Source organism: Argiope bruennichi, chromosome 8 (assembly GCF_947563725.1).
Source record: "Argiope bruennichi chromosome 8, qqArgBrue1.1, whole genome shotgun sequence".
NCBI lineage: Eukaryota > Metazoa > Arthropoda > Arachnida > Araneae > Araneidae > Argiope > Argiope bruennichi.
Genome location: NC_079158.1, coordinates 100,578,729 through 100,867,086, shown reverse-complemented (window position 1 = coordinate 100,867,086; position 288,358 = coordinate 100,578,729). Strand labels below are relative to the sequence as shown.

Here is a 288,358-nt window from a genome sequence, read left to right as displayed (position 1 = left end):
CATTTATGTCTCTAAAAAAATAAACATGACTTTTTTTTAATGAAATCTTTTAAAAATTAAGATACGCTTGGTTTTAGGTTTACTTTAAGAAAAATGTTAAATCCAAACTGAATTAATTAAATCATCATAAAAGAAACCAAATAAATTCCATTCTTAGCGAGCAAATATATACATTTTGTATTGTTTATTACTAGTCATTTAATCAAAATTTTTTTAAAATAAGGATATATTACTATTATACTCAATTTTTTTGTTATACTCGTAGTATTATATAAGAATATATTATTATTCTATTATATTCAATTTTTGTTATACTCGTTTGCTCTCTATTTTAAAAACTGTCATTAAAATTTGAATTATCTGTTTCGGGAATTTCGTTAAAATTCGGATATGTTCCCAAAATTCCTGTTATACTCAATTTTCAACAGTTGATATACAATATTTTCAAAACAATTAGCTTCAAGTTTGTTGACAGATTATCTAACAATCAATCATAATTAATAGGAAACGTTTGTTTTTTTTTAATTTTACTTTTAGCTGAGAAATTTTTGCGATGACCGTAAACAAATTCTTTTTTTAATTTTATTTTACATAAATAAAGAAACAATATGGATTTAGTATATTTATATATAACTTTACTTAATGAAACAGGAGGTTTATAGATATGTTTTTGTTAGTTATTCAAATTTTGATAAATTTTGGCCATACGGAAAGAGAGTAAGAAACGGAAGAATGATGGTGAAATAAAATATTTTATCTCAAAATGAATATAAATTAGTTGTCTTTTTAGGTCTAGTACTTTTTCTTTTCGCTATTAAATCGCTGTGATTTTCTACTGCAATATTATCTTACTTAATACTGTTTCAAATCTAAATCTAAAAGTATCGGTGTATGGCAAGCCTTCAGTTGATACTGCCTTCTGCCTCTTTTTATAAATGAAGACATAGAGTTTCCGTTTGAAAAGTTTTTATTTATAAGGATAGATTGTAATTTTATTAAATTTAGTGATTTCAATCAATATATTTGGAAGAAATAAAAAAATAACTGATTATAAATTTTATTTGTGGTAAGTTAAATATATTCTTTGCTTCTTTCAAAATTTCATTTGTTTAAAAACCATTAAATTTATTGAATACAATTTATTTCTATTGGTTGTGAATTGAATTTCGGAATGTTACTTCCTTATTTGGAGTTATCAAATTAATACGAGATAGTTTAATTAGATTGGCGAACAGAATTTTAAAAAATGTTTCTGCAAATTTAATTATTATAATTAAAAGATTATTTCTGAAACATATTTTTTTTAAAAAAAAATTCATTCCTGACAGAATTCCGAGTTCCTTATTTGGTGAGTAAAACCTAAATTGATATAAATTAATTAAACTCAAATTAACATGAACTAATTAAATAAAAGTGGCATTTGTTTACAAACTTTTTTAAATAAGGGTTTTACCGAAATCAAAAGGTCTCCAATGACTGCTGTTAGAAATCGAAACTTTATGGGAAGAAAAGAAAATCTCAAAAAGAAATCAAAGGTAAACAGTGGAGCAGTAATATGCCAAATATGGTAACCTGAACTCTCCATTTGGACTCCGCCTTATTTCTTTTATTCCTTTGTGAGGAACATGGGCCGGGAGGGCAGAGAGGGACTGGAGTCTCCCCCTCCCCCGAAAGGAAAGAGACCGAGATTTATGATTCGCTCAGGCTGTTACAAGCAGCTGGTGCCCTGCACGGCCGGTACACGTTGTGGACATCAGGTTTGGAAAGTTCGGAGGAAAACCCAGTAATTAGTGAAAAAACGGAAAGAAACTAATTATCAAATTGGCTGGAATATTTCGGGTCAAATTGGCACGATAATTTATTACTTTATTCTTTATTTGTCGGGAGAAAAAAAATTTACTAGATAAATTAAGCAAAATCAATAGTTTTGAAATTAAGTGAATCAATCAAAAGTATAAGAGGGAATTTCAATTACTTAATGTATTTATTTGAATTATTCATTAATTTTACCTGATAGATTGTGCATTTGTTCTTTAGGAAAATTTCATCTATACAAACGAGCTCCAATTATCTGAAGTCCATTTATAATCATGATCTGAATCGATTTCGGGGAGATACGTCAAAATTTAAAGGAGTGAAAGAAAAGTTGTGTTTTTTAAAAAATTTAAACCCCTTTTTCTAATGTGAATAAATGTGTTTGTGTTTTAATGTAAATGTCATCACTTATATTCCCCCGTATTTTTATGGGTTTTTTTTTCCAATCTTCCGAATTTCCGAAACAGATGATTCTATTTAATTTGAATAAGTGTAGTACTATATAGTTGATTTTTTGTTTTATGATTTTCTTGTTTAATTAACTTGATCAATATCGATTCTAAAATTATTTATTCTTTATTAATTATTTATTCTTTTAAGAATGCGACGTTTTCTTATAGTTTTAATTGAATACAAATTTTTTAACGCTTCCAGTTTTGCATTTGTAAAGTATAATAAAGAATTAATGAAAAATAAATGAATTTAAAACAAACTTCAGAATTATTGATTATATTTAGAAAACTTTTTCTGAATCTCAAAACAACCTTTATTTTTTTCTCCCTACGTTATTCCTATTTTTTTTTATTTTTTATTTTTACTTAGAGTATTCTTACTGTATTACATTAAATCAGAATTTCTGAGATTTCACCATTCATTCTCCCCCCCCCCCATTTTAATGGAATTTGACACCAGACAGTAACAGAGTCCATTCCTTTTACATTATTAAAAACTGATCACATTTTAATGCAATTTTATCCTTAAAATCTGTGGCTTTTCGACTTTTCTGAATATTAACAGTTAACAATACCGCATTTTGATGCAATTTAATCCTTAATAAACCTTTAGCATTTTATGGATAATTCTCTTTTCTAATGGAAGAAGTCGCATTATGAAAGAAGATTTTTTTCTTAAGGGAAAAGTAATTTTAAAATTCAATGCTTCATAACATCATTCTGAAGAAACATTTAAGAATTGCACGATTTTATTGAATGAAATTACTTATTTATGCTTGATGCATCGCCTGCGCTGATCGCACAGCAAGTTATTGCTTTCTTTTCTTTACCACATTTAACATGCAAATCGAAATCACTGCATAATGTGATTGACCGACACTTCGAAAGAACGATTTCGAATTTTCCGGTTAATCAATTACCTGTTTACAGGAGTGTTTGTGCAATTCTAGAAAGATTCTCTCACTCAACCTTTATTATTTGCTTACTAAGAGCCTTCAACTTATTTTTGTTTGTGTCCCCATTTCCTTTAGAAAAAAATTGGCTCGAAATGAAAGTTGAATAATGAAATAATTATCGTAAGAAAACTTTATTAAAAAGAGGAATTTAACGAATTTTAATGAAATGTGTTTAGTTAATATCATTTTACCAGTCCCCTCAATTGATCACTAGTGCTCCGGGAATATTCAGTAGATTTAATTTCCGATAAATCGTTGTATAACTTCATGTTATGATTCTGCCAGATTGTCTGATATTAAAGCCGTGTTATTTTAATTGTCTTGTTTAAGATCTGTTTTTTGTGTACATGAACCTTTCTAATGGAAACCAATCTCATGGACATTATAATGTATTTATAAACGTAAATATCTGGTGCATCTATTTCCTAACTTTGGTGGTGCAGTAACCACTTTTTTGTCTGTTAAACTACACGTATATTAAATAGAATTCTACCTCTTTCATCTTTAACAATGGAATAAAATCACGCTTTTAAATATTTGATGAAAAAATGAAAACTGTTAAATCACAGGGCAATAACATAATGTATTTTTTAAAATAAATTAAACAATTACTTTTTAAAAATTACTAGAATTCTGGAAAAATGTATCGATTAGTAAATTGGTTTGTTAAAAAGATTATTTTTTAATTTTGAAAAGGTGTAAATCAACTATTATGAAATGTTATATCAGTCATGTTACATTTTTTTATAAATACATTTGTTAACTGAAAGTGCTTTTTACGCTAGTATTATTTTTTATTTGGAAGTATACGACTGCCTCTAACGGTTTAAAAGTTAGCTATTAGATCACGATTAGAATAAACAACGGGTTTTTTTTTTTTTTTTTTTTTTTACGAAGTGAGTATTTTGTTTATTTTCTTTCAGATTGTTCACTTGTCGTTGCTTTGTGCAATATCAATTGCAATGCGAAAACAAATTTATAACTGGACTATGATTTTATAAAAACTAAAATGTGTTTTCATTTGAAAACCTTTCTAAATTTTATTTTCGGAAAGGCCTAAAAACATATGGTTTGCATTTTACGAATTAATTAATGTTTACGTTTTTTATATGTAATTCATAATTTAATATATGAAAGAAACAATTCTTACTTTGCAGTTTCACTAACATTACAATTACATTTATCTATTCTAATCAGAAAGGATAATAATCATAATGGTTCGATTTTATATATATATATATATATATATATATATATATATATATATATATATATATATATATATATATATATATATATATATATATATATATATATATATATATATATATATATATATATATATATATATATTCAGTACAATTAAAGTAAGAAGACCTGAATATATATCATAACGAAAAAATTTTCACACCGAACATTATAAGAGTCTCACTTAATGAACAGAACTCGCTATCAAAAAAAAGAATGGAAAATAAAATAATAAAAAAAATCAAATAGTTATTCTCGCTTAGCCACAAAAAGCTGGTAAAATACCGACATAGATCAAATTCTTGCTTTTATAGTTACAATGTGTTAGGGAAAACAGAATAGAAAATAGAAAACTATTTCTTAATGCGCATGCGCATAATACATAAAGTTGCTTCTTTTTTGCAGTTTTATTACTTTTAAATAATCGCATAACCATATTTGCCAAATATTAAACAATAAAAATTTAAAATTTCCTTACTTTAGATAACGAATAATACAAGCGGGGGGGGGGGGTAGGAAATCTGTTGAAACATGGAAATTTTTCAGGAAACCATGGCGTTTTTTGTTTATTTTCCTTCCCTTTCCCAAAGATAAGGGATGAAACTTTCCTGGTTGGATCCAATTTGTTCATTTCTTTGCATAGTGTTATCTTTCTCTCTTTTTGGGGGGGTGAGGAAGAAGAACGGGGAGAGAGCTTCATAGTATCCCCATTTTTTAGGAGATATAATAAAATGCACTAATAACTTCCAAATGTTTCCATTTATTTCCTTGGTATTTGTTACGATATAAGAATCGTGGAAACGTTGAATATGTATAGGTGATCATAAACTTATTCATATTCGTGGTTCTTTTCTTATAGCGCCCACGAATCTGGTTTTTATCATTTCGTATATTATTCAAAATTTACAATAGCAGCAAGGGCATTTATAGAATTTAGAGAATTTTTATGACATCTTTAATTCTATTTCATCATTACTTCTCCTTGATTTGTTGTTATATTAAAGACAAAATATATATATATTTTTTCTCTTTTCATTTTTTTAGATGGGAAATGAGGAAGAAATTTAATTATTATAAACTACTTTATTATCGTGCAAATAGCCTCATTATTGCTGTAAAACGGGACGTTAATATAACTAAACTAAATCTTATTATCGTGCCCTTTGATCTTTCATTAGAAAGGTGATGCTTTTAACAGGAAAATTATATTTCATTGAATAATTTAGAAAGAATTCATTGATTTTGCCATTTTTTTATTAATAAAATTTGCAAAAATGCTTATTCGGAAATGTTACAAGAAGAAGATGACATTTCCTTTCACGGGCAGAATGATATTAATTTATTATCATATATATATTTCCATACATGTTTTGTGATAATGGATTCTTTAAAATATACAATTGTGTTTCTTTCAACTCGCATTTTTTCCCCTTCAAATTAATAAATTAGAATTTGTATGCAAAAAAATTAAAAACTTTTTGGAAAATACGCATTTTTTTACACATTCTTATTTAATAGGATTCGTTTCATTTTTGCAAAAGTGCTTATTAATTCATTATCTGTTTTTAATTCTTTAATTTAATTCTTAACGTAGAAAGTTTGATTTTTTTTATTACTTTTCTTATTTTTGATAAACATATATACTATGGTATTATTTTCTGAATTTTATTATCTGTAGATAGATTAATTTAATTAAATTTGGTAATTGATATAGCCATTTACTAATGTATGTGGGAAAGAGTATGATTTGAAGATTCCACAATAATTAAAAGCATTGAATTTTAAATTTTAGATCTGAAAGTAGAAAATTATTTTTTAAAAAAGTTTATATAATTTAATGCATTGAAAAGCGCATTTTTCTATTATTTATTCTGTCTTATAAGTGGTGTTCATAACATTTTCAATTTATTTAATTTGCAATAAATGTGTGACTAAACTAAGATGAGATGGGTCACAAAGACACAATATCAGCCTGTACAAGAAAGAGATTAAGACATGGTGACACAGGTCTGACACTGAATATCAATCATGTGTTGAAACTAAATATGTGACTATATTAATAATTGATCTGCATCTACTTGTTCATGTGGCTAAAAAATTTTAATAATGAAAAGTAGGCTTTCCAATCATTCCAGGCATTCCATCATGCCTTGACAAAAATTCATGGCAATTGCATAGTTTTCAAGCGAGACAAACAGTTTTAAAAATCTGCTTATTATTTCGTTCTTTGATTTTTTAAAATTTTATTTAAAAATATTTTATTATATCTTCAACCAATTATTTTATACAGAACATTCTTAAAATTAATTATGAATCAATTCTGTGAGAATATTTCTTTGAATTATAAAATCTTTTCCACCTTAAATGAAATATAAATTTATGTTTTTGTTTTTATTATGACACGAAACGCAACATTTGTTTCTATTCAGACCTTAAAAAATAAAGTCTTCACTACCATTTGATTAGAAAAATGAATTCGCAAATGTTCACTTTGCCTTACTTTTATTTAATTTGACTTGCTTTAGAGGAAATTTTGTGATCGATTTTTCTAGCAAGTGTTTTTCAAAAATTTGTCGCTTATGTATGTATTATGTATTCAAAATTTTAAGATTCCTTACTGATAAGAATTATGAATTCGAAATAAAAAGTAGAAAAATAATAAAAATGAAAAAATTATTCTCTCATATACAAATAAATGTATGTTTTCAAGAGCTATTTTTATACAATTTATCTTTTAAGATGAAAACAAACATGCATACGTATGTATAACATAACGAGATTACATGCATACGTATGTATAGCATAAATACATTACATACATATAAGATTCCTTGTCCTATTGGAAAGCAAATAACAGTGTGTATGTGTGTGTGTGCGTGCGCTCGTGTGCTGTTTATTTATTTTTCCTGATTATCGAATCCAAGAAATGTCGAAATAATGCATTGGTTAAGTTATGATTTGAATTTCTTGAAAATTTCTCAATGGAATTTGGATTATTATTTTCTAATAAAGCCTCGACTGGTTTTTAAGTGATTGCAGGCGGTGAACAATCTACTATGTGTTGGTTGGACTTTACTTCTTTAAATAATTATGAAATTGTGAAAAAAATTAAAACTTAAATTGTGAAAAAATTAAACTCTAAATTAAAATTTAGGATTTATAATTAAGTATGTAAATAAATTATTGATAACTTATTAATATGCAAGTTAAGGAATATTAATGATTTTCTCATTGAATGTACCTGAAAGATTTCGTTAATTTAAAAAAAAAAAATGGCACTATTTTTTTTGTGTGTGTGTGAATTTTTTTGACATTGCGGTGCGGTTTTTGGCCGCACATATTGATAAATGGTGCATAGATTTCTCTTAGGTCGGGGACACTAGATCTGATAGATAATAAGTTTATATTAATAAGGGGATCTAATCTAGATAATAAATTTCATTTTTTAAATATATATGTATAACTATAGAAAACCTGTCTCGAGGCAATTTTTTTCCCGTTTTAGTATAATTAAAATCTTTCATTAATTATAAACAAAGTTTTTTTTTTTTGTTAAATCTGTTTATATTCGGAAATGCCATGTTTCGCTATACATGTGAGCAAGTAAATTTGTATTAATAAGGGGCGCTTAATTTTTTCTAGAATTAGGAGTGAATAAATTTTCTTTGCTTAGAAGGATTGCATATCCTCGCTGTAGGCCTGTTCCTAATAATCATCAGTGATAAGTTTGGGTTGTCATTAATAATAAGTTTGGGTTATTATGAAATAAAGAGGGCCTTTCTTGAAGCAACATTTTTACTTTTTGGTTATTAAAAGCGAAAAGCCATTAGCTATTAAATGCTTTGTAATATATTTAAAATCAATACATTTTTTAAATGAAATATGTTTATATTCGGCTATATTATGTCCCACTATGCATGTGAATAAGTAAGTTTGTATTGATAAGGGGAAACATAAATTTTTCGTTGAATAGGGACAACACATTAATGTTTATTTGCCTAATAGCCCCAGGTATCGCATGTCCAAGCCCTGTTTCAAATATCGTGAACTGTAAGTTTCGGTTGTTGCTTTTATAATTGAAGCGAACTTGACCTGAAGCGATTCTTTGCAATTTCCATTCTATTCATTCTGCACCTCACTCTAGATAGGACAAAAGATTCGGATAAACAGGACAGTGGTCCTATTAAACGAACACTCCGATAAGTGATTCGGAAAAACAAACATCCACTCATCAGATAGTGGGCGCAAAGCGTTCTTCCAGTCATCATAATTCCGATGTGTGTGTGCAGGGACGCCCTCCAGATAAGGCCCCATCGGAATCCATATGCAATTACCAGGGAGCAGCTGCGTGAGGAGCTAATCTGCTGCAGGAGAAAAAGGGTTGGGCGATGGATGCGGGCGCCCCATTCTCTTTATTCCGGGGGATCGCTTTAATTAAGTTCTCTCCCGGGAAACTTTGAAGCAACTTCCTTAATCACAGACCAGCCATTAATTCCCGTTGCCATGGTTACGGGACGAAGAAGGGGGTGTTGTATCGATCACATTTTGAAAAGAGTGATTAGGTGAATGTTATTTTTGTCCCGCGCAAATTAATACCACTGAAGAGTATTTTAAGTTGGAAATTCTTTTTCCTCCCTCCACCTTCCCTCTAAAGCGATCTTTTGTTCGGATTTAATGGGATACCTTGACTCAGTATTGTAATGGAACGTAAAATTATATTAGGAATTATTCGTTCAATTGGAGTGATTTTTGTTTTTAAATATAATTACATTTTAATTAATTAAATAGATGCTTACTACACACATTTGTAAATCGTGTCGTTACAGTATTTAAAAGAAGTTGATGGAAAAGTTTTACATTCAGGAATTATTGTACAATTTTAGGAGAATGAAATTGTTTGGGGGTTTTTGTAATTACATATATCGTAAATAAGATTATTTTATCACTTGAAATAATTTTTAGTAGATGTTACTTTAATTTTTTTACTATTCATAAACTCTATACCATTTTAAAGTTATTGATCACAATTTATGCAGAATTTCCGGGTATATTGGAATATTTCAAACAGCATATGTTTATAAATAACATATTTTGTTATTAAAGCAGATGAGAAATTTTCATATTTTGTAAGATATATATTTTAATTTTAATTTTATATAAATTTAAAGAAAATACAATTATGATCGTCAATACAACAATTATTATGCTTCAAAGAGATATGTAATAAAAATTATCTTTTTCCTTGAAAAAATATTTTATTTATTATTATTTTCCCATAACATTCAATTTATTACTGACATCTTTGGCGAAAATTTTGTTCGCCAGAAATATTAGTTAAATAAAATTTTATTTAAATCTCTTGGCTTGATATTTGATTATTTCTTCGTTTTAATCATCAGATTAGGGTAATACAGTCATGTTATTTCAATAGCCTTTCACTTGTGTTTGTTAATTGTGTATATGTATACTTTTCTAAGGAAATCAATTTCAGGATATCATATTGCATTACAAATATCCTATTACGTTGTTTGAAATTGCACTTTCTTATTTCTAGATATTTCTTTCTTTTAAATAGATAATCCCAATTTTCAATAAAAGAAGAAAAACTTGTTATTAAATGTTTGAAAAACAATTGAAACGGTTTAAATTTGTTAAAATAATAATAAAAAAATATTAACTGTATTGTCAAAATCAAGGAGAACTAAACAGCTATAATTAAAATTAAATTAATTTTTTAAAAAAACTTTGAGCGTTGTAAAATTATTTTGGAGCAATAATAAGAATCAATCTTTTAGAGATGATTTGCTATCAAAATGAATAGGATATATTTCATTTTTTTATGAAAGAGCAAAATATATAAATTTAAAATTTCGAAACCTGTTAGGAACTTTCTAAAGCTTGATAAATTTTCTCATAAATTTGCTTAAATTTTGTACATTTGCTTTTTGGGGGACTAAATAGTACTTTGGCAAAAAGAATGAGCAGTTTGTCATTAACAAAGTTAATTATTTGTAAAGAGCATAAACTTTGCTTTCAGTGTCAAAACATTATTTAGAATTTCTTAAAAATAAATTGTAATGTATGAACATAGTTATTGTTCTCTTAGAGTTTTTACCCTGTTCTCAAAAATTACTTGAAGGTCACAAAAATTCCCACAAGAGAGGAAAAAGATGTTATACGACAGTTTTTCTTTTCTAAATTTATTGTAGAATTTCTGTGAATTCTAGTTCGTATATCCGGGTTCAGGAAGAAGGGGAAAAAAATTACACAACGTGGGGGAAAAAAACCAGGGCAAACTCATGCCCCACACTTCAGACTCCCTCCTATCATGTTTCTCTTTACGAACAAAATGAGAAAAATCGTTTGACTTCAAAAAACCAAAACATTAAAACTCAAGGACGAAATATTCAAGTTTGGAACCCGTTAGTGGGCCAAATAGTAATAAATTTCGGTTTCTTCGTATTTCCTGATAAAATTTTCGTTGATAATCTAAATAGTTCATTTACGTAATGTAAATTAATAGAAATCAATTATGGACTCACATATTGATGAAATAGAACTTAGAGTAAAATGGTTATTTAGAGACTTTAATGCACAAAAATTTCTTAACAAGGATTAAATAAAGACTAGAACAGGAAGCCGAGGAAGACGAATCTATTAAGAAAATGCAAATAAAATACAAGTTAATAAGCTCTCTCACGAAAATTTACTTGAAAACAGCAATTACCCAATCATTAAGGTATTTTTTTTATGCTATAGTCAAAATTTGAAATTCGAAGTGTACATTACGTGGATTTTTATTTAATTATTAATGTTTACCTTAATGATTGCGAGGATGTGAAAAATCCGTGAAGACGTTAAAATAAACTGCAAATTGTTTTATGTAAAAAATTAAAAATGAGTTAACTCTCGAATTATTATCTATTTAATAGTCACAAATATTTTGCATATCTTAAAAGATGTAAAAATTCTTCCACTATTTTTTTCATTATCATTGAATTTGTATTGATGTATTTCAGTGGAATCTATTTAGAGAACTAGAGTAGTAACAATTATGTTTCTAAAAAACTTTTTTGACAATTAGAGCGTAATCAGGTGTTTATTTAATGATGAAATGATAATGTAGATCCTGTCTCAAGTTAGCCATATGTTCATTTACAAAAGCATATTGACTTGGTATTACTTTCGTTGGAAAATCACTTGTCAGTAAGGAGAAGTTAGAAATTTGAATCAGAAGTGCCAAAGTATTTTTCATAATAACCTAACTTTATGAATTATCAAAACCCCCACAAGTTTTGGATTCTAACGATAATTTTTATATAATTTCTTTCAATCTTCAGAAAAACGTAAGTAAAAACAGAAATAAATCCAGATACCAACACCCTAGGCCAAAAAGAAAATGTATTGATTTTAAATTTTCATTTTTATTCTTAACAATAAAGAAGAATTCATGCTCGAGCAGGGAATTATTTGTTGGGCAAACCATAGAACTGGAAACTACGAAATTTGGTATAAATATACATTGGGGTAAATTTTCATTACTTGATCAAAAAATAGGGAAAATTTTGGTATTTTTTTGGCTATAATTTTCGACTATTTTATTGCTGAAATATCAGTTTTACATCAATTTAAAGTATATAAAATTAGCTTTTCAATCATACCTACATAAGAATAATTCAATTTTTTCTAATTTTTTTATAAAAATTTAAAGGCATATTTATTCATAATTTGCAACAATACTTTTCATTATTACAATGAAATTGAAATCTTAGTTGTTAATACAAATATTTTATTATTAGTCTATCTTCCATTGCTTAGAGCTAAGGAATGAAGATCATGATTTTTAAAATTATATTGTTTAATACAGTTGCATTAAATTTTATTTTTTATTTGCTAAGGTTTTGTTTTGTGTGTAAAATTTGCTAGTAAAATCTTAAAAAATATTAAACTTATTAAGAAAGATATTAGAAAGCTGTATGATAATGGTTATTGTTTTTATGAGAAATAGGAAAACGAAGTGCCAGCGTAAAAAAAATATACAGTGTAAAATAAACGTTAAATGACGTAGACAGCTACGTTTGCATGCGAATGTAATGTCATTTGATGCGACTATATTCGAGAAGTTCATGTACATTATTAGCAGAGTATGTATAAGAATGTTAAAATAGCGCGGTTTATGTGTCAATTTGATATTTTAAATTATTTTCTTGAGGGAGACTTGAACATTATTAGCAGAGCATGTATAAGAATGTTAAAATAGCGCGGTTTATGTGTCAATTTGATATTTTAAATTATTTTCTTGAGGGAGACATGAACATCAGCTTATGCATGAGTTTGAAGTGAGAGTAGTTGAAATTATACACAACTAATATTCCAAGCGAAGCATGTGGTGGCTGAAGGTTGCTAGTACGAAATATCTTTCTCACGGAGTTTTGATCTTTCAGTAACACCTAAACCCATCTTAGAAGCAATACTTTTAAATCTAAGAAGCGTGAAAAATTAGTTTGCTTGAAGGACTTAAAATATGGTGAATCTTTAAACTAGGAGTGAGAAAAGGTTTAGATAAAGCTTGTCTATCCTATCCTAGCTTTAGATAAAGCTCGTCTTCAGGAGAAAAATCTAAAAGACAAGCAAAGGATTAACTCTTCCTTAATAAAAGTTTACTCTTGGGCTCAAACGGGAAATATTAAATAACCGAAAATTCAAGATCGTTTAAGGATTGGGCTATAAGCCTGCAAAATATAGAATAAACGAAGTGATAATTTATTTCCCAATTTCTAACATCTTCCAAGAATGAGATTTATCTTTTATATATATATAAAAAATAAATTTATAAAATTGTTCCCCATTGGTATGAAAAAATCTTGTAAAAAACTTGCGTAAAGGTCGATTTTTTTAAAGGGGGAGGAAGGTAGGACTTCCTTTTCTCACGGATATCAAGCCGAAAGCAGTTTACATAGCAAGCCGCAAACTGCAAAGAACCGGACAAAGCCCACAGATTCCAGGTTTGAATAACCCTCGGGGAGGGGGGGGGGGGTGAAACTGAGGGGTGTACCTGAAAAGGTAAGAAGAAGGGTAGCTTTGTGTAGTGGGTCATACCTCATTGGACGAGGCAGCCGGGTTTTAGCTACCGCATTCATAAGTCAACTGGTTTGAATGAGCTACTTCTTTGGCAAGTTATCGCCAGTGGCTTTGTAAAGAAAAAAAGAAAAAAAAGTTTCGGTAAAAAGTTGGTTAGGTGTCAAAAAAAATTAATAAATAAGACCTGAATTCGTTTGAGCAATACTTGCAGAGGTCAGTTATTAATTCAGATCTTCTATTTTCTTAATTCGGGGTACGAAGGATGTAATAAAATCATGTGATGAAACGAAGATGATGCTTTCAGAAAAGAATAAAATATAATTGCAGGATCTTAAATTGCATTTTGTACGTTATATTTTTCATTTATATATCATTTTTTAGTATTTTATTAATAACATATTTGGAATATCATATTTCGAGTTTTGTTTGTTTCTGTGCGTGCGTGTGTCTAATTTCACTCTTTTTTAGTCGGGGGGGGGAGGGGGAGAACACCAAGGTATGGGAAAGGAAGAAACATACAAACAAAAAAAACTAACAATATTTTGAAGGTGGTAAAATTTTAGAAACAGTAAATGCAGAAAGATTTTTCGGAACCAACTGACACAGAGATGATTTTTTTTAAATTATCGTTTATACATCTTTAAATATATGAGTTAAACATAAAGGTTTTTTGAAAATAATAAATTTATAAATTAAGTTAATTTTTGTTTCTTTTGTTGTTAAATTTCATTGTCATAGTTAAGAACTGTTTTAAATTTTAAGTTAGAAAGCAGTTTACTTTTATTTATCAATCAGACTTGTCATTCTTAATGATTCTTCGGTTTGATAATTATTGTTGTATGAATTATTACAATGTTTTAGAATCATTTTTACTCTAAATTATTTAAATAAAAATTAACTGTTTTGAAGGTAACTTTAAAAAATTTTAAACACATTTAGTATGCTTAAATGAAAACATTATAAATATTTGATAAATTAAAAATCAAGAGCCAAATACAATGTTCTTCGTTCTATTGAAGCAGCCTGCTCATCAAATTAAAATGAATAAAGATTTTTTTTTGTTTCGTTTTAAATTTTTAGTATTTACCATTTTTTTTTTTTTTTTTCAATTCCAGATTGAAAAATTATCGTAAATTTTCAGTCTTCAGTTATTATTCTTATTCAATCAAAGTTAAGTTTCAAATCTTTTATTTCATTAAGAACTTAAAGAAAATTATTATAATACGTTAAATGTCTATATTTTCTCTTATGAATAATTACATTAATTAGAAACTGAAATCACTTCCACTGCATCTTTAATAAAAAAAGAAAATTCAGAAGGCTGATTCTTGATTAATCAGTTAATTCAATTTTTTTTCTGCAAAGCATTAAGAGGTATATTGTAAGAATTCAATATGATGTTTTGCTTCAAGTTAAAGCCATATTGATAAGTTACAAATAATATTATTAAATATTAATTTATCAACCTACTTGTTTTATCTTAAAAGCACAAAAGCTAGCCATTAAATACAAATAAAGAAAAATATATGTATTAAAATAGAAAACGAAAAACATTTAAAAAATAAAATTTACTTTTTTGTTTTTATTATAAGAAACCATTAATTGCTTGCAAAAACGAGTGGGATATTTTATTCATCATTATTTTGAATAATAAAAATATTATGAAGGCTTTGAATCCAATGCACTCATATATTAAAAATGCCAAATTAGATGGTTTCAAAAGGTTTTTCTTTATGGTAAAAAACTTTTGAAGTATCATATTCTTTATATATATAAATGCACATAATTCAAAATCCGTTGTTATAAAGATCATGAATTTCCTTACAGCTGTTTTAGAGGCAATTCACGTCAAACCTTAAGTTTATGTGAAACAAATCAGGCCAGCAGGTGAAACAAAACAGAACATTAGTCTAATATCTGAATCTGCTATTCAAGGGTCATGTTCACGTAAAATATGTCCAAGCAAGTACCATTTCAAAAGGTAAAAGCCCATTCGGCGTAATAAACGTATTTCAAAAACGCATTCCTTTTACGAGTGTATTAGAACATGTTAAGCGGGCGTTTACGTCGTTTTTACAACGTAAAAGGAGCAGTTTGTTTTTTTGTCTCGCTTAACGACATTAAACAGTCGAGACGAGTGCTCGTGCGATGCTGTAATAAATTCGTCACGTTATACCGATTATATGACTTCTGAAGTGATCGTTCGCTCTGCGCGATAAAATACGCGTTTTACAGCGTCATCTAAAAATGATAAAAATAAAAAATTTGGCGATCGGTGCAGACGGGGTGTAGGGCAACCCTGGATCGTTTTTTTCTCTCCCCCCCCACCTCCGAACCAACGTTCCCGTGGGTCGTCACATATTTCACATACAAATCATCGTCCAATTGGACAGTGGGGGCACCTGCCCTTCCGTTCTTGATGCAGGTAAATATGATCACAGGGGGCCCCGTTTTCTTCTCAGATGGGCTTGTTGAAAATTGTCTCAATAGGAAATTGCGATAGTAATATAATTCCTGCCAAGCTTTTCAAGCTAAATGCCAATGGAAGGCTTTTCAGGAGAAGCATAGAAAAAAAAAAAGGCCTAACTGCCAGCTTCCTTCTTTCTGTTCGAATCTTTTTTTAGCAGGAAAGAAAAAGGTAATAAAATAAGTTCTGTTTAGTATCGCGGAGACACTCTCGGAGTAATATGGTCATTGGTTTATAGTTTATGAAGAGACTGTTTTTGAAGGATGCAGGGCTTTCTCTCAGAAGGGCGTTTAGCGATCGCTCTGACCAGAAATGACCTTTTAAAGGTCTCGTGTGAGGCTTCTTTATTCTGTTGTCGTCCCCGAATATTCAAGATCGTTTATGAATTGAAGTGAGGAGCTGAAAATGGTCTTCGCAATGCTTTTAGTATATATTTCCTTTTCATATGCCTTTAGAGTTCGGTGATTATCTCAGCAAAATATATCAATTCATTCATCGATAAAAATTAAGAGTAGAGAAATTTTTAAAAAAGAAAAGAAAAAAAAATCGATAACAGAATCTATATATTTAAAAATATATTTTTAACTATTATTTTTTCGAGTAAGATTAACTAATAAAATAAATCGGATGTCAAAGTATGACGACTTAGCAATATTTTGATGCATGTTTCATGTGATAATTATTCTTTTTAATATGATAATAGATAAATTTGGAAAAAAGTTTTGTTCAATAATTAAATAATTTAAATTGTTTTTGTATTTTTTATCGTCACTTAAACAAGCTAAGTTTTCTGTTCTGTCTACTAATGAAAATTTCATGTTCCCGTTTTTTTATTATGTATAAATATACAATATTTGATTCAATATCTTGGAGTATCTTTGATTCAATATTTATATTTATTTATTTAATGCACTTTAAAACCTAAAAATTAAGCAAATGTTTGAAAAAATAATTGTTTAAATTTATATCAAAATTATGTTTTAAATGTCCTTGCGTTTTATCTAGTACATCCAAATTCAATAAGAAATATTTTGAATTAAATAAAACATCTATTTGCTCTTCTGACAAATAATAAACGTAGGCTTGTTTGAAAAAAGAATGAGAAAGAAAAATGGCTTCACAATTTTGTGAAATCACAAAAAGATCCAATTTTATTTTTACAATTCAAAGTACATCAAAAGTTTTTAAATAAAAAAAATCCTAGCACTCAGATTTTTTTTAAAATTGAAATTATGTTAGTTCACATTGTAATGGTAAATTTGATATTTTTGATTTTTATTCTTTATCAATATTACGTTACAGTAATAGTAAAGATTTACCGTTCATAGATATTTTATAATTATGTACAGTTTTATAATTTAATTATAAAACTGTACATAATTATAAAATATCTATAACTACTACAAGAATAACTACGAACAGTTTAAAATAACTATAAATAAGTAATTACTTCAAATAGCTAAAAATTTTAATAAACATAATTAACAATTTTTGTATTTTTGAACCCGTTTGCTTTTGTTGATATCATAAATTAACATTCTTCATTTCTACTAAATATATATTTCTTCCTAAAAATATTCTCTTTCAAAGTGATTCATAAAATTTTGAAGTCTTTATTAAAAATGTTTTCGAAAATGACCCTCTTTTACATTCCTATTCGTAGCACTAGATAAATTGAATCAAGCCTACTAGATGGCGCCACAAGTATTATTAATACTTTATAAGAGGGATGCTTATTTTATTTTCTTTGCTTATAAAACAAATAGAATTTGTTAGAATTCTCTGGAAAAACATAAATATAAACCTGAAGTTATTTCTTTTCATTGTCGTAATCGCTTTTCTTTAAATTTTAATTATTCCCTTCTTATTAGCTAAAGAGAGCAAACTGTTAATTAGCTTTTTCAAACTAATACTTTAAAATTTGAGATAATATATAATAAAAAAAAGGCAGCTATAAACTAATTGTGGTTACAATTTTTATTCAGTTATATAACAAGAAGTATACTTGTTATTTAGTTATATAATCAGAAGTTTGCATGTTATTTATAACCATTCAGAGTTTTAGAATTTTTCATTCGTTGGTTTTGATAACCGGAAAATTGTTTCTTTTCCTTTCCATGTGCATTTATTTTTCAGTGGGATTTTACAACAAAAAAAAAAAACGCGTATTTTAATTTATATGTTCAAAAATTGGCTAAAGGCTTGACATAATAAAAAATAGTAAACAAGATTTCATACAAAAGCAGCTTGAAAATCAGCTACTTTGCACGTAAAATAAGTAAACAAAAAAACTATCATGCTTAAATAAAAAATAAAAAAATTATGTATATATATAATATCCAATTGCTTCTTACTTAAAAATTATTATAAATGATAATGTATACGTTATTAAACTGCTGATAGTAAAATGCTTTTAAATATTTTTACAATCTCTGTGTAGCAACATAGACTAAAATATTTTTTTCATTTCATGTACTAAAATATTTTTTCAAGCATATTCAATTTAATTAATTATTTAAAAATAAACTATTTAAACATAACCATTATGTTTTTTTTTTTTGTTTGTTTTTTTCATTTTGTAAAGTTTAAAAGCTTTTAACATAAAATATCTAAAAATTCGTTCCCCCCCCCCTTTATTTGACTTTCAGTACTTTATTTTGCATTTCTTATAAATGCAATACCAAAAAAAATTATACTTCTATTAAATGGCAGGTTTAATTTATTAATAAAAACGAATAAACATATTAAATAACTCGCAGAATTGCTACGTTAAAATATATTCTTATTAGCTAAAAATTTACTTTTTAAATTAAAACTCTATACAATATGTAGAAGTAAACTGAAAATTTCCCCTAATTTCTTTATTTAAATTAGTCAGTTTCGTTTATATTAATATGTTATTTATTACCTAGAAAGAAAGAAAAGATCGTTAAATTATTTTGCTGTTTCAACCTAAATTATGTATATTGCATAGAGTTGATTGGTTGAAAATTATTGACTATAACTCATTGGGTGTGCTCTAAAATTTGATTGGTTGCTGTGGAAACTTGCAGCAATAGGCAATCAGCAAAAATCAGTCCAATCAAGTTTGATTATGTTTGCTTTGCTAAATAGGCTTATAAGGTTATTTCAATATACGTTTTATAAAAATAAAATGAACTGTAATTACTGAAAATTCTTAAAAATGAAACTTAGAAAAGTGCTGATTTTGAGAGAACTTATATTCAGTAAAGTTCCTTCCGTGATATATATATATATATATATATATATATATATATATATATATATATATATATATATATATATATATATATATATATATATATTACTATTAATGTTATGGCTTTAATAAATTAACATCTCAAATATGTCACTTATTCGCAAAACTGGGTATTGTTTATCTCATCAATATAATTAAAAGAATGTTTATTTATTTATTTTTCCTTTCAACGCTTTATAATTTTTGTAGCCATTGTCAATTATTTGCCAATAGCAATTATTTTTGTATCTGTATAATTTTAATTAAAAATCGATATATCTCAGCTTACAATGAGTGAAATCAAATCCGTATTATTTTTTATCATTATTATTATGGATTAAATAAATTAATATCTCATGTGTAACCGTTATGTTGTTTATTCTGTCAAAATAAATGGATAAGTTTTTTTCAATTCTTTGCAGTTATCCTATGTCCGATATTTGTCAATATATTTTTTTTTGTATCCTATTAAATTTGAATGTCATTTAATTAAGTTATTTTTTTAATTGTATTAATTATTTTTAACAATCGCTATTTTATAACAAAAAATAACACTATCGCAATACTGACTTTGATTGCGAATTTCAATTTAATTTGTTTATTTTTCTTAAATATGCGAAATTTTCATATAACAAAATCAAACTTTCATATTTCAAAAAAACATAAAAAATTTTCCCTCTCCTGGATGGAAGTGCATAAAGATCTACTTAACGTTTCAGGTCTCACTCCTGCCAGTTGACCATGGGTCAAACTTCCGAGGTTTCTCCAGAGAGTTTTAGTTTAGTTTTAGTTATTATTAGTTTATATATTGTTTCAAAGTGTGGCATTAATCAAACTTTTTCATTGAAATTTGATTGAAGAATTAAGATGTGTTTAACTTCAAGTACCTTCTCTAAAATGTCCGAGTATTAATAATTAACGACAATAAGCCGTGAAACAGACAAAAAAAAAAAAAAAAAAAAAATCTTTGTCCCAGAATTTATTGTTACAACCTGTCATTCTGACAGGAGAAACAATAAACACTTTGGCGATAACTCACATTTCGAAAATTTATTGAAATTTGACTATATGTACATCCCCTAAAATGTCTGAGTATGAATAATTAACTGTGATGGGCCTTTGTATAACAAAACAAAAATTTTTGAAATGAAACAGATCCAAATTTCTGGTAGCAGGATTCCTTATTACAACCTGTCATTCAGACAGGAGAAAGAATAAACACTTATCGATAACTCACACCAGCTCGAAAATTGATTGAAATTTGATAGAGGAATTAACTACAAGTACATTCCCTAAAATGTCCAAGTGTAAATTATCAATAATGATGTGTCTTTATAAACAGAAGTTTTTGAACCAAAATAGATCTAAATTTCTGGTCGCAGAATTCCTTGTCACAACCTGTCAATCAGACAGGAGAAAGAATAAACACTTTAGCGATAACTCACGGCACGAGAGGTCGGTCTTAACTGAATCAAATGCTAGGAATATCTTCTGAGACAAATAAATAAATGAGCCCGTATCAGGTCTCGATTTGAATCTGCGAGTCTCAGTTGATCTCCTGAATTCGAAACAGGGGTGGACCAGGAGGTTCTCGTCTGCTGTCGCGTTTCTTATCTGCAAAATTTACTCTGATTGAGAGTCGCCTGTCATTCTGCAATCAGCAAATTGGACACAAGAGTTTCTTCCTGCAAGGCTAGGATAATTTTGTGCCTCCGCTCTCTGCACTCTTTTTTTCTTTTTCTTCTCTTTCTCTCTCATTCATTCTCTTATATTTATTTTTTGTCTTTCATCTCTTTAAGCGAAACTGTGCGTGCCACCCAAGTTGAACTATATCAGCGCCAGTTTTTCCTCTCTTCTTCCTTTATCTCCACTTTTCTTTCTTTTTTTTATTTCACATTTTTTCCTTGTTCGTAAACTATTTCGTTTGCTTTCTTTTGTTGCGAATGGAAACGGAAACATGTTTTTCTTTTTCTTTTCTTTGTATTTTTGAATATTATACCGCGATCGACTACATTTAGTTCATAGATATATTTAAATCATATTCATAAGAATAAAATATTAACATATAAAATATCTTACAATTATCTCTACAAGTGTGTGGTCGTAAGATTCACCGGAAAGATATCAGAAATGTAGCATTCAAATATAAATCTAAATTGCTTATGCCAAAGAGATTCATGTGTAATTTATAAATTAATATTGCTTGATAAAAAGAATATTAACATGAGTAGACAACATTTTTCATCTTTCAAATTATTGCACTTATAATTTATTACTGTTAAATCTGAATATTATCTTAGCATTCCGGAATTTGAAACTAAAAGTAAAATTCATAAAAAGTAATGAACAGAATTTAAATGTTACTGTCCCAAAATTCTAAGTAGAAAAGATTTCATAGTAGCTATTTCTCTTTCTGAGTAAGTTATCATATTCAAATGCAACTTCTGATAACGTATGAAAGAATATAATTTTTTATGTTTTTTTTTTGGAGTCAATTTGGTGAGATCAAATTTTTGTGTTTGTAAAAGGTCTAAGAATCTAAAATGATTTAAAGTTATTTTGTTAATGATATTCATAAGAAATCAGTTAAATAATATTCATAAAAATAAAATATTAAAGTATAAAATATTTTACAATTATCTCTACAAATATGTGGTCGTAAGATTCACCGGAAAGATATCAGAAATGTAGTATTTAAATCTAAATCTAAATTGCTTCTACCTAAAAGATTCATGTGTAATTGTAAATTAATATTACTTAATAAAAAGAATATTAATATAAATAGAAAACATTTTACATCTTTCAAATTATAGTACATATAATTTATTACTTTTAAATCTGAATATTATCTTAGCAGTCCGAACCTTGAAATTAAAAGCAAAAATTCATAAAGAGTATGTATGCGTAATGAATAGTATTTTAAATATTATTTTCTTAAAATTCTAAGTAGAAACGATTTCATAGTAGCAGTTTCTCCTCCTGCGTTTTTCATATTCAAATTCGACATTTGGTAATGTATGGAAATATATAATTTTTTTGTATTTTTTGAAATTAATTTGAGGAGCCCATATTTTTATATTTGTATTGGATCTAAGAATTTAAAACGAATTAAAATTATTGTGGTAAACATCATGCCGATTTTTCATAGAAAAACTAAATTTACTTAGTAATTATGAAAGGTTAAAGAAAATTATATGAAAAAAATTAAAAGTCGATAATAGTTAATTAACTAAAAGAATTTGAAACTTAATATTTGTTTTAATATCAAATTTAGAATTAGTGTATAGAAAAGAAACAGTGGAGCAAGAATAACTATTTCAATCAGTGTCAGCAACAGTATGAAAAATTATTCTCTGCATATACTTATTGCTACTGTCGCCATATCTCAAGAAAAAAATAAACAAATCAATAACGGATCCGAAATCTGAAATATTTGCTTGTAACGTATAACCAGACGATATTTCATAATGTGTATTGCAAATGAAATTTAAAATAGCTAAAAATATGTTATGTTTGTAATAGGAATATAAAGTTTCTCATTCGATTAGTGAATGAGATTAAACGCTAAATAACTTTTCATCCATTTTAAAATTTAACTATTCTTTGACTTAATTCATTTTAATCAGAACCATGAAAATATATAAAATAAATACTACAACATATTAACTGAATTCGGGTTAACATGCTGAAAAGTAGATAAAATTATAATTTATACTTTATGAATAATTAATACCCAGATTTCCAGATAAGTCCATGAAACTTTTCAGAATTTTACTTTTTTAACTACATCACATATACGCATTTTTCAAAAAAAATTCATGAGACTGGATCAATTTTCAGGATATTTAGGATTTATTATCTCGTTACTTGATAAAATTAATAATTTTGGAGAGAATTCAAATTTTAGGTGCCTGGTAAGAATTTCTTTTATAATTGGTTTAAGGCATTTCTTTAAACAAATCTCTAAAATCATTATTTTTGGGCGTTCTTTTGTTTTTACTTACTTTTGGTCGTTGTATATGTAAAAATATCACTCATTCTTACTCAACATTTTATCACATTAACGTTCATTAATTTTTTTAGAAATTGCATTATGTAATGCAATTATATTTTTCAAATAAATTCATTCAAAACAAAGGCCAACAGAGATCTGAAAACGGTTGTTTTTTTTTCTACGTGCATCGAATTTGCTTATGAATAGTCGTTAAAATTGCACGAGTCGAGCAATATGTCCGGAGTATAACATTCATTTCATAGTCATTAAGATAACCGATCCTTTAGTTGATAAGATAGCATTATGCTTTTTACGATTCCACTAATTGGAAATAAAACAGAATGGGGATGTTAAACATAATTTATTCAAGTAGTCGAAATACTCAATTCTATACTCATAGAATTTTGATGTTGCTTTCTAATGCTTTTGTGCATTATTCAAATTGATTATTTAATTCTATTATTTCTTTTTATATCAGTTTCTTGTTTTAATAGGTTTTTTTTTGTTAAAAATAATTAAATTAACCTACATGTGTCTCAACCAACAAAAACAGGAGAGCAATATTTAAAAACAAATTTGCTTATGATTTTGAATAATATGATGTTTCCAAAATCCGTGGATTTTAGGGTTTTCGGAATTGAATTTTATCATTATTGTGATCAATTTTTTTCCTTTGTGTGTATTCTTTGATATTTTTAAAGCATTTTTATATAAATTTATTTATTTTATTGTTCAAATAATCCTACTTTTTTTATTTAATTGTGTTTAAGTTTGACATAATTCATTATTTTATAAAGTTCAGCTTTTTTATTTTTTGGTTCGAAGCTGCGGCATGCTTAAAATTAAAATTAAAATATGAGCATTTATTTTATATTTACATTGTATATAATCATATGATATTTCAATAATAATGATCAAAGCTTAAAAAAAGAAGCAGAAACCTATATATTTGCCTGATTTTTAGTATTCAAACATGTATATGTTAGTACATTTATTTTTAGTATTCAAACGTATATGTCAGTACATTTATTTTTAGTATTCAAACGTATATGTCAGTACATTTATTTTTATTATTCAACATATATATATGTAAGAAAATAGTACCGAGTGCAATTGTAATTTTTTGTAAGGTCGAGGTGGAATTAATTCTCAAGTGTTACCATGTGTTACCATTGTAAGAATAATTTATTTGGCTATTAACAGATTTTTCAATACTTTATTCTGTTTTAGTTAATTGGTGTTTATCTGTATATTAATGTGCTAAAATTAAATTAAGACAAGAATGAGATTTGTAGGAGTCAGTAATTATAAAAGTAATTGATATTTATACTATGTACAGTGCTAAATCCCTCCTTAAAATTAAAACTCTTACCATTGGCCCACGTTAAAACATATGGGTTGTAACTCCACCCGTGCGCCAAGGTGTCTGGCATCCTGGGGTGTACTGAGAACCATTTGCAGTGAGGGGGTGGATATTTGAGATATACAAAGGGGATAGTGTTTCACTCACATCATTAATCTTTAAAGGAGTTCTGTGAGAGTTAGTTATTATTATTTTAAGAGCTTCGAAAATATATGATGTGGTAGATTTTTTTTGTTCATAGTTGATTTTTAAGTTTATTAAAAAAAGTCAAGGCGAAGGGCCAAAAAAAAAAAAAAAAAAAAAAAAAGAACCGTGAAAGTTAATTAAGTGCGCTTTTCATAATAATATGCCTAAATGCCACGTAAATAAATTCTCATCAGAGTATTATTTTAAAGATAATTTACGATAATATATGATGTCGATGAATATGATAATATATGATATTGTATTTTTATATATAATACAGCAACTTTAAAAAAATAAAAGCAGGAAGAAACAAAAAATAGAAGAAGGCATTATTATATGTGTTTTTTAATGTGATTTTTTCTTTTTAAAGAGTTTTATAGATAAAAATAAAATATAAAAGTTAATTTCTATAAATTGCTTTATATGATGTAAATATATTTTTAAAAATGTTACTATTTGTTATTTATCTAGCATCTCTGATGTGATCTCTGAAAAATCCATTTTTGATTTTTTATGTAATATTTTTTTTTTTTTGACTAATTCTAAAATTTAAATACTGAGGAACCATAAGATAATTCTTCGTTCCAGTTTTTAAAGAAGTCAGTGAGTCATATTTCAAATATAAAATCTTATGTATATATTATTAATGTTCAAATATTTAATTCGACAATTATAAAATACGCTTTCTAAAAATTGTTAATTGCCACCAATTAAATTGATTATTTATTGATTTGAATGCAATTGTTGTGAAAAAATTTTTCTTCGAAAGTATTGCCAATATTGTATTAAAAAATGACTAATTGTCAGTGGAAAAAGTGATTTTAGATACATTTAGAATTTTTATATTGAAAGCTTATTCAAAAATGCTGGGTTGTATAATAAGCCATATTTGGCCACCTACCGTTACAAGTAACATTTTAGATGAACAAAGTATAGAATTATATAAAAAAAAGGCATAGAGAATTGCAATTTCCTTTTTTAAATTCACAAATGTACTTTAATATATCTTTGATTAAGCCTAATGAACTTTGTTTAAGCATAATAAACTTCTTTTTTAAAAAAATTAAATATTTATTTAACTTTTTTCCTTAGAATCCTTTAGCTCTATTATATGCAAAGCAAAATTAAAAAAAAAAAAAAAGACTTAAAATTGTTAATGAACTAAACATAAGCATATTAAGCATATATGGATATTAAAATTAAAAGCTTTTTATTTACTGTTTTTCACTAAACTTTTCTAATGATCTTCAGAATGTTGAAAATATAGACCACCTGAAATGATGATCTTTTTATCCCCATTTGGCTTGGATTAAATGTAAAAAAGAATTAAAATGGCTAAATCAAAATATATCTAATCAATAGAGAGCTCAAGAAAATCTAAAACGGCAGGGATTATTTTGAAGAATTATTTTCAATTAGAAACCTCTATGTAAAATGAAAAGAATTATTAATTTTTTAAATTAATTTTTCAAAACTATTTCATTAATTAATTTGGAAATTTACGAATATAATGACACATTCCTTATATTTAATTATATTCAGACGTCTTGTTTGCATGGAAAAATGTATCAGTCGAATAATTTTGAATAGGGGGAAAAAATAGTTAACGAGGTCAATATGCATGACGTCACAGTTGCATGGCAAATTGAAATGAGTTCCCATTTAACTATGAGCATTGTTTGAAACCACACTGTGATATTGGATCTTTTATTCTCTTTCGAATCTCCATGAGTTCCAAAATTAAATCAGCACCGTCCATTTGATGCATATCAAGGGCATATATAAGCAAGAAATGATTCAGTTAAATTTTCTGAAACTTTTTGTATTATTTTTACCCGAAATTTCTTCTTATATCTGTGTACCTAATGAAACCAAACTTTATATCTGATAGGGCTTTCCTTAAGACGTACTACAGCCGTTCATTTGAAGTGTATCGCAAGCATTTGCGAGCTGAAATGGATCCAATAAATTGTTTTGAAGGGCTTATTATTATTTTATCCTCAATTTCCCCTCATAATTGTGCTTAAACATAACTGCGTATCTAATCTAACTAAACTAACATCTGAACGGCACTTTACGATGTGCTGTGAATGTCCAATTGATCATTTTCAAGAGCACGTGGGAGTATGAATTGATTCCTTTAAATCTATTGAATTTTTAAAATTAGTTTTTATCTAAAATTCTTCTTAACTCTGCCTAAACATAACTGTGCACCTCACCTAATATCTGACTGTGCTTGTCCTTAAGCTGTACTGGGAATAACATCCGGATCCCCTACTTCCAAGATTCTCAGTGGTTCGAAAATTAAATCAGCACTATCCATTTGACGTGTATCATGAGGACGTGTATCATCCATGACGTGTATCATGACTTGACTCCATTAAATTTTCCGAGATTTCCATTATTATTTTTTAATATTTTTAATTGTGCTTAAATATACACGTGTAACTTCACGTCACCTAGCATCTGACTAGGCATTGTCTTGAGCATTGCTGACATATCACATCCCCCTCCCAATGTTCTAAATGGGTTTTAGGAATTAAATTGGCACTGTCCGTTTGACTAATATCCCGAGTACGTGTGAATATGACCCCATTACATTTTTTTGAAGATTTTCTGGTTATTTTTATCCAAAATTCTCTTTCTTGTTCGACTATCTTTTTCAACAAAGTAGTGGGGGTTGATTGGTCTAGTCCACTCTTTACCAGACATTTTACAAGACCTATATTGTCAACAGTCCATTCTCTGGAAGAGGCTTAGGTCCACGCCCACACTCAGAGCTTAGAGCCATCGCAATAAAATTAAAAGCTGCCTCGAATCAACAGGCGGGCCCAAGTTTTACAAGCAGCTTAGGCCTAATATTGATAGGAGCTAGCAAGTCGCATGCATGTAAGCCCTGTGTCGGGATGTCAGAGGTCAGTTTTTATAGTCGATAAGAGGCGATTTAGGGAAGCACCAACACTTTCAAGCTGCGTACTTTTATGGGCCATCATTTTTCGTGGTCGCAGAGGGGACTCTACATCCGTGGACCAAGTTTCGCAGCAGAGGTAACTGAGAGCTTTCAGTAACGTAATTATACGACGGATCCATAAAACAGATGGGCAATGTTTCTCTGCTTAGATTCTGGGGACTTGCATTCGCTTGCCTGTTGTGTTGGTGTTTGTTTATGTGTCTACGTTTTGGTGTGCTTTCTTGCATGTTAAAATCTTGTTATTCTGGAGAGATCCTGTTAATTCTATTACATTAACTTAACTAACAGTTAAAGTGTTAGCGAAATCTAACAAATTAAGATATTTTGCAAATTAATATTGTTTTTGCTCTTACTTAATACTCTTTGGAAATATATGCCGGATTTTTAACCTACAGCAAATTTTTTCGCGTGATTGAATGGTTGTGAAACATTGCTTTTCTGCTTTGCCCTTTGGTAATAAAATTAGTTTATTTGATCATATATTTAAAAATTAAGATATTTGTGTTTTATCTTATTATATTTTTAATTTCGAAATTATGTTTTTTATTTGGAAATTACATGGATTTTTTGATAATCATGGGGTTTGTGCTCATTGTTACTAGTTTTTTTCCAGTTAACTGATTCAACCTCTTCGGAAAATGCGTATCTAAATTGGGTCGCAAAAATTTAGCCATGACGGGTATGCTCGTCAAACACAGAATATGCGTAATATGAAATTATATTGAAATGATATGATTTTTATTTTTTTATTTCAATAATAACATTTATTTATTTATTTAAACTAAAATACATTTTTTGCATACGAACGAAAAGAAACACAAGAAATTTATTATTTATTATTTTAATTTGCTGTTAGAGAATGGTATTGAGCAAAGCATGGTGCAACGCATAATAATCTTTTATTTTTTACGTTGATTTTGGCATGGCCTCAAGACATTTTAAACATCTTGAAATTTACGAATATGTTTGAGTTTTTACTAAAATTGTAATGCAAACTGCAGATTGCCACTGCATATTACTTCTGACGAATAAAATCGTCATAACACAAAATGCCGTACTTGACGAGTATACTTGTCAAAAGTAGTTAACTGGTTAAATTAATAGCAATAAATTTTTAAAATGCTTTTTCATTTATATAATAGTATATATATAATTTCATTTATTTCATTGTTTAATTCATGTAATTAATTGTTTAAAGGCCAGTATGACCAGAATTCAAACAATTATATATGGAGGAATTTTCAATGTCAATCGTATGATCGCTTCGAAAAAAAAAAAATTAAAATTTTATTGCAGTCCAACTCAAAAAATAAATTGTCGCTAGTGCGATTTTATTGATTTTAATGCCTTTTTCATATTTGGATTATCTCAATCATATTTTTGGGTAAAGTATCGAAGCCATAAATAAGAGAGGAAATAAAGTATAAAAATAACGAGAAAAAAAACCCCACTTCTTAAAAAATACACGACATATGGTGCTTTGAATACCTTCTGGCTTTCCTGTAAAATGTTAAAGTTGTTACTGACGATAGTTTATCTTTGACATTCAGAATTTATATTATACAATTTAAGCTTTTATAATTCATTTTTATGTTTTGTGTAAGGAAATTTTGAATGAAAATTTGAAATTTTGTATCTGTGAAATAAATAGGGATAAATTACTGTTACTATTGATTTAGTGTTAGCATAAAGAAATATTGTTTGAAAGAATTGTTTAACTAACTGTTTACATTTATTACAAAGTTATCAATACTGTATATTTTTTTAATAAAATGTTATCATATACTAATTTTTATTCTGTTTATACGTTTAATTGTAATTATTGATCAAAACGTATTGTTTTACATAAGCTATTTTGACATGCTAATTATTATATATTCTTAAAACAAAGACGTGTATGCGTGCTAATTTTTGATTGTTAAGACGGCAAATACCTCTTTGGCTAATCATAATTTTTTTTCTAAAGGAAAAATGTATAAACTCATATAATATAGTTGTACGGTTATTAAATGTGCCCCCCTTCATAATTTCTGTATATGCGAAAAAGTGTCGGCCGGAGTTCTTGAAATTGATGGTTCTTAACCTCCAAACTTAACTACATTTAAAGATAGACTTAAGACTGGTTTTAAATAAAAGTTACATAACAAATACAGTCTTTCATAATTCATCATCATACATTTTACTAACAATAATTACCTTATCTTTATTTTTAAAAAAGCACTTCATAATTAATATTTAACTCTTTGGCAAAAAATGTTTATTATTAATAACACTTATCGTAAAGGTAGGTTTTTAAGAAATCCTTAATTGAATAACTAACATAAATCTTTTTATAGTAGACATCAATCATTCTCATTTCTCACCTCCTTGAACATTATAATACTTCCTCCGTTCAAAATGATGTTTGAAAAGGCGATGCAAGCAGCGTTTTCCTTTCGAATTCCAGACCTGTAATAATATCAATCACGCTTTCTTCCCTCCCCTCTTTTAAAACAAACACCGATTCCGGCGGATCTTTAGCCGAGTTCTTAATTACCTTTTTCGACCATCCCCCGCTGTTTATTCAGTTCCGAATGGTGCTCTTTCATTTCATTAGGCGAAAGCTTGTTTTGAAGGCCAGTTATCGAAGTGGAAACGGCTGCGGACTCGGGGAGTTGAAATATTCGATTCTTTTCCGTTGCAAGGGACGTTTGCAGATAAGTAGTTCGCGAGCAAATGGCCCGGGAAAGCAGAAAGGAAGTACCGTGTTCCGAATCGCCTACCTCCCCACCCCTCCATCCCTGATATCATGCCCTAACAAATATATCGATTGTCAAAACAGGGGCGATATGACCATGCAAATGTCGGAATGGCTGATTGAAGCAAGAATCAATTTTTAAGCATTTTGTATAGTTTATTATTGATTACTTAGTATGAAAATTCAATAAATTTTACAATGTATTTTGATTACCAAAATAATACTGAAAACAATTTTTTGAAAAACAAATGGCTTGTTTTCGAATAATTTACAAAACGAAAGCATTTCTAGGCTTAATAAGTGCTTCATTATTTTCTAAATAATATAAATATTAGAAAATATCATTTTAAAAATGGTTAAAAAATTTTAAAAGGCAAAATTTTACTCAAAAAACGTAATTTTTCAAATATATATGAATTTAATTTTTGGTTTTCGATTAAAAAAATTATTTGGTAGCTTTTTTTCTATTATATTTATAAATAATTTATAACAAAAAAAATGTATTTTTGAAAGTTATAGATTCTTTTCTGATTTCTTTCTAGTTGTGTTAGTATATTTATATTCGCCTAACAGGTAAATACTGATTATTTTTAAAAGTTAAGTTTATACTAATTTATGTTTTAAAAAAATCAATGCCCTCAAACACTGTAAAACATTCCAAGATTTCTGTAACAGCTGTATTTTAATTTTCTTCACAGTTTATTATTATCAGTGAGGAATTATTTTTAAGTGCATATTCAAATATTTCTTTTCTTTCTCTCTCTCTCTCTCTCTCTTTTTTTTTTGTCTTCAAAATGCAAAATTTGGTTATATTTACATTTTTTTTTTTTTTCGTATCTGAAATACCGGAATATGGAAAATATAAGAGTAAATATATATATAAATTGTTTAAAATAAGACTCCCAAATCGAGTTTGAAGACGGGAGGTTAGTTCTATTAGTTGATAGTTTATATCATTTCTCTATGTTAACGCAGAAGCCAAAATCTGACTTCATCATATAAACCAAACAATTGACTATGAATCAATTATATGTAAAATCAACCCGTCTTAAGATTGACAAATTATTTAAGTACTTTCAGATTAGTACAATTCTTTTTTTTTTAAAATTAGTTTTGAAAATTATATTTGAAGCAATACAAAATTCGAAAATCATTTGAGTAGCGTTTTGACAAATAACGCCATGATCAATCATTGTACAGCAATTTCAAAAGAATATATTCTCGATCGCAACATTTAAGAACAATAATGTTTTGATTCCGAGCTAGCTGTGTTCTCACGCAGTGTATATTTGCTTTTTGTAGAGAATACGATCTGAATTTTTATTTATAAAAATCTGAGCAATAAATAATTTGATTTCAAAAAATATTTAAGAAAAGAATAGCTATGCTTAACGTGCATCGTAGCTTCTAAAAGTGTACACCTTTGTTAACGCAAACCAAAAAGCCTTTTCCCTTTTTGCCTTTTGTATCAATAAAAATAATTTTCCTACACACAAAAAACTTTATCTACTAATTAAAAATAAGAATAAATTGTAATTTAAATAAAATGACGCATTCTTTTAACACAAAATTAAAGTTCAAGGATATAGACGAAAAAAAAAAAAAAAATCTTTGGTTCCCTTGGCCTAGATTTTTAAAAGCATACCATTTAAGGTTATGACACACATTTTTTTACTTCCAGATTTAGCAATTTTAAAGTTGTTTTCGAATTCAAAATATAGTGTGAAGCATGCCTGTTATTATTATTATTATTATTATTATATTCTCAATATGAAAGAAAGATTTTTATTCTATGAATTCATTTCGTCTACAATAGAACATCGAAAACTTGATTTTCGAATTTCAAAGAATTAACTATTTACACAGGAAATGTTTGTATTAAAAAATTTAGCTAAGTAATATTCATATTTTTCGTTAAACAAAATTTTTTATTAATTATTTTTATTTTTATTATTTTTTTATTTTTAATTCAATACATTTTTGTAAAATCGCTACAATAGAGCATAATTTTTATTTAAATTAACATGATAATATTATTTGTATAAAATATTTAATTTCTTCATACGGTTTTTACGCTAATATTAAAAATTATGGAAGAGTATTTATTAAAAATTAGAAGTTATGATTCGCAAACAGTTGACTATATTTGAAACTTGTGTTAACAAACTGCAAATAAAAATTTTATTACATATATATTATTTCAAAATATATTTTTTTCCATAATTTTTTTGCATGTGAATTATATCATGAACGAGTACTCAATGCATATATTTTTGAATTTACTAAATTTTTTTGTCTCATGCTGTTATTATTTGCATAGTTATAAAGAGTACACTGAAGTAATTGCGAATCACACTGATTCGATTCCATTACAAAAATGTTATCACATTTCGAAATTTTATGCTCATATTATCTTTATATTCAAAATACGTTCCAGAGTTTTTGAGAATTGAAATGAAATTTATTTATTTGTAACTGCTACTAAATTTTTTCACCTCTCAATAATCTTTTTATCCGTTGTTGAAAAGCACTTCTTTAACGTTCATGTCTGTTCAACTGTTCGGCGCTGTTCTTTACCAGTGTTTTAAGAGATGGACCCCCATACTGTCATTCTAAGGATTACATATTGCTTTGTCTTATGTAATAAACAAGAACACCAGTCAAGTTCCTTTCCTTTCTCCCCCTCTGTTAGTACCAGTTAAAAAAAAAGTAAGGGAGGAAAAAAAAATAGTACCGAACTGTTTCCGAATTCAGGATCGGCGGCAGCCCCTATGCTATTTCCTTCCATAGAAAAATCCCTCCCCCCTCCCCTTTTCCCCAACATTTTTTTTCTCTCTCTCTCCTCTGCTCTTTTCTTTGGAACGTTCTTTCTTCCGGAGGTGGTGGGGGGAAGTGGTAGGAGGGAGACCACCCCTTCCTTTCTATTCGAATTGTGATGGTAGGGGAGGTCTTGATTTACGTCAGAAGGAGGGAGCTCCGGATAGGGCTTTGTTCGACATTTTTCGCGAGATAAGGAAGAAAATCTACCGGAAAATACTTTTAAAAGGAAAGGAAAAAAAATAGGGGGGAGGGGGGACAGAAAAAGTCGGGACGAGTTTTCATCAGGACCTGACGTAACGACTTGGGAAGATTAGGAACCAATTGGAAAAAATTTCATATTCGATAGAAGTTTTTTTGTTTTTTTTGTTTTTTTTTTATCCCCTCCATCGAACTAATTCTTTAGAAGATTGGGTGACGAAGTGTTTAACTAGTGTTGATGAAAATTTTTCTTTTTCTGATTAAAAAAATTGTGGTAGCAAGCTTGAATATTGTAATGTAGGTATACTTCAATTCATGAATATCATAATTTGTTATAATGATATATGTTATTATAATGATAATAATATATGTATAATATAATAATATACATATTAAGAAAATATCATAATAATATACATTGTAATGATATTTTGTTAATTTTGTATTAAACAAAAAATAACTGATTTCCATAACACGATTACTCACATCAATAAAAAATTCAGTTTTATTGATGTTTAAGTTTTTATTTTTGAAAAACATTTAAATCAATGTTAAAATTTCTTGAATAACTGAAAGTTGCACTTCTTCCACATTGATAACCATTTTGATCTTAAATATTTTATTAAAATGTATCAACGATTGTTTTAAATTAAATTGGTATCAACTTTAGATTAAATAATGCATTACTCATTATTTTAGTTTCAGGTTAAAAAAATATTCAGACTGCAATCGCATTATATTCTTTTGCGTAGAATAGCTGAATTGAAATATGCATATATTTGAATATTTTTTGCTTTATAGTAAATTTCAAGGTAAATAAAAGTTATCATATGAATTAATTAAGTGTGCTGTTATGCAAACACATTTTATTTAAGATTTTTATCATAATATTCTTATAAATTTTAAGATTTGTATTTGACATTATGCTCGTTTTTTTTTCCCTCCATCAAATTTCACAGAATTAATTCAATAAAAAAAGGTTAACAATAAAAAAATTAAATACGTTGTAACGTGAAATTAAATTTAAATTATTAAAAGAGGATCTCATATTGTGTATAATCCCAGGGCCGTAAAATACCTAAATTCGGTAGAGGCCCTAACAAATTTGAGCGCCCTGAGCAACAGAATTTGGCACTTATCGATAAGATGACCTTGATCAGTACCTGAAACACAGCTCAGTCGCAGTATTCCCAGGTCACTGAAATAAATTTTGTTATATTTCTGATATAAACAAAATATTCAATAACGTATTTAACCACATTTTATGCAATAACTGTTTAGCATTTAGATATAAAAACGGTTAAAAGTGACAGTTACAAACCATGAGTTTTAAAGATTTAATTATTTTCTTATTTATTCTCTTTTTAGCATTTTTTTAAATTTTATTTTACAAATATATGTATTCCAGATATTTTTTGATAAAAATGTGGTCGCGAGTATAAGGGAAGAAAAGACAAATTTCCTTTATTATTCGGTGATAAAGCTAGATTTTGCGTTGTTATGGCAACCTTTTTATATGATTAAAAAGTTATAAAGATTCGAACCTCCAGTTCAAAAAATGTATTTAATGTCATCGCAACGTGTCTGTGCATAAATGTAGTAAATAAAACAATTAAAGATTTTGCTTAAATGAGATGTTATAATTAAAAAAATATATTGTCATTAAGAAAAATTGCACGAAAATAAAATTGGTATTACTGGAAAGTTATTATTATTTTTTTAATTTTGAAATAAGGCAAAAAATAACGAAACTTTTTTTACAATAATGTATTCCGAAAACATTGAAGAAAAACCTAAACACTTCAGTTAGTTTTTAATCAAGAATCTAACTAATCTAACTCTGAAAAACTCCTTATTTATGAGACACAAGAAATAACCTATATATTTTGTTTTCGTTACATAAAGCAATGTCTGTTTGAATTAAAATATAAAGCCTACTAGTCGAAAATATTATTTTATGAATGAAAAATTTGTGCAGGCCGTGATTTTTATTTTATTTACAAGCACAGAAAAAGAAAGAGAGAGAGAAATAACATTTTTTTTAAAAAAATTCCTAAAGAAGACAAATATTTTCATCTGTCTATCCGCTGTTGTAGTATTGTAGTTCTAAAATTGTTAATTCTGCCTATAGAGCATTTTGAATGCATTATAAATGACTCATCACGTTGGGAAATAAAAGAAAGTAAAAGGTTAAAAAAAAGGAAAGAGAAATAAAGGAAAAGCACGATTCTTAACTAAATCTCTTCGTTTTTTTTTTTAATAGAAACTTTTCACCCTCTAGTGCAGATGACACAATAAGTTCGAAAATAACTACGCAATCATCAGGAGATGTAATGTTTATTTTTATTTCTGGCCACATTCATCCTCTCGGGATTCATCGTGACAAATGAAATAAATCACAAGCAGCATTGCCATTCAATCTGTTGCGCTCGCTTTGCAGTCACATCATTTAGGTGTCACGGAGACCCATGAAGAGAGACAAAAATCGAGACGCAGTGATAAGCGCCGGAGGAGAGTACACATCCCCTTATCTTGTATCGGGCTGCTTGTAGACAATTCCTAGTTGGGGTCTTATCTGTTCTTTCGGTTGGCGGGATTTCCACATTAGCTCCACTCGATTATCCCCCATCCGAGATGCAGGACAGTGATGAAGTGATAAGCGCTCCGTAGAGCGTAAACGCTCCCTCCTGCTGGGATACCGAGCAAATCTAAATGATGGGCCTGATGAACGCCTCGAGTTTTGGCGTGGAAAAAGGGGTTTGCTGCAATGTAAAATCAGTTCCGCTGCTGTAGATTCGTCGCCAAATTTTTGATTGCGAAAAAGGAGTTCTGTGCTCGCAAATGGTTTCACTCTTTAAATGAACTCTCGAATTCGAACGATATGGAGTTAACATTTTAAAGAAAGTTTAGCTAATAATCGCAAGGGATTTACATTTTCCGGAAGACATTTTCAAAGATTTCGATAATTTTTATTGAATCGATTCACTTTGTAATGGAGGAACTAAATGGCATAATTTTTATTCACATTATACGGCTTATGCACGTGCCGTGCATCGACTCTTATTTGGAAGATGAATGGGGTAATAAAATATTGCTGGAAGATAATTTTTTTCTCATTTTATTTGTTAACTTTGTGTTTATGTCTTTTTTACGATTATTGTATTTTAATAGCTTATAGTCTTAATCATAATACAAGATAATCCATGCAATTTGCTAAATCGTTACACACTTCGAGTTTATTAAGTAAAAATTAAAATAAATACTTTTAACAGTAATATCTTTAACTATTGCCATAACCCCAAGGAGGGACAATAATATTGTAAAGTAAATAATATAAAGTAATATAATAAAGTAATATAAAGTATATTGGGCAATCGATGTCGTAAAGAAGTATTCTCATGGATCTTCTTCATTAACATTTTTTTTGTGTGTGTGTAAGTGAAGAGTTAGCAAAACTATATCTACTAAAAATATTTCGTTAATTTAAATTAATTAAAAAATTTTAACCATTTAGTTATGACAATTGAATCCATTTTTGTTATTTTTAATTTAATTTTATTCTCTGATTAATTTTTAAATTATGATGTCAGTCCGCCATTTTTTGCATGCCCCTCTTGTTGAATTGGTTCATGCATTTGGAATATGCAAGCCGCTTGACACCCCTCACTTTTTGTCTAGAATTGGTTCTTCCTGCATATTAAGAATCAATTATGAAGTTTTGGTTTTTGAAAAAGTGAAATTAAATAAAATTTAACATGAATAAAAATAGGAGGATTAATGCAACAGAATAACTAGCAAATTAAAACTTTTAAACGATTCATTGTCGCTAAAGAGGTTATCTAATGACATTACGAAACTGTTGCAGCATAACTAAGAAAACTCGTACTTGATATTCATAAGCTGAAAAATATGAATTAAAAAAAGCAACACCTAGAATTCTTGGCTTTGTAAATTATGGTGCTATTTAATTAGAACAGAAATACCTATTTCCTGTTTCATATGATTTTTATGGACTTATTATGAAAATGTTTCGAAATCTGTACATTTATCATAGAAATATAAGTAAACTTTAAGTCTAAAATCAAACAATAACGAATTTCTGATCCTCAGTAAAGATACGGATCCTCAAATTCACAAATTATGTGGAATAGGTTTGTAACAAATTTAAAAATGATCATTATTTATTATAAAAATGTAAATAAAATTTAAGCCTAAAATCAAAAAATAACAAATTTCTGATCCTCAGTGAAGATACGTATTCTCAAATTCACAAATGATATAGAATAGATTTGTAACAAATTTAAAAATTATCACAGAAGAAATTCTTTGTTTTTGAGAAAAACTTCTACATGTATTTCGTATTTAATTAAGAGTTACAGCCAAATATAATTCTTCTTGTGATTTATTTGTTTTGAATTTTTAAAATTCAATGCCAAAAACTCACAGTGTTTTTTATCAACCTTATGATCTACTACAGTTGCAACGTCATTTGAATATTTGTTAGATGTGACGTCGGGAAGATCTAACGCAACAAAATATGCAGTCTGTTAGCCAAGTGGATCCGCTTTGTCGCCAAAGCTTGGCCTCATTCCTATTCTGTTCTGCTAGCTTTATTATGTGATGGAAAAGGAGAAAGGGATCCACACCTTCCCCCCTCTACTCTCCATCCTTAAACACCCGTATGTATCCTTAGAAAATACCCCCGGATTTAGAGCCTGGATATTATCGAGCTCATAATTTGAAGGCCTCCACCATTTTCCTTGAAATATGATGGTTCTCCCCTTTGCCATCCCTCCCTACGCACGTCTTGCACTTTAATCCCGCGTTCCGTTTGTTGCAATTTTCCTGTTCCACTGCTTTTGTCTTCGGGCTTCGTGTTTTAATGGAAAAGTCCAGATAAAAGTTAGTTCGGAATCATTCGGCTTTTTCGCCGATTCCGCCCGAATCGGAAAGCGAAAGTCGTTAGTGTCGGGCAGCCAGATAACGCGGGAGCCTTTTTTCTGTCATGTTTATTGATGTTTTGAGCATGAACCGACTTATTAATGGACTGGTTCTTATCAAATTGTCTTGACTTAGAGATTGTAGGATTCGCTTCCTGACACGACCTGGGCCTTTAAAAAGCATCAAGTTTAATTAACGGAAAAAGCCCTTAATGTTTTTTATGGTACTTTTTCATTTATTATCCCCAGATTGCTTTTCCGTGTTCAACAATATAGAAATGTCGGACTTTTTGAACACTTATCTTTTAAGTATGGGTACTTATATGATAGAGTCTGTGGGTCCTTAATAAATTTGAAACTTATTTCATAGTAAGTTTCAAAAGGAGGAAAATTTATGGCATATTTGTTTTTATTGAGATATATTTTAAGATATTTCTCTTAGGCGTGACAGGTTTGATAAATATTCCTAATGTCGGATTTTCAACTAGGTAGTTACTTAAGAACCACTAGATGGAAGACGGTTGCTGACAGGTCTTTTAAAAATGCTATTAGTTTAATTGTCGAATAAATAGATTTTAATAACTATTCAGATAACATTAACCCTTTGCCATTCTTATCTGTTTTATTAAATCCACTTCGCAGTTATAGTATTTGTAAACAGCAAAGTTTCACATTAATATCATGTAAAAACATAAGTGCCGAGCAATCTTGAATTATAAAAACTAAACAAATAGCATATAAGTGAAATATAGGAAGTTATTGTTTATATAAGTAAAGATGCTTTAGTGGACAATAATTTTAATTTAATTTTTAATTTACAATAATGTTAAGGAAGTTGTTGTTTGTATAAGTAAAAATCTAATATCATGTAAAAACATGAGTGCCGAACAGTCTTGAATTATAAAAACTAAATAAATAGCATATAAGTGAAATATAGGAAGTTATTGTTTATATAAGTAAAGATGCTTTAGTGGACAATAGTTTTAATTTAATATTTAATTTACAATAATGTTAAAGAAGTTGTTGTTTGTATAAGTAAAAATCTAATATCATGTAAAAACATGAGTGCCGAACAGTCTTGAATTATAAAAACTAAATAAAAAGCATATAAGTGAAATATAGGAAGTTATTGTTTATATAAGTAAAGATGCTTTAGTGGACAATAATTTTAATTTAATTTTTAATTTATAATAATGTTAAAGAAGTTGTTGTTTGTATAAGTAAAAATGCTTTAGCAGACAATAATGTTAACTTATTAATTAACTATTCTTAGTTCCAATCATTGAAAAATTGAGTAATTTTTTGAAATCATTATTATTTGTCCACATTCAAGATATTAAATTTGCTCATTTTTTAGAATTTTATTTATGTTCTTTTTTTTCTTCGTGCTTATCAGGTTTGCTATTTTAATATCGATTGGATGCCAAAAGAAAATTTTTACTTCGAAAATATCATTTTACTTAGAATAGTTTTCCAATTATACCAATAATTTATGAAATATGAAATCGGAGACGCCGACCATTTAAATACTTATTAAATAAAAAAAAATAATAAAAAAAAAATTAGAATTTAAGAATGTTTTATTTAACTTGTATAAGCTTGCAGATTTGCATTATGCATGAAAGAGAAACATCTTACCAATAAAAATATCATCATAAAATGATGGAAACTTCGTTGATTATTATTATTTTAAAATTATTTTATAGTATTTCTCATGTATTGTTGTTTATATTAATTACTATTCTAGGAATCTATGTTAATTAATGCTAATCTATGTTTATCAATGCTAATCTTATCAAAAGGAGTAAGTTTATATTAATTACTATTCTAGGAATCTATGTTAATTAAAGATATTCTATGTTTATCAATATTTAATCAATGCTAATCTTATCAAGAGGAGTAAGCTATGTATCATTTTACTTTTAAAAAATAACTTTTCCTCCTACTTCAAATGCAATCAGTTCGCTTTTTTAAAATAGACAATATTTTTTCATTTAAATTTTTATAAAATTATTTGAGTTAACTAATTTTTTTTTGATAAATAATAGTAAACAATTTCATAGCCAAGAAATAATTTTATTATTTAATCACGAGAAAATATCAAACAAACAAACATATCAAACAAAATATAGAATTAATCGTATTTTTTAGATTAATTATAATTAATTTCTGATCAATTGCATTATTAAAATTTATTTTGCTTGAATATTTTTTGTTAAACTTGCCTATTTCTACTCCAATTTCACCCTTTTTCTACCAGATATGACGTATTTTTTTAAAAATGTATATGAAATTAGTTAGTAGCAAACATCGTGTTGATCGGAATTTATATTTTATTACTTAAAAACTAATTTTGTATAAATTACTACAGTACATACACACTGTCTTTTATTATATCACATCACTAGATCAACTACCCTCGGGCCATGGTCGCCTGAAAATAAATGGTGTATCAATTCTTTCTTTCAGTTAATTTAAGCATCTTTAAATAACTGCTTTAAATCTATTAAAGAAAGAAATGGGGGGAGGGAGACGTCCAAAAGATATGAAATAGAATTTTCAAAAAATATTGTTAAAGTAGATTAGAGTCTTACTGTTGAGTATTTTAAAACCGTTTGTATTAATTTTTTTTTAAAAAAATGGATGAAAATTGAAGAACACTTTGTACAAAAAATAATTTATTGTCACTGAGAAGGTAAAATTTTGAATTTTAAGATGGTATTAAAATATTTCTTGTAAAATAATTGGATCCGAAGTTACTGCAGGAAAATAGCAAAATCCCACATAATTTCTAATTAATTGAATATTTAATAACTTTTGCACATTGAAAGCTTCTCATATTCTTTCACTTATCCGAAAGAAAAAATATACATGGTTTGGCCGAAATTGACTTAGTCGTTTAGGAGAAAATTTCAAATATGCATACAGTGCCTTTTATTGCAATAAATTATATCAGCAGATACTTGACCAAGAAGAAATTCTGGAATTATAAAACTTTGATTTATTTCATCCCGGAAGCCATTTACAAAGAATAAGTGATAAGAAATACATCAATCTTCATCGTGCCACAAGGGCAGAAGAGCCCCAAAATTTCCCTTCGGTGGTTTTACTATGAAATTTTGTTAGAGATTTCTTTGACATGTCTTGATTTAGGGAAGGGAAATTTAGGTATTTTTAAGAGGATGTTGCAAACATTAAGGATTTTTATCCCTTCATTTGGAGCGTGAGAAAATGCTTAATAAACAATTTTATAAAGCGCGAATGGAATCAATTAAATAAAAAGTGGAATTGGATCAGGAGATAAGAGAACATTTTAGAATGAGATTAATATGAACTAAATTAAGAGAAAAATTAGGAAATTAAGTAGGATTTAATTTAGAGTAAGAGATATTATGTTTTACGACAATATTTTTAATTGCTTTCAATACTACATTTATGCACACATACATTGCAACAATACTGAAAAAGATTTTTTTGTACGTTTTATTACAGAAATGTATTTAAGATGAAGTTTTAACAATGAAACAAAGATGAGCAAATCAAGCCTAAGGTATTATCATGCTTTGATGAAAGGTGGTTCGAATTTCCCTTTAATCCCCCTCCCCCTTTTTTTTGACAAAGGACCCTTTGAGTCACATCCCTGTAAGTAGGCTTTTCCGCAAAGCAGATGTGCCAAACCAGTCTGTCCGTAAATACACCCCCTTTCCTCCAATTTGTTTTCAGTTAATGTGCGTGAAATAAACTTTTCCCGGATTCGGGAAATTTGTCCTGGAACGTGGTTTCCCGCGCTGCGGGACTTCTAATCCACCTGGGGAGCATTGAGAATTCGATGCACGTGCCCACGTCAGGGGCTCTTAGCAACCGTTCCCAAGAAAAGCACGTTCCCGTTACTAAGCGACGGGAAGACCACGTAATCTGGCTAAGTCCGGTTCAAGTTCGCGTGCATATATTGGGAAGCTCTTTTACTGCGTTTCTTTTACAGGAAAAGATGAGATTTTCTTTCCAAATGAAACTTATATCTTCTTCTCCCCCCGCACCCCTCTTTGGGAGCTTTGAGCAGGTCCTGGTTTTAAAGCCTCGTCTGTTCCCATAGGACTGTTGCCAATTGGTGGCTTTCAATTTTACAAAATTGGGCCAAATAAAAATGAAGTAGGGAAATTGTGGGATTTCCTTGCAGGATATTTTTTGGAAGGAAATCTTTTTCTAATGCTTTGAAAGTTTGGAATTTAATTGAGCGAATAAGGTGTTCTGACATTTGTTTAGTAATGTTGTTTTATCAGAGAACATGTACGAAAAAAGAGAAAATTTTGCTGAGTTATTCCCTGGTATTTCTATGCGAATGTTTATATAATTTTTCGCTATGCATTAGTATAAATATAAAAAATGTTAGTACAGTTTGTTTCTTTTCTAGGCATTGAAAAGAAATTTCGACAGGCATTTTATGCTTAATTGGAAAAATGTTTAAATACATGAAAATAAATATTACTATCTGTCAATGACGAGCAAAGTATTCGCTCTGAATTTTGGTTGTCCCAATTATTAAACTATAATTATGGATTGCTTTTTATTAAAAATTTCACTTTGTTATTTGATAAAATTGAGAAATATGAATTTAATGGAATTAGTATACAACAAAATATTTTGAAATATTTTGCAAAATAAAAATCCTATTTCGGAGTAATTGTATAAAGAATGAAATATTTAATTTACTTTACTTTTGATTAAAAAAATGAATAGAATGGTTTGATGGAACAAAAAATTAATCTGAATTTCATCATTAAAATAAAAGCCCTTGTTAGTGATCTGTAATAAATTAACCATTAACCATTTATAAAAACTTGGAGAAAGACTTGACAGAAATGAAATTGATTGATTTTTTTATCGCTAAGGAACTATAAAAACATTTTATAGTTATAGTTAACATTTTATAGTTGTGGAGTATTATCTTCTAAATATAGATTAAATTATAAATTTTTATTTTAATTTTTGATTCATTTATTTATTTAATAATTATTAATTTTATTATAATTTTTAATTTATTTCCTTAATAATTTAAATTTACTTATATTTTAATTAACGTCTGGATTTTAAAAAATTGATAGTGACTTTTCAAAGTATACCTGCTAAATTTCAGCATATCAGATAAAACTGAAGATTTATGTAAAAAAGCATACAGACAAACTGTTCATCTTTAAATTAAATTTAATTTAGCGATAGTGTTATTTCTTATTAAAAGGAAAATAGACCCAGAAATTTCTCCGAAATACAAAATCAAAGCTACTACGTGTTTTATTTTGCATGGATTGCATGATAATAAGATATTTACATAATAATAATTACAGTAATATTGCTTAGGGGAAAAAACATATTTTAAAAAATATGAGAAAAATTTTCTTTTCCTTTCTTTCTTTTATATTCAGTATGAATGCAATATAATATTAGTATAATTTGGGAGCGAAAATGTATCCATTGGCAGCTTTATTCCAAAAGTAATAACTAATCTAATTTTTTCTACTTATATATTTTTCATTCATTTAAATTAGTGATGCTTTTACATTTTTCTTAGTCACATGCTTATCATTTGACATTCAAACAGGTTATTCCTCAGATTTTGTTTAAAAATTGATAGATATCTTGTATTTTATTACTATGAATGCATATTAACTTTTTTTTATCTAACTCGTTTGATATTAGATTTATCATACTCATAAACAAGATGGTGCATAGTTCCACAAGTGTTCTTTTTGAACTCGGCGAGATCTGAGATCTCAGAGAGAGCGTGAAGTCCTGAAATTGAATTTTTGACAATTGCAAAACTTGGTTTTTGCATGGTAAATATATAAAAATAAATGTAAACAATTTTTTTAAAGGCGTCTTAAGCTGTGGATCAGGGAAAATATTAGAATTTCGTAGAAATGTTATTGAGATTTGGTATCAGAGTTCATCAAAATTTACTAGCAAAAATAGCTAAAAAAAATTATAAAAAAAAACAGTTAAGTTTTGTGTAGTAATAACAAAAAAAAAAAAAAAAAAAAAAAAAAAAAAATCATATAAATATGCTAATTTACATGCACTTTTCTTTAGTTGTTAGCGTACAGAATTTCTCCGTCTTTTATTATTTTTGTTCCGTTTAAATTACTCTGGCGGCATTTGAGTCCTGATTCCTCCTCCCCGTCCCTCCTTTCATCTGCAAGGAAGTCACGAGTATAGAGACCCTGATTCTGGTTTCTATCTTCCAATATTCGTGATAAAATTAGATGATAGCAGACGTGAGTGCAAAACAAAATACGTATGCTCAGTAACTAAATAACTGTATATTCCTTTCTAACTAATGTTTACAATTTATTTAAAGATATGTAGTGTAGAGTTATTCTTTAGCTAATTTTCTCAGATTACAGATTGTGAAACCCTGTTGTGGGGTCTTGCGAAATGGCGTAAATGCTCTGATGGTTTCTAAATTTCTTTTTCCTTCAGTCTTTTTGATATTTGTTATTGATATTCGTTATTGGAATATTATATAAATAAGTTATATTCTTTATTTTGTTATAAATACATATTATTCGTTATTTTTTTGTGATTTATTAAATTCATTTTCTTTTTACATACTTTATAAATAAATATTCGTGATACATATATATTCGTTCGTTATATATTATCACAAATTTACTAATATTTGTTTTACACCTTTGACTAAAACAGTTTAAAATGCAAATAATTAATACAATTTCTAGTTACTTGTTTGTAGTTGAAATACAATAATTTAAAAAATACTATTCATTTTTATTCCCGATTAAGTAGCATTTCATTTTTTGAGGGTCACGATGAGTTTTTGTTGTGAAAATAGAGCTGAAAATTTTTATTAATCTTTCATATCAGAAATGGGAAAATTTAGAAGATTTTGTATAGGTGAAGAAATGTATATTGTATTCAAATCATCAAAAAACATGCTTATTTTATAAAAATATAAGTTGCATATTTTAATATTATATTTCTTAATACTATTATTTATTCTATTTTCAGCACACTATCCTTTTAAATGAAAAAAAAATTATGCATTTTCCAATTACAATTAATTAAGAGGGTTAGATTATTACTATTTTAAACAACTTTAGATTATTCCAATAGACACATCAAAGACGACCCGCCAATCAACAGAGGGCGCTTTCTCGAAGCTACTGTTGATTGAACCTAATGTAACGAGATTGAACGCTTTATATTTCCATTATCAAGTAGGAAATATTTTACTAAATGACTAATAATTAATCATAAAAATATTCAGACTTCATATTTCTATTGTGTCAAAATTAATTCACAAAATGATTATTATGAGACACCAAATAAATATTGTAACTTCATAATTTTTTAGCTATACATTTATCTTCAAAAATAAATTATAATTCTGTATTTCATTTAAGAAATTTCTATAACTGTCAGTACATGTCTATATCTCTGTCAGTTCAGAAAGTAGCTGTTGGCCCACGAGTGGACCCAAATGTGGTTACAAATATTCCATATGATTTCTTTGAAGAAAGCTGGCTGTTTTATACAATTTATAAAACAGCATAATACATTAATTTGACAAGTAAAATTCTTCTAAATGTTTAATTTTTAAATTATTATTTTTTAATATTTTTACCAAACGTTCATTAAACCTCTTCCTTGATTCCATGCTACTTACTGCTTTTAATTTTACAAATATACAGCACAATAATACATAAGCTGTTATTTTTTTATTCCATAAGCCAACATTAACAACTTAACATAAAACAAACATTCCATAAACAATATTAATTATTAATGCAAAATAAGCATAAAATACGAAGCAACTCTGAGAATCCTCTGACTTGAAAAGAATTAAAAGAAAATCTCAAAGAAATATTAATATAAGTAAATTATTAATTAAAGTATTAAGTACGAAGCAAGAACCGAGAAATTTGACAGCTAAAAATTATAAAAAGGCCAAAAAAAACAAACATATGAATTAAATTAAAACAAATTAGTTGTATTAAACCTTTAATAAATAAAGAAGCGCAAAATATTTTTTGATAAAAACGAATTAAATATAGTTATATATTATTTTTTCCCAAATATAATTTAAATTTGTAATTGTTATTCCACTTTATGTTATTAGTATCGGTAACTCCCTTTCAGTGTAATTGACATTTCACTTTAACCAATCACAGATAGACACAATTTATGGGTAGGCGGATCGTTGTAATTTCCATTAAAGTATTTCATCCTATGAATTAAAAGAAAATTTAGGATGAGTAATGTAAACCTCTATGTATGGAAAATATTTTTAAATTAGTGTTTGTATATTACACCTACAATTTAAGTTGAAGAAAAACTTAGAATTGTTTATATGTTCCAATACTTGTATGATGTTGCAATTTGATTTGCCTTCTTTAATGTATATTACCACCAATGGGGAGCAGTCTTCACTCTTTTAAACTTAACATGAAATTTCAACCAATAGAAATTTTCCCTTTTACTTCTAATTTATTGCAAGCAATTTGTTACTCTGCATATTGTTAAATCTTCACCTATCACTTAATTTGTATTTGTAACTATTATTTGGGAAGAAAAAGAAATGCTGTAGAAGTTAATTGACTTTGAAAGGTGGTTATATCTTTCTTTTTCTGTGCAATTTACTTCAGTTAATACTTTTGTTAGTATGATCTAGTAAGAATATTTATGTGAAATTTAAGTTAAAAATTTATCTACAACTATTATGAGTCTACAATTGAAAATTCATATTGATGTAAGTAGCCTTTAATATAAATAATGTGTTACAACATACAATTTTTATAATACATTAAATTAGAATTTCTAAAGTTCCTACTTAAGTCTGCGAAAATGCATTTATTTACTACTATTAAATTTTTTAATAGTGGGTGTTAAAATACTTGTATATTGTTATTAGCCGTTTTTAGCGATCAGCTGGTTCGCTGGGAATATGTTATGTGTTAGTTTCACTTAAAACTCTTATATATAATTTAATGTACATGATTTCTCCAGAAAATTATTCTTCAGCATCAAATTGTGTCAAATATCACAGTCTTGTTAAATGATTCTTACTGTTGTTTTGTTCATAGTGTGTGTTCTAGGATTCATTCTTATTTCTGTTTGTCCATTGTATATGTTAAAAGATCCATTCTTACGACTGTTTTGTTCATTATATATTTTAAAAGATTCATTCTTGCGTCTCTTTTGTTCATTATATATTTTAAACGATTCATTCTTGCTTCGGTTTTGTTCATTATATATTTTAAAAGTTACATTCATACTTCTGTTTTGTTCATCGTGTACGTTCAAAAATTCATTCTTCTTTTTTTGCTCATCGTGTATGTTCAAAGATTCATTCTTACTCCTGTTTTATTCATTATGTATGTTCAAATATTCTTATTCCTGTTGTGTATGTGAACTATCCCTTTAAAGTCGAATCCCATGACATCATATCGTTATTGGAAACATAAATGTTTCCTTCTTTCTTTTAACTTTGGTGGTACTGTAACTGTACTTTCTTAATCATCATTTTATCAGTACAAATATGAAACGATACATATTATAATGCATGTATGCATCATACAAAGTATACTGATTAATGCGCTTTTTTTTAAATATTTTGACTACGCGATTAAATATTTGATGGAATAACGAAAACGGTGCGCCTTTTAGAAAGACAATGTAATTTATTGTTGAAAATTACTCAAAAACGATGTTTTAAAAATTATCAAAATTCAGGAAAGATTTTACTACTATTAAATTTCATATTTTTCAAAAGACATTAAAAAAATCTCAAAATGATGTATAAACCAGTTTAAGGCAGCGATATTTTTGAGAGTTATTGTAGAAAAGCAAATAAAATTTTACTTCATTTTAAATTAAATGAAATTCTAATCTGAATTCTAATCGAAGAAAATTGTCCGAAGGTGCAATATATTCCTACCTTCCAAAGTACACAAGCACACACTCTCTCTTCATTATTATTAGAAAAATAAATATGATTATCCAATTTTAAAGCTTCATCTGATAAAACTAGGGAAAGGTTACTTTGTTTGGATTTTGCAGTGAACTTCTATGGTAGCTTCAGTTTTCTTCGATTTTTCTTATATATTGTTTGTTGTTATTTATAGAATAGTTTTTATGAGAAAGCTATACATGGTTATAGCCAGTGAATAAATATTTAAATTAAATAAGTAATTTAACAAAAGATAATCATTCCTTATTCTTATTAAAAACAACAAGGGAAATACTTTGGAATATCCTCAGATAAGATTTTTTTTTTTTTTTTTGGCTGTTAGTGAATAGTTTAAAAATGATGTTATGTTAATCTTTTTTTTTCATATAATTATAAAAAATAAATTAATTAAAATATGGTGATTTAAAAGACATCAAATGTTGGCTGTAAAGAATGAAGATTAAGACAATATAGTTATGTGTCATGCAGTTAAAAACAAGGGGGGAGAAAAAATTTTACAATGAATAAAATATTATATTAGTTCATACATTGAGTTTTGTAATAATTTTTAAAATTAAAAAAGATCTGATAGCATTTTAATGTCTCCACTTTCGGAAATATTTTCTTTAATTGGATAATTTTTTGCTATTATTATTATTATTTTTTTTTTTTGGTACTAAGTTAAGTAATTTTTTGAAGGTGAATTACATTATTTTACAGAAAAAAATACACTTAAAATTAATAATTCTTTCATATTTTTTTAATTAAAATTTGTTTTCTGTCGTTGTCCAATAATAATAATAAAACTATTTATGTAGTCTACATAAGATGCGTTCCTCTATTATTCATGCTTTTTCCCCTCCTGGTTCTCTGATGCTCAAATCACTGATTTAAATCAACTTTGGAGAAATTACAAATAGAATTAAAATATTTTTTGTGTTACCTTTATGAATCGTTCGAAATTTTCTAAAGAACCATAAATACGCCTGAATAATGAAACCATATTAAACAAACAAATAAAAATAAGAAGACGAAGATAAGAATATGAAGTGCAAAGAAAACCTTAATTTTTATAATAGACAGCTTTTCTTTTCTTTTCTCTTCTTTTTTTTAAATTCCTTTTCTTTTCTCTTCTTTTTTTTAAAATTTCTTTTCTCTTCTCTTCTTTTTTTTTTTCTTCTCATGTTTAGTTTCTTCTAAAAAGATCATTTTCAATTCTTACTTTGATTAATAACAAAACTAGTAGAAAAGCAATTTTATTTTCTGCCAAATTCATAAAACGATAATTTAATATAAATATTTTCTTTGTACAACTCAAAAGTAATATAATATTTTTTGCTGCTCTAACCGTCTCTCTATCTATTCTTTTTCCGGATTTTAAGGCTTACGCAATGCAATGAAAAATATAAACTTTTTTTATGTTATTAATCAAATCTTTCTGTCAAGAAAATCCTCTTGACTATTTAGTTTTAATGTTTAAAGCGACTTTTCGGTGCAGTATTAATATTTTGTATTTATTTCGGTTATTCATCGAAAGCCTTACCATACCTTTAATTTTAAGTTTATTTCGATTAACTTTATACATTGATTGGTTATATTTTTATGCCAAACAGAACATTACACCTATTTAAACCAAGTTACATCAATATATGTCAAAATTATATTTTTAATTTATTATCAGTATCGACGTTTATAAAAATTATTTACACAAAAAAACTTTCTTTCTATGTGCATGCGTTAAAAAAAATCTGAAATAAAATTCAATTTGAAAACAAAGCGCTGTTTAATTCTGGGTACCGACTAATTGCAATAGCGTGGTTTTTTTAGCAAGGTAATAGGCTGATTATATGTATAAAATGGAATTCTAATTTAGAAAGAAATGTCAATTTTCATTTATATTAATTCATTGTATTATCTTCTGCTTATCCTTGATCTTTCTACATTGTTGCTTTCTGTTTAACAAATGAAACCGGATAGTTTTTACAGTTCCTAATCTACTGCCAGTGAATTCGAAAGGAACGGGATAAATACATAATAATATATTTTTCGCTTCATTTAATTGAAATAAAATGTTTGAAGATACAGATAAGGAGCTCTATAATAAAAATTCTATATAAATAAAATTATATAGAAAGCATAAATATTAAATCTGTATAGTAGTAGGAACTTTTATTTCTTGAAAGTTCAATAAAAATATTCTTACTTAAATTTATTACATAACGATGTAGCTTGTTATCTAGCAGAGAAAATAGTTCTCTCAACATTTCAGACAGAGAAATAGCGTCCAAATATTTTTAAATGCGAAACATGTTTTGTTTTGCATATTTGGGATATTTTTCATTAAATTTCATTTATTGATTGCTGTAGATGCTTTAATTTCCTAATTTTGTCTCATAATAGATTTTAAACTAATAATAGATTTATTATTAAATAATAGATTTATGACTTTTGCACCAAAACATTCCAAATTAAGCATCCATCGGAGGAAATGAGCATTTAATATGGACTATCACCAATACAGATTTTTAGAGCAATACATGAGGAAAAAATTATCCAATCAATGTAATTGATTCTTTTTAATAAATAATCGTATTATTAATAATGTTTTTAATTAATTTGAAATTAAAAATTTCTAAATCATAGTTTTAAATTTTCTTTTACTTTCCAGGAATGTTTTTATTAGAAAAGATTATTAATGGATAACCTTTCCTAATTAAAAATTTTTAAAAAATTGTTCTTTTTAAAAATTTTTGTTTGTTTTGATAAAATTATATTTCCATTCGGTTCTTTGCATTCTTTTTTTATTTCTATTATATATTTGTTTCTGATCATTTTTTATATTAAGGTTCCTTCGATTATTTATCACAATTAGATTCTGTTCCCACATTTCCTTATTTGGAACTTTGAATTTCTCTGGCAATTCATGATCCTTACAGACATTGAAGATTCAAACATAAGGGGCCTGTAGATATAGCCAGTTATATTTTATATGAATTTGTTTAGTAATGTCCTCATTCTGGGAAAGATCCACGTCATTTTTTTTTATATGGAGACATTACAATTAATAATTAATTAATAAGATCGAAGAGAAATTAAGTTTTAATTAAGCGGAAATTCTTTAATTTGAAGCGGAACAAGTTACTTTTCAATTTATTAAAATTATAGAAAGCAGTTCGCTAAGATTTAAGTATTTTTTCTTGTTTTACTATTAATGGAGAATCGCTGCCATACAACTTTTTTAATTTATACTCTTTTTACATATCATTTATGATTGTGCCTTTTTCTTATTAATTTTTCTTACTTTAAGTTCTCAAAAAAATGTTTCTTATGGAAATGGTTTAGTGGAATTTCTTTCTTCATGGAAGAAAGAGCATCTTGAGAATGCATGAAATTCTTGTTTTAACCTTATAATGTGAGATCAAATGGATAATACATGTATTGGCATAATGAGCGGGCTTTATTTATACAAATTCGAATATAACTGAGAATTAAATTTAAAGTATATGTTTCTTGAAACAGAATTAATTTAAATGAATTAATTTTCATCAATACAAAGATGTTTGTTGTTGTTTCTTATGGCACTTACCATGGACAAGCCCGCTGTTACGAAGATTGCGATTTTAGGCCGGTGTGGGGGCATATCTTATTTTTTTAGTAGCGCCAACAAGGACCAAGAACTTTGCTACTCGCACATCACTCATTCGCTTGCACCGCCCCTTTTTACAGGAGGACACATTCACACATCTCACAGATAGAACAACCATGCCCAAACCGGGGCTCAACCTAGGACGCCAAGATCACAGTAAAGACGCGCTACCCCTATGCCAGGACGCCGGTGCGAAGATGTTTAGAATCCTTTATTATCTGAAATTGTTTAAGCGTAGATTTTATCTTCAATATTTGATCCATTATTATTTTTACGAGTAGAATAGAAGAGACAGTAGCAAATTTGGGAATTTTGAGGCGCTATGTAGTGAATAATATAAACCTTTTCTTTTAATAAGATTATTTATTTTAAGTTCATATTTTTTATATTTATTATCTTTATGAACGCATATTTGCTTTTATTGATCTAGTAAGACTTCTGACCGTCCAGCTTCCGCATTTCACTTAACTATATTGAAACAGATGTTTTCGATTCTATAAATATTCTAATAATTAATTGAACATAATGAAATTCAATATGGTAACTAATAAAGTAATAATAACAATAATGAAAAAATAATAATAATGTGAAGTTGGTAGCAATATGGTAACTAAGTAAATGTAATGAAGCAGATAAGAACCTGATCAATTATTAATATGTAACATAATCCTAATATTTTATTATTTATATAATTTGTATTATTTACGAACTTACTTATTTGACAACTAAAAAAATGAAGTTTTTTAATCGCCCGCTTTTATCCCTCTCTGAGCCTTGTGGCCTAGGCAGCTGCCTAGTTGAAAATCTCTCGTTGATAAGAAACAATGTTAATTTAAGTTAATGTTATGTTAGATTTAAGTTATTGGGACAGAATAAGAAAAACTGGTATTTAAGTTGATAAATCTAAAACGATATTTAAGTTTTCCATTTTATTATTTCATACAGAATTCTTTTGTTCGTTTTCATGCAGAAAAGAATACATATTGTTCGTTTTCTGTATGAAAACGAACAATATCTTTAGAAACTATAGGCGTTTATTCATCATAAAGGTTATGAAAAGACTACAAACGTGTCAAGGTACGGAATGGCACCAACGTTTTAATTTTGGCGTTTTCGTGAGAATTCAAATGACGCCAGTTGGTCGAATTAGAAACCGTGACCTTAATCACGTGTGTAATATTCCAGCACGTTCTCCCTAGAAGGCACCCACTGCTTTCAAATATGTACACAGTTGTCGGCATCCGTCTGTTTGAACTGCGAATTAGAAAAAGAAAGAGACAGAAAAAAAAATATATGAAAAAAAGGGGGAAGGGCACGATACGAGGCGGCAAAGGGGGTGGCAAATTAGACTATTCGTTTTTTACAGCAAGCCTAATGCATTTTCTACATGCCCTCCCTTCCCTCAACCCACCTCTGTACGCTATCATAATCTATGATGGCATTTCGAATGAGGTTGCCGGAAAGCAGCATGTCGCCAGTATATCTGCCAATTTCGCCAATTTACACCGATGAATTTTTAGTATGGGATTGCGTTAGAAGTTTAAATACACTTTTCTTTTTCGAAGATAGAACTAGGTAGATCTAAATATAGAGCGTTATTGTGAAAATCTGTTCTTGTTTTTTCCCCACACATGAAACAGAGATTTTTATCCATAATGTTATATCTATTTTTTGTTGATAGCATTTGTATCTATCCTTATTATTTCATTATTTGAAAATACTTTAAGTTCCATGTGATTACTTGAGTTGACAAATTGTTTGCGATGAATATTTTTCCTATTTTTCCCCCCCTCTGAATCACTTTTAACCATTTTTAAATTTAAAATACTATGGTGCCATTTTAAAGTGGAAATCGTTTTAAGAAATTATTTCTACTCAACATTGTTCATGATTAAATCTGCACTAATTAATTAAAATCAATTCATAAGCATTGTACTTTTTAATTAATAATTTATATTATTATTACATGTGTTTTTCAAAATCCAAAATGTCCGAAAAATGGAAAAAATTTTGCTGCTTTTAATATCTGTTTTATCCTATTCAACTGATATGATTTGAATTTACTTACTACATGAGAGTGAATTACCAACTTATTGAACAAACGTAGAGTCTTGACTAGAGGTACTTAAAGAATGGAGCCCTCCCTTATTTATCAAATTTATTTGCCTTTATCAAATTTATTTGCCCTTATATATCAAACCTTATTTATTTATCTTTTTATCATTCTTACTTTCGATCCTCATAGTAAATATTATAATACAAAATTATTTTACTAAGGCCATAAGTGTATCATAATGTTAATGAATCACTACTAAACGTAATAAATATTACTTATTTTTTTTCTTTTTTCACAATTTAAATAGTGATCTATTAATTTAAGTTTGACAAAGTTTTTATAAAAACATATTGTTGGTTATACTTTCTCATATATGAGAATACGTAGCGTAAAGAGTACAAAATATTCTTTTAAAGTCTCACCCCCCCCCCGGTGGTCAGTAAACTTTTCTTCGCTTGAGCAATTTTTAATCGATCCTGGATCCAGTCGGGCAGCTGTGTAATCTTTTTGAGAAACATAAATGAGGTTTTTTAAATAAAAAAATCATTTTATTTTATTCAGCACTTTATTTATACATTATAATGAATTAATAATATTTATATGCTAAACATTAATTGATGAATATAGCTAAGAAGGTTTTTTTTTCATGCATATGATAAAGTTTAAGTCATTTGTATAAAAGGGAAATTGAAGTATATATATAGTTTAATAAAGGGAAAACGTTAATTTCTGAAGCATAATTTTTCAATTTAAATACAAACATCAAATAGCACATAAAAACTTACTTTTGGTTAAAGATATGAGAAAATAGATTTTGTTCGCAATTGCGCAAAGTTGAAAAATAAAGTTCGCAATCGCATAGAAACGCAATACTAACACTCCTTCCTCCCCTCCGCACCGCCGAAATCAGTTGATAATATTATTGGTAAAACATGTTTATTCTTACCAAATTGTTTGGTTTATCGATCACGTAAATTTAGAAAGAAAAATTAAATATATCTTTTAACGAACGAGCCGAAAAATATTAATGCGTATTTACACAAACATATAAAGCGATAAAAAAAGAAAGAAATACAAGAATATACAAACATTTAACGATAATGTGAAATACGTTTGAAACATTTTTTTGTCCAATCATAAAGCTGATCAGTCTGTAATTTGTTAGTAATTTTACCACGTAATTTAATCTGATGTAATTTTTAAAGTTTCAATAATTTTTACAAAATTTTAATTATAATTTGCAAATTTGTTCTGCTTTATATTAAAAATAAAAAAATAATATTGGACTGTGTTGGTAAAAAAAATTAACTCAAACTGTTAATTGGTGCATTCTAATGAAAAAAGCAAAGCAAAATTTTGGAAAAAAAATGGCAAATAAAAAAAAATTGTAAGTGAATTAATACATATTTTAATTTTTAAATCAAATATTTCTGTTCAAAAATATTTTTTTTCCTCTCTGAATGAGCTTAATCGTTAACAATCAATCTTTTCTCATTTCTTTTATAAAAAATAAAGATTATTTACTTTATTTATTTAAAAGCATTCTGCTCAATCTTTATGAAATTTAATTTTAAATATTTTTTAATTCAATCTATTTTGTCTGAATAATAATATGTGCGCTTGTATAGCAAGCACACATATACCCTACTTGTATAAAATGCATTTAATTTACTTTTACTGTAGCCTCAATTTTTCACAATAATTTTCTTTCCATATCAATATTAAGTTTCCTCACCTTAAGGAATCATGTGCGAACATCTCATTTTAGAGTGGCTGCTAGTTTTTAAATCAGCGATTCAAAGCCAAAAGTGGTAAACCTTCCCGTTTTATCAAATGGAAAGAGGGGGAAAGTCGGGAGAAGAGAGAGACAGTCCTTTTGAGGCTGACAGGGGGTGGGCAGGGAAGCCGTTTCTTCCTTTTCATTGGTTATCACCGACCACCCTCCCCGGGGGCAACTGCATTGTTCTCCAAATGACATCCACAACACACAAAGAAGAAATTAGGAAGGAACTCAGCATATTGGAGATGGCGGGCGAATTTCATTTGAATTATTAGTGCAGGGAATGTTAAACAACTTGCCTCGGGACGTGCCGCTTCGTTTTCTTGCTTTTGTTCCTTTTTTTGTTTTTTTTGTTTAAAGTTGATGTTGGGTTTTCTCTTTGTTTATGTGTTCAAATCGCAAGAGCAGATGTAATTAATTCCTTGCTATAGCGCTCCGGTGAAGCGAAATGAAAGTAGGTTAATGAACCGTGTACACAAAGAAGTTAAATGAGTTTAATTACTTATTCTTTGATCAGTAGCAAAAAATCTAGATGATTGATTTGCTAAGGATATTTACTCCAATTCAGAGCATTACGCCGCCACAACAATTATAACAAAAATAAATAAATAAAGATTTAATATTTCAATCAATGCTCCATTAAGAAATATTGCTTCAAATGCATTCATAATTTCTTGTTTTTTTCTTTTTTTTAATCTGTAATGAAAATCTAACAATTACAGAATAGAGCATCTAAATATTTCGAAAAAGTATGGCTTAAAAAATGGGAGCATTCATTTGTATTATCGTGAGAAAGTTTTTAAGTACAGCGTTTAAGTAATGAAAAGTCTTGTATAACGCAGTTATTTATGTTAATGTGAAAGCAGTTTTCAAGAAATATTTACAGAATATTATGTTAAAAATGACAATATTTCTAGGTATTTAGTATCGATAAATCCTCCTAGCAGGGCCAGATTAAACTTTCTTGGGATCTTTGGAATATGCAAATTTTGAAACTTTTATATTTTCTTCCTGACTTCCAAAACCTGTTTTTTTTATTTTTTATTATTGATTTTAATTGTAACATCTGTATAAATGGTTTTATGCAACAAATTTTTTCAAATTAACAAATATTTAATTTCCAACCAGTTTCAAGAATGGATATTTAGCCTATGCAAAATTCAAAATTAGAATTCAGAAATAATTCAAGGGAAAAAGATTGCAAACATTTTATAGCACTATCTAAATGATTTAACTATAACATAAAACAGTTTTTTACTATAAAGCAACATTCCTTGATGTAATTAGAAAAAAAAGCGTGATAATTTACAAAAGGTAATTAATTAGGAATGTTTTAAAAATAATGTTGCAAAATTTAAGCAATACTTCATTTTATTTGAACATGTTTCAGTTCACGACCTTTATAAAACAATTTATTAAATGACAGCACAAAATTAGACTAATTTATCCTGATAGGTCCCCTAAATTTATCTGGACCTAAGCAGTTGCTTACTTTGCCTATTTATTGACCCGGCCCTATTTTCTGAGGGGGACAGGGCACCTCGAGATTTGGACTTAAAAGATTCTGGATCAGTAAGGAAACTCTTACTTTTCCTTGGTTACTTCAATGATGGAAACTATCGCCGATGAATGGACATACCTCCTATGGGAGGTTTCGGTACGTAAGCCGGTGATAGTCATTCGGTAACTGATCATAGTATTCGTGCTACTTATTATTCCCGATATGTAGTCAATTAGATGCAAGTGGCGATTAAGATTGGATCAGGATGACCGTTATTTGCAAGGATTAAAAAAATAAACAAGAATTACATGCAAGCCATGTTTGCATAAATGGCGCAAATGTCAATATTTTGGAATATTTACATTTTATTGCTTCATACTTCTTATAGAACCTACTCTACGAGGAAAAATAATTATACGGCACATCAATTTGCAAAATTAAATTTATATAACTTTAAAAGGGAAGGATACATACTTGAATACGTAAATTCAAGTTTAATTACATTTGCTTTCCATGTGAAAGCAACACTAAGAATATGTCGGGACAGGTCTCGTAATTTTGAGTTCTGATTGGATGGTGGAGGGTTCCCTGTTTCCGTACTGCTCCAGCTGGCGGTGAGAATAGGGGTCCCACGACATTAAATTTACCGTGCACCAGGCATACATAATGTGTGCATACGACGGATCTTTAGTGAAACTGAGATTCGAACCTGAAGCCCTCCAGCGCTGAAACGAGACATTATCACTAGACTTACTTGCCAATATTAAGTACAAGTAATTCGAAGAAATAAGTTCTATTAAAAGCTGGTCGTGCAATTAGAAACAGAATATTGCAAAATAGCATATTCAGAAAACTGATGCTTGACAATCACAGCAAAATAATCTATCCAATAATTTTTTTTAAGTTGCAAAAATACTGTATTTTATGAAATTATACATAATGAATCATTGATTTAGCTTTTCAGTTAAGTAAGAATTCTGAATCTTACTGCCATAGAATTGTTTATCTTCTTATTAATTCACGCAATTCATGTTCTGATAAAATTTAATTATTTTTCAATTAAATTTTTAATGTTTAGTTCATAAACAGTGACATTAAAAATTTGGAAACAGTCCAAATTAAGATTAACTAAGCTTTTGAATTGGATTATTTATTTGAAAGCACTTTCTTTTAAATCCGACAACAAATGATAATTTTATCATCAGAAGTAAAATATCATCGAATTTCATTAATCTTGAATATTTTCTCTTTTTTTAAAAAAATTATTTTATTCTTTAACATTATATAAATTATTATGTTTTGATTAATGTTTAATTTTTATTGTATTTTTGTTACTTATAAATAACATTTATTTTTTTTATCGTGGAAATAAAACGATTTGATTTTTCTTTATTACCATGTAAATTTTTAAAAAAAATAAAAGTTGATCTATTTATACCTATTATATGTTAAACTTTTTTAAATATATTTTTCTTTCTTTTTCAGGATATTTGCAGCTTGAGACAAACGGGAGGTAATGGTTACAAATATCTAGTTTCATTACTTTGTCATTTGAATGGCAATATTTTTCAGTATTGTTTTCATTATTGTTTATTGTTATTGCGCAGGTAATTTTAATCCATTAAAAATATATTTTAATAGAATTTCATTTGATTGCTGTATTTGCCTTTTAAATCTTTATATGCTTTAGACTGTGCCTTGAAAAAAAATTCTTAATTTATATATTTAAAATTATTTTTCAAGACCATTTTGTGATGCGATATAATCCAAACTTGATTTCCTGATAAAACAATTAATATTTTTATCTATCTAGCCTATTTCACCTATAACACGTATTACTCAGCGTATAGTAAAGTTATGATATCAAAAAAAAATGTATGTATGTATTGAGCAGCTATTATTATACAAAAACAATCCATAGCATCCAATAAAATTGATGTAAATGTAGAGTCAAATCTGTTATAATAAGCTTCGTGATTTAAATAGCTTAATTAATCACCGACCATATGTATTTCATGTGTTGTATAGTCTGTCAACAGTTTGATTAAATTGGTCTATCCTTTTTGTGAATAATATTTTTAATGATTATTGGTAAAATTTTGCTTTCTGATAAGAAGGCCTTTAAACCTCACATTCAAGACATGTTTCGAAATGAACTCCTTGCAAGTTGAAACACTTTTGTATATTTATTTTTATTTTGTTTATTTTAATGTATGTAGATAAGACATGCCACAATTATGAGTTGAGAATAATAAATGAATAATAATGATACGTTATAATAGTAAGTTTTAATATATTTGTAAGTCCTTCTGTTATTGCCATTCCACCAATGTGCAGAAAAATAATAACTAAAAATTTGAATAGACACTTGGAAATATGCAAAATTCTACTTTTTAATGAATTTTGAAGCTTTGAGGTATATAATTAATTATTTAAGTAAGAATTAATCAAAATATATGTATATATAAGTTGGTTTGTTTTATTTTTTAAGAAAGATGCACGGTTTCTTTTAAATCACATACAAAAATGGGCATGTACTTTTTTTAGCACTATTCGCATTTATTCACATGATTCAAATCCAGAAAGGTATTTTAATGATTGACTTATTTTTCTTGGTTATATACCATCGAAGTGAAATAAAATTTTAAGAAGGAAAAAAATGTTAAAGAGATATAGACAGTTTGAAATCTACTCATTTTTATATAAATTTCAAATTAAATCTACTCTTAAAATTATAATGATAGTATAAGTCTACACAGTGATATATTAGTGGAGTACGAGATAAGTGAGATTCTGAGCATTTTTTAATTATTTTTTTCACACAACCATAATCAGTAGCTTAGTAAGTGCATATACCGCCAAGGACATTTATACGCCCTTTCTTTTAGTTTAAAAAAGACCCTCTAATTGTGCGCTTCTTTTAAGTACACGTAAATATATGAAGCAAACATACTTTGACATGTGATTTTTTTTCCTTCCGCCGACTTCTTTGACGTATACATTCAATTCATTTGAAATACTTTCTTTATCATGATAAGAGAGAATTCACCGTGGCTGAATTCCTTTCTGAGACTCTTTAGGAAATCTTATATCAGCAAATAACATGCAGTGCTATTTTCAATCTCAATAGATATCCACTCTTTTCTTTTGTTTTTTTACTCTTACGCTACTACCAGACTTACGTGCCTTTTCGGTTGCACCTGCGCTTGAATGTAATCGCAGTACTGTCTAGTAGCAGTCATAACATTGCAATTTCTAGATAAAATAATTTTGTACTGAAAATTCTTCTATCTTCTTTTAAATGTACCTTGTATGTATTTTAGAAAATATGATAATTAATAAACGATGGTTTTAACTGCTTGTCGCTTCAAGCAACCAGGTCGTTCACTAGAAATTTTGGTTATATTTGATTTCAGAAAAATCATTTAGATATAATTTCATAATCAAGTTTCCTGCGATTTATCTGGCATGTCTTATTTTAATTGTCGCACTTCAATTCTATTTCTTGTGTTCATAAACCTTTCTGATGGAGACTTGTCCGAAAGCGCTTTTAGAAGCGTAAATGGTTCATCAATCTATCTTCTAAATTTTGTGATATTTATTAGTCTTGTAATCTGCACAGATATTAAATTAAATCTTCTTTAAATAATAATGGAAGAAAATCACGCCATTAAACATTTGGTGAAACAATGAAAACGGTTTGAATTTCAGGGCAAAAGTGTAATCAATTGTTGGAAATTAAGGGGAAAACAAGCAAGAAAATGTTTTCAAAAAATTAAAATTTAGAAATAATTCACATGACCATTAAAAAGAATTTTTTTTAATTTAGGAATTTTATAATAGTTACGAAGTATATCACGGAAAAATTCAGCTTAAGTTTTAATTAATTAAACTTATAATTAAAATTTCAAAAAAAATCGCTCCAAGGGCACGTTTCCATGTTCAAAGATATATTTATATGTGCCAAATTTGGTAGATGTAGGTCAAAAAAAGCATCAAAAGTAGATGTAAGAGTGTGCGTGTGTGTGTAGAGTGCCAAACACACACTCACATTTATCTTAATTATTCATAGACACTTATTCATTTATCTTAATTATTCATTCCAGTTCAGTTAAGGAGTTCTACTTAAATATTTTCTTCCATTGGTTTTAAATCTAATGTAAGGAGAAATTTTTGTTAAATTTTCCCACACAAATTTAGAAAGGGAACATTCAAAATGTACATGCTTATATTTGTCTTTGCATTTTACGAATTATAATCTTTATAATATTTAAGAGATTGTGGAAAAATGGATGTCAGAAGATATAAATAATTGATTTTACAAGTTTTACAAAAGATTTAATTTCTGTTAATTAAGATAAATTTGCTTACAACAAAGAATTCCTTTTATTAATCGCAGTTGCAAAATTAACATATTACCAAAACTGTTACACCAGTGTAGTAAATTTAAGCAGAGGAAATAGGGAAAAGTAGTGAAATCAAAAATAGAATTCATTTTAAATAGATAAAAGAATCCTTTTGTTCAGTTATTTTTAAAAATAAATGAGATTTGATGTTTAATTATGTTGATATTATGCATTATTGCACTTTTACAATTAAAGATTTAAATAATTTTCCTTACATATCTTTCAAGGAAAAATTTTTCGTTCCTTTTTTTTTTATATCTACTTATATACAAGAATTTATTTTTTTAAATATCTATTTATGTACAAATACTTTACAAAACACTACTTTGCTACAGTCTGCTTGCCATATTACCTAAATGAAAAAAATTATATGTCATTTTGTCGGTTTTTGTATAAATTCTTTTTCGAAGTTCTTCTCTTCTTATCCTTTTCAGAAATTGCCTGATATATTTATAGCCTTTTCTCCATGTTCTTTCACAAAAAAAAAAAAAAAAAATTACGAAGACACTAGATTTAACAAAACCAACTATTATATAAATAACTTCAGTATGGGAGTGTTGCCATACGATTTATCATACCGGAAGTTTATAGTGCCCGTGGCATCGTATTTTTTCCCGCACCTGCCAACTTTTGCAGAGTGTTCCCGGTAAAAAAAAATCGCGGAAATTTGAATTGTAAGTAATTTTTTTAAAGTAGATATTGTATTTATAATGAAATCGTTATAAAACAGCAAAATGCTTGCTTTTTGAAATATTTGTTTTTAAAAGACAAACCTGATATGTGTTTTAATGCGATAATCTAGTCGCAAAACTGTTTGCTCAGGGAATGTATACCTTTAAATTTCGTAATGTATGAATGATATAACTTACAACCTTCTTTTTTATTTGAAGAGTTTCTCCAGAAAATTATAATTTTAAAAAGCAATGTAGCAATTATATTAGGAATAGCAGTATAGGAATGTGTATGGATGGATAGTGCTATCGCAATTTTTCTACACGATTTTACTATGAAATTACTATAGCAAGAGTTGTTATAGTAAAAGTTATTATAGTGACTATGTTATTATTGTAACTATGTTGTTGTAGCAAAATTTATTGTAATGATTATATTATTATAGTAGCTATGCTGTTATAGTAAAAGTCATTATAATGACTGTGTTATTATAATAGCTATATTGTTATAGTAAAAGTGATTATCGTAACCATATTATTATAAAAGTTACTATAGTGAACTATGTTATTATAATAACTATGTTATAGTGAAAGTTATAATGACTGTTTTTATAATAACTATGTTATAGTAAAAGTTATTATAGTAACCATGTTATTATAGTAACTAAAATTCTTACAATAAGATATAATAACGAAGTTAAAGAGAGCCATATTCATTGTATTTCCTTTGCTCCTCATCATTTATTGACTTTAAAATCATAAAAAAGGGTGGATGTAATATTTTGTTTATGTTGTTACTTCCTTTAAGCTGACACTAGGCAAAGGTACGTTTAACTAGATCACTGCATAAATGTGGTAATTTTGAGATAACAAATATAAGTTATGCATTATTTGAAAACAAATGTATAAACATTACACACACTCTCTCTCTCTCTCTCTGTCTCTCTCTCTCTCACACACACACACACACACATATATATATAAACTGACTTTTATTTACATCGTGATACAAGTGCAAAAGACACCAACATTTTTCCCTTCAGTGATTTTACTATGAAATTTTGATAGGGATTTCTTTGACACGTGTAAATTTAGGATAGGGAATCTTAGGTACCTTTAAAATAATGCTGAAAGCATTAGGAATATTTATCCCTTCATGAGCGTGAGAACCTGCTTAATTCGGCAGTTTTGCAGAGCGAGTGTTGAATTAATTAAATAAAAAGTGGGATTTGGATCAGGAAATAAGAGAACATTTTAGAATTTAGTTAATATGGGCTTATAGATGTATGACTCTGCGTTTTAAAGTGCAGATTGTAAATGCCCGATACTACATAAAATAAACATTTCTTATTTTAGGATATTACGACCAACGACTGAAAGTGTTTTTAAAGAATAAAATCAAAACACGTACTACGTCAATTCCAAATGATAGCGAGCATCTTACGAGTTCTATTTTTTAATAACAACATAATCCTCATTTAACACAAAATAATATTTAAAATATTTTTGCAGCAATTACTTCTAAAACAAACATGAACAATTATAACATTAAACAAATACAGAATACTAACAATTATTTATAATATTTAGTTACGTGTGAACCACAATGACTTGCGATGATGAGTTGCGTTACTCACAACCTGTTCCTACAGGTTAAATGAAGATAAAATTTAGGAAATAATCAGGATTTAAATTAGATTAAGAGATATCATCATTAAACAAGCACTTTTAAAATTATATAATTTTTAACTTATATACCTTCATTTTTGGGAATGTTTTTTCTTGCAATGAAATGTAAATTTTTCAAAACTATTTCAAATTGCTATAAAAATTTATTTAATACTTGGAATTGCCTAATGTCCCCTTTTGTGTAAAAGTTTCCCGGCAGTCTAAAGGTTTCGAATTATTCAAACCACTGTTATTAAATTATCAAAATATGACCTGAAATGACGTTTGTTTGAATTGTAACTATAATCTTGTATATTTTTTTATATCGAAGAGAAGAAAAGTAAAACTCTTAAGGAAAAAGAAAATAATGACGCTTAAATAAATAACCGAAAAGAGGTGTAGAGAGTATTTGGAAACATCCTCTGCTTAGAGTAAGAGGAGAAATTTATTCTTGGATGAAAAAGGAACTCTGTTTGGAAAAGGCAAAGATCAACATGAGAGAAGTTGTATATTCTCTCTACGACTGTATTTGGGACTAAACTGTATTTTGTTCTTTCCCCTTTATTTTTTTTATTAATATCTTTTTTGTGCTATATCCTAGTTTATTTCACAAGACTTGTCCATTAAGAACGGAATGATACGGAAAAAAAATTGTGAATTATTACTTAAAACACTGAGTAGGCATTGTTTTGGACTGATGGCCATTATTTTTTAATTGCACCATAAAGGGTTTTTCCCTGCGACATTCTCGAGTTATTATTTGAATTGGCTGGAATTACTCTTAACTGCGTGCGGGAATAATTCGCATGGCCTTTAGAGCTCGTATTTAGGGTCGATTGTGCGGGGAAAATATGAACTCTAACCAAAATAAATCGGGAAGGGTAGAGGGGGATCTAAATATGTCGACCATTTTTTTTTTCTTTCTTTTTTTTTTTTTTTGTCATTTCCACTCTTTTTCCTTATATTTTTATTGGACAATTATTTAAAAAATTAATGGACAGCAAAACTTTTATAATTGGAATTATAAGGATTTATACAATGGACACCACTGTATGATTGCGGTTAATGTTATCATTCGCTTTATATTATCAAAATCTTTTGGCTCCGAACCAATGTATTTAAATATAAACAAAAATATTCATTTAGTGTGATAACTAGATCTTTTAATGTTATCAATTATGAACTGCAATAAAGAATTGACCGATCTTTCCTTTTCAATTAGCGTCAAAGATAGTTTAATTTTCCCCATGATTTGAAGTTCACATTCTTTGATCTGGACTGAATTGGTCTGGATTGATTTAAACGATCAGCGTGTCAAACTCTTGGTATTTTGAAATATAGTGTGCAGTATTTCTCAGCAATTTTTTTAAAACGATACAAATGCGAACAACATTTTAATGGATTGTTAATGAATAGTTGTCAACAATCAAAAGTTACATTAAAAATTAAAGAGTATATATATATAGAATTATAAAATTAACTTCTTTAGTACATTTTTAATGTTAGTTTTAAAATATTGAAGTTTAAATTGTGATTGTTTTTATTCAGAAATGAACTTCTGTTATTAGAGGAGATATATTATTTGTAAAAGAGGAATGTCAGCATGTCGGCTCTCTACAAGCCAGAAAATTTGATCTACAATTACTGAATCTGGCAGTGATGTATACTTAGAGAATAAGAGGTACACCCCTCAGCGATTTTTAAATTTTTAATTAATTAAAATTAATTAAAAATTAATTAATTATAAATTAATTAAAACTAAATTTAAAAGTTCTTTTCGTCATAATTTCTGAAATATTATTGCAAAAAAATAGTATTATTTACATCGTTTAAAAATTAAAAATATAATATTTCTAATATTTACTATTTAATAGCCTTACTTCCGTTTTTTTTTATCGTTTGCAAACTTTTAAAATATATGTTTTTTAACTCAATTTCAAACAATAGATTATATATATTATTCACCTGAAATTCACATTGCTTTCATTGTTTCATGAAATATTTAATCGGGGGATTTCCTACCATTGTTCAAAGCTAAGGAAGAAGATTTTTGTTTAACATTTGTGTAGTTACTAGATGAATACCAGAATGATATTTAATATTTAGAGTATTCTTTCATCCTCAACTACGGAGAAAATGTATGGTTTTATTTTGCCCCGAATGTTGAAGGTCTCTTATGAAAAATGAGATACATGAAGGTTTTTTTTTAAACCGTTTGTTGTTGTTTTTATATCATATAAGCACAAAAAATAAATTTCATATTGCAAGTAAATGTATTAAATTGTTTATCTCTGATAATTCAAATTAGAATTTACAGAAAATATAATGAGTTCTTCTTAATGTTCTAAGTAACAAAATTTACAAAAAAAAAAAAAAAAAAAAAAAAAAATCTTCATTAATTATTTGAAATTATTCTTGTCTCCCATGTTTTTAACTTGCATTTTAAATTAATTAAAGTTTGAAGAATTCAGAAATTAAAGTATTGAAGCCATTATAAAAGGTGGCCATAAAATAACTTTCTCCGTTTAACGGCTCCTGCAGCTAAAACGAATGAAGGAAATGAAACTATAATTTATATGCGAACTGTGGAAGATATGGGAAAATGAATTTCACAATAATAATAATAATAATAAAAATAGAACTAAAAGTTGCGTTTGGAAAAATAGTGGCACTACTCCATGTACGAAGGTGGAATTTTGCATATCGAGATGGATTATGTTAAATTCGTAGTGCGTGCGTGACAGCAGCTCGACATGCATTTCTTGAAAAAATGAAGAGCAAACGATCTGTTAGCAATTCGTTCTTGAGTATTGATATGTTCTTGATTGTTGTTCGTGATTGACTGCTTATAAGTGCTTAATATGGACCCTACCTTATCTCAGCATACTTTACTGATAAAACTGTTCTACACTAGACAATGTAATGGCGTAGCTGCTCTTAAGCAAACCTGCATGTCTTGAAATAGAATATACGATGGACTGATATGAACATCGAAACTGACAGTTTAAACGCAACAGTGGAGAACGTCATATGCCATATGCAATATGTTGCACACAGGCAAGATCAGAATATTGAAACTGTTGCATGGTGTTCAGGGGACCTTAATGTTGTCAAATAAAAGATTATTTACTGAGAGTTTCATGAATGCATTAATAACTGTACTCCTACAGAGGCCAGTATTTCCCCTATTGGCAACTTTGGTACTAGGGATTGCAATACCGGTATACCGGGATACCGAATACCGGTATTTTGAGCCATTTGTACAATTTTGTAATACCGGTATTCACAAGTTTAAATACCGGTTTTTCGGTATTTACTAGAAATTTTTAAAATTGTCTCCACTATATGTTCAGATAGCGCGAACATAGCAAAATAGTATACGTTTTTGTTTTTATGTCTCCCTAACGGGCAAAATTAATTAGCTAATTAATGGCTTAATTAATAGCTTAATTCTAAATTAGCGAAACATGGATTATCCCTGAAAGAAAATATTGTATCCTTAACGACTGATGAAGCAACAATTATGAAAAAAGTTGGGAAGTTGATTGGTGCAAATCAGCAGTTCTGCTATGCACATGGAATTCAATTAGGAGTAATAGATGTATTATATCAAAAAGATAAAGAACAGAAGAATCCAAATACTGTGGATATAGAAATTTCGGATTCACACTTTCAAAAAAAAATAAGAGTGAGAGTGATATTGACAATGAAGATAATGACAATGTAATTGTTGAAGAAGATATTACTAATGAGGATGAAATATTAACCTATCAAGAATTGCTTCCTATAATTTATAAAGTTCAAAAAATTGTTAAGATATTTAAACGTTCCCCTATAAAAAGGATATATTACTAAAATAAATACTAACTGAAAATAAAACAGAATATATGTAAATATTAGATTCTAAAACACGTTGGAACAGTTTACTCCTAATGATGGAACGATTTTTGAAACTGAGAAATCCAATCCAAAAAGCAATAATCGACTTAAACCTGTAATTTAATTTTTCAGATAATAAATTCGACTTAATATCCAAAACTATATCAGCTCTACTTCCAATAAAACTGACTATTGAGGCATTACGTCGAAGAGATTCTAATTTATTAACAGCTGATACAACAATAAATGTCTTGTTGCAGTCACTGAAAGAACAGCACATATCACTATCTGAAGAATTATATATTACATTGAAAAATCGCACAAGAGAAAGGCATTCCGAGATAGAAAATGTCTTATGGTATTTACATAATTATAATGATTTTAAAAATGAAAAAGAAGAAAAGAAAATACCGGATTCAAATCTAATTAAGTTTAGAATAAATTTTCTTAAAATTTTCAACCCACAAACCTATCCACATTCAGAAGAATTCGGTTCAATTATCGAAGATTATGATGTCACTACTGTCGATAGTGAAAAGGAATTGTCTCTTGAAACAAAAATTAGAATTAGCGATAAATAAAAAAATTTCAATGAACCAAAATACAATACAGAAATCAGCTATATCCAAAACCATCCGACGAGAAATCGATTCATTTGAAAACGAGGGATTTAGAGGTAAATACTTGGAAAAAGTATATCGCGCATTGCTAACAGTACCACCAACTAGCGAATATGCCGAAACAGCGTTTTCGACAACTGGTAATTTTTACACAAAATTACTTTTCAGTCTTAATGACAGCAAAATTGATGCATTATGTTTTTTAAGATCACATTTCAAAAATTTGTAATAGTACCACAGACTTAATAGTGATATTTATACTTTTTGTGATTTAAATAAATAAGATGTTTCTTTCTTTCTTTTTTTTTTTTTTTTGATTTTATACTGTTATAATTTATAAGTTACGAATTAATTTTTGTGATATTTACACTCTCTAACAAAACTGACAAATAAAACAAAGGAACACCTGTGTTTTCTTTCTTTTTTAAAAATTTCTAATACCGGTATTAAAACCGGTATCCCGGTATTAAGATTTAAAAAATACCGAATACCGGTATTGAAATTTTGGTCCGGTATTGCAATCCCTATTTGGTACTAATTTTTTTTTCTGCGGAATTCATCTTTTCACGCATTTCACATTCTGTACATGAAATGCGATTTCATTTCGTTCATTCATTTTAGCTGCAGATGCCGCCAAACAGGGAAAGTTATTTTATGTCACATTGTATTTATTTAGTCACACTATAAATCTAATAATTAAATATTCTCACATTTGCCTTGTTAATTCTGTTATTTTAGTTTTCAAAAACATTAAGGTAAATATATTTTCTATTATGATTTGTTTCAACAGTAATGTTATTTTTAAAACTCTTCTTTTTGTAAGTGAATATTTTATTTAGTTTTATATTTTTGTTTTAATTACTATTATGTACTTTCATATTTATTTTTGATGTCTTTATAAAGTTTTGTTATTATTTTTTTCTCATTGCAATTGCATATGAAATGTGTTTATGTAAATATGCTTTAATAAAAGTACGATCTCATGTGTCATTATTTGTTTAATGTTCAGATAATGTTCAGCATCTTACATTAAAAATAACAACCAATAAATTTAAGCTTAACTGCTTTATTGCATTAAAGGGAGTGATTTTCGAAAGGAAGTCTTAAAATTTCTTTAAAATGTTTAAAAATTATGTAATTATTTTAATGTTTTCTGCATTTAAATGTAGGAGAAATAAAAATTTCTAAAATATTTATTTTAAGAATCGATGCAAATGTAAGCAGTAACAAATGCATAAAAATTTATTTTTCTGGCATCAGTTTTCATTTTTCCGAAAATATTTACTTTATGATCAGAATATCATTTAATAAGCATCACATTTCCGAATTTAATGTCGGAGTGATAATGATATTATTGTAGAAAAAAATATTCTATTTTATTGATTAAAATTAATATTTGCGAGTAGCAAAGTTGCAATAATTGATAATCGAAAACGGAAAAATATCAAACAGAGGACAGGTTTTAATAATATTTTTAAATGCTACATTTTAATTCTATTAAATACTTACACAAAGTTCTATTTATAGATTTTCACTATAATTCAAATTCTTTCGAAAGTCTAGAATTTAAAATATAATTAATTGCTTGCAATACTATGATGTACTTCGATTCCGAATCTCTTTATAAGAGCTAAAAGATAACTAATTAAAAGTTAGAAATTAATTATTTTTATTTTATTTTTCTGGAAACGGTATAATGCTACGATCATTATCATAATTTAAACTGAACTTCAAAAAAAAAATCATAAGATCTGTAAAAATTCGATTCTTGCTGTTACCTCTTATGAAACTAATCGCATTTCATACTGTATGCCTCATAAATCTATATGAAGGAAATGGAACTTCATGCAGAAACAGCTGTTACGTATCTTGAACTAACAACGAACCCCTGTGTTCTATCCGAATCCCATAGGAAGTCTACTCAGCTGGGTCCTTCTGCAGGTTGGTTACCTGTTCAAAGTAGATTCATGGATACATGACTGGTAAAGCAGAAATTGCAACACTTCCAACTGTATTAGCAAGTTAAGAGGAGGTGTGGCAATTGTTCTGCCAGTTGGTGGTATAGAGGGCGACTTCGGTTTAAAAAAAATTCGACCTACATAGATTAGAATATCCAGGTTCTGCGCCAACTAATCAGCATATCGAGGTTCCACAAGGGAGGGGATTTTCTTGTTAGTTGGCAAAGCTTTCCCAGCAGCCCATCTGTTGGCAGTGCTGATTATTTTTTTTCATTTCCCCGGTGATGTACGCCCATGCGTGGGAGATTCCTGTGGGTGGCCCGAACTTGGCCCACCCATGACATCTCCAGCCCATCACTCGACGCTGGAAAGGCATCTTGCAGGGCCCATGTTTCGCGTCGCCATAAACAACGTCCATCTCTGACTGTTGCAGCCCTCCACTCTCCAACAAGATGGACCACAGGGAGCATTCATTACAGGCCACACTTATTCCAAACACGCTCTGGAGTAAAATACTGCATGTCTGCCGACTAGTTTTTTTCTGCCAAGAGAAACGATGAGGTAATGCGCGGTGTTCTTCTTATACAGGTTTTGTCACATTTGAAACACTGTTCCAGTGCTAGCTGCCCATTGACAAGGAAAAAATAAAGAACAAAAATCTTTCCCTCTTCGTACTTCGAGGTGCAGATAACTCAAAAACTGAGTTATGGATGTTCGCCTCTGAAATTTGCTACGTGCCATATCTTTCAAATTTTTCATCCGATCCACTCGTTGAAAGTAGACGATACGGCTTGTATGGAAGACATAAATCTCACCTAGAGCTGAAATATTTCACCTCACAGTAAAGGACACCGTCAGGAAAGGAAAAGGAAATTTCATGCAAAGTTATCTGTTAGTAATAGAGAGAAATTAATAAAACACAGATTGAGTAAAAAAGATGTATTAATGATGTGGTTTCTTTTAATATTGCTTTATTAATCTTTTATGAAGGAAATATGTCTGATATGCAATATTTGCTTTTTTTTATATTTATGGAAATTGCTTTCTTATCGGTCATGCGGATGCTATGAATACTTTAAAAGTAAAAAGTGAATACTTTAAAGTAATTTATTTGCATGCCACCACTCACTTTAAAATTTGTCCTTGCATGTAACTTTGAAGACTTCTGTTTATCGAGTATTCAAATGTGTTCTTTCGTAAAAAAATTTCATTGCTATAAGTATTATCTTTTAGCACTCTATTGTCACCGTTAAGGCGACATTGGGTTTCATACATATTTTTTGCTTAAAGTACATATAATTCAATTTTTTAATTATACACTGTAGACATGCACTGTGATTACAGTTGCTAATTTTGGTTATTAATCAAGATAATTACAAAGTCCTTTAAAGGTGAATATGAGTGTTTATAAGCATCTAATTAGTTTTTGGATGGCAAAGTAGTGTTAAAGGTTAACTTCAACGAAAAATGAAGAAGACGAGAAAAAAAATTCGTATTAACAAATTTTGCCTGAAACTAAGCAACAAGTATCGATTTGATGATTAAATAAGACTTAATTATTAAGCAAATCATAATTAAAATAGATACTCATACAATTCAGAATAAAATTATAATTCGTTTAAAATATCTGAAGGAGATACAGTCGTTTGCTTACTTCAGTTTCAATTTGCAATTTTACCGAAAAAAAAAAGGGCTCTGCTTTTTTCAAAAGAAAGATGAGAATACTCTACAGTTGCGTGCCAAGCTGAATTAGACCATTGACCTTCCTTGTAAATAAAGAAATCTGTGTTTGCATTCCTTCTAGAATGATCGTTCATATTTTGGGCTATCAAGTTTAACCTTTTTTTTCTTCATGTAATTATTGAGTTAAGAAATGTAACATGGTGATTCCGAAAAAAAAAAAAAAAATGTAATATTCTTGAATAACATTAGACATATTTTACATGAATCGTAACAGCAATCATTTCATAAATCTAACCTTAGAGAAATAAGATCCTTATTACCTGACTTCAATGCTATTATTGCAACAAAATCCAAGATTTTTTTTTTCATTATACTCCTATTCTGCCTTATCTTATTGTATTTTTTTAGCCATGTCTTCAAATTTTTTTGAATTTTTGATAGTATTAAGAAAGTTTCTGATAAAAAAATTTTTGCTTAAATTTTTTAATTGATTATGAAGAAAATTTATTTATTTCAAATGGTAATTAGTCAGTTCTCAAGTTAATGGTAATAAGTAAGTTCTCTCTTCATGACCAAGCGTTGTCATTTTTTTATTATAGTTTTTTTTTTAATTTCTTATTTTTATTTATTTTTTGTTTAATTGAGATAATCTCAACAGAAACAAATTTATGAAGAAAAACAAGAATTTGGCGTAATTATCGTCAGACGTATTTCAGACGTAATTATCATCAAAGCCATATTGCCCTAATAAAAAGTGCTCTGTAGTTTAATTTTTAAAATGAGAGCAAATATTTTTTTTAACAACTTACAAATTAACTAAGGATTAGCGGATAGAACTAAGAAAGAACGTGTTTTATTTTTTTAAAAACTTTACATTGTTTTTACAAATTTAATTGGAAAGAGGAATCTACTCTTGTACCTTATAGATAAAGAGCGATATTATCAATTTTTTTCCTTCGAAAAATTTATCGAAAAAAATTTATGAAGAAACACAAGAATTTGGCCTAATTATCGTCAAAGACATATTGCCTTAATAAAAAGTGCTCTAAAGTTTAATTTTTAAAATGAGAGCAACGATTTTTTTAACAACTTACAAATTAATTAAGGATTAGCGGGTGGAATTAAGAAAGAACGTGTTTTATTTTTAAAAAACTTTACATTGTTTTTACAAATTTAATTTGAAAGAGAAATCTACTCTGGTACCTTATAGATAAAGAGCGATATTGTTAATTTTTTCCTTCGAAAAATTTATCCAAAGAAAATTTAAAATAATCATGACATAAAATCATTTCATGATAACAATGCGAAGGGCGAAATTCAAATTATTGATTTCACTGTTTAAGTATGTTAATAAAAATTATATAGGTATATGAAGAATTCAAAAGTAAGGTATAGAGAAGGTGGCCGAATCATCTATCCCCCCCTCCCCCACAACTGAAGAATATAATTAGAGAGACATAACTATTTTTTCCATAATTGTCTTCCTCTACTCAGTACTAGCGGCCTGCACAGATGACCCATTTACGTTGTTCCACTATTGTTTCAAAGTGCATTTTTTCATTGAAATAGGGGATTAAGAATGATAAATATGTCAAAATTGAAAATGTTGATGAATCATAGTAAACTTTTCGCATCAACAACAGCACTGTCACACAAATTTCACATTTACCACATTATGAGGTTTTGCTCATTTGACAATTTAACATTAAAGACGAGGTAGGAATGTTTTCATTTAGCATTGTTAATCTTTAATGAATGACTTATGATTGCTTGCACTTTGTTGCGTAATCTTTGAGAAGTTTACGTCACAGTTTTTTTTAATTAATATGTAGATCTTGAAAATCTTATCAACGAAAGATTTTCGAGATACGCAATACAAAACTTTTAATGTTCTTGTAGCAATATTTCATTAGTATTCATATAGAATTTTCAAAGGGCAAGTAGAGTTTAAGGACTGCGACCTCATAAACGTGAATCTGATCTCAAAGATTTTTCGCCCACCCTAGATTTTATTGTTTCAGATATGAATTTGAATTGTCCATAGTTTTTTCTCCCGTGCACAGAATGCTAGCACGTTTTAGAATCTCACTGTGCTTTTCTGTGAGTCTTACGTTTCGTTCGTTACATCAACGAAAATTATCGTATTTCGGAAACTCTTTTTAGCACTTATTTTCTTGTTAATGAAATATTTTAAAAGATAAGAAGTTACTGAAGATGTTGAAAGGTGCATAAATATTAGTTTTTACAAGTAGTCCTCATAAAGATACTTATCAAATTAAAGATGATGAATGTTAGATAACTCCTTTCAAAAAAGATTTAACTTTTTTGCAGTCTACAATAATTTCTCTAATGAGAATCAACTTTTGACCTGAGTTAAACAGTTGCAAAAAAAAAAAAAAAAAAAAAAAAAAAAAAAAAATGTTGGTCGCCCGATCCAAAACTCTCTCGCTCTCTCTCTCTTGTTTTAACTAGCGAAGCAATTTGTTTAAAGTTATACAATATTTAATACTAATTTAATTAACACTTCGAAAAAAGGAACGAACCTCTTTGTATGAAATTCTTGATATGAATGTTTTTTTTTTCCTTCTTATTTTTATAATTAAAGATAAATGTCTCTCCAGTAGCAAACATTTTGTTCACTTTCTGAAAGTTTTTAATTCTTTATCTTTAAATTCTTGATTCCATTATTAATTCGTTATTAGACAAAAAATTATATTTTAATGCACATTAAATAATAATAAAACATACGATTTATAAAATGCATAATCAGAATTATACTCAATGCACTTTAATTTTGCAATTTTAGATAATTCTGTAAGGATTTTACAGATTATTTGCATACATATTCTTAATAAATGTAAATTATAACTTAAAAATTGCACTGGATTTCTTTATTAACTAAACATCAGAATTTTATTTCATCTAATATTCATATTTCATTGAATTTTTATTTGAAAAATATTCGCCATTTAAAAATTCAAAACCAAATCTTACAAATGTACATTTTTTGTACGCAGACTATATAATTTATTTGACATTTTCTTATTCCTTATGCTTGAAACTCATTTAATATTAAAGTTTTATTAATAATTCAAAGCCAAATAATTTTTTATTGATTCTAATTTTTTATTCGATTTTAATCTCTTTATAAATGGGTTTCAAACGATAAATATCAGGCTAGAATGAAATAAAGTACTTAATTGCGGATCATCTTCAGGACTTGGTTTCCATATTTATTTATTTTTAAAATGAAAACTTAAACAAATAGAATAAAAAAATTTCAAAACTTTTACAATTCAATTAAAATATCTTAATAATAGTTTTGTCAGGATTTTTAGCTTGTGAATCAGTCGACCAATTGCAAAAACCTGTCCCACACTTATACACAGGTAAATTCGAAAACATGAATTAAATTTTTAACCTTACCTGATTTTAATTTGAAAAGTTAGAGTATCTGACATTGGAAATCAAATGGAATAGCAATGTTAAAGTGCCTTGAAAATACCAAAAAAAAAAAAATATGAGACTTCAGAATGCCTCAAAGTTGAGGAGCCCGTAGGCTAAATATCTGATAATCTTGAAACGGTTAATTTGTCTTGGAATAGTCATCGATCAAGTTTTTAAGGCAATTTTTTGTAAAGTAATGACGAAATCATGTATTTAAATATGATCTGTATAGAATGTAGTTGACTGGAAGAGATTTGGATATTTCTTACAGCCAATTATATATATATATTATATTATATATACCTACAGCTTGCAGTAATACATCTCCTCCAGTGGATACGTTTTGTATACATAACTTTATTTAAAATAATTTGTTAAATATATTTTATTGCATTTTATATGGAAGTGGTGTTCAAAATTAATGAACTTCCAGTCAATGGCTAAATATCACCTACATTAAAAAAAAATTTGTCAAATAAAAGTTATTTTTAATGGAAGGTAAAGACAACAATAACTCCCAGTCAGACACTTCTTTATATGGTTTCAATTTCAGAAATTCAATAACACTATGCAAGCATGAAAAAGATACAGAGACCAGAAATTCTTTCGCTCCACAAACTCCCTTCCTGCTGTTGAGGGGTGGCGGAAAGGGGAGTCACTGTTCGAAATTTGAGATGTGCAAAATCATGGCGTCAGTTTGTTGGTGGAATTTGCTCGATCGATGGCTCCTTTCCCCCAGGAAATCAATAATCCACTTCACTGTGAAATGAAGTTGGCTCACTTCCACGTATTCCCTCAATTCTCGCCCCCATTCAGGACTACGGGATTTAAGGAAATCCCTAGCCTTGATTAAGGACTTCTTTCTTTGTCCCCAAAACAATTCTAATGGCCGAATGTCGGACAGAAAGAAATACAATTATTGGAAAAAGTGTTGGATGTTTTCTTTCTTTCTTTCCTTTTTTTTTTTTTTCCCTTCCTTTTTCTCTCGGAACTCTTTCTTTTTAATTTAACGTGCTCTTAAAATGGAAAAGGTGAAGTTGGGAACAGTATTTTTCTACTGAATTTAAAAACATAATAAGGATTTAATAAGTTTAAGAGAATTTTTTAAATGTTTTTGCAAATTCATTAAGAAATGCGACGAAGGTGAATATCTTCCAAAAAAAGATTGATCTATTTTAATTACGTTAATTATACAGTTATTTGGCTTGTATAGTGATATAATTAAGTGGATTGCGTTCTTTTAATACAATGTTGATCTTCGGACAATTAATCATATTATTTAACAGAATTACCAATAAGCTATTGATTATTAAAAAGTATATATAGAAATGATGAACTATGGCTTCAGTAGGTAGGGCATCACTGTAAACTATCAGAAAAAACAGGCATATATGATTTATTAAAAACGATTGATTGTTATTGGATGATTATTTTATTGGTTATTTCTTGAAAATCAAAACAAGGTTATCTTATCTAATCTTTGGCGAAACTTTGGACAATTAATCATATTATTCAACGTGATAACAGAATTACCAATAAGCCATTAATTATTAAGAAGTATATGCAAAAATGGTGGACTATGGCTTCAGTAAATGGAGCATCATTGTAATCTATCAGAAGAAACAAGCATATAGGATTAATTAAATACGATTGATTGTTATTTGATTGATTATTTTTTAAAGAAGATTGATTACTTTTTGAAAATCAAGGTAAAATTACCATCTTAGTTTTACAGAATGATACCACCACAAAAGAGCATTTCATCTAGGGCTTCTTCATTGGCGAAATCTATTGAAAGAACTTACAGTTGTTATTATAAGAAATTTACGATTTTTAAAATACTATTTTCTATAAAGAAATATATTTCCTATCAATTTTAATGCAGTTTAGAGACATTATTTCCTCAATGAATAGGAATAATCAAAGAATCATTCTTTATTCTCTTAAGAAAAATCAGATTTCTTTTATCTGAATTTGATTAATATTGTATTTCTTCACCTGCTATTATTTTATAGAAAACTGAATACAAACTGAAATCAATTTAAAAACTGAATACAATTCTTGGAATCTGTTTTTTTAAAACTTAGTAAGACAGACATGTCATTGAAAAAATAAACAGTGCTTGTAATAAATATTTTTGATATTTTATACATCACTTTAATATAGTAAGATTTAAAGTAGGATTTCTATATCAAATACAACAATAATTACCATCATTATATGATTATATAATTTATTTTCATTTTATTTCCAAAAGGGAAATGAATCAGTCTCTGTTTCTTATATTAAGTTTAGAAAATCGGGAATTTATGACTAATTTTTAGCCAGCATTTGATTTGGATGAATGTTAAACTTCAGATTGCCGATTATTTTAACATCACTATTTAGTTGTAACGTTTGTAAAGAAGTTCAAATACTTTGAGAATGAGGCGAACTATTATTGCATGCTATCCAATACTACCCTGATATAATTCAAATCTTTGATATTAAAACAAATTAGTCCGCGAAAATTCAGATGCAGCAGAAAATACACTGATTTCCAATCTCAGGATATGTAATTAAATGTTTAAATTTATCATTGTTTTAATTGGATTTTTTTATAATGAATTCATTTTTAATACATTAAAAATAAGTAATACTCAAATTGAATTTAACTTCATCTCTTACTTAAGATTAATAAATATTTCTGATCCAAAATAATCATTCTTCGTAATATAAAAAAAATGGAAGAAGTTTAATATAAATTATGCAGTTTAAAATATTATTTCACCTTCTAAGAAAGAATCAACGGGATTACGTCCGAAAAGTTTACCCTTTTTGCACGAAGAATGCTGTAGTTGCTATAATGGATCGCCAAACGATCCTCGAAGTAAATCTGCCTGATATATTATTCCATTATGTTGAAGTGATGCTAGTTCGAAGACTTAACCCTTTACACTCGGAAAAGTAAATTGATGCATAATTATTCACCAAATACAAGGACTTGTTTATTGTCCTGAAAAATAAATATATAATTGTTTAAAATGGAATTTCTCTGTAAAATTAAATTACATCTTCTTACCACTGTGTAAGTATTTTCCAACAATCAAAATAAATAAATAAGGTCAAAATGAAAAGGTTTTGAAAGGTGCTTGAGAGGAGTCATCCGAGTGCAAAGAGTTAATACTATTTGCCAATCAATTTTTCCCATCCTAAAGATTTTTTTTTTTAAATGCGGATAAACCAGGTGATTACAAAAAGAAATGGTAGCGGCTCTTTTTTTCTGGGTTAAACAGTGTATAATTCTAAAGTTATTATTTCATTAATCGATTCGCAAACCGTTGTTATTTGGTAAATTGTTGGGAAGTGTTCTCTTATATTGGTTCTACCGTCTACATAATTTAATTTGTGGTTCATTTTAATTTGATATCCCCTATTTTGTTCAGTGTAAGAATTGACATCATTTTGATTAAAGTAAAACATGCAGTTTTTAGAAAAAAATTTAAAAATTTTTAAATCAAAAATACTTTTTGGAAACTCTGTATTGGCTGTTATAGATTACTTTTGATTAGTTCCCTTTTCAAAATGGAGAATTCGTTGAGCAAACTAACATTTTTCAGTTTGATTGGGATGAAATTACAGCGAATTGATTTTGAACAGTAACTTTTGTGTCCATAGTCGATTTGTCATAAATAATGTCAAAATCAAAGTAGCTCCTTGAGGTCTTCTTAATAAGAAAATATTGTCATTAAAGCTTAGAAACGCTTTTATCTTTCTAACGACTCAGTTAAAGACTAAATTTTTCACACATACATTCAACATGGAAATTTCGGTCTAATTTGACATCTTGATGAGAGTATAAAGCACATTTTTTTTAAAAAGAATATTTTATGGCAGTGGTGAGGGTCTAATAAGGAGTCTAAAATTTTCCCTCAAAACGGGAGCAAAGTTGTTGAAGAGTAGTGAAAAAAGGAAGTACGTGGCCTTTTATATATTAGATGGGGACGCTGATTTAATACAGTTTCCGTAGGTAGAGATAATTGACTTGGCCTGGAAGTTTACAAGATGTCTATAAAATATATTTTTGTATTTATGGTGGTGGTGAGAGTCTTTGAATATTTGGAGCCACTAAAATCATCCTTCAAAGGGGTCAAAGAGTAATGCAAAAAAAAAATAATAATAATAAATAAAGTCTGATTGCATTGTTATATTATTATGCATTATTACTATGTTATTAGTATTAGAAATGATGAATATAAAAAACAATTATTGAAATATTTCTTTAACGTTTATATAATGATTTACATTGTGAAACACAGGAAAGTTTTGGGAGCTCCCACAAAGAAAAAATATGTATATATTTGGACATCAATTTTAAGATTAATTTTGTATGGAAAATTAGAATGGATTTATGAATTACTAAACACATTTATGAAATGGGTTGTTCTTGAGGCACGTTGCTTCAGTTCCAAGCACATAAGTTAACTTAGAAGTAGGAAAGCGTGATGGATATGTATATTTAGAGAAATAAAGGTGGATTATTTTAACATTCCGATTTTTTTTTCCCGAATATCCGGGTTTCAATAGTTCGAAACATTGTTTTAAAACCAGAATACGTGTCGTGTCGAGTGAAGCGACGCATCAAAAGGTCACGAACCTTCGCTAAGTTGAACCATCATTAACAAGCAAGGATGGTCTCCACTTACTATTATTCTCATGACACAAAAGGTCAGATTATATGAGCTACATCCACTCATGTTTGAAAACAGTGGAAAATCTTAGTTGCATTGGTCCATTTCTAGTCCGACACATCCGGGCTTTCGTAACCATTCACCCAATCGCCATAAAACCAACCAGCGTGGTTCAAAAAAGGATGTACCTCCTCTCATCACAGGACATAAGGACCTGTGAATTTGAAGCTAATTAATAGGCTGGGTGACGTGAAGTGATTGTAAGCAGTGGCATTAAAATCTGTCTAGACACGCGATGAAAGCTCATCACCTGCCTTCCCTTTTACCTATGGATGGCCTTTTGGGGTGGTCCACGTATCAGGCCACGACTTTATAGGCGAATAATTCGAATATTTTGTCATCGTCTGGTGTTTACGAGCCACTCCAAAAGCACATAAAACGACCGGACCGGTATTTAAACTGTCGTCTTCTGGTTTTGTCCCAACAAGTGGATAACTTGTTCCAGCACTTGCTTTTTCGTTGGTTAATGCCTTCACCTGTTCACCCTGATTTGTTTTACGATTGTCGAAATAAACATATCACCTGTAATCACCAAGGAGAGGAAATAAACTAGAATATGGGCTACATCAGCAGTTTTATTCCCTTTGTGGGCAACTTGAAATGTTTTTGTACAGTTAATCTTTCAAAATCGTGCAAAATACAAATCAATTCAAGAAAATCGATTTTTCTTTAATAATTCTTTTTATTTCATTATGCTATTAGCGTTAGCCAGCAACAATAGCATTTGCAATATAAAACAAACATTATTTGTATGGTATTATGAACAATAAGTACCTTGTTAATTGATGAACACTTCTTAAGATGTTTTCAAAATTGCACGGAACATTAAAATATCAATCCGAAAGAACTGTTGATTTGCAAATAAAGGCTCTACATACATTCACCATGTAACAGTGAAAAACCAAAAAATTGTACGAATCTTTTTTCAATGGAGCCGACCGAGCCACTATTCTAGTATTAGAAGCTAATTGGTTCAATAAAAAAGTCTTAATATTGTGACCGGAAAGTTAAGAGTAAAACCTAAACCGGACACCGTGATGTAGTAGGGTACTAACTGCAGTTTTATCAATATCTAGATTACTGCTATAAATTATTCCTAAATTTAAGTAATTGGTAGCACAAATAGATTAAACCGTCGTACAAAGACTATTTATAACATGGTTGTTAAATTTAGAAAGAAAAAAAAATCCAAGATTCAAAAACTTTAAAGGATGTTTTTGAAATACTTTGTTTGTTTTGATGGTAAATGCTGTTGGCAATAGAGAATTACTTTTAAATAATTTGCCATCAATTCAAACATCACTTTTACCATCTCATCTCAAACAGGGATACCAATCCAATAAATGAAAAAAGCAACCATAAAATAACAGGAAAGAAGGCAAAGCATTAAATACAGAATTAAATTAGTAACATTAAAAATAATTGCTTGCTTTTTAATATGGTATAAAAGTACCATGTTCATTTGATAATTATTTGGAAAGCTAAGCATAAATGCTGAGGGTTGATTTAATTTTCGTTATTTTATTAAATATCTTAAAAATGAATTAATTTTGAAAGTTAACAATAAGTGCAAATGGCTTATAATTCGATCTTAGAATTGAATGTGCAAATTTTATGTCACAATTGTCCACCATTTTCGAAGAGTTGTGACAAACAGACACATTTATTTTGCTTTTTATCATAGATACAATTGTATATTCTTAAATTAACGGAGTTGGTTTTTCCTCTTAACTAAATTATAGTTAAATAAGCCAGTTAACATTACAGAGGGGAAAAAATAAACATGAAATTAAAATTTACGATAAATTCAAGAGTCAGGCCTGCAATTGTTAAAACAAAATTACATTTCGTGACCACTTAAAGTTTAATAATTAAATTTGTTGATCCAGGAAATTTTATTGAAATGATTCTGTCTAATGAGCACAGAGAAAGGGAAATAAAGTAATGAAACGTTGTATCAAATACACCAAACTAACAGAACATAATGAAGACAATGTATAAATTTTTCATATTAGTTACCTATATGGTAGGAATCTTCTTAATGATTATAGTTAAACTTGGCCAATTTCTTGTTAAGTAGACACTATATCCATTGTTCTAAAATGTTTGAAAAGAAGATGCTAAATGTGACAAAGTTCATTTTCCCTTATTAAAAGCTGTACCGATGGTAATAAAAATAGACCTTTTGTTTCAATAGAACAATGTTAGAATTTATTATTACTAGTATCACAGTAGTAGTTGAGTATTTTTTTCTATTATGAAAACAATAAGTAATCATTTCTTGGTTATATAAAAAGAAAGAAAATTAGCATTGAACAATCAATTAATTGCTTTCTTTACATTAGAACTTCTTAAGCTATTGTCGCAACTGAGGTCATGTAGGAAAGCTCTAGCTGGATATTTTCACAATCAATAAAATAATGGTAAACAAAATTCTATGCAAAAAATACTTTTAAAAATGTATATTTAAAACATTTTAATAAGATTTAATATATTACTCTCTTATTTGCGCTTAGCTTTAATTATCGTCCTTTTATGTTTTCTGTCATTCTGTGAACCAAAACTTGGGCCATGAAAATATTCAGGAGGAAAACAGGAGTTACAAGAAGGGGTACCACTTTGAACTAGCATGAGATTCGTTAGTTTACATAGATACATGCATGTATAAATGGCACTTCAGTGTGGTTAATTGACTATTATTAATAATAACTAGTCATTGTGATCACTTTTATTCGATTCAAAATCATACAGAGATGATCTTCGTTTCTAGCAAAACCCTCGAAATTGCGGCTTCCAAATACATGTGAACCTCTTGTTAATATTTCATTCTCACATTCAAAAACTAGCTTTGCTTTTTTCCAATACAAATTTACCTAATGTTATAACTTTTTTTGGTGGGTTTAATGAAAATGAGGCATTTTTGAGAAATAAATTTTTCAGTTGAATATTGATGAAAAATGTTATATACAATGAATTAAATGCATCACTGCAGTAGAAAAAAATGTGCATATTTGATTTACCCATAATTGTTAATCTGCCAAAGAAAGCATATTCTTTTTATATCCATTAAAGAACATATAAATCTAACTCTTAAGCAATTTTAATGACCACTTTGCGCTTCCATTTTTTATATGTGTCTTCGGAAGGGGCCAGTCTCACCATTCCCTCAATACTCCTTGACATTAATTCTTTGTTAGCTGCATATTTATATTTTACACGCAAACAAATGTTAGTTTTTATATTTGTTAATAATAAATTCATTAATACAACCATAATTTTGATTCACAAAAATGACTTAATAATAAATCTTGAAACTCACTTGGAAGAACATCAGAATTATTAATACAAAGTAAAAGACGAATTGTCGATAAACCTTTCTATGAAACTAATTGGAATAACTTAATTAAACTAGTTTAAGAAGGACAGACACCATCTTACACATGCTTAACTTAATGCCAGGCATCTTGATGATTAGACAGAGGGACAAAACAAAGTGCCACTTTTCAATCCTTGTTTGGAGTCTTTCTAACTCTATGAGCGCTTTGAGCAGACATGATATGTATGTAGATAGGAAGAAATGAACTAAAATAATGACAATTTGAAGTGAGACAGATACTGCTTTAGACAAAACTAATTTAAAGGCAGACGGATTGACAAAAAAGGGACGAAGTGAAAGACCACTTTTTTAATCACAGTTCTATCGATTTCTTACTGTATGCTGTTAGGTTGATTGTGTGGGCACAATATGAACATTTTTAAGTACTAGAAACATTGAACTTTGAAAGAAAAAATGAATATGGAACTCTCTAAGTAACACTTTTAACGTACCGGAAACCAATAACGACCATTAACATTAGAACAACTTAACTTAAAAAATATTAGATCCATTGCAGATAACGGTTAACGATATTTTTTAAATACATGTAAAAGCATGGCTTTTTTTAAAAAAGCATAGAAGGTACTGATTTTGCTTACATAAATTTTCTAAATTATTCTAGGCGCCATGGTACAATGAAATCGTTGAACATTAGATTTCCAACATAAAATATAAAGTAAATTATACTATTTTTTAATGATTTTAGTTAGTTTTTTCCCTCTAATGGCATAGAGATATTTTTTATAAGAAACTATTTGCTGTTGGATTCATGAATCTATGTTATTAGTGTTTAGAAAAAATACAACCCGATATATTTTTCTGATTAATTTATAACTACTTTGAATCAATTCAGAGACGAAAAAATTACTATACAGGGTTAAAAAATATTCAATGAATCTCCGTCTTGTTATTTAAAAAAAATAATAATAATGTACTATTTCCTGTATTTGTGCGTATGCCCTGTCTTTCTTTCTTATATTTTCAAATCTATAATCTTACAATTCTCCTTTTTCTTATTCCAGAAATGATAAACGTGTGAAAAATCTTCAGAAAATTGGCCAAACGCAGTAGTCATCGCATTCCAACCTAAACGGTAAGTGCAACGACAGGAATAAATAAGAAAATATGTCCCATTCATATGACACGTCTAACTCCAACCGTGCACGCGAACGCTCCAGAAACTAGTGTAGAATCCAAGTTTAGCTGCAAACACCACTCGAAACATAAAGAATAAAAAAAATCAAATCGAACTTCCTTTTTTTCTTCGTAAAAACGTTTAGTCGAAATGGTCATGCCACAATTGCTTTCCATTGTTTGAAACAATTGCTGCCATCATTTTGCTTTAGAGGTGTCATCTCGAAATATAAGTGCATGCGCTCAGTTTAAAAATTGGATCGGCATGGTTTCTTTTTTATCACTTCCTCCCTTCTTTTTTAAATATTTAAATCTTAGATAAAATCATATGCATAACGTGAAGCGGAATGCTTCACGTGATGACTCAACTTTTTCTTAGGTGATTATGGGGATATTTGTGCTTCAGGATTTTACCGTAACTATAAATGTCGGCATGAGCCCTTTGAAAGTCTTTTTTATGATTTCATGATAAGTTTAAAAATCGCCGAGGAAACATTTTTTGTCTTCATTTTATACCGGAGCTGCTATTTTCAACAACAGTTTATATCACATTAATTCAAAATTTCATGGGATTTTTTTTATTCAGACTAAAGGTATGTCAACCTTCACAATAAAGCATATGAGATTCAAAGGTTAATATGGATCATATAAACAAGCTCTATAAGCTTTAAAAAATTCACCTTTTATGTTTAACTCTTTTTCGGCATTTTTTATTCCTGCCATGCCTTTTACTACGTATGGGAAAATATTTTTCAGAGCTGTAGCAATTTCAATGCTAATAATGCTTTATCTCGTAGATTAAAAAATTACTTTTCATAAAAATAAATAATTTGTATCAATTATTTTTCCTTAAAATCTTCGATATATACTAAAATTTATTGGAAATAGAAATATATATCATTGGCTTTAATTTTGACGACTTGTTTTGCATCATTTACTTCTTCGTTATAATATGTTATCTAAAAATAAAGCTTGTAAAAGTATATATATAGAGAGAGAGAGGGAGAGAGAGAAAGAGGGAGAGACTATTTGTATCTCAACCTTCATAATAAGCTTATAAAACTCAAAGGTTGATAAGGATCGCATAAACAAGCTCTACTAACCTTAAAAAATTAACCTTTTTTGTTTAACTGCTTTTCGGTATTTCTTTACTGCAATACATTTTGCTTAGACTGGGGAAATATTCTTCTAAGCGATTTTTCAGAGCTGAAGCAATTTCAATGCTAAAAATTCTATGTCTAGTAGATTACATATTTCTTTTCATAAAAGTAAATAACTAGTTTCAATTATTTTTCGTTGAAATCGTCGTTATATACTAAAATTTATTGGAAATAGAAATATGTATTACCGGCTTCAATTTTGACAGACTTGTTTTGCATCATTTACTTCTTCGTTAAAATATGTTATCTAAACATAAAGCTCGCATTTAAAAAATATTATTACAAAATGAAAGCGTTTATCCTACAAAAATATATTCAAATCTTTTTGTACAAATGGAATTCAAGTTTTTTAATTTTATTTTTTGGCCGAGATTTTGTAAGAATACATATCTATAAAAATTCTCACTAAATTTTAATTTCGAGTTATACATTGCATTACTTTTATTATTCATGGATTGATTTATGAATTAAAAAAAATCAACCAGACTATTATAAAAATATCATGTCAAAAAAGTTTTGTCTGACCATAAAATAATTTCTGGGAATTTTTTAGATCAAATTTTATTCTCTTAAATAATTCGTAGTAAAATAAGTCTCTGAAAAATATTTATTTGTTTTTAAATAATTCTCCGTGAAATAACTTTATTACGAAAAAAATAACAGAGACAAACTTAAGGAATTTAGGCCATTATTTATATATTTCATTGAGGATGATTTAAATATCTGATTACTGAATGCTATTCATACTAGGCAGCTGCTGAATTTGGTAAAATTCTAAATCTTTCTTGTTAAACATTTGTAAAACAGTAAAAAAAAAAAAAAAAAAAAAAAAAAAAAAACATCCATATAATTGCAGAAATGTAAATTAAAGAAGAACGGACGAAGTATTTTTTCCTATCAGCATTGAAATAAATTGTCTTAGTTAAAAATATAGTTTCCATATAAATAATTCTGAATAAAAAGACATTTATCTTTATAGGTTATTTATAAATAACAAAAATTGAAGAATAAATGTTACGTGCAACCAAGTTTTTACCTTAATTAAGTTGGTTTCCTTGCTACTGTATGACCACCGAATATTAAAGAAAACGAATTGCTGAAGATGATTTCCTCTCAGATAATTCAAGAGAAACTATTTGAGATGCGATTTCAGATCATTTTAAAGTAAAATAAATAAATTTTAGACTATTAATTTTTAAATACTAGCCGCCTTTGTCAACCAACTGGTTTACTGAAATTAAAGCTCGCTAAAATTTTTAATTAAATATTTTACCCAGCTTTACCTTTTAATAACTTTTTTAGCAAAACACTTTTAAACTTAAAATTTTTGATAGTCATACTGTTATAGAATCCTTAGGCCGTTTTGTTTATTGTACTGTGTTCCTAATTTTCTGACAGCTCCCATCAAATTTAAACTTTAAATTGAAGCAAAAATGATTAGACTTCCAATTATAACAAAAACTTTTATGCTATATAATGTTAAAATGCATTACAGTTACTCTTAATTTAGTAATTTAGAGAAAAAAATATATTATTTAGAAAATTATGCTGCTGAAGAAAAAAAAATTGAATTGCGAATAAACGTTGCGCTGTTTATATATGAAGAGAAAAGAACTATGACGCAAGAAAAATTTCAGCAGGTATGAAATCGATTTTAGTAATCTAAAAATTTTGCCAGCTCTTAATTTGTTGTCGCGAAATACATAGCTTGAAACGCAATAACATTTTGCGTAACAAGCACAAACACCATTCAATTGCTCATAACACGAATGTCATTATGCATTACACCCTGAGACAAACAATGCTTGCGTGTAGAATAATGAATAAAAATAGATTGATTACTCATTTGCTTGGCTTTGGAATAAAGAATGCTTTATTAAGTTTGAGTAATGCGTTTTTATACTGTTGTTATGAAGATATAATAATGTTTTGCTGAAGCATATGTTGTCGCATAGAAGCATCGAGTAAGTAAACGAAATATTGTTGACGAATGCTTCAAATAAATGAAGCACTTTTATTATTGAAAGCATCACAATATTATCGAAGAACATATTCAGAATTCTCATTCAAAGTTATTATACGGGCATTATACTTCGCTTTTATATTTCTAACATATTAATTAATACAAAGGTGTTTAGTAGTAGAAGTAATAATAATAATCCAAATCTCTTCATAATTTTAAACCTGTGGAAAAAATTTGAAATATTTCCTATCTTGACAAAAGGTCGTAACAATGTTTTTTCATATTATTTATAAATTTTAAGAGAATTTGCGCATTTGTCCTTAAAATAACTCCGAAGATGGTAATTTCATAGAATTTTGTTTACATAAAATGTATAGTGTAATTCTCATAGTTTTTTAATGAAACATGGAGGTAATATTTATGACTATAAAATTTCCATATTTTTTATATTGGAACAATTTATTAAATAATTTCACTATTATTTATCGAATTTATACAAATGGAAAAATTGGCAAAGGCAGTTCTGTAATTTTAAAATACTTTATTGAACGTTTAATGGAAAAATTTCGAATCTATTAATGACAAATTTTCACATCTTATTCATAGATTATATTTTTTTTCTTATTATATTTCTTAAAAGTCACCTCACGTGATCTGCTGGCTCCCCGGGAATATTGGTTACATTTGATTTCAGATAATTAGTTTACATAAATCTGAAATATCTAAACGTTCAAAGTTGTATTTTGAAGTCTATGATTCTGCCAAATTTTCTGACATTAAAGTTGTGTTATTTTAATTGCCTTAGTTAAGTTTTGCTTATTGTGTATATGAATTTTTCTATTGGAAACAGACCCATAGCATCATAGCGCTACTAAAATCGTAAATGCAGAATTAAAAAAAAATCACACGATTATTAAATCCATATCATTAGAAATACAATTTTTTAAAATTTTGAAACGGCGTAGAATTTAATTTTTTGGAATAATATTTCCGGAAATTATCGCTGAAGATCGGCACAGTTCAGCTTAATTTCCAACTAATTATAATTTCAAAAAAAAAAAAAAAAAACTTTTAGCTGCACATTCCCACTCTCCAAGATATGTATGACCAAATTTTGTAGCTGCTGGTTAAATGGTCTCGCCTATAGAGCGCCAACAAACATACGCATTCATTTATGTTATTAGTAGAAATATTACATTCTGTAAAACACTTCTATTGATATTTATTAAATATCAGTAAAAAATAAGATAATTATCCAGGATGGTTTGGTAATTTTAAAGTATTTAGCTGAATGCTTAATATAAAACTATTTATAGCAAATTTATTAGATATTATTATTACATAGGAAATTTACTTATTTATTATTTACTTATTTATTTACAAAATTTGTGGCATTTGCTATTCATGTAATTACAACTCTGTTAAATAGCTTCTTTGACTATTGTTATTCTAAGCTATTTAATACATTTCAGAGAATTTGTGGTGGAATAAGAGTCTTCAAAGAAGAATAGTCGTTTGAGAAATTATAATGAAGCCGATGGCCCAATTTGAAATAGTAGTTGTAAGTATATTTCATTGTTTAAAATTTATACTACATAAACATTTTAAATGGAAAAAACACTTACCGACAGCTGTAGGTTTGTTACTTTTCATCCTCATACAAAGTTACTTTCCATGCTCATAAGAGAAAAGGTCTTAGCCAAAGATTTGACCAAATTGTAGAAAAAATCCGTTCTTGCTTCATTAACAAGGCTTCTGCGAGACGAATTTAAACATACTGGTTATTCGACTTGCAAGCCAGGATCTCATACTTCAATTAAACTCTTGTCAGTCATTAAATGAAGAGGCGTGGTCCTGAAAGTCCAGAAGGGTGGAGAAATATTTGGACCATAAAGTCGTTTTCAAGAACGTGGAAAGTGACGGCCACTCATAGTGGACCGAAAGAAAAATGACCACAGGGCAGCTTCTTCAAAGAATGTCTCTCTCCTTTTGGTTAGATTTAGAACTGCATAAATTATCATACCATTCTATTCGAAAGTTTTTGCCGTTCACTATATTTAAGATTTTTGCACATTTCGTGCTCTTTTTAAATACTTATGAATGCTTTATTAAGAGATTGTTGAAAGTTGCAATGTGAAATTGATTTTTTTTTAAAATTGCAATCATAAAACATATTTTGCATTATTTTTAATGAAAAAAGTACTGTGTTATTTTCTTTTTTAGTTTCTTGAAATATTTTTTAAAGTAAAGGAAATTAATTTTTTTTGTCCAAATTTTAAATTGCAATTGTATAAATGTGGACTTAACATACAGAATCAACTAATATCTATAGTTTTTAATCGTTTCTCACTCGTTTTAAAATAACAAATAAAACTTTTTTCTGTTTTTTTGAAGAAAAATGAATTAAAATTTAATTTTTGAGTATGCGAAATATAAAATGATTTAAATTCTTTGATTCGGAAGTTACTTTATTTTTTCGGTGCACTGAAAAAGGACGGACATTAGTGAGTTTCCGAAAAATTGATTTTTTTGTAGTTATTTTAATATCTCAAATATTTTGATGCTGGTCTTTTCTTACATATAACGTTATAAATAATACATAAAAAATTAATCCCGATAAAATTTTAACACAACAACTGTTTCGCAATTTACGATATTCTTTTTCTTCTTTAAAAGGTTAATCTCAAAATAATATACTCATTGTTTTATGTAGAATCGCTTTATTTTATTTCACAAAACTTAAAAAGAAATTAGCATGTCATTAGCAAAAACTTTGCAATGTCTTCCACATTAGCAATTTCATTAAAAAAATATGCTTTTAAAATTTCGATTCAATCCATGTTATGAATGCCAAGAATGTAAACAATTCTAATGATCACAATTTAGTCGGAAAAGATAGAAATTTTTGAAAAATGCAATTAATAATTATCATTTCCTTCGTTTGCTCACAATATGTATAATATGAAAACGCTTTTGGAAGTAATCACATATTAACAGAATTTTGAAATTTTTTTTGCTCAGTTGTCCCTTTTGATTAAAACTTTGAAAAAGTCGAAAATATAAGATATGAAAAAAAATTTTGCGGTATTTAAACGGTATTTAATACAATAATAAGCAAACAAAAATATTGCTAGATTTAAGAAAACCTTTGATTGTAGGAGCTGAATATATCAGCATACAGGCATCTCATGCTTTGAATGAGTATTCTGGGACAAATAGCATTGCTATATCTTTAATATTAAATTTTAAAAAAAATATACGTTAATGAAATAAAAAAAAAACAGTCCGAGACTGAGAATTTGGGTAATGTCTCAATTGTAGCATGTATTTTATGCCTGAAAGATATTACCGTGTCAATTTAAATCATTCTCACTTGCGCAGCGGTTTCTTTCTTTCTTTCTTTTTCTCTCTCTTGAATAGAACAGCAATTATCGCATTCCAACTTTTATGTTTTAAAGAATAGTGGATTTATAGTGGCAAGGCTATTGAGTTTGGCGGTTGCAGACAAACCGATTAAAAATATGTTTTCAGCCTTGTTTCCAAGTTTATAAAAAAAAATGTAAATTCTTTAATTTTTTTTAGAAAAGTATTAACACTTCCACATGTATGATTGCCAAACTGGTTATTACAGTGTTAATAAATGCATGATGCATCGTAGAAATGTGGACGCTGTGCAATCAAAAATCAAAATAAAGTGAAACATGTATAATTTTACAAGGTGATTGAAATAAAAAATTAACTTAATATAAAATCAGTAATATGATATTCTAAAGTTCAAAAGTTCAAAATTTGGAACTAAATTGGCAAGTTTATTAAAAAGTAGGCTTTATAATTTGTCCTACCTAAGGCGCAAAATGCTTAAATCCGTCACTGATTTTAAATGGATTTCGAAAAATCTTTTCTGTTTCCTAATTTAAAGTCCAGAATTTTTTTAAGAAAATGAAATACGCACTTTCGTATCAATGCTTTCAGAAGTAATACCTTATATATTTCCAGCATAAAGCAACTTTCATGTCTCTTGTTTTGTCTAAATAAATAAAGTTATTTTATGGATAATACAAGAATATCGGATTTTGTAGATAATGCCTGGAACCTTTCTGAATAACACAAGATTCAGAATGGGTCATCCAAATTCCATATTTTTAAGGATAAACGGCCCAGAATATATCATATATATCATCATATATTAGAATCTGTGTTTTTAAAAATAAATGGGAAGGATGATGAGTAATATTGAATACAAAGGAAGATGTCTTAATTCTAACTTGAGCATTCAGGTGTCATTTATAAAGCTTTTTACTAAAGTGATGAAAATTATGTTTGTTCAGCAGAAAGAATTTTGTGCGTCTTGGATAGCACGATCCAATTCGAAAGCATTATTCAGTTTGTATTTGCCCCCCCCCTCGAGACTTTAACTTATAGGAGTTTGCAAAAAAATCAATATATGTGCCATCATTTCTGACAATTTATGTGAATTTAGACAACATTTTCTTGCTGCTTTAGAAGTTATTGCCAATGATATACTAATACTAGTTTGGTAAAAATTCCATTCTAACTCTATATTACATATCTGCAAAGAAATGTATATATTTGAGAGAAAAAAAATCGATATTTTTCTTTCGCATTGAAGTTTTTCTCGTCATTCTGAATCATTGATTTTTAAATATAGAGAATTTTGATATCGGATGATTCATTCTGAATAATTCCGTCCTCTAAAATAACTGAATGTCTTGGCAATTTATTTCCAGTTTTGGAGTGTAAAAATGTCTCAACCAAACAATAAATCCTTTTTTATTATAATTTAAAGACCTTTTTAACATATTTTTGCTTAATAAGACTTTTAAATGAACCTTTAAAACAGTCCTAACAGAATTTTTATTTTTTTATTTTTCTGAATCAATAATTCGTCCTCTAAAATTTTTTCCGAAATTGTCTAGAACATTATCATTCATCCTCTCTGAATTAATAAGGTACTTAGCTGTCTCAAAAAACGCATCAATGTAAGACATAAAATCACATTATTTTTCTGCTCAAAAATGTTATCTGACATTTAAAAAAAAATCTTTTTACTAAGGTGGCACAAAGCAGTAATGAAACGCTAAGGCATTTGAGGAATATATTTAAGCAATGCCTTAGCATTTCTAATTTCGATAAATTGTACAGAGTCATCACAATTTAAGTCGCTTTCCTCACTATCTTAAAAGAACATTTGCATTCTAACTAAACTTATTGTATGTGTCTACATTTCATTTCACCCAAATAACAGCATTCCACAAGCTGTTAAGTCTAGTAATGTCTCATTTCCCTCCAAATAACAATTCGCTGGATGACCCAGGAGTCTGTATGCAGAACTCTCCATGCTGGGTTATCATAAAAAGTTTGAGATTTATCTCCAGAATTGCCCCTGTGATTACGATTCAAACAATTTAATGGCGGCCGAATTCGGGAAGAATGGAGGAGCAAGAGCAATTGTCTGAAATGTCAGTTCTCCACGCATGGCAAGACTCGCCATTGGTCGTTCTGCCATCGCCCCGCCTCTGCTGCCCCCTCCGTCCTAATGGAGAGTAATGTTTTAAGGCATGTCAATGTAAAACACGAAGGCCATTCCTCTTCACAGTCATTTGTTCGACTTGCTTCTAATGAGACATGCGGACAATTTTTATAGTTTTATTTTTTTCTTCGATTTTTTTTAATCCCTTCCAAGTTTTTCCATTAAGCGTTTTTTCCCTTTCTCTTCCCCCCTCCCCCTATTCTATTCGAAATTCACTGAGACAGTTATCGAAATCAAACGTCGTGGTATATGATTGCGAAATGGTAGAAAAATATTTGAGGCTGCTTGATTAAATCTGTCTCAGTCCATGGGCTGAAGTTATATGTTAGATAACATTTGTTTATAATGTGGCAAAAACCATGTAACTTCTTCAATTTACTACTTGTAGCATCAATTCTTGATTACAGTACTTAATTACTTAAGTAGTTTATATTTGTACAACTTTTAGGTCCATTTTTTAAAATTGTACTCACTTGTTTTTTACAAAGATTAATTTATAAGCGCTTTGATACTTATGCTCACTATACATTTTAATAATTCACTAATAGTACTAAATACAAACAAAATTTAAAATAATTATGACTAAGAAATAATTTTTATTACTGTTTCTGATGGCATGCCGTCGTATTTATTTCAATAGTTTATATTTGTACAACTTCTAGGCCCATTTTTTAAAAACTGAACTCATTTGTTCTTTCAAAGATAAATTTCTAAGAGCTGATACTTATGTTATCTATCCTATTTATTACTTTACTAATAGTACTAAATTCAAAGAAAATTTTAAAATGATTATTATTACTAAAAAATAATTTTATTTTTTGATTGTTGTTTATGAATACGAGCTGTCGTATTTACCTCAACAGTTTATATTTGTAAACATCTAGGCCAATTTTTTAAAATTGTACTGACTTCTTTTTACAAAGATAAATTTCTAAGCGTTTTGATACTTATGTTCACTATCCATTTTAATACTTCGCTAATAGTATTAAATACAAAAAAATTTTTTAAATAATTATTACTAAGAAATATTTTTTAATTTTTTAATTTTTTTTTAATTATTATTATTGTTTATGAAGTACAGCCGGCGCATTTACTTCAATAGTTTATATTTGAATAACTTCTAGGCCCATTTTTTAAAACCGAACCCACTTGTTTTTACAAAGATAAATTTCTAAGAGCTGACACTTATGTTCACTATCCTTTTAATACATCACTAATATTACTAAATACAAACAAAATTTTAAAATAATTATTACTAAGAAATATTTTTTATTATTATTATTATTGTTTATGAAGTCCAGCCGTCGTATTTACTTCAGTAGTTTATATTTAAACAACTTCTAGGCCCTTTTTTTAAAACTGTACCCACTTGTTTTTACAAAGATAAATTTCTAATACTTCTAATACTTATGTTTACTATCAATTTTAATATTTCACTAACAGTACTAAATACAAAGAAAATTTTATAATAATTATTACTAAAAAATAATTTGTTTCCTCCTGTTTATTATTTAGAAGGCGAGCCGTCGTATTTTTGGTATTATATATGAAGAATCATGTTTATATCTATTTAGTTATCTGAATAAGATATAGTTACTACTACGTTGTCTGTAAGTAAAATGAAACATCATTAGATAGATAGACGTATATAGGATTTATTAAATTAATATTGAATTAATTCTTGTATGTAAAGTTTATTAAATTTTTTCCAAATTGCGCCTATTGGAAAAAAAGTCAAGAAATCAATTTCGTTTGAATGATTTTCCATGATCATAAGTTTAGAAAGTTAAATTATGGACATACTCAAATAAAGATATTTCTATTATAAAGATATTTTTGTACACATTCAGTTTATGTAGTCTCCAGAAAAAAATTAGCTACAGAACAAATATTTCAATCACATTTTTGATCTTTTATATATATCCTGTAATTCCATTTCACTAATTTCTCCCTCATCTCCTTCAGAATAAGCAAAATGTGTGCATATATTTTCCGTTCATATATGCTGAATAGAAAACTTATAACTGAATAGAAAATTTATTTCGTATAAAAATAATTTACAAAAATAGTTGTATTTCATTTTTTTTAAAAATTCGAGACTTCTTAATTCAAGCAATCTCAAAAGTCAACAAATAAATTTTCAAGCAATCCATGGAAGAAGTGGACAATGAAACGCTTTCTTTGCACACATTAAACTTTTTAAAATTATTATTCTTTCAAACCTTCAATTAAATTTTGTTCTTATTTATTCAGATACTGAATGGCTGATTGGTACAAACGAAAGATAAGAGTAACTTCAAGGAACAAAAAAATATTTCTGGTAGTTATTTAAAAATGCCTGAAGGAAAGTAAGTTCAGTTTTCTTTTCTGGTAGTTAAACTTTATGGTTTCCTAAGTTTTTATTTGAAGCGGGAATCTGTTAAATAATATGAGGATGTTGGAAGTGAAAATTTTAGCCGAAAACTTATTTCATGAATAATAAATTTATCAAATTTTGTAGAGGTTAACAGATATTGAGAAGTAGAAATAATTTTACTAAGCATCGAAAGCGTATGAAGTTGTAACAATTTTTATTTTTATGATTGCCAAAATGTAAACTTTCTGTTAGATAGACTGTCACAAAAATTTTGTAAGTAAAACATTTTTGTTTATAAATAGGAATGATATGGTCTGCTTGTGATTTTCCTTCTAAGGAATTCTATAGGAATTGAACTCGAGCCTATTTCTGTTCGAAGAGATCAATTTTAAAGCACTCGTGTTTTTATTCATTTTAATTCTTTAAGTTCAAGGTATAAACGATTTTATGTTTTTTAAAGCTGTTTTTCGTATAATATCTTTGGATAATGTATAATGCATTTTGTTATAATAATGTACTTGATATTAATAACTACATTTGTTACCGATGGGCGTTTATGTTTCTACATATTTTCTTTTAATTTTGAATTTATTTCATCTTTATAAACAAAGAATTTTGTAATTGATTTATTAATTTTGAAATATTGTACATTTGCGTGTTATCGATGACTATATTTTATTTTACTATTGCCAAATGTCATTTATCAGTCAATAGCTTAATATAATTTATTTTCTGCATTCATATATATGACATCACCTGGGGTTTCTGTAGGATATCTGTAGTGCAGATGATGAGCTTTGAGTTAATTTTGAAATGTTGTATATTTGTGTTCTCGAGGATTATACTCTATTTTACTATTGTCCAAAGGTCATTTATCAGTCAATAGCTTAATATAATTTATGTTCTGTATTCATATGTGTGGCATTACCTGGGATATCCGTAATACAGATAAAGAATTTTAAGACAAAATAGCGAATAATTCAAACATCTCACTAGTTTGACTCATTTGTTTGAATAAGAGAATAGCAGTTTAAATCCATCAGAAATTCTGTTAGCCCTCTACAGGACTGCAGTAACTTTGCACAAACATATTTCATAAGGTAACAAACATTTTCAGAAGGTACATTTACACTTTAATTTTTTTTTCAAAACTTCAATTAATTAAAATTTTACTGAATATCTGAAATTTTAATACGACCTGCACACCTCATAAAAATAATTTTAATTTACATAAAAATACTGTTTATACAATCCTAATATTTAGAAACTAATTCTTTTGAACGATACAGATCGATTTGATAATCATTCGATTTTTTTCCCCTTTCAGTTCGATCGAATTTGAAAAAAAAAAAATGTATTTCAAATATGATTTTTAGCAATAATTGTTCGAAAATTGTTATTTTAAAATCGAGTTCTCTAATATAGATTTTTATTCATTTTCAGTGGAAAAATTCATTTTGCCATGTAGAATTAATCTAATAGCCAACAATACATTGTAGCCGTTTTACATGTATTGATTAAAATGCTGGCATGGTTTAGAAACTAATCCTTTTCGACGGTAGGGATTTGATTAACATTCGATTTTTTTTTCTTCCATTCGATCGAACTTTTAAGAAAATTATATTTCAAATGTAAATTTTAAAAATAATTGTTCAAAAATAGTTGTTTGAAAATCGATGTCTCTAGTATAAATTTTTATTCTTCTTTTGTGGAAAAGTTCATTCTGGCATGTAGAATTAATATAATAATAGCCAACAATACATTGTAGCTATTCTACATAACTAAAACGCTAGCATAATCCGATGGTATGGTTTAGAAACTAATCCTTTCCAACGATAACGATTTGATAACCATTCGATTTTTTCTTCGATTCGATCGAATTTTTAAGAAAATTATATTTCAGTTATAATTTATAACAATAATTGTCCAAAAATCGTGCTCAAAAATCGAACTCTCTAGTATAGCTTTCTATTCTTCTTTGGTCGAAAAATTCATTCTGCCATGTAGAATTAATCTGATAATAGCCAACAATACATTGTAGCTGTTCTACATGATTAAAACGCTGGCATAATCCCGCTTTACCACATCGATCTGTCCATTCCCTGGTGAGCCCAGTGCGTGATAAGATTAGAGTAGGCGGTAACTCCTTCCTCTCCCTCAAGAAATCAAATCTTTTGGCAGAGCCTGGAGACGAAGTGGGGGGTTGCAGTGTAAAACGGGACGGGAAGGGGGTGGGATAAAATATTAAAGACGGTTACGGTGGAGTGCCGGACGTGGTCCGGGAATGGCTGTCACCGCCGGCTGCTCAAGATGAAGATTTACGCGACAACGGCATCTCGCGATAAGACGCCCAACACCCCATAATTTAGGCAGTTTTCATTTCGGTCCCCGGGAGGAATGCGGGGGAGTCGTTGCGTGTCCTGCCCAGGATCCCTGGCAAGACTGAAAGATGGACCTCATTTGTTTGCTGTCACTGGCTAATCGGATGGGAATCGGTAGTTTCATTAACGGAATAAGGCTCTGGAATTGGTCTTGGCTGACATTGACAGACGCCAGGTTCAATTCAGTCCTCAGATTTACATTGGTGGTATTCCTGGAAGAATGCAATTAGCCGGATAAGATTGTGAATCTGGACTGATATTGACAAATGGTAGAGGCATTGGATAGATATACTAGTGGAATTACTGCAACAGTACCCACAAATTTACTTTAGCTGAGGAAAGCAAGGAAAGGAAAAATGTAAACATTCTGTGTTTACAGAAATATATAATCTGTTGTTTGCAGTTAGAAATCCATCTTATCCATGAATTTCAAATAAATATCCATGTAAAATGCAATGACCAGAGGAAATAAATTTTTTTATTTAATTTTTTAATGATTTTTTAATTCTAATTATTATTTCCAATTGAAAATAAAATCTATGATGTCTGGTGCTTTTTCGATATATGAATTGGATGTAATATTAATTAAATAATTAGAATTTGAAACTTATCAATAATTGCTATCAAGAAAAATTTTGGAATCAGTTATTGGACATGAATAGATTGGATACTCTATACATAAAGTATGGTGATATAATCTATACAAAGAACGGAAATATTCATATTTGATTGAATTTTTCCGAATTGATTTTTATTATTTATTAAGTTGCATCGCTTACCAAATAATATATCCGACGTTTAATTCCATTCTTTCTGTTTATGAAAATTCGAAATATTTTATGCACAAATAGAAATGCCTTATTGACATTTGCAGTTAGAATGATTCAAATAGTGCAGAAAATTGGAAACCGCTATTCGAACCACAATTTGTTGCATATTTTGATTTGATTTATACTTTATGAAATATTTTTTGTTATTATATTTATACTTTTATGAAAACTTTTTATACTTTTACTTGCTTTATATATATATATATATTATGAAAACCAGTTTATCGTGACAAATATAAATTTCATTGGATTTTCATAATTATAATAAATACATTGTCATTTTCTTTTATTTCAAATGTCGGTTTGAATTTAAATTAGTTACTCTAAAATAGTTGGGACTTAGCTTACTTTGTTCCTTTTCTGCATAATTTAAAATGAAGTGACTCCATGTATGTATACAATTGTTCAGAATATTCCGACGTGCAATAGGAATTTGAATTCATATTTTCTTTTATTATTTAAGTTTTGGAAGCTTCTAGAAGAAAAATTTTGGCTGATTACTAAGTAGCATACATTTTTAAAAGATGAAATATTTTTATTTAATTTTGTTTCACTTTACTGTCTGGCTTGTCCATTGACATAACTTGTGCCCAAATTCTCTATTATATTTAGAAAATTACAAATAAATTAAACTAATTCTTATGTAATGTGCCATTTTTATGTATTAAAATATTTTTTATTTAATTTTGGTTAACTTGCAGTGATTTGCTTGTCTGCATAGCTGGTCTATTATCTAATAGCACAATCTAATTTTACTGTTAGAGCAAACTGTTCGAATCAGAAAACTTTTTAACAACTTACATTTAGACATAAAGATAAATTAATAAGTAATGAATTTCTCATGATTTCCCAGATGCTAATTGATTTCAATAAATTCTCCCATTGTTTAAAGTTTTTGCACAACACTTTCCATGCTTCTTTAAGTGACATCTAAAACCCATTCCCCCCCTCCCCCTCATTTCAAGAAAACACCAAATTTTTTTTCCAAAATCGAAGAAAACTTTGTAAATTTGTATTTTATCAACGTTTCAGCCAGTAGCCGATAAATTGTTTAAATTTTTTGTGCTACATTTTCCATGCTTTTTCGATTGCTACAGTAAAAAAGAAGGGGAAGAAAAACATGTTTTTTTTCATTACATGAAGAAATTGAATTTTTTTTAAAGCTAAATTGAGAAAACTTTGTAAATTTGAGTTTTAACAACTTTTCAGCAAAAAGCTGATAAATTAATAATAAGAGATCTGTATCGATTTTCCGACTATTTTTATTGATTTTAACTCTTTTCAATAAATTCTCTCATCAGCGAGATTTCTTTTGTACAGCATTTTATCAAGCTACTTCAATTGTTATAGTAATGTCTAAAATTTATTATTATTACTTTTTTCATTTGGAAGAAACACCGAATCTCTTTGATAAATTCATGGGAATTTCGTTATTAAAACTACGTTTTTATTTTTTTAAACCAAAGTGGCCAATAAATAAATAATGAATATGTACTTCTTACTGGTTTTGATTGATTTTAATTCATACATGATATTTTGCGCAATGTTTTACTGTTCTTCTTTGATTGTTATTGTAATATATATATATAAACAATTGTTTCATTTGCAGAAAATACCGAATTTTTTTGGCGAGTTAGAGAAAACTTTGTTAATAACATGTATGTATTCAACGTTTTTTTTTTTTTTAAACTAAAGAGGCCGATAAGTAAATAATAAATCTGTATTGATTTTCCGAGTATTTCGAACTGATTTTGATTGATTTTAATTCATACAAGATTTTTCGAGCAATGTTTTACCCTACTTCTTTGATTATTATAGCAGTATCTAGAAACAATTTTTCTTCTTTCATTTAAAGAAAATTCCGAATCTCTTTGGTGAGAGAGAAATCATTGCTTATAACATGTATTTATACAAGATTTTTATTTTTCTTAAACCACAGTTGCCGATAGATAAATAACAAATCTCATATTGAATTCTTAAGCATTTCATACTGATTTTGACTGCTTTCAATTAATACAGGATCTTTTGTACAACATTTTACCATTCTTCTGCCATTGCTACAGCAATGTTTATAAACCATTTTTTCCCCCTTTATTTAAAGAAAACTGAATTAATTTTAAGATGTAACAAAAAGGTTTATGAATCAAACATCTTATTTAACCTTTGCTTGTGTTTTGTTCTGCGTCATTCTGTAGATGGGTTCTTTTTGTTAACAATTATAACTCTACCGCCGCATTGAGTATCCTGTTAAACTTCAATAACAATGGATTTCCCCATTTCGTTCTTTGGAACACGAAACCACTATTATGTAAATTGTGGTCAAAGGCACACATGCAATTAAAATCAATGAAACAAAAACGGAAAGAAAAAGAAAAGGAAATAATAACCTCAGCTAGTTTTGAATGGCTGACACTGTTTTTCTGATTAAGAATAACTAAGGCCATATTCTTTATTTTTCATTTCTCTTCTATAGTGGTTTTTTGCACGTTGTTAGCCATAAATATCCTTCTTAAAAACCCCAGATCAGTGGAACGTATCAATTTCAAAAGCTACCGCTCTGTAATTAGGAAAGGCAAAAGGAGGGGAAAAAAAAGTAAATCAAAAGTCAAACCACTGACCAATTCCTTAACTTGGCGCCCTTCTTCATTATGCATGTTCAGAAAACTCCTTTCTTCTGAGGGGTAAATGGGAAAACATGCATTAACGACACTGACCAATGAGAAGCGAGCTGCTAACTGCTGCGTGACGCTGACCAGGAAGTAAGTATGGGTCACTTTTATTGGAGGGAGGCACTGAAAAAAATTCCTTGTTGCAAGTCTGACCAATAATGGATAAGAGAAGAAGGGAAGGGAGAAACTCATAACTTTTATATATATATATTTTTTTTTACAGTATCTTAGTAACAGTTGAGTAAAAAACATTGAAAATAGAATCTCTTTTCAGTATGCTCTTAGCAGCATGTACTAGCGATTTTGTACCATTTCTGTTTATTGATTCATAAAAAAAAAAGAAAAAAAATGTTATATTTGCAAAAGATGTGTGACTCGTGTGATATTGACTCGATAATAACAAAGAAATGTGCTATTTTTGATTGACTGAAACCAAGAGAAAAATCGTTAACTTCCACTTTATTCCTTTTTTATAGCATACAAAGAGAAAGAAGAATTAATATTGCGCTGTTTCAATTTTATTGATCTTACATAGTAAAAGAATTCATGAAGTGTTTACTGTTTCAACAAGATTTTTTTTTGTTTCCCTTTTTTTCCGATTTATAAATTTTAGGGAACAAATAAGGATATCTCTTGGATAAACGGAATAAATTTTTATGAAAAAAATGACTTGGAATTAATAGATTTTTGACAACGCATTGAACTTTTTCGATTCGAATTTTGACAGATAAAAAAGAACTACAATAGTTTATTTAACAGCCTAATGAAATAAAAAAATGCGAGTTGAAAGTGAAATAAGTAACCATAACTGACAAGTTTTAGTTGCAAAATATACTATAGTGGTTATAAAATTTACGGGAGTTTTTACTTTTGCACTTAGTAAAAACTCCATATTCTTTAAAAAAAATTTATAACTGTTTTGTTTTGTAAAGTTTTGTTTGTTTAAAAGTTTTTTTAAAGAGTTTGTAAAGATTAACTTTTACTCTCTAAATTCTCTTAAAACATACTCTGTAAAAAAAGTAAAAAGTTCATCTAGGAGTTTTTATTTTTTACTTTTACTTTTACTCCATTTTTCACAGAAGGATTTCTTTGTAAAATGGTTTCTTTTATTTTTACACGAAAATTCATTGCATGTATAAATGAATAAAAAAATCAAAAACAGATAGTTTTATTTTTTATTTTTATGCGAATTATAATTTGTAGAAATTTGTTTACTTGAACTGAAATCAAATGCTTTTTATTTATACATAATTCTGCAGTCCTCTAATGTGATTTTCTATTTCCCGCTCTATTTTTTTTTAAAGGAAAATTGAAGTGCGATACTTGATATTATATCCATTGAAAAAATACAAAATAAATACGAAAAATGAATAAATTTTCCCATTGGGAAAACAAAACTTGATAACATTAACGAAACCATTATCTAATCATATCTATATCATATTTCAAAATTATTATATTCTTTTAGACTTCATCGAATGTTTGTGGAGTTTTTTTAGTGTAATTTTTAAAGCACATTTTAGTCACCCTATTGTGTCAGCAAATGTAGGCGTTAGATCACAAATAATTGTTGCACATGACTATGAGATAACGGCTTACAGGTTTTTTACTGCCTTTTATGGTTCGAGGAAGATGTAGAAATTAAAACCAATTTAGCGACTTCAGTGAAACTCATTTAGCGTCATTTTCATCTGTACAATGAATTCTAAGAATATTTAATGAGCTAATTCCTACTGCGCAAAATTACATCTTTGGAGATGACGCAAAACTATCCATTGCGATATTCGATGCCCATTTCCATCCTGGAGATGTCAACTTTGCAAAATTATGACTGGATATATAGGCGTATTCATTTTTCAAAGTGAGAAGTGATAGCTGAATTTATGGTGATAAATTGAAAACTTATAATAGGAAATTTCTTTTCATACACCGATCAATGATTTATGAATGTTTCATTATAATTTTTAATGAGAAGTAGGTTCATTTACAAGGTCGTTCTTCGGTCGTACCGGGAATACTCTAAGGTTCCAAAGTTGAAACTCTATTCTCAGGTCGCCACGGTCATAGCGAACTTCTTGGATTACTTTGAGTAATTGGGAAGTTCAAACGGAATCAAACCTCATGAAGTTTATTTTCAGAATAGGATGATCATTTTATTTTATATTTCAAATTCCGATTTCTTCGGAAATTAAAAATCACCTTCATTAAAATTTAAACATTATTCGGTAGAAGATTTTGTTGAAAAAATAATGCTCATTCACTTTTTCCGCATAATATTTATTGCATTTATAATATTCATTATATGCCAAAGTGATTGAATAACAAACATGCTCTAAAGTAGAGAAATTGGCATAAACAAAACTCGATAGATCAAAACCCAATGTTAAGACCACAGACATTCCAAATTTAGCGCAGTTACAAACAACATCTGATTACAAAATAAGCATGCTAAGTAACTGCTAACACAAAATTAAATCACTTCGTAAATACGTAACAAAAAATTTTTACATTCGTTCAAAATTGCGGGACTTCGAAATTGTTTTGTAGTAATTTTAGGTGATTTCATTTTGTGTTTTTATTTATTTAATAAGCACCTTGTTTTCAAACCTATTCATTTAAAACCCAGTATCGTTTAATTTCAAAACATTAATCGTTGGACATTTTTTCTTGTTTTCAAATATGCTTGCCGCTCAGTATTATCTATTTTTTTACAGCTAGCTGACAGATTTATAAGACAACAACAAAAGCTTAATATTAGAGAATTTAGATCATGTTAAAAAATTTCGTTTTATCATTTGATTTCAAATTAATTCTGAATCTTTTTACCTATACGAAAGTAAAGCTCGCACATTTGAAAATAACCTAAAATCGAAGGTTTTATTCTTTATTTTTTTTCGTAATAATTGTTACTTAAAAACTGCTTATGTAAAAATCAAATTTAAAAGGATAAAACACTTATCTAGCATAAAATTTGTAGAAGGAAAAAGGATTGATAGAAATTTGCATTGTTTAAGTGTCCCTACATTGTTAAAATGATTCCTGCTAAGACAGCGTATATGTTTTTAAATTTGAGTCAAATGAAGAATCAAGCAATTTCTGAGTTAAGAAATCAAATGAAATCGTTAAAATAAAATTCAAATTTAAAAAAGAATATCTATTGAAATATCGCATATTAGCGATAATCAATTACGTTTGTGTTTTCAATATGTGTTCAGTCTTTCCTCACCGTTTTACTTTTGCTCTTATTTTAAATTTGAAGTATTTTGCTAAAATGGAGCAGAAGTTATGAAGAGTTTATCTATTAAAATGATTCAATTAATCTAGACTAATTTAATTTATGATTGGTATCCTCAGAAAACAAATTCATAGTTATTTGTCAAAGGATACTGAAAAACCACCTCATCTTCATCAAAATTCATTTAGTTCACCACCTTCATTAATTTTCATATATTTTAAAAAGAAATACATCTATTAAATAAGTGACTTTGCTGAATATTTCATTCCCAATCGTTAGAAATGTATTAACTCATATTTAAATTGAAAAACAATTTATACTTTTCTTGCAACAGTTATTAACAGCGGAAGTGTGAAATATTAATTCTAAACAAATGAGATTCAGGCAGCTGTGTTTTGATAAAAACTTATACACATATGGAAATAAAGTTGTTAGAAAAAGTAATCACATCGGAGAAAAAAATAACAGTGATGGAAATAAACTGCTTAATACAGAAAAAAAAAAAACACTTTATGAAGGCTAATTTATCTCACACAAATTCGATTTAAATTCCTTTTTGAATTTACGCAAAAATTCATTTTCGTTGCTTTCAAAATTTGATGCTGTAAAGTTCAGCTGTGTTTTAATTTCAATCAAATAAAGAAACTAATCTAATAGATATTGGAATTTAATATTCCTCCATAAATAGTTTGTAATTTCTTTATGGTGTTCCATATAATTTAATAATTTATTTCAAAGAAAAAAAAACACATAAGATTCATGTTATGTAAAAAAAAAAAAAAAAAATCCTATCTAAAGACGGAATATTATTTTTTCAATTTTTTTCCCTTTCAAGAACTGCAGTCGACTGGGCCGGGATATTAAATGCGCCACTGAATACGATTGCTGTTTGTGATATGTTAATTCTGAATACTAGCATTAAATGTGGAATGATTTCATTCAAAAAATTCTTGATTGGTGCATGTTGGTTATCATTCAGGAGATAAAAATATCGTAATTATGTAAATAGAGTTTTATCTTAAACGGTGAGATATTGAGTCTCAGTTACCCTGAAGTTATTTGGGACACTATATCAGGTAACTTTCATAATTTTTTTTTTTTTCATTTTACGTTTCTTTACAGAAATATAAAAAATCTAATTAAATGAACTTAAATGCAATAAGTTGATTAAGAACTTTCATCACCAATCGTGAAACGAATTGAACCAGAAAAATTAACGATTTTATAAGAATTTTGAATTTTGGCAAATGCAATCAGTTTATTTAAATTGTAATTTACTTTATATTATAATCTGGTTGCGAAATCTATGGTTTAACAAAATCAAAATAAAAGCACAGAAATATATTTCTATCTTTTGAGAAAAAATATTCCACATTCCACAAAAAGTAAATATTTTAAACCAGATTAATTTAATTATTTATACTTTTGGATCTTTAATGAATTTAAGCTTCATGACATCGGTGAAACATAGTTTTCAAATCATAGTTTTTTTGTGAATAATGAATTTTTATCTGCAGCCTTTAAAAAATACATGCAATTCTATTAAATTTATAAATAATCAAACTGAAGCAAATGATCGTAAGACTTTGAATTCTGTATTCTGAATGACAACTTGATAATACGAATGTCGCATGTTATTTGTCACTGCCAATTAATTTTGTTATTCATGGTTTGAACATAATGATGTCATTGCATAATATTAGAAAACGTATTAAAAATTGATATTTGTTGAATGGCTAAATCTGGCAAGAAATATTTTTAAGTAACGTTTTTTAAAAGTAAAAAAAAAAAAAAAAAATACAATACTTTTAAAATAATTATATTAATCATAATAATAGAATTAATCATACGGATTAAATATTTTCATGCTTTTTATATCTTTTTTGAATACAAAAAGATTAAACCTAAAATCGAATTAATATTCGAATTGATTGCACATCGATTTATTATTCATTCTATTTTTAAGGATGATATTTTGTATTTATATTTTTCAAATCTTTTCCGTGTCTTTTTTGTCTCAAAAACGTGTCATACTGACTTTATAAGTTGACTTGGTGTTAAGTTAAAATGGGGGTAAATGCATCTGTGTAGCAAATTTTATACATCTAGCTATCTTTGTTTTGCAGTTACAGTGTTAACTTATATTCTGACAGCTGGGCAGTCGTATTTCTTTTGAAAGGATTTTGATCAAAATTCGAAATAGAGATCATCTATCAAAATTCATCTTTCTAGTTCAAAGTTTTATTGAGTTATCGTTTTCACAGACATACAGACATAATTCCAAGAATGCGTTTTTCGAATTCAGAAAGGTCGGAAAGATGGAAATTCGGCGAAATCTCGAGTTCGAATTTTTTGACGATTACTATACTTTCTCTCTAAATGCTTCATATATAAGAATGTAAAAACATATAGGATTATATAATATAATAATATATATATAATGATATAATTTACTGTCCTATTAACGAATTTCAAATGCCTTAATTTAAGAAGTGTTTTGAAAGTTAGTATTTGAAAAACTTTCAAAAGGCTTTTCAGATTTAAACAAATGAGAATATATTTGTTGTTCTTGAGTTCTTCATATCTCCATCGTTTCTGTGAACTCTTTTTTTTTTCCCCTTCTTTCTTGCAATGTAATATAAATAAATATTCTAAGTAATATAAATTTATTAAAGAAGACTTAGTAAATTGCAAAATTCTATATGACGTTAAAGCTAGTAGCGGAGTGTGCAAAATTTCTTATACAAACTAAATATATACATCAAAAGTTTTCATTTTCTAAATATATACATCAAAGTAACCACACAAATTATGTGATCACACGTTAAGATTTCAGCCACCGTGAAATTTCTGTCAGGTCAACTGCTGATTATTCATTGTTTGTTTAGATCTCTTAAACAAATTTTCAGGCTTCTCCCTTGTAGACACAGGTGGTTCAGGCGCCCAATACCATAAGTTATTCGAATCTGTTTAATGCGGTGAGCTCGAATCTTCGTGTGAAAAACATACCTCACAGATTATTGTCATGAATCACACGTTCTCCTCGTTTACTTTCTTGTAATCTGTTGCATACATGTTTTATGATTTGTGTAAGGTAATATTTAATTTGCTGTATTTTCTTTTTTCTTTTTGTGAGAGAAAAAAATGTAAACTACTAATAAAAAAATGTAAACTGCCGAGATGTCTGATAGATAAACGCTTACTCATTTTGGAGGTGAGATATTATATTACCTAGACCTTGTGCTCGTTCTGAAAGATTTTAGATGATTTTTAAACTTTTATTTTATTGAAGTTGCTTCATATTTGTAAAGATGGTATAGTGTAATCAATTTTCCACTCTTTTCTTAATGTATTAGAGAAATGAAATTTTGGGACGTTTGTGTTTTGATAATGAAACATATTATTTTTGTATTTTCAGAACTTAGTTACCCAATAATCATTAATAAAATTAAATTAAATTTCCATTCTGTACTAGTGGTGCCATCTGGTAGTAAAATTAAGAAACAGTAGATGTTAGGATTAAAAAGTAGAAAATATTTAAAAGAAAAAAATTTCTGCTGTTTAGTATATTAATAAAAGAGTGTTTAAAAAAATTGTTTTTAATTCAGTTTATTCATTTTATGTGTTATTTGGAGATTTGGCTTATGTCAATGATTCCGGAATACAATTTCTAATCCTTAATACAATTTTTAATATTCTTAATTTGTAAAATATTTATCTTAAAGGTATAAATGGCGAATTAAATATTCATGCTTTAAACATAAAGTTTGCTAATTACTCTATAAAGATCTGTGGAAGAAGCATGGCTACATTCGTAACATGATATTTTAGTTTGTTTGTTTTAATGAGAAGATATATAAGAAGAAAGCAGATCTATTTATTACTGGAAATAATTAGATAAAATTTACAAATCTCGTCCCACAGTTGAAAGAAAATTTCAGTTAGAGGTTTATGATTGTGGCAGTGCTCTCATACAAAGTGAAATTAAAAATAAGGAAAATGGTAAATAAATATTAAAATCTACTAAATGCACTATCAACAAAAATTTTTATTTTCATTATTTTAGAATAAATGCCATTTTTTAAAAATCTCAGTGCCGTCCAAAGCGTGGAACTTCATCAAGACGAATTTATATAGTTTTAATTATATTTCGAAAATTAAAACTGCATTCCTTGAAAAAAAATGAAAACTGATATATATCACTCTCTCTTGAGTTTAGAAGAGCTCTTTCTAAACTCAAATTTATAACAATGCTTGAACTCTGGAAAGTAGTAGAAGAGGGATAGGAGTCAGTATATTGAACTATTTTACGAAAAGTCCTTCTATCATGGAAATCACGATGTAAATTTAATCCTGAAAAAGGAGTAACAAATCCAACATTTAAAAAAATAGTGTTTCCATTTTTACGTTAATTAAACAGCTCGGAATTCGTTCTACAAATATGTAAACTCCTTTGTATAATACCTAATTAAACTTTTAAACATTTATCTATACTTATAATAAAGCTCAATGTGTGTTTGTGTGTATGTTGGCACGCTCTACAGGCCTAACCGTTTGCCCTAGAGTCACCAAATTTGGCGTATGTATAGTTTGGAGGTCGGAAATGTGCACCTCGGAGCGATTTTTTTAAAATTTTTTATTAAAATTAAGCGAAATTTCAACATTTTTCCGCTATAACTTTCGAAAATATTACAGCACAAAATTGATTTTTACATTAATTTGAAAATAAAAAAGTAATCTCTCCAATGATACTAATGTTTTGACCTATAAATCAAACTTCTATTTTTAATGAATTTTTAAAGATGTAATTTAAGCATATTTTTCAACAATTTATTTCACACAAAATAAAAATAAAATTTAATCTGCACGAGCATGGCAAAAAATTAGCTTTTATCAACGTATTGCCATCGCATTTTCAAAAGCCCTGATTTCAAAAATAAATTAATTACTACTACAAATTAAATCTAGAAAAATGCAATTTTCTGCACGTGACTGCATGAAATGAAATAAATAGGAAATGCGATATTTTCTAAAAAAAATAGATGCAAGGCAAAGGTTTCTATTATCGTTTGCAATATCTGTATTATGAATTCCATAAATCAGCTTTATTTAAGGTAAACATGGTTTAATATATGCAGGATATCCATTCAAATCCTGGTCCAATGGTGGATTTGTAAAATCTTTCTAATTTTTTCTTAAAAATTAAGCTTTAGTAATAGACATACATACTATTTAGTGCTGTTAAAATGGTCTAAATGAAGTAAATAATTATATTTTATGTAACTTGACTAAGTAAATCCACTGATGAATGACAAGTTTCATTACGAGTTACGAGTTTTTCATACTCTGCTCTGCGAGTCATATTTAACAAAATATTCTTGGGACACTAATATTTTAACTAAGAGTTATACCAGTAAATTAAAGCAATTATTGAAATTGACTGATTTATGAAAAAATGAATATTGTTATTTTATAAAAACGTACGCTTTTAGAGGCTTTCCATCGACCATCTTATAGAAAATATCAATTCTGGTCCAATCAGTGCTCGGAATTTCTCCAAAGCTGATAATCAGATGAATGTGTGTCAAAATAAAAATTGTCAAACTCCAATCAACTAAATCAATCACTAAAACTGAATAATGTATGAAATTTGAGTATCACTCTTCTGTAAAAACTGGCGACTTTAGACTACTTCATCGACCGTCCCAAAGAAGATACACCAATCTTCTGCCAGGATTTCACGACAGTGATTGGCCTATGATTATGAAACTGTTAATTGTTCTAAAATTGGTATATAAAAACTTCATAAATGGGTCAGATTTGATCGCAGAAGATAGAAACGTTTATTTATTTATTTAAAAGTTAAAGTGTCAAGAAAATATCACAGAATATGATTCCTTAGGATGGTGTAAAATTTAAACTTCATAAATTTTTTTATAATTTTAAACTTCATAATTTTTTCATTGATGCCAATGTTTTAATCCATAAATTAAGTTTCTATTTTTAATGAATGTTTTTTAAAAACATTATATAACCATATTTTACAGCAATTTTTTACAGCAATTTTACAGCAATTACAGCAATTTTATTTCGTACAAAATGAAATTAAATTTTTACATACAAGAACATGTTAAGAATGCATTAGTGCGTTGTCATCACCTTGACAAAAAATCAAAATGAATGATTAAATTAACTCTTATTGCAAACTAAACCGAAAAAAGTGTGATGTTCACCACATGTTTAAATGGAAGCATAATGTTATGGAATAAATATAAAATGTGATATTTTTGACATAATTCCACGACAGCTGGCTGGAAATCAGAGAGATATAAAGTACAATGAACAAATTATTATAAGACTTCTATAATAATATGAATTACGTGACTATCGAAATTTGAAGTTTAAATATATTTTGCGAAGAAGTTATTAAGAGAGCAAGGTACATAAATATTTTATTGAAAATTTTTGAAGGCATTACTCCCAACGAATCAGCTGGTCGCCAAAGGCGGCTAGTCAATATATACAAATAAAAACTTGTTCATGCAACCACTATTCCTGAAATACTTGATCCTAAAATTAAAGCAGCTTATCGCATTATTTAGGATGTTTCTGAAAGGCGTAGGTTGGAAAAAATGCTACAATGTATTCCAAATAAATGCACTGAATGGCATTGTTGCACAAATAAAAATAAAACACATGTGATGCTCTTGTGTCGACTGCGAGAATCACCATAACAACGAAAAAGCAACTCGTATGTTAGAAGTCATTGTGAACAAGTACAAATCCCGGGTTTGTCGATCGTTTAAAAGCGTAGCGAAGTGGCACATAACTGTCGAAGTTTATGTACTTTCGCCATTCGCTCAGCTAGTAGTGAGCTCAGCTTTTAGGACCTATTAACTGTTTATGGGTGTTTCCATAAATGCCTCGTAAACTATTCACAGAGATGGAATGGCATTGCCTATCCCCCTTCTGCCACTTGTATCGTCACGTAAGACATCAGATGGGAAAAAAAGGATCAGAAAGAATGCTAGAAGAGACTAACGCTTGATTTAATCAATTTAGATGTGATGATTGAACTACTAAATGGTGATGTGGTATAAATGAAAATTAAAGTAATTATTGAAGAATACGTAATCTACTCCCTTTAACGAAAGACATTGTATTTGAGAAATTGTAGTTAAATAAATATGATAAACTTTTGATTTGACAAATTTTGATGATTTTTGATTGGACAGATTTTAATGGTTATAACCGATATTTAGGCAACTTACATGCACTGTGAATATTTTATAACTATCAAAATTTTGTTACATAATTAAATAAAATAGAAGTTACATAGTTAAATAAAATGTTTTTGTTTTGACAGATTTTAATGATAATAATCGATATTTAAGCAACTTACATAGATTATGAATATTTTATAAATATAAAAACTTTGCTACATAGTTAAATAAAATAGCGAGTCTCCCCCCCCCCCTTCATTTCGAGCTATTTTAAAATGATAAAGCATTAACAATATTCAGGCACAGATACAATATTAGAAATTTAGGCCACCGTATTAATAATTTCAGATCAAAATTTTAATTTTTAATATTAAATCAATAATAATCGATTCTAAACTCTGCATGTAATATAAGAACTATAACCGGAAGATAAAACAAAACTTGAATAAATTCGGAATGAATCTATTCTCAATTTAAAACGAAAATTCTATTTAAAAACTTTCATTATGGAAAACAAAATTTGCATGCCCCCATCTTTGTTTTAAAGTAGGCCCAATAATTTTAAGTTTCAGACCTACTGTAAGTTAAATTCTGTTCATCTGATAAGTTAAATTCTTTAAATGTAAGAGAATTGCAAGGAAGTTAATCTTAGAGATTCTTCAAGGACGACCTATCTCCCCTTATAAGGCGTTATTTCTTTATTAGTGATCATTGATGATCAAGTCAATGGGACATGGAAAACACATGAAACTTTGATGAACAGTTTACATCTCTTACCAATGTACAACTATTTTCAATGATCTCCTATCCTCAATTCCAAATATTTATTAACCTTGAAGATACTGATTTTTATTTAAAATATAAAATTTAATTATTCCCAAAATTAAACGCATTTTTTTAAAAAAATTTTCACTCTAATTTCCATTGTTACGATTAACATGGTGCAGTCAAAAAAGAATGAGTGCTGTTAATTACCGATTGAGTCAAAACGTAAATAAATGTCTTTTACTAAGCAGAAAATATTTTTTTAAGAAGCCAAATAAGAAAAATTGAGTAAAAAAAAAGACATAATTATTTTCGATGTAATTTTTCTTAAAAGCAGCTGAAATAATTCTGACAGAAAGCGATAAAGATAAAGCAGTTGAATAAACATCGACTTTCGCTGCATACGTTGGCACCTGTTTCTTGTTTATGATATTCCTTAAATTATTCAATAACATTTTCAAAAATCAAAACTTTGCAGTGTGTAAACGCCTCATTCGAATAAATCGTTTTGTTGATATTTTTTTTTCTTCTTTTATTGCCTTGAAAGAAGGTTAAATTTAATTCTGATTTTTTATGGAATACCACATACTAGGAATCCCAAGCGAGTAAATGCATTAAAATATCGAAGACATAAAATAATATTTCTGCTTTTAAACCGTTCTATATTTTCCAGAAAATGTGTGAATTTTGATGAGATGTTTTTTAATCAAATTGATAAAAATATTATCTCAGCCAGTGGTATTCTGTTAAAATTTCTTAAATATTATTTTCATTTTTTTTTTTTTTTTTTTTGTAGTTTTGATTAACTCATGTTTCATTCTCTTAAATATTTTCAATTTCAGTATCCTAGAAAAATTTTTAATAGAGTGAGCCTGACTGCATCTCTATTATATTATTACAATATTCCCAATATTTTATCATTCTTCATATGTCATTGTTGTTGAATAACTGCTCCAAATTAATATTCTATTCTATAATATTTTATAATATGTTGAAATTATAGATACGATTAATTGTGTATTGTACGAGTTAAAATGTTATTTACATATTTTATTAAAGCTAGTAATCTTCTATAAGACTTTTAGAATACTCGTTCTTTATTGTGTATTGTACGAGTTAAAAATGTTGTTGATTATTATGAATCAAAATTGTTATTTACAGATTTTATTACGGATAATAAGCCTCTATAAGAATTTCGAAATGCTCTTTCTTTACACTTTATATTACTTACGAGATTATTAAAAGAAAAATCATGACTACTTTATTTTTAAAACAAAATTTTTTCAAATCATTTAAAAAGTTGTGTCTGTAAAATTTAATATTTTATTTGACTTTTGCCTCTTTTTTTTTCAAATCTATTTAATTTTTAGACATTAAAATCTGACTCCTTCTCTTTTGTAGTTTTCTAGATTTTAAAGGTTGTGATTTGTTTCAAAGGTTTTTCAGTTGCCCCAATCAAAGGCTTTTCAGTTGCTCCAATAGAAAAAAATTAAGCTAAACAGAATATATAGTATTTAAAAATAATGTATTATTCAAAGGAAGAGGCACCTACAAATTATCGTAATAACAATAAAAATATACAAATAATTCAGAAACCATATTCATGCCGCAGTATTTAACGTTTATTAAAGATAAACAATTAAACATTTGTAAAAATTGTAGAATGGCTTGAATGAAGTATAACAATGAAAGATGAAATAAATATTAATTTTTTTTTTTTTTGGAAAATGTTAAGAAAAAGTTTACGAATATAATTCAATTATTTATTCCAAAACTATATTGACATTTTATTCTTAGGTGCTATACCTGTTGTTTTAAATCCCGCTTTGAAATGAACCAAGTACATGAATCCAAGATGTATGTCAACTGTACAGATAGATATAAACAGTACTCAAAGTGCTCATGTGGTAATGGTACTGCTGAATTGCAGTGATCAGATGAAAACAACCCTTGGTGTATTGCATTTGGAATTATTGTCTTATCTGTAGGTTCTATATTTGCAAATAGCATTTTATCCGCAGGTATTGTAATTGTTTTTCTTATCTTTAAATTATGCTTAATTCTCCAGTATTTTTCAATTTTGGCAGAGAGCAAAAAAAAAAAAAAAAAAAAGATGATAAATGAGTCGATGAAATTTTTTTTTCCCAACTGAGAAATGGTCTTCAATTGAAAATGTTAAGCATTTCTGGATGACAAATGTATGATTTTGGATGGTGTATAATGGGACACGGATAAAGGTTTTAAGGTAGGTGATTACGACTTTTTTTTTTTTGTTGTTGTTGTTGTGAAAATAAAATTTTTTGAATTTAATATTCGTTATGTTTGAATGGATTTCTTCATAAAACCTTTTTAATTTTATTTCTAAGACTATTTTTTTGTGAAATTACACTGATTTTTATATTTGCTTTTATATACGTTTTAATGTGATTTTACATCCTTAAATGCCATTTTCTTAAATTTTTTGGGTAGAATTTTCTTATGAAAAACAGCACAAACTCTAATCTATTGCATATTTTTTTTGTTCAAATTTGGTATAATAATTTCTCAATATGTTCTTCAGTGTTTGAATTAGAGAATAAGTTATGTCATTTTATTTATCAGTTGAACAGAGTGGATAGAAATACTTTTTTTTTCTTTAGTTCAGGAACTATTTAATGTATTTCCTAAGCTATATGCAAAATTATTCAATAAACATTTAAACTAGAAAGGTTTTGTTTTATATATAAAAAAGACATTTTTCCCCCCAATTTTTTAAAAAAGTTATTGCATTAAATTGATATATTTGGTTTCAAAGATATTTTTTCAATCTCTTTTTATGCAAAAATATAAATTCAAATTAGTTTAAAGCATTTTTCAAATAAATTCCTCCCGACCATTGTCACATACCTACAGGAAATTTCTGCCAACTCTACATAACCGAAACCACATTTTACATTTTAACTTATAACATCTATTTTGTGTTTGATTGCGTCACATTAACATTTTGTTATGAAGAATAACTCGCCACAATCTTCAACCGCATCGGATTTTCTTGCTACTGTGCCATGAAATAAGAAGAACAAGGCAGGTGCGAGTGAAGGCGCCAAAATAAAAAATCGTCTTCCGTACGGCATAAACAAAGTATTCTCCAGATAAGAACGTTTGAATAAAACATCGTTGATACTCAATTATCTTCCTAATAAGCCGAGCGCGCATACAAAATGGCCATTATTTGCGGAAGAGTCCGACGTGCGCTGCAATCGCCAGTGGAAAGCGTCCATGGCCATTTTCCAGGATCAGCCGACCGATAGCGAGAACTGGGGTAAATGACATGCTTGCAAAAATCGGCAAGTAGAAAATTACTTGCGCTCCGAAGCTAACTCTGAGGAGTTGTGCCTTCTGCGTTATCTAGCTGGATGTATGTCTCAAAGATGGCTAGACACGTAATAAAACCCTTTTCTGATGTAATAACAAAGCAGGAGTCGAGTATTTTTTTTTTTTTTTATGTATATCTCCAGTAAATCAATTCAGAGTGTGAATTACGCCGTTTTTGAAAAGAATGTTGCATCAAGTTTTACTACTTGGTTTTGTCTGTTCTTTTGAGTTCACTGAAGTTCAAAATGATAGCTACGCAGTTTGTTTCACTCTAATTTTTATATTGGATTTTAGCTTATGTCGAATTTTATAGTTGGCAATACATCACTTTACTTTTTTTTAAATTCTTTTTTGAAATCGGTTATTTATTATTAAAAAAAATATTATTGATATTGTCCAAAATGTTTCGTGTAATTTCGGAGATCGCAAAAGAAATTAAGCAATAAAAAAAAATCATTTTTTGAAAAAAAGCATGAAATTATATTTTTTATTCTTTATGGATAATGTATAAATGTATGATATTAAAATATTAATATAGAATTGAGTGACTCTATACGTTTTTATCCTTTTTGAATATTTCCATATATTATAGCAAAAGACTTTTAAGTCTTAAATAAGTGAGATTTTTAAAAACTTTTTAAAAAAATAAAGATTAGCATTTTAAATGATATAACAAATCGTTATCTGAAAATAAATGGTTCGAAATTTAAATAAGAACTGTTTTATAAACTCAACATTAATTCTGATATTAATAAATACTTAATGTCTAGTGTTTATATTTATCTCCTTAAAAGTGTTTGGAAAATCGCTATCATCCAATCCAATAATTTTTATCAAATTTTATAAAATTATCAAATTTAAAGTAAAATACAGTAAATGTTGTTTATAACGATATTCTAGAGACTTAGAGAAAATATTATTGTTGACAGTTTATGATTATTAACACTCATAGCATTTTCACATTCAATGTTTCAGTATGTGAGAAACTTATTACGCTTATGGATTAATCTAATAAATACTTGCCACTATAAAACTGTATTTAATAAACTTAAGATTATTTTAACTTTTTTAACACCTTCAATATGAAATTTAATAAAAAATTTTCACTAACAATAAAAGTTGGCTTAAAAAAAGATAAAAAGAAAAAAAGTTGTAATAATTTCTATGCTATCTGTAATAATTCTTGACCAACAAAAATGCGAATTTTCTTACTTTTCAGAATTTCTTGGGTAAGTTTTGCGCTCTCATCTCGAGGAGAGGGTTATGACGGGATAGCTTTGTCAGCCCAGTTATTTTAGGCACTTTAAATTCACTTTCATTTGTTATCAATTTTACTTTTATCCCCGGCATCCTCAATGCTTTCTTTCTTTCTTCTTCTTTTTTTTAAGTAGCTATCATCGATTGAAAAATTCTATACTTTTTTTAGCAGCAATAGCTTGCTCTAGCACCTGATAAGTTTCTAAAACTATTTGCAGCTATTCTTCAAATTCCAGAAGCAGAAGAAAGCAAAAATAAATAAATAAATAAAAAATAAAAAACCTCTTTGATCACATTCCAATCTCAAATTCCCATCGAAATCTTTCTTTACTATTACAGGCTATATGTTTTCCATACCCTGATTTTTTTGTTATTTTATATTCTAAACTATGGGGGAAAGATCCTTTTCTAAGGGGAAATATATATATATATATATATATACACACACACACACATATATATATATATATATATATATATATAACTTCATTCGTAATTCATAAATTTCCAAAATTATCTGCAGTTTTCTTTTAAATGTAAATGTGCCATTGTAGACTCAAAGTTTAACATACCAAAACCGAATTTTAACGAATAGGTGGTCAACCCGATGGGCTAACTGTAACTTTAGAAGTTTGGCAGAACTCACCAATGACAAAAACAAAAAGTTCCTGAATACATTCCAGTCTCTAACCTACTCCCACCCACCGATCCTTCTTTAGTGTACAATCTATCGTTTTTCCTTCCCCTTATTTCTCAGCTATCTCACATTCTGAGCCAGGGATGTCATTTAATAAGGAAAAGAAATTGATGTTGTAGTTAGCCATTATATTTTTAGCCATTAAAATTATCAAAGATAGGGCATCTAAAAGCGATTCTCGTTGTTGGCATGTTTATAGTACATTAAATAAACAGGAATCCTTCCGAGACCAAAGAAAATAACAGGTTTATCGTTATAGAAAATATATACAAGTTTCGCTGTTCTCTGATTTAAAAAATGATCCAAAACAATTGAGACAACAAATATTATATGCCCTAATTTCAAAAGATCTTTTTTTAAAAAAATAATAAACTTTTTTGTATTTGTATTTATTTACTTTTCATATTTCCTTTTTCAGAAGTTACCAAAGTAAATTATAAATAATGTGTGACTGCGCTAATAAAATCACGTGATAAATATTTTCAAACGGATTTATAAGAGAATTGCCTTTTCGAGTGAATATTGGACTTTCGATTTCAAGGCTATTTTCCAATTATGAAAATGGTAAAGGGTACCAGAAAAGAATTAAGACTAAATTCAAATTTGACTGGATATTTCGGACTTAAAAAAACAGAGCAGTGCATATTTGGATATAAAGGGATAATGGAAAAATATGGCTACATTCTGATTTTCTTTGTAACCGTATGCTCTTTTTCAATCGCGTAACAGTTAACTTCTATAACGAGCAAAGGCAATTCTGCTATGTAAAAAGAAACCCGGCAGTAAAATCTTTGTTTTTAATTTTCGGTTTTTTTCTTGCTCACGAAAGCTTCATTCGTCATTTTCAGCTGTATCAATTAAAAATATTCCTAACAATCGACATTTACGACTTCCCCTTTTTTAAAAAAAGATCTTTTAATTGAAAGATTGACAATGGAAGCCTGCATTCCTTTAGCGGTATTATTGTATTTACTCATAGGGCGTAACATGCTTTGAAATCGTGGTAAGAACATGTGCACATTTTTTGTCAATGAATACATTTTTTTATGCGGGGTACTTATTGTTACTAAGCATGCCAACGTCATCATGAAACTTCTTGTAACATGTACAGCGAATAATAGCTTGTAAATTTTCTTACCTTTTGTGGTTTCGGTCTGCGAAGTCTTTTTCTGGGAATTGAGTGGCATTAATTTCCCATACAGCATAAAAGGAACTAACAATATCTTTCTAAAATCTGAAAGAAAAATGTTAATAACTATCGAAAGAAAAATCTTTTGAACTTGAAAGTACCTATTAGTGAAGGTCTTATTGTAATCGTTGCAACTGCCAAATCGCAGGTAGCATTTTCATTCAAAAGGTAAAAGTAATTTAAAATCAAGTAAAAATTATCTTTTTATTTTAAAATTGACAGTATTATCACTGCTTAACATGATAAATTGTATAAACAATAACATTTAACTGTTTTCAAATTTGATATGAACTTGAACTTCTTTAACGATTATTAATCCCTTAATGATCGTGTCTATACTTCAAATGAGCACTGAATTATCTCTTTTCAGACTTATATATCTAAACTAAATAATTTTAAGACGCTATGCAAAAACTACACATGATGATATAAAATACACATGATTCAGAATGATACTCAATACACATGACACAAATACACATGACACAAAAATACACATAATTCACAAAATGATACAACAAAAACTACGTATAATTCACAAAATGATACAAAAACACATAATTCACAAAATGATACAAAAACACACATAATTCACAAAATGATACAACAGAAGCTACGTATGATTCACAAAAATCCCACCTTTTCTGAAGATTCGTAATTAATCTCTAAGATGGAACATTTCGAAAACAAAAGATGTCATCTGATTAGATAATATAAGGAGCAAAATAGTTCAAGGCTTAAAAGAAATTTTCATATAACACACAGAAAATTAATGAAGTTAAGCCAATAGTAAAGCATCATTACAAGTGATTAAATTTTAATGAAATGAAATTTTAACAGGAAATAATTAAATTCCAAATACAGGTTGTTAAATTTAATGTTAGTAGTTAATAGCAAAATACTTACCAGAAAAATCTTTATCCAATTTGCATTTGATTTGCACGTTATGCTTCAACTGACTTCAAAAAAGCTCAAAATGTTAAGATTTAAAAAAAATAATAAAAATATTGATTTTAAAATGAAATTTTACTGAGCGATTTAAAATAATTTTACATTTGAAAATCTAAATTTTGAAGGAAAAAAAGAACGACAAAAAATACTTTTTACTCGAAATGAAATATAAAATATAAAATACGATAAGTAATTTTGAAAAGATTCATAGAAAGGAGAATTTTTCTTGTCTTCCTACTTACCCAGTTTTTATTTGCTAACTAAAATTGAAAACAAGTATTTAATTATATTCAGGAATTGCATGTTATCAAACTGAACCCGCAGATCTGTGAAGCATAGCATGCCCTTTTATCAGAAGCATATCGAAATAATAGCAAAGCTAAAAACATGACGAAAAAGCTTGAATGCCTTTTTTTGTTTTGTTTAAGTAGATATTTGGAATAAATAGATAAGCAGAATTCTAATATTAGTTGATACTGTCTTCTCTTTTTTAACCAATTGTAAATTCTATTATTTTGCTTTCTATTTATCTGTATTTGAATAGTGTATCTTGAATATTTGAAGATATATAAAACAGTTGCGAAAACTTTCGCTTTCTCTGTAGTTTTTATCGTTGATGCATTATTCATATATGTCCCATTTGGTAAAGAAAGTATTTTAGATAATTGATTCATCTAATACACATTTTAATTAAAACAATCATTAGTTATAATGTAATTTTAATTATTTTTTTTTTTTTTTTTTGTTTCATCAAGGTAAAAGACCTTTCCTCCCAGAAAAAAGGAATTTTTTTTTCGATCGATAATCGTTTTTCCTAGAGGGTCCCCCCCTTTTTTTTTCTTAAAAACTAGGGGGGGGGGGAATTCTTTAGGAAACAAATAAAATAAGTTTTTATTTGTTAATTATTGAATAAAATTATCATCTTTTAGATATTTGATATAGTGTCTGCCGCGTTTGGTAAAGAAAGTATTTTAGATAATTGTTTCATCTTACACACATTTTAATTAAAACATCCATTATTAATAATGTAATTTTAATTATTTTTTGTTTCATCAAAATAAAAAGCATTTCCTCCTAGAAAAAAAAACTTTTTTTTTGCAATTGATAATTTATTTTTCCTAGGTTTTTCTTCTTTTTTAAACTTGAATGACATTTTTATGTGAATAAATTACTAATTTGCGTATGATCAGCTTTTGTTTTTAATAACTAGAAATAAATTTCTTTCTGCGAAATATTAGTACTATTTTTATATATTCACTTTTACTGGTTCTTATGTCAAAAAAGATAAACAGTCAATTATATTTCTCTCGAAAATTCTGAAGTAGCTACTAATTGTTTGATTCTCATAAAATTCTCATTTTTAACTATTTAATGCAATGTCTGTCCGCTTTGGTAAAGCATGTATTTTAGATAATTGATTCATCTTATACACATTTAAATTTAAAAAAAACATTATTTGTAATATAATTACAATTATATTTTATTTCCTCAAAGTCTTTTCTCCCTGAAAAAAGCATTTTTTTTTTTAAATCGATAATCATATATCCTAGGTTTCTTCTTTTTTCCCCAAAAACTTAACTGACAGTTTTAACGTGAATAAATTATTGATTTGTGTATTATCAGCTTTTGTTTTCAATAAATAGAGATTAGTTTCTATCTGCGAAATATTAGCATTGTTTTTATATATTCTCTTATACTGGTTATTTAGCCATAAAAAGATAATCAATCAATTATATATTCTTTCAAAAAATTTCATCTTATAACTATTTAATGCAGTGTCTCACGGCAGTGTAGTAATTCATAGAATTCCAAAGTACCGATATTTCATGTTTTTTTTAATGCCATAAGAAAAATTCCCAGTACTCCTAATTGATATTTTTTAAGCAAATAAAATAATTCTTCCTATTTTGGAAACTCGTAAATCTATCACCGTCTATATAATAATTGCTCTTACAAACCCCACACTGTTTTTTTTTTTCACTTGGTTGGAAGTATATACTCAAAAATCTTTATTGCAAATTCAAAATATAGATGATCGTGAATGAAATAGCAGTAGAAATTTAATCAAAATAGTGTATGATTTTTTCCTGTCTCCCTATCTTACTCCCATTGTAAGATTATTGAGTTTGTTTTTATACTCTTCGAATTTTTGTAATCAAAATTCAGTAAAATTGAAATACTATGGTACAGAATTTTATCAAAATTTTCCTTGAATATTTTTCTCAATATGAAATTTTGACATGAATTACAATTGTGTTTTCAATGCATTTAATATCAAGAAGCTTTAAAAGGATTGCAACCTCACAAAAATTTTGATATGTCATCTGTTGAGACTTACTAATTTTCGGTCACAGTTGTTTAGCCTTTGTATTACATACTTTTAGAATTTTGTTTGAATTATAATGTAGGCCCACCAATCTATGTTATATATATTAAAGTAATTCGTATTTCTCAAATATTTGGAAGTTACGAAAAAACAAACAAACAAACAGAAAAAAAAAACCGTACTAATTCCTAGGCTTTCTGTTTGCTACACGGTATATTCACAACGATGATTTCACATATCGGTGAAAACAGCATTAAAGGCACGAATAACATGGCCAGGGATATCTGTTGAACAAATTTCTCTTATTTCTTGCAATACAATTTGTTCCCTTAAAAGATCAAGGTTAATAAAATAAATCCTTATGTTCATCCTTCCGGAAAAACATTGGTCATTCATTTCAAAGGTAATAGAGACATTTAAAAAAATTTTCTAGCTTATGCATCAGATATTTCAGCATTGACCAGGGAGACAGAATTTATTAAATTTGTAATCAGAGCAAAGCGAGTCAATCTTCATTCTCTTATTTTCTACCATGCTTTGATGCTACTATTGGCCATATTTGGCCCAATTTTGCGTTACATATGGAGACAGTTTGGCCAGCAAAGAAGATAATAGGTAGTAGGTTCAAAGGTAGAAGAGATCAAAAGACGACATTTTAAAAATTTTCTAGATTGTGCATCAAAAGTTTTAGCACTGACTAGAGAGAAACAGTTTATTAAATTTGTAATAAGTGTAAAGCTGGTCAACCCTCATTCACTTATTTTCTACCATGCTTCTATGGTACTATTGGCCAGATTTGGCCCATGCTTGAGTACTTATGAAGACAGTTTGGCCAGGAGACCGGCTTGGATAAGTGATAAGATAATAGGTAGTAAGTTAAAAGATAGTATAGATCAAGACAGTACTTATTAATTTTCTAGCTTGTACATCAAATCTTTTAGCACTCACCAGAGAGATACAGTTTACCAATTTATAATGATTTATTTTCTCATTTCAGAAGGCAACTTTAAAACATTTTTTGCCAGTTTTTGAACCCAAGACCTCAACCACTGTATGTTATAAATTAAAATTCGCTGGTGAAGATTTCGTTTATTTAACCATTTACTATTATCTGCTACTACTATCCAAATTTGTACCAAACTTGTGTGCATATGTAGACAGTTTGACCGGCTTAAATTAGTGACAAGATAATTTAGAAACGTTTTGCTTATACTGGCTGGTTATCTACACCATTATAACTATCTGAATAGAAAATTCCAATCACACTTCCAGAATTGCTTATTTTTATAATTGCCAATATATCCCAAATATATGCCAAATTTCGTGTCTGAATTCGGACTTATTAAACTAAAACAGCAATTATTTTTTCTCATTTCAGAAAGCAACTTTAAAATATGTTCGGCCAGATTTTTGAACCTAAGACCTCAACCACTGTATGTTATAAATTAAAATTCGCCGGTGAAGATTTCGGTTATTTATCTATTTACTATTATTTGCTTTTTGTACAGAATCGCTTTGTTGTGTATGTCTTAAGCCTATTAAAAACTTGTGCAACAGCTTTCTATTGCTGTGAAATTGTTTCTTGGAAATCCTCCCTAATGTTGAAATTTATGCCGCGATAACTTTCAGCATTTCGGTTTCCCTGCGTGTTTTCAGTGAGCGAGGGGAGAGGCTATAAATATTCTTCGCTTGACGGGTGCTTTGGCGGAGGCGCTTTTGCAAGGACTCGTCAAAGCAAGGGCGTTTGTCTACTCGTCACAAAGGCAGTACTCACTCAGACGCATAATGAGCAACGCACGAAAAAGTCAGTATTTGAAAAAAAAAAAAAAAATCCCCGCTGTTATCTTTTTCGGTAAGGCGTAACTTGATAATACAGCTCAAATTATCTTTCATTCCAGAACTAGGCGCCAAACTGGTTCAGAAACTGTGTGCTCAAACTATGATCTGTACATAATCTTTTATAATTCTAGCCTCAGGCTGGCAAATCAAATGAATATCCATTTTGCTTTTGCATTAAGTTATGCTTTAAAAAAAAACACAGAGGGAATGGTCTCTCAAGAACAATCTCGCATAATCTTTTACAAAGGTGTTGCGTCAAGTTTTGCATAGCATTGGAGTACAATAGTTATGAAATATTGATCCTTGTTGCAAATTTAGCATTTTTACAGAATCTATCGTGTGATCCTTGGCGAGTTATTTGGCGATTAATCCCTGGCATGTAATTAATATTTGAAAATCAAACCTGTGTTTTACATACGTCTTTTCCAACTGATTGAAGCAAAAATTTGACACAATATTACACTTATAATCACAAAATCACTTACCAAATTTGATATATTTAAGTCATTGTAGTTTTGAATTATTGTGTTCACATGTTTCTGAAAGTACAAACCAACAGAAAATCAACCCGTGCTGGATTTGGCTCAAAATTTAAAAGGTATCAACACTATAGACGTTGCTTCTGTGTATCGAATTTTATCAATTTATATATCTTTGTTTTATAATTATCGTGTAAAATTATATACGAATAGTCAGACACGCAGATTTCCTCTGAGAGGATTTAATTGAAAATTTGATAAATCTACAAATCTGGTGTAAAGGCCGTATAACAAGTTTTCTAACGCAAAGCGTTTTTGAGTATCTTTGTCACAGATAAACAAATGGATTTTTTTTTTTTTTTTTTTTTAACGAATTTAAGGAGGTCTAAAACGTGGAGATTTGTCAAAATCTGGAGCTCGAATATTTTGATGGTTACTGTACTTTCTCTATACTATGAATATGAGAAAGTAAAAACAAAGAACAGAAAAGGGATGTGTGATTTTTGTAGCTTTGTTACATCTATTCAAGTCATATTTGGGACGGCTTGCTTTTGGCCTGAATAGTATAGAAAATTCAAATCGATGTTTTGTTTGAATAAATGTATATTTTAGATATTTTGGGAATCCTTAGAATGCTATATTTTCTTCAAATGTTTCTTCTGTACTAAACATTTTCGTAATGTAGAACCATGATTATCCGAGCTGATTGGAAGCATCAGGTAATCGAAAACTCTTTAAAAAAATTAATTTAAAATAATTATATTTTTTTTCTTTCACAAGGGTTTCTAGAAGCATTTATTTGAAACTTAAAAACACGTTTGAAAAATTTCTTGTTTTACTCCCCAAATTTAAAATTCTTAAGTCATTGATTATTATATTATCAATTAATGGATAAATTTTCTTTTTTGTGCTAATGCAAATTATTTTCAATTTGACAAAAACTGAGGAAATGTTATACTCAAGATCGTCCAAATCTTAGTTGCAAGTAATTTCAGAGCAGAAATTTGTATTTTAAAATCCATAACATATTCTTGTAATTTAAATTACGCTTTTATTCGTAAAATTTCCTTACTCATTTGTAATAATAATTAATGCCTGATAAAAAAATGAAATTATTCATATAATGATTGTTTTCAAAACGATGTCATTATTACATGGAGTCCTCCAAATTGCATGAATGTATTATTAGTTTCCAACAAGATATCGATTTTCGAAAAATGGCATTTGTCAATTCAAATAATTTGTCGCACATTCACCATTTGTTTCTACAAGAAATTATGTAGTCAAACTTATATAAAAAAAGTTCTTTTTGCATTATTTACTTTTTTACTTTGATTACTCTTTTCTATATTGATAGCGCTATAGTGTTCATTATAACAATACCAAAAAATTTCTGAATTAAAGCATTTATTTTTCAGATTTTTTAATAACAACGATCACATTTCAATTGTTTTATAAGTTTTTCTCTTACCGCTTTAGAAACAAAATTTTGAAAGAATTTAATATTAAATAAAAAAAATGAAATCCACTATCGCAAATTTCAAATTATCATGTGAGAACATTATTATTTTTTATGTTATTATTTGTCTTAGTTAATTTAAGTCATTAACCAGTTTAAACCGGTTTGAAACAATCTCGTGGCTTCTGTCTCTCTTTCTCTCTATATATATACTACATATATATATAATGATAATTTTTTTAAAACTTCCTATTTCAATTTTTCCAGCTGGAAAACAAAGTTTTGGAGCTCGGCCGATTTTAAGATAAAAAAAAAAACCCATCGTTTTTCTAAATATGGACGCGTGCGTAATCTGGTAGCCTCATGATTGTTTCAAACCGGTTTAAACTAATTAATGACTCAAATTAATTAAGACAATTCGTTAGAATTCAGGGAATGTATAATTTGGAAATTAAGTTGTAACTTTAATTGGTGATAAATCGCCAAATGTGGCAACCTTCTGCATTATTTTCTAATAACCCTATTTTAATTAGTTGAAATTATCCCTGAAACAACAATCTTTATCGATTAAACAAACAATATTTTAACTTGTTTGGTTTATTTTTAAAAAACGTTGCGTGAGTTAGGCAGTAACACTGTGATATCGAAGGGAAATACTACATTAGCAGAAGATATATAATGGAAAAACTATACTGTGAAAGCCGACTCCAAAAGAAAGCTACATTAGTATACGATAGATATTTCAAAAGCTTTAGTGTGAAAGCCGACACCAAATTAAAAAAAAAGGGGGGGATAAATAGCCAATTTGTTGCCTTCATATTTTGAGGCTTCAACAGTTTGTTGCCTTCACATTTTGAGGCTCCAAAAACCTCAAGAGAAAACAATATCCTGTTCTCACATGATAAAATATAATTCCGCAGTCACTTAAACGCACCAATTCTCTATTAAAAAGATAAATTATTTGAATCATGCAGAAAGAATGACTTCATTGCGTATCTGAACACAAATATATGCCAGCTCGTTCAATGGAATTTGGCACAGTTAAAACAATGAATAAGCAGGCCAACTGGCTCCAGATATAGCGTTTAACGTCTAATCAGTGTCTCTGATTATTTTTGTATCTGATTGCAAAAGAAATAATAAATTATCTAAATACAGAGTGTTTCTAAATACTTTTTGTGACTTCAGTCTTTACAAGCGTTTGGCTTAAATTATGCACTGAAATAAATATCACTCATTTGACAAACAATAAAAAAAAAAGAGTTCTTTCAACTGCTATATAACCAAAATCCAATTTAGATTTACATTCGATCGTGTGTCAAAGATTATTGGCTAAAAGAAATGCAATAAAACCTCAGGTTCTTTACATGAATCGAGGTGTTTGTTCAGATGCTTAATATGACATTGATTTCCATGAGCTTCCCATCTGTCAAACCGAATTGAAATACAGCAGCCTTAAAAATTCATTACCGACTAAAGAATTATTATAAAAACATTTTAAATGATGCTGATAGATATTAATAATAATTTTTTTAGAATTATTTTTTATTAATCTTTACAAATCTTTCTATGAGAAGAGCCAGAATTCAAATTAGGCTGGCAATATATGATATGCAGTTAAATCAGCTAATATAAGCAGATTTTTTTAACTATGTTTTTTTTTTTTTAATTGTTTCACAATAGTTTATTTCATACTGAGTTAGTTCTCGTTTTATGCTTTTTATACTTATTCTATTCATCTGAACTTATTTTATTAATACATCCAAGCATGCAATATTAAAAACTATGTTTTCTTTTTTTGCTGCTTTACAATAGTTTAATTTATTAATTAGTTTTCATTGTATGCTTTTTAACTTTATTCTGTCTATCTGAACTGAATTTTGTAAATACATGCAGGCATTCAATTTTAAAAACACCTTATTTTCCACATTACATTTGTAGTTAGTATGTCCTACATCTTCTTTTAAACGATTGGGATTACAAATTTTTCGCACTTATTTTTGAAGACAAGTAAAAGAATGGTGTTTGTTTTTCGAAATTAAAAAATTAATTAAATATTCAATTACTGAGAAACTAACCAAAATTTTGCAATTTTTCTCCAGTAATTTCGAGCTAAATAGTTTTACAAGAAACATTTTAACACCTTTTTAAAATTCAACATTCTACCATTTCAATCAAATCAGTTTCATTTCTGCACAATATACCTTTCATTTATTATCATTTTTAAAAAAAAATTAAAAGCATTAAAATTAATTTTGAACTACTCTACCATTATTTTTAAAAAATTCTGTTTTTTTATACATATCTTTTTACTAGGTTTCCATTTGTTTCAAAATATTCATTTAACATTACCTAAAAGTAGGCGTAAGTCAGTCGCTCTAATGGAAGTAAGAAAAGTAAAGCCTTTGGGAACAAATAAATTAATATTTTGATTTTTTTCCCCTACAGAAACTTCGGGAAACATTTATTTCGAAAAATGTACACATCTGTAAAATTAAAAATTTTACTCTTTCAATGATGCCAATTTTTTTTGTGCAATTTTTTTCCCAACTATTATTATTTTTTTAGAAAATCCAAAGCAGATGTTTTTGAAATAAGAAAATTTGTAAATACACCTTTGTTGGACAAAATTAAGAATTTGAACTATTCTAATACTATTTTTAATTTCTTTCTTTAATTTGAATGCATATGTCTTTTATATATTATAACATTCTTTACAAATTTAATTCTTACGTTAAAAATATTATGCATGAAATAACTTGAAATCCGAAAAAAATGCCATTGATATTAATCAGTAATAAATAAATTAATTAACGTTGCTCATTTTTTAAAATTTTGTATTAGTATTTTTGAGAGAATAGTTTTTAAAAAAAATCATTGTGTAAGTTATTTATCACCATGTGTTTATTTCCTCTGAAAATGAAGCACACGTACACATGTAAAGAAATACACTGAATGACAAGTTGTAACTATTTAATCATAATCAATTTTAGGTCAAAACAAATAAACCGACGCAGAATATTGCAGCATTGTTGTACATAAAATATAAGACACTGTACAAATAAAGAGGAGTGAAATATTTAAATACACAACTTTTTGATACAAAACACCTTTGTTCTAAGCCGAATTGCAAACAGAACACGCTCGATCAGAACATAAATCACCAGTATTTAAGGGAGCTTAATACAAACATTAAGTAATTCATTCTAAACTTTTAGTGAAGAATAAATTACTTACAAATAAATCATTTTTGATACAATAATAAAAGACCGAAATCCTTAGAGGACAGAACTCAACAATTAAAGGTAGTTTAAACTTTTTAGAAATATTTTATATCAAAGATAAACCATTAAATTTGCTGGTGATGAATTTATTGCATTAGGTGAAAAGTATTTACACAACTTCGGAATATTATTACAGGAATACAATAATATATAACAGAATAAGCACTACCTTAATAGGACAGCATTTGTACTTTCTTTTTAGAATGTTATTTTTTATGCATCATACAGATATACCAAACAAAAACACTACATATTTATGTCTAACAATAAATTTTAACAATAAATAAAATTTTGCACATAATTCTTCAGTCTTTATCACGGGATATCTGAAATAACTTCATCCGCTTTTAATATAGTATAAAAAGATTTTGCTTTAATGAAAATATCCTATTTATAATTGTATTTTCCGTAAGCTAACTGAAAAAAAATATATATAATAAAACTTTTATCATTAAGTTTAATTTATAAAAATGCAATAAATATTTTTATAATTATGAGTTTGTATGTTTTTGGTCGTCATATACAACTCTAGCATGATAACCTACACATATTAAAATTGAAAAGCAACCCCAGTTGGAATGCTAATTAATAATAAATCTTTCCTAGAATTGTAGAATGCAGAAATATTACGAAGACTTACTAATTTCAAAGTCCATAAAAAGATAAAGTCTTTTTAGTATCATGTTAGGTTTATTGAAAATTATTAATAAATGTTGCATAGTTAATCCATATGATTTATAGTTTAAACAACAAAAAATACCCAGGAAATTCACAAAAATATTCCGAACTCCAGGACATCACCGAACAAAATACTTATAAATAATCATATGTTGCCTTATTTTTAAGTCTATTTACATGTTATAATTATTATAGTAATAGAAAAAGGAAATTGACTGAATTTCGGAAACTACATTAGGCCGCATCATATATAAATAATGTCTTTATATCTTGAAGCTTTAAAAGAAGAATCAGAAATAGAACTTCCTTTCCATTTTTTTAAAATCTAGAATATCAGCAATTTGCTCGAATCTCTTTAGTGTATATCATTTTAAATGCATTGAAACATTATTTAACTAAATCTCGAATCTTCGCTGACTATGATCTTGGAAAAATAATCTTCCTATTTTTTTTTATTCTCCAGTTTGAATTCAAATTATCGCCGGATCTTCTAATCTTTCCGAAAAATGACTTTCCAAATTTTTTCATTATTTCTTAGTTTAAATTAAATCTCAAATTATCACTGGATATAATTTTTCCGAATTTTTTCATTATTTCTTAGTTTGAATTAAATTTCAAATTAACGCTGAATATAATCTTTCTGAAAAATGTTCTTCCGAATTTTTTCACTATTTCTTAGTTTGAATTAAATTTCAAATTATCGTTGGGTGTATATAATCTTTCCAAAAAATGCTTTTCCGTATTGTTACTCATTTTTACTTTGAATTAATTCTATTTTCGAATTAGCGATGCCATTTAAAGGAGATTCTTGTACTGTTTCAATCAACAAGGTAATCATGCTCGAGAAAAATATGACTATAAAAAGTGCGATAAAAAAGTGACTATTTTTAGTAATTCAGTATCTATAATAACATGTGTACTGAATTATCTTAGTTTCTTGCTTAAGAAAGTGAAGTCAAAAAAGAAAAATGTTTACAGTTTACCACTTTTTAAGAGATTTTCTTACTATTTTTAGAATCACAAAACTAAGATAAAGTATTACATAAAATGAACAAGTGTAAGTACTTTGCTTTTTATACTTGATTTATTTATTTATGTTTTTCTCTTTCCAGGAATTGAGCTACCGCGGGGACAAATTATGTAAGGCAAAGGTTCGTTATACGTATATCTGAAAAGGCCACAAGTTGCTCTGCAAAGTACGTATATTAGGGAATCATATAAATACGTTTATAGGAAATATTGATATACCATAGGAAATTTTTCAAATATTGTCTCAAAATAAAACAAATTTAGCACTTCACTAATATGGATCACCAATTCCTTACAATGATGACGTTCAATAAGAAATGTAAACATATCTGAAAATCCATTAGAAAAGATAACTTACTTTCATATTTCACAAACATTTAAATTAGATATAGTGAATGTTTACATACTGGCATGAAATTATTTTGCTTGTGCTGTAAATTTTTGCACATGTTTATATTATAGCATATTAGAATGCTAAAATTATAACTATATGTGCGTTGGCAAACCTACATGAATTTTTTTTTCACATTTTGAATCTACAAGACATGGTTAGAAATGGTTCTTACAGAGTTGACAATGAGCTACAGCTAACTGAAGACCGATACAAATACATATTTTTTGGCGGACACTACACACATAGAAAATGTTTTTTTACACAGACAAAAAACGTTGGATGAAAAGTCTAGAGATAAATACGTATTTTGAACAACTTGAATTTTCAATTCAAAGCTTCAGCCTTATTTTGAAAGCTAGTTTTATAAAAGTTTGTAATTCTTTATAGTATGTTGAAGTCGTAATTTTTTTTTTTATCTTTCCAAGCTAATAGTTTTAAAAATACTATTTTTACAACGTGATATACATTAATATTTTATTAAATCTTTTTTTCCAGAGCATAATGCTGAGAAATAAATAGTTGTAAATTTCGTTTGCAAAATTTGTTGACTTTTTTTTCGATCAAAATTATACAATTTATGAATCTATGAAATATTTTTCGCTTTTTTTAATTAAATAATATATTTTAAGCGTGATCTTTTATCACTTAACGATTATCGTTTTATTTTAAATTTCATCAAATTATTTATCAAGTTACTAAAAGCTTTTAATAATCTATAATCATATTTTTAAACTTAAATAAATTACAAAAATTATATAATTTTTTTAAAAGTCAACTGAAATTTTACTTACTTTTGAGCGTCCATAAAACTGCCACAAAATTAAAATAATTTTTCTCAGTCTCTTTTACATATGACACAAACTTAAACAAAACTAGCTAGCAAAAGCTATTAGTTTTCTGCATATTTTTATTGCCATCCGATACAAAAATGGAAGCTATTTGCTTGATAATTTCAAGCATCATCCATTTCTTTTATAGAAAAAAAATGAGTTATACACAGATATTTTAGACCAAATATTATTAATCTTCTGATTGACAGAACCTGAGATAACACTTGCATAGTGGAAGATGCATCACTTTGCATTTTCAAGATTTTTTTTTTTCACTTCGATGAATGTTATTAACATGCTGTATCAAAGGTTGTCCATGCTGAAATAATTTCAGTGTAAAACAAATATCTCATTTTTTTTTTCTTCTATCCATCACCATTTTCTTCTAATTATATATATTCAAAATGCCCTCAAACCATTAAATAATTTTGATCTTTTCGAAGCAAAAATTTGCATTATTTCTAATAAATATATTTTAAAACATTTTTTTTTCAAATTTTGCCAAAATTTATGTGTTTTTTTTAAGACTCACTTTTAATTACTATCTTTTATTAAATCTAATACAAGTTTCAATACAGATATTATTTTACAAAACTTGTTGCCGATAATACAATAAACAACACGAACTGAAAATTACAATTTGCAAAATTTAACAGTAACTTCATTCCGATTTAAAAAAATTTATTGCACGATTTATATTAACAAATCACAGTTATCGAATTAAACGATTTCTTTTATTCATCGTAAGCATCGGCGATATTCGAGAACAGTTGAGATATTTTGATTATTTGTTGTTATTTTTACTAGTAAAGATTGCATTTGTGAATGGATACTTGCATTAATATAATAACATTATCTGTTTTATATGATAATCCGATTCGTCAACTTAGACATGAAGCTCTTTAATACCCCTGATATTAGCTGATTAGTTCGGGATTTTATGATAAAATGCAATTGAACGTTGTATTTAATTGATTGATAACAATAAACCGAATTGATTATTAATAATAAAATTAATTATTTATTATTCAGGCAATAGTTTATTTGTAATATAACTTAAACAACTTAATTACATTTTTAGGAATTTATCCCAACTGATTTAAATTTTAAATACAATTGAAAGCGTATTTCCCATATTTAACAAATATTTTACTGCAAATATGAATACTTCCCAAAACTTAACATAAAAGTGATTATATTTAAAGTCTTTCATGACAAAATTAATCTAAAAATTATAGTATAATCGAGTGAATGTTTTTATAGTTAGTGTCATGGGCGCCACATTTCAATCAATATTTTAAAATAACTTCTATTTTTTTTAAAGAAAAAATAACTTTTATTGGAAGAAACACGCCTAATAAAAATGAGAAATCTGGAAAACCTTTGATACGGCAGTTTTTTTTTCTAATAATTAAAAAACTATGCCTAAAAATTCAACACATATTTCAAAGAAACCTCATAGAATAAAATATATCGCTACAGACAATTTGCACAATTCATTCAACAAAACAACTGTATTAAAAATCAAATTTCTTCATATAAATAATTTTTCAAATACGCAGATGTGATAACAAGCACGAGAAATATTTTTTTAAGATCACAGAGAAGGTCTGTTTCTACCTAAGATTATAATTAAAAGCAACTTCATAAAAAAGCTTATCACAAAAACACCAACTCAAATTCATTGCAATGAACAGGCTTTCAACAGGCTTATAAACTAAAACAAAGCCCAGATACAAAATACGTATACCTAACTATAATTATGTATTAAAAATCGCAGTCACAAACTTTTCTGGAAACAGAATGAGCGAAATTTTCTTCAGTCAAAAAAGATGCATTTATTAAAAAAAAAAAAAAAAAAAAAAAAAGACTGAAGATAAATTATTCTATCATCTAATAATCTATTTGTAATCGAATAAAACTTTTTTAGTTATTAAGTTTATTTTCAAATTGGTGTTTAAACTTAATTCTCCTAGTTAATTTTCTAGTTTAAATATTTTATTAATTTGAAAACTAGTATTTTTTGTAATTAAAATTGGTATTATTAGAATTTTTTGCAATTAAAATTAGTAATATTAGATTTTTTTTGCAATTAAAATTTTGCAATATTAGAATTTTTTGCGATTAAAATTAGTAATATTAGAATTTTTTGCGATTAAAATTAGTAATATTAGAATTTTTTGCAATTAAAATTAGTAATATTAGATTTTTTTTAGAGTCAAAATTAGTAATATTATAATTTTTTGCAATTAAAATATCAGAATTAGTAATATCAGAATTTTTTTTTACAATTAAAATCAGCGTTTTTTTTTCTTTGCATTTTGTGAAGTGTTTTATGAAAAACTACTCACATTTGCAATCTAGGAAGCTTTCTCAAAATTTTTGCGATAAGAAGAGCTTTTGTGGGTTTTTCATTTATTCACTATAACATACAAAACACTTAAGAGACATTTAAAACATGCAGATTAATGAAAATAAACCTTTTCACTGCTCGTTCATCTTTATAACTGAAATTAATATATGGTTGTAGTGCACTTTTTTTGTTAAGATACACTGAAAGTTATTAAAAACTGTAAAAACACAGTATAAGCCTTTTAAGAATAGTTACTGGCATTTTAGAATGCAGTTAATGGCAAAGAATGCATTAAATTTTTTCAGAAATATTTAATCATTGATTATTTAAAGTCACAGGTTATCGTTTTGGGTAAAAATGTAAAAAAGTGAAAAGGTTTTCTTTGTTTAGACTTTACTAACGAACAGAGATGCATGGAAATTCTTTACTGTGGGCCCAGCTTGAAACATTACACTAAATGAAGACAAATATTTTCTTTTGTCTTTAAATAATAATAAAGTCTTTGTTATTTTTCTGAATGTTTAATCTATATTAGTAGGAAGACCATATAGTCCTGTAGAGATATTTTAAATCTGTTTTGACTGAAGAAAATTTTGGATACCCGTTCCTACAAGTTCATCAGAAAATACATAACTTTCACAGTTATCATATTTCATAGTTACGTATATCATCGAATATAGTACACCAAAAACACACTGTTTTTAAAATACTGCAACTCTTCACTTTTCGAAATACGTATGTATCATTTTTCTAACACACATTCTTTTTTTTTCTCCTAGTCCAAATATCAGACCTTAAGAAAAGAATAGTTTAAGGACACTAATAAAAAAAAAAACTTGTGTCTTAACAATGGAAATAGTTTCAAACTTAAGTACTGAGTAAAACATTGTTCGTGGGCTGTAAAAACAACAAAAAGGTCAATAACAAGTTCGTTCAAAACATAGAACAAAATCAATCACTAAAAAAAAAGATAGTGAGATAAAGTACTGTCAAACACAAATTAGAGATTCGTCGGCCATAACTGCAGATCTTCCACAACACATTCATAAGTTAAAGTCTTCCTGAGCAGACTAGAAGTTCGCCTTCAGGATAGTAGCGATACTTATTCTGGGTGAAACAAAAATGTAGAAAAAAGTGGATGTCTTTTTCTCTTTATATATATTTTTTAGTTCTTTCTCGGTGGTCTCCGCGAAAATACTGTTGAAACCTCGATGAAATATGCCTTTGAAAATAAATACTATATGAACAAAAAAAGAATGGAGACCCCCTGCTGGTAACTGCAGTAGAATCTCATTACACGAAAGAAAAAGAAATGCCCTCGTTGGTCTTAAAAGGGTCACACACTTCTTGATCAGTTAGATAATCTGAAATAAATAAACCGTAGTCGCTCGTCCTCCAGCCAATAACTTTCATATGTATCAAACTTAGCCCTTGAAGAATGTTCGACTAATACTTTACGGTAAATGGTCATTTATTATTTTTTTTATTAAGTAGTTCTTACGTATATCATCGCAACGGTGAGCTATGGTTTAGTTGTTAAATACGTATAATTGACACCGACTTGAAACGATGGCCTATGGCAGAAAGCAAGGTGGACAGCACCAGAACTCTGAGTATAGAAGACTGGCCATCCATGTCAGAGGTTGGGTTAGGGTTTTGGAGGGTTTCTTATTTTGTCCTCCAGGATGAGCGAGGTGGGTGAAGTGATGATGGGGTGTTCCGTCTTCCTGTCCTCTCTCTTGTCCACCCCATTCTTCTCCTTGTCCTCTTCTTTGACTTTCGAGGACTCCATTCGCGCCTGCTCGTTGATCTCTTTAACCGCCCTCATCTCTTTCTTGAGCTTCATCCTCCGGTTCTGGAACCAGATCTTGATCTGACGTTCGGTGAGACAGAGCGCATGCGCAATCTCAATCCGCCTCCGGCGCGTCAGGTAGTGGTTGAAGTGGAATTCCTTCTCGAGTTCGAGGGTCTGGAATCGCGTGTAGGTCTGGCGGCCTCGCCTACGGGGACAACCGTTCGGTCCTGCAAAGTTCAGGGCTATCATAAGAAACAACAGCAATCAATTTCACACCATACCAGATACATTTCGCATCCCACAACATTCGTTAACTGCGTTATTAAAATTGAGATTTATGCAGACACTTTTTGATTCAATATCGTACAACTAGTTTTTAGTGTAGTCAAAAACCATACAAACTGTGATTAAATATTACGTTCCTATCAAAGGTTGAACGGTGTATAGTAATTTACGAAGTTTATTCGATGCAATTTATTTCATTATTTTTATTCTTTTTTCAACTTTAAATTCAAACATTTAACATTTCTTCATTTAAAAAGGCTTGTACATATTCAGTAATGATTTTAACAATAGATGAACATGAGCAATCGCCAATAATGGGGCACTAGAGCTTTTTTGGACATTAGTTGCTCAAAAAAATTGAATTTCTGTGTTTATTTAATAATAATTTCAAATTGTTAATATATTATTTTGTTTAAGATATAAGTTAACAAATATTACTGAAAATTGTGTTTCCCTTTTTATAGAATTTAAATAATATTTGATTCATATAAAGAAAATAAATTTTAATGTGAAATTCATTTATATTTGGCTTCTTTTTGTTGTGCTTAGCCTATGCATGTGAATATGTAAGCATATATGTATTAAATTTTCGTTGCTAAGTGACACTTGATGTTGTTGAGCCAGCCTTGGATATATTTTCCATAATTTTTACTATACGTATGCTACGGTGAGAAAAAGAGTTTTATTCCTAATCTTACTGTACAAAGAGTAGCATATAGGATGCAGCAAAATTTGATTTATTTTTTAATTACTTTTGCTGATTTCTGACTTTTGTTAGATGCTTATCATGTCGATCATGTATTAATTTTCATGCGAGGTATAATTAAAAATTCATATCTCTCAAAACTAAATTGAGATCATTGGAAGAACTATTGCGTTGTTTACGTTAAAATCGGAGAAGAATATAATGCTGTAACAGTTTACTAAATTCTCAAACTTGTTAATCATTAAGGCATTGCAATTATACTGTTTCTGCACAGAAATTGTTTTTAAATTATACAAAATCTCCTACGAATGCTCTGCGAACTTAAATAACATCAAAGATTGGAAATGAATGTAGAAATCATGGCTGTCTCTAATCATTAAAGTAACGCGTAAACAAAGCATTCATAATTAGCTTCCTCCTTGCAGTTTATGTCAGTGACACTAGAAAGTCATTTTGAGGAAGTATTTTTTTTCTGTATAATTGCCAGCCAATCTGAATGGTATCTTACTTTCGGATTTTTATTTTTAAAAAATGGCAATATTTCAACCTGTTAATGGAATGTGAAAAAACTTGATTTTTTTTTAAGGAATAAAATTTAATGTTTATTAGATTTTTCATTCAGAGATACTGATAATAAAGATTAAAAATTTATAAATCTGACAATGTTGATTAATATATTTATTTATATTATTAGTTTATTTCTTTCTAGATTAATCATTAATAAAAATTTCTTTTAAAGTTTATAAATATGATAATATAGGTTAATAGCACTCTTTGATCGATTCATTTCATTTAAAATTGATTTTCTATAAATATTAACATCTTTGATCTTAATAAATATAAATTATCTAACAACGAAGATAATGAAATTATAAAGGCCGAATAAGTATATTTTAATTGCTATTTTAAGAAAGGCAACAATTATGACCGCAAATCAAAAGCTATTTTTCTTTTACTTAAGAATTTAGCACATTTAAAATAAATACAAAAAAAAAAAGATTAAAAAATGAAAATTTTTAGTTCATAAAATGCTTAAAATAGCCTAAATCAAACTATCTTTTGCATATTATTTCATTTTTTTTTCCTTTCACAGCTGGTTAACTCATCTTGATTTTATTTCAAATATTTAGATAAGCGTCAAATATGATAAAAATTTGTTTAGATAAGAAAGATATAAGTTAGAAATGCCAAATAAATGCTGCTAAATGCATGTTCATATTATTATCTCCTATTATTGCATGTTTCGAAAAAAAAATAATCTCTTATCTTTAGTTAAAACCGAGCTTAAGATTCGTTTCACGCTCATGCTGAAAAACAGGATATAGCAAATGGTGAGGTAAAAATACGAAAAGAAGCCGCTTTTCTTGCCTAATCGTTCGATTTTTTTTAATCCGAACAAATTGGAGTCAATTTTCGTATTAAGGTAGTTTCCAGTTAATCATTGCGCTTAGACACGTCCATCGGATCGAAATTTATTTCTTTTATTCTGAATTGAAGAAAAGAATTGGAAAGTAAATGATTGTAAATTTCTCGCGCTAAATGATTTCAGAAAGAAGTGCTTCGAAACAGAAGCTTTAAATGGCAGTATGCGATGGGTTTTTTTGGGACATTTTTTATTGCCATTTTTAATCCTGTTCAAACAGAGAAATTATCGTTCAAATGCATCGAAATGATTTGTTAATTTTGTGAATATATAAAACATTTTCTGTCTAAAATCCTCTAATGGACATTGGCAGATAAATCTCATTTTTAATAACGATTGAATGTGATTTTGCGAGATGCGAAAGTAATAAATACAGATATTGTTAATATAATCACTTTTATTTCATTTCCTGAAAATAGAATATTCAAATGTTAATAATTTTTGTATTTGCTTAAGAAAGATAGACATATAAAAAAATACATGGCACAAATATTCACTAACAAAAAACATATAATTATCCAGTAATATACGTATATTGAATATATAAATAGCATTCGTTAAATTAAATGAAAAATACCCTAAAGTTATTATTAGACAAATTTTATTAAAAAGTTAATATTAGACATGCTTAATATTAAATGTATAATTTTTTAGAAAAAATAACAGCATTATAATAACATTAGGTTAGAATATCAAGAATTAACGAAGAAAGATCTGGCGAATTTAAACCAAGATTGACCTTCCGCTCTTCTGTCTTTTACATAACAATGCTTACCAGCATAGTCGTTTTGGATTAGTCAGGTTTCTTTATCATGGACATCGTGAGAATGATTGGCTCAAAATAGTTTTTTAAAATGTGGCTAAAAGCCCACACATAGATGATAGTTAAATAAATCAAAGATATGATAATTCACTACAAAAACCGACTATCATGGCGCAATAGAGTCAATTTACGTGGCATCAGTTGACCTAGGGACATAAAAAATTTACATGCGCAAATTATTTAACAATCTTGCATGCGCAAGTTATCTAAAAAACTTACATGCGCAAGTTATCTAACATCTAATTGACAGAGTACTTTACCCTTCTGCAAGGTTCTCAAAGGAATTAAATTTAATTGATGGGAAATATTTGATGTATATTTCGTTAGAATGAATTCTACATGATGAACAATATTATATTCTAACTAAAATTAATTATCTTTCGATATAAAATGAACAATTTATAAACGAAAATTCTACAAATTATATTCTACATCTCTTATTAAACAACTAGGTCCGACATCAAACCAAACTCGGAACAATTCTTCACTTTACTAAGAATAAGTGGATAACTGTGGGTGTCAAGTTATCCTTATTTCAGTCCCTGAGGTAGAGGAAAAAAATGTAAACATTATTGGATGTTAAAATACTGAAATATTTAGAAAAATAGTAGAGATTCCTATGGTGACAAAAAACAGTTGGGGGGGGGGGGGGGGGCTAGAATGTTTTTGAAATTTATAGTATTTTTAAATAATCTAAAATATTATATAAATTTTTCAAAATTATTAATAATTCTATCCCTTTTAGAAATTTTTTTAGTATTCTGGGATGCTCTAGAACTTTTGAAAAAAAAAAAATAAGCACATTTTTTTAAAAAAAATATTCTAAAATATTATACAAATTTTTCAAAATTATTAATAATTCTATACATTTTTGAAAATTATTTAGCATTCTGGGATACTCTGGAATTTTTTTTGGAAAATTGTACCATTTTTTTAACTATACTACGAAAATAAAAATTAAATTCTTTAATTAAAATGTTATGCCAAATTAAAAATTAAGATAAATTTTATATATATATGCATAGTTGCATTTTTTATTATACTGCATATCGCTTGAAGATTTTAAAAATACACACACACACATATATTTTTCTCCCATCAACTCCCTCCCCATACACACACACACAGTTTCCATCCAAACCATACTACTGTTAGGTAATGAGCAAACTATATTTGAAAGTTCAATTCAGAATGGAAGAATGCAAAGGAGATATATGAAAATCGCGGGAAAATAATGGCAATTCTTGTTAAGGAGAAGTGGATGGATTCAAGTAACATAAGGCTAATTCATATCGTTTCATTTTATTTTTAATCAGTAGTATATAAAAAAATGTCTACAAAAAAAAAAAAAAAACGCTTCAACAGAATGAAACCAAATTTCATATATTAACTATAGAAGGCATGGAGAGATAGATTTCACTAAAAAAAAAAGGATTAGGCAATATTTCAAACTCTAAGATAACATCAGTACATAGAAAATATAACGTAAAATGTGGATTAATAAATGTAATGTTATTCATTTCAGTGTGTGCATTTTTATGTTTCGCACATTAATGAATTTTTTTTAATCATCTCTCCACGTTTTCATTGTGAGTACTGATCTTATTGCTTTCCTTTTTACAAAACCAAAATTTCTCTTTATGACGATATTTGTTAGTAATTAACATTTTGTGTGGAATTTATTTCCTTGTAACTTCGAAAATCTGTATATAAAATAAGGTTTAGCTGCAGATGCCTTTATACAGAAAAAGTTTCTTATAGTCACCTAATACTTTTCTTTTATTCAGTGTACTCAGTATTCAGTGTAATAAATAGCAACTATCTGAAGATTTGTTATTCTATGTATTTTACATTTAGACAAACTCAGTGCTAATTTTAGAATTATTAACGATTTCAAAAAAATTACTTTTCCTTATCTTCTTCATGACTGATCATGCAGGTATGTTGCAAAAAAGGAACTTCTCAACATACCTACTATAACCATGAATCCTTTTGTTTTATCTAACAGCTCATTTAAATCTTCCACTCTTAGTAACAACTGTCACTATATTTTAAACTATTCATTCTTTTTATTTCAGAGACATTTGGAATAAGAAAAACAAACCCACAAGATTCTTCCACGAATCAGCTTATCATCTTCGGAAGTTGAATTGCTTCATGTCCACTATTGTTTGATAAAAGCTGCAAGCAGATTGTGCAGCTGTAAGGCATAGTATTTACTATCATCAAATTATTTCCATTAAACTTTTTGAGGTAAGTATTTTGCATTTGATTTAGAGAAGAATTTGCTTTCATTATCTAATTCTGAATATAACATTTATCATCTCTCGTCAGCATGTGCATGAAATTTTAATCAATTTAGTTTTAGGGTGAATATTGAACGAATCCTTAAATACTTTTAAATAAAATGTATTAAAAATTTCTATCAATCAAAAGCAAGGTAATTTATCAAGTTTTAATTTCATTTCCCGTCCCAGATTTCTGCAACATCCCACTACATTGCTATTTTAACTAGGAACGAAATGAAAATATAAATGAAATGATGTAAGAAATTTATCTCGATTTTACAAATATTCGCTACAATCAAATACTAAATGATTCAAATTAAAATAAAATACAATATTTTCGCGGCATTTTTTTAATAATTAACATTTAAAAAATGATTGAATAAAAAACCGTTCTTTATTCATATGCGAATTACGTGATATGCAATATGTTACTTGTTTATCGTTTCTAAATATTACATCATTCATAAAAGAATAATGAAGTATTAAAATGTTACTTGTTTATCGTTTCTAAATATTACTATCATTCATAAAAGAATAATGAAGTATTAAAATGTTACTTGTTTATCGTTTCTAAATATTACTATCATTCATAAAAGAATAGTATTAAAATGTTGCTTGTTTATCGTTGCGAAATATTACTATCATTTAAAAAAGAATAATGAAGTATTAAAATGTTACTTGTTTATCGTTTCTAAATATTACTATCATTCATAAAAGAATAATGAATTATTAAAATGTTACTGGTTTATCGTTATTCTTTTTTAAAAAGAAAATGAGTTTTTTTAAAAAAAATTTTAACTGTAGGAAACCGCTATGAAGATATTTTATTTATCAAAAATTAATATTTTTACTTATTTATTTAAATACATTATTATTTTTTTATCTAGCGCCTTTAATTAGAAGAAAACATTTACGATGCAAGAAGTTTGTATTTAAGTTTAAAATTTCATTCGTTTTACTTTAAAAGCGTTAAAAAAAATGATAGCTTTATTTTAAATAAGTGATGAATGCATAGTATTTAAATTTCTATTCTACAATTATTTGGATTCCAGAAATTCTGAGTTAATTAGATTCTTCTAATTCTTAACTAGTTGAAATTCTTCATTTTTAAAAATTCACTTATAAAATTATATTTATTTATAATAATTTTAACTTGTTAACTGGGTATGACGAAATATTTCGTCATATACGGACTACTACTGCAATCGGCATGGCGACATTTTTCGTCATGGAAATTTGCCTTAATATTTTGAACGTTCCATTGTCCCCATTGTGAAACGACTTGAATAAAAGCTTATTCCCCAGTTAACAGGTTAAATAAACATATGAAAATATTCAAAACTAAACGTATGAAAAAAATAAGACTATATAAACACAACTATGCGCTTGAAATATTCCGCAGTAAATAAAATCAAGTAATATATATGAAAACATCTAAACGTATATCATTATATTATTAATAATTTGGATTACATTCACATATTTTTCCAATTATTTACGTTTAAATTCTTTGATAGTTTTTGAAAGAGGTTCGCGTTTTTATTTAATCTATAACGAATGCATGGCTATTATTTATTATTGATATTATATTATGAAGATGCATCAATGACTTTCTGTGGCCCTACAAAAACGTTTTCTATTATTTTTAACAATTAGTACGAATTATTAACGATCGAATTATCAAAGTTGTACGATATTTATTGTCGAACACTTCGCTTACGAATTCTTCCTCCTTTAATGTTTTTTCTTGCAGTGTTCCGTGGCTATTTAACATATTTTTTGGTAAGCACAAAAAAACATGCAAAGGTCACTTTCCTTTGAGTCTGGAGGCCATCTTAAGAAACCTCTGTCGCGCGTAATTCACTCGAAATAATTAGCTTCCTTTACGGCAATGGGGAAACAATGCAAATGCACGGTGAATCGTGATCGCAGAAGAAGGAACGAATGAATAATTGAAAAACATGACTCATTTTCATAGGAAATGAAACCCAGGCCACGATTCACTTAGGAGCGGTTGCAGACACGACCGTTGTCAGATCAGAAACGATCTCGAATCGTGATATCACAATTTGTATAAATGAAAAGATCGTAAATCATAGCAGATCGATCAGTAAATATTGATTCAAATTGTAACAACGTTGTCAACGGTTTCGTACTTCTATACTGTTTTTACGAGTGTTTTCTTTGTATTTTTTTAAAAATTGTGTTACGCCTTTATGGCAATTTTTTAATGTCTTTCATTTAAGACATAATTGGGGAATTAGCTTTTCCCTCAGTCATAATATTAAAAAGATATTTAGTACTATTCAGCCACAAATATAATTTAGGAACTTTAACTCCTATTTTCAATTAAATTTTTAACATAATAATATTCTTACTATAACATCTTTTGGTCGAAACAGGAGTTACTTAGTTTATATCATATGATATTTTTTTTTCAAATATTTTATGTTAAAAACAAAAATTAAAGCTTCTTTTATTGATAAATAATTAAAAACTGTAAATCATTTATTTATCTGAAAATTGCAAAAAAATTACGATATTCATTATTACTTATTGAACCCATAACTAACTATAAAATTTATCATGCTAACGAAGAAAATTATTTTTGACAAAATATTGCAATAATATAAATAAGAAGAGCTTTCTTTACTTTAAAGACAGCATGTCTATCTACGGAAAAGAAGTAGAAAGTCATTTATATAAATTTCTATAACAACGAATAACATAATAATATAACTGACTCCATGTTACTTATTGACTCCAGCAATAACTTTCTTAATTTTATTTTTATCGCATATCAAAAATACAAAGAGAAATGATGGCTCTACTTCAAAATTTTGATGAATATCTACGTTTGAGATCTCCTTGATTCCGAACATTTGGGAATTATGGAATTGGAGCTATATGTATGACAAATAATATATTTGATATGCAGTCTTTATAGAAACAATGCTAATGTCAGATTTCCAACGAGGCAACTACCTAGCTGGAAATGCAGCATTGCCAATGGCCGCTGGATTGAAAGCAGTAGCGGCCAGATCGATTAAAAAAATATTATTAGCCTAGCTGGAAAATAAATAAAATTGTAATTGTATAAATTTATAAATAATATTAATAAAAAAATTATAAGTATCATATTAACATTTTATCAACTATAATTGGTCCGGTTCCTATAAATTTGATTATGTTCATTTAGTTATTGCAGTATTTATAAATACCAATATATAAAGACTTGCATACTGCATAATCGTGAATTAAAATAAATAAATAAAAACATGTATACGTTCACAAAGTTATTAAAATAATAATTTTTAACAAAAGCTAATCGAAAACACATTAGGGAACTGTTGATTTAGTGAAAAATACATATAAATTGAAAAATCGTCATTTTAACAAGCAACACTATCGATTTCAATTTTCCATATGCCCCCCCCCCCAAAAAAAAAGCAGTTAGTAACAAATATTTTTAAAAAAATCCCCCATAATATGAATATTAAGACTATAAAACAGAAATATTTATTATTGATATCGAAAAATTCATGTTTTTTATTTATTTCTCGTCTCCCCCCCCCAATCTTGGGAAATTGAAACACGAGTTATTGCTTGTTAAGTGCTGATGTGAAAATAAATAGTGCAGTTTATTAAAAGAGGGATCCAATAATATGCCTTGTCAAGGGCCCCAAAATTATTAAAACCGCCATTAAAAATTGTAGATGTGTGCGAAATTTCGAACGAAATACTGCAAAAAGAAAAACATTTTTCCAAAATGGAAATTAGATTTTTTTTTTACGTGATAAGGTTAAATACGGTATTTATAGGATACGTGTTGTTATTTCTATAAAAAAAATATTACATGCTTTTTAATATTAATATATTTTTTCATTTGCCTATTCATTGCAATTCGCATTTAAAGAAAATATTATTTATATTTTTAGTTTATATTGTTTACTCGTTCTCGCACTGTCCCTTTTCCCGAAATATATTTTGGATACATTTATAATGATTTTTACGGATATCAAACAGTAACGTCTAGTTACATATCAGTTATGGGCTATCATTTTAGATGGCTAATTTATTTTGATTGCAAATAGACGCGGACAGAACGCTATTATTCTTGATTTATAATGCATTTGAAATAGACGGTTCAAATTCTTTTTTGTTTTCTTCATAAAAGGGAATTCTTACAATTTTACACATAATAAAAGAAGTTGTTTAAAGAGTCGTTTTGATTTTGAAATCAAAATCTATGCTAAAATCTTCTTGTATGACATCTTAGAAACCTTCTTTAGTTAGAATTAAAGCTACCAAAATATTTTACATCACGATTAATACTTGCGATTCCAAATGGAATTTAAGGAAGTGTTGCCATCTATCTATAGCAAGAAATACAGGAGAGAAAAAAGGATAAGGCCTTACCCATAAAATATTTTATCAGGCTTTAGGTAACAATATCTTTATATTTTTAAAAACAATTTTAATTTCGATATTTTTTAAATCTTTACAAATCTGATAAATTTTACCCTCCTTAACATTTTTGAAAAATATATTATTAAAATACATAAAAAGAAAATGTTGATAAGAAAGCAAAATGTTTTATTAAAACTCAATTTCTCTTTTGAATTCTTATTAATATATATGCTAGTTATCCTTTACCATTATTCAGTTAAATAAATCCGTTTTACAATTCTCCGTAGAAATGAAAATTCACTACTCCACGATCCAACTACAAACGAAGAATTTTATTTTTTGTATCCAAATTTTTCCGTTTTATTTTGACCTACAGTACTTTGTAAAAGAGATGTATGGACGAAAATTGACCTTAACTGTTGAGGGAATCTGTTCAAATACCCATCCCATCTCTCTTTCTTTATATAAACATGGAAACAAACGACATGATAAGGGGCTACAAAAAGAAAAGAGAAAGAGCAATGGAAAGAAAGGGAGAAAGAGGAAAAAGAAAAAAAAAATGGCTATGTTCACAAGCAAATATGCGCGACAAACGATCCAGTTCGCGTGACCATTTTATCAGTCAACTCCGGCAAAGAGTTCATGGCAAGAAAGAAAAAAGGCGCTCATGGCCCATCGAGAAGAGGAACGGGCGGTAAAAAGAGGGACCCGTTACGCGGAGAAAAAGAGACCCGTTACGTCGATGATGAGATCGCTTCAAACAATCGCCGGGAATCGAGTCTTTGGGGTCATTCCGGGAGAGCGTTTAAGGGACTCGCCGTTGATGGCCCCATAACGGCATTTAATGGCAAAAACGTGTTCACCTACGGAAAAGTCAGGTGAACAGTTACCGATGACATTAAGTTTTCCCTGCTGGGTGCTTAATGGTTTCCAACGATGCCTGGAATATGCTTTAAAACTCGGTCGGCAGTTAAGTCGCCGATAAAAGGCATATTAGAGCGGTTAGAGAGGCGTTTGCACTTCTTAACGCCTTTTTATCGAATATCTACCTGGAATCTATGGCGTGGAAGAGCGGCAAATTATGACATGGAGACGGGGCCCAATTTTTTGACATTTTCCGAAAGTTTTGAGTTGTGGGATATCTTTCGGCCGTGGAACACAAGTTTTCCAGTTTACCTAACAGACAAGTAATATTTTGTTAGGTATTTGAACAGTGCAAGCTTTAATTTGAACTTGAATAAATGAATGAAATGGATATTGCATAAAATATACTTAATAAAAGTAAATGATGATATTTCTATAGCATACTGATGAAGATTTTGATTCTTAAATTCATTTGTTGTTTAATTTTTCCTCAAAAGGAAAATATAAAATGAAATAACGTTGATAATCACCTTTAGCAACGCAAATACTTCTTTTATTAAACCATATACAGTCTAATAAAATTTGTTTAAAATATATAATAAAATAAAGTATATTTTAATACAAATATAATAAAATTTTGTAAAAAAATATGTTTTAAATCTGAAGATTTCATGAATAAAATGAAACTAACAAAACTTTGATATTTTTGAGTACTCAAATTGAACAAAAAACAAAAGAATACCAATGAATCAAATTATTTTATTACTGCCATTATTTTTATTTTACAAATACAAGCAATAAGTTATATCAAGTACCTCATATTATAGATATTAATTTTTGCTAGTTCTATTTACCATGCCTCATATCAAATTTTGTTGATAAAGTATACATCATCAACTTTTTTTTCTAAATTTCGCGTTAGTCCAAGAGACAAATTATAAAATTTTGTTTCTCGAAAATTATCACTTTTAGTAAGACAAATTCGTTGAAATACAGAATTGAGAAGGAAATTCAGGTTGACTCAGTTAATAAGGAATGTTAATATAAAATAAGTAAAGACCAATACATAGGCCAAAATACATTATTCCAGTTAAAAAAACAACCAATTTTCAATTATTAAAATCACTGCAAAGCCATATTTTATTAAAAACCACATCGCTTTCTTTTAGTAAGACAAATTTGTCAAATCGGAACATCGAATATCGTTTTTAGTAAGACTAATTTGTTAAAATAGTGAATTTAAAAAAATAATTTAGAAGGTTTGGCTGAGATAATAAAGGATGTTTATATAAAATAAATGATGACTAACGCATAGGCCAAGAATACATTATTTCTAGTTAAAAACAATCAATGTTCAATTTGAAAACCACTGTACAGCCATATTTTATTAAGTACTAATAAAACTATTAAAAAAATATATAAAAAGGATTTTATTAAAAAAAGAATGCAAAAGTATCCTAAGAATCTACAAAAATATTGAACATTGTTATGCTTATAGAAAACTTTACTCTGATTGGGGATTGAACTAGCCGGAATAACTTATTGTTGATTTCATTAAACACATTTAAACTTGGTAAAAATAAATTGAATTCATAATACACTAAGGTTTATCTTTTATAAAACTGTTATATATATTTGCAAGACTGACTTCATAATAACAAAAAAGAGAAAAAAATGTAGAACTTTTGATGAACTTTGTTCAGTAGAATCTTTCCTATCATACTGACCTCCTCCTGTAAATTTGTATCAAAAGCAGTTTAAAATACTAAGAACTAAACGCTGTGGACTTATTTAATCCATCCGTGCATGCTCTTTTACCCGTTGAATAAACGAAACCTGCTACTGATGTTCACTGGTTCTCATCGTGATAAAATACTACTGCGTCATAAAATATTGTAAATGTCATGGGATTGTTCTTAGTCCTTAGTTAAATTTTTAAAAATTCTTCTGGTATACTTGTTTTCTTTCTTATAATAAGATTAAACAGGGGTAGTTTCATCCTCGAAGCGTATAAAAATCAGTATTAAGCCATAAAAACAAATAAAATTGCTCTGCAGGTTTAAGGATATCATAAATTTATTTTACAGCGCTATAAAACTGTAAATAAATGCTCAAACAAAACAACAAAAAAATTGTTAATATACAAGCAATCGCGTGTTTGTTTGCAAAGCAATTCGCGATTCCTTGCTGTCAGAGAGATAGAAAATGAAGCCATCATAGTTGGAAGAAAAAAAAATCAGGAATATTCTCCCCTCAAAATCCGGAATATTTTACATAAAAGTGTCACTCGTGCAGTTAATATATATTTAACTCTACAAATGCGCTGTATTTGCGTGTTCATTTGGAAAGTCTTTCGCGATTCCTTGCCGTCAGAAATTTTAAAAAATTAAGCCATCAAAATTGGGGGAAAAAAACGGGAATGTGATTCCTTCAGTATCCTGAATATTTCACGTACGAAGCCACTTATAAGTGTGATAAAAAATTATTTGCCTATGCGTTATGCAACCAAACAGTTAGACAAATCAGTTTTTACCTATATGCGTCCTCATTGAGTTTTCTAAAGCTTCATTGCACTGTATAAAGTCCAGTGCAGTGACTTTAAACTTTATCCAGACTTTCTGAAGAAACTGATTCTTCCAACATTTCAAAAATTTCAAAATAAAAATAAATTAAATTAAATAATTGTAAGAAACAGTAGTAATTCTTGAGATTAATTATTTTTTTTTTTTTTTTTTTTTCGAATTCGACTAGCAGTTGACGCTATTCTTTAAAATGAAAACTTAATGTCATTAATCATTTAAGTTCTAATAAAGTTTAAATATTTTATTTTTATCAATAGTGCATTATCTGAATTTCAAAAATTACTTCATTCCAGGCTATCAGAAAATGGCAGATAAACCGATTACAAAATTCCATCATCATATGAAACACAATAAGTTAAACAAAAGTTTTTAATGACTTAAAATGTCCTTCATTCATTTATTCGGATGTACAGCTTGGATTATTATGTTACTTTTCCCAGATTCAAAAACTTTTCAAAAATTTCATTTTTAATTATAGCTTCGATTTTCTCTCTCTCTCTCTCCCTATATATATATATTCGCACAAATAAAACTGTTTACGTATTTAAACAGGCAGAAATGACAAATGCGTGCAATCTAGCACTATAATTAAAATTGAGTGTATTATGTTCATTGAACATAAATGCTAACAAGCACTTAAATAAATGCAATAATTAAAATATGTATGTATGTTCTTTAGATGAGAATAGGAACGATCCCGATACAAAAAAATTATTAGCAAACACGGGACATTTTCGTGTAGTCGAAAAGAAAAACGAACATCCATTTTGTTAAAATACCGCATCTCTTTGATAAAAAAGTATAGTTCAGAACTTGACATAGTTCTACAATTTCGGTGTTAAAACATCAAATTTGTGCCAAAATTTATACTTTGCTCTCGTTATATTTTTAATTCATAGCTTATAAAAATACATACATAATTTAAAAAAAAAATCATGTAAGTTCAAATTTCAATATCCCTTAAACTCTCGAGACTGATTATTTTGATTATTATAACAATTTTTATATTTTATATTTGCTAAACAGATAGAATATTAAGAATCAAAACAGAACCACGTCCCATTCATTTCATATATATTAGATTCTCCATTATTACATTTATAACTCGGAAGTGAAATATCTCTAACAATTTGTATCTCTTCTATTTGAAACAATTAAAAGGGAAATATTGAAAAAATGCCAACATAAAGAGAATTGAATCTATAATTTATAGGCAAATATTACATTTCATAAAATAAACATTATGATGTTAATAAATAGATAATAACCTATTATTACTAAACAGAAAAAAAGTAATTTATTTTGAATGATGCTTATTTATTTATTTATTTTTTGTAATTTATGATGAATTAGAGTTCCATAAATAAAACTGGTGTGAGATGGAGAACTCTTAAAATTAAAAAAAAAATATTATAGATACTCATAATTTGTAAACAGGATAAACTTTCTAATATGAAGCAATTATAATCACAATAATACTATGATTGATAGGCCAATTTCATGAATTATAATATCGACATATTGATATTATTTTAAAAGAATTCCGGCATCGAATATTATTCTCTGTATAAGTATTATTAAAAAAATTCATAAAAAAGTGGAACTGACCTGTTGAAATTGAAAACTGTTCGAAAATAATGTAAGTTTTCATTTTAAAACTTTAATTTAAATACTTGCAATGAAAAATTTCAAATAAAATGCGCATATTGCAAAATTGAAGTCCTTGAATTTCATAATTACACATTTATTACTTTTTTTTCAGGATGCATTTTGAAACTGATGCCTCATACAATTTAATAGATGGCATAACTTTACAAGAGTGACAACACGTGGAATGCCGTCAAAACTTCCTGCGACAAGCAAGTAGTGAAAAGGTCGTAAAATAACTTTATACTATGCAGTCCACATTGGTAGATATAGTTTTCTTCATTTTGTAACTAATAATATCTAATAATTTAGTTTACTATAGTCATTTCACGCTATTCAGACGAGTAGTGAAGAATGAAATAGAAAAAAAATGTAAAAATTTAGCGGTTTTCCGTCGAGAAGGAAGTCATAAAATATTTTTATGCTGTATAATACTGTCAAGCATTGCATATAGAAAATACTGTATTTTGTATTACAATGTTAACATGATTATTTTCAGCATTAATTATACCTAGTGAATGAAGGTCATACATATTATTATATAATTTTTTCAACATTTATTGTCGATTAATAAAAAATTATTATCAGCATCATAAAAATTATGCAAACATTCGTAACAATAATGACCTTTTTTAAAAATTAAAATATATTAAAAAAATATTGACGATTTTAAAGAGGGGAAAAATATTTTTATTAATATAGTATACAGGTATTATTGAAAATATTTTCTATACAATTGATCCATTTTTCACATGTGAATAAACTTAGTAATTTTTTTTACTGTCACAGCAGTCTATACTATCTTAATATAAAAAATAATGAGAATTATAAATGCATTTATTCAATTAATAAAAGGATTAGTATGAGATATTAGTAGTTGATCAATAAAAATATGTTTTTTAAAATATATATTTTTTCAGTCAAAAAAACTTTTTTGTAGTACTTTTATGTAGATTATTTTTCTTATTTATGATTATTATAGCTTGTATTTAATTGTGCAAGTTATGTTTAGAGATGTAATCATCGACGATTGAAATGAAGTAAGATGCTATAAGAAATTTTCAAGAGAACAATATAAATTTTATTTCAAAAATAAATTAATTAATAAAAACAATTTTTTTTTCAGAATTTTAAATCTGTTTAATTTGTTTCCCATTCAACTTTAAACCCTTCAGAAAAAAACAACAACAACCTCCACTTGATATATTTAATATACAAAGTACTTCTTCTGCTTAAAATCGTTTATAAAAATAAATTAAATATCACATAAGAATGCTTTTAGAATGTAGATTTTCTAAAGAATTAACAATCTTCGTTCTGTAGTTTTTAACCTTAACATTTTGCCATTTATGAAATTGTGTATTTTAAAAACATATCCAAGAAATTATTTAGAATTAATTTATAAACATGATCGTATAAATTATTTCAAAAATAATGGAATGAGTGAAATATGCTTCTCATCGTGTTTATTAAATCACATTATTTTGTAAAGAACAATAAAGAATCAAAATTTTAAGGATTGGAAAACAAATAATTGAGTTCCTAATAAAAAATTGATTTGTTTTTCCAGTTAATTGATTGAAGAAATAAAACATTCCAAGCATGATTGTACGATTTTTCATAAGATATGAATAAGAACCTCTATTTCAATATGAATGCTCATTCTTAATCAAACAAAATCTAACTTACATAACAATAACAATTCATTAGTTCAACATAATGAGTAATACTATGTACTTAGCATCTTTGTCAGAAAATTAAATTGAATTCACTTAATAAAATAACTCATTGAAATAATCCTCAGAATCAGCCAATAATTTATATACTTATTCGACAGTGTAAAAACAGCTGATCAACTCTTTTCACAGCGATAATAAGCACTTATAAGTGACAGAGACAATGCTGAATTTACACAGGTGGTGTTAATAGTTGTTTCCAAGTGTAGAACGAAGCCATGATCTTAATTTATACCAGGGATGCCTCTAAGCTGCTCTTTGTATTTCTTGGGATGTGGGAAAGGGGATGTCAAGCTTTTACGACCCTAGGAATGATGGGAGAACGAAAAGGATGTTCCAGGCGCACCTTTGGATGGAAAAGGTGCGCCAAAGTAATATACGATGCAATGCAGTTGGAATACTTATGAGAAAATAAAAGTTTATGTTTTAGAATAAGGGTGCAGACAAATTGAGGAGTAAAAAACAAGTTAATTAAGCATCGGCAGGTTGAATTTTATTTGATGATCACTTCGATGATGTTTAGAATTCAAAAACATCTTTTGAAAATATTTCATCCGTTACTTAATCGTATTTTTAAAAGTTTATTAAAATCCATCCATTGTTCGAGTATTAAAAATAACTTATTTTAATGCAAGCTTTCGTAAAGTGAGTTTAATTTTGTTTATTTTTACAGGCACGAAAAAAAGGCTACTGTAGCTATTTTGCTTTTCAGATTGATAATGAAAATAAAAATACTTTTTTTATTTTATGCATAAACATATAAATTTCCCAAATAGAAAAAAAAATTATTAAATTTTTTTTAAATAATGCTACGAATATTTTTTTTATAATTATATTTAATAAATGTCTTCAGAAACGCCCCAAAAATCAAACAATTCGTCTGAATAATTTTCAATTTTAGAGAAATTAGGAAAAGTGGTGATTGTGTAAGAAGCAAATTTTTTCGTTAAAAAAAAATGGCGGAAACAAGAATCTAAAAACGTGTGGATTTTTTATATATACAAAACATATTATAAATAGCAATTTTAAAACTTGCCGATGATTTTTAGCAATGGAGTGCATTCTCGGCAAAAGGTTTTCAAATCATTTGCAAATGTAACAAAATTTTATGCAAAGAAAATTCATTTTGTCTAATAATAAGAATTTTGTTGTTGCAGTAAAAGATCAATTAAGAAAAATTTCCATTGATTGCAAATAATTTTACAAGAAGAAATATGAAAAAAAGAAAATGCTTTATAAAAAGTCGCATCCATAAAATAAGTATTGCAAAAACGCATACTTGAGTTCTCATTCATTGAATTAAATTAAATAACAGCTACTCAGTTTGAAAAAGAATTCTATGTGTACTGAGAATATAACTAGCTTAAGAATCAATATTGATTATATTTGCTTCATACTATTACTATTGAGGGAATTAAAAAAAATTGCGATTAAAAAGGACATTACTGAGAAATGAAATAAAAATAAAATTTAATTTTAAAAAGATCGTGAACGGTTATATGTAAAATTAAATTTCTATATAATCCAAACACCCATGTTGGTTATCCTAAGCACTAATTAAAAGTTCTGTGGTTGCGCTTCTATGTGCCAAAATGATAAAAATTAAACCGTCATAACTATTTCCCATAAAATAAAATCATTTGAGTTATTTTGACCAATTTGTAATTAGCGTTATAATACGTGCAAGTTATTTATTTATACGGAAAACATCAAATTTACTTTTCATCATATTTTAGTGATAATATTTATTATGGTAGAAAATACAATTTATCGCATTTAAAATTAAGTTTTAAAAGATAAACAAAAATCTTGAAAACGATGAAATAACTTCCTATATTATATTATAAGGTAAAAAATCTTCACTCATTTTCGAGTGAAATTATTTCCCTAAGTTGTGAGCGTCATGAGTAAAAAGTCCTTTTTAAAGATTATTCAACAAAGCTTATAAAGCCTAATAATAAAAAGCAGTTAGTAAGAATACGTGTATTCTTTTCTATATGTTTAAAAAAAATCAATAAAATTTTTATAAAAGTGTACAACAGAATTAAAATTTTACAAACTTGTGAAACAAAATAATTTTTATGCCTATCTGCGTAAAATACCTTTTTAAAAGCATAGGTTAGTTCGATATCATTACTTTAAAACACATTTTAAATCTTAAAAACAGCTTTTCTATATATGCAAATTAATATTACATAATAGTTTATGCTAAGAGCTTCATTTATTCATTTCTCTATCGACAGAAAAATAGAAATGATTTTTTCTGTAGTAAAAATTTAAAATCGCCTTAGAAAAATCATAATTCATCTCAAAAATCAAGATTAATTTCAATCGAAATTCAGATTTCTAAATTAAAAATCACATACATATATAACTTCGCAAGCGTGTTAAGCAGCTAAATTTAATACTTTCGCAAATTAAATGCTATTTTAATTGCGAATGTTAATCAGTTTTCTCTATTTGAAGAATACAATTTCCTCCTGTAAAACGGCTTAAAATGGTGTTTCTTATAATGTAATTCAAGCTCTTTGGAAATATGATAAAGGCTTTATTCAAATAGCACTCAAAATTTATTCTGAAGTTTAGGATATTATAAATATGCAACTTCTTGCCAAATATGCGATTGCACGGTCAGTCGGACATCACGTTGTTCGGCGATTTTTATTTTTTTGTCCGAGGGAAAACAATGTTTCATCTTTATGATTATACAACGTTATGAAAGTGACAATGACACAAATAAAATCGGCTTTACGATGGCTATATTTTAATACCTTTGAATACGTGAAATTCATACTGCATTGTGTCAGTGCCAGGCAAAGGTAAAATAGAAGCAGGAAATACCTGTATTAGTTAATAGTAAAATTCAATGCGTCATAAATTTTTGAAAATATAACATTTTTTTGAGGATATCAAAAAGGTTTATATATTTTTTTCTTTGATGTCTTTTCCTTCATACATTTAAATCTATTTTAATAATATCTAATCTATTTTAAAATATTTTTTGATTATTTATGGTTATAAGACTTTAATAAAACAGAACAAATCAATATCTGATGAATGAATAAATTACATTTTTATATCATTACTAGATTAAAAACATCTTTTGCATATAAAATACATTGCGGTTGTCTTTCTTACCGAAAAAATTCAAATTTGTAAGCTAGGAAAATAGTTAATATAACTAGCTTAGGAATCGATAATGATTATATTTTTTCCATACTGTTATTACTGATGGAATTTTTTAAAAAATCCACTAAAAAAAAGGGCATTACAGAGAAATGAAACGAAAATTCCTTATGCAAAAATAACAAAATTAAATTTTAAAAAGATAGAGAACGTTGTTTTATGAAATGTAAACAAAATTAATTGAAAAAATTTCTTTTGAAGTGTAAAATAATAAACATTAATATTGTAATAAAAGGCACTAACAGGCAATAGATTATACTACTTTTATTCAAATCGATATCTTAAACACATAAAAGTGTACAAATTTAAAATACTGAATTAGCTTTACAATTCGTAGGAAAATCGATCTTTTTCAATTTCATGATTATTTCATTCATAACCGAATTCAAAATACTTTATTCTTTAATAGATAATAAAAACTGTGTGAATGCATTTAGTGAAAACAATTTTTTTTCTCCTCCAAATGAAATTCAATTAAGACTCATACTCTTGAATAATTTTCTTTAATACAATTTAATGAACGCGAATCAGGAAAAGATGATTGAAAAAATCTCACATTCTAGCTTTTTTTTTAAACAAAAAAGAAATCTAAATCTCCACTATTCAGAAAAATAATAAACCAATTAACCTTCCTTACGAGAAACTTCTTCATTTAAAAATCAAAAATTCTGTACATTAATGAGTAAAAATGGGAAGGAGCGAAATGCGTCGCATCTCGAGCAAATAAACATTTATGCGATGGGCCATATCGATCGCTCTCAAATCGATATTACAGTAATCGATAGAGGCGCAAAAGAGCACTTATTTGTGCTTCACACAGCGCATTGAAGCCAGTAAGAGGCTTTGCTCATGCTTAAGAGCAAAAGCCACTTGGATGGAGTCTAGCGTTTGAATTTCTGGATTTCTTTTAGAAATAAGAAAATCTTGCTAGTTACGGTAAATATGTTGGTTGCAAAACGTTCATGCACTCAAAGAATAATAAGAAATACCATTTTTTAAAGCAAATTATGAAACAAAATACTATTAAAAATAACAAAAGTCATTTCTGATTTCAGTTTTTTATTTCATACTATATTAAATTCAGATTAATCAAGTGAAATTGAGAAAATAAATTTGATGAAATCTAGCTTATGCAAACATATTATGTTTTTCTTGACACTGAAAGTTAACAGAAAATGAAATTAAATTTACAAGATTGTTACATATATCCTTTTCTTTCATTAAAAGTTACCATAAAATAAAATTTAATTTAAAAAAATTATAAAATATATCCTTTTTATTCAGTAAAATGTATCAGAAAGCAATAAATAATCTTATTTTAAGACAAAACTTCATTATATTGCATTAGAGATTGAATGAGAAGATTTTTACATAAGCTTTTAGTTGCAAACATTTAATAATCTGCAACTACTCTATTTATTAAATTTTTATTTACTTTCAGATTAATTCAGTTTTAAATTGAAGTTTTATAATTTAAATTCCATCGTTTCAAGCGAATTTATTAACATAAAACCCTAAATTGTAGTCCTAGAAATACTGCATTGCATATAAATGAATACGGTTTTTTAAGTTCATAAATCCAATTGAAAAGGAATGCAGCTTTAAAACTATCAAGAAGAAATTGAATATCGTTATATTTTAATGTAACGTTTGTTTGATAACGTTATTTGTTAAGTTTTAATATAAATCTAACTTTTAATGTAAATTTAACGAAAAGGAGTTTAAATTTTGAAAATTATTTTAAAATTTATGTTATATCAATGACTTGGTAAAAGCTTCATAGTTTAAAAAAATTATTGCGTATATCAATTCATTTTTAATATAATTTTAGCTGTAACTTCGATTGATTCTTTAGGTAAATATTATTTGAAAAAAATCAGTACTTAATTTAGAAAATAATTCTGTGCAATCTTTAGCGTTGGTTTCTTTAATAACAAAGAATTTTACTAATAGAAATGCCTTTTTTTCATAAAATTTACCAATTGAGCTTATACCACAGTAGCAGAGATTTCTAAAATACAAATGAATTCCTTTTCTTAAGATTTATTAATTCAGTATAAATTCAATAAATTAATATTCAGAGTTTTTTTTAATATGCTGAATTAATTTAATAGTTTTCCAAAAATGTTTTGATATTCTTTTTTATGCCGTTTCTTTACTTTATTGTAATTGTGCTCCAAAAAGTTTCGTTCAAACTGTTCTCTTAGGAATTGCTAAGAGATAAAGCTTTTTTCCTAATGGTCGATGACTAAGCTTAATTTCTTAATTAGTTCAACAAAAATGTTTAATTAGCAGCTTTTTTTCATTAGAAAGAAGGGCACAGAAGGAAATTAATGTTTGGAAATCTGAATCATAAATAATAATGCCCAGAAAGTTAATTATATAAAAGTACAGGGATAAACTTTTCTTTAAAAACATTCGAAATAAAGTTCAAAATTTGATTTAGATAAATACTTTAATATAAGGTATCTATTTTACATTGTATGACAAAGTGTAGACAAGAAAATTTAGTTGAAATTTTTTGAAAAAGAAGATTTTTTACGATTGCAAAATCTTTAGTAAGCAAGTTGAAATTAGCCGAATCTCTCAATTGCAGATTTATTTGCTCTTTTGAGCTAATAATAAGCAATATGAAAATAGTAACTTGAATTTTAAAACATCTAAAAACCAAAAACACTAAACCAAAAGGATAAAAACACACTGTCTAGTAGAATTTCTAATTTTCAGGAGCAATTGAGATTAGATTAGATTAGAATAAAGGAATGTCCCGATAATTCAAGAAGAAGATTATTTCTTAGGAAAAAAATGGAATTAGTATCTTTAAATTTAACATAAAATTTGCTAATTGAAAAAATAATATTTTTATATTGTATATTTGTACGTTATATTAAAAAAATTATGATGCGATCATACCAGTAAAAATCTGTTGCTTTGCTTTTACTCACTTTTAATCAGGGAGATTTTGTTTGAAGCTTTCTTCTCCACTTTCCCCAAAGAAATGCTGATGCTTGACAATCCGGATAGCCTAAGTTCAGATCATTGTTCTATTATATTATCAGTAGATTGAGAAAAAAAAAAAAAAAAAAGGATCGGACTGAGAAAAAAATCGGATAGTTGGAGTTCCAATATTTAGCAATAGTAGTTTTTTCAGACTGATAAAAAAAGAAAAGGTAGAAAATTCGAATAATTAGAATTCTAACATTCTTAACTATAAACCGATTTTAAAAAAAGGGAAAAAATATTTATCAAGCGCCAGAATTAACAACCTGCAGCTAACTACGCATAATTTTTACCATCAAATTTACCATTACTGTCAATGTCTTAAATAAATTATCGTAAGGTTGACTTAAAGGCTCTTTATTTTTTTAACCTAATTAATAATGAAAAGCAAATAAAATGACAATCTTCTCTAAACGTAGAAATTGTTATTTAAAAACTTTTTGCATGTTGGATAAAATCACTTTTAAACTTTTAATATAAACGGTAGTTTAATATTTATTGAGCAAAGGTAGAAAATAGATAGCATTTTCTTTTTTTGTTCCTATCAAGTATAATCTGTTTCTTTTAATTTGGCAGCAATAATTATTTATTGTTTTAAGCATAGATTGGACTCTTTCACACAAATTATCTAAATAAATATGCAAATACAAATGAAAATGGTGCGAATAACTGTGATAAAATAATGATAAACGTTATTTACGCTAATACATGATATCTTTTTTGGTTTGGATTTGGAATTCATGAATAATCATTTCTTCAGATCAAATAAATGATCATTCATAAATTCCATTTCTTTCTTTTCTTTTTTTATTATCTTTGGCTTGTTTAGATATGTATAATTAAAAAGATTCGAATGCTCAGATTAGCGCTCATTATCCCACCACATCCAAATAAATGCTACCATCGAAATTAGCTCAATTTCAGACAAATAAACTTTTGAGGAAATAAATTGCTGAGCTGGTTGGAACCCGAATTGCGAAACTGAATACAAACAGGAAAGTTGGTTCGTGGAAAGAAATTTCCTCAATTTATGACTATGCATGCGGCATTTAATGCTATTAATTGGAGGTTTCTTAATTGCTATTGCACAAGAAACACTAATTTATTGCTGAATATCCAAAACGCAATTTGTTCCCATTAAAATTTGGTTCTATGTTTGGACCTTAATTATTTTGTTGAACATATGGTCACAACAATATTTTTTTCGTACAGTTTTCCCCGTAAATTTTCCTTTCAGACAAAATGACAGGTAGGTAATTTGGAATTACTTAAGGAATCCAACAAAAATCCTAATAATTTTAAAATTCCTCAGTCAGAATTTTTATTTATTTTTCGCGTAGTTATTTAATCATCTTTTAAATATGTAATGTTTGATTTAAAGAGAAAATGAAGGAACAAAACTGAAGGCGAACAATTATGAACGATATTTTTAAAATTGAAAAATCAAGTAACTCGGTTTCATTATTTTTTATAATAATATTCCACAAATTTTTTATAAAACGATGAAAAAAATCACAAACAAAGTTTGAAAATTTAAGCGAAAAGGCTAAATTAATCATGATATAATTTTTACAAACCAAAAAATACCAAATTAGAACAGAAAACTCTGTTAAAGAAAAATATATTTGATTTTAATTTCATCTTTTAAGGATGGTTATTGATTATATGAGAGATTTTCTTGATAAACTAAATACACATTTACTTGATAAACTAAACACACATTAAATTAAAAGGGAAATATTGCTTAAGAGTGCAAGACACAAATTTTATAAACTCTTTAACTGATGGCTATCAAGGTTATAAATTTATTTGTTTAAGATGTTCATTATATATATACATTGATTATGTCATTTTTTTAAAAAAATGTTTACATTTTGTAAATGTAAAATTATGTGCATAAATACAGATAGCTAATTAATTCCCCTTTTTTTAATAGCATTTACAGAATTTTCAATCCACTTTTCTAACACTTTGGTTTTATCAGCAACCTGCAGGAAAGTTGAAAGATTGTGGGTTAAATCAACAAGAAAAAATAATCGACTTCTTTACTATATCAATTTATTCTGATTAAAAAGTTATTTTAGTGGTTACAAAAAAGTAAGTAATTTTCAATAATATTTTTCTAAAAAAAAAGACCCCCCCCCCCTTTTTTTAAAAAAATAATCCATGTAATATCTAATTTCAGAATTTTATGTATGTTCTAGTTTACTGAGTATGAAATGTACTTTGTAAAAAATTTTATAGTCACAATTTCTTATCTTCAGAAGTGAGTATTTCAGAATGTACCAAAAGTGGCCGTTTTCGTATGAAATCCACCCAGATTAGCTCATTTTAACATGATAATGTTCACAGTTGGCATGCTATTTACGAACTGCAACATTCATGCTGAAAAATATCGTATAAAACTCTCACTTTCTACGGGAGAGGCTCTTGGTCTTAGAGTACTGCATGTGGCAGACTTGCATAGCAGGCGCTTTCAAAAATGATTTTTTTTTTTCAGAATGAAATGGATTTTTAATTAACGCATTATTGAATACAAACATTTTTTACGTCATTTAAAATTTAAAAAAAATTAACTTTCTGATATTATTTCTCGTTTTTATCACTGTATATTATTTTTTCTTTCAGTAATTTTTAAAAATATTTAATGGAAATTTTACATTATTTTTCCTCTTTTTAGTTTTGCAAGATTTATATTTATGAATTTATTATAGGTTTTTGGTGATGATTGAATTATATTTGTCGTGAATGCACATTATCGCTTTTAAATAATTAAAAACATATTTTAAAAATAAAATAGACGAAACAAATCTAAAACATTAACAAACTATGATACCATCTATCAGATTAGACTGAATCATCTTTAAGTATCTATTTTTTTTTATTTCGAATTCACCATCAAACAATAAGTCAAAAAAATAAAATGTGAAAAAATTGCGGCCTTTCTCATCTTTACATCTTCTAATTTAAAAAAAAAATATCTCAAAATTGAAATTTTTACTAGCGTTAAATTATGTGAATTCATTTACAAATTTGTAGGGAGGAAAAAAAATTCATTATCGTTTGTATGTTTGATTTTTTTTTTCTAATTTTTTTTCCTTAAAGTTCATTCCACTAGTTTTTTGGAATAATCGTGTGAAAAAATTAAATATTCAAAACATGTAGATAAGATGTCGGAAGAAAACTTGGTCATTTTAGATCAAGGACAAAACAAGGAAGTAAAAACATTCTTTAAAAAATAAATCAAGCTTGGATAATATATGCATAATAATAATTTTTTAAAAAAACACGATTAAAAAACATCACGTGTTCCTAAAATTCTAGATGAGATCTTATATAATAGAATCAAATCATGAACTTAAAATATAATTCATAAGTTATATTTAATATATATTTGCAGATTAGATAGCGAGAAAATAATCAAAAATAAAAGTTAATAATATGCTAAGATATCTCATTATTCTTTGTGCTTGTTTGATTGAAATATTCTGTTAGTTTTTGAGGTAATCTAATATATTAATTTTCTGTTCAAACCACTGACAAGTGAGAGATATTTTATTTATTTTGCAGACCCAGGTATGAAAAAGGACAGTGCCAGCAAAAGAGATGCAACCTGAAGTAAAAATCATAGCATTGCACATCAATCGCAATTGCCTCTACAGTCATGTAATTATGTGGTACAACAGGTTTTAATTTTTAGTGAATAATTAATATTTATTATTTTCTCAAAATTAAATGTACAAATTAATTACACAGCATCGAACACAAATATAAATTGTTCTTATATACCGTCTCATCAACGAAATTTTTGTTTTTAATCCTCTGATTAACGATTTAAAATAATCATTATTTAAAAACAACATTTGTAAACAAGTTTAGTTTGCAAATGTTGTATTTAAACATTGCGTTTCATATTTTTAATGTGAAACGAACTATTACTTACATGCTGTTCAATAATAGCATAATATAATTCAAAGCTGTAATAGTAAAAAAATAAATCAGTTAAGCCTGAAAAAGTCGTGGAATCGCAGCTGAAAATATATATATTCAACTCTCAGAAATCGCTAAACCATTATTAAAACACAGCATTTGAAAAACAGGTTTAAATATTTTTAATGTGAAACGAACTGTCACTTACATGCTGTTCTATAAAAGCATAATAAATTCAAGCTGAAATAATAAATAAAATACAGTTTAGCCAGAGAAAATCGTGGAATCACCAGAAATTACGAGTAGGAGGATTTCCAACTAGCAGAAATCGAGAGATAAACATTTGGAAGGTTAAGCAAATTTAATTCATTACTTTTCACTTTTTTTCACAAAAATAAATAGCATGTAATGAGAATTCAGAAAAATATGTTAAATTGATTTTCATTAAGCATACATATTCACAATGTGTATCCTAAAAATATCTCAGTTATTCACAACCGTTATCTATAACTTAGGTTGAGAGTAAGCTAAACTAAAGACGCACTTAAGAATCCGACATATCCCAAATGGTAAAATGCTTTATGAAATATATCTTCAAACTATCCTCCTGTAAATTTCTATAAATAGTGTTTCTCAAAATGTCTTTCCCTCGGAATATTTCAGTTTCTATTTATAAATTACTTGTTGTCGAGAACTTGGGGTTTCTTCGTTAGGAAAAGTGAATATGAAGAAAGTTGATCGTTTTACTTTATTCCGTCTCTTTAGTTTCAGTAGATTTTCCAAGCGTACTTCAACCTGCCGATCGATGTTCTTTAAGATATTTTTAATTTTTTGAATTTATTTTTGATTTTTTTTGTGTAGCATACATTACAAATTTCTTGATATAATTACCAAACAAAAAATTAATGAGCAAATTTCTTGGTATCTTCGGGTGTTTCTATATTACAAAGGAAAAAAAAATAAGATTATTACCATGATTCGCAATCAAATCAATATTCCACTCAAATGTAAAACATTTGCAGAAGAAGATACTGTGGAAACTTTTCACCGTGGTTTGGCAATTCAAACGAAGTCGAATCATTTTTTAATTCGAACTTTCAAAACTTCAAAAAGATTTTTTTCGCTAATGTTAATTAGAGTTTTCTTTATTTTTAATTGGAAGGTATTGGTCAATTTTAATAACATTAACTATTGGGCAACTTTTAGAGAGATTCGAATGCTGCAATTGATTCAGCCTTCTAATTAAAGTAGGCATGGCAACAGTCTTTATTATTAATTACTCTTAATAGAACTGCATTATTTCTCAACAAAATTTCCGGTAGGAATACATATATAACCATTAAATGAATTTAAAAAAAAACTAAAATAGCCATCAGTAACAAAGAAATAAATTCATTAAGGCCTACTATTATGTAAAATTACATTTTTGACGTAAGGTACTAATATAGTAAACGTTTTGTAACTATCTGTATTTTTCCTATCTTCCTCTAAGAGCGCGCACACACATACACACAGTACACGAAATTAACAACTCATTGAAAATAAATAATTAAAGTATAAAAAATTAATTTACAGCTTTATGATGGATTTAAATTCCAATTTAATTAGAAATCCTATAAATATTCACAGAAATTGACTTGGAAAAGGACGCAAATGCAATCTTGATTTTTTTAAAAATTCCTCGAGAAATCTGTTTTGAATTTCCTTTTTGTCTGTTTTTTTTTTTTCCTACAACAACGAAATTAACATTGATATTCTCGTAATCTACCGAACTACAACCCTTCAATTCTCTTGTTCAGTTGTTGTAAGCAGGGATCATCCTTTATTTTTATTGGCCATTCTCTCTCTCCGCATATTCAAGAGCAATCGAACTTATGGCGCATTTAGAGCGATCTCCGGTTTATGGCTGTTACAAGGGGACATGAATGTTTTTACAGCATCTTCAAGTGTGTCTTAAATCTCCTTCTTCTGTGAAGGAGCGAGCGAGAAATTTATCTTGCAATTCCGGTCATCATCCGCGGCTCGTTTGCAGCCGTCATTCCAGCACGATTATTGGGACGATAGTCATCCCAGAAAGCGATACAGTATAACTTCATGAACGGCCCACGCTTGCTAGCAGGAAAGCATTCGCAAATTTTGTTTTTCCTTTTCTTCTTCAGTCAAGGAGCGCCGGATAGCTTTATATTATAAATCTTTCCTTGAAGAGTTGGCTTTTTTTCTTTTTTTTCATCCTCCTTCTGATGGTTATCCAACTCTTTTATTATGAACGAAAGGTAGACTGAAAGGATGCTTGTTATTTTGTTTCACATTTTGTCGTAATAGAGACTAAATAATCATTTCAATCTTTATACAAAAGAATAAAAAATGCCTATAGGTTAAAAGGTCCTTTTCAGAGTAAAGCAGAATATTTTGGCAAAATAAATGGCCCAGAAATATTTTGTATACCACTTGTACAGCATAAACAAGCAAATGCAATTTTAATTTGCTGTAAAAAGTTTTATTAATGAAGTTCTTGAAAAAAAGTTGTTTTAGTCCACCAAATTACCTAATGTATTATTTGAAAAATAAAGAATCAAGACTGCCGAAAAGCTTTTAAATCCTTTTCAGGAATAAACAATATGTTTCGAAAAAGTAATTCGTTCTGAAAAAAAAAAAAAAATAGCACGTGTAGAAACTAATAGCAAAATAAAGCAAACAAACATTATTATAATTAGCACTAAATTTAATTTAGATAAACTACATGAAATTGATTAGTTCGATTTTATATATTAGACTTTCTATTGATTAATGGTTAATTAAATTAAAATACAAATTTACTCCTTAAATACAAATTTACTTATCATTATTTGCAAACTAAAATTCAAGACTGTCTAACAGCTTTTTAATTTACGGCAAGCACAAACAAAATATTTTAGAAAAGTAATTTTCTCTGAAAAAATAATTAGATTAAATAATACCACAGATAAGAATCCATAGTAAAAAAAAAAAAAAAATAAACAAACAAAAGTAATTATAATTTGTTGAAAAATAAATTTTGATGAATTACTCAAAACAATTCGTTACTTGATTCATTTGGTCCTTTAAACTAGACTATGTATTAACTAGATGATTATTAATCATTTAAAACATTCAAAAAAATAAAGAATGAAGTATTTCTAAAGGTTTTATGATCCTTTTGCAGACCCAAATAAAATGTTCAGAAAAAATAATTCGCTGTGAAATATTTTGTAATATTACGAGTACAAATCCAAAAGTTAAGTAAAATAAGCAAAAGTAATTCGCTATAAAGCGAAAATGTTCAAATAATTTTTTTAATGAAGCATTCTGCAATATACATGCAACATATAAATAAGTATAATAATTTCACTATTTAAGAAAATAATATTATTTATTTGTTTTGTCTATAATAATGTAGCTCGCGATATCGTATAAAATAAATCAGACGCGATTTTTATGCAGTCAAAAACAAGAAAGTTAATTACCTTCAAACATTAATGTTGCTGAATTCTTACAAAAACTACTTTCTTCCAGAATTATTTGGATTTAGATATTGGATAAAACTATATTCTACTTTACATTAAGATTTCAGTATAAAACTTTTCCATTTAAGGGTTTCCTTACAAAAATATAAAATTCTCAACCTACAATTTATAAATGAAAATTAAACCAAATTTATTAAATATATATGGTGATTCTTCGTTCGAAATTAAAAAAAAAATATTCACATTTTTTTAAGGAGGAAAAATTAATATACATAAAAATAGAAAGACTTTAATAACATCCTAGTCCAGACACATGTCTATTAATTTGGTGACTGCTTAATATTAAATAAATATTATAATTACATAATCAAAAATTCTCTTGTCAAATCATTAATAACTAATTAGTTTAAAACAATTGAAACTATCGTTGGAAATGCTACATATTATGTGTATTTCTTTTCTTTTATTTATAATACGATTACAAAATATTTAATGTCTGGAAATAAAAGGAGACAAGTAAAATAACAAAAACCATCAATAACAAATAGCATTTTGTTGTTGATGGTTTTCGTTACGGATAACCATCTAGATATGATATTTTAAGGAAAATGTAATTTTAAAGAATCATCAGTTTATCAATTTTCAAGCATTAAAAATACAAGGAATCAGACAGCACTATGTTTTTTAATTATTTTTAGCAAAGATAAATATAATTGATATATTTTAGATATAGCATTTGATATATTTTGGAAAAATAATTTTAAATAATCTGATGTTTATTTATCAATTTTCAAACATTTAAAGTCTAAAAATACAAGAAATCTAACATCGATTTGATTTTGACGATTCTCAGTATAGAAAATTAGCATATTTTATGATAGATAGTAAAATATGCTATTTATGATATAAATAGCATCGCCCATATTTGATTTTTTATGAAAAAAATTAAAACTTTTTACAGATTATCTATCAATTTTTCATGCTACGGACTCTAACTCAAAGCCTAAACAAATTTATATATTTTTTTTTAATTCAGACTTTTATAAATAATTTTCTAAGCACTATTTTGTTATATTTCTCCAGTGTTTTTAAAGCTCTTCACTAAAAACAATAAAATCCACAATTAATTTTTCCTAGATATTGTACGGTAACGAATAATTTTCCGAAATACTTAACTTTTCCTAAATCTAACTATCTGGTCTAACTGTTTTAATTTTAATAATCTAGAGAATTCCGTGGTGACATTGCTTTAACAAAAGAGGGCATGAAGAAAATAATAAAAAAATAAGATTACATTGAAGTTTCTACGATTCAATTTCTGCGATTTCTCTATTGATTCAGTGAATGAATTTAAATACCATTTTTCCTTGGGACAACTAATTTCACAGATAACCATTATTTCCCCTTAGGCATTAAATAACAAAACTATCTATAACTTCTTTTTTTTTCAGTATCTTATTCTTAGTATCTTATTCAGTTTTTATTCAATATCTTATCAATATTTTCACTTACTATATATTGTATGTGAGCCAAATTATTCTTATTTTTTAATGATAATACTTTTTAAATTTTTTTAAAAAATTTCCTGTATTTTTCTGTCATTATTTCTCAATACAAGAATAATTTCTCTGTTTTTTTTTTATTTTATTTTTTGCACGAATATTATCAATGATTAACATTTTGCATAGTAATAGTTGTATTCCAAAATCTTGCATCAACTGAGATATATATACAGATCTCGGATATACCGCTCTAATAATACCAAAAAAATTGTTTTATTTCTTATTATTATAATAAAAATTTGATTTTATAGAATTACAAAATGTTTGCAATCAAAATGCTAATTAAATGTTTAAAAAAGAAAGAAAAACGCATTTTAAAAATATCCTTAAATTCTATAAAAGTGCAAGTACAGTAAACTATTAGTAATCCGGCATTGAAAAAAACCGGATATCCTTTTGTAATCTAGTGTTACAAATGGTTGAGAGTGAAGGGAAAATGAGAAACAAGTCTTGCACTTGATTTTCAATGAACTTGGCGCAATCCAAATAATTGGATTTTGATTTAGAAATATTTATAATATACATTATATTTTTCTGTATATTTATTTTGCACGAGTATTATTGTTGTTTCTAATGGCACTTGCCATGGACAAGCTCGCTGACGAAATCAGCGATTTTAAGCCGAGGATGAATCTCTTGTTTTTTAGTAGCGCCAACTAGGTCCAAGAGTACGCCTTAGCTACGCACGCTTCATATTCGCTTGCACAGCCCTTTTTTACAGAGGGGCACATTCATACATCTCACAGATAGAACAGTTGAAGAACAACCATGCCCGAACCGGGATTCGAACCCAGGACGCCCAGATCACGGAGAAGACGCGTTACCCCTATGCCAGGACACCGGCTTGCACGAGTCTAAGTTAGGCTATTAAACTATGATTTTTAATTGAATTTCTATTTATCCGATACTTTCGTTAATCCTACAACTTTTTGGTGGCATCTGTGGGATTACTGAGAGTCTAGTATATATGTTATCCCTCCCGTTGCTTAATTATCTTCAAGGAATACCATTTCTCACAACAACCTTTATAATTCAACTACCTAGCATCAAAACAAAATGCCTCCGACGCACCTTTCTAATAACCTTCCAGAATATATTATAACCCTCCCCCCCGGAATCGAAGGAAAATCCCCCCCCCCAAGCATCTCCTCGGAGGGTGGATGCGGAGGGCTTAAAAGTCATCACAGCTCAGAGCTCTCCTGATGCATATTCAACAAGACATGGCACAGCTGCGGGAGTCGTTGGACTGCAAAGAGTGCGGATCTGCATAAATTATAAGGTTCCTCGCGTTCCGCCCTGGTGTGCGAGATTTTAATTTATCCCGCCCAGGGCGCAGATGATGCTCGGGGCGGCCCCGATTTGCATTTTTAATCACGGAGTCCTCATTTCAGTCGAGGACTGGAATGGAGCCATTAGGCCAGGGAGGTCTCCGTTTTCAATTATAAGTGTTTACTCAGAAGAAAGAGGAGTGTAAATACTAACGGAGGAGGGGTGGTTGAAGGAAGAAAAAAAAATCGTCTGGAGATGTAGGTTTAACAACGTCCGGGAAATAAAATATTAAATAAGGGTTGGTCCTCAATTGACTTTTTGTTTCACAAACCAAACCTATGATGGTGGGTTGCAGGAGCATACAGGAAAAAGAAGCGTTGTAAATTTTTGTTCTCACCTCTGTAAAAGTTTGCCAAGAATAGAAGGATAGATAGAAAATTGAAAATTTTTTAAGGTACTAGCGTTTTGAGTCTTATTTCAATAAATCTACTAACCAGAAATTATATTAAACAAAAAATATTTCGAAACTTCAGTTTGAATTCAGTTTAGTGTTGTAAACATAATTCTTAACCTGAATTTTATAAAAACTTTTTAAAAATAGCTCTTATTTGCTGATTTTATATTTAAATATTAAGATTTTGCAAAATTTTGATTTTCTCTCCTTTTTTAAAGTTTAGCTACTTGAAATTGCCTACTAAACATTTTTTTTTTTTTTTTTTTTTTTTTAATGCTTAACGTGAATAAAATTCGTACAAACATTTATTTAAGGTTAGGAATCTAAGCTGCTTTCTCTTCAATTCTATTCCATAAAACATTTTAAAATTCTTTAAAAAAACATCGAGATTTTTTTCATTTATTTGTTTAATGATAATTAAGTAATATTATTTTGACATGTAACTAATTTCTTTGCATGTTTTTCTGCTAAGAGAAATGTTTTTTATAAGCAAATAACTAAAAGGATTAAAATAAAAATATAAATAAACCGTTGTAAGATAAGGTTTTTCCATTGAAATTTTTTGTTTATTTACAGAGAATAATTTTAACGAATGGAAAGGAATGGAAGTAACTAAACAAAGTTTTTGAAAAAATATTTTGCTTACTTCGATTTCAAAAATAAGATTTAAAGTTTTGGTAGAGTTCCAGTAAATTTTAAAACTTACTTATTATTAAAAAAAGTCAGTATTCATCATATTAATCAGTGCAATCTAAAATCATTTCTTTTTAGATTAAAAAAATGTTATTTTATGCTATTTTTGCCTATTTAAAAGTTTTATCGGCTAATTATCAAAAATGATATATTTTTCCAGATCATTATTTTCAATTCTTAACAAATCATCAACTATTAAATACATATGTTTCTGAAATTTTGAATCAGAATTAAAGCATGTTCTGACTACAAATTTTCGAAAGACTTTCACATAAATTACCGAAAATTAAAGTAATTTTGGATTTCGAAAAAAAAAAACGAGCAACAAATATCCTCAACTTAGATTACGCGTTAAAATGCATAAATAATAATAATAAATTAATTAAAAATGAAAATAAATTTTAAAAGTCAATTTTTAAAAAAAAATCTCTTAAGCATTTTGTCGGTTAACGCTACTAGTTTTCCAGGTCATTATTCCTAATGCTTTATGAAAACATCAATAATTTAATTTTTAGATACATCTGATTTTTTAAAATCTGAATTTAAACATGTTTAAACCATAAATTTTTGATAAACTTTTAGAAAAAATTTCAAATATTAAATTAATTTTAGATTTAAGTAAGACAAAACAGTACAAAAAAATAGAATTTGGATTATTAATTTAAACGCAACATCACATTTATTTGACAAAATATTCACTTGAATTTCCAAAATTTTTTGAAATATAACAGTAAAAAATAATCGTATCCGAAGAGATACATCGCAACATCTTAAAACTCCTTATGCTTATACGATATTAAGTAAAATTCGGTTGAGTTATTCATTCATTTACGAAGCTAATATAAGTCAAAATCACTAAATATATTAGGATTCCTCTTGTCCGGAGGTTTTCAATAAAACGGGGGGTAGTCAGCATTTCAAACTTAGAAAAACCCTTTTCATTGGCTTGCTTTAGGGGAGAATTTCTGGAATGACCAGCCCACTACCACTCTGTCACATACGTCACTGTCATTGAAAACCAAAGATTTACGAAGGGTCATCTGACTACACAAAGTAGCGATAATCGTATTATGACTTGGCACTGGATATTTTCTACCACCCCCTGCAAGGTCTCTTGGGATTGGTCAGTAAGAGAAGGGTTCCCAGGGAATGTATTGGACTATTTTTATCTTTTGGAGTAATTTTAGTGTCCTCCAAACTTTCTGGTTGAATGTACTTGACCAGTGTGATATAGTTTCGTAATGAAAGCAGTGATTCTATGGAATATCCGATGTTTCTCAAACCAAGATGGGTAAGTTACAAACTGAATTAAGATTTTTTTAGCATAATAATTATCAGTTTTATTTAAAAATTAAAGTTTCATTAATTCTAAAAGTAATTTTTTACATCGCAATTCAGTTGATCTAGCGTTATTTTTATTTTCAAAAAAATTCATATGCTTGTAAAAAACATTTCATAAATCTTTTTTTTTTTTAAATTTTCATTATATTTCCGTCATATTTTGGTGATCATTGATGAATATTTCTGGAACGACGAAACTTTAAAATAATTTATGCATTTTGAATGAAGTTAATTTGCCTTATAAGTTTCTACAGACAACTGCTTTTCCAAAAATTGACAGAAATATTAGATATTGTCTACAAATGATGAAAAAGATAAAATACAAGATATTTTTAATGCTCGTATGAAATCTTGAATTTTATTTTCCAAAAAGAAATGCGTTAATCGCTTATTAAATAGTTTACTCATTGGGGGCTCACATTGCATTCTAGAAGTACAAAGGGTATTTACACGTTTTTAGAATGACTTCGGGGTAGTTTAATTAAAATGTTTTTTTTTTTTTTTTTTTTTTTAAATATGCGATCATTTTCAGAGGTACTGATTTCCTTTTCCCTTCTACAACTTTCTTAAGTGCTACTGGGGGGTGGCGACTTTCTTCAACAAACCAAAAGCACAATAGTCCATAGATCAGGGGATTTTGCAAAAATATGTTGAAAAAATATATATGCAATATCTGCATCAATCTTTATTTTTTCAAGCAGTTATATTTTTCGGTATACAATTCGTAATTTTTTCTGTAAATATCGGAAGCAAAACATTATCTCGGTAGTACACTCAGTTGCTTTAAAAAGTTTTTTTCCGCTCTTTATTTTTAATTTCCCATTTCAGGATGACATGACAATGGAAAACAAAAACCCACTATTGAATTTTTTTTTAGTTGATGGTATTAAATTTGTATTTTTTCTTGTAATTTCGATAGTAGATAAATTTTTATGGTGTCACTTAAACTTATGCTTCGACAACGGTGACGATATATCTCTATTTATCTCTAATTAAATAGTTTTCATACAGGTTTCTAGAAACTATTTTGCATTGAGACACGTACCTTGGCAAAAGTTGGTGAAGATTATATTGTTGTTGTTGTTATTTTTTATATGTTGTAAATCTAGGTTTATTGTTTTATTATTGTTAATATAGATATATTTAAAGACTTTCGCAAAATTGATTTTTGCACCGGCCTATTTTTTTCTTGTTACTAGAGATTTCCTCTTATTAGTATTTGAAACAGTACATATCGTTTTTCGAGTATTTCTTTGGAGTCCTCTTACCATATAGAAGTAATGATTGACGGTTTGTCTATTTCTGATTATTAATGCAATTATTTTGAACTTAGGAATTTTTATAATATGCATTTCACAATGTTTTTGAATTATGGAATAGAAATATATCCCTTTAGAAAGTTCAAAAATATATCCTTCAATCCATATCCTGTTTACATGTGATATTTTGAAAGAGAAGTAAATTTTAAAGTATAGGCGATATTAATCATTGCAAGCAATTACTTGTTGCCACAAATTTTTAGTCCAAAATATATGCTTTAAAAAAACTTTATCGAAATCGTTTTACAAATCTGTAAATATCATCTTTGAAATAGATAAAACCCTTTTTTTTTAAAAAAAATATAAATTTGCGATAAATTTAATGGGATACGCAAATTTGAGATGACTTCGAATTATTAAGTAAACGTCGATTTTCGATGTATTCGTGATTTTACTTGATTAAGCATTTTGTTATAACGATCACCGAGCTGTGAGTTTAATTAAGAAGAAAAATAAACATTCATATTTGATTTCAATCGATTTGAAATATTTTAGCAAAAATATTAATACTGCTCGTGCGATAATGCATCGCATTGGTTTTTAAATAAACATTGTAACGAAAATCTTAAAAAGGAATGTTGAAAATAATAATCGGACATTTCTTTATTAATGTATTTTAGAATCATAATTGTTATTTTGTTTACCGAAATTTATAAAAAATGTGACTAATTTTACGATTAAAATACTATATCAAGAATGCGAAAAGAAATACATGTTCAAACCTCTAAAAATAATTTTACCACTTTGCAAATATAGCTATTCCATATTCTATGTTTATGGTGTTGTTTCTGGTTTTATGGTGTTGGTTTCTATGTTATGGTTATGTTTATGGTGAAAATATATTTTTAAATAATGCTTACTTTATTGTGATAAATTGCAGTTCATCAAAGTTGATTGATCTGTTTAAATTAATGCTGTTAATATGATGGGCGAACAGGTAGTTGCCAAGTGTGGTTACTTTCTTTTTTATACTAGCTTCCGAGTTACAGAGGGAGAGAGAGATTTTGCTAAAGTAATTTTATTCTCCAAAATTTGCTTTAATCCCAAAAAGTTATTATGCGAGGACTGCGAAAAATTGACAGTGCCGATTTTTTTCCCCCAATATACCCAATTCGATTTTCCCCCAATAATTTTTTCCCAATACATCCAATTCAATGTATAAAAGTTCTAAAGTATTCTTCATTTTTCCTTTTAACATTCTTAACTTCTCACCATCACCACTATTCCAGAACAATTCTTGTAAGAATCCGACCGTTTTTTTTTTAATCCACAAATCATAATCAACATTAAACCAAAAGAAAAAAAAATTCCAAGAACTGAGGGGAAAAAAACAAAGAATGGATCAGATGGGGAAAGAAAAAGATGGGGAAAAAAAAAAAAACTGAATCATCAACAGGATGCTACGATTTAGTTCCGCGAATAAAAAAATAATCAACCACCGCGATAAAAAGGGCATTAAGATTATTCACGGTAAAAAAAAGAAAAGAAATAATAATAATAACAGGAGAAAAAACGACAAGCATTTACACACGAAACAAGACCGCAAATACACAACGGAGAAAGAGAGGGGAAAAAATTGTTCTGGAGGGGGGAGGGGAAGGGAGGCACCTGCTCACGCTAGCATTTCGCATGACATGTACACAGACAATGGAAGGAGAGATAGTTTACTGTCCTGTGCCTTTTGTTCTTGCAGAGGTAATACCTATTAGGAGACACGTCACATTATAACGATGACTGCACTTTTGATGATGCACCTTCCCCCTCCCTCCACAACAGGATGGACGACTCCTAAAATCCTACGGCAGCTCTGTTTTGTTTCGCGGCTATTAGACGGCAGCCTGGTCATTATTTTACTTATACTTCGTTCCCATTTTTTTTCCCTCGTTTCACAACCAACAGAGTTCAAGAAACGGCATTATTTCGGATGCCAGCACTTGGCTTGGCAGAATATTTTCTTTGTTTACTGGTGATGTAAAAACTGCTAATTTGAAATGATCCAATAGTTTACTAGAAAATACTGGAATTTTTGAAGATCAGAAATATAAGATGACAAAATAAGACAATAATATAACTAATCAAGTAGATCGACGTTGATAAATAACAGAGATGACCAATATCAACTTTTTAGAATCCGTTATATGTAGAAATAAACTCATGTTAGTAAATATAATAATTTCACAATGAACATCCGCTGTATAATATCAAATTTTGTGATAACCAAAATGAATGACTATATATATGTTCAAAAAAATTTTCCGTTAAATTATGTTTATTGTTTATGATTGATTATGCAGTTTTAAATATTTATATGTAATTTTTTTTGTATTTTTAATCCAGCGATTTCAAATAAGCAAAGCAATAATTCTAAAAAAAAAATCATTTCAGAATTCAAGAATTAGATTGTTTAAAACTATTTTTAAAATGTAAAAAATTGTCGACCCCATTCACGAAGTAATTTCACGAAATTAAAAATATATATATTTTATGATTTCAAGAGACAGTTTGAAATATTTTATAAAATAATAATATTAAAAAAATGAAATAAATAAGTGGAATAGTTTAATTGAAATTCTCTATATTTCAAATTGGTATTTATTTTCTCTTTATATTTTTGAATCAAACATTATTATGAAATTGACTTTTAAGTGTGAAAATGTTTCTTCATATTGTTTAGACAATGTCCTAATTTTGATAACGTAAATATAATTATTTATGAAAATTTCTCACTTTTCAAAGGTGTGCATTTCTAGAGTTTCCATATTTAAAAATCTAATTAAAGAGTGTAGAACTTTGAATTTTTCCAAACGTTTGAATTAAATAACAAAATAAATGGTTTATTCAATTTTGTTTTCCCAAATGACAGAATCAAAAACGAATGAAATTGAAATTTGTTTTGTTGGATTTCATCCTCACAAAAATATGTAACATTAAGCATTGTAAAGCAATAAATATTTAAAAAAAATGAAAATGATTTTTTTTTAAGTACTTACCTAATTTTTTGCGTTCAAATTTAAGATTGTATTTTTCTCATAAAAGGAAAAAAAAAAAAAAAATATGTTCGTATAAAATTAGTACTCTTCTTTTCCTTTATCTTAAAAAAACTTACATTTATTTTTATTCGGAAAATAACAAATATTTTTCTTCAAAAAATTGTATTTTAAAATTCCAAAAAACATTAAATAAATACAATAAATTTCATATTCATATATGCATCATAAAATCCTTTCCATTGCAAATTATATTCGCAATGAAAATTCAACCATAACGAAACAATTCGTAAGTTTACATTTTTTTCATTCTTTTCTTACTTCAGTAAGAGGCATTTACAAAATCGTAGTGTGTTTATGAAGATACATAAAATATTCAGAACGGAAGCCCGTGTATTATTTAACATACTTTATAAACTTAAAGTTGACAAATAAATCAAAATATAAAATAAGCTTAAATAAATTACATATTTCTTAAATTTAAATTCTTATAAACAAACAGAATTGCACAAAAAATATTAAATAACTCAAAATAAATTTTGTCACATCTTTTGGTATCGTGTATTTGACTAAATGGTATAACATGATTAGTGTGTTTTCTTTTCAAAATAAAATTACATCCTCAATTTCAGTTTTCGTGTGCTTAGTGAAAAATTTTTCTTGATTGTAATTTTATTTCCGAATACCCCCCTCTCCCTGCATTCCCTTCAAAAAAGATTAAATAAATAAATTTTGTGATAAATTTTTCAATAAAAGGTAAATGAAATATAAAATTTAAATGATGTAAATATATTAACAAAATTAATAAATAAAAATTTAACTAATATTTCATATATCGAAACCGGAGAATTTATAAAAATGTGATTATTTCTTATTTCCAGCATCGTTTTTTAAAACTTAAAATAAAGAAAATTATTATATTTTGAATCGCACACATTATTAATAAAAGAATCTAAAGCTTGTGCCTCGAATTGTTTTTATTATATAAAATTACTTGAATAGCTTTATTTATATTGTACCCATGGCTAGTTTAAACTTTCTAGGACTCAATAGGAAATGCACCTTCAGTGCCTTCTTTTTCCAATATCTTTTTTTACACCAGATACTTTTTTTTTTCAATCTTATTATTTATGTTGGAAGTTTCTATTCTAATTCTAAGGTTGCCGTATTTTTCATATAAAAATATTAAGCAAAATATCGGAAAAAGCAAATCTAAATACTATTTAATTAGTGCACAATCTAAATACTATTTAATCATAGAATTAGACATTTTTAAAAATGTAAATCATCATATTTTTTAAAGTTTTTAAACAACATAATACTAAACTTACAAAAGATAATTAATTATCTTTTGAATATTATAATAATGTTCTATCCTTTATCGATCCTTGATATGAATATGAATCAGTTCGAGCACACAACCCTTATAAATTAATGGAAAGCGAAAAATAATAAAATTCGAAAATATAGTATAAAGTTATGTCAAAATTTCGGGCCCTCTAATGTTGCAGGGTTCTTTGCAGTCGCATACTTTGACAATTCAATAACACAGCACTTACTGTATTCCATCAAATAATCTTGAATATAACTGAATGAAAGAACACATAGAATCAGCTCTAAAATTTGTTCTAAATAACTTTCGTCGTGTTTATTAATTGATATTTGTATTTGCAAAATGAACTCTGCATCAGAATTTTAATCGCTACAGAGCAGAAGAATGTAGAGAGTATTTCCTTTAGAAACTTTATAAAATTTATTTTGTAGCATCTATTTATGCAAAAATCAGATAACAAAATTTGGTAATATACCAATATTTATTTCAAAGTTTCAAAAAAATTAACATTGCAATACAAATGCAGTTTAAAGGAATTGTCCACTATGATCTTTCATCGAAAAAATATAAACTGTATAGCATATTTTCAAAATGAAAATGTTTTCCACGTTTGTTTACTATATAGGATTGAGAACGGAATTTTGTATTCTAAAGAATAACTTTAGCCATTGGCTCTATACTAAATCCCATTAAAAGATACAAAAAATAAAATGCAGTTAGCTATGATTTTTAAAAGTATTTTTGAAAGGTTGGATAAAAAATTTGACATTTTGACAAAAATTTTTGATAGTTGAATCATAGGATTAAAAAAAAAATCGCTTTTGTTTTCAAATAAAAATTAGTCTTATTTAATATTTGATTTAAAAAACACCAAATAAACACATAAAAATCGGAGCTATCTCTTTTCAAAAGTAGAACACGAGGTGGGAAAAATTCTTTTTAGATTAAATTGGTCCTTATGTTATTTCCCTTTGGAATAATATAATTTCATATCTTTAAAATATGCTTGTCTAAAGCAAAAATAAATAAATAAATTATACAAACATAGGTTTATTTCGAGAACAAAGTATAAGGTTAAACAGTAGAGCTTATGTTTTAAACATGACATACTTGGGATCTTTTTCTTTGTTGCATTATTCCTAATTCGAGGGATAACTTATCAACAATGATTCATTTTAAAACTGATCTAAGATGAATATCAGACATATGACAGGTGACTGATTTTCTTTCATAAATAAAATTAATTATTTGCACCGATAAAATCCAAAAAGTGACAGCCATTTCACACGCTAATTTCCTGAATATTTTCAAACTTAGCAAGCAAACGTCTGTGAAATTCAGGCATTTCTACTTCAATAAATTTTGCTTTAGTTGCTATCCTATGAGAGAGCTGGCTCACCACCCTCTATTTTTAGGGGAATGCAACCACCCCCTTTAAAAAAGTGGTGCGAAGAAACATCATAATTTATTAATCCCTTTTTTAAACAGGTGTCAAAACTGCTGTAAAATCCCAAACTCCTTTTAAAAACAATGGTGCGAAAAATATCCATAATTTTTTTAACTCCCGTTTTAAAAACATTGGTGTGAAAAATATCCATAATTTTTTTTTTACTCTCTTTTTTTAAAAAATGGGGTTCTAACGACAATAAATTAACAAAAGTGAAGTAGGGGCTCAGAATATTTTTCATTTAATGAGATGCATTTAGTATACAAAGACATCAAAAACCATGAAAAGTTCTATTCTCAAAAGTCTAAATTCAAATCTGAATATTGTTGGATGTCATTCACTTACATTTCTAAATGATGAAATCCTTGAGATATCTATATATTAAGTATTGCATATATTAGTTACTGATTCGATATCTATATATTAGATATTAATTCGATATCTATATATTAGATATTAATTCGATATCTATATATTAGATATTAATTCGATATCTAAATATAATGTAGTGATTCGACTAGGTGATTAGGTAGAAAACTCCATCGCTTTCATTGAAAGCTATGCTGTATTTCCAAGTTCAAACAAAACTTTATCAAATGATAGTTCTATACTCGATCTGCAAAATCTTACGCATTGTGTTTACTGAAGACCTAATATTAGCATATATATATTATAATCGTCCACCGAAATTTGTAACACTTAGCAGAGTTAAAAATATTCCCGCTGTTTTGGTCCGCATCATATTGTGATGTGAAATCCTAACTTCAATTCTGCTGTCTAGCAAATTGAGATAGCTTTTTTTAAAAAAAAATGTTTAAGTAGGCTGATTGGTCGATGTGCGACCAAACTTAACCATGAATAAATAGGTAAATAGCTAAGGTCAAAGATTATTTTATATTTATGCTGACACGGATCGAAGCGAAAATTTTAACTAATATTTTCATTCGGCATTTTTTTCTTTTCTTTTTTAGTTTGTATCCTGCATTCCTTTTTTTCCCTGCTAGTGGATCACTATTTGTTTAAGTCCATTTCAGTGATCACTTTTGATTTTTGCGTTCTTGAACTTTTACTTATAGAAAAGATCTCAGTGCAAACACATAAAAATTCTAATTTTTTTATATATTTACATCAAAATTGTATTGCAAATAATATTTTTTAAAATTTTTATTTCTTAAACGCTCCACCAATGTGCGTGCTATTTTTCAACAACTTTCGTTAGTTAATCTGGGACAATCGAATCTGAGATATTGTTAACAGAGTGTAATTGCCCGTCTAGACGGGCGCATCTTCTAGCTTTCTAATAACAGCTGAATATGGCTTCTATTAAACGACCTCTAGGAATTAAAAGAAAAAAAGTGGAATCTAACAACAGCGCGAGAAAAAGAAGGTTGTTTATCGTCGATGCGTGGTCGGATCCCAAAACAAGAGAGACGCACCCAGGCAAAAAACTGATGGAAAAGGTCGCTCGTCAACATTTCTCCTCTCGATTTTTTGGCTTTCACTTGGCAAACCACGCTTCACGAGGTGTTTTATGGGAAAGTCGACAATATCAGCAGGAGCAAAAAGAAAAAAGAGCACGGGCCGTATCGAGTGTAAAAAAAAGGGAATTTTACTGCCGTCGGTCAAGGTTTGGATTGGGAAGAACACGCGAACGACAACACGCCTCGACAACAGCAAATGTGTCCAAGAGTCGTAAGAGATTGTTATCGCTGCATGATTACGACGGATTTCCTCACAAAAGATGACAAACCGGAAAATTTGAAAGCATTCGGCTTGTCAATGAATAGTTTTTAGCCGACATATCTTATGTCCTGCTATGATAGCAAGCTGCTTACCTGGGCCTTATTGCATATCTGATAGGGCTATAAACTGGAATGACAGAACCAAATGCCCAATATGTTTTTATTTCATCCAGAAATGGATTTGGTTACCCTTCTATTGTAACACCGTTATCTAAGTCCTGATAAAATAGTAATAATAAAAAACGATAAATGATAATAACCTGAACTATATTTTTCGAAATAACTCAAGCAGAAACATACATTGTTCAAAATGAATTGTCACGTATTTCACTGTTTTAAGATGTCTTTACAACGAGCACAGTTAACATCAATAACACCATTTGAAGCTTTTCGGATTGAATATCAGAAATTAAATCCTATTGCTTCATAGATGATTGAAAAAAGCCCAATTTGTCCACTACCAAACATAGCACAGACTTGGAACAAAAAAATAGCTGAGCTTCATAAAATAATGAATTCTGTAAGTATAAACATCGAGGAGTAAAATAAATATGATTAATTAAACTTGGAGATGAATAAATTCCTACAAACGGTGGTTGATTAATTAAAATATTGTTAAATTATTACATAAAAAGAAAATTAATCGAATCTCAAGAATGATAAAATTCGGTTCCAAAAACGCTGTAATTCGCATTTATGAGGTAACTTGTCATGTCAGCATTGCAGAACAATAGTTAGAATGTGGTTATTAATTGTAAAAAAATTCAAAATTTATTCTTCTCTCCTTCTCCCAAACAGTTATGATTCATTAAACATGGAAATTAATAAATTTTTACAAACAGTAGTTTAGGAATTAAAAATATTGTAAAATTATTACATATAAAGAAAATTAATCGATTCAAGAATAATTAAATTCCGTTCCAAAAACGCTGAATTTTGTCATGTCTGCATTATAAAACAATAATTAGGATGTAGTTAATATTGTGGGAAAATTCAAAATTGATCCTCCTCTCCTTCTCCCAAATAGTTATGATTAATTAAACATGGAAATGAATAAATTTCTATAAACGGCAGTTGAGGAATTAAAGATCTTGTAAAATTATGACGCAAAAAGAAATTTACTCAATAACAAGAATGGTAAAATTCGGTTCCAAAAACCCTGCAATGAGCTTTTACAAAGAAACTTGGCATTGCAGAAGAATTTTTGCAAAGAATGTCAGCATTGCAGAACAATAGTTAGAATGTGGTTATTAATTGTAAAAAAAAAAAAAAAAAAAAAAAAATCTACCTTTCCTTCTTCCAAAAAGTTAAATCTTCTTCATAATTCCTTACAAATGAAAGCTCTAATTTGCCGTGAAGCATATTTATAATGTATACTTACTTTGGAAACCTAAGAGAGGTAAAATCGAATTGATTCCAACATCATTTTAAACATAGATTGCTATTGTTAAAATTGGCAGTCTTTCTTAGGAAATTCGAAGGAAAGCTACACTGTGACACGTAGAGAGGTGCTAAGTGAAAAATAATATAATAAATCAAAATTATCTAGCCATTATTATATCAGTGATAATTGGGTTCTGTTGAAATAAACAAAATAATATTATATAACAAAAAAGTTGGTGTTTGGTTTTATGTATAAATTTCACTAAAAAGCAACAAATTGGTTAATGTAAATTTTAGTGTTACTAATGTCGCTGTAAATTCAATCCAATACAGATTTTATTTTAATTTTGTATTTGGCAAAAATGAGAAACTATGATAGAATTTAAATTTTTAAATCTTAACAGTAATAATGTAGATTTATTTAAATTGAAAAATTCCATTTTACATAAAAATGACTTAATATTAGCTAATAACAAAGAGCAAATTCTTTAGAATATAATCAAATAATTATTCAAAAAATTAAGTTCCGTGTTATTTATATATTAATATTGTAACATGAAAAATGCAGTTTATTTAAATAATGAATTAAAAAAAAATCTTGGTACATTAGAATCGGTTAATGAAATGTTTGTCTCTAAAGATTTGTATTTGTATAATTTGTAAATTCATAATAAAAATTATTGATAAAACAAATTTGATTCATTATATTAAATACAATTAAAAAAAGAGAATTTCTAAAAAAAAGGGAATATTGGCAGAGCGGTTTAAATACTTTCATTCTATTTCCAAACTGCGAAAGCATTTTTAAATATTATTCCTTATAATTAATTATGTTTATATTTTTAGAAAATAATGAACTGTTAGTCTCGAAGTCTTAAACAAATTCCATTATTAACAAACTCTTGTCCTAGTAGATTTAAAATAATACATTAGTGCATCATTTTTTAACAAATAAAGGTTTATCTTTTATTGAAGAAATTATATTTCAGCTAAATACATACCAGTGATTTGTCTCTTTTTGCGAAATATAAAGAAATGAAAAAATATTCGATGACGTAATGGCATCTAGAAATGCAACGAAAATGTTTTATTCGCAAATAATGGCTATTTGAATAGAAAGAGTGAATTTTAAATGAACGAATAGAAAGAAGAAAATAAAAGAAAAAAATTGTGTGTTCCTTCGGCCTTGAGCGAACTGCAGAACAGGAATTTGTGAAAATCAAACTATTGCTTCCATTTTCAACAGAAATGAAGGGGAGAAATGATTTTCTAAAAATATGTAACGCAATGCGAACTCTTACGGATTTATTTTCAAAGAACATGCCTCATATAATTTATTCATTTCTTTTTAACAAAAATAAGGGAGAAAAAGATTTTTTTTCTAATAGGCTTTCGGACCGTTCTATTCTGTATTATGTATATTCAACAATAGGCCCGTTCTTAGTGGATATGCAGCTAATGCTCCTCACACAGGAGTTAGAAATTAGGAGCGACAAATTCTGTTGACGTCCTGTAAAATGGAACTTACCTGTGCAAAGATAAATATATGATCTAATGACATTTTATCCAACAAAGAAGAAAAACGCAATAAACTTTTATATTATTACATATTATTATCACTTTTACAATAAAAACTTTATAATAAATTTCCTTTTAATTGAAATTTCCTTGTATTGAAATTTCACCATATTTAAAGCAGAAATGTTTAAATATTTTGTTAAAATAAAAAAGAGAGGGAAAAAAAATTAGCTTACAACAGCAAAAAAAATTTAACATGTTTAAAAAAAAATCATTATTTTTGAGAATTAGCAAATATCTTCTGCATATTCCGCGTAACTTTAAAAAAATAGAATTTATTCAACGTTTGTGTTTGTGTTTTTATAGTTTGATTTGTTGTATTCTAAATATATTTCTTGCTTATTTTGTTCAACATCAATAAACAGATATTTGAACTCTTACTATGTTTTATGTATTTTAAAATTATATAGGGACGCTCAAAAAATCTATAAGGCGCTTGACTCCCCCCCCCGTACCCTCCAAAAGGGAACTGTGTAACAAATCCTTTTTATCTGTGCTTCCAAAATAAAATTATTTAAATTATTCTCTTTCATCTTGATCTGCTTTTCTTAATGTGCCTCACGAACCTCATCCAAATACCAAATCCGCAATTTCTTATTTATTGCACCCTCAGTTTAAGAGTATTCTCTGTTTCAAAATCATAAAAAAGTACGGGCTCTAAGCCAAGAACCAAGCGATGCAATGAAATAAGTTAAAATTTTATTTTAAAATACTAATTTAATGTAAAAATAATCGTTTCTCTTTTATCATGCGAAAATTGCAAAAAAAAAAAAAAAAAAAAAAAAAACGATTGGAAGGACTGTAATTTTCTTCATAAATGTGATCGGCTTTTCTTAATGGGCCTCACGTACCTCATCCAAATACCAAATCCGCAATTTCTTATTTATTGCACCCTCAATTTAAGAGTATTCTCTATTTCAAAATCATAAAAAAGTACGGGCTCTAAGCCAAGAACCAAGCCATGCAATGAAATAAGTTAAAATTTTATTTTAAAATATTAATTTCATGTAAAAGTAATCGTTTCTCTTTTATCATGCGAAAATTGCAAAAAAAAAAAAAAAAAAAAAAAAAACGATTGGAAGGACTGTAATTTTCTTCATAAATGTCCGCATCAACATCTTTAAAAAAAAAAAAAAAAAACTTTCAAATATTAATAGTAAATGTTTCATAGGTTGAAATTAAAGTAAATATACTGAATAGTTTATTATCTAAATAATTGCATATAATCGTTTCAAAAATTATTATATAATCGAAATAAAATAGACCAAATAATCGCGATCTGTTTTTTAGAAATCTTATGACACTTTCCGAATTTTTATTACTTTTCATTTATTTATTTTTGTATTTCAAAATTGCATGGGAATAGCTGGATTCTTTCCATCTTCAGAACAATATTTCATATGATAAAAAAAAATCGATTTATGATCGATTATGGTCAAAAAGGAAAATTGAAATAAAAGGTCACCACAGCAGAAATATTGTTGGATATAATTTTTTTTTATTTATTTCAATTTATAGTGACAAATTTTATTAAGTTGTTTCATGATTTCATAATGCATATAACTTTAAAAACTACTTTTTTCCAACCTTTTGAAATTAGCACAGAAATGATTGAAAGAATATTTGCTATCAATAACTACCACTCAATTTTTATAATTAATTTTCAAAGAACTATTTTCTTCTTATTTTTTTAAAACATTGCTAAGAATGTATCAATTTTTCGTAATTATTAAAGGATAAGTTATTATTATTAAAAAGCAAAGGATATTTCAAACGTTATAATAAAATTTAAAACGTTATATTAAAACTACTTAATCTGGGGTAGAAATAACTACCTTTAAATTGGAAAAAAATTATGAAATATTTAATCACAAACACAAAGAAAGAAAAAGACATGCTTTCTTCTTTACCAAATAAACAGAGCGAATTTTACGTTGTAACAATTTTTAAACTTTCCCCTTTGTAGATGTCAATTGAATAAAAATATCATATAAAAAGTAAGGAAAAATTTCTACAGAAGACTGACGCAGATTCGTGATCAATTCATCTTTTAGTTCTTTTTCATTTATAAATATTTTCTGTCTGGTATTGAAGGAAATAAGGGCGATTGTTGCTAATATATACATGAGCAAGATATTCGCTCAAGCGAAGTATAATAGATTTTATAATTCAAAACATTGACTGAGTTGATAAACCTGTCTAGAGAGCGTTTTTCTCGTTTCTGCATTTTTTTTTTCTACTTATGTTCAATGCTTTTATAATTGCCAAGATCCAACTGCGATTGAGAATTCAGAACAGGTTTTCTGCGGAAGATTTAAGGTTTTATAATTGTCTGTTTAACAAAAGAGCAAAAGCATTGCACTCGTTTGAAATACTTAGCAGGAGTAGGGTTAAAATAAATTAAGCTTCTTCTTTATCTTTTAATTTTCTTCCTTTATTATTTATTTACATTTCGCCTTGAGAAGTTCTAAATTGAAAAATAACGTCTTTTGTGATTAGGGAAACAAATTAATTCAATGATAAATCTAAGTAAAACAAAGAAGTAAATGGATTTTAGCCATGTAAACATAAACGGAAGATATAAGAAGCAATAATAACTCATTCAGAGTATACATTCGTTTAAAATATACGTAATATTGGATTATAATTTGTAACATAAGCTTATCTCAAAGTTATAGATTTCAATGAATTTTTACATTTTCCAAAGCTATATTTGAAGACTATTTAATTCAGAAATGTCATTTGTAGTGATTTTTATCATTAAGAAACATAATTATGGGCATGATTTTGAAAATTTATGTTTGAAAGATTTCCGTAGTTATGAAAAAGTTTATATTTTTTTAAAAGGATATATTTTTTTTCAAGTAGAATTCAATAATAGTACTGGAAAAAATATGGTAAATAAAATGATAAAATGTAATTTTTTCAAATAATATTAAAATTTTTAACGAATTTTTAGTAATAATTTTATAGAAAAGTTTTAAAAGTTATAATGGTACAGTTCGGTTTTAACGGCGACCAAAATGCGCCAGGAAAAATTTCGCCAAATTATAAAAATATATTCATAAAGCGAATCACATGCTAGTCTGACGATTGAAATCGCCAAATTGACTATATTTTTTCTTGACGCTTTTTGGTCGCCGTTAAAACCGACAAGTGCCGTTGTACTATCTTACAGATTAAAGACGTGCGTTCTTTACTGTTATGTATAATAAATAGAATGTGATGAAGATTAACTTGGGATTTAAAAGTCATGAACCCTTCCTTCTTCAATTTATATTTATATTTAAGCTTAGCAAAAATGTAAAAAGAGCGACTTAAATGTGTACTTTTATATTTTATTCTAGGGAAGTTTTCATTACAGAGAGTTCTTTTCTTTTAGTCCTGAGTCTAATTTTATTCAACGTTTTCACATTTTTATCTTCAATCTATTAATTCAATTTCAATAATATCCTGAATCGTTTTCAGATATTAAGAATTAAAAAAGTGTACTTGATTTTCAATACAACGTTTTCGGATATTAAGAATTAAAAAAGTATATTTGATTTATAATACAACGTTTTCGGATATTAAGAATTGAAAAAGTGTACTTGATTTATAATACAACTCTATTATGAAACGAATTCTTTATATAAATGATTGTTAAACTTGTCAATTACTACGATATCATATTTCTTTAATTAAGAAGCCAGTTACAGTTTTTTTACGATCCATATAGCAGCATTCCAGAAAGAAATATTCAACGTAAAATTTATCTGGAGCATCCCGTTATGAATATTTTTCTACTCATATTTTCCCGTAAGGAATAAATATGTATATATTCCCTTAGAAAGAATCAAATATATTAGAAATCTAAAAGCTCTCTGATTGTAATGAAATTGTAAACAGTGAAAACATAATTCATATGCATTCATATAAAATAGTTGCTGATTATAGATATTATTTTTAGATTATATAATATGATAGCATGTGACATTGAATTTACAAGAATTAAGCAAAAGCGGTGATAGTTGGAGTCGTAAGAGTTAAACAAAAGGGATATTTACTTATTTTTTCCAATTTATAATTCAATGATGCTTCACATTTGCAACATTTGTTTTCTAAATATTCTCACCTGGATTTTTTCATAAAGCATTTTTATTATTAAATTTCTGAAATAATAAAATTTATACTCCGGGATAATAGAAACTAAACAAAAATTATATTGTTAATTCCCTTTTTAAATATAAAATTTAGTACTGATTAATTTAAATTAACTTTTAACTGCTTTTCAAATAACAAAAACAATAAATTTAATTATGAGGGAAATTACTCATACAAACAGATAAACAAAGTATTCTTAATCAGGAATAACAAGGATTCATGCTTCTCCAAAATTTAAAATACAATTGTATATTCAATATCTTCTATGCAATAAATTAAATTAAAATGTCTGACGCAAACGTCGAGAACTTTTTAGCGAAACAATTTGTTATTAGGAATTTACAGAATATATCTGTTGTTAATGTATTTAACTTTAAAGTATTAAACTTTAATGTATTAAACTGTAATGTATTAAACTTTAAAAAACAATGAAGAAAATTGCTAAAAAAAAGTGTTCCCCACTTTAGATCAATTCAATATAAATCATAGCTATTTCCTACAATTCACTTTTCTATCTTAACTTTTTTTCTAATTAAGTGCATTTTTAGGTAGGGGACCGAGTCTTAGATCAGAAGAGTACAGGACATTTGATTTCGGATAACCATTTACAACTATCTTTTTAAATTTCCTAAATAATAAAAAAAGATGAAAGAAAAAGTTTTCATTAAAAACACTTCAATTTAAATAAAAATAATACGCATCTAAATTCATTTCATTTTGTTTATAATTAATTAACGCTTTTTTAAAACTTATATTTGCTTTTATGAGTATGAATAGAAATCGGAGACCCAATATTGATATTAAAAGCTAAAATTTAAACTTAACTTCCTTGTTTTGAATCGTTAAAAATATTTTCGTGTTAGTTAAATAAATATTTGAAAATAACAAATCTGTCATCACCGATATCTGAAATGAAAAACTTTCGAAAATAATTATATCAAAAACAGCTCATCACAATTTATAACGCGAATGATTTCTTACTTTTTTTTAAATCATTCGCATAATACGGTCATTGATGAAAAATAATTAGCAAATATTTTCTCCATTTTCTGGTGATGACATTTCATCCATTAGTAGATCATAAGTTTAAAAAAAAAATCATATACGAACGATCGCGTAGACACAGCAGTCAGTAAGCATTCAGCGGCCGTTAAAAAAGAAGAAAAGCTTATCTATCTGAGGAAGATTTTTCTTATGTTTGGATTGTCTATTAGAGTTATAGGCGCTTAAAGAGATAAGGTCATCATCATCACGTTCTGATCAGCCAGTCAGATAAAGTTGTCTTTTGTTTATTTCCCCGTTTTGATTCACTGTCATATAAAGTTATAATTTCTTCATTTATTTTTGTAAGATCACAGATCTTAAGGGTTAAAATATCTTTTTTTTTTTTTTCACCAAGTATCTCAGTAAAAGTGTTCTGCTTACAGATGTTACTAAGCATCTATATTTAAACCTCTCCTTTCTAAAGTTATCTAACGTTTTTACACGCGTTTGGTGAAACTTAAAGTGTTTGTTTAACTAGATAGTATTTTAACATAGAATTTACGTTCTTTTCAAAAGTAAATTCAAATAAATTTACGGTACATAACAACTTTGCTTTAAAAACTTTCAATAATATAAAAATCATTTATCAAAAGATTAAAGAATGTTTAGATAAACAAGTAAATTAACTTCCTTAACGAATTTTAACTTCCGAACTCTGAAGGGAGGTTTAGAGAATTATCTATATTTAAAACCTTAATGGCAGATAATGCGTATGTTAATTTCACACTTGGGGTATGAGGATGCGTTATACGATGCATTATTTTAATATATATATATATATATTGTCATCTTTTGCATCATCCTTTTTTTTTTTTCTGAGATCAATATAAAAACAACGATCAACAGAAAGCCCATCCAACAATACGAAAATTAATCTATGACATGTAACAATTAACATTGAATCATTTTTTACTTTCCTCGAAATTTAGTGCTAGCTATTAATGTATGAAATTATAGGAGATCAATATTAATTGCACCTAAACACAATGCAATTTCTTCATTTACAAATTACACTGTCTTCCCGATTTTATTAAAACACTTTTTTCAACAAGGCTGATTCAGGTATTTGATTTCTGATTATATGTTATTTAATTTTCTCAGTTATGAAATTATTTATATTGATCTTATTATTTTCTATTTGTTATTATTTGATAAATTAACACATCGATATCCTCTAATAAAATAATTTAAGAAACAATATTAGTGTAAATCTTTATAAAACATTTTTCTCTGTTGTCGAGAGCTAATAAACTGCAGGAAGCCAATTATGATATTTGTTTGTATCAAATTTAGCACGCCACTTTATATGAAATTCGAAATTTTGAGTTTTACATTGATTATCTTAATGCTCCTTAGAACTCTCATAATAATTTATGTCCAGTATTTAGTTGAAGAAGTGCACCTATAACTCAGAAGTCCTTTCATGAGTACATTACTTTTCGAGTTATCGAAAGAGCTATTTAATAATTATTTCAAACAACTTTTTATATATGCTTTCCATTAAACTCTTATTCCTAATCTCTTTCCAAGATTTTATCTAATTTTAACTGATATATTATATGATCATTTGTCCATTTTGATCTATTATAGTAAAAGTAGTATGAATCAGAATCAGTCAGATGCACTCTAATGTTACCAATTCCCACACAGATTATATTATATTTATGCTTTGAAGCCGAGAATTTCAAATTCTTAGTATACCAACAGGTAATTCTAATCAAAAAAGAAAACGATAAGACACTTATATAGTTTCCTTTTGTTTACAAATATGATTAGTTAGTCGATATCCATTCTCCTTTCTAGAAATTCTCAATTACATTTGACAAATAAAAAAAAAATGTTCTCAAATACAGATATAGTCTCTTTAGTAACAAGATATTAGTTTTTTAACTCTTTTTAGATAACACTAGTTATAATAATGTAATAAAGAAAACTGGCCTTGAATTATTTTATGCGAAACGAAATAAATTTATTTTCAAGAATTAAGAAAAGAATATTATTTGTCTATATTTACGATTGAGGATTATATAAGAGTGTTTTAATGTTATAAAAACTTTTACAAAACAAAATAAAGAAATCTGGATTATTTGCATAACTCATAGAAACTTAATATAATAAAAATGTAGGAGCACTTAGATGTATTCTTTGTAAGCAAAATTCGATTAAGAAAGAATTATAAAAGTATTAACTGGAAACAAAAATTATTATCAGGAAGAAGTAGGAGCAATTATAAAGAATAGATAACTTTTACATGGAATCTCAATGAATAGGTTAATTATTTACAAGCGTTACTATATCACAGAATATCTATTTATTAAACCAATAAAAAAATGTATAACATCTATCTCTATAATAAAATTTTCCCAAACTCCAAATTCTTTATAGTTTACATTTGTTTGCAAAATTAAAATTCTTCTATAAAATAAATTTCAAATTCTTTTTTGTTTTTGTTTTTCCTATTTTGTTATGGGAGCAACCAACTGCACAAATATGGTCGTAAACTGTTTATCTTTGTATGTAATCTCAACATTTCTTTTATAATCCAGTAATAAAATTGTTTACACTTACTTTGCATATTAAAAACACAAAAGATTTTACCAAGGCTGTTCAAGACAAAATGACTTATAAAACGTTTTTCTTTTTTAATAAACTGGTGCATACAGTCCTTTCTACAAGGGTAAATTTCAATCTAGATTTTAGAATAAACTGAAACGGATGATTAAAAGCAAAAGCAGAATCTTTTGTTTTGATATTTTTTTTAAAAAAAGCACAGCAGATTTCTCAGATAAAGGATTTTGAAACTAGGATTATTTTCATTTTCTCTAAATAACAAGGTTATTTATGATTATATCATTTATAAACATTCAAACAATATTTTTGAAAAAAAGAGGATACTAAGAGAGATATTGTTTAAAGTGAAATTATATTTTGTAGAAGTTTGGGAGAAAAAACTTCAAACTTTATGTCTTGTTTTAAATTTCCAAATTTGGTTGTAAAAACTATGTATGATAAAATACTATTATGCTAAAAAAAACTTGTGATTTTAAAATTAAAAAAATTAACAACTTTTCAAGGGTGTTGATTATTTACATTAACAATTCGATGCTGGCAGAAAATTATCATAAAAAAAACACACTCCTGAATAGTTTCATAAAGCAATAGTTTCGTCTACTTTTAATTATATCACACGCAACTACAAATGATTTATCGCAACGAATTTTTTCTACAACGTCCAAATATGGCAGAGTATGTACTTTAAATTGCAACCTTTAATTTTGTGCATCTTATAAATAATCGACTTCTTTGAATAGACTTTTAAAGAGTAATCTCGAAGTCATAAAACCCTCAACTAGTAATTAGTATTCTTTATATATATGTATAATGAACAAATCTACAAAATTGTTGATTCATTGGTGTCATAATCCAGCTCGTAAATTATAATGAGCTGGAGTTTTGAAATTTGTATTCAATGTCATCACTGGTTAAAAGGTTTATTTTAGGGCAAAAAAAAAAAAAAAAAAAAAAGAAAGAAAGAAAGTGAGAAACCTTGAAAATAAACCAGATTCAAATCCGTCCTTCGCCGATACAATTGTATCAATGAGCACAATTCTTTCATAGTGTCTGGGTATGATAAAACGATTTTCACTTTGCATTCTATTTATGCACAATAAAGCATCATTTATACGACTTTCAAAGCACTGATGCATAAATGTTGAATAAATAATTTTTGTTATTACACACTTTAAATTGAAATTAATTTAATGACAATAAAGCTTTTTTAAGGCAGTACTAGGAAGTATTGAAAATAATAATTAATTTTTAATGCTTATTATAAAATTCAATTTGAGTATTTGTTATTTTTATGACAATTTTATGTGCTTGCAGGCAGATATCTTATTAAAGAAACATTAACTGACACTTGATGTACTGATTGTTTGTCAGTATTAAGTGCAACATTATGAATGAAGTACATTAAATACTTTTTTCACAAGTGACAAAGTGACGCTAAGACAGTTTTTTTTTTTTTTTTTTTTTTTTGACAGACCAAATAGCTTCGAAATTTTCTAATGGAATCCAATGCGTTTTTAAAGCACGGTAAAATAATTAATGCCTTGTTGATAATAATTTCTCACATTCTTCACCACATCTTAATTTCACACTAGATAATTCATCGTTTTTTCATTCATCAATTTTTAAATATTTCCAGATACAAAATATTGGTATCCTCGCATCGTATAAACGAACAATATGACTGCAATGTTAGAATAAATCAGCACTGTTGTGAAATAACATTTAAATGGTACTTTACTATACTGTAGAAATCAAAAGAATTAAACAGGAAAATATCAAATTTGAAAATTGTAAATTCCTCCAGTATCAATGGAAAAATGAATAATTTATAACTGAAAATAAAAATGTAAATAAAAAAATAAATTTAAATCATGAAATGAAAACGTTCACCTTCACCTTCCAGAACTTTGAGCTCTGCTCAGACGTCTGCCAATTAAAACAGATGTGTTCATCGTTCCATCATTTGCCTTTCGACAATAAAGTGCCATATAAATCACATAAAAAATACTTATTTTTAGTTGGATGAATCTACTCTTTTTAACAAGATTTATTCGACCATATTATAACTATTCCTCAGGAAGATATTTCTTTTAATTTGAAGACCATCTACGACTGTTCCTTTTTATATGTATTACAACTACAGATATTATGATACTGTATTACAACTACAGGCGAAATGTTCGATGTTTAAATAACCTTAATCTTTTGATTATCTGAAATAAATTATATTAATGAAAACACATGAAAAGGAGAGATTCCCACCCCACCCCCCTCAAAAAATATCTTTTTGTACAAAAATTACTTTTAAAACATTTGTCGCTTGAATACTAAATCTGAAGTGAAATTTTTTTTCCATAATATTAGTAGTTCACCAAAGTATTATCTCTCCTGTAGCATAAACACTCCATTGATATACATTGTCAAAAGGCAACTACATAGCTAGAAATGTTACAGAAAGACTTTATGTCAATTTTTATCATGAATAAGAAATAAATTTACTTTGTAATAAAATAGACAATAATTATAAAAAGGTAATGGTTAAAAATTGTAATAAAAATTTTCGGATATTTTTTTTCAACTATTTGATTTTTTTTAAAGCTAAAATCGTAGGGTAGAAGATTAGAATGAAAGTAATTTTGTCAATATTCTTTATTTCGCATCAAATAATGATGAGAACCAATCAAATGCTTCAGCCAAATTATTGGATGTCCTAAAATAGCATATAAAACAATGCTAAATTTTGAAGTTTACATTTGCGAGTATATATATATATATAAGCTTTTATGAAAATTATCCCTAATTTAGGGAAGGGAAGAATACATAGAAGGGAATAACCTGCTTGTGAGTACACTGTAATGTTTCAATCGCTTTCTAATTCATGGCTATTTTTATGCTTTTTTTCCTTTAAAAAAAGACATCAGATGTAAAGGTTTTTATTACTTAAATAGCTAGGCAAATGATAAAAATGAATAAAATTATATTGCTTGTCTACAAATTTGGGTGATAAAAAAACCCATGTATTTTTATTTTAATTCGTCTTTAATTTCATCTTATCTTTTTTCTATATTTGCTTCAGAATATCGGAAAATTAACTTGCTTTTTTTATCAAATAAATAAGCACATTGTTGACACAAAAAAATAATCTTAAAAAAGCAGGATTTAGATTTAAAACCTCATTAAAAAAGACTATCCTAACATTCAATTAGAGACATTAATTTATATCTTAAACATTTTTTCTTATTTTGATAAGGAAATACATTTTATTGGCTTCTCTTTGAAAATTTACTAGGATTCTCTTATAATTTTTTTCAAGAAGTTTTCTTTCAAAATAGAAATTATAATTAAAATATGAAAAAATAATAATGTTAATAAATTTAAAATGAAAAAATAATATTGTTAAGATGGAAAAAAAATAAAAATAAATTTACAAAATGAGTTCAATTTTTTTTATCATCATATTCTTTTTTTATATTTTACATATTGGGCATCTAGTCTAATAAAAGCTCAAAAGCTTATTTCGATGCCGTCACATATGGGCGTATACTTCCAGCCAGAAAAATACTTCAAATGACATAAAGGATTATATTTTATATATTTAAAATTGAGCCACAGAAAAAAAATTACAGAATCTAAATTTTTGCACAATTTTTCGGTTCTATAAGTCATATTTAATTCAATAATTTTGGAACTTTCACGTTTTGATTCTTCTGTGATTAAACTGACTGAGTTATGAAGCTGAGAATATCAATATATTAGACCAATTAATGACAAGAGAAAGTTAATTTGGTATATTAAATTAATCTGTCGAAGGTCACTTTGGATAATCATTTAGCTGTTTATGTTTGACTCAAAAAACATAAAGTATGTTTTATTTAATTTAAAGAATTTCACCAGGGTTCTAGAAGTTATTAATACAATCACGATTAGAGTAGCCATTAGAGTAATAGTAGTGTGGTTGTATATTTACATACAGCCATATTTTAAACAAGAACCTTTATTTCTTCTACAGTTAAAAAATTAACGAAAACAAAACGCTTCTATGATAATTCATTATTGTTAAACACAATAGGGGAAGAAGTGAAAAGTATTACAATATTAGAACCAAAATTCTAACAGAAAGTCTAAAATTTCTTTGATTTCAGTTCTGTATGAAAAATAAAAGAATTTGAAATACCTATTTAGTGTGTGTGTGGTGGTGGTGGTGGGGTCTTTTCATTTTACATGTCAACTTTGCACTAGTTGAATTTTAATATGACTAATGTTTCTGCAGCAAAATAAATAAAGAAAGAAAGAAAATTAGAAATATTGTCTCATTGTTTTCAAATTTTCCAAAAAAATGCGTTTAGTAAGCAACAATAAAGATAGAAATATATCATGTAACTGTATTTATTAGCTAAATTATCATTTTCAATGAAGAGGAAATTTTGATTTAAATTTTCCATTTTCTTCAATTAAAGTCTTCTTATCCATTTATAATTCAATAGTCTAAAAAATTCAAACCCAATGGTTTGTGAATGGAAAAGAAATAATTATGAAGTAAAGTTATAAGAAAATGTTGTTTTCATGTGATAGGTTTGTATTTAGATTTAATCTACCAAGTACTACTACTAATAACTAAATTCTAGTCAGAATTTAAAATGCCATGAAGTGAGATAATTGTTTTTGATAGGTATAATAAAAATTCTAGAAGAAAAAGTATATCATTTTTGAAGAATCTAGAAAAAATACTCCACGAAAATCTAGAAATAATTTCTAAAAGAAGATAAGTTAGTTGAATAAAGTCACTGGATAGCATTTGATACTAGTTTTATGTATATAAAGCATTCTTACAATTCAATTAAAAAAATTCATCATCAACGAAAAGTGTAGTAAATAATATGTATAGCATAGAACGAATTTCTATCATTAATATTAGAAAAATCTGTCCTCTAGTAATGCAAAAATTCTGAGTTCATATAAATATTATGCCCTTTAATGCTTAGGGGGAAGACATTTATTTCTGGAAATCAAGATTAATATGTTAAAGAAAATTTTCTTTTCGTAAAGTCAACAAAGTGATTCCGGATATAGCATTATGAAAATCAATAAAGCTGATGTTTTATTACAGAATTATAGAAATATTTAAACAAAGAGTTTATACTGATACATAGTACTATAATATATTCTATTATTTTTAGAGCTAAAATTTCTTTTATTTATTATATATTTGAGTGATATATTAATTTTAGAATATACTAATAATAAATAAAAGACTATTTCAAACAATAAAAACATAAGATAAATATGAGATAAAAAATAATATGTTTATCACAGCTCTCATTTTATTCTTTATTTGTAAATCATAAACATAATTTGCTACTATTTAAAGAAATCTAGCATAAACTTTTGAATGAAATGAATAAAATCTTTATGCAGCTCACTTATTTATGACAGTATTTCTAAATAATAATAATAATAAAAAAGCTTTTCTAAGAAAAAAAGTGTTAACTAAAATATGAATTTATAGTAAACTTCACTTACTATCTAAATTTCATTGCAAATCTCTAAGAGAAAAACTGTCATGTAATTACAAATTTATGAAACATTTCAAAACAATATACTTATTATAAATACTTATACTTATTACAATAACAATATATAAATTATATATATATATACTCCTAGCATTTATTTGTTTACATACAAATTATATATATATATATATATATATATATATACTCCTAACATTTATTTGTTTACATATAAATTATACATATACTCCTAGTATTTATTTGTTTACATATAAAATTTTTATTGCTTGTTTTTTGTTGTTTCCATTGAAACAAACGATCTATCAATACATTTCATTTTACTATATGCAAAAATGTCAAGTTTAAATGGAAATTCATCTGTGTCAAGTAAATAAATACATTTCACAACATCTTTGTAATTTTTATTGAAAATTGTCTTATTGATTAACAAATGGTTAGATTTTTTATCCTTAAGAAAATAAAAATAAAAAGTTCTTATCTTAGATTATTCCTCTTTAAATGATAAGAAGAATAACATTTTAAAAACTTTACAACTAGATATATTATAAAAATGCCATGTATTTCATAAGTTGTTTCTAGAATGTTTATAAACTGAACATTTCAATGCATTTCTGAAAACACAAAAAGCTATAATTATAATTTTTCTATAATAATAACTAAGAGTAAACTTTTCAAGAAAAATAACTAAGCATTAACTCAGAATGCTATAAGAGAAGTTCCGCGTAATATGTCTTCTTTTTAATATCATTTCACTAAGCAAATGACATTCCATTTTTCAACTAAAACTTACTATTAACTGTTCAAGAATTTAATAAATTTATAGCACAACTGTTTCTATGAAAGAAGTAAGATAACATTGTTTTTGTTTAAAATAAAAATAAATTTTTACTCTTAACAACATTTCTTCAAATATTTCAGTTTTATTATGTCGTCACATATAAAAATATATTATAAAAGAATAATTTTAAATAAATATACAATGAAAAATTTTAAAAAAATGTATTTTATATTGATACTTAGGATTTGAAGTAAAATTCAAAATAAATTAATAACAGTTAAACTATTTCCACTGCCGTTTAGCGGCATAGATATTCGGTTTCGAGACGCTCCAAGAAACAAATACTAAAGAATAAACAGCGCGCGGAACAAAATGTCAACAAAAAGAGCGACAACAAAAAAGAATAAACAAATAAATCCTTTGAATATTTACCACAACCCAGCACATCCCCTTAAAACTTTCTCTTCTCTTCCCGATATCACTTAAGAGGGGCGCCAAAAATAATCGTTTGAGCATCCCTTCCTCAATGACATCAGTATCAAAAAGAGACCCGGGCCCTTAACGGCCCCATTCCCCCGTGTTGTCATCGGCCGTTAGGCCTAACGGTCGGCCATCTTGGTCTATGGGGCCATAACGGAGGCTAACCAGGGGGGCGGCAAAATGTCGAACGGGGGGAGGACGGGCGACAAATACACACACAGGGCTTACCGGCTATGGACATCCATGGATACCTGGGCACGTCTGGGATCGGATCCAGCTGCCTCATGCCCAGCTGGTTGCAGGTGGTGATGGACGATCCAAGGTCCGTGGACGCAGGGTGAGAGAAAAACTGCGATGGGGTCATCATGGTCGGCGTGGGCCCCGGCCCTGCATTCTGGAGGCCGAAGGAATAGCCAGGGCCCTCGAGCCCGTTGGCCTGTCCGCTGTTGTATCGGCAGGACTTGGCGAAGTCTGCGTTGGAAGTGTAGTAGAGGTTGCCCGACACGGACATGCTGTTCTGCGGGGATAGAGAAACGTAAGGATACATCCTGTGCTGTCCGTACGGGGTGGTGTTCGGATCGGGGGGAAATTTACTCCCCAGGACACCCTCCATGAAATTTGAAGTCATTTTTACATCGTAATTCCGGTGACCGTAAGGAGAAGAGTTGTAATGGGGTTTTCCTCCTGCGATGATCGTGGAAAAGCAGACAGCGAGGCCTGTAAACACGGCAACACCAATCACGGAGAGTCAACTCGCCTCGCTAGCCAATGACTCGCCGTTTCCGCCGCTTCGAATAGATTACCCAGGAAACCTTTTTTCTTTTTTTGCTTCTCGCTGCTGGGAAAGTGGGCTGCGCTTTTAATGACGCCGGCCGACCTAATGCCGCCATCTACCGTTATGTTTTAAAGAATCAAACGACCGGGATTTTTGGGAGGGGGGACATCCAGGGAAGGGGATCGCCCCATCCCGGAAATTGGACAGGAGGGGTGACATGACGTCATGTGGAGGGTGGTGTGTTTGGAGACGATGGAACGCGTGTTCACAATTGTGTACAAAAAAAAAAGGCTATTTTGATTCTAAAAACGGGCCTTTTTATTTTTAGAATCCCACTATTAAAAAAAATACTAACTAACTAATCAGTAATAAAAATTACTACTTACTGTCATTAACCTTTTAATGAGCAATAAAAGGATTGCGGCACTAGACCAATTATTAACTTTTACTTAATTATTTCATTGTGCTATGAATTGTTTTAAATATTTTACGGCCCTAGGCAGAACATAAAAAACTCTTCTTTTAATAAAACTGTCTATTTATTTTCACATTTCAACCCTTTTTTAACAGCTTGTAAGGATTTATTTTGTCAAACTTTTATTTTAGAAATTTTGTGAAAAATAATGTGATTTTATTTATTATGACTCATGATTGAGTGGTATTTACATTTTTACACACTTTTATTAAAACAGACACTCGGTGAATGTAAATACAGTTACAACTAATGTACATAATAAAACAAGTATAAACCTGCTCAATTGTACCCGACTGAGTGATAATAATAAGCTATTATTTGATCATTCGTATAATTTGTATATTATTATAAATTTATTTATTTAATATGTATGCTAATAACTTCTTTTTATAAACACCTGTAGCCCCGCGAGCCAGAGTAGCTTGGCAGCTGTCGAGTAGAAAAAGTTCGCCACTAACTGTTTACATATTATGATTATTTGTTTCAATTAATGCATTTGGTGGAGAAACAGAATGTTGCAGATATAAAGACAAATATATTCTTAATTAATCGTAATTAATTTTATTCCTAAATTAATATTCATTGATTAATCTCTTAAAATTGCTGATTTTTGATAAGTAATTAAAATGGTAAATGAATTTTCAAAATTATAGAGAGGATCTTTACAAAACAATTCATTATATTAATCTATTTACATTGTTTTATTATTACTTCATATCAAACTAAATGGCTTTTAATGTGCATTCTGATTGATTATATATATCCTTATCATAATGCTTAATGTACTACTGCGCAATAATAATAATAAATAAAATAAACAAATAAACAATCGTTTATTATCTTTTCCTTCTGATTAAAATTGCATTTCAATCTGTATTTATGGCCATAATTAATAAAATTCAAATTTATTTATGCGTTGTCGGTCATAAAAATCATGTTTAGAAATCTTAAAATTTCTCCAATTTGTCAAGTAACCATTCCGTTTATTCTTTTTTCAGCCTCAGCTTCATAAGATTAAATACGAATTTCTTATATTTTTTTCATTAAGAGAATTATCCAGTATTTATCTGCCAGAAAAATCTGACTACCTGAATAAAAAAATATATAATCTTACCATTTCTTCAAACTTAACAAATTTTTTCAATCAGTAATAATATAATATACCTTTTCTTACACTTAAATATTTTCTTTTTGGTTCATTGTTTTATGTTTATAAGAGCGTAATTCAATGTAAAAACAAAAATAGTGTGAAATATATTGCGAATTTTAAAAGGTAAATTTTTAAATGCTCATTAAAAAATAAAAGGAATGATTTGGTAACTAACAGATGAATGAAATGATTTGAAAATTTGCAATAATCCGTCCATAAGATGAAACAAAACAAGGAGTAAAGTATTAATAATTAATACCCTTGATTATCTATTCCAGGAACAAACAAATTAATTTGAATAGGTTTCTTAAATAGGCTTCTAGATAATGAAGATTGCTGGTCAGCAAATGATATACCATAAACGATGCTTTCCTTTCAGATTACAACCAGCAACACAAAAATAAAACTTCCTTCTGAAAATATTTGGTTGTTGTTTCTTTGGGTTGTTTCAAGGAAATACCAGGCCACTTTCTGAATAGAAGAATCCATCAAAAATACTGAAAAGAAATTTTAATGCACATTAGATAAAAGATTTTTAATTCTTTCAATTAAATGCATTCAAAAGTGAAAATGAATGAAAAATTGTTTTCAAATAATGTTTTTTCAATTGTTAAGCAAGTATATCAATTTGCTTTCTTTTGGAGTAAAGTTTTAATAACAATATTACTTAACTAATTGCATGCCGAAACTCTATTACTTTACTGAAACAAAATGAACTAATATTATAACATGAATGAAATCTAAAAATCAACATTGTTTTGAAAGTTTCAAATTAGAATTAATTAATTAAGTTTAATCATAATTAATTCATATAAATTATTTTATACAGAAATTCTATTTATAGTATTTTTATATAGAAAGTAAATAGTATTTTATATAGAAATAAAAGTAATTATATAGAAATTATAATATTCTTATATAGAAAAAAATATTTTTATTGCGTTTGAAACTTTTACAGCAGTTAGATCAATATTTAAAAGAAGCAATCAAAGTTAAAAAGTTCTAAAAGGTAAGAATGAAATAAATAGAAAAATATCCCCCCCCCCTGAAAAAAAAGAAAGACAAAGAGTAAAAAGTTAAATTAATTTAAAGGCATGAAATTAGCTAACTGAGCAAAAATGGAAATTTGTAAAATATTAAATAAATGTTGGCATCAATATTTTTTTCTATAATACAATAAAACTCAATTTTATTGTGGTAAAATATAAATTTTCAGCAAATTAGAGGTCAAAATTAATGAAATTATCCCCATTAACGATTTAAAGAAAACAACTTTCAATCGAAATTTTTCTAGAAAGTTCTGTCAGCTGTAAAAGTGGTTTTCAATTTTTACCGATGATGTTTTTGAAATTCTTGTGACAAACATAACTTTTTTTTTTATCTATCTATCTATATCTGTATATATAAAAAGATATGCATTTGAATGATTTTTATATAAGTTCACAATATTTGTTTGATTTTGATGAAATTTGGTTCAGGACAGCTTCAAGAAAGGAAAAGGTCATTCAGCATTTCTAAGTCAAAAAATAACTTAAAATATATTAATTAAAAATTAATTAAATTTTTATATCTTTCTGATTTGTCTTCAAAATGTGTCATCTCGCAAAATCTATTTTTGCACTATCTTCACAATTTTTTTTAATATCCTTTTAAAGATGCAAATTTCATTTCCAATTAATTTTTTCCTTTAATTTTAATATTTTTTTTATTTCTTTGATACTTAATTTGTAACTATGTTTTTAATGCTATGATGAAAAAAAAATAATCCATTTTACCATAAAATAATTACGGGTTGAAATGAAGATAAAATATTGGTTTCTTTGGACTTTAACTCGAAGTAGAATTTTCATTTTAAAATTATTTCGGAGTATTTTCGAATTATGTACTTTTTAATATGCCTGCAGAGAAATTTTTCGTAGATTTTTTTCACTGAATTCATATTTTGCAACCCTATTAAACAATAAAGTGAAATTTTTAAATAAATTCTTAGTAACTTAAAATAGTTTATCACTTTAAAATGCCAATATTCTAGGAGAAGAAGCTGCGTCCCCAAGGTGGCTAGTGGAATATAAAAACGTAACTATCTTCTTCAAAATTATATATTTTGTCGGAGTAGTATCAATTTTAAGTCAAAAGAAAATGTGTAGTGATCTATAATATTTTTCTTAAAGCTTCAAAAAGATAATGAAATTGGAATCGGCTGCAAAAACAGAGAAATATGATGGAATTTGATAAGAAAAAAAATGTAGAATATTTTGTCCAAACAGTAAGCATACTAGCTGAATTCTTATTTTAACATTCCAATGCATATCTTCAAATGCCTTTTCTTAAAAAAAATTACAACTAAAATTTGATTCAAGTATTACATTCCCATTTTTTTAAACTTATAGTCACTATAATCAGCCGGGGAAAGTTAGGTAGTAAATCATTACGTTAGGTAGTAAATCATTTTGAAGATAGATTTTTTTTATTGATTTATATGAAAAGAATTTATTTTAAATGCCGGTAATCGATATTTTGTCTAATGAAACTTCACATTTAAGACAATTTCTATTTAATATCATAAAACGGCGTCTAATATATGATACTGAAGGATATGTATAATATCAATAATGCAATAATGGATAATCAGTGAATGCAATAATGGATTTCGGCATTGTCCTAGTTATACGATTCCTGTTCTAATTGCTTGTAACTGGTTTCATATTTCAATATATTTTTCATTTCATCAACATGTAAATAATTTATTTCGGTAAATATATTTTATTTTAATAGCGCTGTGAAAATATAAATTTGTTTACTTATTTTTTAATATGAATGTAACGGAAAAAGTAATTAAAATAATATAATTCTTCAAAAATTAACAATAATCAATACTTAATGATTTCCTTACTACAAATAAAAACGTTTAATTCTCATAAGTAGGTAATAAAGACTGTATAAATTTCAAATAAATGTGAACATCAAAATTTTTTATTTTGCCAGATCTGTCTTGAAGAGCATAATATAACTATTTAATGAATAATTATTATTTAAATATGTTATAAAAAGGCATTATTTATATTTAAAACTTTTGACTCATTCTAGTTCTGATATTTCACAATAAAAACACTTTGCATTCTTACAAAATTATTTATTTGACAACAACAATAATGCAAAAATAATTTTATCCATCTGTCCGCGACTTCTTTTCAGTCCAGCCGCCCTAGGTATCTGTCTAGTGCTTTCAAATTAGTATTTTTAGTTCAAAAGGTTCTTTGCAAATTGATTAAAAGAAAATTTGAAAGCAAATTGATTAATGGATGAAGGATATATGTCTATGGTCACATTTGTAGTGATCATAGATATACTAGTGAATTTGAAGTCCAATCTTGTACAAATGAAATATACTGAAAAAAAAATTATTAAAAAAATACCAGAGTTTTTTTAATTTTAAATTATTTTATTTTTGAATGAAATTTGCGAACAATTCAGTATTTTATAACAGTTTTAAATGATTTAAACGAAAAAAAAAATTGAGTTTTTTTTTTTTTTTTAATAGGGACAAAAATCATCTTATCTGAAGTTTTACAAAAAATAAGAACAAATATCAATTTACTGGGCACTTAAAATCTTACCTTAAGCATTCTATAATTAGCATGTCAGATTAAAGAATAAAGGCGATTCTAGAAGGAAACCAATTCTGAAAACAAAAGGCAGTACATCAATTCTTTACAATAATTTGTAAAAGGTTGCATACCTTTATTAATACTAAATGTGTGCAAGTGTGTTAAACTCTACAGCACAAACCGCTTTTACCTAGGTCTATTAAATTTGTCATCGATATGCTTTGGATTGTAGGAATATGAACATCAGAGCTATTTTTAAAATTTTAATTAATTAAAAATAAAGCTAGGTTTTGGCGTTTGGAGGCGACACCTTACAAAAATGCTACTGTACAAAAATATTATATAAATAACTTTAAAATAAAAATAAAAAAATATTTTTTTTTTATTTAAGTATATTTAGCACTACAATATTTTTCAGAATATTGAACATTTTTTTGAAATATTTTTACATAATTTTCAGTAAGTATTTTTTAGCCGTTGTTGGAATGAAACTTTTTTCTTCTTCAGCAAAAAGTTTCAAACTTTTTGAATTCTTTCAGCAAATATTTAACCACTTGATTTTCTTCTATTGTTGAAAACCAAGGAAGAGAGATTATGTTAATTATCTACGCAGTTCTAAATTACTCGGAAGACAACATGAAAGTGGAAATGGATTATACAGCACTTAACATTTTTATTGACAATACAAAGGTCACGGGGTTTACTGCCACAGGGCTCGATTCCATTAGAAAGGTTCATGCACACAATAAACAGAACAGGTGAAAAATTGTAGCAATATAGTAATTTGTTCACTATCTGAAATTTAAAATTACTTTTTTGCTGGAATCGCAAGTATCAAACTATACGCAAGAGATTTAAATAATATTAAACATAACACAATATTTTTAAAAAGCCAGCTAGTCAGCCAAAATTAAAAGTAGCATTTTTTTCATATTTCAAAACGAGTTTTTAATGTTTTTATCGACAGATAAAAATCAGTTTTCATAAAATATAACAGTAGTGCGACTTGTAACAACTGATTTCATATTATACAAGACACTAATAAGTCTACTCTAATTCAAAAGCTCTAATTTCCTTATTCCATTCTTTAAACGATCATAATATCGCAACAACATTAAAAAGGACAAAAAAATAATGGTAATTTTCATTATAATGTGTTGTAATCATAAAAGCATTATACATGATTTCAGAAAGATTAATTTTGGAGATGGAAAACTATTTTGCAAGCATTAAGATTATATAGCAATAGCACTGAAAATGATAAAATGATGGTAATTTTCCTTATTTTAATGCGTTGTAATCATAAAAATCACAGATTTGCCATAGAAAAAGGTTATAATTCTATATCCATTCAATGTTATCATAAAATGGCTTGCTAAAGCACTACATGCTACTAATGATCTCACTAAGAATTCCACTGCAATAGATTGAACCAGAGAATTGCACTACTTAGAATTTTTATGCCGAACCATTGAGCTGTGCCAGAATATTAATGAATCGAGTAAAACGTGATTTTTTTACCATCAGAAATGCTACTTGAATTCCAATAATTCTGTGCTTATAGGTATAAAGAGAATCACATAAACTTTTGAAAGAAAGACATTCAGATTAAAGATTTTCAACACGTAAACATTTTAGTTTTTGCTCTCCTTTGAGATGTACTTCCGCTTTTAGAAAAAATTTCAGTACCTCTTAGCCAATCTCTGAGCGAGTACTTTAGATGAATTTTGAATTATTCAGATATTCCCTTGAAAATTTTTAATACATTTGAGAAAATTCAAATTTGCCTGGAAATAGTGTTCTTTAAAATTTTTGATACAGCGAACCGTATATATTTCAAATCTATTAAAAAAATTTTTTCAATTCTTTCTTTACCACAAAACGTCTTTCCATGGCCTTGAATACATATAATAAATGTAGATATAAAATTAATAAATTCTAATTGTTTTAGGTTCTTATTATCTATAACAATTCCTTAGAAGTAATAAAGAGTGAATACTAGAAAAACTGCACACCTCTTGATTTCAGAGGATTATGAAATTTTTTCTAAAGAAAGCAGTTGAATGTCCAATATATATATAACTTCAGGTATTAATATGTGTATATATATACACATATTAATTTGAAACATCAAATTATGACATCAATGCTGTGTTAATTAAATAGCATTATATCCCTTCAGTTCATTGTGTATATGAAATATCCTATTAGAGTCAAGTTTCATAACATCATAGTGCTATAATTATTTCATAACATCATAGTGCTATTATTATTTCATGACATCATAGTGCTATAATTCATAGTGCTGAACTATCTAGACTATGTATCTTTTAACTTTCATGGTATTGTAACTTCACTTTTCTGTTCATCAAATAAACTGCGCAGATATCAAACAGAATCCTTCTTTTTGAGAAATCAACAATGGCAGAAAAAAAATACACACAATTAAATTTTTGATGAAACAATAAAAATGGTTTACTTTTTACTGGTTTGATTAAATATATGGGAGTTTATTAAATGTATGGGGGAAAAATGCCGAAATTCGGGAAAAATTTATACGACGGTTAAATTGATATCATTACAGAGACAATGTTTTAAGTTTTAAGATGATGTAAAAATTATTTTATGCAATATTATTTCCCGGAATTATTGTGCAAAAATGCCAAAATCTAGTTTAGTTTAGAATTAATTAAAATATTTTTAAAAAGTATCCGAGATGAGCATTTGCACTCTTCAAAATATATCTTTGCAAAATTTGGCAACGCTTGGTCACAAGGTTGATTCCGCAGAATGTAGACACACACGAATTCCTAATTATTAGCAGAGATAAGTGTAGAATTATTTTTAGAATAAATGCTGTAATCGAATTCTTTTCTGATCTATTCTTATTTTATTCTATTTTATTTATTTTGCGCAGGATAAATACAGCCTGTTTTTCAAATTGGGTCTCCTAACAGAAAATATTTCTTTAGAATCTTTTAATAATTATTTATAATTAAATTATTTAAATTAATTATATTAAATTGTATTCAGTTTATTATTAAATAATGCTGCAATGATGTTACTATATTGAAATCACAAGCAAAACTGCATTATTTTTTATTTTGGAGTGGATATCGTATGGAAATCCTTTTGGAATCTCTTATCTATCACCTAAATTATTGACAAAAATATATGGGCCAACCCTTTAATTAAAGCCACCAATGAAGAGATTATATGATGCTACAAAATATTAATTTCAAGGAATTCAACTTCACACTGTTTCAAATGTTATTTCCGATCGTAATGTTATGAGTCCATATATTGGTTTACTCCTCAACTAGCTATTAGGTGATTCTAGCAATGAAGTAATATTGCAACATTAAAGTGCCATTTGCTCAGTAATTTCGAAGCGTTGCGGGCTATCACAAATCCTTTCTTTCCCAATCCTTTTCTTTAACTCTTAAAGCTCTTGTTACCTTCAGTCAAATTATATAACAAAAAATTGTGTTAACTAAATGATATTGTGAAATATGTCGAAGAGAAAAATTCAACAGCTTTTAATAAAAATTACAAAGCGCAGTGCTCTAGAAGGGGAAAATAATAATAATAATAAAAGACAGTTCATTTTTTTTTAGTTGCTGTTTATTTACTCTTGCTTCAGGATCTGTTCTTTTTGATTTTGTTAACCTTTTATATAATTTAATGTATACAAAATAATTGAGACAAAGATCTTTCCTTGAAATTTTTATTCGAGGTCTCACTGTCTCTCTCTCACTCACACACGCACACACACACACATAGGAGCGCGCGAACGAGCGCTTAAGCAACATAATGACATTGAGAGTTATTTTCGAAGCTCTTCTTATCTTTCAACATATTTATCAGTTCCACAGCCACATTGATGCTCATCAGCAACACCAAAGCTAATTTATATAATATGTGTAAAATGTTTATTAAAAAAAATACTTTTTTGAGTATGGAGTGAATAACTAAAGCTTTATTATTTTCTAAAATTGATGAGGAATTACATATGGTGGGAAAATTTGAAAAGCACTGAATGAAAGAAGTCTCTTTTTTTTCATACATTTATTTTACAATAATGTAAAAGATATTCTGAAAACTAATAATTTTCTTAAATTTTTTTCCAATGTGCCAATATTTTTTTATTGATGTGTTTCCTTCGCAATGTGCGTCCAAGCCTATGTATTGTTTCTCTGAGTTTTAACAAAATTATTGTGGCAAAGTTTTAATAGTGGAATGAAAACATTGGAAAAAGCATGCTTCTTTGAAGGGGAGAAGGAGGGGGTACTCATAATCTATCTCTGAGCTGAAATCATATTGGCTCAACATTTCTGTTGTAGACTCATAGAAGTGAAGTTTCTATTCAAGATTAAATAATCACATCCCTTTCATTGATTGTAACAAATAAATTCAAAACAGATAAAGTTTTATGGGATTTTACAACAGAACTGAAATATGTACGAGCTAGTTTTCAAGTAAAATACCTATTTTCTTTCTAGTAAGAAACACAATCGTTCGACCACCAGTTCAAATATAGAAACTGGAAAGTATCAATTGAAGTTATTGTGGAATGAAGGAGACGATTTAGTAGATCAGTTAGTAGTTTCAATACACTTTACCAGTATAGTGTTGCCATGATAAAAGTCTCTACATTAATTTCTAACCTTTAACCAATAATAATTTTTCGCATATTACCAACGCAATTAAAGAAAACTGTGTAAATAGTAGATGCAATATTTATATTCTACACTTATTAATATCCCATTGTTAGGTACCCTAATTTCTACATTGTTTCTTTCTGTACATTTTTATGGAAATAACCACACCCCTAGGGTAAAAGAAACAAAATTCTAGGTGCAAAGTGCAATACACACTTAACTAACTTCAGAATATCTACTAATTTATATTTTAACCATAAAAAATTAAACTATATTAGTAATTAATGTAATTATATTTTATTTAATGATTATAAAAATATGTGGAGAAAAACCCCTTCCTCTCAAATCTAGGAGTTCAGAGAAATTTTTATTACAAATTAAATCAGTTAAATTAATCGGCTCTCTTAAATTAATCTCCTTAAAAAGTAACAGGTTGTTTTCCCTTACTTATGCTTATTTTTCTTTAAATTATCAAATATAATTGAAAAAAAATTGAGAGGTAATGTAATCTAAAATGAAAGGTATAATTTCTTCTTCAACCAAAACCATAAATGAAACATAAAAAATAATGAAAATGCCCGATAAAAGGTGCTTGATTCGTCAGTGACAAAATTAGTTCAAAATGAAATAAAATTCTTAGTTCAGGGCGAATCTTTCTTTTACCAAAAATGATTAAAATAATTAGATATTAAACATCAGAAACAAGGATTTATTGAACAACAATTAGTTAAAATAATGTAATTCATAAGTGAAATATATTTTCCCCCCACTTTCCACAGTTGAACTATTGTAACTTTCCTTATCTTCAATTTTTTGTTTCTGATAAGTTTAAGTTTCTTCAATCAAGAGCTTTATTATCTAATAAGTAAGAATGTTCCTCCTTTTTAAGTATAAAAAGTCGCATCTTCAGTTTGATAACGTCTTTTTAAGATTCTAGTACAACCAGTTACTAAGTAATGCCATTGCCATGCCGTTACTCTATTCACCTGTTATGCACGGAAGTCAAGAACCTTCAGTTCATGAACTCCCTGAACTCCCCTCAAATCAGGAAATCGGCTTTTTACGATTCAGCGGTCGCTAAAGATATACATAGTTTCATGCCTTTTATTGTCAAAATGATCATGAAGCGGAATAATTTAACTTCTTATCCGAAATTTCATACATTTTTTTTTTTTTCATATGCAACCATCAGGCATGAATGTAGGTATGTATGTAGGTCAGGTAGGCTTCAATGCCTACCTGAACAAGTACACTTCGAAAACTATTCCACACTTACTATCATTCTATGACCATACAATTTGTGCCTTTATAACTATTTAAACAGGGTAATGGACATGGCTCAATACTAGTTATTACTTACCACTCTACCTCATGGTCCAATTGCTATTTTTCTAAGACATTAGAGGTAGATATATATTTTTAACTAGAAAAATACTTATTAAATCATATTACTACTGGAATACATTCACTAAATTACATAAAAGAATTATGTTTTAAATTATTTGAACCAATAAACTTACAGGTGAAGAAGTTGTATCGTCTAAATTTTTTAATCATTTTTTCCCGCTCATATCTGTTGTATTTAGAAAAATATTCTTGAAATATTTAGTATTTTACACAGAAAGGCTAAAATCGTCTGCAAGTATAATTGATCCAGGTATTCGGATTTGAATATCACTGTTTTAAACCATTTCACTGGCTGCCTCGAGGAAGAACAGGCTAAGATGGCTGGTATAAAATAATAAAATTTAAAGTTTCATAAGTAATTTAGTTTTAGTCGAATAGAATTGGAACTTTTTTGATTAAAATATTAAAATGCCAAGAACATTTTACTAAATATGACAACAAAACCGGGAGCTTGTACAAAAGATTCAGATTCTACAATTTTGTTAGCACTAAATTTATTGATTAAAATAAAATAAAATATAATTCTGTACGTCATTTCAAGCCTTTTTCCAATTGGAGGTATATGGATATTTCTAACAATTGAAAATGTAGCAATTGGATCATGAGTAGAGCGGAAGCTTTGTATAAAATTTAACAGTAGAAATCCTACAGTTAATTGGAACAGCTTCCTTTGAGCTATTAACAATAAATATAAAATTAAAACTCACAAGTAATCCAATAATATTTTCGAAATATACATCACTATATCCCGTTCAATCCGCAATTACAACAGATTGAAGCGAAACACATCGATGCAATTAACAAAAAGGTTTACACAGCGACAACAGGCTGGTTAGCCAATAAATCACAGCACTCTTATCTCCTCGACAAAGTGGACACGGTCACCGAATCGCACGTGAGAAACTTTCTGGTCCAGTTGCACCGGATTAAGGCTCTTACGGAGGCATTAAAATGAGAGTGTGTTGTCGCGGCCGTAAACGAAATTTACGACAAGGTGTAAACACGTGGCCACTGATACGCTCACTGAAGGGACGAAATTACTTTTAAACGACCTTCTAAACGACCGTTTAAAACATGAGCCTTTGCCTTTTAAGACCGCGACATTTTCTTCCGCCGTGGCGTGTCAGAAAAATTTACTCGCCCGCCCAATTTATAAATCAACGCAACCGACGGGAGGCGTTCTTTTAAGCCTCCAGAAAGAAGGCAGGAAATTAAGAACGAGGGATTTTGGGTTCATTACCGGCATTACTGGGCTAGGATAATTTCTTTCTGTTTAGTGATGCACAGTGTCAAATATATGACTGCGTTGGCTGCTGAAAAACGAGAATCTTTTCTATGCTAAACACTAGCCTTCTAGATTACTGGAATGAGTTCCAACGAGGAAGACAAATAAAGTACATAGTATTCGTCTAATTGAATTTCATTCTCTCCTAAGCAAACTGTAACAGAAACTATTACTTGCTTGTTTGTAACATTGCTTATTATCGCCGTGGCTTATTTTGAGGTCATTGTTTATTATTGCAGAGGTTTATTTTGAAGTATAATTCTTTTATCTGTGATACACACTGCTAAAAAAATCGATGCTTAGTTGGTTGCTGAAATGTGATACATTGTGAATGTGTTTATAATAAACATTAACCGTGTGAATTATCTGAAAGACAGCCAAGAAATGTAGAACTAATCTAATTTAACTTCATCCTATTCTGTCATTATCGATATTTGTTGTCAAAAACATTCTTTCTGATTTTAAAACACAGTGTCAATTGTTGCTGGTAGTGCTGGTAGTTGAAATGCGAGAATTTTTTCTGTGGTAAGAGCTGGGATATATGTTACCGAAATGAATCTTGTGCAAGAATAAAAGAGCTAAAGAAAATTGAATCATGAAATCAATTTAATTTCATGATCATGAATTATTTTGTCATTGTCAATATTGATGAGCAGTAATAATTCTTTATGGTTTATGAAATACATGGCGATACCGTGTGAAAAACTTTTCTATGTTAAACACTGGCCTTGTGGATTACCACAATAAGTTCTGGCAAGAAAGCTAGTCAAGGAATATAGAACCTTCAAAACTGAATATCCCTATCATTACCAGTAATAATAAGAGAGAGCAATTCTTTCTGGTTTGTGTAATATCACATTAAATATATAACCATGCTCAGAAAAAGTTATTTATTGTTAATTCTAGCCTCGGATTATCAGAATGTTTTTCAGCAGGAAAAATAGTTTAGGAATAGAAAATTTGAATTTCATCCATTTCTATCGTTAATGCCATTTGTGAGCGACTTTCTGATAAGAACTATACGATTATGATGATTTCTAAAGTGAGTCTCTTTTCTATTTTAACTAGTACTTGAATTGATTACCGGAATAAGTTGAGGTAGGAGAGACTACCTTAGAATATGGAAATCGTCGAACTGAAGTTCGTCAATATTAAGCAAACTATAATAAAATTGGTAATTGTTGCATTGTATATTAATCACAGATTTATTTTAACCAAAAGAAAAAAATAAATCTCTATATAAAAAATTACCCGAGTGTCACAGAACTCTTTAGGATTTTTCTCTTATAGCTAAACAATGCAAAAACCATTTCAGAGAACAGAACATATTTTATATTGTTTACATTGATTAATCTGCCTCTTCTATCTAATCGAAGGATAATTTCTAAGGATATTTTTAGATATAAAAAAAATCACAGTTGAATAGTAATGTTTCTTAACTCAGCGTAATTTGACAAATTACAGTACGTTGAGTATTTTTATTTTGTATCGAGATAAATAGATATTCCGTTAAGATTTACACAGAAGAAAAATCGATTTGGGAAAAATCTTTTATTATGTATTTTAAAATAAGATTTTGTTTCCTAGTTTATCAAATATATAATTCAGAAAGTTAATTAAAAAATAAAGTGAAGCAAACTCGTTGCTTAAAAATTATGAGAATATATTGCACATTTTTTCTTTTTTTTTTACTGCAAAAAATATGTTCTTCTTGCTTTAGTTTATTACTTTAGAAAAACTGTTTCATAATTAGATAATAATTAAACCAGATTCATTGTTTTAGATTCTCGCCCTATATCATATTAAATTTTTTACCTAATAAAACTAAAAATTTCAAAATTATTGATTTTGAAACTATCGGCACCTTTTATCTTAAAACAACATAATTATTCATTCTTTAAAGAAGCGTCAAATTGAAGATCTATCATCAATTGCATAGTTGAGCGCACTCTGTGTTTATTCATGACTGTTTGAAATGGACTAATAATAAAACAGAGAAGAAGAGGAAAAGTAAAAAAAGAAAAAGGAGGAAAAAAAAAAAAAACAATGAGTAAAAAGTTCAACACATTAGTACTAATATTACTTAATAGATGGCAGCATGTATACTAAAACAATACAAGGAACACCAGTTGAAAACAATTGACTTTCTACCAACTCAGCGAAACATTGGGTGAAAAACAACCGTACAGAGAACAATTATAGAATGACGGTATAAAATTGAATGAAAAAATATGAATTTAAATGTGTAATGTTTAAAAAATACTAATTATTAATAATATTAAGAAATATTCTGTAAATATGTTGAGGGAGAAAGGGTACTAAGGGGAACTTGTGGATTTTGCTGTTTTTCGCCCCTACAATGTATTTATTTTAAATAGTTAAAAAAAAAAAACATAAAATCTACTATGTTCTTCGACAAAATGATACTTTAATACAATTATGAGCATCAAATGCATGATAGCGGTTTTTCCCCCCCCTCATTAGCATGCAGATTTTGTCGTTTTTTATACACTTGGATTTTATCAATTTTAATGGAGATTTTTGCCGTTAATTTCTTTACAAATTGAAATGCGCCAGTCAATTTACTCCTACTTAATAAGTGAATGGTTTATTTTTTGCAAAGATTTTTTTTTATAAATTTCTATTAAAAAGAAATATATATTTTTTTTAATTTAAAATCTGAAGCGAAGATACTGTATTTAAAAATAAAAAGTTTTGTAAATTAAATTTCGTGTATTGTAAATTATACTATTTGATTATTTCAGGAACAAGAAATATCGATTCAAACAAGCGAGTATATATATATAATAAATGTTCTACACAATGAGTAATCTTTCTCTTTCTTACTTCCTTTTTTTTTCAACTTTTGAAATGAAATAAATAATTTTAACCAGTTTTAACTTTCTTTGGATTAGTCTACAAGAATTAATACCGATGGCAGAATAATTCTGTGATTTCTTTTCAAACGCTGTTATAATTTAAAAATTATTATTTAGTATTATTAATTTATTTTATAAAAATATTAATTATAATTTTGGAATTATCGTGTTTAGATGACAATAACTGATAAATTCCCTGACAGACAGTTTTCCAAGAGAATTCGATGCTAATCTGTTAATTTCTCATAACAAAAGACTTCAGTTTTTTTTAACTATCACATACATAATAAATATGATGAGTGAATTTAATGGCATCTCATATATTTGTATTTTCAGGAATTTAATTCTTTTTCTAATAAGATAATTCTTTTAGAAATTCTTTTCTTTAAGACAATTCTCCTTTCAATGATGAAATTTTTAAAATATCCGAATCGAATTTTTTCGAGCAATATGATTATTTCTTTATTATTACTTGATAAATACGAAAGAAAACTATTTAATTTATAACATTTACAAACGAATAATTATGTTATAAGAATACAACGCAAAGTCATTTGAAATACAAAACTGCACTTTCATTTCTTTTAAAGAATATTTGAAAGTAAAAGATTGGCTGCTCTAACAGAAAGGTCACATGAATGTTTTGCTTTCCGAATAAATTCTGTAGAACTCATTATCAGCGCCGCTTTGCTGAATTGAGTCACGATCACAGAAACATTTGATCACCATGGTTACACTCAGCAATTCTTTGCCTCATAAATAGCAGCGCCATCTATTGGAAATGATCGACACTGTTCCATAAATGTCACGTGCTGGAGATTAGGTTATACTTAACTGCATTTGTTTAAGCTTTTAAATTAAATTTAGAAGCAAAGCCAAAATTTTCAAAAAATGATTTACAAAAAAATAATAGAATGTGTGAATTGCAAGGATCTTAGAGCAATTTCAGAAGATTTGTACCAATCTACAAGTAATAAAATGTACTTAAAGTCATTTTGCAATTGAAATCTTTTTTACTGATAAAAGAAATATGTGAGTGTTAGTGCTCTACAAAACAGATCTTTAGGCTACATCTACCAAATTTGGCTGACATAATTCAGAATGTAGAAATCCGCACTTCGGAGCGATTTTTTTAAAAATTTTAATTAACTAGAAATTAATTCCGAAAATATTTTAGCTCAAAAATGTTTGTTATACCACATTAAAATCCAAAAAAATATTTTCTCAACGATATCAATCAATTCTTGTACAGTTATTTTTCGGTTTTTAATTAATTTTACAGCATATATTTTATTCTTTTAATAAAATTTAATCTTTATTGTTTACCTTTATTTTTATTTTTAGCCATAAATATTTGTTTTTAACAATGATCTGCTATTATAAAAGTTCCATCTTGGCATTTTCATGCATTGTTGATAGTGAAAGTATGAAGATATGACTCATTTTCTTCATGCTGCTTAAGGAAATAGTTTAATAAAGTTTTTGGAATTTTGCTCGATTTATAACTAAAGTTTAAGTTCAGAAGTGAGTAATGGAGGAAAATAATAATAATATTTTGTCCATTTTTAAATACTTTTTTGTAATAAAAATATATAATCACCATTTGAATTTGAAAACTTTCTTTCTTTATATAGTGTACTGAAAATTTGTTAAATCGGAGATATTTTTACTGAATAATCCTCAGAGATATTACATAAATTTTAAAACATATTTTATAATAACTATAAAATTGCAATGTTGTGAGATTCTATATTCGATTCTTATATTTTTAATGTACATGTTTGATTTCAGCAAAAAAATAAATAAATAAATAAATAAATTATTAGCTTAGTTGAAGTTTAATCATTTCCGTTTTAAATAAAAGTTTATATTTTTTGTGAGACGACAGAAAATTAGAAAATCCTGTAAACCGAATGTTTTATGGTCTCAAAAATATTACGAGTTATATGTCTAACGAATTTTGATGTTTATGAAGTGTTTTGCCGAGGAGGTGGTTAAATACTTAATTAAAACTTTTAGTAACTATTATTATTGACGAACCAACTGGTTACCAAAGGCAGCTAATTTATGATCTATACAGTTGCATAAAAATAATTTTGATAAAACTTTATTAATTAACTTATAAGCTCATAATAAAATGGTCTGAAAAATAAAAATATAAAAAATAGGTAGCTGTAAAACCATCATTAAAAATAATAAACTAAATCACTTTATCATAATAAGTTACGTTTAAATAGCACTAAAAATATATTTGCAGTAATATTTCTTTTATTATATATCATGCAAGAAATAATGCAATATAATATATTCATATCAAACGTCCTGAAGAAATTTTCTAGGAATATGAAATTTATTTCAAAATTCGAGGGTAAAATGTAAAAATTTGAAAAAACTTTTAAATTTTTAGTTCAAAAAATAGCTTAAACATGAAATAATTTAGCATTTAATAAGACGCCTTATTATCTTCAAGTTTTAGATTTAATAAAAACTATGAAATTAAATAACTTCTTTGTGGAATTTACCTTCCTGGATAATTATTAAACTGTAAATAATGTTACACATAACAGTATTAACTAAATAAGCATAACAGATACATCTCTATGATGTCTATCAATTTATTAAAACTTATAAGAATTAATTTCAGTTTAAACATAATACTGAAGAAGGGCATCGAAAAAAAAATATTGATTTTTTTTGTGTACTAAAATTTTTCAGAAGATAAAAATTAATTTTTTTTGTTTATTATCAATTATATATTATTATAAATGCAAGTTATTTCTGACCATCATGCTTAGTTTATATTACGTAAAATAATGATGGTCAAACTATGGTCTACAATCCACTTAGAGATGCCATCCTGCCAACCATAAATGCAAAAATATAATAATGCTATAATCATAAAATTCCGGTTCGAACTAGTTTATTAGGATTATTTATTACATATATTCTTCTTATTATTTAGAAATTAGTTACAGTTTCATTCATTGCATTAAAGAATTTTTTAAGTCTTTATTGCGATTTATACTGTTAAAGCGGTCAACCTTTTTTTTTTTTTTTTTTTTTTTTTTTTTGTAGAACTTAATATACAATTAATGTTGTTGTAGAATTTCCTGAAGTACTTTAAATTATTTAATACAATTGAAAGACGTAATCGTTAAGAAGAATAAAGAAAACAAAATGAGCAAAATGTTTTAAATCTGCTTATAACATGCAAAATGCAAATAAATAAATATGTAATACATACTTGTTTGCAGCTTTATGAATGATATAATGTGAATACTCTGAATTGTAATTTTCAAACCTAGATCGGATTCAATTGAATTTCTAATGCATATATATTTACGGTATAAAAATGTTTTACAATGTATGAATTTTGAAATAAAAAATTTAAGGCAGAACAATTAAGAAAGAAGGACTACGTTTAAATCATAAAAAAATAAATAAATAAAAACCCTAGTTAATTATTTTTGATTTTTTTTTATGAAACAAAAATTACTATTTCTAGAAAAATATTAATATTCGATAAAGGCACGTCATTTGCTGGGAAAAAAAAAAAAGCACAAACTAGTAATAAATTCGACCTGCTTTCGTGAGGATGAAATTTGACTCCATAATGTTTTTTTTAATATTTTAAGCAGCACACACGCGTACGAACAAACAAGAAAAATGCCTAAAGATTTCAGCTGAAGAATTATAATTTCCATTTGAATAGAAAAGAGTCTTAAAAAAAGAAGGAAAAAAAAAAAAAAAAGTGACGATCATTCTGCGTTCTAAAGAAAAAAAAATCAAAACAAAAATGCCTTTGTAAAATTATAATTACTATTTTAGTAGGAAAACAGTTCTTCAGAAAGCAAGAAAGAAAAAAGCTTGAAGATCGTTGACCTTTGGAGCAAAACTGTGGACCTACGGAGATGTTATTACGTAGCATTTTGCTGTGGTTGCATTTTGAATGATACAGAAAAAAATACAGATAAAAGATTAGTTAGAAGCCATTCATAAGTTTAATTTAGTGAAAAAGAATAAAAAAATAAACTGATGCAATTCTTTTTCTTTCTTTTTTTTTAACTTTCAGTTTTTAAAAGTAATTTACGCATTCGAATTCTTTAATTTTTTAATTCTTTATGTAAATCAAACAATGCTTACAAACAAACAAACACACACACACGCACTCGCACACACGCACACGCACACACACACACACACGCACACGCACACGCACACATATATATATATATATAGTTTTGAAAAATAAGATTAACTAGCCAATTTTAGAGTTTTAAATTTGTTAATTATACACTATTACTAAATGCACTCACTGAAATAAAACTGAACATAAGCTATTTCTCAAAGATCAAGGAATTTAAAAAAATTGCTTTAATAGTGTTTACATATAGATTTTTCATCGTATATTAATATAATTTAATTATAATAGTTTCTATGTTATTGCTGAAATTTAGAATTATAATTTCTACTCCATTTTCTTTACGAGTTTCAAAAATTTTTAAGCCTAAAATTTAATTAGAATGAAATAGTTGTGTTAAATTTTGATTGAAAATAGATCGATTGTTAGCTGAACCTGTTTTAAACCATTTCAACTATAGTATACTGTTTCTTAAAATAAGAATTCGATTTTCAATAGAACAATTTTCATTAAAATATCCTAAATAGGTACACAGTTTCACTCTCATACGATTTAAAAACATATCCGTTTTAATGTATATAGTACTGTAATAGATGGGAAAATTATTCTAGCTATTTAAAATAAACGGATTAAAAGATGGTTTAAAAAACAAATTTTCATCTATGTCCTAAAAAGAATTACTATTTTTTTAAATCAGAAACATGAAACATGACTCAACCATAATATATTTTGACTTTAAATGAAAATGGAGCTTTTTTTATATTTATTAATTAACTTCTTTTTTAAAAAAAAATCTCGAGCCTTAATATTTTTTGATTTGTCCTCGGATTTTTATATCAAAAAATAATGTTATATTTTTTAGTAGCCTTATAAAAGAGTGTACATAACTTTCTATTTTCATTCTTTATAATTTCTTACCTTTAATTCATAAATTATTATTATAAAAAAACATGGATTTTTTTTAATTTGCTAACACGTGGCGCCTTTAATATCGAATAACAAATTAATTCAAATCAATCGATGAATCGCTAGTTAGAATTTATAAATTACTGGAAAATCTCTCAGAAATTTTTATTTTTTACAAGCATATAACGAATCAAATTATTCAAAATCATATTAAACAAAAGTTTTGTTAATTTCGACGAAAATGATATTTTAAATATTATGTAATGCTCGGTTTTTTTTAAATGATATTTTTTTAAAGCAGAACTTCAACTTTATTCTGTTAGATTAACTTTTGTTTTAAATCAATATCAGGTCCAATCTGGGACGGATCTAGTATTTCTGAATTTTGGTCAGATGGCGAGAGCGACAGCTGAGCCGTTAAGCCTAAACTGAGCTAAGCCAAATCTCTACACTATATTGTAGGTATTAACAGGATGTTCGACAACCTTTGATTTAATCCACTACTCATAGCTGTACCCACTAGTTCATAGCTGTTCTTTGATGAAATCGGGTATCTTGCTCGTACCCTTCGATATTGAAGTTGTGATATTAGACTACTGCAATCTCAATGGTATTTCAGCATATTGCCTGTAAGAAAAATTTTGTTTGACTGCAGATATTATAATAATAATAGAACGATAATATGGTGTGATATTTTGGAGTTCGGCAGTTAATTTTGTTAAATGTAATTCCTGTAATGTAATTACTTATTACATTACTGGAATGAATAAAAGTGCAAGATGAACAAATGAAAGGTAAAAGTAAATTATTATCAAGGCTTAATATGAAATTATTTTGAATAGATGGGTTGATGATATTTAAACTTTAAATTGGTTGCGCTGATTACCAGATGTGTGTGGGGGAGGGGGCCGACGCAACATGGATATATATTTTTTATTTAGTTTTAACTTTTAATACGCAGCATATTAATGATATTGACTGATTATATTCCAAAGTAATTCTGAAACAAAGCATGCAGAAAAAACGATTATCCTTGGGTATATCTTGATATTTGATAAAAGTTGATGATTTGCAGAGAAAATTTTCGATTCAGTTACCATAATTCCTTTACTATAAGCCCTTTTTTAGCCGATGTTTAGATGCATAAATAAGTGATTTAAATGTATTAAAATATTACAAAAAAAAAACAAACAGGGATAGTGTTCATGAATTTTTTGCAAAAACATTTTTATATTAAAAATAATATCATGAAAGTTTCATATATGCACCAAAAAGAGTATTAAAAAACATTCTTAATTTTAAGTAAAAAACTAACATCATATTTCCTTTTTGTAAGAATCTATAACACTGTGCCTAGAGAAAAATTTCATTATTTCAGTATCCCACAAATTTTTGTTGTTAATTAAAAAAAATAGTGAATTTTTAGTTATACATAAACGCAAATGTTTAGTTATGCATAAACTTTTCGATTTTAATAAGATATTTAAAGTGTTTTAATATAATTTGAAGTCCTTTCAGATGATTTGTATAATGTAAACTGTACCAAAGGCAAAAATTGAATCATAGTTAATCTACGTTTTATGTACGTTTTCTGGAAGGTTTAGAAATAAATTTTAAATTACAGTTAATCAAACACAAAATTATGAAACATTATAAATTCCAACTCAAAACGATTTCCAAAACACCAAGTGATTTTAGGAATGAGTTGTTATTCGACCATTTCACAGTCCCAATACACAAACTTGATATAATTGAATCGCAATCAACTTAAATCAAACATATTAAGCAAATAAGTGAAAAATTCTTCATTTGAAAAATTTTATAAATAAAATGTAAATAATTACGTCAAAAAATTATATATTAATAAAGTTAATTTTTCAAGTGTTAAGAAATAACAGAAACACTCAATTTATTTTATAAGTCCCTTCACAAATTATAATTCATTTTAAAATATGTATTTTCACCGTTTTTCTAAGCCGTACTGGTAAGTATTTCATTCTGATAAAAGTTTTTCAGCGAATTAGTATTATTGATTATTAATTAAATTCATTTGCTTATTGAACTTGTGCTGCCATCTATGAGAAAACATTACATGTTTATTGTTTCAATAATGACTAATCGATTAAAAATTTTCTTTGCTTTTAGTTTACAAGAAAACATATCGCGATGTCTATATTATATCGGACATCAATAATAATTCTGATTCCACTATGAGTACAGAATACGAATTTTCGGTCAGAAGATTATCTAATTATTCGGAAAATTGCATCTTCTCAAATTTATAAAAAGGTAAGGAAAAAATTTTATTAAGGCAGTTTTTATCAATTTTTGTTCTTATTTATAAATTATAAAATATTTTATAATTATGTGTAAGATCTGTCATAAATTAATTAAAAATATTTTTTGCTTCTTTATATATTATTTTGAAAAATGATCAAATTTCTTCATTTTACAAATTCTGATTTTGTATATAAATAAAATAAATAAATATGCGATTTTTAATTTTTTTTTATTCCAAATGAAAATAAACCATTAAACGCTGAGTCGAAAGTTAATAAATTTCAAAACTTTACACCTATAATAAAAAGTTATCTTACTACATATATTTATTAAAATCGGAATGCATAAAAGCAGTTTATCCCTTTGTAACAATATCAGGTTAAAATGTAACAAGAGTATAATATTTCTACTAGCATGCTGCTAAATTAGCTTAAATCAACGTATCTTAAGTGGTTTTAAATTTATATGCTGATATTAATATGTAAATAATATTAACTCTTCCATATAATATTCCATATAAATGGTGAATTAATATATGCTGATATTAGATTGTAAATGATTTTTAGTCTTACAATTACAAATAAAAGGAGAAATAATACTTTTTATTATAGAAGAAATAAATTATTTGCCGAATTTTACAAACACTTATTCGCAATCTCTCAAAAAATTATAGCATGATTATTTAATATTAAAACTTACAAATTTACAATAATTATTAAACACTAAAATTTAAAATTTAATAGATATCAACAAAAATAGGCAATAATTAATAAAGAAAAGAAGACAGCAGTAGCATAGAGAAATGGAATGTTCTTCATACAGCATGACATGGGTTTAAATGTTATAATGATAAATTTCATTTATTGTAGAAAGGCATAAGAAGCCTTCTATATGAAAATAAAATAATTAGTAAGCGATATTTATGAAAACAAAATTTAAAATGTTAATCTTAAAATATCTTACGAAAAAACATTTTAATTTCAATCAGATTATTTGACAAAAATATAAGTTTTTCATTGCAAATCTAAATGTTAGTTTTTAATTTGGTCCATTTAATTAGAATCGCTAATACAAAGCGTTAATCAATGGATTGATTCGTTACAGAAATGTATCAATGAAAAGTTTATAACCAGAAAAAAAAAATTGAGACTATTAAAGCTTTATCTCCTCAAAACATTAAAGAGATACAAGTTGAAAAAAACTTAAATGTTTTACCCATTTAAAAACAATTACGCAAATTACAAAATAAAATATAAAATATGTCGAACTGACATTAAAAAAATTTGTTAATGATAATTATTAAATATTCATACCTGATAAAACTAATAAATGGCATTATCAGCACATTTCTTCACTGGCCCTGCCCTAGCGTTGTCACGGAACCATACGAAATTCAAACATTCCCCTTCCGCATTTTGTAGTTTTCTTGTAAAAATGGTATTACAAAATAAACTAGGTCACTAGTTTTAAGGAGGAGTGGCTTGTTTACATCTGGAGCTCATTTGTTTACACTAAGACATTGAATATTACTTATTCGTGCATTGTAATTAGGCGGAACAGGTTTTGTAGGCGGGGTTTCATATCCTAACCAATGAACGGACAGAGCCTCTGGCAATGAAAGTTTTCGTATCGCTGACTGACAGGAGGGCGCCACTGTAGTCGTTTCTGGCATGAAAGGCCAATAGCGCTTTTGTCTTAGAAGTAGCGTGAAATGTTCAATTTCGGCATGTTACGCATTGATTTTTCTTTAGTGCTAGTTGACAACTATCGTTTAAAACTCTATTTTTAGAGAAAAATTAAAATTCGAAATTGAAAATTATGGTATAAGTAAATAATAAATACAACTTCATTTTAAACCACGCCCATAATATTATATTCGTGAAAAAAAATTGTAAGTCGAATCTCTAATCCGGGAAACGGGATCTCTATTAATGTTTTAGGCTTTTTTTAAATTTGCTTTTAATTAAGTAGTAGCGATTATGTGAGTGCACAAGCAATGTATTTAATACAATCGCTATGCATATAAATATAAAAACAGTAATTAAATAATGAAATACTTAAAGATATTTTCAAAATTTATTGAAATTGGAGAAAAATTGTTATCTTAGAAAATTATATATATATATGTATGTATTTTTATATGAGTTTTATATTTGTATATATTTATATATATGAGAAACATTTTCCCATTGAAAACTATGCATATACGTATGAGCTTTAAAATGGTGTAATATGGTTTCTGCGCGAGGTATCTTGGCCCGAAGTTATGAAAAAATATGTATGCAAAATTTCAAATAATTTTTCTTTTAAATTTTATTAAGCATTTTAAAGATGAAATATTAATGAAGAAATAACTACTAGTTAAATTAGTTGAGTTTAAATTCATCTATTAAAAATTAAATTCATCTAAGTTTTGAATATTTTTTTTTACACTATGGATGTTGGAATTTGAAAGCATGCCGATCTACAAACATTATCATATTAAAAATATATCACTGCTTTTTTAATTAAATATTTCCAAAAATTTACAATAAAACAATGTAGACAATAGAAAGAATGTAAAACTCGTAATGTAATATCGTATCTATAGAATATTAATTTTTCTTGTTTCTTTTCTGTTCTACCATTTTTATTTACTCCTAAAAAATTGTTTATTTTACCTCAACTGAATGGCGGGAGACGTAAAATTTTGACGAATACCAGACTACGCAAAACTGAAACAGTGCTTAAACTAAAGGTTAAATTTTAGTGCTAATTCAATAATTTACTAAGCTGAAGAAATTTCTGATTTTAGTATTAGTTACAAGCATTTGTTTGAAATTTTCTATAAATAATAAAGAATATGTAAAAATACATTATCTAATAAGAAGTTATAATCCATAACATGCTTTAGACCTATCATAAATACAATTTGTTATAATTTATTTACTTGCACTTATAATGGAAGTCACCAAAAAAACAATTTAAATAGAAAAAGTTATTTTAATCAATAATAAATAATTTATATTCAAATAAACTTCCATTTATCAAAACTTTTTAAAAATGGGTTTTAAATAGAATGCTGGTGTATTTTTAAAGGAAGGTATAAAAGAGTTTATATAGAAAGATTTTAAATTAAAAAAAAATACAGGTTCAAACGATTTCATTCCTGTTTAACTTTCTTTTAGTTATTTTATGACTTTAAATCCTTGTGCTTTGTATCAGATTATGGGTTTATTTTTAGTTTTCAAATTAGCTAAATTTTTGATCTGTTAAGCCTTCTATTTGTATTTTTAAAGTTACTTTACTCATGTCTGATCTGAAAAAGGAAATATTTGTGCGGTGATTCACCTATTTCGAATATATTAAAATTATATATCAAATTGATTTATCAAGTATATTCCTTTTTTTAGATATTTATTATTTAAAAATAAAATGAATAATGTTTCGAGCATTTGTTAAAATATTTTCGGCATTTAAATCGCAAGAAATTTATACTATTAAAAGTAAATAGATGGAGGAAAATTATTTTGTATTTTCTTGTGTGCATTCATTTAAATATTCAGATTCTTTGACAACTGTTATTTTAAAATACAAAACATTATTTTCGAATATTTTAAAAAAAATTTAATACCTCAAGGGACTCCATTTTTTTCTTTTTTTTTTTCTTTTAGTAGACGAAAGAAATTCATGCGTTGAAAATAGGTAAATAGAGGAATATGTCTTTCCTTTCTTTCAGGTATTCGCCGCAATATTCATTTTTATTGAGAATTATTAGAATTGTCATTCATCAGGAACTCAAGGTTCAGATTTTTTTTTTCAGTAGACAAACCATAAAAAAAATTAAGCTGTTGAAATTAAGTTAATAGAGAAAGATGGCTACGATTTCCTCATTGGCTATTTAAAAATACACTTAAGAAGAAAGTTGCTTACAAATAGTTTCGGTAATTAAAAAAATACTGTTCATTTATAAAATTAAATATTGCAGAGTTTTGCTTAATCTGAATTAGAAATACTAAAGTTTTATTTGATAATTGAAAAACCAATCAAATGTTTTTATATTTCTTAAGATATAACATACATTTTAGTAAACCCGTGGAATAGCCAGTCAGTAACAGAGCTATGGAAATTAGTTGTTCGGCGAAAAATTACCATAACTAAAAATACTTGGGCACGTTTCTTCAGAAAGTATCACAAAAAATCTTATTGCCTGATGCTCTTTAAATACGCATTTCGAAAAAGAAATTTACTGTAATAGTTAAAATTAACAATTATGAATTGCCCTGAAAAAATTATACATAGGAAAAGTACCGTATGAATCAAAAAATTTATATTAGGATTTTTAAGGTTTTAGGCCTAATCGAATTTTTTTATCGATTCTATTTATTTTAAATGTAAATGCAAATTATACCTGAAAAATAGATATTACTGCAATATACTAAAAAAAATTTTAGTTTTCTAACACAAGCTCCACTTTTTGTATTGATTGAAAATATTTATTTCGAATTAATAGATTTTATTAATGCATGGACAGCATCTCAGGCCTATCGAAATTATTACATAATATTTAAATTATCTTTTATTATTCTCTAAAATGAAAGGATATATTTTTACTTTTTAATTTCTGATTTTCACTTTTCTTTCAACGTTTTCTTAGTATTTATAAATGATTAATGATTTGGGAGTTAATGAATTAAAAGCGAAAATGTTTAAAAAACGTTAAAAAAGATAACGTTAGCTATATTACCCTTTACACTAATGACTTTTTACATATTTTTTAAAAATTATTTAGCGGAACATTATATATTTTTTTTTTCAAGTTTACCACGTAATAAAGATTTGTCTATTGACAATTTAATTTAAAAACTGTTTTTTTTTTGGCTGTTTTATTTTTACGCTTTAAATTAAAACATGATTTTTATTTGTTAATACAAAAGTTTCACAACTTGCAAAACTTATTATTTAATTTTTATTTATTGTAGTTTTAAATATTTATAATACCATTTGTCACTGAATGGATTTTACAATATAAGTGACACTCATATTAGGGAGAGTGCGATAACTTAAAAACATTGATTTGTTAAAGAATTTTATTTAATCGAGCGAAGTAAATTTTATTTAAATTAATTTTAACTTGAATTGTTCATATTAACAAAAGTCAATCTAAATCTGCACTGGCGTGTTTCTTCATCAAAAAAGTGCTATACACTATATGACTTTTATGCTGTACACTATATGTATAAAAGTAATCTTATGTAGTAAATTATATATCAATATATATAGCTTATTTAAAAATTATATATCAATAAGTGAGAAAATTTTTATTAACTTATAAATACTATTATCTGTCGTATTTCACCTAATTAAACGTACTATTAAGCGAATATGGTGTCTTTTAAGGTTTACAGCCTTTGAATAAGCATAATTAATTTATTTTTTATGAATTAAAAATAAAATTGAACTATGTGTGATGAATAATAATCAGTTGTTCATATTCGCATATCTACGTGATTTGTATTTTTAAACAAAAATATATTATCATCATGAATTTACAAAAAAAAAAAGTATGTTAAAATAATAAAGAATATTAGAATTTGTTATGATTTTATCTGCTAACTTTCATATTTTTCTTTTTTATAGATTTACGTCAGTTTGAAATATTCAGATATTAACTAACCAACGCTTGAATACAATAGATAAAAAATGGACGTTTTCACTATATGATTCTGACTGTTATTTTTTTCTAAAAACGAAAAATTGAGACCAGAACCATTAGAAATGAATCTACTTTCTATAAACCAATAAACTGGCAAATAATTTTTCTAACACATTTAATCAAATTAAAAGTGTTATTTCAACGATCTAGCTTCATTTAAACACTATTACATTGGAAATACATATTTAATTTATTTCTTATGGATTAAAAATAAGACAAAACTCTGTTAATTGAATAATAATCAGCTGTTTTGCTATACCTGCATAAGTTGTAGTTTTAAACAGAAATATATTATCACTATACATACAAAAACGAACATTTTAAAATAATAAAGAATAATGGAATGTTTTATACTCCTATCGTCCAACTTAAATATTTTCTTATTTTACAATCTTATATTTGTTTAAAGTATTCCAAAGTATGTATTCTACGCCACGCTTGAATTCAAAAAATAAAATAGATGCAACGATGTATAGATGTTTCCAGCTGTTATTTCTACTAAAAATAAAGAATTCAAACTCAAAAACATTTAAAATGTATTTACCTTTCATAAACTAAAATGGAAATAAATGAACTATCATAGTTGCGCCCATAAAAGATAACCAAATAAAAAGGTCTGATCGCTATTAAATTTTATAGGTAGTTTCATTTGTGTTTATGTTTCCTCGATGGAGCATGTCATGTTGGCATGAATTACAATCGATTTTTATCTGATGGAAGCATTATGTAGCGTGTCATCACATCATAAATATAGATTAAAAACACATGTATCATTCAGTCATCTGTTACTTGTCACGTTTTATAGGTAAATTCCAAGTGTTCCAAAGCAAACAATTTTACAACTAATAATATCAAAATTTCCTTTTATTCTTCTGTTTCCATGTAATACATACGGTATTATAATCTTAAAAATTTTGACAAAAATAACGTAACGAAGAGTGTTATTTTTCAACTAAAAAAATTGTATATTTGGAATACTATAAATTAAAAAAATGATAATTTCAAATATACTTGTTGACTGGATGAATATTTTTTTGCAAAAATTAGATAATATTCTTTAAATTTTCAGTTGATACTTTTTCAAGTATATATTTTTTATTATAGTAACTATATATTTGTGCTAAAGTCCCAAAAATTTATTTAAGTAATCATTCGTAATAAGCGTATAAAATTTATTCAACTATTATTAAGTAAAAAGGCAGCTAACACGTATTTGAAGTATAATAAGATAAAAAAAACACAAGCAATAATAAGACAAAAGATAACTTTAACAAAAGATCATTTTAGGTAAATAAATATGCAGCAAAATATCACAGAATATGTTTTGAAGTGGTACTTTTGCTTTCCGCATTTTGTATTCTTTAGAATTATCTTGAAATTAAATAATATAGAAATAAGGGCATTTAAAACTAACGAATAGCGAAAATGTAAATATTTAGGAAATTAGCATTAAATGAGGACAAAAAATGTATTAAACATGTGTCACAATTGTAATTTGTTTTAATATAAGGGGGTACTACATTATGTCGAAAACCACGTATTAACAATCCATCTTTTTAAACAAACTATTAATAACATCATCAAAAAATTTTTGTTATTCAAAATAATTCATGTAAATTTCAAAAGAAATAATTTTCCCCATTATGTTCACTACAAATAAAAATGTAAAATTATATATTAATCATTCCCACTACATTTCTTAAAAACATAAATTGTAAATTAGTTTTTAATCTAAGTACAATGGAAATATTATACATTACACTAAATTTTATAATAGTAAGCATTACAGCTTTAATAAAAGATTGTGATTTAATTGATACTTTAACTTAACTGCACTGCATTATAAGGTTGTATATAAGGTTTTACTAGATATATGTGATGGCAAACGTAAATAAAACCAATTTCAAAATCAAAATTAAATGCAATCAGTTAGATAAAATGCATAATAGTAAGCGTTACATTCAAAATAAGAAGAAATATATCCGCAACTAACAACCAATAGCATCGATTAAAACACACATATACAATATATATATATATATTGATTACAGTATAAGTTAAAATAAGAACTTAGCTTATAAATGAAGTAACGCTCAATATTATAACAGTGTTGTGAGAAAAAGGAATTAGAAATTAAAAAAAATTTAACCGGCTTAAATATAATTTTACTTTTTTTTTTGTTATCAAATATAGAATATTTTGTTGGAAGAGTAAAAATGATTTTTTTGAATAACAGATTTATTGTTGAAATAAATGTCTTAAGAAAAGGGATATATTTGATTTCAAAAAGTTTTCACTGAAACAAAAAGTTTAAAGAGAGAATTTTTGTTAAATAATAAATGAAAAAAATGAATTAATAATGATTTGCGAATACATATAATTGCCTAATCGAATGATTTTTATGATAATAAAAAGAGTAGAATTAACATTTTCGTTTGCAGTAAATTACAGCAATAGTTTTAAATATTAAATTTCTTTCATTATTTGCAATTTCTTCATTATATCAAATATTAAAAAAGATATAACAAAGAACAGATAAATTCAAAAATATTAATAATAATAACTCAATTACAAATAGACTAAACTTTTTAATATAATATCCTTTGATTACTAATGAACAAATTAAAAAGCAATTGCTATATAATGCAACACAAATTATCATATGAAACCTAAAACATCATAGATTTTATTTTGTTTGTAATTAATAAATTTTTGTAAATTGAAGATATTTATTAAAAAATAAAGCCGGAGCTTTAAAAAGCATACAAAATTTGCTTAGTATGATAAACAAAATTAATAAAAAGTAACAGAGAGGAGATGCAAAATAAATATTCATTGTTTACATGACGCTAAAAATCTTTACACAATTTTTAATCATTCCAAATACACTACTTTCATTCGTTCTGTGCAGGCGATTTTCCGTTAAAACTAATTGAAAAGTCATGTTTCTTTTATAAGCAGCTTATGATAAAAGATCACAATAAAAATATTAACTACTCATTCAATGGAAAATGAATTATTTTTCCAGTAGTTATACTAATTACTTATTATATCTTTTGGCAGCGTAGATCCTTCATATACCTCTCCTTACATGAGATATTCTACGAAGAATAACGGCTGTTGATGCTAAAAAGATCGAAAAAGGGAACTCACCTTCGGCGTCGATTCGTTCTCCGCCATCTTGGAAAGCGATGAGCTCCGATACGCAGTGGCAGGCGAGTGGCAAAGCGTCCGAGGAGGGCGGACGAGGTAAGTGGCGGCCTTTAATTATATTTTACGTCCGAATTAAGGCTATTCTACAGTTTGGGCGTCGAATCGGCGTCGTTCATAAAAATAAAAGTCGTTCGCCGTTCGACGGGGGCGCTGCGGTGTCGGGGAAGAACGGCATTTTTTCAAGAGGGAGGGGGGGATGAATGAGGATGACCCCGTGTGACGTGAGGGCGAGGGGCATCTTTAAGATTCGTTCTCTGGATTTTTCTCTGACAATGATTTTCTTTGGAGACATGCTGTCTATGATGCTTACTGTTTGCTGCATAAAATTTCGTAGATATTTTTTTTTGTGAAATGAATGAAATGCAGAGAAAATATTTAGCGTATTTTTATTTAATCTAATTATACTATAAAAATTACAAACGGTTTATTTTACTTCTATAAATCATTCCGCAACTTTCTCTAGATACTATAACTAACTTTTTAAAGGAAAATCACGGAATTAAACATTTTCCCTAAAAAATATTGTGTCGAATTTTAAAAATGTACTTATAGCTATATTTAACATTGACATGTATTATGTATGAAACATTATTCAGATTTATTAAATAAACCTTTTCTGTCCATTGATTTTATCTTATTTTGATCTTTTTAATAATGTCATTGTACATTTTTTTTCTATTTTTATTTAAAACTATATTCTGCTTTTAAATAGAAGTTTAGAAATCGTCCTTTATTAAAAAAGTTAAAATCTTAAAATTGAAAAGATTGTTTAAATCAGCAAAAAGTTTCCCGTATTAGTTTTGATTAAATTTCACTAACGATAAATCCAAAACAATTTTTCTGTAAAGTGTAGCATTTCTCTATTTATGCAATGCATTCTTTCCATATAACACCATGGGTATTCAACGTGAGATATATTCTTTTTTATTGCTGCGGTTGTTGAAATTAAATTTTCATATATCTTCATCAAAACGTTCCTAGTCATCAGTGCTTCTGATTTTTGCATGATGACAAATTTCTTTTCAAATCCTATGAAATGATCGTATCTTCCCTTAAGTCTCGAAATTCTGGTCTTATTTTACATAAATTGTGTGATTCAAAATGATTTAAGTCATAAAATATTGTTTTCATAATAAAATATTAATCTGCTTATAGGTATATATTTAAAAAAAGAAGAAGAAAAGTTTTGCTTGCTTTAATAGACACATAAGCAAATTAATAAGTTTCTCAATTCCTAACATTAAAACAAAGAAACTAAACTTCTAAAGAAACATATTTTGATTAAATGAAATTTTGTTTATCTCATCTATAACAATGATGCAATATTTCGTATCCTAAGTTTTTAAAAATATATATCTAAGTTATATATTTTTATATAATATGTCATATATTACAAAATAAACCGAACATATTGTTTTTAGAATGCGTATTCAGTATTATAATTATTATTATAAAAAATATATTTCTGCATAGCGTAATTATTACATCAAAATTTATCTTATTCCTAATCCAAATGACTAGTAATTTGTTATTGAAGTATAACTGTTTTAGAATATATTTAGAGGTAATATTAAACCTAAATATTATTTACATCAATATTGTTCAATTAACCTTCTTTCAAGCATGTTGACGTTTCTTAATTTCGATAATTAAGGAATTACCTTCATAGTGTAAAATAAATTTCAGAAAAAAAAATTATTATACTATATTTTTTTTATTTCAAGACAATAATAAATGAGCTGTTGTGTTCAATGGGCAATTATTCATTTAATTACTTTTCCGAGCACAAAGGATTGATAGCCATATGAATTATCTATGACGCTGCAAGAGTAAGAGGCGCCTGGGGCATAATATAAATTTTGTGCCGCAATTGTCATCTGTGTATTAAAAATGGTAATTGGCGGCCAGGTTATGGTTTTTGTTTTTCTCCTGTCCGTTATATTTTTGCTTGAAAAGAAGGATGTGTGTATTAATGATTTGTCGTCATGGCACTCCCAAAACTTACGTTATGGCACCTTTTGCATTTTTTAAAGTTAAAATTAAAAAAATTGGCACCTTTTGCATTTTTTAAAGTTAAAATTAAAAAAATTAAAAAACTCAACTTTTTTTTAGAAATCAAAATAGAATACAAAAAAACGTCTGACTTTTAAAAATTAATACAGATCACTTTTATATCTCTTGTTATTAATAACATCTACTTTCGTTTTGCTGTGTATTAGAAGTAATGGCATTCTGATTAGTGATATTGGATCATCCAGGTATTTATCTCTCGATATCCAAATAATATATAACACAGTTTATTACTTTTATGAATTCAGTCATTCTAGAACATTATAAAGAGATCATCTTTTAAAATTAATTCATGAAACCCTTCTCCAGTAATACCTAGTCCGGTTATCAATCCTAATAACACAATGTCCGTCGTTTTGTAAAAGATGTAATGATATTTTAAGAAGTTCTACTGTATCAGCCAGTAGTTAATTTTTCGACATCCATGTAAAATATAAAAATTTCAAAACTATCATGAATTCCATTATACTCGAACACAATTAAAGATTTTTTAAAGTTAAACACAATCCATCTTTTGAAGTTAAAACACAACATCCTAATCTCGCTATCCATCAACCTTATCTCTCTAATCGATATTCGTTTTGTTTTGTATTAGAAGTAATGACATTTTGATTAATAATATCACATTATCTAGAAATTAATTTTTGATACCCATTTAAATCCAACATAATTCAATATTTCTGTAAATTACACCATTCTACAACTCAATAAAGAAATAATCTTTTATAATTAATGCACATAACCTTTATTTCTCCAGTTAGTATTGATTGATGCTTACATTATTTCATATTAGATGTATGACATTCAGATTAATGCTACAACATTCTGCAATGTATAATAATTAATATTTAGATATTGATATAAAATAAAGCACAATTCATTATTTCCATATATATTTAATAAATTTTAGTGTTAAGGAAATAAACATATAATTTTGAGTTATTTAAAATGAGAAACCATCTTCTAAAAGTTTCCAATTATAAGAAACAATGGTTAGGATTTTTTATATTTAAAACGTTAATGATAATTGAAGAAATAAGAATCATAAAGGCATCATCTAAGTATTTTTTAACGTATCATGGTTGCTCAAAAGCTTTCACTTCATTTTCGAATCAAAGAAAAAAAAAATTGAATACATTTGTCTGATTATTTAAATTATCATTTTTTTTGTTTTTGTTTCTTGATATGAAAAATTAAATTCTCCCAAACAATAAAAAATAAGTTATAAAATTTTTCTCACTTTCCGCATAAGAATAAATTAAATATTATACTTTCCCTGACGGGTATTTAAGTAAACTTTATCTTAACGGGGAGTCTAAATATATTTAATTGCATGATTTTTAAAAATAAATGTTTTTGAATATTTTCAATTTTCGACATATAAATATATCGTACACATTTTTAGCTTAAGAATATATCATATGTATCATAAAACATTGTGTAAACATAATGAGAATTTTATAAATGTAAGACATCAAAATTTTTTTGCAAAAACGTTACAACAGAAGTCTCCTTTCGCGAAAAAAAAAGTTCTGAAATGCAATGTTCTATTATATGAGTATTTTAATCCGTTATTTATGAAACGCCATTTATAGCTCAATTCAGCGGATGCTCGTAAATTTGAGCTTTTAAGATTTGAATCTGTTTATTGCTTTTCGTGTTTATTGTTGTAATCGGCCTCTTTATCCTTTCTGCAAGCAATAATATCTTCGGTTCTTGCATTTAATTGCAACAAAGGATGATCAAAAATAAAACACATGTTAAAAAAAAAGGAGGAACAAACGAATACAGCGATATAATTAGTGAGGAAAACTAAAATTGTAATCCTTCTAAAATTGTATTTTAACCAGCCTTATTCTGAGCTGTGTAGGTATTATTTATTAGCATTCTTATCAGAATGGATTTTTTTTAAAGATAGTATATTAAGCCTATATAAAAAGTATGAAACCCTTTTCTGCGAAATCATGCACTATTAAAATCTTTCGGCTTTGCCTCACCTGTTTGTTTGCTATATGATAAAGATGGGACGAATACAAATAGCATTTGCATGGAAATTCCTTACTGACTTAGCTGTATTTTTGAATTTCTTTTCAAAACTCTTATTTTCAGATCAATAATAGTTCAATTAAATAATGTACGGCTATCTTTAATAGATTAAAATTAAAGCAATAAAATTAACACAAAGCTAAATTTAAAATAAATTGTAATTAATTTCCATTGATGACACTTGGTTGCCTTTAATGACAAATTGATACCCTAGAAGTATTGGTTCTATTTAATTTAATTTAAATCTCTTATGCATTAATTGATGCTCATGATTCCCTAATCAAAACATTAAATTGCGATCTTTTAATTGTGTGCGTGAATCTACGTAATGGAGTCGAGTCCCATGATATCACAATATCATAACCTTAGTATTTGGATAATTTGCTTCGCATTGTATGTCGTCTTTTGAAATAAATCAATTTTATTGTTTAGTTTCTCATTTGAATTGTGCACATAATAAATAGAACCTTTCTTTGCTAACTTTAAAGGATGGAAGAAAAGGGAGCTATCAAATAATTAAACAATAATAATATTTTCAGAAGTTATCGTAACAGAATGACAAAATTTCATTTAATTTTTAATCAATTAAAATTATGATTGTGATTTCATTAAATCTTTCTCCAAAGAATATGTAGGTCAAATGTGATATATCTGTACCAAGCGGTCTATCCTACAGAATGTCACTGTATACTTATGCAATCTCTTTTATTATTATCGAGTTAAATAACATTTTTGATATTCAAAACCGAAAAATAAAATACTTACAGCTATACAATAATAAATAATCTTCTAATACAAAAATTGATGAATTAGACAACAAACTGCTAAAAGAGGAAAAGAAAATAACGGTCACATTCGAAGCGAAGAACTTTTTTTTTTGGGGGGGGGGAGGGGAATAGAATGATAATTTGGAAAATGCCCTGTTATAACAGTATTTAAAATGATTTTCGATTACATTCCTATGAACTACGAACTATGTTTATTTTAATGTCATATTCCTGAAAAAAGATTATTTGATTTATAGAGAAAGGTATTGTATATTAGATTCAGGGCTTGCTTTTCTAATTTTTCACCGTGCTCTTACAAAAAATAAAATAAGAAATTATTATTGGTTTTTATTTAAAAATTATTCAATAGATTTCATTTCCAGAAAAAATTTATGCTTTTGCTTTTGAAAATTTTTTTAATATATCATCATTAAAATAATGATTATTTATTACATAAAATTTTTTAATCCAAACTATCATTTGTTTTAATTATAAAGCTAGGTTAAAAAGTAACCGTAATATCATAGCATAAAATAATATAACATTTGTAATAATTAATTTATTAATTTTTTGCAATGGAAAGAAAAAGGCTTGGAATTTTAATAACTTTTCTGTTTTTTTTTAAAATTTTTATTATTATTTTTTTATTGATTTTCCTCATCTGAGTATACACATACTGTATAAAAAACATAGACAAAAAAGTGGTAATTCAAGCAACAAATTATTTGAATAATAATTTGTATATTTATTTTTTTTATCTTAAATGTATTTTGAGTTGTTAAAACTGGAACTCCTCTTAAACAAGTAGAATTGATATATATAAAATAAATATTTATAAAAAGTATATGTTAAAATACTATTGAGTGCTTGAATATTTTTTAAATTTTTAATTAATTATAAATTAGTTTACAAGGTTTGACTATTATTAAATCAGATGATTGTTTGAATATCAAATAATATAAAAGTTTGAATATAAAAGTTTTTTTCCTTATATTTGATTTAAATTTAAATTTTTATTCAAAATTTCCTTTAATATAATTTGAAGTTGTCTCTGTATGTAAGATAAATAAATCTAACAGTTCTTTGAATAATTTTTAGGCATCATATCAACCAGAATACATAATAAAAATCTCTGATACATTTTTGATATGGAATGATAGCTCGCATTCCAAGTGAAGAAATTTTAATTGCTATTTGATTTGATGTGCTAATTTTTTGTTATTTATTTTAACCGCGCTTTAAAAAATACTTTGATTTTATTAGCATTCCAATAAACTAGTAAGAAAGTTCTTAAGAAATTTTTTTCTCTCGAATTTACAGTCACAGTATGCGATATGTAATCATTTAGTCATCATCAACTAAACCCTAACATAGCATTTAGAAATGCCTTCAGTGGAAATATTTTGATTCTGTTTCTCTTGTAATAAATTTCTGACTTATTAGAATATTACTTTTAGAAGATATTTCGATTGTATTTATATCCTAATAAATTAAAAACATTTCAGAGAATGCCGTTACTTTTACAGACAGTATTAATTATTTTATTATTCAAAACTTTATTTATTTTTTCAAATAGTACGTACATGTATGTCATCGAAAATGTTAGCTTGTATTCAGAAATTCTTCCAGTGAAAATATTTTGATTTCTTTGTATTTAAATAAGTTTTTTATTTATTAAAAATGTATTTATAAAAATGCGTTGATTGCATTTTTATTCCAATAATTAAAAAAAAAAAAGATTTCTAAGAAAGTATTTTTTAAAATGGTCTGTGACAGTATGAGATTTTGATTATTTAAACTTTTTTCTCCATATTGCAGATGCATACACAACCTTATCAAGAATGTTAATCTGCATTTGAAATTCTTATTCAGAAAATAAAGTGATTCCGTAACAATTCCAATAAATTACAAAAATTCCAAGAAAATAATATATATTTTTAAAATTTCAGTAATAATTTGGTTGTTTTATCATTTAAGACTTTCATTTTTCTGTGATCAAATTGATTGGGCAATTTATGCATGTGATGCTGTGAAATTTAAATTTTGTCTTCAAATTTAATTCCTTCGTTTAATCAGCCAGAAAGAGTGTAATATTATCTAATAATGAACTAAAGATTGTTTTCTATTAAAAATTTCTGAAAAATATTAGTCAGAAAGTAAATCTCTAATCGGTCTTTTTTCCACTTTTTTTGTTTTTTTATAAAATTCAAAATATTTGAATTGCTAAATGAATATTTTTAAATATTACCTTAATAATATGAGCCTGATTTAATATGATATTTACCTTATTTTTAAAGCGTCAAAAGGAAAAAGGAAAGGGGGAAATGGAAAAGAAAAGGAAAGGAATTATTGAATGATTTTCAACTATCATTTCAAACAACGAAATACAAATTTTTATGATCAATCCATGATAAATTTTTAGGAACATTTGGTATTGGTTTACTGCGAGCTATTTGGTAAAAATTTTTTGCATATACTCACTTAATTAAAAACTGATATACATTATTATCACTTATATATGAAAGAAAACCACTTGGATAAAAAATTAAACTATCATTAAAAAATAAAGATACAGACAATAAAACATCTGATATTGATCCCGAAAATTAAAAAAAAATATATTGTATTAGTAAATTTTTTATGTAATTTTTTTTTCAAATAATTCAGTTTGAATTGGATTTAAAAATAACAAAGAATTATATCATTTTAAAAGAAACTATATAGCTTATTGCTTAAATTTGTGAAAAGAACTCATAAATTTATTTTATAGAAGATCTTCTACAGTACTGTAGAAGTGGTCAGGTACATTTGGTACAGTCTGGTACATTTGGTACAGTCGAGTATCCTTATCAATCTGTACTTGATACAACAAAATCAGATATCAATCCAACCCTAATCAAAGCCAACTCGTTAGCCCATGTTGTTTGAAATTTTTTTTTCTTTCGAAATTTCTTTTATAATGCAATGCTGAAAGAATAAACTCAATATTTCTTTCATATATGTCACCATCTCACAAGGAGGGCTTGGCGAATAATAAAAAAATTTATGGAATTTATGTTCTTGAATTCCACGAAATAGCATACATCATACTTGCTTATGACAGATTGCTTATTAAAAATTGAGGCGCGGTGACTGGAAGAAAGAAGCCCTTCCCAAATCTGATGAGGCCGAAAGTAATTTATTTTTCAAGCAGAGACTAAACACAAGCTTGAAGTCTAATCAAGCGAGACCTGCACACAAATAAACTTCGTCTGTCTTGACCCTTCTTTTTTCACTCTGTCATCGGAAAATCAAGGATAGAAACGGCTCAATCTGAACTGAGTTTCTTGTAACTTTAGTGTGGTTAGTGACTTATGTGTCTGGATTATAAATTGCTTATTGTCATTCAAAGGCAAGAAGGGCAAGGAAGGTCTTTTGACCACCCTTACGTAATGGTTCTTCCTACGTTAGTTGTGAAACGGTTAGGGGAAGAACATGAAAATTTCTACTTCTGAAGTTTTCATTTTTGTTATTATAAAAGAAAATTGTCGAAATTCGGTGTTAACTTTTAAGATATATAATTGCAAAAAAAGCACTTAATGAAATTATAAATCTATATATTTAAAATAATCAGGCCCTCCACTCCCAAATAACAAAACAACAACAAACAAATAATCCTCAATCCTAACCATTGGTCTGATTTTGTCTGTTTTCGCTTTACATAAAAGCTTGTGACCTCTAGATAGGAAAGACCAGGGCAAGTTGGCAAGCAATGCAAGATAAAACACGTCTTAGTTTATGTTTATGTTATTCGAACTTCACCGTTCTTAGAATAACTAACACTCCACACTACTAGATATTATCGCCATTTCGTTGTTAGTTGCATAATGACTAACGTGTTGAATTTCAAAATGTTGAACATAAGATCTCACTAACCACCTGTGAATATATTTGGTTATTCTTTATTATATATGATTACCTTAAACAATTCACTTTTTATCGAAACTCATTATTTACATTTCATTCTTACTAATCCTACCAACAAAAATCAACTTTTTTTTTTTTTTTTTTAACGTTCCCAGCTTTTTTTAACGCACGATAACCGAGATAAGTTCATCTTGGCTGAAGAACTTTTTAATGTTTTCTATTTACCATTTATGTGTATATATTATCTATTTTGTGTTTTTTACTTGATTAGCATTATCCTCAAACTACTTCAAACATATTGTAAGCCATATATATCTACAGATAATATTTTGATATTATCACCTTTGGAAGATATGCTAGTTCCAGAAGAAACACATAAAGCATAACAAAAACATTTAAAGCAACAAAAGAAAAAGGTTCTAAATGCAAAAAAAAAAAAAAAAAAAAAAAAAAAAGTTGAGAAAATTGAAATTTGTTTTCTGACATTAATGACATGAACTCATACTTCCAAAGAAAATGCAGCGCACCTATGGCATGTTGTGCAATTTATTTTTGACCTTCTATCAGGAAACTAGGATAGAATGCAGGAAAAGCTACGTTTGATGGCAAAAAGACTGCTCAAATTTAGGACGGAGATTTGTATTCAATTTTTGTTAGTAAAATCCCCCTCATAAATTTTGAGTTATATCGATTAATTTTCTATAAGCTAGAGTTTTACATACAAGAACCCATTTATTATATATTATTCCAGAATATTTACTTAAATGCTTTTAATTAATAAATACAATATTTTATATCTTGTGAAATTTAGTTTAACTGTCCATCAGGGAACTAGGATATAATTTTGAATAAGGTACACATGGTGGTAAAAGGAATGCTCAAATTTAAGAGAGAAATTTGAGTTCAAATTTTGTTAATAAAAAATTCCCACCAATTTGGAATTATATTCATTAATTTTCTATAAGTTAGAGTATTAAATACAAGAACCCATTTATATTATATTATTCCGGAATATTTATTTAAAAATTTTTTAATTAATTAATGCGTTATCTTATATCTTCTAAATAAATAAATATTTTTATCTTCTATAAGGATTGTCCTTTTGCCTGAATTCAAAATCAACTTGCGCCAATACAAGGAAAAGACAACACTTTTGTATATTCCTTTTTTAATAACAAAATAGTATTGATTATATTAAAATAAAAATTGTATTCAATAGGTGCAATACAAGGAAGCGCTTTTTAAAAATATACACTATATAATTAAATATAATTCACTTTATAATCAAAAACTGAAATTTTTAGAAATGACTAACTGTTTACGTCGTCATTTCGCCCCGGTCTCCCCTATATTGAAAGTGATTGCCTGACATGTATCATCTTTCATTGTCCACAGCAAATTAAAATAACTCTACTTCCCCGCACATTCTTGGGTGAAAACTGCGCCAGAATTTCTCAACCAAAAACACTGATTTACTGTTTTTGTATTTCATATGAAAGCTCTTTATTTCCAAATGTGTTATAAATGGTCATTTCTTTAAACTTCTTAAAATTTAGTGAGCTTTGGCTGAGAGTTCAGCCCAATTCAATTCTGTTTTAAATCTGTTCATTTTGACAGATTTCATCTATTTTACAAAATAGTACATGCTTCCATTGTGGTAAGAATTTAATTCATTAAATCACATGACTATATTACTCATTCATTATCAATCGCAAATTATAATTCATCATGTAACTAGATTTAAGATTATTAGACTGAAGAATTGTTGGTGACGAATTAAGATAATATGTTCTTAATTTGGATAATATGTTTTGAATTTGCGAAATTGCCTAGGCAGTAAATAAATTAAATGTTTGAGACTATAAAGTAAACGGAGACACGGCAAATAAATGAACTATCTTTCAGCAAATAAGCAAAAGTTATAAAAGAGCAAAGGAACAGAACAAAAATAATCTGTAGCACAAATTAAGACCAGTTACTCCTGTATCTGTACTTATTCCACTAAGTCATAAAATAGTAAACGAAAAGCACTCGCTATAAAAACTTTACAAAACTTGCGGGAGGGGTCTCTTCGAAATTTTTCCGCATACTCTTTAATAAATGCACTTGCGTATTATTAACCGTGTGCCAATGGTAAATAGTAGCATCGGTTATTTGGCAATTAATCGTTGGGATTAAATTGATGCATAAGTACCAAATGGGTATTTGAGACGCTTCTTTTTAAATTAATTGTGAACGACAATTGTAATCGCAAAATCAGGTACTAAATTTCAAATTTTTAAATCATTGCTTTTTTGAGTTATCGTGTTTATATGCTTCTGAAAGTGCTGATACCACAGATGGTCAACTTTTTGACGAATTTGGTTCAAAATTTGATAAGAATCTACATTTTAGATGCTAAATCTATGTGCGAAATTTTATCAACATAGCTCTTTGCATTTTGTAATTATCGACTTTACTTGTGTTTGAACGCGAGACAGATTTACTATGAATAGATTTCGTTCAAAATTTGATAGAAATCTACAAATTTGATCGCAATTACCAATTACCGCAATTGCAAATTACCAATTACCGCAATTGCAAATTTCCAATTACCGCAATTGCAAATTTCCAATTACCGCAATTGCAAATTTCCAATTACCGCAATTGCAAATTCCCAAGTTTCATCCATTTACATCAACGCATTTTGGAGTTATCGTGTTCGGAACCAGACATAATTCCAAAAAAATATGTTTTTCCAACACAGGGAGATCCGAAACGCGGAAATTCGATAAAATCTCTATTCGAATTTCTTGACAATTACGATACTTTCTCTTCATATACAAAAGAGAGAGGGGAAAAAACAGAATGCGCAAACGACATAATACATTTCCTCTTATGAAATCAAAGCGGAGTTTTAGAGAAATGAATTTTCTGTAAGAACGAGAGATAGAAATAGATAAAAAGAAGAAACGTGAACAAATAATAGAAATTAGAGATATTTCGTCAGAATCCCGAGAAGCATGATTCTCAAATAATTAGATATTTTGTGGAGTACATGCTCATTCTGATTCTAATCTTTCATCGTAAATTTTAATTGTTGTTCTTTCATTTTACATGTTTCAAGTTGTTCTGAATAACCTTGGAACAATCTGGTTGCATTTTTCAATTTCTGGTATCCTGCCATCTTTATACACCTCATGCATTATTAAAATTTTCATTTCTATTTTAATAGCGCCTCTTTTTACACTTCATACATTTTTGAGCATTTTATTTGCATTTTAATGGTAACTTAAGAATTATACATTGAATGAAACAAGGAATTTAGCTTATCCGAATGTATAATATATTATTCATTAAAAAAGTACCAGGAATATTTTATTTAATATATATGTATTAAAAATAGCTTGAAAAACTCAGTGGATTATTTTCGGGATTTATGCTCGTTTATGGTAACACACGGTTTTTGATTTCACGTCATCTGTTGAAAATAAATTCTTTTACAATAAATTTTGTTTGATAAATTTGCAGATAAGAATTTTAATTTAGTTACTTCCCCAAAATCGCAAACTTAATAAGGCAATCCTTGTGCACCACAAAGTACAGCACAAGGCTTACAGAAGTAAGTTGAAACAACTACATACATAGATAAAAACAGATAAAAAATAAAGATAATGCAACAGGAAAACAATCAAACAAGACTAATTAAAAACTGAAGCAGCAAAGGCAATAAATTTACAGAATGAGAAAAAAAAAACATTTTGTGGTCGACCAATATATGAAGTGGAGGTGGAAACTTAATATTACAGGCATCGAGTCCACAATAAAATCCCATCTCCCTTCAGTAAGTTTGGAGAAAATGTTATCAAAATTTGTTCCCAAATTGCTCTTTCCGCTACAAAAAGTATTTTAAACTTTTCAAAAAGATCTTAAGAGCAACTTTTAACAAAAACAAGAGTTCTTTAGTGGTATAAAATGTTAAGGCAGATATTCTTCATAAAGGACCATCTATTTCGTGTGATCATCCACGTGTTAATCAGATAATAAAAATTTTCATTAATGATTGTAGCTAAATTATTAAGGACATTATTGAACAGAGTGATATTCCGAAAATGACCTGAATCGTGCCGAAATAGCGCACGGATTTTGATCGATGATTAAGCTCCTTATCAATGTTATTTATTCATGAAAATTTTACAGAAATTAAACAAACATAGGCTCCACAAATATGGACTCCACATTCACTAGATACGACACCATATGGTCTTTTTCTAATCCCTATTATTGAAACTGTCTCTTCATAATCACTATTAATGCATGCCAATGGTTGTGGTCTCTACAAAACTTACTCGTATACCCTCTAATAAACTTGTCCTTCCAGAGAAAGCCTTGCATAACATTGGTGTATAATAGTTACGAAATATTAACTTTTGGCGCGAATTTGCCATTTTATTGAATCTATATTATCATCCTTGGCAAGCTATTTGGCGATTAATCTTGGTATGTGGTTCATAACATTCGAAAATAGAATTTGTGTTTAAGACATATTTTCCCCAATCGATTGAAATAAAAATTTGACACAAAGCTAGACTTGTAGTCAAACAATCACATAACAAATTTGATATATTTAAATCATTGCGGCTTTGAATGATCTTATTAACATGTTTCTAAAAGTACAGGCTGACGGACGGTCAATCTGTAGTTGAATTTGTCTCAGACTTTGACAGGTGTCTGCGCTGTAGATTTATCTATCTTGCTCTCTTCGTTTTGTAATTATCATATTAGCTTATATTTGAACAGCCGTGGAGACGGATTCAGAGATTCTGTTCAGATATTTTCTCTGAACAGATTTTACACAAAATTTGATCGAAATCTACACATTTGTTACAAAGACCGTATACCAAATTTCAAACGAATAGCTCAAAGCATTTTAGAGTTTTATCTTCGTCACAGATAGATAGATGGACATTTTACAAAAATGGATTTTTGGAACTCAGTGAGTTCTAATACGTGAAGATTTGCAAAATCTTGAGTTCGAATTTTTTGACGATTACTATACTTTATCTACGACGTATATGAAAAAATAAAAAAAGAAAGAAAATCCCATGAACTTTGAAGGGATTTCGTGTAAATGACATTAAAGTATGATTTGAGGAACGAAAAACTATTAATAGAAGTGCATTGCAATTCCAGAATAATACTTTGAAGGAAATTTAATAAATATTGACAACTACTTGACACTTTTTTAGCTTTATGATTCTATTTCCAGTACTTTTTGATCAAAGTTGTACGTAATAGCATAACATAAATTTGGAAATTTTAATGAAATTTTGTTTTTATTATATCAGAAGTTTAATGTAACATGCGGCAATAATTCTTTGGAAATTGTCACAAATGCATGAAATTAAAGAAATGGAAATTCACACACACACACATACAAAAAAAGAAATAATGAGTGATATAAATAAAATTTAAACATAAATTGTTTGTCCTTTGAAGATTATAAACTGATGATTCTGAGGAAGGAAAAATGGCGAAGAGAAAAGGATAATTTTAAGGACAAGGAAGTAATTGAAACAAAAGAAAGGATGCATTTCGAAATGCATCAAAGAGAATATGATAATATTATGAGCATTTAATGACAAAAAACAAAACATAATGAAAAAAGTAAGCATTTTGCTTTTGCTTGATTTTTCTAATGAAATTTGAAATTCTTTCATTAAGCCCAAAGCTTCCTTTTCCCTTACCCATTTTAAATTCGGAATCTGAGTTGTTTTAAATCATAATTTAAAAATTCATTTCTACCTAAATATCACGAGAGTAATGAATTATGATATCTATGAAGAACATCTTATTCAAAATTTGCATGTTTAATTTTGATTGGCTTGACTCACAAAACAAGCGATATGAAACTTAAATAAACACTGTAAAATTAGAGGAATGATTTGTTCTGAATTATCAATTATTGGTTATTCATAAAGATTTCTTTCGTGCAATACAAACGTAAACAACGTAAACAGAAAGAAAAAATAAACGAATGATTAAACTATTTTGAACTGTTAAGGTTTGAAGAATTAAGAAAACAAAGATGATAATTTAATACGTTTAATATTTTTAAATTAAAAATATAAAAACATATATATATATATATATATATATATATATATATATATATATATATATATATATATATATATATATATATATATATATATATATATATATATATATATATATATATATATATATATATATATATATATATATATATATATATATATATATATATATATATATATATATATATATATATATATATATATAAATGTAAGCATTTGACCTTTTGCTGTTAAAGAGTTAGATATTTTGAGAGTTCGAAATTTTTTGTACTATGTTAATATAACATATTAATTTTTCATTGTTAAATCTAAAACAAATAAATGCATACTATAATGAATTACTTTAACACGAGAGATTAAGACTTCGCATGGTATAAATGCACAAAAACTGTACTTATACAAAAAAAAAATCTACCAACTAATAGATCCAACAAATTAAAAGATAAACTAATAAAAGATAAATTATTTTGTAAACGAAATAATTAATCTATTGCAATAAGCAAAACATGATTACTCGTCGTTTTTGGATATATATATAGAAGTAATATCGATTTGTGGATAAGAATATTATTTTAGTAAACATTTCTTTGGAAAAAAATATTTTTCAAATGAATTTTTGTTTTAAAATTTTAAGTATATCTTTTTATTTATAAAATTGGATACACTTGTTCCAATAATATAAATTTTGGCCTGTTTGTAATAAATGAATAAGCCAAGCCGAAATCTTTAACAATATACTGTTTTATGCATTCGATGCTTAGTTTACGCCCGTTTGTTCCTTTTATGTACTGTTGTAATGGTGAAACTGTACATCAAAAAGCAACGAAACAAGGGACACAGTGCTAAGTTGCATACTGAAAACAACCATACAATATTCTAATCTAGTTTAAAGAAATTGCATCAAAAATTGAAAGGATTATAAAAATTACATTGATAATAATATGGCTTGATTATCAGGATATTGCATCATATGCAGGAAAATTTTTTATGATATAAACACTTCTGTTTCAAATAATTTAACGATGCAATTAATCTTTTTTAAAATAGAGTGATATTTTAATAACGATATTAAAAGAAGAAATATATTTATAGAATCATTAATTAATCTTGCATACATGCAATGTCACATATATTTTTGTTCATAAGAAATAAGATATTTAATATTGGTATCAAAGGTTGAATATAGCTATTTATTTTTTTGATATTGATGTCGATATAAAGATAATAGTAAAAGAGCAAATAAAAATGAATATTCAGAACAACTGGTATTATAAAATAAGCAAATAATAAAAACTATAATATTATTGAAATATATAATTTATAACTATGCAATTTATAATTGGTATTTAAAAAGCAATAGATACTGCAGTTCCATTAACTGTAAGCATTTGTATTTATCAATCTCGCATTATTTAAAAGTACAATAGACGTAAAATGTAATTATGAAGATGATTCATTTTATTATTTTTATCAAAAGCTTTTCATTATTTTTATATAAGTTAGGACAGAATCTCAAATGATGTTTTAAATATCACATATAATGCATAAAAGATTATTTGCAGCAGAGACTATGTATTGTCGCTCAAGTCTTGAGTTTTTAAGAATATGTGCCGTAACAATTCCACTTCACATTTTCGAATATTTCTCCCGATTATATTCGATTTGATAATATTCAAAGTCGAATAGAATAAGAGCTTTTCTTTTCCTTTTTGGTAAGAGGAAAAAGGAAAGCCAGATTTTCTTTTCAGAAGTAAATCAAAATATATTTTACATTGACAATATATCAATAAAATATTGGTCAAGCAAAGTTAATAGTGTGTTTCTTTTTAACCATGCGAAAAGCTTTCTAAATTATAAAAAAAATTGAAAAGCATCTTATGACAGGAGGTTATACATTTATACTTGCTTTAAACAGAAATATATGATTGAAAAAGGAATATTATTTAACAACTTAATATGTAATTTTAATATTTGTTTCGCTAGTCGTATAGCTAATTTATTCAATTTAAAAAATAAAAATAATGTGTTCAATGTAATAAAACAGAAATTTGTTATTAAAGATATCGATTATTTTAGATTTTAAATCTATGGGAATGATATTCTTAGTTTCTATTCCTTAATTTAAAAAATTCTATTTTTTGAATAAATAGTAGTTAACATAATAGTAGTTATGATCAGTTCTACTGAATAATAGTTTTATTTAGGCATATTAAATGAGAACTTTCTTTTTCAATATAGAATGGCTAAAATTTCTGATATTCTTTGAATAATTTTTTATTAATAAATGATAAATTTTCAATTATTTGAATAGATAGTTGCCCGAAATATATTTAGTATAATTTTTTAGGGAGAAAAAAAATTAGTAAGAACTTTTAAGCATTCTGACTTTAACTGATCTTTAGCAGCATTGACTAAAATCTGGAGATGAAAATATGAAAGGCATTTGAAATTTGAGGAAAAAAGAAGTGAGGTTGGTAATTTAGGAAAACAAAAATAAATTTCATTTTCGTAAGTTTTTTTTTAATTATGTTTATGTTATGTATGCTTTTTCTAATTAATTATTGAATTTCACTCAACTTTCTTGCTCATTTGATTTATTATTCACAAACATTTATTTCCGATAAGAAATAATAATTTTTATACATATTGTAGTACCTTTTCACTGAATTTTTAGGACATTTAATTAAAACTGAAATATATCAAATATAAAATATATTGAAAATATGTTCAGAAAGCACAGAAAAGTTGAAAGAGTACAAAATGAAAATGGACCAAAGTTGTGAATAATTTAATGAATAGAAATATTATAAATGTCCAATTTTTTTACATCTCAAATAATCCATATCTTTATCCCGTTTTTTTATGGGGGGAGGGAAATATGAATATACGGGATATTTAATGTTAAAACAGCTTGAATTACATGCGCAGTTCAAGATATTCCTCAACTATGACGTCACTTTTAAACATCCTGTAAACAAATGAAAGTAGAATATGGATAAAGAAGGAATATTTCTAATATAACGGAAGAGCACGTGATAAAATGTTAAGAACCATACACGTGCCTCATGTCTGGTAAACGTCTCATGATTCAGTATATTTTAAAAATAAATACAGATATAAGCACTTACCACTTTTGCTCTTGAAGAAAGAGATAACTGGACTCATATCAGCTATCTGCTCTGATACCTAAAGAGGATCTGCCGTGACCCATGTAGCAACAAGCCCTGTAAACCATTGGCTGTCGCCTGGATAATATGGGACAGTCAGCCAATTGCCTTTTCAAGGACACCCCCTTCTCGGAGGGGTATATGTCCCTGGAACGAGGGGGAGGCGATAAAACCATTTTTTTTTTTTTTTTTTTTTTTTGGAAGGAGTATGGACTATTCTCGAGTCGGCCATCTTGATCGTGAACCCGGGTTATATTGCAGCAGTCACTGTTTAGTGGCAAGGCTAAGAGCGATTGCGTGTAAGCTGCCATAAACCCAATTGATAATGCAATAAACAAGCAATAAAATTTTACATATCTCGTGCTCTGAAAGTCTCGGGATGCTTGTAGTTCTCTCTTTTGCCTCTTTTAAGTGGTTTCGAATGGCTTCGCCAAGTTACCCATCGGGACAGGCACCTTATGACATAATCATTATAATAGCAAAACATCATTTCAAAAAAATAAATAAAATTTATGTATCATATTGCTCAAGGAAATTGATTTATGACTGAATAAATTTCATGCAACAAGTATGTAATTTAATTACCGTTAAAACTTGTTAGTAATGAGAGAGGTGCAAACAAAAGGGATTGCTTGTAAAATGATGAATGTATACAGTGTAGATGGCCGATTTTTGTTCCATTTTCCACATTCTAGCTTCAATCTGCTTATCTTTCATTTTTTCTTCACTTTCTGGCAAAACTTTTGTCGATAAATGGAATTATGAAAATATAGTGAAATAAACTATTGTGCCTTCAACATGATCTTTTTTCCTCTTTCTTAACCCCTTAATTTTCATGCCTGTGCATTGTGTGGACATACAATTAACTAACTCTTCTTAAATTTATAAGCTAAAATTAAATTACTACAATTTTAATGTAAAAATCATTTGTAACTCATTAAGACCTCAATTATTATATAAATTTGTAATGCAGCACATTCAAGCAACGGAAGGCAACGTATAATTAGATAAAGAAAAACTATTTAAAAGTTAAACCCGATGTAAAAGTTTAACCAGAAAGATAATCTTTAAATTCCTGTGAAATTCCCTCACTCACCCACAAGATAAAAATAGTTTCGTAATTTCGTTCAGCTCTCGTTAATTTCCACATTTATGATTGCTTAATTTATGAAGAGATTTACAAAGTTGAAACATTGAAATGCGAAAAGAAAAAAAAGTTGTGTAATCGTAATAAAGGAAATAAATAAACAAAAACTTTGAAAATTGAAACTGTACTGAGAAATAAGTTGAGAAAGAAAATAAGTCTGAGTGAAAAAAAAAAATCCCAAAAATGCATAACAATTAGTGTAATTGAAAGCACTGAATAGAAAAGTTTCACATGATGGATCATTATAATTTGATACCGGAATCTTATAATATTATTTATTACCCCTAACGGATTATCTTCTTTATAAATATTGTTCATTCTAAAATATCAATTAATTATTATCAAAAATATCATTAAATTATCAAGAAAAAAAGAAATGTGTTTTAACATAATATCAAAAACAACCGACTTTTTTTTTTGTAATAAAAGCAAGCCTTTACACTTGTAAATACAGAAATCTAAAGGTTATTTAGTTATCATTGTATAAGTAGATCCTACACATGATGGATCATTTAAATTTGATACCGGAATCTTATAATATTATCGATTGCACTCAGCGGATTATCTTCTTTATAAATATTGTTCATTCTAAAATATCATTAAATTATCAAGAAAAAAGAGACGCGTTTTAATACAATAATAAAAACAACTGACTTATTTTTTTATAATAAAAGTAAACTGTCACACTTGTAAATAACGAAATCTAATGTTTATTTAATTATTATTATTATATGTGCAGACCTCTCTTCCCCCAAATATAAATAAAAATTAATTATAAGTATGTTTGCATTGGTTTATGTCCTTTTCTGACCGTTTTGCAAATTACTCCCCGTTGCCACGCCAGTTAATTCGTATTAATTCTGAAGGTATACGAGAGTTTACTATATTCTAAAAGGAGTACAAAATCTATCTTTTGTAATATTGAGATTAACACACAAATTAATGATGCTTAAAAAATAAATTTAATAAAAAATTTAATCAATCAAACTATTTAAAAATCCTATTTGAAACTTCTGCTGTTTTACTTAAGAAAAAAAAAAAAAAACGGTTATTCAACTAGATGCAGACAAAAATTATTTAGAGTGAAAATTAAAATACCTGTTTATGTACCCCATAGAACGTACCTTCGTTTTGTAAATATAGAATAAATATAAAAATTACAGTAAAAAAAAATTTGAAGTCATTAACCATTTTGCCTTTTTTAAAATTGAGTATTTTTATAATATTGTCATTGTTTAAGATATAAAGAAAAGATTACTTATTTTACGATTTTTAAATTTTGAAAGTAAATATAAATACCAAAAAATAAATGCTTTGCTGGGCGGATACTTAGCTATTAATTGTTTATTTATTGAAGAATTTTTTTTGATTATTCCATTATTAATAATGAAAATTTAATATCAAGCCGGATGAAAATTTAAATAGCAAGCCGGATGAGATGAGAAAGATAATATTTAATTTAAAGGCATGTGAAATATTTACATGATACATATTTAATTTAGAAAATATGTGATACAGACTATGCAAACTAATTTTATTTAACTCCTTTAAACAATTAAAATTCCTTTTCATTTAAAATTAAATATAAAAACATTAGTTTAAAACAATCTCCCACTGAGGCTTTTATTTTTCTAATAAGTTGAAACTCTTTTGCATTAATTTTATGGTGTTTTAAACAGATTTCTGTTTTATATTATACATACTAATTGCGTTTTTAAAAATTTATTTTTTGCCTTGACGACTTATTTATTATCTTTTAAGAAGGGAAAAGGAGTGCATTAATGTGAATATTTGAAAGGTGTAATTTATATATCTTATTTTTCACTTAAAATAACTTTGTTTATAATTTTACAGATTTTGTGACATCTGATTTAGAAGAGTTGAAAAGATCCTGCTGAATAAATATTACGTTCAGAAAAGAATACAAATGTAAGTACGAAAATGAGTTGTTTATTTGATTAAAGAACATACATAAGTTTTCATTATTATTGAAGAGAATGTTCACATGCTGAACCGTTGAAAAAGAAAAACTTCTGATTATAAACATAACATTTTCTAATATATATATGTTAAAATACTATCTTTTATTCAATTTCTTTTCAACTTGATGTATTTCGTTAATTGTTAAAGTTTAATATTTCTACTATTACATAGAAAAAAAAAGATATCTTTTCTGCCTCGGAACGAATAGCAAGTGAGAAAATTTTACGATCAAATTATATATATATATATATATATATATATATATATATATATATATATATATATATATATATATATATATTTTACTCTAGGTACGATTTTCCTGAATAACTAAACTTATTTGAACATTTTACATCAAATATTTTAAATTCCCCAAGTAGCTGTGTAATTAATAGTAGAAATTCAAATGCAATAGATCATTGTGCTGTTTAATTTTCCTACTTGGAAAAAAAATTCCCAATTTTTATGAAATTGCGAAAATTTTACTGAAGCATCGAAATAGGAAAATAAGTAGCATCAAAAAACATTAAAAAGAAATTCAATTCAAAATAACTTATCAAAGACGAATAAATGAAAGAAAAGTAAAATATTAATTTTTGCTTGAGAATGTTTAACAATCTGAAAGAAAATAATGGTGTGAAAACCTTTGTAAAGTTTCCGAAACTCCACGATTTTTTGCAGGACCCCATCTAGGGTCTTGACCACATTTTATTAAATTCTGCCATAAATACATTTATTTTGAAAAAGTAATTCAGTCTGAATGTAATATTCCCAAATAAGCAATTCCCAAGCTACGAGCATTTCACATAAATTATTCTAAGTAGAGCACTCAGAACTCATTTTGACAAATTCACTAATTTCAATTTGAAAATTCTTAGCTCTTCTATAAGTTCCTTTATTAAATATAAAGGCTATTCATTACTTTTTCGGTTAGAAATATGCGTAGAGATGTAATATAAATGTTTACAAAAGGTAAGCTGTGCATGCAATCTCTGTACGGCTTCTCATTGGGCCTCTATCCGCTAGGTGAGGCGTTTACCCATCGGCGACTTGTTGGCGCCTCTCCCGTTGGGGCGGGCCGACTACCTACTGGAACCCTGCTCTCACCTGTCAAATCTTACTGCACCTGGTTACTTAGCAATTGCTATCCGTTTCGCTATCTCATATTCCGATTTAATTATAACTACTGTGTAATCGATGTATATTATTATAATAATTAATTTCTTTTTTAATATCATGTTTCTTCGATTGATTTTTATGGAAATAATTTTTTTAAAAAAATACCTGTTTTATATATATATAAAAATAAACAGTATTTTTGTTTACAGAAAATTTTTACAAAATTTCACCATGCATCTATCTATTCAAAATTATCAAATATATTGTCAAAATAAAAATTATTATAAATTTTATTGTTATATATTTTTTGATCATTCTCAGTTTTCCAGCATATTTGATCATACTGAAAATAAATAAATATAATATAATGATTCATAATAACAATAAATATAATATCTAGTTTTCATTAGCAGGGATTTTTAATGAAATAATTTTTCTTATTCAATATTTTTAGTGAATTTTTCATTATCTTATATTTTCAGTGTATTTTAATGAATAATAAACCGATGTTCAGATTTTTTTTCTGTTTGAGAACAAAAATGCCTCACAAGGAAATTGTTAGAATTGATCATTTTAACACTGATTGTAATTTCATTCTCAGTAATAATAACATTAACAATTTTTTTATATTTAAAATAAAGGTTTCCATACTTAAGGAGCTACTCAGTACATATGCAGGATGTAAACATATAAATAAGAAATTATCATTTGACTATGTTTAGCGTAATCACAGTTTTCTAAAATATTGAATAAATTGTTATGATTTTTAAATATTTATTCTTAAAAATCTCGTAGGCTTCAAAATTATCAAATTTTTTGTAGGTCAATTTTGTTAGCAAATAGGGGGGGGGGGTTCTAAATTTGTTCATTGATTATGTGAAAGCGTGTTATTTACATCTTATAATCAATGTTATATTTTGTTACTGCTTAAATTATGTTATAAACTTAAAACGAAACTATAAACACAATTTTCTGTATTTAATGTTTCTTTATATGTTTCAAAAAATTTATAAAAACACTTAGCTAGTATGATTACTTTTTTATAAAATGTGCAAAATATTTTATATATTTTACAATCACTTTTAAATGTATTATTGAATTTATTATCTAACTTATACACTCTTTACTATTGAAAAGACTTTTCTGGGTGTATTTACAACCGTAAATTTATCTATTTCATTTTTATTTGATTCCAATGTTTATATAAAAATACTGTAAATAATTTAGATTTAAAAATTCCTGGTTTAATTATATTGGAAAAAATTATCCATATATGAAATTACATTAAGCCTGCATCGAATTTTTTCAGAGAAATATTTCAAATATGAATTGAATTTTATCAGTAACCAAATGGCAATTCACTCCCTTCTGAAAATCCCCTAACAACTTTTCTATAAAAAAAAAAAGATTCAGTGCTGCCACCTAAACAACTCTAACAACTGATTAAACAATAGCTGGTGCATCGACCTAGAAAACAAATAACCAGCAAGAAATATTCACCGAAACAAGGCAAAGAAAGCATTACCATACTAATTTCTTGTTTCCTTTTTTATTCCTTTCAGTTTCTCGACATCTTATTTATTTTTAATTTCCAGCTGCACGTACTTTTGGTCGGTGCCAAGGTCAAAAAAAGGCGTTCAGCGCTAATTATACCTAACATAGGTTCTCGCATCCTATTGGTCAGAGAATATTCGATAATTATGCTGTTACTCCGACTTTCACCTTTTGCCGAGGACTGAGGTGTGGGGAGGGAGGAAATGCAGGTTAGGAATTATATTTTGCGGCTTTTGTAAGCCGGTCCCATAAATTTCGGGCGGCGTGTCAATTTGCGTGCGTAGATTATGTTCGTTGTCAAGTTGACGGCTTGTTCTGTAACGAGCGATAAGTAGCCCTTTTCAGTAATAGGTCTCTGAAAAAAGATATCTACATTAGATGGCCAGGGGTGCGTGAGCGAAACACTAAGCATGATTTAAGGGAGGCTTTACCCGGAACACGTTTGCCCTCGGCTGGTCACTCATTAAAAGTCGGCTGTGCTGAATTCCTTTTCTGCTGGACGCGCACCGATTAGGCCCACCAATTATTAAACCTGGCATTTCCAATTAAGAGATCCGTGCACTGGGGATTTCGATGAAAAAAAAAAAACATTCTCTGATCTAGTGATTTACAGTTTCCAGGTTATCCCTAGAATGTTGATGAATGTTGAGCTGTGAATTATTAGAACGAAATTCTTATAAGTTTTTTTTTAGTGCGTCAGCGTGAGAGTTTTGTAGCGTAAGGTTGTTGTTGATAATTGGCTATTGTGATGTTTTTCCTTTGCTTTTATGCGCTTTATGTTACAAAATAGGTTAGTTTTTTTTTTTAAATATTATTATTATTGTTGAGCCTCATGTGACGGTTATTCATACCAAAAAGGTCAATCAATATGAGCAGAAATATGTTAATCAAATAAAAAGTGTTTCATCTAATGTAGGAATTCATTTATTCCAACTTCAATTATCAGATATGCTGTATGGAAAAATATATAGCATAAAAAATCCTTTGAAATAACTCTTTGAATTAATAATCCTTTGAAATAATCCTTTGAATTTCTAAATTATAAGTTTTAGCAGTTTTTTTTTTTTTTTTTTTTTTTTTTTTTAATATAACTTGGATTTCCGGCTAGAGAGCTGCCTAACTGTGGGGGACCGCAAGCAGATTGAGTAAAAAATATTATTTCCCTGATTATCAAATAAACACATATAGAAAAAATACAAATTTATTGAATTATAATAATATTTAATGATTAAAATAATATTAACATTATCAAATGTCAGTAGTCAGATAACTATCTATTTATTTAAATTCATTTAGTTATTACAATATAAAAAAAACCAACAGCCTGCTAGTAATAATAATATATGTAATTGTTCACAAATGTAGATAGAATACATCTATGTATTAATAATTAAGTAAAAAAACATTTTCAAAAAATTAATGGATTAAAAATTAAATAATCAATAACATGTTGATTAAGCTACAAATATGTGAAGCTAAATTGACCAGTTTATTAAGAGGGAGCTCTCATAAAGTTATTGCTGAGAATCACTCCATATCAAAATTTGCCCCTGAGTTTTTAAGCATACAAAATATAAACATCTATATTAAGCGAATTATTATTATTAGGACATTAACAATTAGCTTAACAAAACGGCTTGCTTATAATTAATTAATACATTAAAACTATGTTTATAATATATTAATACATTATAACCGAATTTCTCCCCAATTTCTTAATAAAATCTTTTATTCGTCTTCTAGTTAGCTATCTACACCAGTTTCCTATTAATCGGAACAATCGGAGTTTCACTGTACAATCTTGAAATTATCGAGTTATGTTAACGATGTATGTTCGGAGAAACCACCTCGTTAATCTTAATTAATCTCTTAACTATAAATTGTGATAACTAAATCCATCTGGATTCTAGGCACGTGGCTCTTCTTATGCATCTTATCTATAGAGATACGGGTTATCAAATAGACAAAATAGGCAATTATCTAGAGGCATCGCAGCATTAGGGATCCCAAAATTTTGATATATATTTTGCGAAATTTTGTGTTTATGTATGCAACATTAAAAAAATAAATTAAATTTATATTTTCATTTGATTAAATTTATTCTTTCATTATTCTTTTTTTTTCATTAGATTAAATTTATACTTTCATTTGATTTACAAAGGCCGTACATCTAAAAGGATTCAAATTAAAATAAAATATTTTTCAAATGTTAGAACATTATTCTAACATTCCTAATAAATTATTTTTACATTCTGTTTAAAAATTCTCAAACTAGGCTATTTTATAATTTATAAAAAGTCCAATTCAAAAATTAAATAATATTTAGATTGTGTTCAAAGATTATTCTCTTCGTTCGAAAAGAGGATTTCGTTCAAAATTCTTCAAAATTGAATTACTATTTCGTTCAAAATTGCCTTTAAATTTGAGTCTTGATTTTTTTTTCCTTATCTATATAAAATGTTAACACTGGTTCTCTGCAAAGAGATAATTTTTTTTTTGTCAATTTATCAAAATTATTCGCATTGAACTGCTTGTGTAGAAATTTAAAATCTATAAAGAATACTTGTAAAAGAGAGGAAGAAAGAAGTTAACTCCTTCACTTGCATACCTAAGGGTTCCCAGAAGGCTTAATCCGACCTGTACGTATAGCATCCTCAGATGCGTTGATGGGTCAAGAATTTTAATTCATGACGTTGAATTATTTAAGCTGGTGAGTAGAGGTTGCTGTCACCTTAAGCAATGTGTCAAATACTTTTTTTTTTTTATTTAAAATGAGCTCACTCTCATTTTATCTTTCTAAGTTGAGTTGATTGTTAAGGGAAAAGAACGCGGATTGGAAATGAATGAGCAAATTAATTCTCTTGCAATGGCAAATTCGTTGGACTCGCATGAATCGCACTGCAGCTCTAGATAAACAAATGATATATATATTCGTTGTTCATGTTTTCTAAGAATTATGACTTAGGAAAAATTTCTCTGTTGGTAACAAAGCAAGAAGTAAATCTTCAGTATTAAATTATACAAGTGTCATGTTTTAAATATTAGTCGATTTAATTATACAAGTTTAAGAACAATAAATTAAAAAAGCTTATTTTTCTAAAGCAATTTTTCTCTTTTAACTCAATAAATAATAATAAAAATAATTGCCTCATTTCATTTGTAATGTATTTTTTTTATTATATCTTTGAACTTTTGTCGCATTTAAAGCATACTTTGAGAGAGAAAAATCTTTTGCGAAATTTCTCAGTTTAATGTAAAAATTAGAAAAATGAAAGAACTAAGAGAAGTTGAACTCTGATGGAGGAAAAACAAACAAACAAACAAAAACAACAGAAATCTATTTCAAAATGCGCAGTCAAAGTAACTTTAGCAAAAGGCACTATCGAAATGTTGAAACCTCATTCCTCCCCCCCCCAAATAAGTTAGCATGTTTAAAGGATTGTTGTTTCAATTCAACATAGCAATCCGCACAAGTCATAATTTGTTATGTCGAAATTCTGTAAATTTTTTATGGTTTCCCAACCACATTTAATTAAATAAAAATTATTATTTTATTTTAAAACCCAAGATTAATATTACATAATTTAATACCTTGTTGGTACTAAAAAGCCAGTCAACGTTTTGAGTAGCAAAAAGTAAAACAAAGGAAAGTAATAACACTGTAGTTGATACTTTTTATAAATGGCTTTTTATTGAAATTCATTTGAATTCTTAATATTGAAATTTCATATAAATATGTAGAAGCAACTAGTTACATAAAAGAACTCACGAATAATGAACATTTTCGTGACATTAAAATCCTCATTTCAGAGAATACCATCGCAAATAAAACCTTCAACAGATTAATCTGTCTTTTCTTCTTAATTAAAATAAACCAGATCATATTCAGAACAAGTTGCATTTTCAATTTAAAGTGACAAACAATGGATATTGTTTTATTTGAATAAAATCTGTTGATTAGGTAGCTATTCCCCCCTCCCAATTGTGTGTTTTTTAAAATTGCTGTATAAAAAGAAGAGAATAGGTATTATATTTCTTAAAATATTATCTTTTAATCTAAAAATTGCACTCACAAATCGCAATATTTTATTCTTGGAGAGATTTGTTATTGCATTGATTAATTAATTGATTAACTTCCATCATGTGTGTTATTTCAAACCTACATGGAACTGTAACAACAATAAAATATATTTCCATATGTATTTTCTATTTAAAGGGACAGATCATGGTTATCGTTTTATTTGAATAAAATCTGTTAATTGTGAATTTAATTCCCTCCTAAACATGTTTTTTTAAGTTGTGGTATAAAAAAAAAAGAGAAACGGATTTTCATTTCTTAAAATATTATCTTTTATACTAAAAATTGTAATCACATATTGCGATATTTAATTCTAGAAGAGATTTGTTATTGCATTGATTAACTTCCATCCTGTGTGTTACTTCAAACCTACGTGGAACTGCAACTCAACAGCAATAAATTATACTTCCATATGGCATAAATCCACTGGTTCATCCTCACTTGTATACTAGTTAATTAACCTTAGAAATAATAAATGGAAAACTCACAGGTTAATCCATTTCAGGCGTCGATTTAATTTCGCATTAACTCACGATTAGCCCAGGGAATTAAAGTATTAAACACAAGCTTCGCTTTTATTGGTCCTCGCAAAGCCTTGTCAGGAGGATTGCTTAGCAACCGGTCCCAAATTTGTCAACGCACGTCTTAATTAACGCGGAAATGGCGTCAGGTCTGACGCATTTGAATTTTCGATTTCTGTCCAGGCATCTCATTGGAGAGGCCCTAATTCCGCGCTAATACAGGTGTGCGCTCGGCTTCCTGTTTGGCCTAATACGATTATTTATAGGTCTGTCCTATGCATATGCCCTATCGATTACGTTCCCCAGAGCTGTTTATTACAGGCTACTGGAAAGGGGAGATTTTATAGACCTCCAAGGGAAACGCGGTCTTCTACATATTTATAAAGAAGACTCGCTAAGTAGCCGCTCTTTCGTTTCTAGTGTTTTGCCTGTTAATATAGAACCTCCAATTTTTCCACGGATTCATAAAAAAATTGGAGAAGAGAATATAAAAAAAAGTTCCTTCTTATTAAATGAACGAAAATTGATGCTCACGAATTACTTCATTTTATTTTATTTTTGTGTGTTTTTACTAAAAGAGATATAGATATAGAAGAATAGAGTCGTAAATGCAAGGTAGAGTTTTCCTTTTTAAGAGTATGGACTCTCTATATTAGTAGTCATGCGATATTTCGTGGGTAAATACCACCTTGCAAACTTTCGGAAATGGAGCCGAAATTAATAGATTTTTTTTCCAGGATGTTTACTTAACGCATTTTTTTAGATGAGAGAGATTTGAATAACAAATTAGTGGTATTAAATTCGAGTGCATATACGATTTCGTTTTTGATGCTGGTTTATCTATCGCAGGTGTTATAAAGAAAATGCATATTTTGATAAGTTTATTAAATTCTTGATTATATCTTTTTCCATATTTTAAGAATAAAAAATATAGATAAAAGTTTAGCTTTTTCGTTAAAAATTCTGTTACAGAAAATATCACGAGTACAAAGAATATCAAACGTATGAATCCAACAATTTTTAAAAATCTACTGATAAAACAGAAACAAAGGGATAAAAAGGGCAAAATTAAGGACAAAAAAATCCTTAAATTTATTAATTTAGGGTCAAAAAATATAGGAAAACGTTTGATATTTTTCATTAAAAATTCTGCAATAAAAAATATCAAAAGTACAAAAAAAACAAAAAAAAAAAAACATATGAATCCAACAGTTTCTAAAGATCTATTGATAAAACAGACACAAATATGATTTATTTTAAAGCGCAAATAAGTGGAAAGAAATCAAAATTAATTTATTCAATCAAATAATTATTATGGTTATTAGTTTCTTTCAAAAACAGTATAGACAAAATAATCATTATTTTCTCGTTTAAGAGAGAAAGTAATTATAAACAAACAAAAAATTTACAATATCTGTGAACGTCATATGGATGGGACAAAATTAAACATAAATGCAATATAATGTTGTTTTGCCTTGTTTAACACCATGCTGCAATATCATTATTGTTGAAAATTTCAAATTATTGTCAGATAAAATTCAATACATAAATAAGATTTAGATTATTTTTATATTAAAACTTCATAATATTCCTGATTTAGTGGAATATTTCCAGTAACGCGGACTTCATCTTTCAAAAATTTTCATCATTAGAAAGATATTACCAAATCATTATTGTTTACTATACTTAAGCTTTATTTGAATAATTGTGTTCAGTCTAAAGAATTTAACTGTATAATAGTAGTTAGATTATATTATGTCTTGAAACTCCTTATTATAAAAAAATAAATTCTAAATCTGAATAAACATATTGCTTATATTTAAAACTAAATTTGTTTTTTAAAGAAGTGACTTATATAAAAATGTAAAAAATCAAAAATGAAATATAAAATAAAATTTCGTACTAACAAAAGTATGTTGTTGCAATACTAGATTTCAAAATGGTGAACTCTAGTTATTAAGGAAATAGCAGTTGTTAAATTTTTCAAGATAGACTTTTTAAGGCTTGCTCAAAATCACTTATTCACTTCTTTTACCTTGTTATAATTTAGCTTAGCTTGATATAATAGTTTTTGAATTATCCTTAGTTAATAAACTAAATAGGAAATGATAAAAACTTTAAAGCAATACACTTGTTTAAAAATATTTAATTATAAGCTTTTTACTATCCCACTACTCTTACTATCCTCCTCTTTTACAAACCCCTCGAAAATATAATTATATTTGGTTTTCATATCATTTGACACATTTTTAAATTATGAATTATCCGCCTTTGTCCAACAATTTGTTTACCCGGAGTATTGATTTTTCTGGTTTTTAAAGTATTAATATGCAATTCATTTATTACAAATTTCACTTCGGCATTTGATAAGACTAAAAAATATGAATTTAAAGAAATTGGCTTACTATAAACTACTAAAATAAAAAGTGTATTTTTTACGAAGCAAAATCGAAAGTGAGCATCTTACTTTGGAAAAGAATTTTTTTTAATACTAAATTTAAAGTTGTCAAAAATACAAACTTGAAAATAAAATGATGGAACAATAGAAATAGTTTGAATTTTATTATAAAAATAAAAGCATTGTTACAATTTAGGCATTAAATTATATTTTAAAAATTTATTAAAATTAGAGACCAAAATTGAATGAAAATGAAATTGATATTATTATAATATAAAAATTGATATTAGTATTATTATTTTTAGTATTGAGACAGTATAAAAATCTTTTTTGAGAGATAATACTTTTGAGAGAAATGGGTGGAAAACGCTTTGCTTATTTCTGAGTTTTGCATTATCTTATATTTTAATTAACTTTTTTTGCTTGGAAAAGCTGACATTGACCATCCTCTTATTTTAAAGTACAAGTATACTAAATTTCTGCTATATCGGACAAAAAATATAGATTTTAATAAAAAGACATTGAAACAAAAATTCGTCTTTATATGTACAGATTTGCTATATTTTTATGAGAAAGTTCCTGTATTACAGCTTGCAAAATTTTTTTTTTAAAACCCACGAAAATAGTAGATTTTGATAGCGTTTATGAGTCAAAAATTGATTTAAATTGCAGTCAGTTTGTTTTCAACATTAAATTTTTCATCATTGCTGTTGTGAAATGTATTTATTTTACGTTGACATTTTTTTTACCATTTATTTAAACGGTAAATGGAATAATTATAGTTCAAAATATTGCACCATTGTTAAAAATAACACAAAATGATGAAAATACATATTATTTAGGAATTAAAATAATTACTTTTATGTTTTCAATAATTTCAAATATATCACTTGAAGTGAAATGCATATAGTAACAGTTGAATATTTATGTGAAGATCTCAGTTATAAATAATTTGTTACAAATAAAAAGGTATATCTGTTTGATTCTTAGTATCTATAATAGTCAAGAATTTTCAAAAGAACAGTAATAAAAATTTTACAGATCCAATTTTTAAAGTGAAAATTCAGAGAGAATTCCAATGTTTAAAATGATTGCATCTGTCCTTGCTCCATCATTATATAATTTATGAGTACACTTGACATTGTTGAAGTATCAGAATGGTAATGTACTGTTATGAATGAGAAAAAATATTTAGTTTGAAGCTGTTATTTTATTATTCAAATCATGAAGCTACAACGCAGCTAATATTTTAATCTAAAGCAGCAAAAAATAAAAATAGAAATAATAAAAAAGGAAATCTTTTTTTTTTAGGATGACGCAGAACAGAGTTATAATTATCAAGTTTTACACGTGGAATTTTAAAACAAGATAGATGGAGACAGATTGACGGCAACCAATTCCGGCGAAAAAAAAAAAAAAAAGAACTTTTCGTAAGTATAGCAAAACGCTTTGATGTAAAATTTGACAGAAAATATCAAAGTAATCTTCATTTACATTTCTGTTATCTATTTGACAATGATAACACCGTGTCTTTATAGCATTTCGGAGTGATGGTTTTGAATTAGAAATTTGATTTTGTCTACGGCTTGCACACGCCATGTCTCGGTCGAATTTTTTTTTAATGATTTCACTGGCATGAAAATGATATTAAAATTCAGTATTTTGTGCAGATCTTACATTTAAAAGCATTTTGAAATTTCTATGAGAAGAAGGGAAAAATGATAATTGAAACTAATAAGTTATTGAGATGTATTTATAATTGATTAATTCATTTTCTTGCTTTATTCGTATTTTATTTTGTGCTGTTAAAATGATACTACTGTAATCACATAGAGTAAAAAAAAAAATTCCTAAAAGAAGCAAATTCTCATTATTTTAGACCTTTATTTATTATTTATGCTATTAGAAGACCTTTTTGAGGATATTTCAAATTCGCAAATTTATACATCATTATTAAAACTATTACTTTTCGAATTCTATAAGCGTTTTAAAATATCTCTTACTTGAAAATCTGCCTTACAATAAGAGGCATTAAGATTTTTAAGGCCATTTCCTTTGATTAGACCATATTATTTTTCTTTAATTACATATTAGCGGTCAGGGTTTAGGTAAATAGGTTATGTTTAGAAATTGATGGTAAAGTGAAAATTAAATAGCAATTTTTAAAAATCATTATAAATAATAGATTGAATCTTGCTGTTCAATTTGAGTACCGCGTTTTTTGAAAATAATCAACATTCAATGAATATGTCATCTGTTATTTAAAATAATTACCACTTGGAAATCTGCTTTACAATAAAATGCATTAAGGATTTCCGGGCCATTTCTTTTGATAAGGATATATTACTTGTTAAAATTATGTGTTAGAGGTAAGAATTTTGTTAAATAAATTATTTTTAGAAACCTATAGCTAGTTGAAAATTATGTAACATCTTTTAAAAATCGTTATAAATAACTGGTTGAATTTGAACACCGCAAATGAATTGACCTTTGAAAATAATCAACGTTCAATGAATACATCATCTGTTATTTAAAATATCTGTTACTTGAAAATCTCCTTTTCTGTAAAATGAATTAAAGATTGTCAGGTTATTTCATCTGATCAGACCATTTTATTTTTCTTTAAACATTATCGTTTAATCGTGTTATCATTTAATTATGTGAAGCGGTTTTGATAAATAGCTTATTTTTAGAAACCGATAATTAGTTGAAAATTAAAAATTGTTATAAATTAAGGTTAAATTTCGCTATTGAATTTCAACATTGCAAATGAATAGTTCTTTGAAAATAATCAACATTCAACGAATACGTTATCTGTTATTTAAAATATCTGTTACTTGAAAATCTTCTTTACAGTAAAATACATTAAAAATTTTCTGTCTATTTCATTTGATTAGATCATATTATTTTTCTTTAATAACGTATTAGCAATAAGAGTTTTGGCAAATGTTATTTTTAAAAAGCGGAAGTTATTTCAAAGTTGAATAAGAGTTTTTAAAAATCATAATAAATAATAGGTTTGATTTCGATGTTGAACTTGAACACCGCAAATAAATCGTTCTTGAAAAACAATCAACATTCAATGAATATATTATCTGTTATTTTTTAAGTCATCATTTAAGCGTTTCCTGATGTTCTTAGTTTACATATTGATAACATTTTATTATCATGCTTTAAGAAGTTTTCGCATTTTGAGGATAAATAAGTAAATAAATAACTTCCTTCGTCTGCTTTGGGTTTTAATTATTTGTTTTCTGTTTATTCTAAAGTTGGTAAATCCTTTCACTAGAAACTTTAAACAAAAGATCTCCAACTAATAAGAAACATTAAAGAACCATTTATACGTTTTTCATTATTTGTCTCTCCTCTCAGTCCTGATTAATTCGTAATCATAATTATGATACGTTTCGTTGACGCTGTTATGCGTCGTTTTCTCTTGCTTTATTCGAGATCGCTTTGGAAGAGCGAACCTTAGCTTATACCGATATCATAACGTCTTAACTATTCACAGCAGACAAATGAATAAAAATGAATTTTTATAATTATTTTAAACAGTTATGAAGAAAGATTAGAAGAAGCTAATCCACCTGTTTCTAAAGGTGGAAAATTCATTGAAAATTTTCGAATTTATTTTGTTTGTCCAAATATTTGTGAAAAAATACGCACTTAATTTGTTATCTAATACTCTGATGCTGTGAAAGATGTTTCAATTGAATTCCTATCTGTTAAGATTTATTTTTATAATTAACCAGCTAACTGCTTCGACCTCTTCAGAAAATGCGTATCTAAATTGTTATATATATATATATATATATATATATATATATATATATATATATATATATATATATATATATATAATTAAGCAGCTTTTGCATAAATGTAATAATTGTCATTGAATAAACTCTGCAAAATATTGTACATTTTTCATGAAGAGTATACTCGTCAAAAACAATTAACTGGTTAAGCTAAATTTTAATTTAAAAACTTGAATATTGCTGTTATTGTAAATTAATAACAGACTAGAAATATCTTTTAAAAAAACTTTAAAATCAATGCACTTTTAACTGAATTCGTGTTAATAGCAATAAATTTATTATAATCAAAGCTCTTGTTAAAAATTCGATTATATATCCTTTTATTTAAACTTCGTTACACGTCGTCATTGCTTGAAAAACAAATAAATGAGCTTTCAACCAAATAATACAATAAACCAAGCAAAAAACTACTATCTACAAAAAAAAAAAAAAAAAAAAAAAAAAAAAAATCTGTTACCATGTCTTCTTTTTTTATTTCCATACACTAGCACAGTGGCATAATGCATATATTATGATGTTAATATATGAAACGTTATATATAAAATAATTAATATATAAAACGTTAATATATAAAAAATTAAACTGACAGACGTTTCGAACTTTCTTTTTCTGTACAGATAATAATTTTTGGTTTGTATTTTTAATTCTCAGATGCAATTTTCTAACTACATGTATTTTTTTTCGCCATCCCACTTAAGTAGTTTTAAACTTACACCCTTCATCTATAGTTTAATTCCATTTTTTCTTGCACCCTCCTAAAAGTGAAACTGGACGTCACTATAGTATTTAAACTGCTTTGGCTATGTTTCAAATGCAAAAAGTTTCAGGTCATAAGAAGTTCCGCATCACTCGCAAGAACGGAAGAATATGTTTTCAAACAGAATACAAAGTAGAGAAACAAAAATCCCTTGAGTTTCAACTCGCATCTATCTCTCCAAAAAAAGAAAACGAAAGTAGCGAATTCATTTGCGTCTCGACTCAAAAGATGAAAGACGAGCAAAGTTGCCAAAAAAATGTTTGCTGTTTTATTAGTTTCGAAAAGTTATTATGAAAGGAATGTTGAATTCCTGAAAGTAGGAGGGGAAAGGCATTAAATTCCTACCCTCCCCATCTCTTCCCATGCGCTGAGACAAATAGAAACAAATCGTAAAAATAAGAGACGAGTGTGGGATTGTACGTTATAAATAGCAGAGAGAGGGATCCACATTAAAAGCAAAGTCCATAAAAGTGATGAAGGAGTTTCGGCGTCGGACGAAGCATTAAGCAAAATCCCATTCATCTTCCTCATCTTCTATCCAACATCCTTTTTCTCCTACAAAAAGAGACAGAAAGAAAAAAAAGAAAAGGAAAGGGCTCTCTCTCCCAATCTCCACTCTTCTCCAATTCTCACCGAGATTCCAGTAGGGAGGCGATTACTGCTTCCCTAAAATAAATAAGTTCTGGAAAAAGAGGAAAAGGAGGAAAGAAAAAAAAAAGTACGAAAAAACGTGGAAATGAGAACTGCCTAAAGAAACAGCAGCTGAAAACGAAGAGGAAAGTTTTATTCTTTAGGCACAAGGTATATATAGATATATGTGTACTGTCACATCTGCAGTACCCACACAAGCAGACTTCTTGCGCCCTTCTCCTTTTTCAATCATACGAAAGGGCAGAAACAAAATAAAGAAAGTTAACTTTTTTTTCTCTTTCGTTCTCTATTTCCCAAAAGTTGGTAGTTTTTCAATTATTCATTCCCTATGTCTGACTGGTTTTGGGGGGAAAAGATTAGGGGCCGATCTCAAATAAAGTCCCGTTTTTTGTGCGTAACGCTATCTCCTGCAAGAAGCAGAAGATCGGGGCTTAAAAATAGAGAGTATTATGTTACACCATAAAAGCCGTTTATAGATACTCTTGTGTTTTTAAGTGCTGCTCTCCCAACAGGTCCTTCCTCTTGGCCTTGGCAATGTATGCGATATTCAAGGTGAAGTGATCGAGCTATTTACTTCAAGCGTTTCCTCCTAATGGTTTATTTCAGGAGTCCCTTTATGTCCATATAGAATGACAATCGGGCTTTGATTGGGTTGGTTTTGGGAATGTGAAGTTTCTTGGTGAAGATATTTTCGTTGCCGAGTTTCATGCTTCTTTTGACATGAGAGTGGTCTTTATGTAATATTCTCTTAACTGCAGTTTATTAACTTGTCAGGAAATCCGCTAAAAATGTGTACAAAAATCAGATCAGCAGTTTCCAAACATTCAAGGTCAAGATAAAGGATGTCCCAAAATTAAAGCAAGATTTGAATTTGCCACCATTCGTACAGTAAGGCGTTGGCTATTAAAAAAACCATTTGACAGTTGATAGTTTAGGGTTAGTAAAAATGGAGCGTTACACGATAAAACAAAGTGTTAACGCAAGATTTGAATTAAATAAATAAAAAAAAACAATTTTTTTCTTTAAATCGTTATAGTTTTATTGAATTTTTAAGTACATAGGATAGGTTATGTATGGAATAACACATAAGGCAAATGGCCTCCACGGCTTTACTGTCACATACGCACTCTTTTGTCGAAATTTTCCTCGATCATTTTGCATAAATGTGACCGAATTTCGTTAATGCAGCGTTGAATTTCCTCCTTCAATGCAGGCGTGCTTATGGGCTTTTTGGCATAGGCCTATGAATTCAAATAACCCCATAAAAAGAAATCCAATCAAATTTAATCACACTATCTAGGGGAGCAATTCTCAAATTTCCAAACTGTGGCCACCAGACTTTCATTATTTTTGAAATATTGTTTAACAATAAAAACACGTTATTCTATCTTGTAAAGTTCCATTTCTACTAACCCTAAACGTTACTGAACAAATGGTGGCAAATTCAAATCTTGCGTTAATTTTGGGACAACCTTCGCTTTGTCTTTCATAATTTTATGATGAGAAAAATATAAACTATAATTCTTCCTTCGTGTCCGTGCGAAATCAATTTTATATTGTCTTCAAAGTTTCTGAAATTGCTATTATCTGATGAATTTGTCTTTCTACTTTTATGCTGATCGAATTATTTAAGATTTTACTGAAATTTGGCACCATTCTGAACCCATATTTCAAAACGTTGCTTTCTTCAGAAACAAACTTCTGTCATTAGTGTTTCATTTGTTATTTTAGCAGTTACTACTTTAAAACTCTTCTGTAGCAAGCGCTGTTTGTCCATCGTCTATATTTTGCTGGCTTCATGAGTTTGTGTTTAGCAATCTACTTCATTCTTTCAATACTTATCAATCCTTTAGAGGAAAGTTTGATTAATAACACAATAAGAATCTCAATGAAAATAAATTTTAAATACATTGTAAAAAAAAAGAAAACCTAGAAATTATGAATCATTAAAAACTAATAATAAACATTTTTTTTTTGGTCTTACTCACATTTTAGTAATGAAATTAAAATTTTTATTTAAAAAATATTATATCTAACGATCATATATTTTAAATGTATAAATCGAATTCCAAATGAATAAAAACACGATTTGTAACGTTTATTGTCAACAAAGGACTACAAGAATAAATTATGAAATACATTTAACTACTTTCAATGTAAATGTCATATTAAATTCTATTTAAAAAATAATTTCGACGTAAGATGTTGCGAAGTGAAATATGAACTATTTCTAGAGGCTAACTTCTCATTTTAAATAATATTTAAACATTTATAAATACCTAAAAAAACCTTACCTCCCTACGTAACGTTTTACAAATCGATTTAGTAAGAGATTAATGTATTAGTTACTGGTATATCGAACTTTATTGTTATCTTATTCAAAAAAGTAATTCTTCATCAGTTCCTTTATATGTGAAATTACTTTTTCCGTTAGTAATTCTTGCCGTGAAAATGCATAAATAATTGTGTTTCCACGCGTGTGATTGAATTAATCTATTCTCTTCGAAACATTTACATATCTATAAAGTTATTCAGAAATAAATGAAAATGTTATAGATAAAAACAATATATATATATATATATATATATATATATATATATATATATATATATATATATATATATATATATATATTCAATTATATCAGCATTTAAAAAAATCTGAATTGAAATGAATGTAGCTTCGACTTTTAAATAAAAATTTTCTGTGAATCCCTTTTCTGAAATAGTTCTATTTATAATTACATTATGTATTTTATAGTTACATAAAGCATCGCGATTTTTTTAAACTAATAAACTATAAAAAAATAGAAAGATAAAATTTGTTTAAGAAATCATAAAACGTTATAAAGAAAATATTATTGTTAGAAAAAGATTGATTTGAATTGTAAACTTGCTTACTTTTAAATTTTACTATTTTCTGTTGAAGAATAATTTATTCTTATCCCAATATTTAAAAAGAACTACAATTAAACCACTAAATTTGGCTAACTGAGGAGGTAGATATTTTTATTGTCAGTGATAAAGTTAGAGTTAAATTTCAACGCAACATTATATGCAATAATTGAATAAATTCATTTACATATTATATATTATACTCGTCCAATTTCCATAGCTTTTGTGAAAATACGGCTTTTTGTTTATTTTAGTTTGGAATTCAGTGAAATATAGTCTTAAGATTATTCATAATTTATTATTTTTTACTCTTCCAAATTCATAACTTTTCTTTGTCATATGGCTTGAAAATATTCAAGGGGTGTAATACAATATTTCTTTAAATACAAACGCAAATTTTTATTTTATTTTTAGTATCATATCCATCAGCAAAAATCGAAGTATAAAAGAATCCCATTTCACATGCAAATAATTAATGAGGGACAAATTTAATCATTTTATTAATACAATTATCGGTGTGATATTTCTTGTTTAATTATTTTTCTTCTATCAGAAATTTCAAGTAACATCACATGACGTTGGAGTGAGATAGAACTGGACCGAATAACACAGCTCATACATATTTTTGTACCATAAAGCATTTTTGGCATAAATATCATAAATTACTATCATAAGGAAAGACTTAATGATAATAATTAACACAGTATGCTTATTGGTAATTTTTATTAACTTGAAATCAGCAGGTGTTTTTAAGAAATATAATTTAATTAATCCTTTAGAATAAAAGCAATGCAAGACATAAGTAATACACTTTCACTGTCTTTTTCCACCAACAGGTTTCAGTGAGTTTCGGAATCTCTTTAAAATGTCAAACATATCATTTTCTCTATTTCGAAATTCTAGACATTTTTCCCCCGCCCCCTCTACTTGGCCTTCGCGTGATACGACTTCGTATCACTGAATTGATCATGAGTTAGAATTAGATAAATATTAATTAAAAATTTAATTCAAAATGTGATTCTCTTACAAATTACTCCAAAACTGTATTATATCAAAATCTGAGATGGATATCAATTGGAACTGGATGTTTCAACAAAAAAAATCGCCGAAATTTGAACAGCAGTTTTTATCTATCGTAGAATTTAGTGTATATAGAAAGAATGAATATTTTCCATCAAAAAATATTATATAAAAATAAAAAAAATATGTTTAAAAATATTTATATATATCTCAAACTTATAACTACAAATTGATATGTAAATTTGTATCTGTTTCTGAGACAAGGTATTCTGAATAAAATCACTACAAAATAAATATAATATGCAAGTATATATTCAATAATTATAGCTGTTTTATTTTAATTTTTAAATTTAAAATAGAAATAAAAAAAATCGAATATCATATAACTTAAAAATGTAAAGAACATGAGACATTTTTCATTATACGTAACTTATTAATTATATACTATTGTGCAAAAATAAATAAAAATAATTTTTACAAATTCATAATGCTTGTATATATTGTACTTACAATATCTTACATGATTAAAATTAAAAGAATTTCATACATGTGCACTGAAATAAAAAAAAAACTGTTTTAAAAGAAGGCTGAAAGACACCATCTTTCTGTTATAGAAATTCTGTTAATTTAACTCCACCTTTCTATCATAGAAATCCTTATATAGTCTGTGTATTTTCTGTAGGTGGTTGAAGGTCACATTTTCTACCGCGTTATTGGTACCAGACAACTAATAATGAGGTAGAAAATATGACCTTGAACCGCTTATAGAAAATACACGGATTATAATTTGAGTCCATCTTTCTATCCTAGAAATCCATGTAATTTAACTTCATCTTTCTATCATTGAAATTCTGTTAATAAAAATTTTTAAAAGAAAGAATAAGAATAAAAAATCTGTCAGCTTTTCAAACAGATGCACATCATACATTTCTGTAATCATTGAAATGTACTCCAGTTTATGAGATTAAAATTGAAAAATAGATAGTTATATCAGCCAAATCACTCGCGTTTCCATCTATTTAATCTCAAGAGCTATTTAATCTTAACAGGAATATCAACAATTTTTATTTCAAAAACAAAAAAACAAACAACAAAGTTGCTAATAAACATCTTTCAATTATACATGCAAAATTGTACATTTTACAATTATACATGTAAAATTATATTACATGATTATACAGAATGTGCATAATTGTATATTAATCATGTACATAATCGATGATACATATTGTACATGTACAATTATATTACATGGTAATACATAGTGTACATAATTGTACATTAATCATGTATATAATTGTTCATGATTAGACATATTACAATTATACATGTACAAAAGGAAGAAATAAAATAAATTCCTTTTTGACGATTTTTTTACAGTTTTATTGATGTAAATACATTTATGAATAAATAAGACACCCCGGATAAAAACACACACATACACACACTTTCTGTTAGGCGACATCCAATTAACCTATCAATAAGGGCGCACGCGCTCGAGTTTTGAAGCTCGCGTCAAAGATTACAGAGTGCAATTTATCGCAGCTCACGTGCTCGCAGTCTTGAGCCCAAGCTAATTTCCCATCACTGAAATATGATTTCTCAGTGCTGCGATGGAAATTTTTGCTTTTTTGTAGGATGGCAACAGCAGCAAGCCGTAAATTCCTTTAGAGATAAAAGATGTTATTACGTGTTGCATTTATTCTTGGGTTTTATAGTCGATACAAATGATGGTCCTCTTTTGAAATTCTTTATGGAGTCGTAAACACTTAAGATAGTATTCTGGGATACTTTGCGTCATGCACACTGATCAGTTCACTTCTGGAAGAAAGTGGAAGGGGAAAGAAAAAAAAGTAGAAGGAAATTCCATTTGAAACTAATTTGGAAGGGTGTTCCAAATGTTTTTCATTCCCAATAGGGAAAGTGTGCATTTTTTCATAAGAAGGGTTAGACAGGAAGAAATGAAAAACTCTGGTGAAGAATTGTTCAAATGAAAAGTCATTGGAACATGTTCTAGCCTTGAAGCTCATCTTATTTAGTAGCTAAGTTCTTGGAAATAAACAATGATACTGAAATAAGTCTTATCATTATAAAGTCTTATGATGATCAGTATCATTATAAGTCAATGATACTGATTAAGTCTTATCATTATGTGTTTTTTTTAGATTTACTAAAAAGTATAATAGAAAAAGTCATGTATTAAATTTTAAATATGTTATGCATAGATATTTTAATTATGTTGAGATTAAAATTAGGACATTACTGCCAGAGAGATTTCAAATTTTTATATAAACGAGAAAAACTCGTTTATTTAAAAAATAATAAAAGAAAGAAAGCTAATACTTGAATTTCTTTTGCTGATAGTAGTGAACTGAAGAATTTATAAGGCACATATTTTATTTTTGTCAGCATTATCAGTTTAGTTTCAATTCGAAAATTCTATCACTTTTTGATGCATTCAAGTGATTTAACTCCGATTTCAACCATGATGTAATCACATTTAGAATCGGGAAGCATAGTTAGATCTTTAATTATCATAATTAAAAATTAGGTTTTATTTGAATGGGATTTTATAGGTCAGTTTTGAAATTTCTTTCAAGACTTTGAGATCGTCGCTCTTCAGAGAAAAAGGATTTAAAACAACGTTATACCATAGCGTACAATTTTGAATCTATTTAAACAATCCCTGCATATATCTAGAAATTTTTAGATCTTCTTTAATTATAATTTCGATTTTAAATTTAAAAATAAAAATAAATATATATATTTATGTAATAGTAATATAATGTCAAAAAGAACAAAGCATTTGACACTCATTTTGTTATTATTGAAGTTTTATTCATGACTATGCACTTTAATTGTTCTGTTTCAATGGCATATCTTGTTGAATTTTGTAGTTTAAATAATTATTTTAACACAAGATATTTTTACTCTAATTTGGCTACATTTTTGGTAGTATATGCATCCTTTCTGATTTTACATATTTTTTGAATTAAAATATTTTAGAAATTTAGGTTTCTGCTAGATTCTATTATATATACAAATTTATAGAAAGAACAAAGTGTGAAACCACCGACTTATTTCTAAATAATAGCAGTAATAAAAAAGTAGTACAATTTTTAGATTCTCTTGCACTATTTGCCGTAGATTGCTTCCATTACAGTCATTTTTGTTTAAATAATATCAATATTTAATTGTTTTATGAGAAAATACTTTTATTTTTTTCCTTAGTTTTATTGGAATTACTGCTTTATATTGAAAATTAAGACTGAAAAACTACAAAAATGAAATTTATAAATAGAAATTTTACTCGATTATTTACAGATTTATGGCTCTTTAATATTTATGTCCAATGATTTCTTTTACTTCTAAAGATATTATATTTATACTTTTTCAACTGCACACACATACACACACGCATACATACGCCCACACACACGCGAGTGAGTTTTCTTAAGTTATTGGTTATATCAGGCTTGAAATAAAACACGGTGATGAGTTTTGTGCTTGAAAAATGTACAATATAAAACTATATAATTTTATTTGTAAGCTTTGATCAAATAAACTGAATTTTTAACTGATGCTATCATGCTAACTAAAACACACAGTTGGAAAATAAAGAAAAATATTTTTAATTTATAAATGCATTGTAGAATATAGTATATATATTTCTCTTTTGCTGCGAACATATTGTGTGGTTTTAAACGGTTTGTAAGCAAAATAAACGATCTAAACATCGAATTAAAAAATTAAACATATGTACAATAGTGCTTTTAACGATAGAAGTCGATTTACTTATATATTTACTACTTTATTATTAAGTTAAATCTCGCCATTCAGCATTTTCCTGCAGATTCCTTCTTTTGTAAATATACAACAGAAAACAGGACTGCCTTTTGGCGATCACACTTTTTTAAACAGTCCCCGCTCGAAACAGGAAACTAGATTGCATTGCATCAGGACACTGAAATAGCAAGCAGCGACAGATAGCAGTGGAGAAAAAAAAAAAAAAAGCGGACAACTCCTAAGAGAGAGCGAGACATATACACGAAAAAAAAGTACCTTAAAAACATAGGAGAAAATGAGGGAAAAAGTAAAAAAAAAAAAGGGGGGGGGAGAGAAATAGAGGGACAAGGCAAAAGCGAAAAGACAGATCCCAACAAATGAGCGTGTAAACGGATGAGGGTGGTTCCTTCCAACCAATCGATTGCTGGCTTGCTACCAAAAGATTCAGCTCCACACTACCCCCCCCCCCAACCTTTTTCGTACCCTACTCCCTTCCACACTCTTTGCTAGGTATTCCGTTCGTAGGAGAAAATTGTGTTTGCTCCCAGCGTTGCAGATAATAGTCCGCCGGATAGTTTAGCATGGACAGCGGTTGGCCGCCAACTTCGGCAGTAGGGGAGGGGGAAGGGGGACAGAAAACGAAAAAGGCTTTGAGGGGGTGAAAGAGATCCCCCCAACAGTGATGAGGGAATTTCGAGAAAACATGGAGAACTCCTGTGATCGATCCACGCGGCACCGCAAGCCGAGAGAGGTTTGTGCGGTTGGTGCATGCCACGTTCAAAATGGCGGACACAGAAGGAAAAAGTACCTTTGGTCGGTGGTGCCCACTACAGGCTAAACGAGCAACCTCCACTGGCCATTTTTTTCTTCTTATAAAATCACTATTTAGCCATAAGAAAGCGTTTACTATGTATACATTATTGCATGCGTTTTCAATTTATAATATTTATAATTCGTTTGAAGTTACCAATTTAAGATAATAAGATTGTTGAAAAAATAACAATTGAAAATTTAATTCTTAGTAATTTCCGTTTTTGGTCTAAAATCGTACCAAAATGATTATTGATATACATAAAAATCAAACTCAAAATTAGTAAATGAAAAGCAGACTGGTAAAAATATTTTGCGTCAATGTATTAACATTTCCAGGAGAGAATTTTTAAAATTAAATATGGATGACTTGTTAGCCAGAAAATTGTTTCATTTTAAAGATATTCTTTTTGCAGAAAAATAAGTAACACTTGTAGATTTTCTTTTTATCAAATTCCAATAGACGCATTTATTATTAAAAAATTTGGATTTTAACAATTTTCGCTGTAATTGCTTTAGAACTTTCGATTTATTGTCTTCCTGTAGTAGAAATGTTCCTGATCTCTGATGTTTCTGAAGATAAATAATATTTATCAGAATTTATTGAATTGTTTTTTTAATTAGAGGACATTTGTAGATATCGAGCAGATTTAGTAATATGACAATTTTAACTATTTATTATATTCAATCTAGCTAATTTTATCTTCTGAGCATCTATAATCCAGCATTATGCTTCATTGATTTTATATAATATGAGAAAGAATGACTTTATATAATATGAGAAAGAATGACTATATAATATGTGAAAGAATGATTTTATATAATATGAGAAAGAACTTTCTATATCAGTTTTGATATGTTTATATTTTGAATGTTTTCTTCTTTTTTAATAGCCTAAAACAATAAAATAAATAAAATAAGATAAAACATCAAAGAGCCGAAAATTCTCGAAGACGGTTTAACTTTCAATTAATAGAAATTCAAGTAAATGGAAAATAGCAAAAGATCGTGCGAGAGATAGAAATCAAAACTCTTTGCAAATAATCAAAAGTCTGTAGTCAAAATTGGAATTCTGTGAATCATACAAACTTTCAATAACTCTTGGCATTTGTTTCCTCCACAAAATAAATTTTATTTGATCAAATCTAAAATAAATATATATTATTGTAATAATAAATACATAAAAATCATCGTAGGGTGGTTGTACCATAATTGTAATAAGAATGGCTATGAGAAACTTATTTACAGAAATGTTAGCCTTAATGTCAGAAAGAAAACAAAACATATAATGCAACACATTATTAAATTACCGATAAATCCTTAAACATCATATAAACTTTTACTGTTATTACTGTAAGAAATTGCTCGTTGATATTCATTAGTATATATATTATTGTAACATTAAATACATAAAAATAATTATTGAGTGGCTGGCTGTACCATAAACGGCTATGGGAAACTTATCTACAAAAATGTTTCCTCTAATGTTAAAGAGAAAACTATAATATCACTATAATATACTATTTAAAACGGAAGTTAGTGCGTTTCTGAGAGTTGAAGATAAAAATAGCTTTAAAGTCGCATCAGCTGCTTGATCAACCAAAGTGCTCTACAGTGGCTTTCCAGGCAGGTGAATAGTCACATCGAGAAACTCAAGAACATCCTTGAGAACGAGGTGAATTATATCTCTTCAAACATGAAAGGTTTGATCAACTGACGCATGAAACGATTTGAAAACCTTTCGTGCAATAAGTGCTCACCTTTGCCTGAAGCATGCGTATTGACAGAGTTATCTTTTGATCAAATGACTAATTATTCAAATAATTCAAAAAGATCTAAATAAAAATTTTCTTCCAAAGTTTGAAACGGAGAAATAATCAATACTGATTTTCCTAGTATGGGAAATAAAAAAATAATATTTTTGTGATATACCAAACTTTGAAAGTTTCCCATTTAACAGATATAATGGAGACTAAAATAGGCATTGGACCCTAAATATGTTCATTGTGTACATATTAAAATAGGCTTCCGTTGTGGATATTTGTGTTCTGTCTATGATATGTCATAGTTCAAAAAAGTTAATTATAAAACAAATTTGCAATAACTAAGCGACCGGAGATAAAGCGATATAAAGCATCTCTCCCCTCACGTATGACATCGGTCTTATGGGACAATATGGGGACAAAAGTATGATAATACGACTTTAAAAGTGAAATAGTAAAATATTATAAGAATAAAAAAATAACATCATGTGTTGGAATTATTTACATTAGCTAACCCACTAATGATGCCTTGTGTTTAAAAAAATTCATAGTATCGTGTGGATGCCAGTTAATCAAATTACGCCACTGAGAATTTTCATAGCGGTGCGGAATTCACTTTGGGAATTGCAATAAAGGGTGCATGCTTATTTGAGGAATGCCACTTTTTATAGTGAATTGTTGAAGAAGACAAAAAATTAATACCATGCGTTAGATCCATTTGCATTTCTTATACGACTTGCGGTGAACAATTCATATTATAATGCAGATGGCCATTAATCAAACTAGCGAATTTTCGTGTTTAGACAACAGATATGAGATTCAAACAACACCGCTACTAAATCATTATGCATAAATAATATTTTTTTTTATTCCGAACAATCACTATTGCTTATTTCAATAAAAAAAATTATTTGAAAAAACCTTATTTGCTTGTAATTATGAGTCAGTCAATCCGTTAGATGCCAATGAAACATTTATATTTATTTGACGATATAGCTGGCCATCTACTTGCTGAAAAATATTGCTGAAAATTACCATAATTTTCATCTATAATCAGGTTGATGGAGAGTAATACTTAAATCTGTACCCAATTACTTTTTCTGGGAAGTATACTTCTGATAATCATTTTTGATTAACTATTAAACTGACACTTGATGTTCTTGATCAGAATTCGATACAAAAATCTAGATTCTGTCCCTAAATTTTTTCAATCACAAAAAAGATTGATGAAATTAGATTAAATTAATATCATTCATTCTTTTATACATATATATCAAGTTGAACCTTGCTATTAAATCTCTGCCATTTTCGACTCTCGATTCTATTTTGGAAATCAAGTTAATGTACTTATTACATCTATATAGTAGGAATTCATATTTACAATTAACTGTTGTAAAAATTGCATATTGATTATAATAATTGAAACTATTATTTTAAATAAATTGTGTATGGTATATAAGTTACCATTTCAGTTAAGTTATCATTTTTAAGTGGTAATTTCTCTGCATCTAAAGTTGAGATAGCTTCAGATGCAGAGAAGGGGACAACTCAGCAAGCGCTGTTGATCGTCATATGATGAAAAGTGTTTTTTGAGGATTCACATCATTTAGTAGACAGCTGAAGCATTTCCATCAATAACTGTCTCTTCATATGATTCGTTTCTATATAACGAGCGCAAGCTTTTGTTACTAAGGAATTGAAAATATTTTGCATGTCTTTTTTTAAATATTTTGGTTAAACTTACTAATTTAATAGATTGTCTTATTTATTATTAATCTGTTCATAACAGACACTTGCTAATTCATCCCTTTTGGAATATTATTTTAAATTTTTAAACAGGAAGAATTAATATCTCTTTGAAAATGAGAATCTGTTGAAAAATCGATCTTTAAATCCATTTTTTTTTCTTACCATTTTGCGGCAAACTCCATTCTGAAAAATTTGTACATTTTACCAATAGCTTAAATTTAATAACTTTAATCAAATTTAAATAATCACTTTTGGTTTTCAAGAAGTCGTGTTACGTATTGTCTCCAGAAAACGGCTAATCATACTTAAACAATTTTCCAAGAGAAGAAATGAATTATTTTGTTTCATATAGACAGAATTCGATAAATGTAACCTTAAACAAAACTAGTTACCGTTGGGCTGCAAAAACTATTCCTACTAGGGAAAAACAAAACTCTTAAGGAAAGAAGCTTAAATGATTTAAATCCTTTTAATAAAACATTAAAGGACATAACACACGAAAAACAATAATAGTGCAAATAATTAATATAAACATTTAAGGAAAAGTACAATTCTCGGGCTCAAACATCATACTTAATCTAGGACTCCAGAGCACAGACTGAAGTTTTATTGATTGGCCACTAGGGGCAAGCTGGAAAAGTTGTCCGGTTACGTAAGAAAATCCCCAATAGCATGCTTACATTGTATGATATTTTATGATATTAAACAATGTTTGCAATATTTTACAATATTGTTGAATATTTAATAATATGATATCGTTTAATATTTTGCAATTTTGTGCAACATTCTGCGCTATCTGGGATGTGAATGAGCTAAATATTATTTAACCCTTTCTAGGGCCGTGGGAAGTATGTTTCCCACCAAATTTATCAATCTTTGTATGAAATTATGTAGGTTGGCATAAGTTCTGACAAATTTTTTTAGTAAGTCAGAAACTTAGATGCTTCAATTCTTTATCTCAGACAAAATGATGTGTCTTGATTTGTTACTTAATTATTAATTAACCAAATTAATTAATTAATGAAATTAAATTTATCTAATAAGCTAAATGAATCCCTTTTCATATTCTAATTTCAAGCCTAAAAATATTTTAACATAATATGACTAGAAAAAATGGCCCTTTAAAGGATTAAATGAAGAAAGTCACTTTATCTGGATAGTAATTTGAATTTGAAAAGAGGATAGACAATCATCTTTTAATTTTTAGAATCCAATTTTCCATGTCAAATTTAATGGTACTTTACCGTTTCAACGATTTTAGATACTTTAAAATAATTAAAGTAAACTAATCTTTATAAAGCAGGTTCCAATTTTTGAGGATATTTCATTTTTTATATTTGGAGAACTTTCTTCTTTAGTTTTAGTAATTTTTTATTTTCATTGTTTTTATTTTTCTTGTTGAAGTGTCCCTTTTTTATTATAAGCATTCCCAAGAAGAAGAAGAAGAAGAAAAAAAAAATCTCGCGGGGTAAAATTCATTCAGAAAAATAGCAAATATATCCTCAAATCTCAAATAAAATTTTTAATACTTTTTCCCTCGCTCTATCAAGGGTAATTATTATTGCTGTTTAAATGAAACGAAACGCCTATGACTAATTGTAAATATATAGAGAGCATAAATGAATGACTAGATTTAAAAATTGTATATTTTTACAACTGTTACACTTAATGTAAATAGTGATACCTGAAAATAAAGAAATACATCCCTAAATTTGTTTTAACCTTTCTTAACAGGAGGTAATTACCTGGAAGTATTAGAAATATGGCTAAATTCACAAATACACGAAAAAGGTGCGAATTTTACCTTTCAACGATGTGAACCTCCATCCTCTTGCGGTTTAGATGTTTGTAGCTTACCTAAATGAGAAGCTTCCACAACATTGCATTGGACTTACAGGTAATATTTATTTTTCGTCACATGGCTAGCGAAATCTCGGTGTCGTATCAAATGTGATTTTTTTAATGGAATTATATCAAAAGCAGAGTTTATAAGTTCTCATTTCCATAAACAATCATTGAACTCAAAGAACGCTTCTCCATCAACTAAATGCATTAAACACCATTGACAATGTGAAATTTCATTCGGGGAACGACCTTAATTACAGATTCAATATTAATCATGCTATGTAATGTATAAATATTTGTAACTAAAAAATGTTGGAATGTTTTTTCCGTTATTTTCAATGTATCTTTGGTATATTAAATGTAACATTTAAAATGTTTAATATCCGGCCATTCATTTATACTAAGCCTTTTCTGTTCGCACTAAAGCGATTTGTTTTATATATATACATACATGCTATGCAACAAAAGCATTGCAATTTCTACGATATCGAAGACTAGGAATGTAAAGTGTATCTGTCAAGGCTATATCTAAGTATCCCGTTACTTATGAGAGTTTGAATTAAATCTATTTTCTGCTACATCCCGTTATTTCTGTGAGGTAGTGTTTCTTATCATTATAATTAGGGAGTATCACTGTAATTGCATATAAGTTAGTGTCATTTCAAAAATGATTGAAGCTATTTGCAAATATATCTAATGATTTTTTTAAAAATTCTGCTTAGAGTATTAAAAAAGCACCAAGTGGTCAAATTTTGTCTTTGATACTCTAACAGCACTGTTTTGAATATAATTACTTGATCCAGAACCTCTTCTGAATTTTTGAGCCATCATAAATTTCAGGTATCAATTTATATATAACACTATTTTCTAGTAGGTTGTGTATAAATTAGTGTCAAGACAAAAATGTTTGAAGCTATTTCCAAATATATGTAGTGAATTAGAAAAAAAAAAAAAAAAAAAAAAGAGTTTGTTGCAGGGGTGTTAAAAAAGCTCCATATGTTTATATGCTTTTCTTTAATACTCCAAAGGAATTGTTTTGAATATGATTACTTGATCTAGATACCCTAATGATTTTTCAAGCCACAACTAATTTGACACATCAGTTTATAAATAACTGTAACTTCTAGCAGGTTGCATATAAGTTAGTGTCATTTCAACAATGTTCGATGCTATTTTTAAACATATCTAGTGAATTTTCTTTAAAAGAATTTGCTCCTGGAGTGTTAAAAAAGCACCACGTTGTCATATTTTGTCTTTAATATTTTAATTGTTTTGATTATGATTACTTGATCTACTTTTTGGCCATACCATATGAACGAGTTATCACACAAAGCAAAACAAGCAATTTTCCGAGGAACGGAATGAGCTGTCACTCTTGAAATACGACGCAACTTGATCAGCAAATCCGAATGAGTCAAGTGCTGATCTTTCTGAGAAGAAAGCCTTTTCATCTGGACCATAATTCGAATCTCTGAGAAAGGGAGGGGGAAGGACGAATGACCAAGCGATGGTCTTTAGATTGTCGTCGAAGATAAGGAATACATCTCGGGATTAAGTGCATGGGGAAAGGGGAGAATCCACTCTTTCTTTCTTGATGTCTGCAGGGATTCTTTATGGCCGTGGAAGCCTTTTGTTCATCGCTGCCGCGACCATCAAGACTGCTCTGACAGTGTTACGCGGCTTTCGACGTCATCGGATGACTCGTAAATAAAACGTCGAGATGATTTCGGATCATAACTGGAGACACTAGATCATCGCTAAAAGAAATCGTGGCTCTAGTTGTGAAAGTCTGAATGTTGTTCTGTCCCCACAATGTTTGGCGTCATAGCTGTCAACTTCCAGTGGTGTCCATAGATTTTAATTAATACCATATTGCATTTAAATAAAATTTATCAAATCTGTAATGTTTTTTACTAGTTTTTTAAATTTCATTGCTGGATTAATAATATTATAAATACCATTTAATACATCAATTTTCCCTTTGCTGGAGATGTTGGAATCGTAAAACGTTAATGAAATGTTTATAATCAAAATGGCCTTTCTCAATTATTTATGATTATTAAAAGTGAAATAGTTTTAGACAGGAATCTATAATTTAAAAAGAACTGCTTAACAAAATTGTTATAGTTAATGCTTAAAAGTTGGTAGTTTTATTTTTGATTTAATTGAAACATATTTTGCACACCAGAGCTTAACCCTTTCTCAAAATAATTGCTAAATTTAAGGAAATTTAATTAATAATTGTTTAGTTAAGAAAATTCTATATTATTTATTCACTTGAAAAATTTACTAAAATTCATTTATATTAGATTCTAGTACATCCTCTAAACAAACGTGTTTAAAATATATCATCATCCTTTATTTGCAGTTTGATTCTTTTAATTTTGTTTTAATGTGCCACGAGTTTTTGTGAATTTTCCTCAAATTTTACTATACAATTCAATTTTATGAAAAAATCTGAACAGTTAAAAAAGGTTTTATTGCGTAAAAAATTTATTGCTTATTGAAGATTTTATGCAATAATCATCATAAAATGAGATTACAATGTTTTTTAAAATAGCCTCTGAATTCTCAAAATAGCCTCTGAACGTATGAAGGTACCTAAAAATATGTCATTAAAAGTTATTAATATTCTATAATTTATATTTCCCTAGACATCTTTCTTTCATTTTATGATCGAATGATAAATGATTTTTAAGATGTATCATTAAATATCATTATTATGTACCCTTCTATAATCTGTAATTTTCTAAACACTTTTTTTTAAATTTTAAGCTCGGATGATAAATGATATATAGATAGAATTTATTTGTCTTGAGGTATTATTTTAAATTAAGCCTTAAAACCACTGAAGCTGCCCACACAATTCGTACATTTGAAGTATTTAACAAGATAAGTGACCTTTTGGTGAATATTCATCAAGCAAGAAGGCTTAAGACGTGGTATTAATCCATCAAATAGTACTTCAACAGTTATGAATCTTGAGAGTTATGAATTGAACTATTATTATCTGTTATAGTTTCAATAGTTTTGAATCTGTGAGTTGAAAGAGAACGCAGAGCAGAATGTAACTATCAGAATTTAAAAGCTTTTGAAAAGCAGATACATTTTATACAGCTATATTTCTTCTTGTGTACAACCGACCACCACACCACCATTGAACGAAGCAGTATAGACAGGATTTGTTGTGATGTATAGCGATGTATAGGATTTGTAGTCCTGTATTTGTATAGACAGGACTTTATCATGATCTTTCCATAACCTTGTTCTATTCACCGAATTGACATCTTCGTCGAAGTGGTTGCCCCCCAACCACAAAGTGGTCAATCTCTGACCCACCTCTTCATTTTCCCATGCACCTATTATCCTGTTAAATGAGAAGCAGACCACCACTTCAAGACAGTATCCTCAAAATTCTTCCAAATTCTCGTTCCAGAACAAATGAAAGGCAAACAGTAAAACTTCCATAAACGTAGCTGGTAAAAAACTGTCGATGTTTAACATTATGCCTTTCAGTATTGTAAGATTTTTTGATGCCATCAGTACAGTACTTAGGTCATTATTTCAACGTTCAAAGTCAGGCTCAAGTATGTTGGAAATCTCTCATTTCCTGGTATAATTTGGATTATTTATACAGCTATGCTATGATTTTTGTCACGAATTAAGGAATTCGGTTGGAAATTACTACGATTTTGTAAAGCCCTATTGTAGAAGCCCCCATCTTTATTATCTTGCAAATTATGCAATGTAGATTTTTCATTAAAACAGAGCAGTATTTTTATGCATACTATTAAAGAGGAAAAGCAAATTATTAGGTATTGTTCATGAATCTATTTTGCTTACGGAATGGATAATAATTTAAGGTGCGGGTTTTAATTTCTTATTTGTGAAACTATTAGGTTTTAAATGGTTTTTTTTTTTTTTTTTTTTTTTTTTGAAAAATGATGAATAGTTTTAACAAGGCAACTGTTTATTGGTATTTACAAGGTTCAAATCTCCATTTTTTATTTGTAAAACTATTATATTTTAAATTTGTCATTTTTTTGAAAAAATATGAATAATTCTTATAAGGCAATTGTATAAAAATGACAATTACCTTTTTTTTTCATTAATTTTAAATTCTTTCTTTCAAGAGACTACATTTTTTATAACCATTACCTATTTTTCCTTATTTTTTAAATAATTTTTTGATAGATTGTTAGATTTCGTGTAATAGTATATCAAAAGAACATGCTTTTAACTCATTTTAGATTCTTTTTTCGGCACAAAAATTCTCTGGACGGAGCTTAGCTTTGTCTGGTATTTTCATCCGTTCGTATCCTTCACTAACGATGAATAATTCAAACTTTTGCTTTATGTGGAAAACACGCATTTTTATGCCTGCACAGTTCAGTAAGCTTTTATATGCGTTTAACTTCCAGAATTTTTTCAGTGCATTGTTTTCTAAAATGATAAAAGACAGTTATAGCTTTTATCTATTACATAATTCTAATATGATGTAGTTAAAATAAAATGGAAACATCATCCGTAGACACTTTTAAAATAAAATTTTATTGGGCAATAAAACATTTCTACACAAAAATTAGGAGAGAATATATCACTCTATTTTAATCTCTAAAATATACTTTTAGTTTTTTTTCGAATGAATCTTTATCTAAAAATTGTATCTTATAAGAATCTTTCAGAAACAATATTTTGTAAAGCGGTAAAGTGCAAGTTTTGTAAAACAATAAATTTTAAATCTTGTAAGGCAATAAATTATCAGTTTTATTTTTAATTTTTAAGCCATTTAATGGAGCAGTTACCAGCTGTTTAATTTGAATATCTGATTTAAACAATTATATTGTATAACCAATATAGAAATGATAGACATTCAATGAATGAATACCGGCCAACGAGATTCATTTCTAAAAGTCATACACCTAATACTGTCACTGGGGGCACGAAGAGTACACGGATGAGAAGTCGCCGAATGAGTAAGTGGATTCTTGCTTTCTCGGATTGTAAAATATTGTTGATTTGGTCATTTTTGTCACATCTTGATGAAAGATCGTATATCTTGGGGGACGGAGGGGTTGATGAATGGGTAAGCGTTGGTTATTTTATAAATAACTTTAAATACTATTTATAATTAGCGGCGGCCGGTCATTCATATGCACCATAGGTTCAAAAGTTGATTTCTTATGCATTATATCCCTATAAATGATGTAAGATGATATGTTTTCAGTTGATCAGTCTTTGAACCAAATATCAAATTTTGAAATTAAGGTTTTTACATAATTACTTGCCTTGGAATGGCATATATATTTTTAACAATCCCTCAATATCTATATACCTATATCTATATATACACATAGTTTTCATGCTTTATTTTATGTCATTGTTGTTTCGATTTCAATAATTAACGGCATCACGTGCAACACTGTGCTATTTTTGCTAATTAATTTGAGTTCCTCTGGTTAGAATAATTATGGCTGCTGTTTCCATCTTAAATTTTTTTTCTGCATGTTTTAATCTAGCTAAAATGATGTTAGACGCTCTATTTTAATGCTGGGAGCAGCAGCTTATTTTGCCTTCGGAATAAGAGTGATGTAGTGCTAATAATAAATAATTTGTACATGTACTAACACGTTTTAAATAACTTTCGCTAAAAAGATTTTAAAATTCATTGTTGAAGGAACCGTGAATTCCAAATTATGGATATGAAATTTTATTGAAAAAATTAACTTATTAGTACCGACGAACAAATGCTGCTAAAAGTGACTAATATTCAATAAATACGCAGAGAATATTCATCACCAAGAACATAAAAATTTATCTGAAATAATCAACAGAGTCAAAATAAGGAAAGGCTCTATATGATAATATAACAAAATAATAAAAAGTACATCATCTATACTTATAATAAAGCTCAATGTGTGTGTGTGTGTGTGTGTGTGTTGGCGCTCTACAGGCCAGACCGTTTGACATACAGCTACCAAATTTGGTACATGTATACCTTGGAGGTTGGGAATGTGCACCTGGGGTTTCTTTTTTCGAATTTTTAATTAGAATTTTAATTATTAATTAAAAACTAACTTTCCCGCCAAAAAAATCTTCCCTTTTCCCCACCGCCAACTTTTCCGCCAAAAAAAATCTTCCATTATCCCCAGCGCCAAACGAGAAAGTCTTCAGTTTTTTTTCTCCCAACAGTAATGAGGCTAGGGTTAAATTTTTCGGCGGATTATTTCAATCGGTTCTGTTTATTTTCTTAATGTTTGATGCATTTAAAATTAAACATTGTTAATGAATCAATCTTTCAGATTCATTCTGAAATACTTTTGAATTAAAATAAAACAGAATAAAGGAAATTAAAAAATTCTAATCCGCATAGCGTTACCCCAACTGGCGTGAGAAAAAATCACGTGTTTGCGTTACGTAACCGGCGAAGAAAATTCACGCATGCGCATTCTGTTCTGATTGTTGCCATGACAACGTTATCAATGGATGATTTAAATTATTTTTGGGTTAGTTGCATGCTTTTTTAAGTAAATTGTATTTATGTTAGTTATATATTTTTTGTATATGCTTATAGTTTTAAGCACATCGTTTTTTAAGTAGTTTTTTTAAAACCTGTTTTCAACCGTTTATTTTAAACAATTCGTTTTATTTTCTTAGTGTTTGATGCATTTAAATTTAAACATTGTTAATGAATCGATCTGCTCATAATGAATCTAAGAAAATTTTGTTGACCAACTCTTGAGATATTACATGAATTAAAAAAAAAGATATTCTTTAGTGCCCATAAAGTTTAAACGCTGAGTGACTCTATTTTCAGTAATCAGATTATAAAAAAATGCTTTGTTTCAGTAAAAAATATTATTATATT

At 27.6% G+C, this 288,358-nt stretch overlaps 1 protein-coding gene across 5 annotated transcripts; it reads right to left on the bottom strand.

Annotated features, from left to right (window-relative positions):
• Window positions 1-135,150: 135,150 nt before the first annotated feature.
• LOC129981213 (homeobox protein abdominal-A homolog) lies at window positions 135,151-231,612 on the bottom strand. 5 transcript variants are annotated; one of them, XM_056091960.1, is made up of 4 exons: window positions 231,483-231,598; window positions 205,085-205,149; window positions 199,296-201,964; window positions 135,151-137,292 (listed from the first exon to the last, which is right to left on the bottom strand). In XM_056091960.1, the coding sequence occupies exons 3-4, from the start codon at window positions 199,693-199,695 to the stop codon at window positions 136,904-136,906; spliced, it is 789 nt and encodes a 262-aa protein (XP_055947935.1). In that variant the 5' UTR covers window positions 199,696-201,964; window positions 205,085-205,149; window positions 231,483-231,598; the 3' UTR covers window positions 135,151-136,903. The 5 variants fall into 5 exon arrangements, with proteins under 5 accessions (XP_055947935.1, XP_055947934.1, XP_055947933.1 ...); XM_056091959.1 differs by lacking the exon at window positions 231,483-231,598 and adding an exon at window positions 223,948-224,110; XM_056091958.1 differs by lacking the exon at window positions 205,085-205,149 and having other exon boundaries at window positions 231,483-231,612.
• Window positions 231,613-288,358: the final 56,746 nt, after the last annotated feature.

Excerpts from the sequence above, each read along its gene's own strand:
- LOC129981213 (XM_056091958.1), bottom strand. The coding sequence starts at position 199,695 with ATGACTTCAAATTTCATGGAGGGTGTCCTGGGGAGTAAATTTCCCCCC. Across the intron at positions 137,293-199,295 it reads TCCATGGATGTCCATAGCCG|CCCTGAACTTTGCAGGACCG; the intron begins GTAAGCCCTGTG and ends TTCTTATGATAG.